General features: G+C 41.0%; 19 protein-coding genes across 29 annotated transcripts; 11 read left to right on the forward strand and 8 right to left on the reverse strand.

Annotated features, from left to right (window-relative positions):
* Positions 1–384: 384 nt before the first annotated feature.
* On the reverse strand, positions 385–26960 carry kif16bb (kinesin family member 16Bb; the record flags this gene model as incomplete). The annotated part of the gene is made up of 20 exons (XM_083923218.1): positions 385–421; positions 720–949; positions 1709–2273; positions 3996–4178; positions 7434–7522; positions 10252–10334; positions 11644–11781; positions 11880–11931; positions 12068–12187; positions 19107–19166; positions 19248–19313; positions 19435–19607; positions 19801–19929; positions 21403–21571; positions 21733–21875; positions 21956–22068; positions 25689–25786; positions 26523–26639; positions 26740–26844; positions 26931–26960. 20 exons carry the CDS (start codon positions 26958–26960, stop codon positions 385–387), a joined length of 2700 nt encoding a protein of 899 aa, XP_083779344.1.
* A 1037-nt stretch (positions 26961–27997) lies between these two features.
* On the forward strand, positions 27998–30334 carry mad2l1bp (MAD2L1 binding protein; the record flags this gene model as incomplete). Its single annotated transcript, XM_083923219.1, has 4 exons — positions 27998–28055; positions 28171–28437; positions 29421–29704; positions 29807–30334. The coding sequence occupies 4 exons, from the start codon at positions 27998–28000 to the stop codon at positions 30332–30334; spliced, it is 1137 nt and encodes a 378-aa protein (XP_083779345.1).
* Positions 30335–30681: 347 nt separating this feature from the next.
* Positions 30682–34044, reverse strand: ephx5 (epoxide hydrolase 5). Its single transcript, XM_083922416.1, has 10 exons — positions 33923–34044; positions 33795–33838; positions 32931–33144; positions 32664–32844; positions 32345–32554; positions 32148–32277; positions 31647–31858; positions 31431–31539; positions 31189–31314; positions 30682–31086 (listed from the first exon to the last, which is right to left on the reverse strand). Exons 2-10 carry the CDS (start codon positions 33815–33817, stop codon positions 30885–30887), a joined length of 1407 nt encoding a protein of 468 aa, XP_083778542.1. The 5' UTR covers positions 33818–33838; positions 33923–34044; the 3' UTR covers positions 30682–30884.
* A 99-nt stretch (positions 34045–34143) lies between these two features.
* On the forward strand, positions 34144–36944 carry cst3 (cystatin C (amyloid angiopathy and cerebral hemorrhage)). The gene is made up of 3 exons (XM_083923391.1): positions 34144–34444; positions 34855–34965; positions 36524–36944. Exons 1-3 carry the CDS (start codon positions 34247–34249, stop codon positions 36596–36598), a joined length of 384 nt encoding a protein of 127 aa, XP_083779517.1. The 5' UTR covers positions 34144–34246; the 3' UTR covers positions 36599–36944.
* Positions 36945–38676: 1732 nt separating this feature from the next.
* On the forward strand, positions 38677–40396 carry LOC310954018 (glycine N-acyltransferase-like protein 3; the record flags this gene model as incomplete). The annotated part of the gene is made up of 5 exons (XM_083923310.1): positions 38677–38754; positions 38842–38949; positions 39038–39158; positions 39780–39912; positions 39997–40396. Exons 1-5 carry the CDS (start codon positions 38680–38682, stop codon positions 40394–40396), a joined length of 837 nt encoding a protein of 278 aa, XP_083779436.1. The 5' UTR covers positions 38677–38679.
* A 2122-nt stretch (positions 40397–42518) lies between these two features.
* On the reverse strand, positions 42519–45875 carry mgme1 (mitochondrial genome maintenance exonuclease 1). Its single transcript, XM_083923015.1, has 5 exons — positions 45194–45875; positions 44850–45087; positions 44620–44752; positions 44289–44419; positions 42519–42949 (listed from the first exon to the last, which is right to left on the reverse strand). The coding sequence occupies exons 1-5, from the start codon at positions 45708–45710 to the stop codon at positions 42922–42924; spliced, it is 1047 nt and encodes a 348-aa protein (XP_083779141.1). The 5' UTR covers positions 45711–45875; the 3' UTR covers positions 42519–42921.
* A 2334-nt stretch (positions 45876–48209) lies between these two features.
* Positions 48210–55546, forward strand: snx5 (sorting nexin 5). The gene is made up of 13 exons (XM_083922758.1): positions 48210–48342; positions 49762–49866; positions 50351–50461; positions 50701–50822; positions 50928–51051; positions 51447–51542; positions 51657–51762; positions 51867–51942; positions 52132–52171; positions 52247–52333; positions 52874–53033; positions 53147–53232; positions 54251–55546. Exons 1-13 carry the CDS (start codon positions 48307–48309, stop codon positions 54299–54301), a joined length of 1200 nt encoding a protein of 399 aa, XP_083778884.1. The 5' UTR covers positions 48210–48306; the 3' UTR covers positions 54302–55546.
* Positions 55547–59433: 3887 nt separating this feature from the next.
* On the forward strand, positions 59434–75126 carry rrbp1a (ribosome binding protein 1a). Of its 3 annotated transcripts, none has more exons than XM_083923428.1 (27): positions 59434–59583; positions 62646–63603; positions 64593–64747; positions 64844–64966; positions 65501–65653; positions 65879–65997; positions 66219–66372; positions 67491–67629; positions 67786–67973; positions 68069–68106; positions 68196–68271; positions 68355–68392; positions 68486–68567; positions 70151–70191; positions 70276–70354; positions 70443–70535; positions 70651–70737; positions 70821–70910; positions 70991–71083; positions 71179–71229; positions 71321–71401; positions 71684–71767; positions 71974–72051; positions 72688–72771; positions 72891–72986; positions 74390–74548; positions 74630–75126. In XM_083923428.1, exons 2-27 carry the CDS (start codon positions 62664–62666, stop codon positions 74666–74668), a joined length of 3360 nt encoding a protein of 1119 aa, XP_083779554.1. In that variant the 5' UTR covers positions 59434–59583; positions 62646–62663; the 3' UTR covers positions 74669–75126. The 3 variants fall into 3 exon arrangements, with proteins under 3 accessions (XP_083779554.1, XP_083779555.1, XP_083779556.1); XM_083923429.1 differs by having other exon boundaries at positions 68072–68106; XM_083923430.1 differs by lacking the exon at positions 71974–72051.
* A 1885-nt stretch (positions 75127–77011) lies between these two features.
* Positions 77012–79524, reverse strand: cfl1l (cofilin 1 (non-muscle), like). The gene is made up of 4 exons (XM_083923455.1): positions 79388–79524; positions 78101–78408; positions 77791–77867; positions 77012–77661 (listed from the first exon to the last, which is right to left on the reverse strand). Exons 1-4 carry the CDS (start codon positions 79388–79390, stop codon positions 77540–77542), a joined length of 510 nt encoding a protein of 169 aa, XP_083779581.1. The 5' UTR covers positions 79391–79524; the 3' UTR covers positions 77012–77539.
* Positions 79525–84844: 5320 nt separating this feature from the next.
* Positions 84845–92634, reverse strand: LOC310954096 (calpain-2 catalytic subunit-like). Its single transcript, XM_083923398.1, has 21 exons — positions 92291–92634; positions 91681–91750; positions 90874–90992; positions 90649–90782; positions 90388–90556; positions 90210–90293; positions 89908–89993; positions 88500–88571; positions 88175–88335; positions 87876–88045; positions 87762–87773; positions 87360–87571; positions 87226–87262; positions 87067–87132; positions 86919–86976; positions 86752–86816; positions 86524–86592; positions 86349–86427; positions 86026–86142; positions 85870–85928; positions 84845–85780 (listed from the first exon to the last, which is right to left on the reverse strand). The coding sequence occupies exons 1-21, from the start codon at positions 92525–92527 to the stop codon at positions 85757–85759; spliced, it is 2100 nt and encodes a 699-aa protein (XP_083779524.1). The 5' UTR covers positions 92528–92634; the 3' UTR covers positions 84845–85756.
* A 587-nt stretch (positions 92635–93221) lies between these two features.
* Positions 93222–101242, reverse strand: LOC310954097 (calpain-2 catalytic subunit-like; the record flags this gene model as incomplete). The annotated part of the gene is made up of 20 exons (XM_083923399.1): positions 93222–93286; positions 93367–93425; positions 93533–93649; positions 94831–94909; positions 94998–95066; positions 95729–95793; positions 95890–95947; positions 96031–96096; positions 96321–96357; positions 96574–96785; positions 97018–97187; positions 97272–97432; positions 97563–97637; positions 97734–97819; positions 97903–97986; positions 98096–98264; positions 98371–98504; positions 100140–100258; positions 100532–100601; positions 101006–101242. The coding sequence occupies 20 exons, from the start codon at positions 101240–101242 to the stop codon at positions 93263–93265; spliced, it is 2091 nt and encodes a 696-aa protein (XP_083779525.1). The 3' UTR covers positions 93222–93262.
* Positions 101243–106771: 5529 nt separating this feature from the next.
* On the forward strand, positions 106772–114875 carry LOC310953853 (calpain-1 catalytic subunit-like). The gene is made up of 22 exons (XM_083923090.1): positions 106772–106873; positions 107743–107989; positions 108518–108587; positions 109445–109563; positions 109654–109787; positions 109911–110079; positions 110222–110305; positions 110395–110480; positions 110627–110701; positions 111092–111252; positions 111370–111539; positions 111668–111679; positions 112179–112390; positions 112478–112517; positions 112630–112695; positions 112849–112906; positions 113090–113154; positions 113248–113316; positions 113404–113482; positions 113567–113680; positions 113782–113840; positions 113922–114875. Exons 1-22 carry the CDS (start codon positions 106815–106817, stop codon positions 113946–113948), a joined length of 2175 nt encoding a protein of 724 aa, XP_083779216.1. The 5' UTR covers positions 106772–106814; the 3' UTR covers positions 113949–114875.
* A 115-nt stretch (positions 114876–114990) lies between these two features.
* Positions 114991–117427, reverse strand: mrpl14 (mitochondrial ribosomal protein L14). Of its 2 annotated transcripts, none has more exons than XM_083923091.1 (3): positions 117297–117427; positions 116869–116971; positions 114991–115585 (listed from the first exon to the last, which is right to left on the reverse strand). In XM_083923091.1, exons 2-3 carry the CDS (start codon positions 116946–116948, stop codon positions 115219–115221), a joined length of 447 nt encoding a protein of 148 aa, XP_083779217.1. In that variant the 5' UTR covers positions 116949–116971; positions 117297–117427; the 3' UTR covers positions 114991–115218. The 2 variants fall into 2 exon arrangements, with proteins under 2 accessions (XP_083779217.1, XP_083779218.1); XM_083923092.1 differs by lacking the exon at positions 117297–117427 and adding an exon at positions 117164–117195.
* Positions 117428–119112: 1685 nt separating this feature from the next.
* LOC310953846 (CSC1-like protein 2) lies at positions 119113–142528 on the forward strand. 2 transcript variants are annotated; one of them, XM_083923082.1, is made up of 24 exons: positions 119113–119360; positions 126933–127154; positions 127313–127392; positions 129741–129782; positions 130952–131042; positions 131159–131196; positions 131329–131471; positions 132206–132257; positions 132479–132587; positions 132696–132766; positions 133370–133450; positions 133608–133731; positions 135002–135135; positions 135239–135376; positions 135721–135874; positions 136062–136168; positions 136275–136361; positions 136473–136538; positions 136868–137030; positions 137938–138043; positions 138240–138407; positions 138551–138666; positions 138759–138830; positions 139511–142528. In XM_083923082.1, exons 2-24 carry the CDS (start codon positions 126957–126959, stop codon positions 139685–139687), a joined length of 2517 nt encoding a protein of 838 aa, XP_083779208.1. In that variant the 5' UTR covers positions 119113–119360; positions 126933–126956; the 3' UTR covers positions 139688–142528. The 2 variants fall into 2 exon arrangements, with proteins under 2 accessions (XP_083779208.1, XP_083779209.1); XM_083923083.1 differs by having other exon boundaries at positions 129744–129782.
* A 1021-nt stretch (positions 142529–143549) lies between these two features.
* Positions 143550–146547, forward strand: LOC310954130 (zinc transporter ZIP9). Its single transcript, XM_083923450.1, has 7 exons — positions 143550–143798; positions 144066–144171; positions 144382–144549; positions 144648–144692; positions 145005–145090; positions 145189–145323; positions 145407–146547. The coding sequence occupies exons 1-7, from the start codon at positions 143703–143705 to the stop codon at positions 145662–145664; spliced, it is 894 nt and encodes a 297-aa protein (XP_083779576.1). The 5' UTR covers positions 143550–143702; the 3' UTR covers positions 145665–146547.
* A 2222-nt stretch (positions 146548–148769) lies between these two features.
* Positions 148770–150682, reverse strand: LOC310953566 (uncharacterized protein; the record flags this gene model as incomplete). Its single annotated transcript, XM_083922640.1, has 1 exon — positions 148770–150682. The coding sequence occupies one exon, from the start codon at positions 150680–150682 to the stop codon at positions 148976–148978; it is 1707 nt and encodes a 568-aa protein (XP_083778766.1). The 3' UTR covers positions 148770–148975.
* Positions 150683–151871: 1189 nt separating this feature from the next.
* nsmce4a (NSE4 homolog A, SMC5-SMC6 complex component) lies at positions 151872–155588 on the forward strand. The gene is made up of 11 exons (XM_083922572.1): positions 151872–151915; positions 152756–152982; positions 153134–153214; positions 153639–153769; positions 153939–154090; positions 154337–154436; positions 154654–154744; positions 154828–154922; positions 155014–155062; positions 155162–155247; positions 155354–155588. Exons 2-11 carry the CDS (start codon positions 152778–152780, stop codon positions 155417–155419), a joined length of 1056 nt encoding a protein of 351 aa, XP_083778698.1. The 5' UTR covers positions 151872–151915; positions 152756–152777; the 3' UTR covers positions 155420–155588.
* Positions 155589–159938: 4350 nt separating this feature from the next.
* Positions 159939–214917, forward strand: tacc2 (transforming, acidic coiled-coil containing protein 2). 7 transcript variants are annotated; one of them, XM_083923301.1, is made up of 24 exons: positions 159939–160058; positions 162414–162504; positions 163168–163236; positions 170117–170352; positions 171909–172019; positions 174334–180486; positions 181468–182643; positions 187125–187400; positions 199548–199654; positions 200069–201473; positions 203415–203472; positions 203596–203803; positions 204235–204278; positions 204684–204793; positions 205076–205229; positions 205623–205769; positions 206078–206170; positions 209165–209305; positions 209411–209487; positions 211002–211045; positions 212740–212900; positions 213026–213132; positions 213721–213841; positions 213947–214917. In XM_083923301.1, exons 2-24 carry the CDS (start codon positions 162472–162474, stop codon positions 214010–214012), a joined length of 11097 nt encoding a protein of 3698 aa, XP_083779427.1. In that variant the 5' UTR covers positions 159939–160058; positions 162414–162471; the 3' UTR covers positions 214013–214917. The 7 variants fall into 7 exon arrangements, with proteins under 7 accessions (XP_083779427.1, XP_083779430.1, XP_083779429.1 ...); XM_083923304.1 differs by having other exon boundaries at positions 206078–206119; XM_083923303.1 differs by having other exon boundaries at positions 200072–201473.
* A 1863-nt stretch (positions 214918–216780) lies between these two features.
* On the forward strand, positions 216781–219908 carry ly6pge (lymphocyte antigen 6 family member pge; the record flags this gene model as incomplete). The annotated part of the gene is made up of 3 exons (XM_083923019.1): positions 216781–216841; positions 218572–218688; positions 219715–219908. 3 exons carry the CDS (start codon positions 216781–216783, stop codon positions 219906–219908), a joined length of 372 nt encoding a protein of 123 aa, XP_083779145.1.
* Positions 219909–287046: the final 67138 nt, after the last annotated feature.

Raw genomic sequence — 287046 nt, forward strand, 5'->3', positions numbered from 1 at the left:
GAAATTCAAGGGTTAAAAAAATCAAAGTGCTTAAGTCATGCAATACCTTCTAGAAAAACAAATCAGTACAGAAACTTCAAAACAAGTCACAGTTTGAAACTGTCAGTGAAGATGTCTTTTGCTTTGTCTGGTGGATGCACTTTTGCTCTCGGTGAGTGGGAGTTTTCAAGCTGGGCTGTTCAGTCCTTGATCAGACATTTGACAAGTGATTAATCAGGCAGGCGGCCTCAGAGGAGCAACTGAAAGTTAATTCCCACACTTCTGCATGTTGAGATGTATTTGAAGCTTGTGCAGGCGGGGTAGCTACCTTAGTCACGCTTTCAGGGTGACCCCTGCCCCTCGCATTTGCTAGGATTACATCCAGTCTGACAGTTCCGCGCTTGTCTACAGCATGCACCAGCACACAGCGTACATCTGAGCGCTGACGGAGAGTTAAGTCATGGAATCGGGGACAGCAGGGTGGTATGGTGACAGAGCATGGACCTGGGTGAAAGACAGCATCCTCTTGCACAAGGCCAAGGTGGGTATCAGTGAGCAAAAGCCCAGCCAGAGGCTCAGTGTCAGTATTGTTGCTGATGCACACTGCTACACTTGTGTACAGTAGTAGCTGCACCTCTCCCAGACTTACTGCTTCTTGATCCATGTTACAATGAAGAAGGTAAACCAGATCAGCAAGACTTTTCTGAAACTGGCTGCAAACCCTTAAACCAACATCTAACAGCAGATCAGGTACACAGGCTTGCCAGTCTAAAGACAACTTCATCAGGTCTCCATCGAGCAGAGGGTGCTTGGAGACCCTGTTGTCCCCAGGGCAAATGACACCAAATATGGCCAAGCACAACTGTTTGGTAAGTTCCTGGCTGTGGGTGTAGATACCCAGGATGCTCTCCTCTGTAGTGCCCATCAAACATAGACTGTGGCCTGCTAAACCTATCTGCACTTCTTTCAGCTGCAACAAAGGGAGGTGATGGAACAAAACCAGGAGCCCAGAGTCAGTGGTCAGGGTGTAGAGGCCAGTCTCAGACAAAATCAGGAGGGCAGGACAGGGCTCAGGTTGGCTGCATTTAGCAACATTCAGCCAATAGAGAGCTACAATCTTCTGGGAGGTGATAACTGGGGTCGAGATGATAGACTGTAAAGTGTCCATCATGTCCATCAATGGTAGAGTTTGCAGGTTCAAAAGGGAATCAGGAAACTCTATCAACATCTGACTAAAGATTTGGACATTGTTTTTGTTTTGTGATAACTGCAGATCCCTAATACTCGTATTTATCCAGATATCTTCTGGGATTAGTGGCACATCATCTGGCAATTCTTCTGCCTTGCTCGAGGTTTGTGTTTGCGTCAGGAGCAGACGTTGTGTGGTGTCAGGATTAATACAGCCCTGAATCATCTGATCTGCCTCCTGATTATGAAGGTTTTGAGTTATCTCCATCTGGATGTGCTCCATGAGAGGTAGATCTTTCACCATGGAAAAAATGTGACTATCCTTCAACAGGGAGAAGATAAAGCTCCCTTTAACCATGGAGAAGACCCGGCTGTCCTTCACTACAGACAGAACATTACTTTCCCTGACCAATGAGACCACATGACTGGACCAGCGAGCCCCAATAGGCTGTAGTCCCTCGTCCCTGACTTGCTGCAATACTGTGGGAGAGCTCCAAATAAGACGCCCGGCATCCTGGACAATCCAAGAAACTCTTCTGACCAAAGAGCCCAGCCCTGAGTGTTGAACTGTGGCTGCAGGAGCCTCTGTCACACACACTCCTGGGATCTGCTCCAAACATCCAGATCCATCCATCTCTCCACAGCCAAACTGGCCCTCGAAGGTAGTTCCCTCAGGTGGACAGCAAGCTGCCTGACTGCTGAGAGGCCTTGTGTCGAGCTGAGAATGCCAAGTGCTGGTCTGTGGGAGGACAGAAGTGGAGCTAGTTCCTCCGCTGCTCTGCAGGTGGGACATGTTGCCTAATGAGCTCCCACCAGAGCTAGGTCTCCCCTTATAGAAGTCAGCCACAACGCCTTTGATCTCGTTAGCATTCCCCTTTGGCTTTGTGGCACATCCATCACCCGGGCCCAGGACACTTGTCTGCTGGAGGCTGGCATCCCTTGACCAAACCTCCTCTCCCTTATAACTTGGAAATCCAACCCCACTCTGAGCTTTCCTCCACGGCCACTCAGACGTGAGCTCTGATTTATGACACGAGTCCCTCTTCTGCTCCTGGCCATCCCTGGTGCTTATTCCACCCCGTAGTGTGTCTCCATCCAACCCAAAGCTAGTGTGAGGGACAGGATTTTTCTCAGGTATGGCCTAGTTCATATTGTGTAAGTGGATGAGAAAAGGAGAAATGATGAGGAAATAAAACATTGAAAGATTTCACATAGTCATTCAAAATTCCTGTTTGTTTTATGCTAAAGTATATTTTGAGTACTGAGAAAAGCGCAATATGAAAAAAAAAAAAGAGATCTATTATTAAAATAAGTACAGCCATTGCTGAGAAGGATCTAAAATAACTATTTCACTGAGCCCACTTTAAAACATAGCTTAATTTATGTATTCAATTATATTTGAATACATAAATACATGCACATGAAAATGGAATGAATAACAACAAGGTACACGTATAAACAGAAATACTTCAAAAGTGTTCTCATGGCAATAAGCTTTTATAAAACGAGTGTCGTTTAAACCCTATTACAGTTTCCTGTAGGGGTTCCAAGGAAAAATATATGCATAATAAACAAAAGCAACAAGCCGAGGGTAAAAAATATTTCACGCCTCAAAAACCTGTATTGGGCTTGGCTGAGGAGCGAGTAAGATATTGACATTTTCTCTGTTTTGCAAAGACAAAATGGACTAGCACTTTGGGTGCGCAGTGGCAACAAAGTTGCTTAATGAACAAAAACTGCAGAACAAAGTCACTTGCACATTATATTGCAGCTTTATACCATTTCTTAAAAACAATAAAAAGTCAGATTTCATTGTAGAAACTACACTTGACTTATTAACTACATTCTTATTTCTATTATATTTAATTGAGTGTGATTTGTTGTAAGTGTAGAACAAATAAAATGTGAATACATACTGTACTCGGGAGCTTCTTTATTGTGGCAGAGGTAAGGCAGCTGCTCAGCACATTGGACTCAGCTGTCTCTGCAGCCACAGTATCAATCTGACTGAAAAAATAATACAGACAAGAATTAAATAATGTTTTCTATAAGAAAACAAAAATTGCGTCTTGATATGAGGAGGCGTGTGCACAATACAGCAGTGTTTATATGCGTATACATGCTGCCAGGCTATTTGTTTTCAAAAGCCAATTTAATTATTTGCTCAGTGCAACACTAGGGACTTCAAACACTTTGCAGGCAAAAGACAAGAGTGCAATACCCCCCCCCCCCCCCCCTTTACAAAAACCATCCATTAGATTTGAGAAACGAATACAGCCCAAATGGCTGGATGAGATTAGAGCCACTCTACTAGCTGTGAAATTAAATAGAATCTGTGCATGTTGATTTGAGGATTTACATACAATAGTGAGCACTCTAGAGGGGGGAGCAGAAACCAAATATACAGCTCAGAATGATTTCTGACAGTAAACAAGAGGCTTTGGCTGAGCTCTGGGTGTTGCAGCAGGTTGGTGAGGGGGGGAAAGCGGGAGCACTAAAGCATTGACAGCATCAACAAGAGGGATCACAGTGCAGGTCCTCGTGACGATTAAAGGATTTTTTCAGATCCTGAGAATCAGTACAGAGGATACCCGCACTCAGCAATGTTTGTCTACTCACATGAATAAATGGAGGAACACTGATCTGAGATTCCCATTCTAAGAAGCAGAATACATTTTCTTGATACCATTTTTTTCTGTCACACGCTTTAATCACATGCAGAGGTTTACAGTGTTCTTGCTGTGGAAGGACCGTGAACAAAACTGCTACACAAACAACAAATTAATTAGCTTCACCACAGAGAGCACAGTTCGCCACCCCTAACTTACCCATTGCCAATCTCTTCCATCTCTGTTCCTGTTGTCTTCACTTCTGCTCTCTGTTGTTGAGGAGGAGCTGCACTTTTTTCCTTTGAAAGTCTTGGTGTCTTGATGTCCTGGTTGCGTCTGTTCAGGTGTTCTTGGACCTCCTGCCATTCCACCTCCTGCTGGTTGAGCTTGTCTTCCACCCTCCTACATGTAGACATCAAATCACACATGCACACCAACAGAGTCCTAAACCCTTTCATACACACCTTTTAACACATCTCGTACCATATTTTCAGTCCAGCTCATTTTGTGGCTGTTTTATGAAACTCCAACCTATATATTAGAAAGAGGCACCTGGGATGTTGACTAAAAAAGAAACAGCCTAAAATAGATTTACACATACACAGAAAAAAGCCTTCAGAGCTGGATGGGTTTCTAGGTAAGATGGTTCCATCTGCACTAAAGATAGTGGCAGGAGGTGTCAAGTGGTGCAGGAGCTCCTAGAGTGATGGATGTTAACCAGTGTAAAAACACAATTTCAGGAGATTCAAGCTCCTAATAACAGGCAGTCAGCTGGCAGAGGACACAAATAGTAAAGCTGCCACTTGGCCTTCTGGCCAGAGATGGAAAAAAACTAAGAGGGTTGTCAGATGAGGGACTTTCAGAGCTAAGGTGGCCATTAAAAGCTGCATGGGTCACACACCAAGTGGGCCACTCCATCACTGGGAGCTCTCAGAGTCCAGACTTGCTGGGTTTGAAAGAGCTGCATTTCAACTTGGTTTCAACATACGGTCTGAAGAATTATTCAAACTTTTACTAGAAGGTTAGAAGTGGGTCTTGGAGACGGAAGTTAATACATGTACACAATACAAAAGCATGTGACCTTGGTTAAACAGACAATAGCCCTTTCGTGCCTCTCCTAGGAGTATCTACCGTATTTTAATGTTTCCAAAGTAAACTAGATGAGAATTTCTGCATTCAGCCCACATAAATGCACTTAAACATCAGAGAAATAAACAGATAAATACAAAAATGTGAAGTGTCCCCATGCTGTAAGGAGCAGACTGGACATTTTGTTAATGCAGTTAGTCTCTTGCTGTCTGAATTCTCAAGCGAGAAAGTCTCTGATCAAACTGATGTAGCCGATGATGGGCAGGTTGCTTTTGTTGCAAAGGAGAATCCCCTCAAGCCACGGCAGGTCGCTTCGTTGATATCTCGTGTCACTCCCAGAGCTGAACAGATAGCCATAGCCAGCTTTGAATTCTAATTATTCACCCTTATTTACCACTGAGGGAAATTTTCTGAGATGACTGGGAAAACAAGATTAATTCTGTCCTTGCTGCAAGGGAGTTCATGCTCCATGAACAACAAGCAGAACAAGGAATATTCATCTTAAACATTCCCCTATCTGCAGGGCTCGAACAGATGATCGTTTAGCGTGGCAGGTGAGGGGAGGTTAAAATATTATAAATTATAATATATATGATCAGAGGAATTAAATAACCAAAGTCCATTTCTACAATATAAAAAAAATAAAACAGTTCTGCTGCTGAACTTCCATTAACACCTACAGAATTTCAGACTCTCCTTCCACCACCAACTCCTGCCAACTTCCATTCTTTTTCCTCTTTTCGCCCACTCTGTGCTGCTACTTTCACACACAAAGTGTGTCTGACAGAGTGATTAACACAGTAGCTGTGTGGTCTAATAGCAGCCTTGAAGTAATCCTCCATATATACACACATGTATTCACGCTTTTATGTCCGTGCAGTATCCGACCAGCGCATTTGGAACATGGTTAAAGGTGTCAGATTGAAAGCTGTATGAATCACCTGAGCAGAAGCGCTGCTTTTTGGGGATACTGCCCTTTGAGGGAAATTACTTGTCAAACAGCTCCATGTGCTGTAAAACATCTGGGTTATGAGTTCATGAGAAACTGAGGGTGTGTCTCAAAATGCTCACTACTTGAGTATGTGGTGAATCACTGGGGAGTGAACTGGATTTTGGGCGTAAATTCAATGAACTCTGAGACACCGACAGATGAATGACCTGTCACACAGTTCTACGGCAGAGACAGGGTATAAAGATCAGTCACATTTACGTAATGTCTCTCAGAGTTTGGTAGGCTGTACTGTAATACTGCTAATAAAAAATATCGAGGAGCCATCTCTCACAAAAGGATAACTGTCATTGTTTATTAAAGCCACTGTGCATAGGAGTTTGTGTAATTATAGCATCTTTAAATTATCCTGATGGCACGTTTTTTATGGAATCCTAAATCTCAAACATTTATGTAATTGTATTAGTTGCAGCCACGTCTCCCTGTAGTGACAACTTGGAAGTTTGAACATTGTTGTGACGCTTAAACATAACTGTGTACATCTGTTATGTGTGAATAATTTCAGATCATGACCATGCCATGCAGTAAAAATGAAACATCTTTTATCCTCACTATAATGTATTTTAACAAGAAAACTAATATCCAACACACTACTGCCCCTTTTCATTTACATACGTTTACTAATCATCATCAAAAGTGTGGAATGAGCTTACATATAAGGAGCAGAATTTACTGTACACAGGTGGCACTACTGCACAAACATAAACCTGAACTTTACCTTCAGCCAAACTAATATAGACAAGCATCAAACACTAGATTTCGATTATGTTTTGTTTATAAACAATACAGAGACATCAGCGCCACCACTACATGACCATAGAGATTTTTCAGATTTTCAAGAAGGAATCACTTTGATACATCAACCACAATCAAATTCTTAAAATTATTCATTTCTCAAATGGAAAAATCCCAACACTTAATTTGGTGACACAATAACATCTTCAGAACGGACCAGTCCCAGCCTGGTCAGGTGCGTACATGTACTGATGAAGCCTCTTGGATGAGAGGTGAAACGTCTTCCTGGACAAATAACCAAGTCCAGCTGCTTTTGACTGAAATTGCTTTGGGGATAACGATGACCTGGACAAATGAGAACATTCACAGGCCTAGCTTCAGAACTAAAATTATAAGAGTGGCTTATATTATCTGCCATCGTCACCAAATACATGACGCTAAATGTGGACTCTGTATTGGGATGCTACTTGGAGCCCCTGTTTCCTTACAGTGCACTCTGTGAATATGGGGGAGTTGAAGTTCAAGTGCACTGCAGTGATTTGGGATGCGGAAAAGTTCATTACCTACAGAACTAGAGGCTGTTTTGATACACGCCCTCGGGCTGTAGGAGACTTGCCTGATGTGATTTCCACTGGGTCAGCATGAAACACTTGAAAATGGCTTTTTGCATGTTCCCAACTCTACTCACAGAAATACTGCCATGATTTATGGCTTTGATTTGGTCTACGTACTCGACGAATGCTGCTCAATAAGCAGGCACGTTGTGGAGATTGAGGTGGACTGGGCTCAATTATGCTTGTGTCAGAGTCTAGAGGAAGTCTCACCCTGGGTTTTGCAGCATCACCTTGGACAGAATCTCAGTAGATTTGGACACGTCACTCAAAGGCAGGCTGATGGCAGACAGCAGGGCGCTCTGCAGACAACACAATGAGACAGCACTGTGAAATGTAAATCTGTCTGAGTGTGAGAAATGAGTGACAGCTGACTGCAGCAGATTAGCCGTTATGCAAGGGTTTAATTATAGTATATGCTGTATATCATCAGTATTCATGACTGTTTTTCATAAAACATAAGAGGGATTGAAGGGCTTTGAAGAAATGTCAAAATCTAATATCTGGCAAATCAAAGCCCTTCTAAATGAGGGTAATCAGCATGTAACTGTCACATTTTCCTAAGATGAAAGGGTTGTGCATTTAGAGAGAGTATACAACCAGGTTTATTCTTGTCATCACGTATAGTTTTGACATCTTTAGTACTGTTCTGTTACAGTTTCCAGCTATTTAAATGTACTGTTTCAAAACCCCAGTTATACACTGCATTCTTAGTTTGGGAGCAATTTTAATTTTTTTAGTGAATGTGGAACTCTTTGAGAACATCTTATTTGGAATCTGTGTTAAAAATTAATGACAAAGACTCTTCATGGAACCACAGCGGGGCCTGAATGTCTGTGCTTTAGTTGGCAGTAATGGTGTGCAATTTTCAATAATGTAGAGAGCAGAAAGCTGTCAAAAACCAGAAGTACAGCTGCATCTATAAAATGGTGTGCAAATCCTTTATACAACATAAAATGTTATAAAGCACAGGAGGAAACGCTTTAATGGGACTCAATTTGAGTTGCAGGCAAATGGATACTAGACCAGAACTTAATTTTAAAGTACAGCGAGTGTGAATATTACAGCAATATTTTCAGATTCTGTAATCATCAATACTTATTGGACTTATCATTTGCCGTCTAGAAAAACACTAAGCCACATATGGTGTTTTTTCAACATTGACTTCCACTCTGACAAAAAAGCTATGAGTAGTGAAGCATCCAGGCAACAGCATTTGTATGCACTGTGTCTACCAAGTCAAGAATGTAAGCCTGTAGCTTTTTCAGGGTGTACAGGCTGCTCAGTAACCTGCTACCGTAGCATTTTTCTCACACAGACAGTCAAGATTTAAGGATGGTTGGTCTAATCAGGTATACACCGTCTGACCTAACTGCACTTTTCTGTCCTTCCTCTAACTGGGTAGTTTTCAGTAAATTTGGCAAGAGTTTTTTGGGACATCTCTTTGTTTGTCTTATGATCTAAGTGTTATGAATGTGCTATAAACTAAAAAGTGGTTGTAATGGTGCATTTAAAGTTGTACTCCATAAGCACAACATAATTTCGAGATCTTGTTTCTAGTGGCCTTTTTAGTGGTGAGATGTAATTGCAGGCGAGCCTGTTCTTTCAGAGCCCTTTATCGTGTCACATTCACACATCACAATGTGTTGACTTTTTTGTAAAACACGCACACGCATGCACACACACACACACACGGCAGCCCATTTACATCTAGCCTGGAAATGTCGCCATAGACACGGATATTGTAATACTCTGCAAAAAGACAAGTTGAAGTGCTTTTATTAGTGGGTCAAATGATCAGTCACCATTGGTTTAACTCACTCTTTGATAGAAAATAGCTGGATCGGGTATCGTGACAATGGGGCCAATCTATTCAATTAATTTCTGTGTTTATGTACTATATACATTATATGTTGTCATTTTATCTCCTGTTTCGACCAATGTGTTCCTGTGCTTAAAATGTTTTCACTTTAATTGCAATGTTTTAATCATGCCTGATGTTGCCTTACACATGAAAGAACTATCCCAGTCACTTCCACACAGTGAGGCATAGAGCTTCAATTTGAAAGGTTGGGTTTTTTTTTTCTGTTGATCTATGTACAAAATCCTAAATACAAAGTCAAAGGGAGTGACCGTTTTCATAGACACCGATCATGGCCAGACTAGACATTTCATTGTTGAGGCAGCCTTAGTTTTGATATTAAATGCATTTCCCCATATCTCTGTATATTTGAGAGATAGGACAGGAAAGTGAAATATATTTAAAATGATATGTAATGATAATCTGAAGGAGCACCCAGTGATACCACAAGAAACATTTAAATTTTTCAAGGTTTTACGTTTGATGTTTTCAGCCATTGTTTACCAACTTTAAAGTGATGTTCTTAATTCTACCCAGCATGTAAACATCTAAAGCGTTTTATTCTTACACCCACTCACGCAACCTAAACTTCTTAAGAAACCAAATAACTGGAGAGAAAAAATCCTAAGGAGAAAGGGTGCATTTGCACAAGGCTTCTTTAAAAACAGGTGAAGGTGAATGAAAGCCTAGAGGGAGCTGCTGCAAGCTGCAAGAAAGCAGCTGCACCTGGCCTCCTTTCAGGAACTGCAGAGATCTTCGCTAAAGTTGAAAAGTTCAATATTGTGGAGAGATTGTTCAATATGCATAGGTCTGGTGCTTAGTGTGAGCCAATTAATCCGAACAAAGAACTAGAGTTTCATGCTAAACAGGCAAAACAAGTGTGGAATAAGAGCTACTGCCCGTTATTCAGTTGCTCCCATGGATCACACACTGGTGGTGTTGTGGAGTTTCTGATGTGGACTGAAGTGTGAATTTGAGTTCAACATGATTGATGTTTGCTGAAGGAAGCATATAATATTACAGCTGGTAGTCACAGAAACAAAGTGCATGATGCAGATTTAATTTTTAAATTAAAAAATGAGCATCTTTATCCTCATTTTTATAAATAACTGCAGGATAGTAGACGAACACAATATGCTTGTCTGTGGTGGTTTTGGGAACCATCTGTACCTGGTGTTTCTCCCTAAGCTGGGCAGCCTGAGTCGGGTGGTTAAAGCGGAGTAGGGTTCCTCTTCCTAGCCGTGTGATGGCACCTAGAGGGAACCAAAGAAGCACAGCATGAAAAGAGTAGCAAATCACCACCTACTGCACTAATATATGCAATACAGTGTGGGAAAGACTGGCAGAGGCAATATGTGATGTGTTCCAAGACAGATGCCAGGGACAGTAATGGTACTGAAAGTCTGCCGGGTAGCCTTTAGAGATGTGGCGCAGTATCTATAATGCATTAAAAAAAAGGTGAGGAGCAGAAGACATTGGCCAGTTATTGTGAGATTGCTGTGAACTGTCTCTCCAATGAACTTGGGGAAACAAATGATAAATGGCACAAAAAGTTCTCCAACATTTTCCTCTGCTGAGGTAAAGTGAATGAATCACTATAAAGAGCGCAATCTCCAAATTGATTGGCAGTGACATAGACCAGGGAGATGATTTACCCGAGAAAATGGGTCCATGGAAACTTGAGAAGTCTTGTAGAATTGCAGTGATATTAGGGTTTATATATCAGGCTCATATTGGCCACATCCACAGATTTTCTCAAGGTCTCCTCTTCATTCCCCTTCTCTCTCAGCACAGAAAATACTAATCTTTCTACCACTAATGACTTCTGACGAGTGACAAAGCACCTGAGAGGGCAGCCAGTGATGAATTCCAGCTGCTGTTGGACTGAAAATTACTATCATTTGTTCAAGAAAATAGCTTCAGATGCAGCCGTTTCTGAGGGGGATATTGGATAAATTGAAATGGTTATAAAAGAGACTAGCATAGCCATGGCCCTGTGCTGCCTGGTTCTGTGTGCAGTTATCTCTGGAAAGCAAGGCAGTGTGGATGAGGAGGTAGTAAGTGGTGAAAGCTCCCAGCCCTGGCAAGCAGGGTCTGCTCAGGGGGGCAGGAGTTTCAGCTCCGCTTGGCTCTGTCCTTTGAAAGGTTAATACGCTGGCCCACTTCAAACCTGTCGGGCCTATCAACTCCATCTGCCAATTAAATGGAGGGCCTGGGGCTTTGTCTGGAGCTTTGTCCCGGGCCCCGTGCCCTTCAAAATGTTTAGTAAGAGAAATGGCATCTGCCCTGTAGAGAGCTGTGCTTACAACCCACTCATGCCCTGAGTGTGCTGCCGTGAGTGTGCTACCGTGGGGGTGCCACGGACAAAAAGTGGATTTAATTTGCAGATGTGATGCAGTGATCTCATATAACTGCATTCAAAAGGGATGTGTGTGTTATTGCTGCCCACTGGCCAAATAATTGGGAATCTGAGAGATAAATCTTCATTATTACAGATTCCCCCCACCACCATGTACATTAAAGAATATCAGGGGCACATGAAAGCTTTGCAGAAATGCTTACCCTGAGTCAGCTGGCAGGGATTAGTTACCACAGAGCCATTGACTGAACACAGTGCACCATCCTGAGGGATCAGAGTCACGGTCCCAGCATGGTTCTCAAGCACACAATGTTCACTGAGGAGCCCAGGCCCATGAAGTACTGCAATTAAATATAAATGCATAAAAGGAAAACCTGCTTATTTACAGTCTAATACACAACACAGCGGCTGGGAATATAGTGCAGTGACCTTGACTCACCGATATCCTGACTGCGTGATGCTTTGACAGTCCCGATCAGGGTTCTGCCCTCCTACAGTGATGATTAAAAAGGTTGGGACACAATATGCAAGCTGCTGTTTGGCAATTAACAAAAGCACTGGACCTTGATTGGTAATGATTTGAGACAAATACAGAGTAATGTGTGAATTATATGATGTTTAAATCACCTTCAAATAATACAGGATGATTCCAGTATTCAGCAGATCTTCATCAATGCCTATCAGATGAGGTAACTGACAGCCCAGGACCACTCCACTCCCCTCCTTCCTTAGAGCCACAGTCTTCTCCTACAGAGAATATACCATGAGGGGAAAAAACTCCTTCAATACCCTGTAGCTGGAATGGCACACAATATAAAATAAAAACGCTGACAGACATTTAATGGCAACCAGCAGAAAACTGAATTCTTTATGACTGCTCTTCCTTGCCTGAAGGCCAAGTAGAATAGTAGTGTTCCAACCATGTGTCGCCGTGAAGTGGCAGAGTGGCTAACGGCAAGAGAGACACCATAAATCATTCAGATTATCGTGGCGAGAGTCAAATTGTACATTGTGTTCAGCGAGCGAAACAGACGCAATGCCACCGCCCACTACAAGATGGGTTGTATACCATGCACCATTGCTTTTATTGATACATAGCTATCAACACTGTGCACTACTATTAAAATACACCCAAGCTTGTAAAGTATGTCAACTTTAGATAAGAGCAACAAACTTCAGCTGGTTCCGTGTCATTTACAATGTGTCTGATAGGAGTGTTGTATAGAAGGTCAAACTAAAATGAATCCCTGTGCCTTATAGGCTCACATCAAGTGGAAATCATGCCATTGCTAAACCCCCTGAGACCCACATAGACCCATTTTTATCTTTCTTTTGCGGGGGGGGGGGGGGGGGGGTTATCAGGTCAAGAGTGTATGCTACATAGAAGTGGTATTCCTCATCTGAAACCTGGAAACCTGAAGATTAATGTGAGATACATTTCAAGTTATGATGGAAGTTCTGATTCTCATGCTTAATTATTTTTTTTGTAACTGCAATTTTTGGGTTGATACCAAAGTGGCATTTTTTTTACCACTTAAAAGACAAGGAAAAAATTAGAAATAAAAGACACCAAGACCTTGAGGAACATTACAGAAAAACCATGCTGTGATTAGTTAATTCAAAAGAAATTGACATTTGTAGATTTATGCAATAATAGTATTTTCCGCGATTGGATGGCGAGCACTTCTGTTCCAGAAACTGCTCCGAAATCCCCTTACTGTCAATGTACCTATGAGAGCCATACATTCTCGCCAGCGCTCCTGAGGCATTTCTTTTCCATAAATACAGTATTATTTGTTGAGGAATGTGAATAACTATTAGAAAATTAGTTATTATAAGACTATTTCACAGGGGCATTTTCATTTCTCCCAATAAAACATGGCATGTGTTTGCATAAATGTGAAATTTCAGAAGCAAATGATGAAAAACCCTTTAATGTCGATATTTCACGCAGGCTATTGATTAATACTGCATTATAAAGACACAGCAACATTCCAGTTGCATCACAACTCAAAAGTCAGACAGAAATTAATGTCTGCATGAAAAAATAAAAATCTAGTCTGCTCGCTCAGAAACCCCCCACAACTGTTTTTAATGGTGTTACAGCACCTCTCTAAAGAAATGAGATAAGAAGCAGAGAAACTGATTTAATCCACGAAAGCCATTTCTAAAAGCACAGGACAGCTACACGTAAAACCTCTGATCTGCTCCATACACCACTTTGATGCCTCTGACAATTGTTGCTGAGGAAATGTAAAAGCATAAGTCACACCACCTTACTGCATATGTGTCTGTCAAAGGGCGGTCATTCATTTTACTTTAAATAAAATGTAATTTAGTATTATTTCATTTCTAGCTTGTGAGTTAAGCTTTAGAAAAGACCAGATAGGCTACAGACAGAATGAGTTTGTTGAGCAGTTAATTTGCCAATTATTCAACGAGAAATAAAATACTTAGCCTTGGCTGACCTGCCGGGTTCAAAAGACACACTGAATTAAGCCATAAAGAGAAACTTTACTCTCTAGGCAAGTGTTTGTAGCGGCTAACCTTTTCCTCTCCGGGCAATGGCTTCGGTTCAATAACCCAGAGTCTGCCCAAGCTTGAGTGGCCCTATAAGAAGTATTCTTCTGTTAAGATGGTGGACTAATGCCTCACATTGCCGTGGATTATCATAAGTACCTTCCCAAGAGGAAGAGCAGAAATCTCATCTATGGAGGCTTCAGAGGCAACACTCTGCATAAACTAGTTCCCATCTCTTTCAACCTCGTCCTCCTCCCTTTCGTATAGATTGGACCGTGAAGTGAGAGACATGTCCACAACCAACACCACCTTACTCATTGGCAGCTGTGAGATGGGCGAAATCCTTTTTTTTCTAATGAAGAAGGAGAGGCATCGACTTCAGCCCCTGTACTTAATTAAAAGGGATTCTTCACAGACTTCATTAGAGTTGAGAAGCAGCCTGGCAGATTAATGCACTGTGTCACTTTCCTCAGACAACAGGAACAGATGAGACCCTCTTATTTTCTCCTGGCATTAGCACACATAACAGAAAAAGTTACTCCTCATCACACCCATCCAGTCAGTGTGTGGGTGCATAGGACAAAAAAAGTTTGCTTTCAGATTGAGGCAGCTGGTGAACATATTGTAATTAACTGTGGCCTAGAGACCAGCAGTCAGGCTTGGGCAGCGTTTAGGCTTCCATTAAAAGCCATCATCTGTGGTTGGGCAGAATTTTTAAATGGATTTTCTCAGCACTCTGACAGTTCAGGTTCCTTACTTGGTTAATATGCATTTCAAAACACTGCCATACTCAGTAGTGTTTTGAAAAGCACGGCAATCCTTCTTTCCTGACTGCCCATCAGCTTTGTCAAGTGGAGCAAGTTGCCGACAGAACGGACAAGCAGGTACTGTATCCGAGCCAAGAGAAAAACCTCTGCATTTGAAATGCTGTTACATTAAAAAGGTTAATTTCCTTCAAAGAGCAGTATTTATACCCCAGATTACTGCTCTTTATAAAAGTTCAAATGAATAACGCATGAAGGGAAAGGCAATTACATGGACAGTTTTCAAAATTGCAAGTCCTTTGTTTGTAATATATGGTAACAGAAAGGAAATAACATCTTATTAACTTTCCTTTACGTTTCTTACTCACGCCATTATGTTACTTGTGTTCTCAACCGGAGAAGAGTTGTCCTGGTTGTAATATGCGTATGTGTATGTATGTGCAGGTGCTACATGCATTTGTGTGTGAATATGTGTGGTGATATGCATGTTTTCCTGTTTCTTGTACATGCGTTCTTTTTGTTTGTGTCTCTGCTCTGTGAAGCACTTTGGATGACCGTTACAGGTCTTTTTAACTGTGCTATAAAAATAAGTGAACTTGAACTAATATGAATGCTTGAGTAATTAGCTTGGTATGCAACCCAGCCATAAGCATGTCGCCATGCTTGCAAGCTTGTGGTTAAAAAGTAAAAACCTAATAAAAACACTTCTGGGCTCCCAAATCCAAGCATTTATTGTAAAACGTGCTTGTAATTCACCATTCATTTGTTTGTTTAAAAAGGGGAGATATTATGCTCATTTTCAGGCTTGTACTTGTGTGTTTCAACTGTTTTCTACCCGTTTAATGTTGTTTCCCTGAATAAACCTGTATTTACTGTACTCTCCGTTTTAACACCTGTGTCTTTAAGACCCCACTCGTGAAAAAGCCCAGACTGCTCTGATTGGTCTGTGTTTCTGGGTCTTCTAGATCTGTGCCCTCAGTGTCTCTGCACAGTCATTGCAGCCAGGGAATGACTGTAACATAACTGTAGTGGCACTACCTATATACAGTTTAGTTGTGACATCACAACTGTACAGAAGACCTGATGTTTAAAAACAGTTCTTGAATACTTTCACAGTATTCATTTAGCAACTAAACCTGCTTTATAATTTAAAAAAAACAAACTTGGAAATCTCACTTTGTACAAACTGGGACCTTTGGAGGATGTGCAAAATCAACTAGACTGTTGATTTTAGGGCCCCAGTTGGAGATTTTAGTACTTGTGGGGATTGATGATAGATAACATGTGCATGATCCAAACATGACCTGAAACAACACATTTTCCTGAATTTAATTAAGAAAATATCAATCTAGTTTGGAGCACGAGAAGAAAAGAAAATGCAGGTAAGAATATGTAAAATAACAAAATGCAATAATGACCAAATATGATGTATAACTGCTGACAGTATGAGGTAAACTGACACTAAACAGAGCGAGGCTCAAAGCATTCAAGGCTTAAGTTGTGTCTTTGAGCTGATTGCAGCATGTTTGGGAAATACAAAGACCATTAGGATCAAAGAAACACTGTGGTTCATTTTCTCTTACTGAAATGGAGGTTCCTCCCACCACTGCTTTACAAGGGGACCTGAAAGGATAGCTGGGGACCAGAACTACACTTGTGAAGTAGAGCTACTCACACATTTGTGTGTGTGTGTATATATATATATATATATATATATATACACCCCTGAAGAACAGCATTTAACTTTACCCTGTTTCTGCCTTTTTTGTTCTCTCAATCTGTTGCCGTCTGTCTGGTAAGAGGCTGCTGTGGAATCCATCTCATATTAATTACTTTCTCTTTCCCACATGCCCTGTAACCAATCTAGGAAGCTGAGGATGAATAACTTTGCATTCTAAATCTGCTTTGAATACAGAAATTCAAAAGTCTGTTTACACCGCTCTTGGTCAACTTGTCTCTTTATGGCCGAAGTAGAAATGTTTCATCTAGCTCTAGCTAATTGTTGGGTCTATGTAAATCATAAATAAGTCATAGAGTGTGGTCTATACCTACTCTGTAAAGTGTCCTGAGAACTTTTGTTCTGATTTGGCACTATAAATAAAATTGAATAGCTCTCAGCAAGGCATTAACTGAATTAAATACAATATATAAAGAGACCTGAAGAGTTGGAGAAGACCGCTCTTCATTTAAAAACCATGTGCTGGAGATAGAGAGCATGCACTCTGCATAACACTATACATGTTAAAATTGAGGTTGGATTATATGGGAAACCAAGAAAGGCCATTTGTTAAAAACAAAAAAAAGAAGAAAAATCTACCCTAAATAAATTCCCCAAATGTGATTAAGCTTTTGTTTGTCAAGTACGTGTGTTGAATTTTGAAATGGCAAACTTCACTTCTCTGTACTGAACTGATGAAAGACACCACCTCACCCAACATTTGTGTGAATGCAAACGCACAGGAGGACAAATGTCAAATCCATAAAGTCATTCATCAAGCGCTTAAGAGTTTCGACAATAACAGTGTGCCTGCCAGTCATCGGTACAATGAACTTTTCGCCTCGGTGTTACATTGCATCATAACAGGTGCTTCTAAATGAATGGACACAGCTCTAAAGAAGGCTCAGTAGAGATGGGCAATGTTGCCTCTGACCATTAAGCCATAACTATTTGATCATGCAAACAGATTAACAACACTGCAACTTTAATTAATATGCTGGATCGTCAGAAACCAAAGTGGCATATGTCAATAATCAAGAGCTCATAATTAAGAGCGGTGACAGCTGCTAATGAGTTCCGATATACTGTCATGAATAAAGAGCTGCCGAGCCACTAAATGTCACCTGCTAACCACTATTCTACAGATGTAGAATGTTAATTATCTACCACACATATAGAGCCGACATTCAAGTGTAAAGTATTCAATCTTTACGTCTACCTAAATGTGCAGCTTTACTAGTATTAGTATTCTGCTGCAGAGTCACTTGCGGCTGCTTAGTCAGAAATAAACAAATCTTTCAAAGGCCTGATCAGCACAACAGTTTATACAATCTGCTAGAGAGAATGTACTGCTAAGAATGTACCATGGAGAAAAGAAGTTACCAAATACTTTTCATGACTGGCACGCTTCACAGTTCAATGCATAATGCAACAGGCTACTTGGCGGAGTACGATGAGTCCCAACAGATGACATTTGGTGTTATTTGAGAGGTTGGGCACAAATTCAACAGAGGAAAAGTGTTCAGTTTAAACTCTGGGTTGGCACACACAGGCAGTTTTTGTTGCAGCTTGGGGTCTTGTAAAAGATGCTGCCACCCTGTCCCTGCCTCAGAGAATCCATATTGGGTTGAAGGAAAAGGCATTTCTGCTCTGTTTGCCTTTTCTCAGACTCCCCAAACACTGTCACGCACACACTAACTTCACAATTATTACAAGAACTCAGCTTTTGGATGCCATTTAAATCTAAATAGATGGAAAATTTAATTTAAATGTCAGGTTGACTCTACTCTCATTAGCCTTCTCACTCCATGAAGTTGCTGTTTACAAGACTTGCAGTGACACCAGCTGGTAAGATGCCTTTACTACATCAGCAAGATCTGTTAAAACAGCTGCTGGGTGATATGTTGATAGTTAATGTTGAAATGCATTCGTTTTACTTGAATATACCTGTCTGAGATTCAAATACTTTTACATTATTCTTTATCAAATAATACATTGGATTTTGAACATGAAATACAAATGTGTTAGGACATATCACTATATTGAAAATGGGGGTATAGAAAACAAGTCAGGCAACAAAAACATAAGCAACAACAACCTAAAAAAACTGTCTATTTCACTCAACACAACTCTAGAGAGTGGAACTGTGAACAAGGGTCTCTTGTCTCCTATGTTTACCCAAAAAAAAAAAAACTTTCTAAATGGCAAACTACAGGGTTTTGGCTGTAAGAACTAAACCAAACTGGATCAAAGGAATAAAGCAATGCATCAAGCAATTCTCTCCGTTACTGTCTCATTATCTTCCTGCTCATGTCAAAGGCAGACACTTCCAGGATTTTGCGGGTCAAACTAACTAAATGGCCCCAGGATACTTGTTCAAAAGCTAACTTGGCCCCTTTATCAATGTGTTGTAAGAATACTTTGTTTAAAATTGGTGAATCAAACTCCTATTGCTTCTGGATGAAAGTATTGTGGTGGTGGATCTGGTGTGTTTAGTCAAACACATTAACGATAAAGAAAGATATATAAATAGTTTTTAAAAATTCTGTAAAATCATCACAAATTGTTTAGCCTCTATGCAACGGTCTATCTTTTGTGAAAGACAATGTTCGATTTCATTACATTTAAAGACCATTTAAATACATGAATGAAATCATTGCTGTACCTGTAAAATACTCTGAGTCTCGCCCCATTTGCTGGTCCACTCCTTAGTCAATGCTAGGACCTGAGGGGAATAACGGGTGTTTTGTTTACGGGAGAACATCAAACCTCCCACCCGTTGGCCATTTGGCAGAGGATCACTCACCCTCGCCTCATTCTGATGCAGCTCCTCCTCTACCTTCACAGAGGAAGATGGCTCCCCACGGGAAACCTGGAGTAGTAATAAAAAAAGACAGCCACACCTACAATGTAACCTTTGAATAAAATACGGTCAACATACATATTGTAGCATCCTTGACAGCCTTTTATGTGAGCTTGAAGAAATGCAGGACCTGACTGGCTTCTTCTAGTAGCCCTCTGAGCATTGCAACCTCCGCCTGCAGCTCTCTGATCACCTTCTTGTTGCAGTCTTCGTTCGTGGGAGAGTTGACTATGTTTTTAGCTCGGCTGGCATAGCGCAACGTGCTCAGGGTTTCCCCGTAGTTCACGGCGGCAGGAGAGACGGCTGCCACGAAAGGGTCACCAAAGCATGCAGGTTGATGAGCAGTTGTGAAATAAAATATCAGAAACAAAAAAAATAAGATCATATGGTTAACATTATATTTATCACTTTCAAGAACAAAAAGGAGTGACACACACTTTGTAGAAACAGCCTGAAATGTCTTGGTATCAGTAGAGTAGTTATTTACTGTACATACTTGCAATCATAGTAGTCACAGAGTTTCCACCCAGACTGTCTTTCAGTAGCCATGTCAGCACAGAGTTCCTGTAAGGAATGAAGACTTGCTTCTTCTTTTGCGTTGACTGTCCTCCCACGCCAAGATCAGCTGTGGAGGTCACACGGAGAGAAAACACTGAATCAGAGAAACCGGTTTATCCTTCCCTTTTCCTTCAAAAAAGGACGAAAAATCTACTTGGAATGAAACCAGACATCAAATTAATACACTGCCCAAAAAAAAAGAGGGAACACTTAAATCACAAATCAGATCTTGATGAGCAAATTATTCAAGTTGAACATATTTACTGATATACTGTACATTGTGTAATTTGTTGAGAACAAAATACTGTAACAAATCTGTGTACTGTAAAAATCCTCAAGCCACTGAGGGGTGGATTCAAAATGTATGCACCCCTGACGTCTTGGCATGCTCCTGATGAGTTGGTGGATGTTGTCCTGGGGGATGTCCTCCCAGACCTGGATCAGGACATCAGTGAGCTCCTGGACAGTCTGTTGCCGTTCTTGGCGGCATCAATGCCTTCGCCGTCCAGGAACTGCCTAAACACTCCACATGAGGACAGACATTGTCCTGCACCGGGAGATACCGAGGGCCCACTGCAGCAGCGTAGGGTCTGACAATCGCTCCGAGGATTTCATCCCGGTTCCTAACAGCAGTCAGGGTACTGTTGGCTATGACATGGAGGTCTGTGCGAGCCTCCAATGATATCCCTTCCCAGACCATCAATGACCCTACACCAAACAGGTCATGATGGATGACGTTACAGGCAGCACCACGGCATGTCCAGACCCTTTAACACATCTCATGTGCTCAGAGTGAACCAACCACCACCTGCCAATTCTGGTGTTCTCTCGCGGATGCCAATCCAGCTGCACAGTGCCGGGCGATCACGGGTCCCACTAGAGGACGTTGGGCCCTCATGGAGTCTGTTTCTGACAGTTTGGTTAGAAACATGCACACCAGTAGCCTGCTGGGGATCATTTTGTCCTGGCAATGCTCCTCCTGTTCCGCCTCGCACAAAAGGAGCAGATACCGGTCCTGCTGCTGGGTCAATGCCCTTTAACGGGCCTGCCCAGCTCACCTTGTGTAATGTCCGGTCTGCTGGTATGAAGCACACAAGCAGAACACAAAACTAGCAGAACACAAAACTAGAGAAGAATCAGTCAGGAAGGATGGATGAGGAGAGACCAATTATCTGTGGCCACCACAAGCAAAACCATTTCCTTTTCAGGGGTTGTCTTGCTTTTGCCTCTCCATTGCACCACAGCAGGTGAAATTCACAATTACTTGTGCTTCCTAAACGGGAAGATTGAGATCCATGAAGTTTAACTGACTTAGTGTTATACTGTGAAGATGGTATGTTCCCATAATTGTTTTTGTGTAGTAAAAATTTAAGAAAAGTAGCCCATACACTGCGTTTTATTTAGAAAAGGGTGGATTGATTCCAAGGTGAATACAATGACTGCCCTAAAATAGAACACAACCTTTATTCGCTATATTACTGAGCTCATTGCATCAATATGAGATAAAGATGTTGTGTCATGCTGTGTAAGTGTCATTTACCCAGAGCTGAGATCACACTGCCCAGGGTGACCAGAGATTTGTTGATGTAGGCACCTTCCTTCAGCGTGGTGGCTGTGGAGCGCGTGGCAATGGCCCTCTCGCTTCCTGCCAGGTCCACCAGGTGGATCTTACTCAGTGTCTCCTGTGGCAACTCTGCATCAAACCCCGTCTGTGACATGAAAAACATTACTGGGCAATCTCCGTCTAGTTCAAGAGGCAACTGAACAGGGTTATAGAGTTTGCACGGAAACTTTAAAAAATATTTTAGCCACTTCATACTGTACGCACACGAGACATGGCAGCAGGGATCAATTAAGCACTGCAGCTCACCTGGATGAAGCTGATGGTGAAGATGGCGTGGGAGCGGCTGCTGAGATCATTCATACCTGTGCTGGCTGTGGAGCGGTTGGCGTTGCCGAGAATGATCAGGTCCTCCATGTCAATGTGGTTGTGTACCAGGTGCTTGGACAGATCTAAACACAAGTCGTGGTCTGTATTAGATTTTCTAAATATTATAAAAGCAGAGAAATGACTTGGATAATAAAACCCTTACTCTCTACATAGGTTCCATCCCTGGGGTGCTCTCTCACTCTTAAGCCTCCATCTGTGGTTGTAGTTTTCATCTTGAGAAGGTCCTGCACACGTTCATTATAGATCTCCAAATAGCTTGGAGAAAAACACAAATGCAAAGTGTGCTCCAAGATTGCAGAGAAGGCCACAGAGGCACAGATTAATGAAGGTGCAGGTCTTGATTTATGAACGGCACAGCGCCAAATGAGAACAAAACAAGTTGCTATTCACAGTCTAATATGAAAAGAGCTGCACAGTATGTTTAAAGCCGAATTAGTGTGCATATTGTGCATGCATTTCTCTGCTTGTATTGGCAATGAATAAACAAACATTATGCAAAGTAGGTTACAGCAGAGCACTTCAATCAATACTGGGTGTTTGCAAGAAGCAAAAGGACTACTCTGAGTGGCTGATTTAAAAACAACGCAAGGCATGGAGCAATTAGGCTTTACGAGAGTGTGAAACTAATGGAATGGCGGAGACCATATCCTGTGGATGTAGCCATTCGGGTTGTTTTCAAACAGCACTGAGAACTCAAACAGGTTATGATATTAGACGGTTTCTAAATGACTAGAAATTTAGCTGTCACTATTACAATAACAACAGGGAGGATTATTAGGACAGTTAAATACTGTGTGATTCCAAATACCACCACCTCTTTCTACGAATACAAAATCTGTGATGTTTTACAACGTAGGGATGACTGTGCAGCATCATACACACCCATAAAGGAAACGTGTCTGTTTTTTGTTAAGTGGTGGAGGCCATGAGCCTAGGACATGACAGAAGAACTTCCCACAGAAACAGCCTCACACATATTCTATTATACTTTAATTTTGAATGACTCAAAATTATTAGAAAATCATGCACCTTATCAGATATGTTGAGAATAAGGAGAACCTTGAGGTTGTGACTGATGAACTAATAAATTAAGCCATATGGTGCTAAACCTACAGTATGATGTGCGTATCAGTAATGTCAAAGTATTTCTAATAAAGCCCATATCCTTTCTAGTTGAACCAAACATTTGAATGACATCTTTGTTTTCTTTTGGTGGTTTTTTGAAAAAGGTAACAGTAATACTTTAATTTTACTGATGATCACACTTTTTGGAAAACCTATTTGGAAAGCAATGTGTAACTCACACCTCTGCTCAGTATATACAGTGGGTACGGAAAGTATTCAGACCCCCTTCAATTTTTTACTCTTTGTTAAATTGCAGCCATGTGCTAAAATCATTTAAGTTCATTTTTTTCCTCATTAATGTACACACAGCACCCCATATTGACAGAAAAACACAGAATTGTAGACATTTTTACAGATTTATTAAAAAAGAAAAACTGAAATATCACATGGACATAAGTATTCAGACCCTTTGCTCAGTATTGAGTGGAAGCACCCTTTTGAGCTAATACAGCCATGAGTCTTCTTGGGAATGATGCAACTAGTTTTTCACACCTGGATTTGGGGATCCTCTGCCATTCCTCCTTGCAGATCCTCTCCAGTTCTGTCAGGTTGGATGGTGAACGTTGGTGGACAGCCATTTTGAGGTCTCTCCAGAGATGCTCAATTGGGTTCAAGTCAGGGCTCTGGCTGGGCCATTCAAGAACAGTCACAGAGTTGTTCCGAAGCCACTCCTTCGTCATTTTAGCTGTGTGCTTAGGGTCATTGTCTTGTTGGAAGGTGAACCGTCGGCCCAGTCTGAGGTCCATAGCACTCTGGAAAAGGTTTTCGTCCTGGATATCTCTGTACTTGGCCGCATTCATCTTTCCTTCAATTGCAACCAGTCGTCCTGTCCCTGCAGCTGCAAAACACCCCCACAGCATGATGCTCCCACCACCACACTTGACTGTAGGGATGGTGTTGGGCAGGTGATGAGCAGTGCCTGGTTTTCTCCACACATACCGCTTAGAATTAAGGCCAAAAAGTTCTATCTTTGTCTCATCAGACCAGAGAATCTTATTTATCATAGTCTGGGAGTCCTTCATGTGTTTTTTGGCAAATTCTATGCGGGCTTTCATGTGTCTTACTCTGAGGAGAGGCTTCCGTCGGGCCACTCTGCCATAAAGCCCTGACTGGTGGAGGGCTGCAGTGATGGTTGACTTTCTTGAACTTTCTCCCATCTCCTCACTGCATCTCTGGAGTTCAGCCACTGTGATCTTTGGGTTCTTCTTTACCTCTCTCACCAAGGCTCTTCTCCCCCGATTGCTCAGTTTGGTTGGACGGCCAGCTCTTGGAAGAGTTCTTGTCATCCCATACGTCTTCCATTTAAGGATTATGGAGGCCACTGTGCTCTTGGGAACTTTAAGTGCAGCAGAAATTTTTTTGTATCCATGGCCAGATCTGTGCCTTGCCACAATTCTGTCTCTGAGCTCTTCAGGCAGTTCCTTCGACCTCATGATTCTCATCTGCTCTGACATGCACTGTGAGCTGTAAGGTCTTATATAGACAGGTGTGTGGCTTCCTTAATCAAGTCCAATCATTAGAATTAAACACAGCTGGACTCCAATGAAGGTGTAGAACCATCTCATGGATGATCAGAAGAAATGGACAGTACCTGAGGTAAATATACAAGTGTCACAGCAAAGGGTCTGAATACTTATGTCCATGTGATATTTCAGTTTTTCTTTTTTAATAAATCTGTAAAAATGTCTACAATTCTGTGTTTTTCTGTCAATATGGGGTGCTGTGTGTACATTAAAAGGAAAAAAAATGAACTTAAATGATTTTAGCACATGGCTGCAATTTAACAAAGAGTAAAAAATGTAAGGGGGTCTGAATACTTTCCGTACCCACTGTACAAAAGACAGATACAGTAGAAATGTGTTAATTGTCAAAAGCTATCTTGCTGAAATAACGCCTGGCGGAGCCAGTCAAATAAAAACCCAAATCCAGAGTTGAATTAAACCCAAATAATGTGCCAGCAGCACAGATGATACCAAATGGCTAAATAATGGTTTCACAGTAGCTGGATGGGCCTAATATCCTTGTATCATGTAACATAATAATTTAGGAGCAGAGCTGGGACATGTAATCATAAAACAGATACTGGGATGACACTCAATATCATCTCATTTTGATTATAGTAATGAAGCCTTTAAGTTGTCTTTACTGGTTTTAAATCATGGCCTTACAGTTATGGTCCTACAATTGTCTGCTTGAAAATCATCATATCAAAATTAAGACCATACCATTGGAAAAGAAATAGGGAAAATACAATCATTAAAATAATAATCAAAAGTGATTATTGTAATGCTTTCTCTCATGTCATGTCTTTTATGAAATATACTGCAGCTCTGTGTAATTTTGAAATAATGAAGAAAATGTGTGCGTTTCTGAATATTTTTGTAACATTGTTCTCTGCCCATTTTCACAACTGCATTATCATGCTGTATAAGAGACAAACTGAGGCCTTAGTGAGGGTGCAACACCTATAGGGGTAATTCAACTTTTTTAAAACACACTTTACTACAGTACATTGAGTAAATTGGTCGTAGAAAAAAAAAACATCACCAAATGACTCTACATGAGCCATTTTTACTTACAAACTCTCTCTCTATACCAAAAACTTTACCTGTCGCCCTCCTGCTGCTAGTTTCTAATATTTTCATGATAAGAATACTGTCCTGAAATATTTCAGAATATTTTAAAGTTTAATGATTCGTGTGCAGAAGAAGATAAGAAGAAGCATTGCCATATGTATGATAGGCCCTTACCTGACCTCTGTACGGAATGACACGCCATCGCTCTGGCCTCTACGCGATATCTCACAAAATAAGCCTTCACAGATCCGTGGGATTAAACCTTTATCTTCCTGGCACATTAAAAAAAAGGGGGAGAAAATGTCTCATTAAGAGCAGTTATAACAAAAATGATAGTGTTACAGTGTGTTACTTTTAAATGACAATTTAATTTTGCTACCATTATGTCCTCTTAATTTGGGTGTCCATGCTATGTCATGACCACAACTCAGCTCATGCAAAGACTGCTGAACAACACTAACAACAGCTCATCTGATGTGAAGTTACTGAAGCATAAAAGCAATTCCAATCTGAGCTGAATGCCCTCTTGTTTTAATTACAAAGTAACAGATAGTAGGCATTAAGAGCCGTATATAATTATCTGGGATGTTGACAGCAGCTTTGCTGATGACCTTGCTCTTGTCTCCTGGTAGACAAGCAGAAAGCTCACTGGTAATGTGAAATTTCCATTGCTGTGCAACGTGAGGAGAGAAAAGCTGTGGGTTGCTGCCCTCATCACATTTTCTGATTAGTGGGGAGACACATGGAGATAAATGGAGAGGCTCTGATGAGGCTGCCACCAGTCAGTTTCTAATGTGGTGGGGAGTCAGTGCTATGTGCGCACTGGTTTAGCACTGCTGGCAAATTTTTGCTATGTAAGCTCTACAGTGTTGTGAATATTGTTGCATCTCAGGTGTCCTTGAAGATCGAGGGGCTACCAATACCCTAGGATAGCTACATCTCAAGATAAATTAAAAATGGCACTCTAACATTAGTAAGAATGCTGAGAAAGCTGAAAAGGGGCCTTACTGTACGACCCATCATGGTGTAAGATTTTCCTGAGCCTGTTTGGCCATAGGCAAACACGCAGGCATTGTACCCATCAAATGCAGCTTTCAGGACACCAGACCCCAAGTCATGAAAAATCTGAAGCAGCAGAGAAAAGGTTAGTTCAAATATAAGACAACACCCTTACACTACAATACAAAAGAAAGGTACGCAAATGTTGAAACAGAAGAATAAGTACCCTCTCTTGGGATATAAATGTGGGACTTCCTCTGTCGGTTGAGTCATAGGAGAAGTCATAAGAAAAGCTCTTGTCCTTCAGCTCGTCTTCTCGAACAGGTGGAGGCTACAATTTCAAATACACAGCTCACTCACACTAATAAAAACGCCATTAACTGCAGTAAAGTGTGTTCTCTTTGTGTGGTAATATACCTTGTGAATGAATGTAGAGTTCCCCTTCATGTGAATTATCACCTTGGATGATAATTGCTTTTCTCTGTGGAAATAGTGAACGTGAGTGGCACAAAAGTGAATTCAAAGAGAACATTGAAGCAGTCATTTTACCTTTTGTTCAATGGACGGACTCGGACCGCTACTCGTAATGAAGCCATTATGGATCAAAATCAGACAGAACACATTAAACGGCTATTGCTCGTAGCTTTTACCCGTTTCGACACCTAATCATCACACCTGGGACTGGGCTCACTTCTTGCGACTCAACCATTTTTTTTCTTTTTTTACTTGTTCCCTTGGCTGATATGATTATTTGTTATCTCTTTGCATGACAATTAAAATGTCGATAGATTTAACAGTGCTAAGTATCAGGTTTTGTTCATTTATTAACATAACTGGGAGTCTACACCCAACTCCATACACTTAAATAAACTTTAGATTGTATTTTGAGTTTCTAATCAATAACTCCAATATGACACTGACTAGCCTTCCTGTAGGCTATATAATGTGGATGGGTTTTTTTAGTTGCATTTTTTCAAAAATATAATACAAACATGGTAGAACAATTTGACATCGTACTTGACAATCAAAAGAATGTATATATAAATAAACATCACAGATTTAAATTATGACATGACATAAGTAAGAGTACTTAGATACACACTAAAATATAAAGGCGGAAAATAAAACAATAAATAAAGGAAAAGGAAATACACACAAAGAAATTAGATTAAAAAGTGGGCTATGTTGTTACTATATAATGTTAATGTGTAAAACGTTAATTTGAATATCTGCGTCAGTGTGCTGCATTTGAAACTCACGAAAAAAAACGACAATAGGACTACGTATCACCAAACAATGGCGTGTATGCCATAAGATCAAGTTTATTTCATGTCGAACATAAACTTAGTTCGGTTGAGCAGTTACACGTTTACAAAATGAATGCGCAAGCTGTAAAAATATGATCGTCATGAAGCCCAGCTTTCTCACCCGCAAGTACAGTATTTTCTAAGGGAAGGATGTTTTTCCCACTTTCCTCGTGTAACATGAACACAGCATTGGTGTCGATATATGTTTCCCATGATGCAGTGCGCAGGAGAGCCGGTGGGGACATTCAAAACTATGGCCGAAGACTGGAATATATTTAAACCGACATCAAACATATCTATTATAAACAGCGGAGACAATGAGATACCGAGACGCCTGTCGTTTTCCTCAGAAACCGACGATGTAAGCACACCAGAGGAGCCGAATATAACATGTAAAGACTTAAAGCTACGAAATGTTCCCAACGATTCAAATTCATGCCGACTATCTGCGGAAGTCACCGAACAACTCTCAGCGCCACCACAGGCCGTTGACACATGTTTAAAGGCGAAATGTGACCTGGACAGCTCTCATGAACGTCGACTGACTTCGAAACAGCGTGTCAACAACGCCGAAGACAAGGAAAACACCGCTATACCCTCCACAACCCGTACCCCAGGTAGGTCATGTGAACACAGAATCAGTTTGAGTAACTTACCGACGTTTTCCCAATGGGGGCATTTATTATTGGGCATCCATTTAAAATCAGTTATTGCGTTTAAATAATACATTTGCTGCGTTTTCATTTTGATAGTGGAAAACAAATTACCCAGGTTGTTGTTAAAACAGCCCTCAGTTACAACGGTACGTGTCCAGTCCACTATCAGAAATACTTCATATGTAAGACTTAGCAAGTAATTAAGCACATATACATTAACAAGCACTATACATAAATACAGTTTGAGGTAGGCTATTTTAAGTATTTCCAATATATTATTAGTGTTTACTCCACTATTGAACAGCAATAGTTTATAGCTATAACAAATTTTAAATTAATTAGTCATTAACAGCCATTTCGATGAAAGCCCAATCACTGTCTGACTCCAGTGTCTAATTGTGATGACCTGTAGCTTCTTTCTTTTTCTTTTTTTAAATCATTGTAAGCTGAACATCTTTGGGTTTTGGACAAAACAAGACATCTGAAGATGCCATCTTGCACTCAAACTGTAATTGACCCCATTGAATCATCTAGTTACCTTACAAACACAGATTTAGATTATTTGTGATTACAAAACATGCACGACAACAGGAAAATTATTCAACTATCCAACAGAACATAAAGTAGATACAATCAACGCCATCCTGACCAGCTGCAATAAAATGCTGCTTGCACATTAAAGCATCATTATAAGCCAGTATAAGCTAACCTGGTATAATACTGTATACATCTGTCCTTTAAAATTTTAAATGCTGGACTTTTACTGATTACAAATCCATCACACAAAGTAGCTATATGTTGTAAGATTAAGGGGGACATGGGAACAATGGCTTTATAAGAACAGTGGCCTTGCTAGATTGTATTAACCTTTTAACTAGCTAAAAATTGAGCAAGACCGGTCCGTTACTCACCCTAATGACATTATCTGGCCCTTATTTTGACAGATGACATTCAAGAAGAGCACACTCCTGCTCTGAGAAGTTTGACAGATTCCAGTGTGACTGCCAGTAAACAACACAGTAACACAGAGGACAATGATTCAGAGGTGATGAGAAGAGCGCAGGAGGAAGGCCGTGTGAACGTGATTTTCGCTGGCACTGTAACTCAGGAGGGCTGCTGTCGCTTTGTCAGTGAGATCCTCAAGTGCATTCTCTATCAAAGACAGCAACTACCCATGACGTATGACCAACTGGTGTACTCCCAGAAGAAACAGCAAGCCTCAATGCAGGTGAATAGTAAAAATGTGTGCACACAGCAAATGTTCATAAATGAACAAATGTTGTGGATTTGAGATTAACTAAAAGTGTTTGCTGAATGTTTTGCTTTTCAGGAAAAAGACATAGTAAGTCGGAGGCCAGTGCAGTCTGCAGACGTGGACTGGCGCAAGTGTCATCAGACCCTTCAGGACCTAGAGGAGGTGCTGCAGCAGTTTGAGGTGCTTTTTTCCCTAAGCAGGGTGCCCCGGGTGCTGCTGCTGATGGGTGGCTCCCTCATCCTCCCCAAAGAGCTGTATGAGATCAACATGGAAGCTCTAGTACTGGCTGGTGGAGATCAATGTCTACGGGTGTCTTCCTGCCTAAGGCAACTCTTCCGCACTCTTTTTGTGGCCGACCTTTTGTCTGACAGCAGACCTGTTCGTTTGATGCCCACCACAGTCTTGGCGCTGGCGCACAGGGATTGTGGTGTCTGTTGGTTCCGCCCAAAACTCCAATTTAAAGTGCCGACCCGTGTAAAGAACCAAATTATTGCTCTGGCTTCTGATCCCAGCACCTGTAAGGAACCAGGGGCACGGGAGTCTGACTGGCAGGATTATGTGTGGTTTCAGGCGCCCATGACTATCAAGGGTTTTGGCAAATGACCCAAAGTTTTTTTTGAAGCATTTTGAATTGAACTGTTCATAATTTAATGAATTATGAGTTACATTTTTTTTCTACTTGTGATTAAAAGTATGTCACTTAAAACAGTAGTGTATTATCCTTTTTTATCTATTGAAATATTGAGAAAGTGCGTTCTTTGTTGGCATGAATTCTGTTTGAGAACATTGTGTATATTTGTTTTTACATGTTTTGTATAATCACTATTTTTTAAGGATGTTAAAGAATGAGCAACACACATAATATTGGTGTAATATATATTTCAATGAGCATACTTACTACTTGAAAGGTTTTAATGTATTTTATCGTTTTCTTTAATACAATTGTGGATACATTGGAGTGCCAGTCTATGTATATGTTTACATTCATTATTAAACCTGAAAATGATTTTGACTGCTGCAATTTTAAAAGGCAATTGTGAGAATGATCTGCATAGCAGGGATGGGCATTAGTATCCCATTTGGAATGAATCAAACACAGCAGCAATAATAAAGAACAGATCAACAATATAGGTCTGAGAGTGCATCAACAGGTTCACACCTCCTCCACCTTTTTGACAAACTGGATAAGGTCGTTGGCTAGCAGCTGGGGCTCCTCTAATGCAGCAAAGTGACCACCTCGAGGCATGAAAGTGTAGGAGTAGATGTTTCGATACATCATTTGTGCCCATGACTTAGGGCAGTGCATCAGCTCTGCAGGGAAGGCGGCCAATCCAGTGGGCACAAATATTCCTGTCCTAAGACAAGAGGACACTTAATCAGAGTTATAAAATGAAAGGATAATAAGATTTTGAAATGTGTAAAACAAAAGTCATAGTTTTGACAGTTTGGTTACATACTTTTGATCCACTCTATTGCCAACATTCCCCTTAGTGTTCTCTTTGTAAAAGCGCATGGAGGAGACAATGGAGCCTGTGGTCCAGTAGATCATGACATTTGTCAAGAGGTCATCCAGGCTGAATTTCCTGTTCAGATGCAGACATTTATTAACCACTTACAGCCATCAACAATCAAAGAAACCTTGAATCTATGCTATAATTTCTACATTGCAGATGACAAAGGCCTCAACTGCCTCTTGTACCTCTCCAGCCCACCATCCACCTGATCTCTGTTCTTCAGATCAGTCCAGGAGGAGAACTTCTCCAGAATGTAGGCTGCCAAGCCTACAGGAGAGTCATTCAGCCCACACCCTGTGCACACAATTTAAGATTTACTGAGATTACAAAACACTAGGAACAGTTTGCTTGTTTTTTGTATTCAATCTGTGACCTTTTAACAATGTCAATAATGTCCCCACCTGCAGTGTCTGGTTTAGTGGCCTGAATGTGGAAGTAGCCTGTTTCCCTCAGGATTTCCCAGACGTTTTTCTCAAAGAAAGGGAACAACCGACGAACATCTTCTCGACTGAAGCCCACCAGAAAGGGTAGATAAGGACCAATCAGGAGGGACAACATCACTTTGAGCCCGCTTCTTGCTGTAAACATGTTTAGGTGGAGACCTTTCACACACCTGGAAAAGATTACAAAAATGTCAAGGTCATACAGCACTTGAATCTCTATTCACTCCTAATTTATAGCTCTAAATGCAAGTTTTATCATGTTTTCTTTTGGCAAAATGTCCTTTATTTGCTCCAGCCTCCAGGAATTAGTAGTGTCAGCAGTATTGCTCAATACAAGTACTGTTTCCCAGTATCTCACAATGCTCCCTTTTTGAAAAAAAGAAAAAAAACAAGTGGGTGGTGGAAAGTCCACGGCATTGATACTTTTTTGGCATGCAAGAGCTTGTTTTGCTGTCTTACTGGGGCTTCATTTGTGCCATGTTAGTGGTGATGAGGGAGCCCCAGTCTCCACCCTGCACATAGAACTTGGAGAATCCTAAACGCTCCATCAGAGTCAGGAAAGTTCGGGCAGCAGCAAGACTGTCAAATCCTGAGAAGACAGGGAGCACATCTGTAAACGCCTGCTGCTCAACCTTAAATCCATTAGAATCATCTACCTTGTTTATGAGGGGCTTCTGAGAAACCGTAGCCAGGGATGGACGGGCATATGACCTCAAACACGGGACCGTCCTGGTTCTCTGTGAGAAGCGGCAGAATCTTGTAGAACTCATAGAAGGAGCCAGGCCAGCCGTGAACGAGCATCAGAGGCAGAACCTTCTGATTCTCGCGGTGCGGTGGTCGCACGTGGATGAAGTGCACATCCAATCCTGCATTGGTGTGAAAAGAAAATAGTGTGCGGACTGATTGCTGGCCAAATATCCAAATTATTACTAAAGCAAAGCAAACCCTGTTGATTCATCTTAGCGCTGTGTGTACCTTCTATTTTAGTTTTGAAGTGTGGATACTTGTTAAGCACTGCCACCTGCTTTTTCCAGTCAAACTCGTGTCTCCAATAGGAAACCACTTTCTTGAGATGTGTGGAATTGTAGCCATAGTGGAAGCAGCTATCTTCCAAAGGATCGGCGTAGCGGGTTCTGTCAATGCGCTCATGAAGGTCCTGCAGAATAAGAGCACTGTTGATTTCTTCACGTTACTGTCTTATAATTAGGTAATCGGTGTTGAAACGGTTGATTAACAGCCTACCTCAATCTCTTTATCTGAGGTTTGCACTTTAAATGGATAGATTTGATCATCCTCTGACAGTGGCCTATCTCCTGCTCCCCACCACCCTTCACCAAGAGGAATACTTTTCACTTGTCTTCTTTTGTGCACTGCATATATCAGTATCCCCCCTGCTGCAACAGCTGAGCCTATCAGGAGATGCTGATGGGCTGCATCCAAGCCACAGAAAGCTCCCCTGCAAAGTGTGGGAAAAGAATGGGACGACTCTTTAGAAACCATTACTATTCTACTTCAACAACAATAAGCCATAAAGATAGAATTCAGCACTTTTCAGCAAAACCATTTACAACTACCAACCGTCAAACCCCTCAGGACCGTATGTGTTGTTACAAATGAAAATATCAAAAAGAAGCACAGGTGCCTCTCCGACACAGCACCGTCCTCAAAGGTGCTCTTATTGTGAAAATGGCAACCTCCAGTCGGAGAGTATGAAAAAAAACTGTTGTTTTTTTCGTTTTTTGTCTTCTAGTGATTTTATTTTTTTATTATCATAATACAGGGACCGTAAAACACTGGAGGACAAAAGTAAAACACTATTTTTCTGACTTTGAATCTTATACATTTTCGACTTTTTTTCTAGTACATTTGCCATTTTTTTTACCATGTAAACCTGCGACTTTATTTTCTAGTAGATTTCCCACTTTAATCTCATAAATTTGCGACAATTTTCTCGAAATATTACCCCCCTCACCCGGGTACGTATTTTTTTTTCATACTTGGCCCTAATACGCCGTCGTGCATTACAGCTCGAGTATCATCACAAATATGTATGAGGCCTCGAGAAAATCTTTAGTATTAGTCTTATACTTAGTAAGTAATACTTACTTCAAAACCTCAAGTCTTTGCATCCTGCGGTCCAAAGGTTAGACCTGCAGTAGGACCAAGGTAAAAATGTAAAGAAAGGCAGTCGACAGCTGTGTTCAAAATCCAACGACCGTCCGTTTTCAATATACCTTATTTGCCTCCTTTTAACTGATGCCTGCAGGTAATGTTAGGGTTTCTACAAGTGGAAGGAGTGGAAGGAGTACTGTGACTTCGGGACTCAGCTGTGGACAAAACGAGCACACCCACGCCCGGCTGGCGGAGCGAAACCCCGCCGTGAACCGGACGGTGTTTGCGTTGCAGAGATCGCTGATTGGCTGCGAGATGTGCCACTCCTCCTCGTGCACAGCACAGCCGTGACGTAATGTTTATATAAGGGAGAGGGAACGGCGAGCGAGCTGTTGTTTTGTTGTGTGGACTCGAGTCCGTGAGCCAAGTAACAAAAAGAAAGCACGATGTGGAAGATTGTTTTACCTGTGCTGGCGGCGGTTTTCGTCGTCGGGTCGAGAGCTATGACGGGGGGGCTTCAAGACATAGATGTCAATGACGAAGGTGCGCGGACTGCTCTCAGCGCCGCCGTGGCCCAACACAACAGGGGCTCCAACGACGCGTACCTCAGCCAAGTGGCAGAGGTGATCAGGGCTCAGAGACAGGTTAGTAACATTTGGATTTAACTTTATTACACGGACTTGGGAAATCAAGAGAATCTAGTTTATATGTAACCTTATGCGCTGTGTGATCGCGTATAGGCCGTTCAATACCTCCCTAAAGTCACATGCCCTTTACAACATCTCTTTATCTTCTCTCAAACATGTTTGGCTCTTACACCATAATCCTGCCCAGTCCAGTCCTGTCCCGACAGGATTCAACAAGTAGTAAAGCTCGTGTGCCCCCAAATCCCGTTCTTCACACATTTATAAAGAAGCACCTTTTAGATTGCTACACTTTTTTCTTCAGCTCCTAAAACTACACTCAGTTTTTATATTGTACTGAAATCTGTTGTATGATTGCTCCAGTGTTTACATTGACATTTAATTCCCGACTCACACTCTTCTCCCCACAGTTGGTTGCAGGCTTAAAGTACACGATCACTGTGAAAATGGCGAAGACCTCCTGCAGAAAGGGCAGTGCAAATGAACTGTGTGCCATCCACCAAGACTCTGAAATGGCTCGGGTAAGGGCTTTATGAAAAACAAGCATCTCAGCTTCTTGAGTTATTATTAAATACCATACAGTAGACTTGTACTTCTCTCTTCAACATTAAACTGCAAACTATCAGATTGCGAAATAATTGTATACTTCCTCTTTTTGAAGAATCAAGAGGAATCATGATTATTGAACATGGGAAATAGAAGATAATATATTTTACAATAATAAAATCCAATGTGTAGTATTTAGGGGAATGTATTGACAGAAGTGTAATATAATTAAATTTATTCATCAGTCTATAATCATCTGAAACTAATAATATTAAAATCATGTAAGTTGAACAAATAATAGTATCTGTATTTATATAAAGCTTATCCAAACAAAGTTACAAATTACTTCACATAAATGTAATTCTTAAAATTGTAAAGCAGCTAAGATATATGGAAAAACAGAATATAATACAAACTGAAATATAATTCCTCACTATCAAATATGTTTTAAAACATTTACAGGGTTCCCATGCGTACTAGAATCCCTGGCCGGATGTGTGTATGATGCACCTTTATGCAGGAAATGTCATATGTAAAATAAATTCAACAACAAATGGCAAGTTAAGTACACATCTGGACATTGTATGTACATACCAGCTGATGCGTCTGGACAGGTCTGTGTGTTTTAACTGTAGCAGACTGCTGTTGTTTTCAGGCGATTTCAGAAGATAAACCGATTCAAAAGATCTACAGTACAGGTCAAAAGTTTGGACATGCTTTCTCATTCCCTTGAATGGGAAGACTACCCACATTAGTTGTTAAAGTTTAATTGCCCTTATAGGCTATATTGTAACATTAGTTGTCGTGTGTGTGCCTGCGTGTGCCTGCGCGGACATGCCTTCATGATGTGTGATCATTGGTCTGTATCCCTATTTTGTCCACATGGTCGCATCAGCTCCTGTCACAAATCCAAATCTAGTTTCGAAAAGAATGCACACCTAAGTTTATACAGTTGATCTGAGTAAAGGGGTAAAACACTATTTAAATTTTCTGGGACAACACTGTTTAACCCAAGTCGGCACCAATTCACAGTCCCATTATGTGTTACAGACATTTGTAGTTCACTAAGAAGGCAAAAGGTTTGTTTATGCTGCATTTTGCTGGACTTTCACTTCCCTTTGTATCTTGCATCAGGCACTTCATTCAGCACCCTCAAACAACCTAATTAAGCCTTAAATATTATTTCCTAGGTAGGAGACCAACCTAGGTTTTGGCCAACAATGCTCAGAACATTTTTTTATTTTTCACCCTGCCTTTCAGGGCTTCCGTAAGTCTTAGAGTTTTGGTTTGCACAAAGGCTTCTCTACTGGCTTGGAAAGAGAGGGGTGAGAGTAGGGGTATGCAATAGGTTGCAGTCTGTTTTCACTGCTGGATGCCACTCAATCCTTCACACTGGGGCTCTCAGGGAAGATATTATGTCAGTTATGTACAGATACAACAGATAAATGCTCTGTTGGTCTTTGACTACATAATATCAAAGATCAAATGTTTTATTGACGGTGTACATAATATGTGTCATTCTTTCTTCTACAGCCTTACGAGTGCACATTCGTAGTGTGGAGCCGCCCATGGTTGAGTGACATCAAGGTGCTGAAGGAGACATGCTAGAAAGAGAACTACGCTGGAAAGCCCTTGTGTTGGCATTGTCTGCAGAATAACCTTCATACAGAGCAATATGTATTTTCCTGTAGACAAACCACAAAAGTATTGAGATTTCCATTTTCTGCCTTTGCTTTTTCATTGTATGCTAGATTGAATAAGTCAGTGTTTTAGAATATCCTACACAGCATATCAATGTAAAGGTTCATTAACTTTTAGAGGAACAACTAACTTTTTAATGCAGCACTAAACCGAGCAAATAACAAATATATGTGGACTGAGCAGTTTTTAGGCTATTGGAAACCACACACTGTTTTAAAATGTAATGAAAATTAAAGTAGCGTGTGAATTCAAACGTGTGTGTCCATGTGGTAAATGCATATTAAGCTTTTGGCTATCCAGACCACAGTTTAACATTTTTGGAAAGAATACAGAAATGCTTTTTTTTTTTTTTTTCAGCGTTCCTAATCGTCATCTGGCATTGGGCAAAAATGATATGAATGCTGTGAAAGGTATACTTTAGGAGGCAAAGGCTGCATTTTCAGAAGGAAACATTTCTCTTTTTTTGATACTTGGTTCGAATTGATTTGATTATCATTTGGGGGATCATTACAAACAATACGCGGTCAATGATCATGAGACTTACCTTTTCTAAAGTCATAACTATAGACTGTATAAAAAATCCATTCTCTCAACTTGATCCAATCATACTCGCCTATTGGAGTTGCCATCTTGTTGGACTTTGACGCCGCCTCATTTCCTCTTACCAGAAAAGGGCATTGATGTGACGTTGGGGGGGAGGGAGATGCGTCCATCTGGCTGAGTATACCTCCGAGGCCAACACTCAAGCGCCCCTAATTATTCATATACTTCAACCTCCAATCAAATAAAAACTAGCCTAGCACAAAAAAAATCACCCCTCTCAGTGTTGGCGAGATATAGACTAGAATGCTTTTTTCCCCAGGCGTTAAATAGGTTTAATTATGCTGTGAAAACGGCCTATTTAACTTTGGGGTCAATGAGAAACTGCTCTATTATGCAAACTGTCCTTAGTGGACACTCTGTGAACTGCAATATTTGGTACTTCCACTTTGGATAAACCAGGAAGTCGCCGTGGTTGGGGCTTGGTCTTAACGTTTTCTGGATGTACTCACAGATTTTTATTTTGATAATTAATAGCTTTACTGCTAAAGCACTATGATAATATAATCACAAATATACACATAATACACACATATACAGGGTTTGTACAGGTGCTTGAAATCCTTGACAATGCTTGAATCTGATATTGTGTTTTCAAGGTTTTAAAAAGTAGATGAAAAGTCTTAAAAGTATATCCGCATTTCTTTTATAATAAATTGCTATAGAATAGAAATGTCATTTATTATCCTTGTGGTGTTACGAAACACAATTCCAGCTGTTTATAGCAACCATCTTTTTTTAACATGACTTAAAAAAAAGTGAAATATCATATGTATGTATTTGTAGAAATATGTAATTTACCACAGCTGTAAGGTGATGGAAAACATTGAAATTTAACCTTGAAAGTGCTTGGAAATGCTGTAGGAACCCTGCATGTATTGCTTGTGCTCCACAACTTGAGAACTAGTACTTTGATGTGTCATATTTTTCTTGCAAGCCAATCTAAACAGATAGGACTTTGGGGGAGGAGGCTTAAAGAGACAAGCACCAAAACTGAGTGTTTCAGACAAATTGTGAATACAGGTATATTCAGACAGACAGTATGAGAAAAATGTGGGGTTTTTTAAATGTTTTTTTTGGCAGCAGTAGTAGAAACACAAAATACTATGAACCTGAAAATGAGCATAGTATATCCCCTTGAAACAATTTAAGCTAAAATAAAATACTCAAGGCTTTAATGTTCAGACAGTAGGTAGCCTGGTATTTTTCTGTTTGAGCAGACAATTACTGCGCATTACTTTTCATTATACGAAAATTGCACGAGAACAGCCTGGTAAGAGACACACAGTAAGTGACACGACCTGCATGACTGACTGTCAATGATTTATAAAGGCAGAGGCCGTTTTATTTACACCAACAGGCAGGATAAGAAGCTTCACTCCTCAAACATGAAGATACTGAATAAAGACGAACTACAAATTGCTGAAGGAGTTCTACTCAAACACTTACCCAAGTGTTATAAGGTAGACGGCTGCAAGCCATTTAATATTGCTCCATATGCATTGCTTGCTTGTACTTCTACTGCAGCTCTAAAAACTTTGTGTTTTTAGGTATATGGTTTCCTATATGGGATTAACAGGAACAAACCAAACACACTGGAGGTAATTGTTGATGCTTGGCCTGATTTTAAGGTCATCATTTGTCGGCCTGACCCTAAGGTGAGTTCACATCCCATTGTGACACAACTGTGTCCTGGTTTTTGTAGGCTATGCAACATGATTGCTAAATTAAGCGTTTGTATCACAGAACAGGCGCGCCCTGGAGTTCATGAAAAAGGTGACATACTACAGCATGGATGAACAGATTTTCAGGAAAATGCTGACAGAAGAGAATGCAATTGACTGGAGCACTTACTTTCTTATTGGAGGTCAGTTGAGATCAGAATAGTGCATTATTATCAACAGTCAGTGGTGTAATTATCTACTGGTAAGTACATTTATTCACACACATCGTTTTCCTTTTTAGGCCATTGAGAGGTGAATATTGATTATTTAAATACCTTTATATCTTTTAACAGCAGTAGTAACTACATTATGAACACTGGAAAAATACAGTGACAAGCTCTAATATCCTTTTTATGAAACTACCTACCAGTAGGCTATATAATATATTTGAACTACACCTCATAAAATAGCAGTAAGACACTAATGAATCACTAATAATAACAGTTTGATAGTCACAGGGGATTGAGCACTTTAACTTTTGAGTACATTTAGCTAATAGATACTTTTAAAAAAACATTTTCAATGTAGGTGTGATTTTAACTTGTAATGGAGTATTTTTGCTATTTGGAGGATGGTGAATACTTATTAACATATTAAGATATTGACATATACGCCTCGGGATCCCCCAGTTAGAGCTGGTTAATGTGGCCCAGGAACGGGAAGTTTGGGGTCCCCTGATAGAGCTGCTGCCCCTGCGACCCGACCCTGGATAAGCGGTTGAAGATGAGATGAGATTAGACATTTGATTCGTTTTTGTCCTACAGGATTTGACACGTCCCATACCTCCATACTCAAAGAAGTGTCTTCTGAAAGAGAAGTCAACAACCGAGTCTACACTGCGACGCATCTTCTGTATTTGCCAGACATCAGCCATCTGGTCACACCAGCAGCTGGCAGGTATCATTAAAATGTATTTTATCAGTGAAAAGTAAATAATATAGTTTCGCTCATGAAAGGTCATCATAATCTGTTTCTCATCAGCGTACTTGAATCAAGGGTTTCATCTCTAAACCTTTCTCACGTTGACTTGGTGAATAAATCCTGGAAGTTTGGAGGGAACAAGAAAGGTTACAGGAACGTTGAAAACCTCATCAGCAACTTCCCCTCATGCTGCATCACTGACGACCAGGGTCAGCCGGTGTCCTGGATTCTGGTGTATGATTACTGTGCCTTGGGCTTATTGTACACCCTGCCAGAGCACAGAGGGAGAGGCTACGCCAAAGTCCTGGTCCACACCATGGCCAAGCGACTCCACGCTGAGGGATACCCCGTGTACTGCTTCATAGAGGAGGAGAATGAGGTCTCCTTCAAGCTCTTTAAAACCCTGGGCTTCATTGAGGATCCCTCATACAGGGCGGCATGGTTCGAGTTCAACTTTTAATCTTGTAACCATATCTAATAATTGGAGTCTAAGTCTTTGTATAGCTGACATATTTGTAAGCTTGCAATGTTTCCACGTGAATGAAAATGAGATAAAAATGTAAAGTTTATTGATTTTTTTAAGGTTCTCCAAAACCCAAATTATAACGGTATGAGTGAAAAAAGGCATTCATTGACAATAATAATGTCACCTTTTCCTAATAGTTGTAAGTGTTTGGAGTAGAAATCCATATGAAATTGTGTTTTGTTGATTCATGTGTTGCTTTATGTCAGCACTGAACAATTATCAAATTATGTACACACAGACAGTAGACTTCTCTTCATAGAGGCTAAGTATTAATAACCATGGATTCCTAAAATAAAGACATTTCATGCACTCCTTGTTTTATTCATGTTTCAAAGAGAGTATGCTTTCCACTGTAAATGCTTCAACAGGTGCCCAGTGTTTCCATGACTATAAGAAAGGCTTCACCATTTTGAAAACAAAAAAAAAACATAGACAAAACTGAAAGATTAGAAGAAACTTAGAAAACCCTTATTTTTGTTTGATTAGCATCACCTTCAAATATATGCACTGCCTTAATAACTGGTTTACGGTTATCTGGTCCTCAGAAACAGGGTCAGATCAGATCCTGCGGTTTTGGTGGACACATGGCCAGATTTCATTGACATTATCTACAAACCACAATACTAACAGGTAACTACTTATATATTCTGTATATGTGTGTGTGTGTGTGTGTGTGTGTGTGTGCATATACATAATTTTCCCTTCTTTTCTTACAGAAAGTCACAGCGGTTTTTTGCAAGTAATGAAGCTATCCTGGAAGACACCATAAGGAAGTCCTCTGTTATTGACTAGACCCAGTACTTTTGTGTTGGTAATAGTAATAGGCACTTTTATTATATTCATTATTTCTTGAATAATAACGTGACATCAGAGCATTTACCTTGTATTCTCTCCTTTTCCTTTTACATTGCTCGTATAAAGTGGCCCTGTGACCATTGAAAGACTACCCGGCTATTAGTGCACTCATTTTTTGTATTCCTACAATATTTTTTATTTTATTCAGGAACATGCTATTATATGATAATTCCTGCATCACTCAATGACAATATATCAATGGAATATAACACTGGAGAGGAAATAACAAAACCCACACACCTTATATTCTATTCAATGTGACCTTTGAGCTGCTGTCTTACAGTGGAACAACACCCATTTTCAAAACTCTCTCCCAAATCCAAAAACTAGAGTGCTGAAAATGTGTGATGTCATCACGTATTAAGTGTGGAGCTGCTCCATGGACAATGAATTGTGAACGATGTTACAGATGACACAGATCACCCAGGGGAAGTTTCTAAGCATAAAACACTTTCTGTTTCACAACCAATGACACTACAATAAAGCTAATTTTGGGGTGTCACAAAGGAAAACACAATCGGTCTCCCATTCATTGTCTTTGTGGTGCAGCTCCAGACTTTATACTTGATAACATCACAAGTTTAAAAGTAGCTTCTCTTGTTGCTGGCTTTGTGAGAGAGTCGCTCATGCTCACTTATATTGATTGAACTTTCCTAGGCTATGGAAATAACATATTGGAAATCTTCATTTAGGTGATGTTCCCCTTTAAGGTATAAATTTAGCTGTGAATTTGATTTTATAGTGTTCAAAGTCCTTTTATTGTTCTGGCATATCGTGTATGATGCCACCATCACACTCCTACATGACATAAAAGGGCAAAGATCAGTGCTATTACAACATCTGAATGATCATAAATCCAAACAAAGGAAAGTAAGAAATGAGAATTATGGGAGACATCATGTGATGAGAGGGGAACTGAAACCCTTTTTTAAAAGATAACTATGTAAAAAACATACTTATAAACAGCTTATTCCAAAAATATAGATTTTTGTGATGTCTTATGCCTCCCAAATACATGGTTTTGAAATTGACATCTTTTTTGTTACACTAAAAATACTTACATGTAATCCTGTTTAAATAATACATTGTCAAACAAAACATAAATACAAATACAAAATTCAGTTTAGCATATTTATTAGATAGCTTTTCATTCCAAGGAATCAATCTTCACCACATAGACATTATCAAAGCAGTGGCAGTAGAAAAAGACGTGTCCAGCAGCAAACTGGCAATGTGTCACATGATGATACTGGAGGATGTGTCCATCCATAGACAGGTAGAGCCTCGCTGTGCAGTGATGTCTTGTGTGTGACTAAATCATTATCTCAGGTTTTAATAGTCCATTACTAAAGCAGGACTCTGCTCTATTCTGTATCAGCTCGGTTCAGTTCATAATAATAATAATAATAATAATAATAATGTATTTTATTTATGGGCACCTTTCAGGACACTCAAGATCACCTTACATGTACATAAAAGAAATAAACAGACAGACAGCAGTAAAAAACAGACCAAACATAAATAAAAAGCAATAAACCACAGTTGCTTTGTTGCCCAACTGAAATGACCTGCTTCAGAGATATGCCCTTACAGATGATCACATCTCATCTGTTTTCCACAAACGCACCAGATCTGAAATGAAAAGAAAAAAATCTGAAGTGAATCTTAATGTGAATCAGGGTTCCAGTTCTTTAAAAAGTAATTTTACAGAACATTTCCAGAAGTTTTTCTAGAAAACCTCTCCGCATTTGAATCTCTATGAAACTTGAAGGCGGCACTAGATGTGAGGGGATGGGTCACTTTAAGGCCTGAATCTGAGGACTGATTTTCCTCTTCAACTCTATGTAAGAATTAGTCATGAGAAGAAACTTGCAGAGATGTTTTAGGCCCCATGAAAATCAGATAAAAAGAGTCTGGTGATGTTGATGGTTGTGTAAAGCCTTTTTTAAGCCTGTAGCTTCAGAGAGGCTGAGGTGGAGCTTCTACCCTCAGGCCACTAAGATCCTAAATGAAGACACTGCCTGAGACTGCTCCCCCCATCATACGCATTTTTTATTATTATCACCGTTTGAATGAATAAATTGTATTTCATATGATTAACGTGGCATATAAATTGATTGACAGATTTACTGATTGATCTAAGAATTTCATTGCCAGACTGAACTTGAAGAAATTGATATGATTGCTGTTTTTATGGTATAAATCATATTAAAACTTTTGATAGGTTTAGGTAATGCCAATGCTCTGAATATTTTCTCATGTTAATAATTTGGTCTATAAAAGGTCAATTATAACGAGAAGTTACCACCAAAAGTGACTGCAGCCCCAAGTGATGTTTGAGATCAGGTAAAAGGTAAAATATGCCATTATCCTAAAAACAATGGAAAAACTACCTTGATTTTCTGTTTTCTTCTTATTTTGACCCGTGTGGGACATTTGAGAAACAAAGAGGCACCCACCCTACACAGCACGCAGGGTTAGCCACTCTCTGTTTCGCAACTGCCGCTTTCTAACACCCCACCCTCTCAGTGTCACATACTAACACACAGGGCACAAGGCAGTGCATCTGTTTTACTAACACATACAAACAGAAGTGGGGAAGCTGTGCAATCACTCATAATCGGACATTGCGGCATCTTCCAACAGGGTTATGTGAAAGTGTGTTTGTGTGCTTTGAACATAAGCGCTGTGAAATAATCTGATTTACTGCTTTGTCCTCTCCGAATGACTCTCTCTCTCTCTCTCTCTCTGGCTGTTTAGCCAGGGAGGAGAGGAGGGGCCAACTCTCAATGCTGTGACTTTACTAACAGTAAGTGATAATTGTTACATAGTTTACCATTAATAACAACATAATCGCACAGTAGTAATGCATTTATTTCTGAATAAAACCAATGATGTTGTGTGTGGAAATTGATTTTAATTCATTTTTGAAAGGAAAGGTAATGAAAAGAGAAACTGCTTACTGCTTTACCTTTTTTCTGTGAACTCTTCAAGACGAACCAACCAAGTTTTCCAGTACTCGGACATCAGCTCTGAGCTCAGCTGGTGAGCATGGGCAGGTGAGCCATCCTTGTAGGCTACGACAATGAGTCCATTTTCAACCTGCAATAAGAAGAGATCTTTTGTGTGACACACTCTAGCACACATACAGCAAAAATAATGATCAAATATAAATTTCCTTTACATTTTATAATCTATCTTTTAAGTAAGGAATCTGACTTTGGGCTGAGAGACAGATAGAAAAATAATCTGGTTAAGAAGGAGAGAATTAAAAGATCACCACATCAATATCAGTGGATCACCTGGTATTTGTAGTTGTGGTCATTGTTCAAAGCTCCGGCGTAGGCTGCCACCTGAATAGGATTGTCATATGTGTTTCTCAGGAATGGTTTGGGTTTCTCTGAAGTCTTCCAGTCAATAACACAGAGTACACCCCTGTGAGCAAAAAAGGGCTGTGAGTTAAGTGGAGGAAGTGACAAATGTCAAGTTAATCATGGAAGAAGAAGAGTCTACTTGTGTCGGGATCATTTACCTGTAGCGAGCAACACAGTCCACAATCCCCAGATAGCTCAGCGTGTCATGTTGCACGGTGCTTTCAGTGGCTCTCACTGCACTGACATCCTCCAGTACGTGAGAGATGCTCTCCATGTATCCCTGAACCCCAGGAGGATACTCTGGCATCTCCGAAGGAACTTTATTCTTCCATGTTGCACCTGACATCAGGATGTCCTCCAAAGCTGAATGGAAATGCTTCCCTTGCTTAAATAAATCTGAATAAAACAGATATTTGGTTAGGTTTTTGTTTATCCTGCCTCCACAAACTACACAACACACATAATTCAATAGCAGCTATACACGTATGTTATAAAAACTTACTCTGGCTGTATTCTTTGAAGCTTTCCTCTCCAAGCTCTGCAATCATCCTCCTCTTCCACCTCTCCAGGTAGAAGATCTGCTCCGGGGAAAGGGTCTGCTGGAGGATGCGGGTCACACTGGGTACGGAAGACCTGTCCTGGCCCCGTTTTAACAAGATCCGGACTGGAGGTCCTGACTCTGGATCCTCTGTTTCTACAGTCGCCCCGCAGTTTAAAAAGGGATGGAGGGTTTTGGGTACCGTCATCTCAGGTCTCGATGAGGACGTTTGAGCTTTGACAACAGGTCCATAAATGTCCTCGTCCTCCATCTGGAGGCTCTCTGGAGTTTGGGAACTGACCCTGGATGACACGACTGACTTCACAAGAGAAGAGTAGCGCTCACTGTCCACTGAGCTGTACGGACTCTGTCTCTTTGGGGATGTCAGGCAACGGGAGGCAGAGAAATTGCTGACAGAGAGGGAGGTGCATTGAGGGACAACGACGCCTCCAACGCACACCACGCGTTTAAGAATGAACATTGTGACAACTTCCACGCAAAAAGCTTAGAAGGAAATCACTTATCAGCTAACTAACGACGTGTACGTGCTGTGGTTTTACATTGCGTTTAAGATGTTTGCGTTCACTGTGGTGGTGGTGGTGGTACTTGCCCCAACATGTTCTGCAACAGCTCTTCGGTTGCATAAACTTCCTTAGGTAGGTGAATTGTTGTTGCTGTTCTTCTTTATGTTTTCTGGCGGATTGCAATACCAACTTTAGGTGCGTGCATACCGCCACCTACCGTACCGGAGTATGTAGTGCGGGCTCTAGTTTTACATTACTCTAAAAACAAAAAACTAGTGTAGGATAAAATAGAACAAAATCAAAAATATTTTACTAAACTCAGTGTTCATTGAGAGCTGTATCCATTCTCTCTGAGTTTCTCCTTCATTTATCCCTTCTAAGTGCTATTCTCATCCTGTCTCTCTAAACCAGGGATGGGCAATTTTGGTCCTGGAGGGCCTCTGTCCTGCATGTCCTCTTACACACCTGATTCTAACAATAATCAAACTGTGGCAAGCATCAGATGCTTGATAACGAGCAAAGCATTAGATTCAGGCGTGTTAGGCTAGGGACAAACTTAAAACATGAAGGACAGTGGCCCTCCAGGACGAGAATCTGCCCACCTCTGCTCTAAACCCTTTGCTGCAAACTTGCCCTTTCTTCGTTATATTTCACACAGAGCATAATGACTTGTTTGACATTTTGCAACGATATTAGAATGTGCACATACTTGTGATTTAACTTTCCCCAGTAGAAATGCTGTCTTATTTAAACCAGTGTGATGAAACCTTAATCTGGATAAACCTTCTCTCTTCTGTTTCTATAATATCCTGAGCTCTAACTGTCTTTGTTCTGCCTTTATTGCCCTCATCCCACCTTTCCTGATACTCAATGTTTAATTAGTGCTTTACCTCCCCCTTTTCCAAATGAAATGTCCATTTTAAAACTTATATTTAATGATCTTTTAGCTATCTCATCTGCATATTAATTATCCTTTAGGCCCCACGTGTGCATGCACCCAACAAAGTTCAACAACTAGTCCCATCCTTTCAATCCTGAATAAACATGGAAACATTTTATACACTATGAAGGACTTGCTGCAGAGTCAATGCACAACGCCACCATGTCTGGTCTCAGTTCTTCCACCAACATCCTTGCATCCTCTTAGGAAGATCCAATAAACTAGTGATAGTCTATCCCTTGTGAACTGTTGTGGGGACTCAACTCAAGGCTTTGTTATGTATTTATTTTGTTTGGGTGAGATATGGCAGCTGCCCCATAAACAAAACACCCAGAATTGCTGATCTCATCAGTGCCCTATATACAGTATATCTATTGATTGCTGGCTTATCTGCCGCCCAGTTATATCCAGATATAGTTCTCATAGTTCTCTCTTGTTTTTTCAACATGTATCTTCCATGTAAATCTTTCATTCAGTTTCCCTTTCCCCTCCTAGTTAAGTACATATAACAATACAGACTGGCAAAAAAAAAAATCCCAATTAATCAGAATCAGAATCAGAAATACTTTGATAATCCAATGGGGAAATTCTTTTCGTTACAAAACTCCAGATATACAAAGAACAAATATTATACAGACAACATATTTTGAAAAGGCTATATCTTATTATTACTAAGATGATTGTTAAACCTTAATCCTTTATCTTCCTTATCCTAGTACATTTACATCATCTCTCCCCCTCATCCATAGCCCTGTCATCCGTGATAAACATATCCTCCAGTCTAGATTCGTAAGAATACTATTTATAATAATGTTAAATGCTTAACTATATAATACTCATCAGACAGCTTCGGTCCCACTTTGACTCAAACTTTTGTTCCCATTTGAGTCTAATACCCAGTTTGAACATTCCTGTAGCTGGGAACTGAAGTTATAGGTATGACCAAATGACTGCGTTTGTAACGAAAGTACATTACCCTTATAAGGCATTCATTTCAATTGAACATCCTTTCATTATACAAGCCCTGCAAGCTTTTGGTTTTGGTAATAATATTATAATATTGTAGTGTTCTAAAGGACATGAACAGCTCTGTCACTCTATTTTCCAATATTTCCAAAATGTTTCACACTTTAAGAGGTGAACCACAAGGATGACCTATTTCTTGTTTTTGATTGTGGTTTAACTTTTGCTGTTAATGATCTCACATAGTCCAGACAATAAAAACTACATTACCCGTAATGTGTATTGTATTATTGAAATATATTCGGTGGAACTCATTTTGGTTACTGTAATTTGCTTTTTACCCTCATCAAGCCTAATCTGTCCGTTACCTAATGATACAAAATATAATTGCTGTTTAAAAACAAGTTATTTTAAAGCTTTTATATGAAACCACAGTAATATGACTGTGGTTTGAGTGATAATGGTAAAAGCCAATGGTAGCACTTGCAAATTCAACGTTGTCCAATCAGATCCACTGTAAGGCGGGCTGTATTCCGTCATCACTGGGAAAAAAAACGTGTTGACAGCTAGCCAGTCAGCAGAGGGAGAGCTTCCTGTGTATACTTTTGTTATTTGGGTTGTTGGCCTGTTCCGTCGATTTCAACCTCATCATGACATCCACCTTAGACGAATGTAATAAGGAAAAGGTAAGTTAAATGCGTCTTTTGCGTGTGAATTGCACCTCAAGTCAGTCCTGGCAACGTTAACGTTAAGCTCGCTAACATTAACGGTTGCTTTCTGGGTAAGTTACTGCCGCTAACTCTGGCTAAAGCTAAATTGCTAACATTTTATCGACATATCTGTGAGGAAGTGTGGCGTTAAACCAGTGGTGTCAAACTGCGTGCAGTAAGTGTCGTTTGCTAATTACCTGACACAATGAAAGTGTTAAAACGTGGCACGGTTAACGCAACATACAGTGTAAAAGTGATAATGTACATAACGTTAGCTTGTATGGCGTTAAGTTATCTCTTCTTCAACTCTATTGAACGACTGTTCTGCAGAGCAGTGCAGCTAAATGGCCCTTGACAGCTGGGTGGACACTTTTGACATGTGTCTCAATAACACCTTTATGTCCTTTCTTATTTTAACTGTGCAGGTCTAGTATTTGAGAGGTGATGATACAACTTCATTGGTCAATTTAGGAGGATGGAAGTTAAGTTTGTGGTGCTGTTGTTGTGTTGTGTGCAAACACCGCCCTCTAAAAATAACCACAAAGTTGAAACACCTCTTTAAAACTGAACATTATATCCTTCGTGGCGGGTGTAGCTAATAAACTGTCAAATGAGCGTGAGGTGTTGCATACATCAGCAAGAGAGTAAAGAGCAGAATTGTTAATTCTTTATGCCATAATATGAGAGATCAGTGAGGGTGTGAAGCTTTGCAAAGCAGGAGTGCAGTCTGTGTTTACTGTTAGATCCAAAACTAACTGCCTGCAAACCTTTTACCCAACACCACTCGCATACACTAAAGGCCTTCAAGCTCCAAACTCATGGAAGAATGATTTCTAAGGGCCTCCCTACGTGTTAGGCTGTTTTGGAGCTCTATGGATTAAGACTGTTCCTGGTCTAATGTGTTTTTCTTTTGTATATTAAAAGTCTAATCACTGTGAAGTTGTAGCCAGGTGGCATTGTTGAATCAGACAGAGAGGGTGATAGCTTTGGGCTCTCAACATTGTAGCTGCTAAAAGAACATTCCTCGCTATTTGTGTATCGTCAGACTACGAAATACTCCAGACAAATGATTTGTATTGCAGCATTACTTGCTAAGATTTTGCTGATGCTGTTTAATATGTTAATTATGAATACTGACTGATTATTGGTATCATTGAACCAATATTAAAAATGAAACGGTCACAAGTTATGTTTAGTCTCTCTGCTATATGCAGTCCGAATTCAAATCAAACTAAAATAATAAATCATATGGCATTTATTATATAGTCCAGAATAATGATCAGACTAGAAACGTGTTGGATATTTCTTGAATAATATTTTTTGTGTGTACACATAAGATCAGCCAGCTGTTTTTTTTGTTGTTTTTTTAAACCTTGATGCATTCTCTCCCCTTAGATGCGCTCTGTGTCTGTGGATCTAAACCATGATGCCTCTCTTCTCATTGACATTCCTGACGCACTCTGCGAAAGGGACAAAGTCAAGTTTACTGTCCACACAAAGGTAAAAAAAAAAAAGTTTTGTACCTGAACACATAAAATTAGGACAGAAACATGGTCCAAGCAAGTACACAGATTCAAATGACAATGCCTGGCACAGGGCGCACAAATGTGTCTTCGGTGAAGATACTCAACGTACGCTTTAACACACCGGTGGAGGTAACAAAGGACACTCTTCAGGGGTTGGATGTAGAGCTAATCAGAGCTCTTTCATGAGCACAGTAGTAGACAAATGTGACGTCTGTGGAGGAACGTGTATTGCTGTACTTTCTGCACAGAAGGAAGAAAAAACATAAATGCGTACATGCAAACATACCCGATGGGATGATGCCTGAAATTAATCTTGCTTAGCTCAAAGTATCTGTGTACTTGTGTGTAACACATTTCTGCCCTTATTCTTCTTACCTTAAAAATATTCTTTCAAGGTTATTTGCTGATACGTTGACAATTTTCTTTTCATAATACTACTAAATTAAGTTTTTTTCCAGACCACACTTAGCTCTTTCCAGAAGCCAGAGTTCTCCGTTCCCAGGCAACATGAAGACTTCATCTGGCTACATGACACTCTGGTGGAGACAGAGGACTATGCTGGCCTAATAGTAAGTTATTCTTCTTGCAAACATGACTCACATAAATGGCCAGAGGCTGTAATATCGCTATTTGCCATCGGCACCTCTGTAATCTTTAAATGAAAACACAGGCCAACAAGGTTTTTGCTGTGTCAATCAAACTGTCATTCTTTCAAAAATTATTTTGCACAAAAGGTTAATCCTGTATAACACATTATGACCATTTAACCAGTCATGGGTCATATATTTTCCTGCTTTTTCATTCATAGATTCCTCCAGCACCCCCAAAGCCGGATTTTGAAAGCCCAAGAGAGAAGATGCACAAACTGGGGGAAGGTGAAGCTACTATGACCAAGGAGGAGTACACTAAAATGAAGCAGGAGCTGGAGGCGTGAGTGTGACACTCAAACATAACCCCACATATTGCTTTGTGTCATGTTAGAGCATTTACAAAAGTCAAAAAGTACAAAACCGTCTTCTTTTCTTTTCTTTTCAGTGAATACCTGGCTGTGTTCAAGAAAACAGTCCAAGTGCATGAAGTTTTCCTGCAGAGATTATCCTCTCACCCCATTTTAAGCAAAGACAGAAACTTCCAGATTTTCTTAGAATATGACCAGGATGTGAGTTCCCCATAATGCTGACTTGTCAGTTGGAAAAGAGGAAGTAGAGTGTGCTGGACACTTGTGACACATGGCCTACATCCTGCTTTGATCAGCAGTTGTGCTTATCTATGTAGTCTTTGTCAGTCAGTGACTTTAGTGTTTGTTAACAGAACATAGCTAAGAGTCAAACTTTCTATATTCTTATGTACTGGTCATATAAAATAGCATACATGTGTTTTTGGAACCATTTTGTGACACAAAATGATATAAAAACTATGAACTATTGATACAATCACAAACATTACTTCAGTCCCTACTTAGTTCCATCAACAACTGATGATAACTTTTAAACAAATAGATTATATTCCTCTCAACGATTCAATATGTGCCCCTTCTAAATTCTGTCATTTTAGCTCACTGTGAGAAGAAAGAATGCCAAGGAAATGTTTGGAGGATTCTTTAAAAACATGGTGAAGTCGGCTGATGAGGTCCTTATCTCAGGAATAAAGGTCAGGCTCATGCATGATCTGCTTACATTATGGGCATGACAGCATTACAGAAGAAGTGTCATAGCAGTTATTTCCCCATTTACCTTTCTCTGTGTGCGTTTGTGTCCTGCACAGGAAGTGGATGACTTTTTTGAGCAGGAGAAGACATTCCTGCTTGACTACTACAGCAAGATAAAAGATTCTACTGCCAAAGCAGAGAAAATGACCCGCTCACACAAAAGTATGACAGCGTTTTTACTTTACCACATTAAAGTTGATTGAGTTGAGTAGATTAAGGAATTTATATTTGGAATTTGTTTTCTTTGCTAATTTCTGTTATTGCAGATATTGCGGATGATTACATTCACATCTCTGCCACTTTGAACACTCTCTCTGCTGATGATAGCACAGCAAACAAAAAGTGAGTTTAATAATTATTTTTTTATGCAAAGACATACTTTTTCTTGAAGAATGTAAGAGATTTTGCCTCTCTTCTCTCTGGTGGATTTAAACAAATATATATAGATATTTGCTCGCTAATTATGTAAAATCTCATCACAAGAAAGGACGTAGTTGTATTGTTTTCCATGTTGTTCCATGTTTTTCTCAGGCATCTGGAGAAGATGTCCGACCTGTTTGAGAAGCTCAGAGTAAGTATAACTTTGGAAATATTAGTCCTTTATATATGCATTGTAGTAGCTAACTCTGTCTTTGTGTACCTGCAGAAAGTGGAGGGAAGAGTAGCATCTGACCAAGAGCTGAAACTCACAGAGCTGCTAAGATATTACATGAGAGACATCCAGGCCGCCAAGGTGAGACATATTTATCTTCTGCCTTCATACAAGATGCATAAATTCACAACAGCTATAAAGTTCACGTTTCAAACATTTTATGCCATCGAAATAATAATCAACATTTTCTATATTACTCTGAGCAGCAAGGCAGCCTTTTTCCAGTCAACGTGGGATTAGAGATGTTCATATTTGTTGCATTGAGCATAAGGACTACTTAAATAAAAGTGCATGCATTTCTCGATAACTGTCTTTTTTTTCCCAGCATATCTTCTATGAAAATCCTGTTATGCAAACATGAAGATAGATTTTGAATTACTTGATGTTGAGTTTAAAGCTGCAGTAGATCAATAGCACTTGAATTACAATATAATATGATGAAAGATTATTATGGATTTTTTTGTCCAACATCACCAAACATAAGCCTATCACAAGATTACTGTATTCGCTTGATATTTTACAAAGTAAGGCAAGTTATCTCTAAAATATTTAAAGTGCATTTTCTTCAGGTTCCCCATTCATTCTCCTATTTCTCATGTTAAACTATGTGCAACGTATCAGGACCTTCTGTACAGGCGAGCACGGGCGTTAGTCGACTATGAGAACTCTAACAAGGCTTTGGATAAGGCTCGACTGAAGAGCAAAGACATCCCCCAGGCAGAAGAGCACCAGCAGCAGTGCCTGCAGAAATTTGACAAGCTCTCAGAGTCTGGAAAGAAAGGTTTGTGCATCCATGCGTAAGAGATGCAGGCTTGTTACGCACTTGTTTCTTTGTGTTTAAAACGGTATGCGCTGTGCAAGCTCTTTTTCAACTGGACACTGTTATCCTCATAGAGCTCACCAGTTTCAAGGGCAGGCGTGTCGTAGCCTTCAGGAAGAACCTCATAGAGATGGCTGAGCTGGAGATAAAACATGCCAAGGTGAGCAGCACTATACAGCTGACCGATTTTTGCACTAATGAAAATTACTCTTTGTTTCTATAATATTATGTAGATGAAGTTTGATAATCAATTCACTTTACACAGCCATAGAGCCATTAATTAATCTCTCAGGCATCTGCAAACATCATCAGCAGTAATATCTCAATAATCATCAACAAAAAACAGAAAGATCATACATATAAAATCATATACACTATTATTAATAACAAATTGAGAATGCAAAAGCAGGTGTTGTGTACCTGGCCAGCACTGGTTCAGTTTGGATTCAGCAGTTAGTCATGTGTGGAAAACTGGGGCATTTAGGGTGTGTTAGGTGTGTTTGAAACCCATAAAATGCTGCCAGTGTGTTAGTGGAAGTTGTAAACATTGGATCATTTAAAAAAAGGAATACCAGACCTCCAGTTTCTTCTTGGTGCATTTAAACATTTAGACCTCGTTTACATTGACTATATAATCTGGTCCCTAAATGTTTCAAGAGAGAAAATTCTAAAAAAATAAATAAAGGACTTTCAAATTGGAAAAGAAATCCACATGAATTTAACCTGTTCACTGTCCTCCCTATCATCCATATCCCTGTGTACGTGATTTTAGTGTTTTCCAGGTTTACAATCACTTTGTTTATGCAGCATTATCTTTAAATCTTTATCATTTCAGCGTCTCTTCTGTGTGATTGACTTGAGTATGTACCCACTTTGATTTGTGCTCACCTTAATGAGCATGCACTTTTCTTCTTGTGGATTTCTCGGTCATGGTGATGGTGTTCACAGCATCCCAAGCTTATGTGGTTTACTCAAAAAATTAGGATAGGGATTTGTTCAAGTTGCCATTAGTAATATATGTTGTTTACACTTTATTAGACATTAGATATGATACTCAAAAACCTGATTATAACTGGGATACAAGTGTTCATTTACATGTTTGATTTGAGGAAGTCCTCATGACTTAAAACAGACTGTATTCTTCACAGTATTGATAGTGTTTTCTCCTGTCTCCACAGAACAATGTGACTCTATTGCAGGGATGTATTGACCTGCTCAAGAGCAACTGACAAGTATTTCTGTCCTACCAACACCAAGTGACCAATCATAGAAAATGGAAACCTGGCGTCCCCGGGGGCCTTGCATGGACATGAATCTAAGCCCTATTTCTGCTCCCACCCATGGGTCTGATGCCACTTTAAAACCCTGCACGAGGCTTGTCTTTTAGGCAGAATGTCTTCATGTTTACAGAGTCCCTGTCCTCTGGTCCGTGGTCCATCCTTTTCCATTATTTTTGGAAGTCTAACTCGATGCCTCCAGTGAAAGAGGCTGCCAACATTGAGGTCTTTCATTACTTTGCAGCACCAACAGAGGTGATGTCTTTTTTTTCCCCCTCATTTTTACATTATGCACAGAGTACAAGTCTTGCCTTTTTGATGATATTTTTTGCCTCTCTTAGCTCTTGTTTCATGTACACTTTTAAATACTTTGTTTCTCTAAAGGCTTAGATCATGTTTTTTGCATAGCCATAACCTATGTCTTAGGATTCATATGCTTAATCTGTTGGGGCAATTTTGTTTGGTAATGGATCAGTTTTATAGAAGCAGAACTAGTGCCTGGAGAAACATCCTCATGTTCTGCACCGGCTCTTGAGTACAACCAAACCAACCCTCTAGTGAGAAAACTCATGACTGACTTATAAGACAAGATCATCTTCTAGTGTTCATAAATTACTGCACTTCACTTCAGTAATGCAAAATTGGATCTGTCCCCACATTCTTGTCTATCAGAGATGCCCATTAGATTTGCAATATTTCAGCAAGAGATTGGCGAGTAAGCTATTTGAGCACCTAGCCTTTGGTCTGCATTTTGGTTTTATTTGCACAAGGCATGCAGAATATACCCCTGCACTACATGTTTCACATCCTCAGCAGCTCATTTACTCTAACCAACTCTGCCCATTCACTTTTCAATGTGTAATTAATGGTGTTATTCTTTATTTTGCCCTAAATTCTCCTTTTGTAATTGATGGGCTCTCATTTATCAGACCTGCTATATTTACCAGATCCTCTAATTCTTTTTTTGTTTATTTAAAGCAATTATAAAAAATTAAAAAAAAGATGCACTAAGAAGATGGAAAGTACTTTACAATCACGACCAGGCACAGTAAAGTATTTAAATACATTATAGTTTTTTAAGAAATTGAATGTATTTCTAATGGATTCCGACGATGAGAATTCCTTTACATTATGCTTTTCTTACAGAACATTAGCATTTTTATAAATTTGTAATAATGGCATTGAATAAATCCTACTTTCCCATTATTGATCTGTGGCATTCTGTGTTTTGTGGCTGGGGAAGTTTTCTGTTGTAAGAAAATGCATTGGATTGAATTGAATCTGTATTTTAAAGATTGCCTATTATACCACTAGGTAGCAGTATTTAGCCATGAGCTGTATCCTCTGTCCACTCAGTTTTAGTGTGGGGGCCCTTGAATTGCAACACAGCAATTCATGTATGTACATTTGTGTTAAATCCATTGACCAAAGTGGATCTTGACGGGACTGTGTGGTGTATTAGGTAAGCTTTAAGGAAATGCCAGGGTGCTCATGGGAATCACCACAAGCATTTCACATCCTGCTTCATGAGTAGCACTAGGCAACATGACTAAAACAAATAGTCTGATATGTACACGTAAGTATCAGAGTAGATGGTGATTCATTTGATAGTTGACAACAAATTGATTGATTGTTGCAGCTCTATTTTAAACGTGATTAATATGTATTGATACTTCTAACAACCTTACACACATACAGCAGTGACGTTTATCTAAATGAGACGTGGAGAAGGGAAGTTGTATCATGATTCATGAGTATATCATCACACACATAGACAGGATATACTGCTCATGATGGAATTGTCAATATTGACATCACCAGTCACACTGACCTGTTTTGGTCCGTTCACTGATTGGATGAAGCCACAGACTGGAGCCAATGAGATCCTAACACATTATCCTTGCAAACAGGTTAGTTTGCCAAATGGGATCAGAACAAACAGGGTTTAAAAACATGGCATTACAGAATGGTCGCTATGACGGATCAAAAGAAACAAGGCTTCTTTTTTTGGAACATGACATTTATATAAGGCTCAGGTGTCTGTTTGGTACCATGGTCTAAACATTTGCTGATATTATTTCCCTTCACTGTATGAAAATATCATGGAAAATATGTAGTTACTGATCTGATTTTATCAGTGTGAAACAGAAGTATTTGGTACTCGATTAAATCTTTTTCATGTTTCCTTTGTGTAGCTGCTGTGTTCATCATGATAACGAATGTCCCCAGTTCTTGCTCTAATTGCAGAAATACAAATTAAAATTAGCCTGCAGTGGTGTAAAGGAACAAATCTCTCTGCTTCAAAGCCTTATTTTGCTGACTTTATGAATTCCTTATCTCCCCTTAGGCACACTTAGATAATTTGAAGCCTATAAATGTATAAAAAGGAGTACGATTTTGCACGTTTTCAGAGCTTTGGGAGACTTTATCAGTGCTTGGCCATTTTAAGTAATTCAGCACCATCTTTATGATCCTAAATCTAAGCCTCAGTCACATTCAGTGCAGGAATGTGAGCATGCATTTTGGAAAGCTATTACAAAAAGGACACAAAAAAATTGTACTTTTTTATGCTGTGTCATATCATGAAATATAGTGTAGTATTTTACCACTTTGGCTGAGGTCATGGATATGTGAACTGTAAAGAACCAGAATACTTATGCTGACTGAGCCTGCAAGCACCTGCCTCATGTCCCACAGCTCTACACTCTTCACCTTAAAGGTCATAATGAAGGCAGACAGAAGCTTTAGAGCAGAACTGGAAGCATGAAGCATGAACGCCTCCTCAAATAGAGACAATGTTCTCTAAAGGGAATTTTTTTTTTTTTTAAAGTGCAGCTGAAGGGTTTGCTGACGAACTGAACTGTCTGTGCTTTTTTTGTGAAAGAAAACAGGATGCCCAGAAACCGTGAAACAATATATTTTCCTTTACAAAGCGACAGACTGCACATTTCAGATGAATCCCTAATTGTGATGTTCCTTCAATAATGCAATTCTGTTTTTAACACAACACTAAAAAGCTCACAGTACCAAAGGCCAATAGTTTTCTAGGTGTGCCCTGCATTGCTCACACAGTTTCTTTGCTTTCAAGAACACAATACAAACACCACCTCCCATTATAAACAAATTATACATTTATTATTTCATCTCATCACACAACAGAAATACTTTGAGCGTTATTAATTATTTATAGTTCACAGCAGATTATGCAATGTTGTTTAAGTATAAGTTATTATCTTGATTATCACAATATACAAATACTAGACTTAGACTTAGACTCCTCTTTATTGATCCCTTTGGAATGACTCCCGCAAAGAAATTTAGTTTCTAGCAGCTTACAATAACACAAGGGAGGTTTAACAAAATACAGTATATGATAACCAATAAACTCTTAGCTAAATAAATACAGAAAGTATATTAAAAAAATAAAATAAATAAACAGTAAGCAATAAACTCTTAGTCAAATATATATGAGGTAGATGTAAGAATACAGGTAAAATAAAATTCATGGAAGATGAAATCAGATAAGTTAACTGTAGAGGAAATGTATAAGATAAATGATGTATGACTGTATATGACAGAAAGGAGCAGTAAGCAGTTAAATGATTGCACTTAAGTGGTGGATTAAGTTATTGCACAAAAAAGATGACAAGTGTCCAGGTATGTAAGAGTCGATTATTAGTTGCACGGTATATACACACTAGAGCAAGACAGCTTAGTGAGCAAATATAGTCGATGCTAAACTTTCAGTAGCTGAAACAATCCAGTGTTAATGTGAGAAACGGGAGTGAAAAACCACAGATCAGTTTCAGCAGCTGCAATGCAAAGTGAAGGCAAAATCACTCACTGGGGGCTCATGTGCATCAGATGGAAAACCAGTGGCTATATATATATATGGTTATTGGTTTGTAACTAGCAAGGCTGCTGCATCAACAAACAAGAAATGATTTGACATAGGACATTGTTTTTTCCTGTTTATTAAGTATTGTGAGGTTAACGTGAGGTTCTTTGAAATACAGTTTGTAAATGAGGACAATCTGTGACCACACAAGGCGACATGTGTGTCCACTTAACAAACTGTTTTACTCAGCAGTTTGAGGAGAGGTTGTGTCAAGGATGCCTATGCAAACAGTTTTCAAATGAATGTTCCGGGTTGTGGGAAGAGAAATGTTTCATTATTAGTGAAGAGGAGCTATACATTTCATATTATCTTACACGACTTATACAGGCACACAATGCCTTCACATTGTGTTGATGCCTCAAATTATAATCTCCCTGTGCTAGTTTTTTGGGCGTTAAAATAATGTTGGGTCAGCCTGGGTGTGGTAAGCAAACTTTCCTAGAAGGAACAAACAATGTTATCCTGCAACTTGCAGGTGACCTTTCTGCACATTCAGGCGTGGTATTTCTGGGAGGCCTGTTTAAAGGCTCACTTCTCGATGTCAAATCGTCTAAGGCTCTGGTTTATCTAGTAGTTTGGAAGAAATAAGGATTAAAGAAATGTTTTGAAGTAGAGATCAGTAGAGGTCGCAGCAGTACAGTGCATTTATGAATCCAAATTAAAGGATAGTTTTGTTCTAACCCACATTTTGAATTAAATGAAGAAACCAAATTTTACAAAGATACGAAATGCTTGAGGCTGAGTTTTGGGAGAATATTGTATAGAATTTTGCAGAAGACATTTTGGATATTTTTCATAGATGGATGGTGCTACCACAACTATACATCTTGGAGTTTTGCAAACTAAACTTCAATGTTTCTATCACTCTCTGTTAGGCTAGCTTCAGGCTCTTTGAAATGTATATGAAGTTTCTCAAAATACCTAGCCTACTTGATTTCATTAAGCACTGTTCTTGAGTGAACGTACGCTTTACGTTTCTTTCAAACAAACCTTTTGTTAAACTGAAAACGATAAGATTGACTCAACTCATGTACATAGAAGACTACAACTCCCATCATGCGCCTATTTCCGGCTTGAGTGGATTCCAGCCAATCAGAAGCCTTCTGGATTTATGGAAGCTAACGGGGGCACGGGGCCAGCACGTCTAGCCAGCTCGAAGTGCCACGACTTCACAGAAGACCACGGACTCTCCAGCAGAGTGAGGGGGCAGTACTGGGAAAAAAAAGATAGTTAGCTGCATAAATAGGTAGCTACTTCATCTAACAGAACAACTCAAAGCTTTTTGGCCTCTCTCCATTCTCTTGAAGCAACAAGACGCAGCTACATCACCAGCGAGGTAAGTGTGGGAGCCTGGGTGTTTTTTTATTCATTGAGCCAGCGTCACCTAGCTCGGGAAGCTAAGTAGCTAACTCCAGAGCTAACTACTTGTACAGAAAGACAGCCGGTTAAAGTTATCTAAAACTACTGGAAGATTTCCGCTCACAAGCTATTCCGTTTACAGTTTTATTATAGTTCCTGGCGTGCAGTTTTGTAACGCAAAGCGACACTTTATTATACCATACTGTGCAGGACGACAGCCAAGTTCATTGATTCATAGCTACAAAGCTAGCCTGCAAGTAATGACTGAAAACATTTCACATCAAAATAATTACATTTTTATACAGTATTAATTGGTTTCCATGCACGTTTGTGCGGACTATGTAGGGAGTCTTTGAAAGTCTCCTTAATCTCTTAGGCCCATTTTTTAGTTGTGGTCTCAGTCATTTTAGTTGTCATTTTAGTATAAGTATAAGTTTGATATTAATTAAATTATCTTAGAAGTTGTTGGAAGTCTGTGCGTTTTTTATTAAAGTGACGTATGGGCAAAGCAGAGATGTACAACAGGGGGTCCGGGACACCCAGGGGGTCCTTTGAGTTACTGAAGGGGGTCCACCAAATTTTTTTCCAATCTTTCCAACATTAAAAAAAAAAAAATATATATATATATATATATATATATATATATATGTATGTTTTAAAATAAACATTAACATGGATGCAACGTGGTATTGGGGGGGGGTACATTTACACAGCCTTGATGATAGGCTTATTGTAAAGGTAGCCACTAATGTCGCCATGCACAAATACAACTGAGCTGAAGGATTCAATGTGCCTTCCAAAAATTAACATTATGATGTATAAATGTGGTAATAATTATCATTGTAATATCTTAATATTGTATGCACCATACACCTGTGTGTATAGGCTTTAGGTCACCATAGCTGTTAGGCCAAATTTAATATGCAACTCAATTTAATACAATATTTTTAGTAGGGGGTCCCTGCTTCGTCTCTTTTTCAGCTACGGGGTCCTTGGCCTAAAATACGTTAGAGACCCCTGGACTAACGTGTGTACGTCTGTGTAAAGGGTGTGAGAATATTACTTGTCTGTACAATGTGTCTGTAACTAAAAGTAGTGGAAGGAAATAAATGGCATGCATTTGCTTATTTTGACATAACATAACTTTATAAACTTAATATATTTGAATCTTAGCTGGAGACTATTCCAAGTAATAATGCAGCCCCTGTGCGTTCTCCGTTGCCCATGAATGAAAGCCAGATGTTGTAGACTTGAAAGCTATTTAGTATGTAAAAGTTACACACTAGCAAGTTTCATCTTATAGTTCTATCTCTTATGGAGTTTGAGATGCACTTTCATCATCAGAAAGTCACCCCGAGTCTGTTTCTTGAAATCCTATTTCTCAGGGTAGAGAGGCACTGAAGTGTGAAAAGACGGATAAGGAGGCAGTACAAACGCTTCCCTTTCGCTTCTAACTATCAGACCCTGCAATGAACAGAGACTCTGGACTCTGTTTCGATTGTACCAGAGTAGCTGAGTAGTTTTCAAATACCAGTTTGTTTTTAACACAGTAAAGCTCCACATTGTCCTTGTTTGCATTTATATATTTTCTGATGGAATAACATTCCTATCCATATTACAAACAAGGATATAACTGACAGTGTTGCCAGAATATATCAGAGAAGGACTTTTAGTGTCCCAAAGCTTCTATCTACCCTTAGCCAACTTTCCTCCCCCTGCAGGCTAAACATTCTGGTTTGTGACAAGAGCTTCCAAGAGCCTTAAAGGGATAGTTGCAAGATCCTTTTAAGGAATGTTTTTTTTATTTTGTTTGTGTGTGTGTTTTTTTTTTTTTTTACAGGGCAGGAAATTAACAGGAACCACCAGCCAACTGCTGCATTTTTTCGCAGTTGCTGGTAATGTCCCCTTTTGCCTCTGTTTTTTTTTTTTAATTATTATTCACTGCTTTAAATTCAGATGTAGGTTGTTTTAAGATATAAGTAGTTGATTTGTCTTGAGAACCCCTTTCACAAATGCCCTCAGTTGTTCTGGCAATTTGCCAAATGCCTACACAGGATCCAGTAGTAATCCTTCCATACATGTTGATGACTGAACATGAATTATAGCAAGATTAATAGAACCAACAGTTGTATATATAGGTGAAATCAATTATTAGCCATGCTTACTCTTAACACTCAAACCAACATTTTTCAAGTGTTTGATTTGTTTTCTAAAAATATTTTCAGTGTGTTTCTGTATGTATAATGCAACCAAAATAATGGGACTTTTTGCTGAGGAGTAAAATTACACTTTCACAGAGGGCCACTGTATTTTAGTTCACCTTGTGCAACCATACAACAGCAGTGTAATAGAAACCACATTTTTAAATAAACATTTCCAAGAGGATTTTTTTATTGTGTATTTGGGGGCAGGGGCTTGTCAGCCTGGGTTGATATTGAGTTGTATTTACTTTGGCATAGTGTGATTCAATGCTTACACTTTGCTCAGAAAGCTCAGTGCTGGACTAAAAAATAAAGCAGTCAGTGTATGAGAATAAACTTTGAGAGTGTCTTTGAGCAGCGTGAAAACACGTTTTACCGAAGGTGGAATGGTATATGTCAATTGGTTTTGAACAGCTGATATTTATCATGATGATCATGCTGATAAAATTTGCTGGTTTGCATAATATAACCAGCCAGCTTCAAGGCAAATGTTTTGGGGGAAAACAATGACACCTTGAGGCGTTTGAAGGAAAAAGCTGTAGTTGTTCCCCAGACATCATTAATCACAATTTCAGCTCAACTTCAGAATCAGAATCAGAAATACTTTAACAATCCCAGGGGGAAATTGTTTTCGCTGTTAATACAACGGCTGTCAGTTAAGTTTAATTTTACCTAGGCACAGAAATATACTGTTGGTAGTATTACAGTTTTGAATAAATAAAATACTTTTACAAACTTATTTTTCCCCTCAAAATCTCTGGTCTTTGGTTGTGCACAGCAGGCAGTTTCTATAATAGTTGGTGACTGTGACACCTGACCCTTTTAAATTTTTTTTTAGGTCAACTGAAATTGAACAATGGATATCTACGACCCCCAGACCCTTGGGATAGTGGTGTTTGGTGGATTCATGGTAATCTCTGCTCTCGGGATTGCTCTTGTCTCCACCTTCTCTATGAAGGAGACTTCTTATGAAGAGGCTCTGGCTAAACAACGCAGAGAGTTGGGTAAGATTCATTCTTCTCGCTCTGACAAAAAGAAAAAGGACAAAGTATCTGAGAAGAAGGGTCGTGGAAAGAAGAAAGAAGAAAAGCCCAATGGAAAGATCCCAGAGCCTGAAAAAATTCAAGAGGAATTTGAAGCTGAAACACTGATTGAGCCTGTTGCTGCCCCTGCTGTAGCTGCTGCTTCCCCTGTTGTAGCTGCTGCTGCCCCAGTTGTAGCTGCTGCTGCCCCAGTTGTAGCTGCTGCTGCCCCAGTTGTAGCTGCTGCTGCCCCTGTTGTAGCTGCTGCTGCCCCTGTTGTAGCTGCTGCTGCTACTGAACCTGTCCCTGCTTCTTCAGCCCCAGCAGACACCCAGACAAAGACAGCTGCTGAACCAAGCCCTGCTCCGGCTGAGCCCTCACCTGCACCCTCACCTAAAGAGAAAAAGAAGAAGAAGGTAGCTAAGGTTGAGCCAGCCTCTGCCAAAACAGCCCCACTTGTGGCCGCCCCTGCACCAGTCAAGTCCTCTGCAATCCCTGCATCTACTCAGGCCCCCGTGTCTGCCCCAACTAAAGCCACTGCCCAATCCAAGTCTGCCCCTGCATCCTCTAAGTCTGCCCCTATGCCAGCCAAATCCGCTGCAGTCCCAGCCAAGTCTTCACCTGCTCCAGCCAAGATGGCCACACTGCTTGAAGCTGTCACTAAAGACGTGCCAGTGATGGCAGTGCCTCCAGTGGGATCTCAGCAGGCTCCTGCTGTTGTAGGAAAAGTACAGGAGCCTAAGAAGAAGGCCTCCAAGAAAAAGGCTGAGCCTGGTAAGCAGATATGTTTCACATATATCCATTTATCATTTTGCAAACTGTACATTTTATTTTAGATATAATAAAACTGTAATAGTAATATTTCTATAGACTTGAAGTGCTTAGTTATTAAAGTTTTTAAAAAATCACAGCACAGCTGTATGCCTGTTCTCAGCCTAGCCTGCTGCCAGATGTCCTTAAACCAGTCATTGTTTCTTCGAGGACTGCTGTTGTGCTCGATGTGTAGTTCAGACCGTGGTGGTGTCCACATCAGTGCTTCTGCAAATCGCTGCAAACTACACTTGCACACAAACCCTTTTTGCATAACAAGGGTCAACACCACTGTAGTCTCAATATATTGTTGTTGCACTAGTCACTCATCATTGTTAAATTTAGCCTTCTCCTTGGAAGTAGAAATGGTTGTCGAGGCAGGAACTACATTAGCCATAACACTGGTGATAGTACTCGGACTTGCATGTTTTGGAGGTGGAGTGGGGGCCTGTCTGTACAGTTGCATACACTCGCAATCTAAGGCAGTAATACCCTATCAGTACTGATGAACTTCTAGCTGTATACCCTTGGAAAGTAGTGCCATTGGTAGTTGTGGGTAATGTCTGGCACTCAGCTCTGGAGGGCATGGAGCACACCAGCTTTTCCAAACACCACTGCCCTGTTTTGTTAGCTGACAAAGGCTCTCAGTGCCCTGACAATGGGTATGGAGGGGAGTGGGGTTCTCTCTTGCCTGAGACTTGTCTCCGCCTGGTGCCACAGTGCCCCGTCATTTTGCCATCCGAAGCTGCCCAGGGGCCCAGAACCAAATGACAAGTTGCAACCTTTTCCTTTTCCTGAGGCAATGTGGGAATTCAGACTTCACTATGACAGCGAATGAGCCTTAAAACTGCCTGACTTTTTAGTTTTAAACTTGAAATAACTTCTGACTTCCTTATCTTATCCCACTGTGTTATTTTGTGTTTTATTGAAATGTTTTGTGTTTGCCTCTCTAGTAACAGCGGTGGATTCTGCCGATGCTCCTCTGTACCTGCCCTACAAGGCTCTGGTATCCACCATCAGTAGCATGGTGTTCAGTGAGGGAGAGGCTCATAGGCTCATCGAGATCCTCTCTGAGAAAGTCGGTATCATTCAGGACACCTGGCACAAGGTAATGGCCACTGTAGTCAGTGATGAAGAAAAAGACACCTTTCTAGGGAGACCCACTTTCATTTTGCTCTCTTACTGTGTTTGTATGCCTTTTCAGGCTACTCAGAAAGGAGACCCAGTGGCCATCCTGAAGAAACAACTGGAGGAGAAGGAGAAACAGCTGGCGGCAGAACAAGAGGATGCTTCTGCGGCAAAGAACCGTCTCAGAGAACTCACCAAGGTTTGATGTAAATGTGTCTATTGCAACCCTGGCAGTCCTATGGGACTCCTTTATACCTATAACATCAGAAAAAATATGCGTTGGATGGATGAAAATCTTTGCTAATCTGAGAACATTTTCTAGTTGTGAGGCAAAAGTGTAGTTTTGCCTAAAGGTAGAAGTGGAGGAAAAAGCCATGTTACCTAAATTTAAAGGGTTACTTCTCTGGTGAACGAGAATGTGTACTGACATTTGGATTGCAGTCCTGTTTTGTCCTGAAGGTGGCACTAGAGGAAAGTTATCAAGGGGACTGCAATACTCAGGCCACATCCATTAAGAACGATTGAGAAGCATTAAGGGCTCACTCAGTTGTAATGTTAAGTATCTATGGCAGCCTACGTGAAGGGTCATAGCAGATTTCACAGAAATTGTCCTGAACCTAGTGTTGAATTAAAAAAGTGCAGTAGAATAAAGGCCACGGTATCAGAAATTACTTTTTGGCCACAGACTCAATTAATCTGAATCTGCTCTCTGACCATACTGTCTGTCTTTCAGGAGCTTTCTGCTGAGAAGTCCAAGGTGACCAGTGTGGAGACAAGGTTGAGTTCCCAGCTAAGTAAGAGGGAGCAAGAAATGATTGCTCTGCAAGCACGCATGCAGGCCAGTTACCAGGACCATGTAGCACAGACCCAGGGGCTCAATGCAAAGGTCAGTTCTCTTATACAAATACTGCAAGTTCTTAATGTCCAAAATTCAGATGAGTAAATTTCTGTTTGCATTTTGTCCTTTTCTTTCCCTCTTGGTTATCTGGCTGCTAATTAGAAGTGGGAATGCATTTTTTGCCTTTTTTAATTAAAGGATTTAAAGCAGCTGTCCAAGGTGCAAGTGTCCAACATGGCCGGTCTATTTAAAAATAAAGAAAACATTTTTCAGATCGTCAGCCTGCAGGACCAGCTGGAAAAAGGCCCCAACGCCCAGCTGGCCCGTCTACAGCAGGAGAACTCCATCCTCCGCGATGCCCTCAACCAAGCTACTAGTCAGGCTGAGAGCAAGTGAGTGTTTCCCTGTTACACTAAAGGAGAAGCTTTGATCCATATTGACATGCATTTAACCTCTTAATACTGACACTAATTGAAGCTACTATTGACTACAGTATTTACAAGTTCAACGTGAATTTAGAGTACAGAGCTGAAAGATTTGGTCTTTTTTGTGAGGCATGTTCCGATTCTTTATCCTTACGTCTCTCCATCCGTGTCTTTCATTCTACCCCCAGGCAAAATGCAGAGCTGGCCAAGCTGCGTCAGGAATGCACAAAGTTAACTAAGGAGCTTGGAGAGAAGACAGAAAGTCTGCTTGCTGATGAACACATCAGGAAGGGGCTGGAGGCCAAGGTCTCCGCTACCGAGAAGCAACTCTCCACCTTGCAGGTTGGCCTGGCCAGTGGGAACACCTCATCATCTCTATAATAAATTGCATAGGGCGTGATTAAGTTTCCATATGGAATCAAATTTATTCCATCTTTTTATTTTCTTAATGCTTTTTCTGGTTTGAGCAGCCAGTAAGTTACAGAGTCTCTTCAAAATGCAAGCCTAGACCTTTCCCACCTATCCTCCAACCCTCTAAAGTTATGGGAAGTTTAATGGCCTTGTAATCACATAGCCCACGGCTGGGCTGGAATGCAGCCAAACAAAAACGGGGCTGCAGGGAAGATGTTTCTCTACACCAGCTGGAATGTGTGCGTGTATGGGCACCTCTTCTTTCCAGCCCTCTGTAACAGGCTGTGAAAGAACAGGGACGGTCTGATGGTATTTACAACATGTGACTTTGAGACTTGAGGTACATCACTGTCTTACATTATCTGTTCATTTGCTGTTATGCCCACGTAGTCTCTCACTGGCGGAATGCTGTTAGTCTGAACTATTCGGGTTATTAGGAACAAGTGAGTCAGCACTTCCTGACAGTCAAGTGTTCACTTAGTTTAATCATTTACCAACATGGGTCCTAACTGTTTAAGGTCTTTAAACATGTTATGCAATGGCTCAGGCCATCAGTCAATATAGAGTAGAACGGCTCAAATGCTTCAAGATGGTTCTTTTCAAATGTATTTGACTTGAGATGAGTTTTGGTCCCTTTGTGAAATATGTTGCTGGACTGAGACTGGCACTCAGCTGTCATCAACAATGAGTTACTTTGACTGAGTCTGTTATAGAAATGCAGGCTAATCATTTCAAAATCCCCTTAAGTTCAAAGCACTTCCTATAAGATACTTTGTTTAAAAAAAAAACACCAAACAAATTGCTTGCCTGTTAAGTTGTCCGTTTTTATTTTCTTGTTGCACAACCTCACGCCACATTATGTTTGAATTGTCGCATAGATGGATTATCTTTGAACACCCTATGATGTCTCTTTTTCTGAATGTGTCACAGTACATTTGAACAGAAACGCACTTATATTGCCTTGTGAATCAATGCTCCCAGGCGGATGATCTTTGTGCAACATTGCTGCCCCCTGCTGTTTAACATATCTTAGTCAATGTTGTTTTCAGGCCAGCCATGGGGAGAGTGAGCAGGCGTTGCAGAGGAGATTGGAGGAAGTGTGTGAGGAGCTCAGAGCAACACAGAGTAGAAACTGCAGCCTGCAGACGACTTTGGACAGTTCCCAACAGGACAGCAACACACTCTCAGGTTGGAGAATGGGGGGAAAATGCTTTTAATGATTACCAGATGTTTAGGCTTAGGACTTAGCATATTGTTAGTAAAAAATAAAAATAGGAACCAATGGTTATATCATAGAATATAAAATATGGAATATGTTGTGAGTGCTGTGTTTGGTCCCTGTAGAGTTGCAGGTGCGTAATGGGAGCTTGGAGGCTGAGCTCAGTGAGCGCTCTGCTCAGGTAGATGCCCTCACTGCCCAGCTGGAAGAGACACAGGCTGAGAAAAGCCAGCTGGTACAGCAGGTGACCTCCATCAACTCACTGCTGGAGGCCAATCAGACCAAGAAGGAGGAGGAGGAGGATAACAATCAGGTAGGATATACTTTGTCTTGTGGACTTGTCTATAATGGCATTACACTTGACTACTCAGTCACCCACCATATGGATGTTTGTTATGTGTGATTCAGCAGGCGAATGCTGCAGAAGTGGAACAGCTAAAGCTCAGGTAAGTGTTTGAGCCTGCTTTTTTCAAAGTCAACATCAGATCCAGAGCTGTTCCATGTCTTGATTGAGATGCATTACCCTGCCCCGCAGCCTTCAGGATAGAGACAACCAGTTAAACACACTTCACGACGAACTGAAGCAACTGCAGATAAAGCAGGAAGCTGCTGTAAGTTTTGAAAACATCATTAGATCTATTACCAAATATTATTATCTCTCATTATATAATAAAACACTCTGCTGTTCTGACAGGAGAACACTATTGTTGAGCTACAGCAAAGAAACAAGAGGTATGGTGCCTTTCACTATGCATGTATTTGACTCAGATCTTTTAGATTTTGCTTTCTGCTTCTTTATAGTTTATCCAAATTGTGTGTTTTTAGTGAGGATGTTGGCCTTATCACATCGCTTCAGGATGAACTTAATAACCTCAAAGAAGAGATGGTGCAACTTCACAGCATACCAGTAAGTGTCCCTCTCAATTGCCGTGGTTACGCTTGTCTTATCAATGCTGTCTATTCTGTAGTGATGTTAGGTTCACTAATGATTCAGTTCTTTTGAACTGCTCATTGGCATGAATGAAGTTTACCGGCTCATACTTGAGAGCTGTTATTTTTATCATTGTGCTCAAATTTCACTGCCTACCCTGGATCTGCTAACCTGACTATCGCCAGATGAATTTCGTTCCGCCTTGACTCCGCCTAGCTCCACCATCTGGGATTGCTCTATAGGAAAGTGATTTCAGGTGGTCGAGCCAATCAGCCCGCTGGGCGGGGGTTTTATGGATGTGACGTAGCGGAGAAGCGACCGTTGTAATTCAGACAACAATGGCGGCTCGTATCCAGGAAGCAGGCGTCAACATCGATGCTGCTATTTCATCCGTGTTGTCCAAGCTGGCGAATATTTCTTCTTTAAAAGAACACCAGAGAAAGGCTTTTGTTGGTGGAAACAATGTTTTTGTCCTTCTCCTGACCAGGTTTGGCTTTTCCCTGGGTTGCTCTCATCAGCGTCACGTTTTGATGTGAGTGGTTGAAGTAGCACGTCAATAAAAATGACGGACAAGTGGTTTATTCAATCGTACATCCAATCATATGCAAGGATTTTTGATAAGGCCCAGCCTCCTGAATTCACTTTACTATGGAGGGATCCCAGATGTATGGGTGAAGCAAGGCGGGACGAAATCAATCTGGCGAGAGTCAGGTTATGGATCTGCAGGTCTGACAGCAGCAGCAGCAGGCTGTAGAATGCACCAACGGCTGTTACACTGAAAACACAACAAACCCGCTTTTATTGACACTTATTAAACATATTTAAAAGACAGGCACGTGTGCACAATTCCTGTTCAATATTTGCAGAGAAATGGTAACCCCTGCCCCTTAAAGTATTTTTTTTTTTTTAAAGAAAATGAGCTCTTCTTTAGAACGTCTCTCAGAAAGGAACAGAGCCACTACAAGTCTGAATGCTCAGAGATAAGCTCTCGCTCACATTGGAATTTGATCAACCAGACCACATACTGAGGTGGTCTGCCTCAAATTGAGTTCGGATCTCAGTGATGTACCGACGACATGTGGGCACAAGCCGTCAATTTTATCAAAGATGTGTCTCACCATCACTCTCCAGAGCAACAGCAGAGGGAACCGGGCCTTGTTTCAGAAATGAGCTGTTTGGCATAATGAGTATCTCTCCTGTGTCACTGTTTGTAATTTCTTTAAATATGAAATGAAAAGTGTCTATCGCTGTATACTATGTAGCTGAGACCTGCTGTCTTTGCTGCTCTCTTCTCAACAAAGCATGTCTCATACAGGCCCTGCCACCATTACAAAATACTTAATATAAGAAGGCTCTCTCATTCACCAAGTGGTAATTCAGATGCACCTATTCTGTGGGAATAATGTTATATCTGTGCCGAAATATATTGATCATTATCCGATCAGGCAGGTCCCCTGGAAGTTTTGTGTAACCACGGCCAATATGTTGCATGGCTCTATTTCTAGAGTTGCCCTGCAGAACAAAATAATGATCTCATTTGCATGTCCACTCTGTTTCAGAAGTCAGATAGCTCCACAGAGCTGGGACTACTACAGAACAGGTAAATGAGTCTAAGCATATGAAAAAAAACAGGGTTTCATATTGTTAGGTTTGTTATAGATTTCCATTTTGGTTCTTTGGCTAGCCTGACTGAGAAGGATGCCCTTGTCACATCACTACAAGAGGAGCTGAGAGAAGTGCAAGAAAAGACAACAATTGATACAGTAGGATTCTCTTTACACACTATTGGCTTAGCAATCGAGTGTGCTTTCCTCTTAATCACCTTCCTAATTATGTTATCCATTGTTTTAGCAAAGCGCTGCTGCAGAACTGACAGCTTTCCGAACAAAAACCAAAGAAACTCTCCAGACACTCTTCCCACAGATACCCGTAGAGATGGAGCAGGTAGGAAAAGTGGATATCAAAAGAGGAATTGCTGAATGATCTTTAATTCTGATGATTTTGTTTATTATACTGTTAAGTAATTTGCACATGTATGCCTGCTTTTCTCCCCACTCAGTCCAATTGGTCACAAGTATTCACGCAGGAAGCTCAGGAGGCTCTCAGCCGGCAAAGCCAGGAGTCTCAGTCAAGTGCAGTGTTGCCTGTAAGCCATAATGTTATACACTTACCATGTACCGGTTTGAATGAGCCCAGCAGAATAAGTTCTGACTGTTTTCTTTGCCACAGGAGTTGCTGGAGAAACTGAAAGAGGCTGAGGAGAGTCACGGCACACTGCAGGCGGAATGTGAACAGTACAGGACAGTCCTGGCTGAAACAGTAAGTGATTAGGAAACTGAGTTGTGTGAATATTGGGTAAGTGTATGCACCTTATTTAATCCTGTGTCCCTTTCCTTTAGGAAGGAATGCTGAAACATCTGCAGAAGAGTGTGGAGGAAGAAGAGCTGGTATGGAAGTCCAAGATGGCTGACTCAGAGGAACAGCTGAGGGTGGTACGTTTATAATACCTGCTTGAGATCCCTATGACTTGGAGATTTTTTTCACCCTTGCTAAAAGCCTCACAATAGTCTCTCTACCACATTACCAGGCTTTAGAGAAGGCCAGCATGTTGGATGCACAAAACCAAAGTGTAGAACAGGTGAGGATTTCTCTCTACACTGACAGTTAAATCGTGTAAGCTAGCAGGTTAGAAATGTGTGCAGCTACATTTATTTTGGTTCTCATTGCAGTTGAAGGAGCAGATGATTCTTCTGGAAGCCCAGCTGGAGAAGCAGTCAGACAATGAGGGGACTTCAGAGGAGATGGAGCAGGTACATAAGCAGGTTACATCTACAGCATAGCAACCTCTCTGGAACTGGCACAGCTGCTAAATTTGTATTTCTGTGTGCATGATTCCCCTTTAGAAAGTGGTGCTGTTTATTCTTGCATTCAAAAAAACATTCTTCACATAAGATGGTCAATAGAAATAGTGGTCAATGAAAAGAATTAGCAATCCAAACTTGATAACACCGTATGGGAGTTATTTCACATATTTAAAGGTATCAACCTCTTGTGGTGCATAAAACTAAACCCGTGCTGTGCTCTGTATTCAGGTGAAGCTGCAGTTGTCGGAGTGTCAGAGCCAGCTGGATTTGGCCCAGAAGGAGGTCAAGGCCCACAAGGAGGAGCTTGCACAGGTGACTGACTATCCTCCAGATGATATTACAAAGTCATATACACCAGTGTAAAAAGAGACATGTTCTTTTAAATATGCCACATGTGGAGGAATTGGCGTAAATCTCTCTTTAACCAACACAAACAAACGTAGGGTGTCGATGACGTATAACGCAAGAGGGATTCATGGATGGGACGTTGTGTAATCAGTGACGACTTCCTGTTTCAGGTCAGAGAGCAGAGGGACGAGATCACGGTGCGGGCTCAGCTAGAACAGAATGGCCCAGCTGAGGCTCAACCCAGTCAGGTCAGGGTGCAAAGATCACCTGGCACCCTTAACTTCCTGTCAGAGAGTACTGGACAGTGACTAGGACACTTCTCCTATGATCTTGCTAGTTACTATGAGCTTTTTAAAATTACTTCTCAAATGAGCCTAGTTCTATTCAGTATAGAATTCCCCAAATAAAATGAATTTGTTACTCTGTATTTATTGAGATTTGTTTTTGTGACCAGGGTCCACACAAGGTCTAAACCATGTCCAGAATTAAGGATGGTGGCCATGGTACACAGATACTGAGCAACACATAAGTGCCGTATTTCCAGTCTGTCCAGTACTCCCAGTACAGCGGCTGTTTATGGTCACCACTGTTTGCACTGAGCGGGCGAACATAACTCTAACCACTGCTTTTCTCACCTTTTTTCAGCATGCTCACCTCACCTTTTGTTTTTCAGATATTTGTTTGTACGATTGTTAACATCAACAGAGAGTTTGTGTTTGACTTTATCACTTTGCCTGAGGCAACTAACAGGTCAAGCAGCTTTTATGTGTGGGTGTGCTGTGCTGCTGAATGTTTGCATACACACAATAGCGATAGCCATTTCTGTGTGTGTGTGTGTTTGTGTGCGCGTATTTATTGTGTGTGCCGTTTTTGTTTTCCACCAGTTCCAGAACAAGTTGAGTCAGACGACCGAGAAGCTGCACGGGGAGGAAGCTCAGAGACAGCAGCTTTCAGAAGAGTTTGAGCAGGTAGCAGTCACTGTTGGTTTACTCTTCTTTTACTTTTAGTCTCGTCACACCCCAGGGTGACAACGAAACTCTGCGGATAACAGTGTTTGTGTTTGTGTGTGTGTATTGTCAACCTCTAGGCCCAGAAGACTATAACAGAACTTCAGGCTCAGTTGGACCTGAATGTTTCTGCAGAGACATCACAAGCTGACACAGAAGATGTCACTCAGCTCAAGGTGAGCAAATTGTTTTATTGTGATTTATTCTATTTTTATTTATCAGTCCTGGATTTTTATGAATATCATAACCTGCAGAGTATCTGAGAGTGACGGGTCATACTACTCTTAAATGGAAAGCACAAATCTGCTTCATAGTTTAACACTGTGATTTAAAAAACATTAAACAGATTTTTTTAAATTTTTATCCAGCTGCAGTTGTTTGAAGTCTCTAAGGGTCCACTCACACTGTCCTTCCACTCTGGGCCAAAACCGTTTTTTCAGCTAAAGCCTAGTGCGTTTGACCAGTGTGAGTGCACCCTCTCCGCGCATAACTGCGACCAGCGGGCCGTCCACGTCAACTCTGCTTATTCTTATTTTGCTTCTTTTTTATACTTTATTTACTGTTTTTGCTCAGTATTTTTCCAAATGACAGTTATGTTTTATAACTTGGTTGTTGCTTTGGTCCTAATGAATATATGGTCACAACCGCTCTGCCCTTTTTGTCTTGAAGGACAGATAAAGACTTTGTGGTGAAAACTGGTATGATGAAGTAGAAAGGGAAATAAAAAGACTTTAGAAAAAAACATTTAAGGGCGCACTCACACTGTCCGTCTGTACCGTGCCCCGTGCTTTAGGGTACTTGTCTCCCCCCCCTCCCTCTCCCCCCGCAGGCCAGGCCCGTTTGTACTCACACTGCCTGGGCCTCGGCGCAAATGCTTCTTGCCTGTCTATACGTCATCACGCCGCCACACGCATTGATTCACGTCATCGCAACGTGTCGCTTTGTTTACAAATCTTTCCATAGACCTCAGAGTTTTTGTGCGTCTTGTCGACTGTTTTTGAATATTTTCATCCAACCAAATCTGCAGTAAACACTCCACCTCTGCATCACACCAACGTGAACCTTTCGCCGCCATTGTTGTTGTTAAATGTCAGAGCATGGTCCGTCCTTCTTTTTTCTATGTCCGAACAGGCGCGGATAAAATGACGTCAGAGCCTTCGTAGGCCTCGTGCTCGTACACGTGCGCATGCTCATGCTCATACATGTGCTTTACAAAAGCCCACCTCTCCCAAACGGTCTGAGGCCGGCAAGCGTGCCGCAGCTAGGCGCGGTACGGTTGCACTCACACTGGTCAAACAAACTAGACTACCTGTAAAACCTGTTTGGGCACAGTGAGGATGGACAGTGTGAGTGCGCCCTAAGTGACCTGCAATAAACAGGAAGTAAGAAGAAGCAACATTTAAAAATAAGATGATTTGAAGATGAGTTTTGAAAGGTTACTAATTATTTCCCAGATGTATGGTTACAGGAAATAGTTTATTTATTCAATGTCTCATTAATTTAATATTGAACACTTTAGATCTCCGTATTGAGTGTCCTTTTTGTTTGGTGCTAATGTTTGTTACTGCTGTTGGAACAGGAGCGCCTGGAGAAGGAGAAGAAGCTTTCCAAAGACCTGGGCCAGGCAGCCACCAAGCTCCAGCAGCTTCTCAAAGCCACTCAGGAGCAGTTGACCAAAGAGAGAGACACCGTGAGAACACTACAGGAGCACCTGGAAGGCAAGGTGACAACTGACGTGGTAAGACTGCACATACACACTTCCACGCTCAAAAGGTTTTAGTATGCTTGTCAGATTTTGACACTATTTCTGTTTTTCAAGGGAGAATACGTGGAGCTGAAGGAAGGAACGTCCGTCTGAGAGGAAGTTCAATGAAGACACTACGAAAAACTGCCAAATATGCCTTATGATTACCATAGTTATGCATTCCAAAACTATTTCTTTCTTGTACTGTAGATGATTGCATTTGTTGCAACTGTAGGATTCAAATGTTTGATATTATGAGCATCTCAAAGTAAGATTAGAGGAGTTGATCCTGCTGCAATCTTTATTGAAACCCACATTCCATCAACAATTCTGGCTATGTCAGAAGTTATTTATCCCCCTGCCTTATATTCCAGACATTTCCCCATAGTTCAGTGTTAAAAAGGGAAACCGATTGTACGTCAAACGTACATCAACCTGTGCAATTACTTTGTATGTCTTTTTCTATGTGGTTGAATGATGGAACACTTTATGGTTCAATGTTTCATTACCTTTACAGCCTGCTTTTCTCTGTAGCTGGCTGCCAATTACACGCAACAATTTGTATGAATGAATAAACTACAGTGTAGATCTGTATAATTCTTCTTGTGTCGTAGTTGCTGTAAAGGTGCAATGACTGCTGTCAGGGAGCAAAGCAAAAGTTAGCTATAGAGTGTGCTATATTGTCACATAGTTTCAGATCCAGTGTCAGTCAAATGGCAAAAGTTTATGTGCACTGTACATCTGCCTCATGACACTTAACAGTTAGCTCAGGCGACTACACTGTCATTTTGAAACTTGAGCCATCCTGCCAGGGTAAAAAGCTGCAGGCACAAACCTGTTCCAATTCTGCTGCGTAGAGAACAGTCTGAGTTTCAGGAAGTATTACTACGCATCAACGTCATTGGCATTGCTCAAAGCTCTACACGCAGTGGGTTCAGGTTGCATCGATGGTTACAGACATAAGGAAGTATGCAAGATGCCATGTATGGTCTTGTTTCGAGCAAGATCTCTGTGGTTCTTCCCACTCCCCTCACACACCCACACAAGCTTTCTGAAAAGAAAGAGGAGGAGACAATGATGGGTGAAATCAACCAAAGCAAAACTCAACTTTACTTGGACCCACAGTAAGTTGCAAAACTGATCACACCAGCCAGTGGCAGAGAGTGGTGTGGGGGGCAAGCCCTCTTGCTAGGGCCACACCCATCTTTGAACTCACACATGGGGTACGTGTTCTCTCATTTGGTGAGTGTCAGAAATGTTACCCGTCTTAAGGCAGCGTACTTGCGTACGCAACAGGGTGCACCGTCGTTTTCACTTAAATTTAAACATTTTTATTCATTTGCCGGGCTTTGGCTGAACGCTCCCTAGTTTTGATAAAGACGGGAGCAGATACAGTTGGTCCAGGTGGGGAATATCCAACAAAAGAAGATATGACTACACTCACTAGAATAGATACCAAATAAAATAACTTCACTTATGTGAATATGGTGGCTGTGGATTAACATTTGTTCACTTTTGAACAAAACAGTTTCAAGAAACAAAACATGAAAGGAATAGTTTTGACATCTTGGGGAGTAATAACTGATTTTCTTTCTGAGAGTTAAGATGAAAAGATGGATATCACTTTCATGGCTTTCACATAAACATACAGCCAGCAAACCACTAAGCTATTATTAAGACTAGAAATCAAGCAACTAGATTTGTTTGATTAGGTAGCACCTCTAGCTCACTGATGAATGGGTCATATCTTGTTTGTTTCACAAATTGTTGTATACTGGAACGTCATGGAGTCGCCTCTGGTCTTTGATGTTTGGTCAAAGCCAGTGTAGCTGTTTCCTGTCTTTATGCTACATTGAACAATCACAAGTGTGGTATCAATCTTCTCATCTGACTGTCGCCAAGAAAGCGGACAAGTGCACCCGTCTTTCCCAAAAAGTCAAACTATTACTTTAAACTTAATGGTAATGCTGGTTGTGTGAAATAAGGCACAAGTATAAAATGTGTTTGAAGGTGTGACCATTCAAGGCATATAACTGCCTTTATATCTTTTAGTCTAAAGACGCGGTTGCAGGAATGGAATATGAACACAGTAAAATGTATTTAATCATTTCTGATTTTATGCAACTGCAAATTTGATTTACGGCTAAAAACAAACCTGCTGAAAAAAACAAGTTTAAGTCCCATTAACAATTATTCTATCTCCACTATAGGAGGTTTATTATGGACAGCATCACTTGCTGTGCTTGGTTTAACTCAAGCTACAAAATGTGAAAATAAAATGAGTTAAGTCATCTGACTAACCCAATAAATCTGGCCTTCTGTCTCTGACAGGCCTCAGGTGCTCTGAAGGGAGGAAAATCCTTGAGGTCTAGACCAGCCCTGTTTTTTTTAATTAAAGCCTCCATCCATACTTGCATTAAGTGGGGTGAAAAATAAAAAGCACACACACTTGCACAATTAGTTGCATTAACTGTATTTGACGATATACTCTGTAACAACTGCTGCATTTTCAGCACCTATAAAGAATAGTCTAGAAAAACATCAAAACTTACAGGCACAGTTATTTTGACCTAGTAAACTCTAGTAGAATGTTAATTAGGGTATTTTACAGATTAAAGTTGTTTGTATTGAACATATACACAAGGAAGACAAATGGTGTGTAATGAGTATCCTGGGATTCAAACAAAAACAGCAAATTAATGATATGAGAAATATTAATTTACTACACATCAAGGGAGAGACAACAGACCATTAGTAATGTTTGGGTAGGTCAAAGAAAAAATAAAATCACATGTGAACAAGACTTTGCTTGAATGGATGGTTTATTCAACCAAGCATATCAAGGGGTTGTACTAAAGGAATCCCATCCAGAGCCCAAACTTTCACTTTAAGCCTTGTTGAACCAATCCCAAAAAAACAAGGTCGATATGGAAACGTTGCTATGGCCCCCTCAAATGTACCTCGTCATGTAACTGGAAAGTTTGTTTAATGTTTCTTGACACGCTGGCTCTCGATTTTACAGATGCATTTTCCGGCACTTATTTTATCTGCAAAGACTTCAATGTCGAGATCTCCAGGGTCATTGATCTGCAGTTGATGCTTGATGCCTGTTGAAGACATACGAGTTACTCAAAAGAGAGGACATCATCAGCTTATAGCAACTCTATTGTTACCAATGTCTACGAAAGTCTAATTAGTGGGATGAAAAGAATGAAACAGAGCCGAAGTTAACTTACCATCCAGGCAGTTCTTAAAGGCACCTTTTGAGCTTGCATATTCCATTCTCTGTTTGATTGGTGCAGTGTCAGGACCCCTAATGGGAAGAGAAATCATTGTTCAACTGTCCAACACAGATTGTATCATTCATGTCTACAGTATTCATGCACAGATATGTATTCATAAGATTAGCTCTTGAATACTTGAGATGATTTTTTTTTACCACGATTTGCCTATATTGCTAGTCCTTCTCTACAGTCAGTTACAGATGCAGATAAAACAGAAAAACATTTAAAGTTAATTTGCTTTAATTGAAATCCAATGACCTACCACATTATAAAGACCAAATCCTGTTTTATGGATTCACTGGTTTCAAAGTGGCAGTCGTACAATAAGTAGCAGCACGACAGTGGGTCCAGAGTTTTCATGCAGTACTTGTAGATATCTTCTACGCCTTTCAGATCTTTTTCCCGGTAGATTCCTTTGCTTTTCTCGGTGTCGGCTTGAATTTGAATTTCGCCACTCTTGATGCAGAATCGCAAGATTCGGATACGGTCGTCCTCTTCAGCATCGTTTTTCAGTACTTTCATTTCAATGATGGAATCCTTCACAAGGTCACTGACTTTTACCCCAGATGCCTGTTTTGGGATAACACAAGACATCAGTATTTAGTACCAAAAAAACGCCCCAAAGACTAAAAACATGTCATCAAGTTCAAAATTCATATAAATGTTCCAAGCATTTTAAGTTACAAAATGCATTAAGACAGGTCATAAGAGAAACACACAAAGACTAACAATGCTAACTAATCCAATTGCTTTTGTAACTTAACGTCACAGTCTGGTGAGATTTTGTATATTCAGTAAAATACTGTGTCTTTAGAGTAGATGTTAATGAATGCATTTCATTCAAGTCTCATTTGCCAGTTTAGTGTACAAATTCTTGTAAAATGTGGGAATGACAAGAGACTATCACAGTATGAGCACTTCAGTGAAATTTGGGCCTTTGCTTATATTCCAGCAGACCTTGTTCACTTGTACTCTGGCTTTGAGACAGAAAGCAGAACTGAAAGATGAAGAAACAGGAAGTTCTTCAAAACTAAACTTTGGAGAGCAGTTAACACAGTTAAAACAATTCAATGTGCAAATGTTTTAGCAGCTTTTCAGCAGTAACATGCCATGGGTGTAGCTTCCCTATATGAATTTTCAAGGCCTCGGCTCTGTCACATTCCAGTCATTGTGGAACAAGTTAGCACAAGAAAGACCGCCCCAAGGGATTCTCTCAGAACAAGTCTGAAGCATGAACAAAGCTCCCTCCATTTTGGAGACAAAACCACACCTTGAACAAGCCTTTTCAAACACCAGACTCTCTTTCACTCAGCAAACCATTTCCTCAAAGAACCACCGACTGAAAATCTTTCACTCTACATAGAATGACAACCAGGCTTCACTGAGTTTACACAGTTTGTTCATATACTGTTAAAATGAGGATATGGCTCTTCAAAGTTGTATCACCTCTACATTACAGGCACTGGGGCACAGAAACCACAAAGAAGAAGTTGCTCATTGGACACGGCGCAGGTTAAACCAGCCAAATTCCTTTTTGAAAGCTACTCACCATTTTTGCTTCTGATGTGTGATGGTAACAGGCAGAGAAGAAATGGCAGCAGCAGTCAAAATGCTAAGGGTCATATAATAAGGAAGAAGAGCAGGTTGACTCATAAAGGAGGAGCCAGGGTGAGCACACCTCCAAAAGCAGGCCCGCCCCCCTTCTCCCCAGGTGTGACAGTTTCAGCTCCTACCTCAACATTTGCATTTAACCCTATTACATTTGAAGCCTAAATCACAATGGTTTTATGTGCTTCACTGCGTGGCACAATACATACATTTCTGTCAACATTTTCATTATTAATTTTGGTTGAAACAGAGAGCTACCTTTTTTTAGGTAACACCCCAGGTGAGCTTGAGTCAGTCATCGGTGGGAGGAGCACTTAACACCCTTATATGGAGAACAAACCTGTCCACATATTTAACTCATCTGCACTTGAGATGCAGTCCAGTGGCCTTATAAGGTAAAAGAAAGGATGAGCGCTCAAGTTATGTCAAAAGGATCTATCTGTCTTCTTAGTCATAGTCAATAGTTGGATTTCCAATGACAGGGTAGGTTTCAATCCCCTCTTACGCTAACACACCAGCATTACACAGACTACCCAACAGGAGCAATCTGGATGATGTGAACTTGTCAGCTCCATTTCTTAGATGTGTTTTTTCTCTGTCACGTTCTGTGAAGACTGGTGAATCACTGCATTTTATATGATTCAAAAAAAGTGGCTCTGGTGCACACAAAATTAGACTGCACACTCAGTGCCAGGCCTGTTTTTCTCAGTTTCATAGGCCCACATTCACATAGAAAAGTAGAGTAATTATACATACACGTTGCAGCCCTGTCTCCTAAAAAGATATGTTCTACAAGTTATTGAGAAGGCAGTTTAGTTGTATGGGAATGCCATTTTCAGGAGACAGTGTTGGACAAGGGTCTGTGCCCAGATTTAAAAAAAAAAAAAGACCAAAGAATATGCATTTGGTAGTCCAGGGGTGTAGCTATGAAGCTAGGAGCCCAGTTCCTAGGCCCCCCTTGCACTTTTCTTTGGTTCCACGCCATGTCTTCTCTAGCGGTGAAAAGTAAGTTAATTTATTGAATACTTTAGTTGAATACAATTTTGAGGTATTTGTACTTCCATATTTTATACTTTTATTCTTTCTGTTTTATACTTGTACTCTACAACGACTCTGAGGCAAATATCGTATTCTTTACTCCACTATATTTATTTGATAACTTAAGTTTCAATAGGTGCTTTGCAGATTTTCGCTGTCTCGCAGAAACCTTGTATCTCCATATTTTGTCATTTTTCTTTTTCTTCATAAATCAGTGCTATTGGTCACTTTTTACATCTGTGTGTGGGTTTTATAACGTTTTAACCAATGAAAAGAATTCAAAAGATCTTGTGACTAAATGGTGTAACACCATTTAACCCTCAAACTGTCAGTAAAACCTCACATTCCAGAAGAATTATGATTTTGGACATGTAAAGTTTCTGCCTGATAGCATGCATTAGCATTGTATGTCAGTTGGTTATGAAAGCTTGTAAAGGAAAGATTTAAGAATATTTAGGGATCACACAGAGAAACACAGCATTTCTGTGAGGCAAAATGTGTTGTGTGTCCAAAGAGTTGCACTACAATGCTGCTGCCTGTTTGCCATACACGGCAGCAAGAGTCTCACGATATCATGAGGTCCTGCAAGAATTGCGAGATCACAAGATCGAATAAATCGTGTCAGGCGACAAGTAATGCATTTGTGTCTGAACCACTGTTTCTCTCAGACCGATCCACGTCCAGTGAAGAGCTACTGGCAGTTAAGAGTGTGGTTTATGTGTCTGTGAGAGCTGACTGTTTGTACAAAACAACAATGGTGGCTCCTAAAGAGGTTAGTATGGATGCTGTAATAGCATCAGTCATATCAGAACTGAAGAGTTTTTATATTGAAAGCAAAAAAAAAAAAAAACGGCACTAGTGGATTTTCTCCTTGGAAATTATGATTTTAGGCCTACTACCAAGTTTGATTGACGGATGATTCATCCGATAACCTTCCAGATATTTTTTGAAAGTGCCTGCTCTTTTCCATACAGTTTCCAATGACGGCACTCAGGTGGTTCTGTTGGCCTGGGAACGCCTCGGGATCCCCCAGTTAGAGCTGGTTAATGTGGCCCGGGAAAGGGAAGTTTGGGGTCCCCTGCTGGAGCTGCTGCCCCCGCGACCCGGCCTCAGATAAGCGGTTGAAGATGAGATGAGTTGAGATGAGACAACATCTGAAGCATCGGGTTAGCTCTCTGCTGTAACATCATGCTTTTGTCGGCATTAAATGAAAGATACTACAACTACCCAGCGCTGGAATGTAATAAAGCACATTAAGTAGGCCTTCTCAAATACTGTACTCAAGTACAAATTTGAGGTACCTGTATTTTATTTCTGTCTACTTACTTCTTCAAATTCCCTTCCTTCTTAAGATAAATAAAGTCTTCAAAAAGCCTCTTGGATCAGCTGGAAAATGCATTGTCACAAATAAAACTGTGTTTTTCATATCCTATCTCACAGGACAACCACACTACAAACATAAGCGAATAATAACAAACAAACAACAAATAAGCACAAACATCCACAACAGTAAAAAGTAAGTAAGTAAGTGTAGTAATATTAATCCAGAAACATCATATATAAAAGTAAAACACTTATAGGGTATTACACTACGTAATGAATACTTTTAGTTATTAACAAACGTTTATTTAAATAAAGTTTTGAAAGAGGACTTTTTAGTTGAATATTTTACATTTTAAGTGGGGCAGTAAAGGATCTGAATACTTCTTCCACTGCAACTACCAAGGATCTGCCTAATACATAAACAATCCTGTGTAACCTACTGAACTGGTTTATTGGCAAATGCCAGAATAACAAGTACAATGTGCAAAATAAACCCTTCCTCCGCAGTGGCTATTTTGAAATACAGATGCTCTGCTTTAGCATCACAGTGGCTTTGCTTCCTCTGTGTGGATTAGTGGTTTACAGAGAGTCAGAGCCCCGCCCAACATCCGGACTAGCTTCTGTTCCAAAAAGCAGAGTGCCTAAATATCAGCACATGTCATAGCTTGCCTGCTAACACTACATTGCAGGCTCCTGCGATTTTTGAATTGTAAAGAAAAGTAGAATTGTACTGTGTATATGTCAAACAGTTGACAGCCTGTTTAGCTAAAATATGATAGAGTTAGCAACAGAAAGCTCTCTTTTGGTGACCTGATGGTCAGATGCTTTTTTAAATTTTGTATATATATTTTTTAGGTTAATCATTATGACTGTGGTAGACATGTCCACCAAAGGTAATGGCAGCAAGCAGCAACATTTCAAAGTAGTGAAAGGGGAAATACAACCCTAAACCACACAGTGCAGTAAATGGCTGCTGCATAACTCAGTTGAAAACTTCATGCTATGCAAGCATTTTGTCTGTTTGGCCACAACCCAGTCAGTCACATAAATGAGAACTCTGACATCTACTGGTAAATTACAGACACTGAATTGTCCATCTACAGTGTGTTACATGGGATGTCTAAATCTGTTAGACTCTGTGGTGAGACACCATCTGCCACTAAAGGACATATGGCAAAATATCAAATGAACTTTTAAGAAACTATTTTAGGTCGACCTGTTTTCTCTGTTTTGGGAATAAACCTACACATATCTAGTTAACATAAACACTTTAGAGGATAGTTCTAACTTAAAATGGTCCTGAAAAGTATGCATAGAATAGAATAGAAATACTTCATTGATCCCAAGCTGGGAAATTGCAGTACACGCATACTAAATGTATATATAGCAAATATTGATATTGTCATTTTTGGTTGTTCACGAATCACTGCAGTTAGCACTTAAAGCAACATTGCATACTGTAAATATTTGTATTTAAAATAGCAGCTTCAAAATCTACTCTGCTTCTCTGACTTGTAAAAATAAAAATAGATAGAAAGGGGCCTTTCCACTCTGTCCAGCAAACTCCTGTTCTTACACTATGTAACTTTGGTGAGCGGGTATGATGTCCCGGGAAGTGTGTAACACTTTATTAAACTAAGTCACACGCTTATGAACTATAAAAAAATAATGGAGGTTGAAGGGACCATATCTGGACAAGAGTGCGAACTAAGGAGCGCTAAGTCGCTGTCCTTTCCAAGGTAAATGCTGAAGGTTGACTTTTGCTGGTGGCTGAGTGGGGACCTCCTGGTGTTGTGCTGTTCATCTGCAGCAGTGACACAGAGCCTGTTGAAAATGAGCAGTTCAAGTTACCAACTAACGCTATAGCGTGAATCATGTGTGTTATAATGGGGAGATACCTAAAACATGCAAGTAGCTCTCCAGGGGCTGGTATCACCAATATATTTTAGACTATCTTTGGTGTTAGGCCGGTCTTACAGTAATTTTGATGCTAAATTAGTCTAGACATTTTAAGCATGAAAAATGACACCCTGTCTCGGGCTAACTGTGGACTTAGAGCTGTGATATTTAGATGAATTTAGACATCTATTTTAAGTCTGACTAGAAGTTAAGCCAAGGTCAAAGTCTGGAGCTAATCCCAGCTGACATCAGGCGTAAGGTGGGCTACACCCTGGACAGGACGCTAATCTATCGCAGGGCACATAGAGACAAAAGGTCCTGAAAAATATGTGTAAAAGTTATCTACAAAGAGCAGGTAACGTGCGCCTAGACAATTGAAGTGCATGTGGGACATCACTAACTCATAACTCAGTCTCCTCCCAGAGCTACATGACTTGCCTACATACACATAATCGTTCTATGTGTAGCTACAATTGGAATCAGCCAGTAACAAAATGAAACAAAAGGCTGAATTAAATCAGCGGAGGCATGGGCTTATGCGATCGAGGAACATAGGAGCCAGGGAAAATAGGATTAGCTGGCTTACTATTCCTTGTGTTGTTGCACTTGGCTTGATGTTTGGCTGTTAGAAAAGCCGTTCCCGCTAGTTTTTGATCTGAAGTAATTTAATCACAAATGCATGTGTACAGCTGTACTTACATCATATAGTTGAATCGCACTCTGAAACAAAAAGATTGCAATGCTTTAAGAATCACACTTTGCGTAAATTTCTTCTTTATAAATAGCTTTTAAGTTCTTTTTTAATGCTAAGAGTATTTTGAGTCATTAAACGAACCTGTTTTCACCTTTAGATGTAATTTAAATTACAGATTTGGGTTGGTCTGTGAAAATTGTAACTCTACACTAAATATTGTATGGAGTAAAACTATTGTTGTTCTGACCTCAGTTCAAGTCTCAGTCTTTTGCACTGTGTTTGGGTGGGGTTAGTTAGTTGTGATTTCTCAGTGGACTATTACAATTCTACTGCTCAAAATAATATGCCATAAGAATAATTAGCTTAAATGAGTAGGCTGGAAACTGTTTGGTCTAGGTTTACAACAATTTGCCAGGGCAAAAACCCAACAAAACAAAACACATATTTTAATGTGGTATTTTAATGTAAAGAAAACTTTGTCCGTAGTCTACACAGTGATTATTTTTTGCATGTGCTTTCAAAGAACCTACCACCAAAGTAAAGGGAGGAGAGGACGCTCAGGACTGTGATATGAGAGAATTCCGCAGTCTTTTGATTGCTCTGATCGTAGATTTCACCAGTCAGTGGAAGTACAATTCTTGCATGAATTTAAAATAAACAGTTCAATATTTGTAATTTTATTATTTTAAAGGTGCTGGTAGGGTGATTCTGGTATCTGTTTAGAGTCTTTATGCTAAGCTAAGCTAACTAGTTGCTGGTGATAGCTTCATATTTAGCCTACACACAGACATAAGAGTGGTATCAGCACTCTCGTACCGTGTTTCGGTAAGAAAGCCAATAAATGTTTTGCCCAAAACACATACATACAGCATACAATTGATATCTTATTCATTAAACATGGAATTCAGATTAATATTTGTGGAACATTTGGGTTTTAATGTTTGTAGATAGGCCTAATCCACCTCAGAAATAATTTCCTCCTCACGCAGAAAACACACCAAGTAGTGGCGAAGTTCAGCCATGCAATGTCTATGAAAACCTGCGACAGCCGCAAGTCGGGGATAGTTTGACTTCTGAAGTTAAGAAAATACCCGCAGCCAATCAGTAACTGAGTCCTTTAACTCCAGTGACATGCGAGCCTATGTTTACAAAGAATTGTTAGCTACATGAAACACCTCCCGGCCACAGAAAAATGTGATAAACTGACAAGCGCCGTTTAACCACTGCTTGGTGTGATTTCTGCATAAGATTATTATCCATTGATTAAGTTGTACACAAGACACACACTGCAATTCATGTATAATATCCTATTCAGATAGGATGACTCCTCAGCACAAGTCTGGATTCTTCAAGGGATTACAACATCACCAGATCCAGCCACTGTGGGTTAAAACATGAGAACAAGTCACTGTGTGGTCCATAATACACTGCTTTATATCTTTGTGTTATTATCACAGATGGGCTCTCACCTCCATGAGACCCAACTCTATACTACCAGACCCATCCTTGTCCAGGGCCTTGAAGGTGTCTGTTGTAAAAAAAATTAAAAAATAAAATAAAAATCATAACTATACATCTTCATGGTTGTAGGACAGGAAAATGTGGTCACGATAACAAAAACTCACTGAAGAGTGACTCCAAGCGGATGATGCAGCAAACAAAGTTGTCAAAGTCAATGGTGGAGTCTGGTTCACTGTAGCGGGCCACAATTATCTGATGCAGAGGATTGTTGAGAGAGAAACCTACCAAAATAAAAAAAGATGAACTTAGAGATAATATCTAACAGCACGTATTACAAAACATTAAGGCAGCAAACTCAACATGTGCACCAAATTCTATTAACATCTCTTTACTTTACTTTTTTGATTGTTCCATGTAAATCTGACGAAAAAAAAATATATATAATATAAGGCCACCAGCCTTATATATTATGAAATTGACTTCTCACCAGCCTCCTCAACAGCCATCCGCATCTCTGAGGTGCTCATGTGGCCACTTTGGTCTGTGTCTCTGTCTTTGTACAGCTCCTAGAAGGGAGCTCAACAAGTTAATATCACCATTCCACCAATAAACTAAGTATATTACACAATGTTAATGTCAATACAAAAAAACAAGGAACACACCAGAGACTTCTCAATCTTTGTCCACAGTATCTTAAATTCTACCAATCCCAGCTTTCCGCTTCCATCTTTCTTTCAAGAGTAGGTCAAGGAAAGTAGTATTGGAAGGAGTAATATGTCCTCTCTCAGACATGTCCCTGCTGGTAGGATAGGTCAGTCATTTAGCACATGGGACATTTAATGGTTTCGTGAATTTCTCTTGACATAACCATAGATATGAAGAAAGGATACATCCAGCAGATTGACCATGTTACGGCAAGTCGTCAGGCTAAACCCACTGGTTTTGACGTCATCTCCTGAAAATGAATGAAACGGATAAGTTGTCGCGAGTGTCACTTGAACCTAAATGCACATATCGAGCTTGATTGAAAGAGGAGAAAGAAATAATTTTCTCTTACTTCTTGCCACCACTCGGTTGAGGATTCTCTGCAGCTCGAATGCAGAAATTTCCACATCCTGAGAGGCATATGACATGGACACATTGTAGATCATATGCACAATGATTAAAGATCACAAGATAATGTATTTAATGTTTGCCGTACTTACATGCCCGGCAAGCTGGCCAAACAGTTTCTTGAATCTGTCACCGATGTCATCTTCGTCAATATCAATCTAGAGATGACAAAGAAATAATTTTTTCCTTTTTTTTTGTTAACATCAATATGAATCTTCAAAAAGCATATACATCGGGGATAATGATTTTACCTGCTCAACATGGCAATCTACAGGATCATCAATCTCCCTAAAAGCAGCGAGAAGTCATCATTATTATATGAATATTTTGAATGATTATCACTACTTTTGTCATTATGAAATTGCATTTTGTGAAAGGAACCTACTCGAAATCGGCCGGTTTCTCAGAGAACACCCGCACATAAAAGTCTCCGTTCTTGTTGGGCTCAAAGGTGGAGGGGATGATGAGGTATTCCCCAGGGGGAAGACAAAAGTGGTTGCTCACTTCTCGCAGGTTGATGAAGGTCTCGGAGCGCGCTGCTGAAGAGTTGCGCAGGAAGAAGTTTCTCTTCAGGTGCACTTGCTTTTGGCCATAGTACTGGAAAATGACACACATGCAGCACAGTCACATGAGGGTGCCCTATACATTTCTTCTGACCATCTACTTTTTTATACTGTGTTATATTGTGAAAGTTGTACAAACATGCAACAATTTGTACGCATTCTTTGTGAAAAATGAGCGCTCCCAGCAACAGGTTTTTGAAGTGTCTTCATCTTTGTATACATACCTCCTCAGGCAACTAGAAAAGGACAAAAACAAACGTCAGAATAGGTGAAAATGTTAAATGCAATCACTTGTATGCATTATCACTTATATGCCTCACATAAAGGCAGCTCCTTACCTCGTAGATGGCGAAGCCAATGGTGTCCATGTCCTCTCCCATTTTCCTCATACGACGCTTGTTCTTCTGCATCAAGCCCACCATAAAGGTGCAGCCCTCCTCACCATCATCAGGGTCATCGTCCACATCGTTCAGCTTTATGACAAACTGAGGATTCATCCAGAAGGAATCTAAGAAGGGAAGCAAGGATTAGCAGGGAGCTGATCGACAGCATTACAGCAGCCAAGAAGACACACTGAATGTTGGTCTATGACACACAGACGCCAGAGCATGAGGAAAGATTGTGAAACTGGTCGTACCTGGATAATTTCTGCAGCCACCAGCTGACACGTTCCGTCTCCACGATTCTTCAAACTCTGTCTCTGCCCATTTCTTGAAGTCATCGCCTGTGAGTGCGTCAGGGGTGAGGTTGCAGATCTCAAGGCGAGAATATTGGCGCAGGAAGTCGGTAAATGACATCCTGTAGACAATACATTAGAAAATACAGAGAAAACAATCACATCCTGTGCTTTAAATTATCTTTTTCTATTACTGGACTATCAAAACGTCTCATAAAATAGAAATAAGACTATTTCAGGATCCCAGAAGAGGAAGAAAAATAGTTTAGTTTAGTTCAAGGTTTACCAGAACTCCCCGTCCTCAGAACGCTTCAGCCTTGCCCGGTCATCGTCACTCACATATCTCCACTCAGAAGAGCTGTGGAACAGTGCCAATGTATTGTTAGTTAAAAATAGTTTGTGTAATGAGGTTAAACTTTAGAAGAAATAAACAGGCCTTCACCTAACTGATTTTTTACAAACTCCAGCTACACAGTACAAGAATAAACTTCAAAGCCAGAGTCACTGCAACAATGTTTTACCACAGGATTTTCCAGCCATTCCACTGGGTGTGTATGTCTCTATGTGTAATACATGCATGATGGAAACACACACACACACACACACATGTAATAGCCTCTTCCAAACAAAGGACTTTTCAATAGGGCTGGGTCCTCTAATGAACAGTACAAAAGGTGGTTGGAAGCAGTTCAGTGACAGTAAAATTGAATTGTAGTGTTGGTTGAACAGTGTAATTTGTCAAAACCTCAAAACAGCCTACATCGCCAAACCCTTGAGACGATAGAACAGCAGGTTGTGTTGTTATATGTAGTATTAGTTTTTAAACTTCTAATCCATCCATTTTCTCCGTAGCTGTAGCAGTTCACTTTAACCATTTGTACACATCTGATGTAGAGAGGGCGTCAAAGCTCCATAACTCAGTCTGGTAGGGAGTTGAACAACATTTATGAAAGATAAAAGGCCTTCTCAGCATTCACACATTAGTTGGTTGGTTTTAGGGATTACAACAGGGCTGCCCAACCCTGCTCCTGGAGGGACAATGTCCTGCATGTTTTAGGTTTCTCTCTGCTCCAACACACCTGAATCCAATGTGCTTGTTATCAAGCAGATGAAGCTCTTCACAGGTTTGAAAATCTTTAGACTCAAGTGCTACTTAGGCACAAGAGCGTACCTATGTTCCCCGGGTCCTATGTTCCCCACTTTGTTTGTGAGCGGGGAACAAAAGGCCCTTTTTTTTAATGCATTGCTATGTTCATCATCTTAATTTAGCATGTTAGCATGTACGTTTTGCTAATAACCACTAAACTCAAAGTACAGCTGAAGGGAATGAATGTTTTCCAATGATCAGTTTATGTCCTCTATAAGCCATGCAAATGTCCAATTAAGTAGATGGTGGGACATTGCACTGGATAAGTGAAAACTTAGATCGGCTTATGGTGCTTGATTAAAATCCATGGTTATCTATAGGCTACAAAATAGATGGAACTCCATCCAATAGTCTGTCTGGAGTTAGAGGACTCACCGACAAACCTACGTCAGCATCTCTAGAGCCACATGTTGCTAACATGGCTAAAAACTAGAGAGGTACTCTGGAGCTGCCAATGATACTAGAGTTACTTACTTAGCTTAGCTAATATGGGCATATTCATTGAAATACCTTCCCTTTAAACTCCACTAAAGTACGCAATACTCACTTGTCACTCCAGGCTCCATTCCACTCCACCTGACCCCACGGGTTTCTAATCCTGATCAGCTGCTCCCGGTTTCCTCTGTACTCCACCTGGCATGGGATAAAGTTTCAACCAGAAAAAAAACAAAACAAAAGGGAGATCCTAAAACTATAGAAATATTATAAAAAGGATACAACTAGCAAAGGAATCCAACCTCAGTTAACCAAATTGTAACATCTATTACAGTATAGATCATACATGGTAGCAACAGCAGTTTTGCTTGGATGATCTGAGTGGTATTTATACAGACACAAACATTTCATCACCTGCTCTACTCCTGTCACTGAGTAGGCATGGCCCTTCACCAGCTTGCGATGTGTGATGGCTTCTGAGTCGGATGCGCTGGTTATCTGAGATGAAGAGGGAAAACGTGTGAGGTAAAAACCACCAGATATCACAAGGATACCGACAACAGTGAGTGTGAAACAAGAAGCTCAAACGAACATCAATGGAGCATCCCAGGAGAGATCCTCTCTCCAATGCCTTCTTAATGATTTTAAAGAGGTGTGGATCTGCCTTGCTCAAGTCATGCCTCTCAGCAATGCCTCCAGTGAAGTCCTCGAAACCCTCAGTGGTACTGCCTCCAGAAAGAGCCTCGTAGCATCCATTTAACCTAAAGAGAAATGGAGTGCATTAATGACCAGAAAGGTCAGAAAGGTAGGGTATCAAACAGAAAGGTATCCTGATGCGCCATTCTTCATATACTTGGCATAGGCCTTCTCCAGCAGCGCACTCCAAAACTCTGAACCCTCTTCTGAGTGAACAAACATCAGCTCTCCATCTTTGGTTGGCAAGCGGTCATCAACCACCACATCTGTCCAATCACCAAACTGCCAGAACTGAGAGCCACAGGGAAGACGCGATTAGCAAAATGAAACCTCACGGTAGCTCTAAGAGAATAAGGCTGTGGGTCGTGTCAAAGTCCTGTACCTGGAAGTGAAAGATGCCAGCATAGTTCTCCTCAAAGCTTTGATCATGGGGGACAACACGAGACAAAACCTGTTTGTTGAGAGTCAAGGAGGCAATAGCTGCCAGGAGCCAGCAGTCCCCTGAGAACAAATGTAACAGTGTTAGAATAAAGGGAACTCCCGTGTTAAATCTTATATAACACCCAGAAGATTTCAAGCTGCCACATGTTTAGTTCAATTTCATTGTGACACATCTTCAGAACACACCAGGTATGCAGTTTGTTTGCACACACAACTCTTGTGCAAAGGCATGGCTATTGTCTCGTCACTCTTTTCCCATAAGCTGTAAACAACTCAGCCCCCTTCTACCAGGGTGTGGACAGAGAAGACTGAAGGAGTGACATATGATGTCAGTGCACAGGCATTTACTTAAAGGTATGAGGTCTGGATTTAATTTATTTCTTTGTACTTGCAAAAATACTGCCAAAAGACAGTTTCCAAAGATGAAATGAAGCAAGGGCAGACTTTCTCTGTGTTACTTTATTCACATCTGCTAGCGTATCTAAGATAAGCATGCAAAATCATTCATTCAAATAGTTGAGGATGGAATGTGATCTTTGTAAAATACAGTTAATATCTAATTGTGCCATCAAAATGCATTTGAATGTGATTTGTTAGGAAAATAACAGCAGGTAAGTTATGAATGTGGGTCATTTTTTAAAGCTTAAAAAAGCAGACTTGTTTTTGGTAGAGTGTGTGTGTGCGTGTGCGTGTGCGTGTGCGCGTGCGTGTGCGTGTGTGTGTGTGTGTGTGTGTGAGTGACACTCACCAAGTGCTCCCTGACAAATATCAGTCCTGGTAGCATTTTCAACTATGAATTGTGGATTGGAACATATTTCCTAAAGGGAAAAACAAACAAATAAATGTGTCAAGCTGTAATGTTCCCTCAACTGAACACTTTCTAATATTATATTCACCCTCATTTGGATATTTATTTATGTTTTTGCTGTATGTCAAAATGACTTGTACTGTATAAAATGTAGCTCTCTGGATCCTGACACACTGCAGGAAATCAATCCCTTTTTTAGTCTGGGACACTTTTTTTTTTGTTATTACCAACAACACACATAGGGCGCACCGCACTATAGGGCGCGCCACACATTTTGAGGAAAAAAAAGACGTTTATATGCGCCTTATAGTCGCGAAAATACGGTATGCTTTTGTTGATAAGCAGGAACAAGCTTACATTACCATACAGTAGCAAAAATACTACAAATTCTTCAAACCAAAAGATACGCTCAAACAAACATTATATTGTTCAGAGATGCACATGGGGGAGTGTTCCATCTTAGATTTACAGTTTCAAAACATAGTTTTTACATAGTTATACACAGGGGTTGTACTTTCAGTAGATGTTTCAGTATACCTATTGTACCTACCTGGGGTCTTTTCCAGGAGATGCCCCGAACTTTGTAGGAATTTGGTCCAAGTTCGTTGAAGCCTAAGGATGTGGGCAGAGGCTCAAAGCAGTCATCCTCAAACAGCCGTCCTCTCTCCAGACAGCTGTTCCTCAGTGATTCAAAGTCCTGGTTGAGGTATTTCACTGCATGAGAGTTGGTTCCTATCCCATGGGATTTATCTCGGTTGTGCTGAAGTCTAGCTGCAATGCCAGACATTTTAAAAGATTGTAAGACTTTCTGTCCGTCTACGACTATCTCCTAGAGTGTATGTGTGTGTGTGTGTGTGGTTAGGCTCTGTGCCATATGTGCAGCTCAACTGTCTCCACACACCCTTTACTGTGCATACCAGACAGCAAACCTGTTCTGACTCACCTGTTTTATCCAGCCAACTGGCTTTGATAGATTGTCCATGATCAGCCCAGATGTGGCCCACATGGATGGATGGGTGAAACTTAAAATATCTGATGAGTTGAATTACATCTCTATATTTCTAACTCATTTGCCCCTAAACACCACAGTTACTGTCATTGCATAAAAGGTCCCATATTGTGAAAAGGGAGATTTCCATGTCTTGTATTATAATAAAGCAGGTGGAGGTGCTATATAAATACTGTGAAAGTATCAAAACGCTCAGTCTATTTAATCTCAGACTATTTTAACCATTTAATTTGCCTGACCTGTGCAAGGTTTTATAAATACACTGCCATACTTTCTTAGTTTCTTTATTTTATATCATTCGACAGAAGTTTTGCACAAAAAAAACAATCAATAAGACAAATCTTTCTCTACTGCACAAAAAGGAAATCACTTTAAGCATTTAGAACATATTGCTTATGAATATATAATATAGATGTACTTAATACATCAAATTAAAAATTAAAAAATACAAGTTTTTGTGTGGATGAAATGTATTTATTGATACTCTTTCTGCAGCTTGTCTTCTCTCCAGAGTCAGTTGATCGCCAAGCACAGCCACTGTGAGAGGAAACACAAATATACATGAAGCAAACTAGAAGTGCTGACAAACCAGGAGCTTCCGTTATTCTCTCACACACCTGTTGCATATCCAGCTCAATCTTTCCTGCGTCAGCTTTCTCCAGAGCCTTAAAGATTTCTGGTTGAGAGACAGACAACAAGATACTGGTAATGTAAACATGGCCCAGCTCTCACAACCCCACTGATCAAATGAAATATACTGGGAGTGTTTTGGCTGACACTTACTGAACAGCATTTCCAGTTTAACGAGACAGCCTACAAAACTGTCGAAGTCGATGGCATACTGAGCATCGGCATAACGGCTGACAATGGACTGCAGCACAGCACTGTTGACGTGGAAGCCTAGGACAGAAAAATATCCATCATCATTTCCTGTTACCTTGTAGAAGTCAGTTTCACAGAGGTGGTTTATTTCTGATCCTGGGAAAGTATATTTTTTTTAAAGGTGTCAGATATTAGCAGGTGGAAGGGTTTGGTTACACAGCCTCGCCCATGCTTGTTTTGCACATGAATGAAATCGAGTTCTGAAACTGGTTTATCCAGTCTGTCAGTATGTGGCTGCATAAGTGTCACACACACACACACACGCGCACGCGCGCACGCACACACACACACACACACACACGCACACACACACACACACACACACACACACACACACACACACACACAACGCACGCAAGCAGGCACACATGCATGCACGCGCACACACACACACACACAAACACACACACACACACACACACACACACACACACACACACTCACACTCACACACACATACACATACACATACACACACACACACACACACACACACACACACACACACACACACACACACACACACACACACACACACACACACACACACACACACACACACACACACACACACTCACACACACACATACACACACACACACACACACACACACACACACACACACACACACACACACACACACACACACACACACACACACACACACACACACACATTGCCAACATGCTGGGTTTTATTTGTGCAGGGATCAGATAGCAATCCGGGAAAAAAACATGTAAGTTACTGTTTACAAAAGTGGACTTTTTTTTGTGCTTTTTCACAAGCATGTCATGTATTTCTAATGTGTCTTATAATTTAAAAAAAATTTTTTAGTTAAAGGTCTGCAGGCAACATATCTAAATGTATCATTTTAATTCTTATCAGGAAAGCAAAGATTATCCCTCAATTTAACAAATTGAGGGATAATTTTAACACACTGATTCTCAAACTCTCTCTGGTGGTACTTGCAGGAATCTCCAAAATAAAATAAAAGGGAAAAATTGATTTCTAAATTAATAAATACTAAGAAAATACTTAAACTTTTAGGATCCTTGAAATGTAATTTTAAATACATTTAGCATTTCATGTCATATTTTTGTTTCTGGAAAGTTTCCAGCAATTTACCAAAAATGAAACATGTACATGGCCATGCTGCCATCATTTTTAGTGTATGAGTCTCCTCATATGATAATGTTACCTGCTTTAGTGGCAGCGCCTCTCATCTCGTGGGAGCTCATGGTGCCAGAATAGTCTGTGTCGTGAGTCTTGAAGATCTCCTATGATCACATGTGTTTCATTAACAGACACAGCCAGGTATTCGAACACGGCCAACACTCATTTCAAACCGCATACATCACAACTTACCAGGTATTTCTGGATTTTGCTCCAAAGCAAGTGGAATTCCATCAGTCCCAACTTGTTACTTTCATCTTTCTGAGGAATGTTAAGGTTTATAAAAAGCTTGTCCAGGAGGGAAGTTTGGGGTCCCCTGCTAAAGCTGCTGTCCCCGCGACCCGACCTCGGATAAGCGGTTTAAGATAAGATGAGGTACAGAAGCCAAGCAATGTGCTGCTGTGGACGGAGGCAGCAGCAAAACGCATTAACCACCTAAAAAAGCACTATACACTATATTTACCGTATTTTCCGCACTATAAGGCACACCACATTATAAGGCGCACCTTCAATGAATGGCTTATTTTGAAACTTTTTTCATATATAAAGCGCACCGCATTATAAGGCGCACTGTCAGCTTTTGAGAAATTTGAAGGTTTTTAGATGCGCCTTATAGTGCGAAAAATAGGGTATTTAATATTTCCACAGCTTTACCTTACTGTCAAACAGCACTGTTTAAGTTTAAATGGGGGAACTGAAGCTCTATGGTCTTTGCAAAACCACCAGACGCATGACAAAAACAGTAGTTTTACCTCACAAAGCATTTGAGTTGCTCTTCTTGTGCTTACTCGATTGGTGTGTGGAAAGGGTATTTTAAAAAAAACAAAAAACTGAATTGTCCCTTAATTTCTTAAGTTATATTGCACCAAATCCCTGAATTCAATTTCAATTTGGGAGGACGATTCATTTCTTTAAAAGGATACATCAAGCAGACTGACAATAAGGCGGCCTGTCTCAAGGCTGAAGCCATTTGTCTTGATATCAGACCCTGCAAGAACGTGACAAAACACAGCCAGCTCCAGCTCATATGTCAATCAACAGGAAAGGCTACACATCAATATATGTAAGAGTTTGATGTACTCACTGTGAGAGACAACGTTGTTCAAAATTTGAACCAGTTCAAAGACCGATACCTCCATGTCCTGTTTGCAAAATGCACATTATTATTAACTTGTTTTGCTTTGTAATCTGGGTTTAGAGTTGTTTAGACACTTCATTAACCTACATTGCCAGCAATCTGCTTGAAGAGCTGCTTGAAATGAGGATCCACATCACTCTCAGATACCTCTTCCTGTGAAAGGGTGACACAGGTAAATAGAAGCACCGACTCTTTAAATTTAAGCCATTTTCAAATATCGGTGAAAGTTTAACACACATGTTAAATACTAAGCAATAAGTATTTCAAATTTAATGTGACATGGTATTTTCATTCAATCACAGCACTAAGGTGAAAAGGAAAGAATGTCTAACCATTTCACATGCAAGAGCGGCTTATCATTCTGTGGATTTTCTTACCTCCTCGATTTCAGCATCAATGTCCTCCTCCAGTGGACTGAAAAAATAGAAATGCACAGCTTGAGCACATTGTGTTGGCACACAACAAAAATAACATTCACAATACGTTTTGACTTGAGTGTATTTAAGACTTCTCTGTGACCAAAGAAGGAGGTGGCCTTTGAGCGTTGTCCACTAGATGGCTGTATAAGCTAAAACTCTGAGTCTACATGGACCTGCAGACTCTCTCAGACTGTATGTTACTGACAGATACCTTGTTGCAGCCTGTTTCTCTGAGAACACCCTGAGAATGAAGCTGCCATTCCTGTGAGGTTGAAAGGTAGAGGGAACTATAGCATATTCCCCTGGAGGAAGTTTGAAGCGGTTGCACACTTCCCGTGTGTTGATGAAATTGCTGCTCATAGCCACGGCTCTCTGTCGCAGCAGGACATCTGGACCCAGGTGAATATTGTTGCGGCCTTTGAGCTGAAGATCAACAGGAGAAACGGGTTTTATTACTGGAACATCAAACAGCTACCCAGAAGACAGACATTTGTGATGTCTTCTTTGAATTTATAATATAAGGTGTGTAACAGCACAAACACAGACCTGATCTGGGACCTGTAAAAAGGAAACAGACCAAAGAAATACTTTAGAAAATCAGTCAAATACACAGAGTAGTGATTCCATATGAAAATATCAAATTATTCTGAGACACCTCATAAATCGCAAAGCCAATGGTCTCAAGTTGACGGTCAAGCCTCTTTTGCCGTCGTCCGTCCTTTTGCATCAGCCCAACCAGAAAGGTGCACCCATCCTCCCCATCCAGGGGGTCATCATCCACATCCTCCAGACGCACCACAAACTGAGGGTTGGACGAGAATGTGGCTGGAACAAACAAAAGTGTAATCTTTCATATGAAGTCGCACAACAGAACGTCTTGCTCAGACATACATGTGGTTTCTCCGTTACCTGGGTTATTGCGGCAGCCGCCAGCAGTGGATCCCACCCTCCACATCCCTTCAAACTGATAGTGGTTCCAGTGGCCCACATCATCACTCATGAGTGTGTCTGGGGTCAAGTTACAGATCTCCAGCGTGGAGAAATGCTTGATGAAGTCCGAAAAAGACATCCTGAGCAGAGGAACACATTTCTCAAAAAACATCATCACTTTAGTCTTCATAGTTGCTTGGTGATGGTGAATATGTCTAACCTATTGCCTTCATTCTCATGCAAAGGAAAGGTTAAAGACAATGGATTTACCAGAACTCTCCATCATTAGCCACATGGCCCAACTTAGATTTCTCATCTCTACTGACGTGGTCCCATTCCATGGATCTAATTGTGATCAACATAAATATTAAAAATAACTTAAGTAAATCCTGGAAATACCCAAGGGTAGCTGATAGTCAATGGATCTACAATGTTTTTTACCCATCACTCCAAGGCCCAGTCCACTCCACCTGACCCCACGGGTTCCTGATGCGGATCAGCTGAACCAGCCTGCCTCGAAAATGAACCTGTGAGAGAGCAACAGCGGGCGGTGTAAATACATACAGTAAAAAAAAAAACAGCTTGTCACAAGTTTAGATGAATCACATGCCTCCTGTGCACCAGTGACTGAGTATGCATGTCCCTTGACAAGTTTTAGAGCTGTGACTGCTTCTGTCTCATATGCACTGGTGATCTGAAAACAAAAAGAACACACACTTCAGTCTGATGACGTCAGAACTTTCCTTTCTTACTTGTATTTGCATGCAGGTCAGCATGTAAATCAGTACGAAAATAAGACCTACATTTATCGAGCAACCCAGCAGTGAACCCAGGCTCAGGGCCCTCCGAATTATTTGGAAGAGCTTTGTTGGAGCTTTATCTAAGTTGTATACTTCTGCAATCCCTCCTGTGAAATCTTCAAAACCCTCAATAGTGTTTCCTCCTGACAGGGCCTCATAGCAGCCATGCACCCTGTCAGACACAGAGGGACGGGAACAGATTCGCTAACTATATGTTGTACATTTTCACTGCATTTGCATTATAATAAAGCAAAACATATAAGAGAAATGATCCATACTTGGCGTAGGCCTTCTCCAGCAGAGCGCTCCAAAACTCTGAGCCCTCCGCTGAGTGAACGAACAGTAGCTTTCCATCTCTGGTGGGTAAAAGGTCATCAACCACCACGTCCACCCACTCACCAAACTGCCAGAACTGAGAAGAATATATTCCCATCAGTAAACTCCATACAAATATTTGTATGACATACCAGGCTCATTTTCAGGTTCATGCTTTTATTTTTGGATTCGTACTAGAACGCAATTCCATGGTTTAATGTTCAAAAAATACATTCTTTTTCACATACTATCTGTCTGAATATACCTGTATTCACCCTGCCTCTGTCCGAAACTTCTCATTTTAGGACCGGCTCTTTAAGCAACATCACAATTGCACAGTCCTGATGTCTCGTTTAAAGGCACGGTTTACTGAATACGGACTGTGTGCACGTTAACTGAGGGTGATGTTGGAGGGAAAATTTGTATTTGTGTAAATGAAAGAAAGATTCCGTTGTAGATGTTGAAGTGCTGATCAGCTTTGTATAAGAACAAGCAGAACATGTTTTTTGGCATGACTCATTTAGTGTTGAATTAATTGGCTGAAATTGACGGGAACATATTAACGGAACTTGTCATGATATGAGGAACTCAGTGATTGAGTTTCAACAGTTAACATGCAAAATGTGAGTTGGCATTTGTCTTATGTTGCCGTGGACTGGATTGTTGTTTTTCCTCCTGTTTACATGGCTCTGATGTTTCATGATGCAATGTTGGTAGATCGTCTAGATGTCAGAAGATTCAGACGCGCCCTTACCTTCTGGTTTTCAGTCGACAATGTCATATCGTCTTTAGCTTGGGAAAAAGTCCTCCTTTTTAAAGCTTTGAGACTTTTCACTTTTCATCCTGAACATCAGCCCGAGCTTTCAAAAACTCTGGTTTCTGATTTGTTTTGAGTTTATATAGTAGTCACCTCCCCTAGCTGTAATGTATTACAGCAGAGCTGTAGTACTTGACTCCGGACTTGAGTCCACCTCCTTTAAGTCTAGCACTTGTCTTGGCATCATGCCTTGATGGACTCGGCTATTAAGAACTGCACGTTGTTCATGTCTGCTGATTCGGGATCAGTTGTAAATAGTTTCCTAAATTTTATGCATTGATTAGTTTGATATTAGAAGAAAGATCCATCTTGTTAACTTGTTATTGCTAACTCCTTGATCACTACATTAGTCTTTGAAAGACACATGCCTGTTATTGTCTTGAACAGGATTTGATTTGCTCTAGACTTGGTCTTGACTGCCTTTGGACTTAGTCTTTACTTGGACTGGACTGGACCTGGACTTGGATTTGATTAAGTGGTCTTATCTACAGCTCTGGATTACAATCTCAAACCACATGTGACCGGACATATTTAGGGTTGTGTCAAAGATGCCTTCAAGCCCAACCAAATCCTGCTGCTGGTTAGTGAAAGTTGCAACCAGAAATCAGAATCAGAATCAGAAATACTTAAATAATCCCAGGGGGAAATTATTTCCATTACAAAACTCCAGATATACAAACAACAAATATTATACAGACTAAAAAAACAACAAACATATATCAAAAAACTGAATAAATATATATAACCAGTACAACAATGTATCTATTGCAGTATTTCCTATAGGTTGATTTGTTGTATTGGCTCCCTAAATCTGTACTTGAGTATCTTGGTTTACTCTATACCAGTGTGCAAGTTTTCATAAACAAAGTAAAAAGCCAACTGGATGGTCAGAGTCTAGAAGGGCCTTTGTCTGACCTGGAAGTGAAATATCCCGGCATAACCTTCAGTGAAACTCTGTCCATGGGGCACCACGCGAGCCAGGATCTGCTGGTCTAGAGTCAGAGAGGCTATTGCAGCCAGAAGCCAGCAGTCACCTACACAGTAAGAACAGAGACAGTTCCTGAGATTTGGCAATATGTGGCCTTCACCGCAGCACAGCGTGTGCCAACAAACCACCTATGTGGTAATTCTTTCTAAGCTTAATGACAGGATGGGAGGAGGGTATTAGACCAGGGATGTTTGTGGTTCCCATCTAAAAACCCATCCATCCATCCATCCATCCATCCAACCATCCAACCATCCAGCCATCCAGCCATCCAGCCATCCAGCCAGCAAGCCATTTATCTATCCTCTTTCCCCTCACTTACCCAGAGCGCCTTGGCAAATGTCTGTCCTTGTGGCTCCATCATCAATGAACTTTGGGTTTGAGCACAGCTCCTATACAGAGCACAAAGATATCTCAGAAAGTTAAACATTTGAGAGCAATCTCGAGAAATCTTTTCCTGGATTGTCCAGTGTCACACTACTGAGATAAAAGGAAATGACATTCAGTGATTCTGAACTCTTTTTTTAACTTGATTGTACAGTAGCCATAAATTTAATATTTTGCGGCTTTCAAATGTTCTGATCACAATTCAGTCAGAAAGTAGTTAGAGGTACTCTTTTTTAATATACAGTATTGTCTTCTATTTCTGCTTCTGCAAGTCTTGGAGTACTGGATTAAATATTTGCAAATCAGTAAAATAAGTATATAATACAATGCATGGTCAATGTGAAGCTCCCCAACCACAGGATAATATGACAGTAAAAATGGTGTTACTTTTGTTTTTGTGGCCTCTTACCTTTGGCCTTTTCCAGACAACGCCCCTGGTTTTGGATGAGTATGGTCCCAGCTCATTGTAGCCCATTGATTTGCGCTCAGCTGGAAAGCTGTTGTCCTCAAACAGGCGTCCTCTCTCCAGACACTGCTTGCGCAGAGTCTCATAATCCTGCTTGGAGAACTTCACTGCCTTTTGGTTACTGCCAATGCCTTGCTTCCTCTCCTGCTGATGGGCCAGTCGACCTGCCGTGGATGTCATCCTTACCTTTCAAGTGTATTTAGTCTGCCTGGATGGCGATTTCCCTCTTTGTGAGCTGCGATGGGTTGACTTCTTTGTTCCAGCCTCCTTTATAGCTGCCACAGGTGAGGGGTGGATAGGATTACAGACAGGGAGGGGCCTCAAGTGGACAGGTGGTGAGCAAAAGAGACATCAGCAACCCTAAGCAAATCCGCATTGAAATGGAATACAAATAGTGACACGCCTAGAGGCAACTTGAAGCACCACTCTCATTACCCATTATGATTTTGGGTGAGGGTAGACAATGTATTGTACTTATTGTCTCCCACTTCATGATGGTTAGATACCAGAACATAGGGAACGAATATTAATCTAGATATAAACTGGTCTTAAATCTAATAATTAGACATTCTTTAAGATTTAATAACATAACATTCCTAATAAATAATTAAGGTTGCAATGTTTTTCTCCAGCAGTGTTATTGTAAGGGATTAATTGCAATGCATATAGCTGAGAGTTGTGAAATGAAAGCTTAAACGCATGAGTGTTAAATTGAGCAAGAATAAGAATGGGATGTTACTGACATTGCGCCACAGAGCCTCGGTATGTCTGCCAGGTTCAGTTTGCTTTGGAGCATATACATTAGGCTCTTATATCATCTTATATCCTTATTTTGTACTTACATCCTCAAAGCTAAATACAGCAAAGCTAATCCTCAGTCAAACTATTCTCTCGTACCCTGGAATTACACGGCTGTTTCAGCTGTTGAATGCAATATTTGTTTTATAAGAAGAGCATTCATGTGTAAGCCTTAGAAGAACCACATAAGAAGGATATGCATAAAAGGCAGTGAATGCTAGTGAATCCACCCTTGTTTATATTAAACCAGAATGGAAGTGGAGTGGCTACTAAAGAGCTGCTGGTCCAATGTGATGAGCTGCACATGTGTTTGTTACTGCTCGACGTAAAGAAGCAATGTATCTCTATCTAATCTTTTATAGACACAATGGCACAACCAAGAGCATTCTGCAGAAAAGTCCTTTGGTTCAGCAGATTATCTGGATTTTTCTTGATTTCAGAGTTGGAAAAGATTATTCTGTCACACATGAGCTATATTTCAAAGTGTCAAGCTACCACACCCAACATATGGAGTATCCTCTTAGATAACAATACTGTGGTTATCCACACTGCCGACTGTTGTAAGCTGGAAGAATGGCGGGTCACACATCACTTTATGCTGTGTGTACACCATCTTGTTTGTGAACAATGACATGAAAAATTAATGCTAACAGCCATACCCCTCTTCTTTACAAATGGCACAGAAAAGGACAGACATGGTTTCATTCAAATGAGTACAAACTCAACTAACTTTGTTTAAAAATGATGGCCAAGCTGTGGATTTTCTTGGTAGATAGATTTATTTGACAAATCTTAAAAATCATATAGATGTCAGGCTGATCACAATGACTCCATAGCTGACATGAACATTGACATATGGCATTAAACTTAAAAAACAACAACCAAAAAAACAAATACAAGACATCAGAGGCAAATGTTTATATTATAAATATTTTAGTATTTATACTTTATTTACCATGTCTTGAGATCGGATTTAAAACTCTCAACTTCTCAACTTTTAATTTTAGTTAGGTAGGCAGCTTGTTCCATTGACATTTAGCTGTATATGAAAAAGTATTTTTCCCAAACTTGTTTTTAAATCTCATAGGAATAAAATTTGTGTGACTGCCTCTGGTGTGTGTGGGGGGGATTGGCTGTTTTTATTAGATTCAAATATTCAGATAAGTAGGGGCGTGCAGACTTTTACACTATCTTGTGGGATATATCCATCTTAATTTGCATCACCCTTTTATTCACAAAGAGAAGGCTTCATTTTTTTAAAATGATCTGCATGAAGATGTGTGCGAGGGTTTTTAAAGTTTATATATTACACAATTTGGCTTTATTAGCCAGACATTTGGTTTTATTTGTATTTTAATTTTGGTTATTGATCTATTGAGGCAGTTTGCTGACACAATAACTGCTATCAGCATTAAACCCATCAGTAACATGAAAGAATAATGAATTGCCTTGTCATATAAGCCATTGCAAACATTTTTAACAGTCCTATCATGATTGATTTATTTATCTAACTATGTTAGTACTGCTCCATTATGGCTAAAATGTAATGGAAGTATCAATAGAGTGTATTGTTACTGAGCTTATGTTGCACTACAAATACTTAATTATGCATGTGCTGTTATATTATACCAAACATCTAATAGATATCAGCCGTCTTCATTATGTAAGTTAAAGCTAATGTTAGCCTGAATGCAACATTTAACTTCTCACTTTGATTTCTACATTCACTTTGAGTAGATAATTAATCTGCTACATGAGCAAGGTCGAACATGGAGCACTACAAGCAACAAGCTAGCAACAAAGAACAACAACTGTTGAATACAAATGACTGAGAGCCAAACATAACGCAGAGTGGCGCTGTAGGAGACGGCTGCCTCTCCAGTCTCTAATCTTACATACCTGGACACTAATCTTCTTTTTTTGTGCACTAACTTAATTCTCCACTTAAGTGCAATCTTACTGCTCATCTCTGCCATATACAGTCATACATATTTTATTTTATCTTATACGCTTTCTCTACACTGAACTTATCTGATTTCATTTTCCATGAATTTTATTTGACCTGTACTCATATCTCTACTTAATATTTATTTCACTAAGAGTTTATTGCTTAATGTTTATTGTTTTACTTTCTATATTTATTTAGCTAAGAGTTTATTGTTTATCTTATACTGTATTTTTTTATTTCCTTGTGTTTTTGTAAGCTAATGGAAACTCAATTTCCTTGCGGCAGTCATCCCAAAGTGATCAATAAAGAGAAGTCTGAGTGTAAGAACATCAGCTGGTGTGCCATATCAAGACTGTGCAGTTGTGGTGAAATGACAGTGAGCAAATCCACCATCTGTCATCAGATTCTGATTCAGATTTTTGGTAAACGTCAAATCCTAATTGGCACAGAAGAATGTGACATCATCGTTTTTCCAGCTGAACTCTGCGTACTTCAAACCATATTGGTGTGTTGTGTATGTTAATATATTTACTCCGCCAGGAACATGCCACTTTAATCCTATAAAAATTGTCTTATTCTGTGTGTTATCATGTGTGTTGATTCAGATGACAGGAGGCAGTAAGAAGAAAATAATGCTCCTAGTTTTTATTTTCTTGGTAGTGGGCCACATTTTTTTTTAGAGGCAATTCTATCATACACAAACATTGTGACAGCAGGAGTGTCACTTTCCGTCTGATTCAGTCAATGTATACACTGAATATGTGAGTAGGAGTGCAATCACTTTATAGGAGACAATACATGTTCTTTACATCCTTTCAACAAATATCATACTTTAAAAAGAGATTCATTTCTGAGAATATTGTAAATAAAGCCACACAAACTCCTGCTGCTTTATAACCAAAGGATAGTAATATCTGTCCCTCCTTAGGTGACCTTTGACCTTTGCTTGGTTTACTACACATTATCTCTCAGGCGACAATTGTTTCAGGTTACCAGAGTTGTAAATCTATATATAGATTTTTAATTACTTTAGCTTTCCGATTAACAGTGTTCATTCAGTATTATAAATAATTCAGTATTCATTTTTAACTGCAGTCTTACATTGTCTCTTAGTATAATCTTTACATACCTTTAATAAACAGTGGTGGAAGAAGTAGTCAGATATTTTCTTCCTTATTTTAAACAAACTTTTAAAAAATTAAATAAACGAAAGATATTTGACTTAAGTAAAAGTAGCAGTGTCCAAATACTCTGTTACAACTAAAGTCCTGCATTAAAAAATGTATTAAGTAAAAGTAAAATTAGCATCAACATAAAGAATTTTATTTTAAAGAATAATAGCACAGGATTATAATTTTGGATGCATTACAGAGTTCATCACCTTGGGGATCATCTAAATGACTTGATATATTGCTTAACCTATAAACATGTAGTTGATTTAACATTTGTATTAATAATCTAAATCTGCAAAGTAACTAAAGCTGTCAAACACATGTAGTGGAGTAGAAATATAGAGAAGCATAAAGTGACACTGCACAATTCTTCATGTCCATCACTGCTAATGAAAGGGTTTTGGTCTCACCAGTATGTGATGAGGTCTTCAGTCGCCCGCACCTCTAGCGGCAGTGAGCGGTGCTGGGTGTGAGCAGCGGCCCCTCCTCCTGTAGGGGCTGGGCTTCCCTGCAGTGTGCAGCAGCGGAGAGGGCTGGACCTGTCTGCGCTCCTCACTACCAAACCACAGCCCCCCTTCCACAGATTTATACGATTATCACCATACGAAACGTTTTGGAAAGAGCCGAAATTTGCCTGTACAGCGGCGGTGAGTGTAATCGTCTTATGTTTTTTAAATTCCCTGAATGTGTTCAGTTAGCCAGCTTGAGGTTAACGGTGCCTCACGGTTTTATTATAGTGTAGGCCACCGTGCGGGTTGTTTGATTGAATAATATCCGTCACGCTGCGGCACTAACTGTACAGTTAAAGTTGACACACAGATTTAATTCAGTTATGATAGCCAGTGAGGAGTGAGTGGGACTGTGCGGTAAAAGATCTATTGTTGTCAGAGACGTTTGAAGCAGGCTGCAAGCCAGAGCTAATAAAAAAGACAGGCCTACTTGGACCTCTGAACAGGTGCTGGGAACAATCCGAGGCTGCGTTACTGACATGCTCTGACTTTTTGATAGTAACAGGCCTATGGATTCACAACATATGTGCAGCATTAGGCTATTCTCTCTTTTTTTTCCTTTTAAAGTGGGGACCCCTGTGTTTTTGACAGACCGAGGGGCTGTTGGTTGTTTTAGGGCATTGTTGAGGTTGAAGTCGTCATCACAGGAATGCATGGATCAGCTTTTCTCTGCCCATTGGGGGAAACATAGAGATATCCTTTTGATCATTAGCCAGCAGTAGTCTCTCTATAGCTGTTAGACAGAGCAGGGGGACATTCCTGCAGACTCTAAGGGCGTGAGGGGCCTCGGGGTTGGGAAGGCTGGCTCCATACTAACAATGTCCTTGCCTGCAGATTTGTTTCTATCAAAAGCATGGCCTGATTTGTACAGCAACACATCCTTTTTCCACTCCTCAAACTCATTATAGAAACTCAACCCAGTCATTTTTCCTCATGGATATCCCAAGTCCCTCGCCACTGTAGCTCCATCCAAGTTTTCCCTGGTTATTTTCAATGAACTGTTGACTGAACTGAGCTCATTAGTATTCCTTTCCAGTAGAGCCGAGCAGTATAAAAGAACATCTGATGTCCCTGTTCTCCCAGCACTGATTCAGAAAGGAAACTTTAAATTTACCAGCTCGCTTCTTGACATGTTTGGTTCTTTTAGCTATTATGTCCTCCCAGGAGGCTTAACTGAAAGTTGGGAAATACTCCAACATAGACAAGCAAGTGCATTCAGGGAGGAGAAACAGATACCCGCTGAGTGGAAATCACTAAAGTCCATTAAGGCTTCTGCAACTCAGTATGTTTCCAAATAATTTTTACAAGTGCCAACATTTGAGTGAATGACCTTTCTCTCTTCTTTTCATCCCATTCTCCCCCTCAGCCTGCCCACACAGACCAGGTATCATATTTCTAAGTAATTTTGATTTTCCTGGGTTTGCAGTGTTTGGTGCCTTGTCTCATGTTCCTCTGTAATCACTTTTCTTTTGTTTTCTGTTCTTTCTCTGCCGGGCTTAAATGTATACGGGCTTCTTAACGAAGTTTCATAGCAGCACATTTACTTTGATTTTACATGACAGTTTGCCTTTTGCAGGCCGTAGCTCAGGACAATAGAAATACTGAGGTGACAAGTTCCACCAACACAGCCCCACCACTCTGATTGAATTAAATCTAACATAAATCTTTTTAATTACTTGGACTTAATATTTTTAATTTCTCAACATTACTAGCCCTTAGCTATGTTGTTATTTTTAAGATGATTTTGTCAAGACAGATGGCCGTCCTCCATAGAGCTGGGTCTGTCCAACGTTCCTGCCTGTTTCAGGGAAGGTTTTCATTGCCACCGTACTCTATGGAGGATTTGTTGGGTCTTTGTAAATCATAAATAAGATATAGAGTGTGGTCTTTACCTACTCTGTAAAGTGTCCTGAGATAACTTTTGTCGTGATTTGGCACTATAAATAAAATTGTATTGAATTGAATTGAACATGAAGGTCATAGAAGTCTACTCCACACTGTAACTTTAATGCTAACACTATAATATAGAATCCATAAGGGGTCAAATATGGGATCAGAGTAATTATTTGAAGGCAGATTAAATCCAATCAATAGAAAAAACTTCATTAATAGTATGAGCATTATTTTACTACAAACCTGATTGCCTGTATTGCTGTCACCCTTTAGACAAGAGTGTATCGCCGATTAGCTTTCTGCTATTTATAGACAGCACCGTGCTTACCCACACAGCTCTATATTTTTATCTCACACCAGTATGTATCCAACTGGAGGGATATCTGCAACCATACAAGCCAACAGGCTGCGGGCAGAAGGCATGGGCTCCAATGCGCAGGCTGTGTTCTTCTCCAACCAGGACTACGAAGCACTGAAGCAGGAATGTGTTGAGTCCGGCTGCCTGTTTGAAGACCCATGCTTCCCTGCTGAGCCTCCATCCTTGGGCTTCAAGGAGCTTGCCCCCTATACCTCCAAAACTAGGGATGTGGAGTGGAAGAGGCCCACGGTGAGCAGTTACTACTAATGCATAAAACTGATATATTTTATGTCAGATAGGGCACAAGATAAAAAAAAATACAGACCCATATACAGATGAAAACATGTATTTAGGACTTTAGTATAAATATTTCACTCATCATTCTATCGTTTGCTTCTCGTAATATTCTTCAACAGACGTGGTTTTGACTCTTGCTGGTGATGACTGGAATTCAACAGGGGAAACATATACAAACAAACATATCAGATGACACTGTCTCATTTCTCGTCTGCTAACTCAGACAGAATAGGACAAGTAGTGACAGGAACTTCTCAGACCATTGCAGCTGTTGGCATCGCATGGCATTCTCTGACCACTCCCTCGCCCTGACATTTGTTTACAGTGCTTCATTAAAACACAGAAAGTTGACATGTGGATGCAAGAATAGCAATGGTTTAAAGGATCTGTCAACTATTTAAAGTAGATCCTGGAAAAAGCATTGACTAGTCTGGATTCTGAATTTCATTGTCTTTACTCAGACATTTAATTTCTCCATAGGAACTGACAGACGACCCTCAGTTCATTGTAGGTGGTGCCACCAGAACGGACATCTGTCAGGGAGCGCTGGGTGAGGCCTTTTTGTTTTTGTTAAAGGTCCTGTATTTGAATAGTGAGATTTCCATGTCTTTTTTATTTGAAAGCAGGTTGAGGTGCTATATGACACTGTGAAAGTATAAAAATGCTCAATCCACAGAGACATTTACAAAGTCCATAATCAGAAACTGCGCCTTTAGACTTAGACTTCTCTTTATTGATCCCTTTGGGGTGACTCACGCAAGGAAATTGAATTTCCAGCAGCTTACAAAAACACAAGGGAGGTATAAAAAAATACAGTATAAGATAACCAATAAACTCTTAGATAAATAAATATAAGGTAGATGTAAGAATACAGGTAAAATAAAACAGAGAAGATAAGTTAAATGAGGAGATAGGAGTTGTAGAGGATGATGGCCTGAGGGACAAAGGTGTTCTTGGGCCTGTTGGTCCTACACTTGGGCAGGAGCAGCCTTCCACTGAACAGGCTCCTCTGGTTGCTGATGATGGTGTGCAGGGAGCCATTAGGACTCATGTACGGTTGTGATGTCACTGCTGTACCACTTATAGGTAGAAATTACTGCTACAGTGCTGTTATAGTCATTCCCCAGCTACAGCGGCGGTGCAGACGCAGAAATGTTGACAGATCCTAGCTGGCTGAGCTTTTTTTGGGTGGGGGTTTTAAAGAGACAGGTGCTCTAACTGAGCGTTTCAGACAGAGGGTGATTACAGGTATATTCAGCGGACAGTATGAGAGAGATAATGGGTTTTGTGAACACCATGAATGAATCTGAAAATTTGCATAATATTATAATAATAATATGTTAAATGTGTCCTGAAAAGATATCCTAAATAGGTTATAGGTTGCTAAATGTTTCTTCCCACTTGCAGGTGACTGCTGGCTCTTAGCAGCCATCGGTTCTCTCACTCTGAATGAGAGGCTTCTTCATCGGGTTGTCCCACATGGCCAGTCATTCCAAGACGACTATGCTGGAATCTTCCACTTTCAGGTATTAGAAATCTTCTGCGCTTGGCTCTTCCTATAAAGTGTAAGACTGGAATAGATTGATTGAGTTGATGATTATTGCTCTGTGTTGCAGTTCTGGCAGTTTGGCGAATGGACAGATGTTGTGATAGATGACAGACTGCCTGTCAAAGACGGGGAGCTCATGTTTGTCCATTCTGCGGAGGGCAATGAATTTTGGAGTGCACTCCTGGAGAAGGCTTACGCAAAGTAGGTATCGAAAGAGCCTGTGCAGTTAAATTATTCAGTATGAGTGTATTTAGTAGGAAGTTGTCAATCGCATTCTGAAGTGCTGCTGTTGACGGAAAGTGTGGTTTTTCTATGTGGCGTCAGGCTGAATGGCTCCTATGAGGCTCTGTCAGGAGGAAGCACCACCGAAGGGTTCGAGGACTTCACAGGTGGTGTTTCTGAGATGTACGAGCTCCGCAGCGCTCCTAAGGATCTGCACAGGATAATTGGTAAAGCCCTGGACAGAGGCTCTCTGCTGGGCTGCTCTATAGACGTAAGTCCTGGCACACCACCAAGACACGCTGATCGATGTTGCACCATCTTGAGAAAACCAATCACATTAAAAGCACTTTGGTTTATTCTGTGCCAGACAAGTCATACTTAGAAACAGTAATCATGTTTTTGTATTTATACAGATCACCAGTGCCTTCGACATGGAGGCTGTTACATTCAAGAAGCTTGTGAAGGGCCACGCCTACTCAGTCACTGGTCTGAAGGAGGTTTGTCTGTGTATGACTCTGTTGTCCTTAATTGATTAGCATTATGAATCATATTAATGTAAATGCCTATCACTCCTTGTGTTATGCAGGTTGATTACCGCGGCAACATGGAACGCCTAATCCGAATACGTAACCCTTGGGGTCAGGTGGAGTGGACTGGTGCCTGGAGTGACAAGTGAGTGTGCCAAAGCATAATAAATGTCCCTGTGTATTAAAAGAAATTCCATCCCTAGTTGTGTTTGGTTAATGTCTTTTCTTCTTTTTGATTGAGTGATCCATCTCCGAATGTTTATTCCGGTCTATTTGTGCTGTTGTGTGTAGTTCTCCTGAATGGGATGAAGTTGACCCTTCTCAACGAGAAGACCTGCATCTTCAGATGGAGGACGGGGAGTTTTGGTAAGTTGTGCCAGGTGGCAATTTCAAGTCTCTTGAGTCAGCGTTGGTTGGGGCTGAAGTTTTCAAGTTTTGAACATGAATAAAAAAAAATGTCTGGATGTGTGGAGTTAAGTGTAGAAAGGAGTGAGCTTCCCAGACCTCTGTAGTCGGCTCGAGAGCACACCAGCTGTAGTTTAAAGCACCTGAATCGCTGAATCACCAGGACCCAGTCTTGAGTCCACTAATTTGGAATCCGCTAGCTTGGGTCAGTCAAACAAACAAGATACAGTTTGTTAATATTTAAGCTAAGCTAGCAGGCTGCTGGCTGTAGCTGCACAAGTTACCATACAGACATGAGAGAGGTGAGGAGGAAAAGTTTCTGATCAAAAAACTTTATTTTTTATCTTTCAGGATGACCTTCAATGAATTCAAGAGGCAGTTTTCTCGACTAGAGATCTGTAACTTGACTCCTGACGCCCTGAGTGAGGAAAGTCTCAGCCACTGGAACACCATGAAGTTCTACGGCACCTGGAGGAGAGGCAGCACCGCCGGAGGCTGCAGGAACAATCCCAGTGAGTCCCGCCTGTATGGTCACAGGAAAAATGGCATTCATGGAAAGTGTACACACTGACATCGATGAGACATATAGACGATGAAACCCGCTAACACAAATGCACAATCTTTTGTAGACACATTTTGGATCAACCCTCAGTACAAAATCACCTTACTGGAAGAGGATGATGACCCAGAGGACGACGAGGTGGCGTGCAGTTTTTTAGTCGCTCTGATGCAGAAGGACAGACGCAGATATCGGCGCAGTGGTCAGGACATGCACACCATTGGCTTTGCTCTTTATGAGGTGAGAACAGAGATGGAAAAGAAAAATTGTTGTTGTCATTGTTGTCCCTTTGCTCTTCTCATAGTTACAATTTTAAAAGTTTACCTTGGCTCATGAGTGTTTTTCCTCCCTTATCTTCTTTTGTGCAGGTTCCAGAAGAGGTAGGCAGAGCATCAATTACTACCACTGTTTATTAAACCAAAGATAATTGGAAGAAGTCTGTAATGGTGATTTGTCATGTGTTGAATTAATTATACTATGAATTATATATATTTTACATGCTGCTGATCATAGTAGTTTTTAAAAGCATTTTCCCTCCATTGGTCTCTGCACGTTGTGTTCATCACATTCATTGTAGGGAAATCACACATGTGCAACTTGTTTGAAATGGTGTCCATCAAACCATATTTGACTGCATTATCATAAAATATTGATGTACGGTGGATGACCTATTTCATGCCAGTTTATAATCTTTGTAAGTTTATGTCCATTCCAGATGATGGTTAGTTTTCATGAAATGAAGCAATGAAATGCAGTTAGAAGTTCAAAAAATATATCTATTTGGCAGTAGTGTAAAATATACAGTATATGATTTCAATGCATGGACCCAAAAACATGCAAATGCATCTCAACCCATGTATTGTTGCCTACTTTCCTTAGTACAGAGGCTGCCAGAATGTCCATTTGAAGAAAAATTTCTTTTTGAAACATTCCTCGTGCGCTCGCTCGGAGACCTTCATCAACCTGCGAGAGGTGAGCACGCGGCTCCGTCTGCCCCCTGGAGAGTATGTCATCGTCCCCTCCACCTTTGAACCCAGTCAGGAGGCTGACTTTGTCCTCAGAGTCTTCACTGAGAAGCAATCAGAAACAGAGTATGGGTCTTTTGTATGTGCTTCTAATGTCTGTTTATGTATTTCTATAGATGCAAATCTCATGCTAATTTGATTTGTCCATTGCAGAGAACTGGATGATGAAATCTCTGCCGATTTAGGAGATGATGTACGTATCACGTGACTAGAAAAAAAAGAGTTAAATACTATACTAGCAACCGCAGGAAATAACTAGAAGCCTGATAATGAACCAGTGCCTTTGTATTTGTGGTACCCTACAGGATGAAATAACTGAAGATGACATTGATGACTCTTTTAAGTCCATGTTCGCACAACTAGCAGGAGAGGTGAGTCCTGAAAACCAGATCCGTCTGACTGTTTTGCATCTTTGTTTGCATAAAACATCCAAAATGGTATCACCCTTGTTATGGTGAAAACAAGTTGTGCATACTTCAATCACAGAAATTCTTTTTTTTTTTTTTTCCCCCGTGTTTTTTCAGGACATGGAGATTTCTATTCACGAGCTTCGGACCATTCTAAACCGGGTCATCTCCCGGCGTGAGTTTTCTGTTTATTTTTACTTAACAATTCATAGCTATTGGAAAATTTGCAGATTAGTAATACATATGGCACTTGTGTATTACATTCCACTGGAGAGTGTACACCATCCATTTCCTGGACTGTCTCTCTTACAAGCCTCTGACACCAGACTGTTTCTGATGAGTGCTTTTGCAATTTCAGACAAAGATCTGAAGACCGATGGCTTCAGTATAGATTCATGCAGGACCATGGTCAACCTGATGGATGTATCCTCTTGAATTATCAGGCAGGAATGGAATCAAAAACAAAATCAAATCATGCTGATGTGTGTGGTTTTCCCTTGACACTGCGTGTAACAGAAAGACGGTAGTGCCCGTTTAGGGCTGGTGGAGTTTCAGATCCTCTGGAACAAGATCCGAAAGTGGCTGGTAAGAATGAATGAAATGATTACGTCAAACGAACAGTAATCACACTTCGATTCCCTGTATTTCTATTTGACTTTTTTTGTCTCTCAGGTCATTTTTAGAGATTTTGACCTTGACAAGTCAGGGGCCATGAGCTCATATGAGATGCGTCTCGCTGTGGAGGCAGCAGGTATAATACTCTTATTAATTATTTACTGTGCACACACTCAAAGATGAGAAGTGTAACCCTTGTATTTATTGTCTTCCTGTGTAGGTTTTAAACTGAATAATCGGCTGAACCAGGTTCTGGTAGCCCGGTATGCAGAGAATGAGATGGTTGACTTTGACAACTTCATCTGCTGCCTGGTCAAGCTCGAAGCCATGTTTCGTGAGTAATGTTGAAATAGATGGTATTCTAAATGTATGTTTGCATTAATAATAACAGTTTGATTTACAACACCACTGACGAATTGTGAAAACTTTTAACAGGATCTTTCAAGCAGTTCGACAAGGAGGGATCAGGAGAGGCTGAGATGAACGTCACAGAGGTGAGTTTTGCTTAGAAATAAAATCTCGATACATTTTTTCAATCTTTCCTGTTCATCTAACGTTATTTCTAATATTGCCAGTGGCTTTACCTGACAATGTGTGGTTGAAGAGTGCTGGAGGAGCTTGTAGAATAAAGGTACAGTGCCTGCAGTTGCCATGAACCTGGAGAACAGAAGACCCCTCAGCCTTAGCAACCTGTAGATCCTTTTAACACATCCCACCTCAGCGTACTTAAAGTAGTGTAACGGGAAACCAAAGTCCAACCAAGCCAAGTGTCTCCCGCTCAAGTTTTATAAACTATGCAAAGCTACAGTATGAAGCAGTCACTGTGCCACATACCTAGATGTGTCATCTCTGTAAAATCAGCATGAATCTGTGCATGACAAAAATCACAAGCAGTATTTTGCATTGTAAGTCGATTTTAGATTTATTTTGCTGTCTGTAAGAACAGCGACTGATTTACTAACAATAATTTCACTGTTCTCATCATTTCAAAATCTCATTAAAAGCTGTTTCACTAAGGAACACAACACAGAAGAACAAATCTGAAGTCTGTTATTGCAATGCTTTAAAATGTCAAGTCTTATAATATCTTAATGACTCTGCAGCTGTTTTTATTTTGGCCTGATGTTAAAAAGATTTTTAACAGGGAATTATCACCTCAGTGTTGAGATGGTAGTTTGTTTCTTGCGCCTGTAGATGGCAGTACAGACCTAATCCAATGACTTTTTTTTTTGGCATTTGATAGGGAAGTGTAGGCTATCTATATTTTACACAGATATTTTTCTTTGTTTGAAGTCAAGCAGCTATACTTTTAGTTTTACTTTTTTATTTTGCACTGAGATTTTAGGAAGCTGCTTCTGAAGTTGCTTCCAGTTCACAGAGAAATGTTTTTAGTCAAGTGACACTCACAGGGATCATGATACTAAATGCCTTATACACAACATCATGATGTTATAAACAGCTATTTCAAATATGCCATGTTTTGTGTTGTGAATGTATGTTGTGCCTTCAATAAATAATCATCTCATGGATTCTTGTTTTTGCAGTGTGTTCATGATAACATATGTTTGACCCAGACACATTGGCTGCTCAAACAGCAACAGAAGCTTGTATCTATGCCTTAAGGTAAAGGTTATATTTACTGTAAGCAGAGAGGCCTCAGTCAGTAATATGGCAAACATATTGACTTGAGTCTATTGCATACATTATGTAACAACAGAAAACTGTAAAAAGACAAACAACTATGACAAGGTGTATGCCCCTTTTAAAGTTTACTGGAGACAATAAAATGTACAAGCATAAATTGTTAATATACACCATGCAGATGTGAAATATACAGTATGTCTCAAATATCACTGTACAGAATGCTGTTATTTAAACAAATGAACTAGCAATTGCTAGGACTTTAGAGTAATCTCCCTCCAATGTACGTAGATTTGTAGGTATAGGGACCTTAATCCGTGTTCCTGTAGGGTTCCCATTGTCCTCAATCAGAACAACATTGTTCGAATCAAAGCGTGGACACATTCGTGCTCCAGGCATTTTGTGTCCAACGATGAGCGCTTTCTTCTTCTGTCCTTTGATGGCGAGCAACACTTTGTCACCAACTTTTCCGACACCAGTCTTGGTGTAGACATGAATCACTCTTGGGGGGCGGTGATATGGTGTATTTCCAAGGCTGCTGTTGTCCACAACACGCACTCTTGTCATCTTTTGAATGGCTGCTGCAACAGCAGATACACTGACAAGACAAAGCGTTCAAAATTAGCACCATCCACTAGCCAGATGCTGGTAAAAATAATCAAGTGACTGGGAGACTTGCTTCACTCACCAGCCAAAAAAACCCCAATAGGAACCTGTTGAGTGACTGGTAAAAAATTTGAATACTGACTAACTGTTCGGCTGTCAAAAAGTTAACTTTCCATCTGCAGTGTTGGGAGACACACCCACAACAGTTAAGCGGTACAGAGCAGAGCTGTTCCGTTTTGACCTTTTAATATGCATTAATGCTACGTCCGAGAACGAGAGTAAAGTGGAGGAACCTACATTACTGTGTTCCGAGTATCATTTATTCATGTTCGAGCCACCCATGAATGAGAACACTACACCACCCTGTTGATAGAATAATGCTGAACAAGTTGCTCCTTATGATGAACATTGGAAACAGGAGAGACAAATGTATTTAGTGTCGAATAAGATTTAATTATACATGAGTGCATAGACACACCCACTAATGTTGTAGCTATCTGATAAATGAAAAAAATTGGCTTCAGTGCATAACTTTAATATCCACCCCCGCTTATTTTTTGATAGCTGTCCTACAGCTCCATCCTGAAACCAGGACTGAAAGAACTTAAGGAAACTATTAGAGCAGCCACAGTTACTTCACTGGGATAAGGAGACTAGTTACCTATTAATAGAACATATAATCCTTCTACTCCAAGGAATAACCCAAAATCTATAATCTCATTTTGTGCAATAATTCATGGTAATTCTTACATGGTGCAGTGTATACATTTATATAATCCAGTTTGCACCAAAAACCCATTGTACCTGTGCAAATGACAATAAAATATCTTCTTGAAAAGTCAATTTTCAGTGTAAATGTAACGGAACCTCAGGTTTTCACATCTCACGTGTTTGTGTTGCATATTGGACCAGATTCAATCAGATAATCAGGCTTTATTTCCAAAACAAGCCTTGTGATACATGAGGAATATTATGGTGCGGAAGTGGTTTGACATCCCTAGGCCAGATAAGGAAGCATAAAAGATTTAAGTTTTGCAAAAAATCATAAAAAATAAATAGTTCAAAAACAAGCCTTGTGATACATGAGGACTATTAGTCTATGTTGCAAAAATGCTTTGACATAATTCAATGAAATGGTTTAAATGCATAAGTTTTTTTATTCTGAATATCTAACTGACTTAAGTAGTTGGTTGTCAACATACCCAGACCACATCAATGTCTTCACTGTCTCATTATTGGGCTCTAAACTTGCAGATGGACAGAAAACCCTCTTACCTAAAACTCCTCTGGTGAATTACGGACGATGAGTGTACAAAGAGCCCAGTGAGGGATTTTGAAAGGAAGGGAAGAGCCATCGTTACAGCGAATACTGCGTCAGCTGAAAAGATACATTATATATGGTTAGCAACATTAGCAAACAATCACATGGTGGGCGGACTAGTCCTAATAACGGCGCAGAAAAGCTTTGATTTAGCGCTATAGCGTTATAGCGTTGCCACAAATACAGGAAATGTTGTATTAAACAGCGTCGATGTTTAAGATTAAACCCCATATCTTGTTAATGTGTTACCCTTCTATCAAACTCATCACGCTCCATGCCAATGTCAAACGCGAAGCATCAGAAACATGCGACCAACCGCCTTGAACCGAGATAGCCGATGAACACAACGTGCATTAGCATATACTCAGTTAGTTATACTCACTGTAAATAAGAAGATGCGCTGTGGTTTGATAACTGTTTTTTAAATGTCACCGATTCGTACTTGGAAAAGCTAATGTACCCGACGAAACCGCAAAAGCGGCTACCAGTGCAGCTAGCTGGTTTGTAACTTTCCCTACGTCATATAAACGCGCTGGCTGGGGGATACAGAAATACAAGTATAGAAGCTAAAGTTCTTTTTTTCCATCAACTTTATTATTGACTTACAAAATACACTAACAGGGCATCAAACCATATGATGAGCACGTATTAAAAATAATTGGATAAAATTATAAAAAATAAATAATAATGATAATTAAAAAGGGAAAAAAGTGAGATACAAAATGAAATTGAATTAAAGATATTTAAGTGGGAGCACAGATTTAAAGTTTTGATAGCTTTCTTGTTATTAGCAGAGGGTATTGACACCTCATTGATACACCTCAAGTTCTTTCATGAAAACACAAAAATAACGGGTTTTACTTTGGCAAATTTACGTTTGTGGGTGTAAAACTTTGCAAGAATTCAAATGAGATTAATCAAAAAAATATTCTTTTTTTTAGCTGGAGCGTCACTCTTTACAAAGCCAAAAAGGACATTTTGCAAGAGGAGCTCAAAAGCACAGCAGATATGATCTAAAATGAATCTACAAATATCACAGTTTACTGGTATATTCACATTTCCAAAACAGATAATTAACAGTCTCAGTGTGGGAGTCACGAAAGGCACTTCAGATCTAGATCAACATATTTGAATTTGATAAAGAAGGAATTAACCGGGCAACATTGATGAATCATTTTAAATGGCACTTTTTTCACCTTATTAACCACACACATTTGCGGAAGAGACCATTTTTCCCAACATTAGTTATTTACAGGACTATTCCAGTAAAATGTTCCAGTATAGAAGCTAAACAACACGGCCGTTGCGTTTACAAATGTGTCATCTCTCTACATGATCCATAGAAATAAAAACTAGAAGTGCCCTTCTGCCTCTGAGCATGCGTAGATACAGCCGCCATCTTGTGTCGGGGTTCCAAGGCAGTTCAACCGCGTCTCAGAACCAGCGAAGATGCCTGACTTTTGCGCAGCATATGGCTGCAGTAACGACCGAACAAAGACGACAAAGGATAAGGCATAACGTTTCATAGGTAAGGTTTTATTTTGTTATCTTGTATGTTGCGAACGTTTGTTTTCAACAAATTACTGTATTGTATTCATCACGTTAACGTTACACTCTCTCCAACTACAGATCAAGAGTTTAAGAAAGAAACTGTGTAAAGTAGTGTTGTGGCAGGATACTAAATACTGTAAATATTGCAATAAAGTGTATATATTGTGTAGCTAGTTCATTATCAATAGCTATTTTACCAAACGTATACAATTCCTGTGTGTAAAGAAAGACCCTGCCCCTGCCTTGTTCTTTTTCCAAATACGAAGGTAAATGGCTATCCATGTTTCACATTAAATGTAACAATAGATATTTAAAAATTATAAAAAAATAAATTTGCTTGTAAAATATATTTTTTACAGTTGTAACGAAACTGGACAAAAGAAATCGCCTCACAAATGTGTTGATGTATGATGATTAATCCGTGTTGGCTTCTATTGACGTTCGTTCATTTAGTAGCAGCGCTACCCCGTTCCAAGATGGCGGCTCTGTTGAGGCATTCGTTCCCATAGGCGGACGTATACAAGGGCACTTCTAGTCCTTATTTCTATGATCTGTCTTCTGTATACGTCACACACTAAACCTGACAGGCTCCGCCCGCCGTTGGACTGGTCGGGTTAGCAATAGTTGTTCAACTGGCTGCCAGACACAACCGCAGCAGATGAGGATTGCCTATCATTACTGCTGATTAGCTCTGTCCGGTTATCTTTAGTGTTGTGGCCGGGCAGGTTGAACGAAGTCTAATGTTGATGTGGGAGTTAACCGACTGCCGTTAGATAGCCTCCACCTGTTATTTGTTACGGGCTAAGTTAGTTAGCTAACGTCAACGTTACGGTTGACTGTTAGCTCACGTTAGCTGTTTGTGTTACTTTCTGCTCCTGCTGCGTATCATACCGAGGTAAGTTATTATTTATTTACTCCGTATCTGTTGGTATTTCACGACAAATGTGCTTGGTTGTTCCCTGCAGTTGCGGCAGCTAACCGTTTGCTACTTCGCTGGCAAACTTAATAATTGCTGTCAAGAACAATAAAAGAGTAAACACATCACGTTGCCATTAACGGTAGCGTTAGCGTTAAACTGATCAAGCGTTAACACGCTGCAGCAACAGTGAGGTCAATTGTAACGTGAGCTAACGCTAGTTTACATAATTGGTGAAAGTTAGGGTTATTAATCAAGGGGTATATATTATAACTTGTATATTCTAGGTTGTAGTTTTGTTTTAAAATAGGTAACTGTGACGTTCATTATTATTTTATCAGTTGCGTCACACACAAGCCCTAGATTAGGATCAGTTCGCCTGCTCGTCCTCGTCGGGTACTTGGATGTTTCTGATAGTCACTCTTCATATTCTACTACTCATGATGACGTAGGTCAGCAGCAAGATGTCAGAATATTTTTCAAACCACCTCTAATAAAACGGTTTGGACCACATCTGCTCCTCATGGTCTTTGCAGGAAAATACACACATTGTAGCCGACAGAGTAAATACAGGGAGCTGTGGATTCCCTTTTTATTTTGTCTCCAGTATTGTTGCCTTCTCTGTTCAGCAGTTCACTTTATATTATAGCTCTTACTATAGCTCAAAACTGACACTATTGCATTAGGACATACTGTATTTAACCTGGTCCTGGATTGCCCTTGCAGACACAATAGAGGAGCCTATACAGTATCTGGTTTGCTTTTAGTTCACATGTTGCCTTAGAAGTTGCCTGCATTTAAAATGCGTGTTTTATGTGACATTTAATGGATTAAGAGCTAAAGAAACAAAGATATTTACAATGTAATGGAATTTTTTTCCAGAGCGAGGAGGATCTGTGTTAGTAAGCTGATAATGTTAATGTTTCCCCACCAAAATATGACCTGTACTCTAAAAAGAGTGTGATTCTGTGTTTGCCTTACTTAGCTGTAGGATTCAGGACAGTATTTTAACACATCTGCTAGTTGACAAGCATAAGAACATGTCTGAGATATCTAACGCTTGTAGTTGAGCAATACTTTATTGAGAGAATCTCTTGACAGTAACAGGTTACACAGTGTCTGACATGGGCTTCATGTTGACTGATGACTACTCCCAGCTCGGCTGTCACAGTGTTTCCTGTTGAGCATAGCCTGTAAAGGGATAAATGTGAGCTCGCTGCTAGCAGTCTTAATATTTTGTCCATGAGCTGTGCTGTGGTTCGGTGACATTAATGAATATTGATGGAAAGCCTTCCAAAAAGAAGTATAAATCTGACCCTTCTGCTCAAATTGATGTCATACAAGATAAAAAACATAGGGCCTCAATAGCTTGACTCCTTATTCCTCTTTGAATAATGTTTTTACACCAGACCATGCTGAAAGCAAGGATTGAACATTCTTAGTTGGATTCCTAATTTTGTGGCATCATTACCTTATAAATCACTAAAACAATGAGTCAATTGAACAGCTGCAACTGTTAGTGTTTTATTTTAGACTTTTTAAATCAGTTCAGGCTTCCTTTTTACAATGAAAAAAGATGGCGTGGAACACACAGGATCTTTTTAAGGTTGTATTCAATTACAGTACTAAGATTAATTTTACAGAGATACTGTAATTAATGGGATTTAAACAACAGTTTTGTGTTGTGCTGCTAAGTTTTAGATGAGAAGCCAGGCACACTTGTGTTATATTTAGTGGAGTAGTCTTTTATCATATAGCATAAACTTAATTTTTCATCCATTTGTTAATATTGGTATGATCTCCTCTGTATTTCTGAATGTACAAGGTGTCAGTGTAAACATTTTCACCAACAAATGCTGATTTGGTACCCATACATGAATCTATGTCAGCAGGTGAAGAACTATACAAAAATGTTTTTCCTTTTTTTTTTAACTGTGTGTTTTCATTTTACATACAGTACATGCTGATGTTATGAAATAGTACTGTGATATCATCATAATCTGTGATAATCAAAGCTCCGGCACTATGCAGTTGTCAATGATTGGCAGGCTAATACCAACAAGACTAGTATGTGCAAGGCTGTATTATCCGCACTAAGCATTGTTGGAGAATTCATGCCAAATATGACAGTTTTGTGAAGCAGTTTTATAAAGCAGGTTTGTGAATTAACAAGATGAACAGGGCTCATAATAGATTCAAAACAGTCTTCACATATAGTAATACTTTGTCATTCAAGTACATATTGATTACATTTGAAGGGGAATGTGAGTCAAAGACTTTACGAGGTGATTGGTTTAAACAAGCACGTGTAAATATCTGTCACTGAGTTGTCTTTGTCTGGACATGCAAGTAAACATCTTAGGTGTAGTGGACTACTGCTTGTATCTTTTTAGCAGGGAGCACACACCCTAGTTTTCTGCTCTAAGGGAGTGGTTGGCTTGTCTTAAAGGGGAATTTCTGTATTTTTTTAACATGGACCCTATTTCTCCATGTATTTCTATGGGCGCACTCAGTTTCCATCCGTACCGTGCCCAAGCATGTTTCACGGCTAAAGTCTAGTTCGTTTGACACGTGTGACTGCAACGGTAGCTGGCCACGGCCCATTTGGGAGAGGTGGGCTTTTGTAAAGCACGTTTGCACGAGCACGAGGCCTACGGCAGTTCTGACGTCATTTTATGTGCGCCTGTTCGGACATAGAAAAAAGGGCGTTCAACTCAAGTTGTCGCCTTGCAACGTCGACTAAACGGGGTCATGCCACATAACAATGAGTCCAAAAAAAACACGAAGCCAAAAACGTTACCATGTTTTCTGCACTGCTTTCCATTATGTGGCCAAAAGACTGCATGCTTTTGTAAACAAAGCGACGCATCGCAGCGTTAATCAATGCGTGTTACGGTGTGATGGCGTATAGGCAGGCAAGAAGCATTCACTCCGAGGCCCAGGTAGTGTGAGTACAAACGGGCCTGGGCCGCTGGGGGAGAGGGGGGGGCAAGTACCCTAAAGCACGGGGCACGGTACGGATGGACAGTGTGAGTGCGCCCTAAGTGACTAATGGCAACAACTTTAGAAAATAAAGGAAAAATAGGTCCAGTTTCGCTGCAGCCTGGTTGCTGTGAACCAGGCTACAATGTAATCAAACAGGGCACTTGTGCAAAGACAGTATACATTAAATAAAAATGCTTGTTTTTTTTCCACTGACAGGCTCAGATTGTTATAAGTATCTGACTGTATTATGGAAATATGGTTAAGTCTTTTCTGATATCTTGTCCTGAAATATCGCCAGATGTTGCCGGAGATACTGGATTGGAACTCCAGAGAGGGAGAGTATTAAGAAGTGTAGCTTTATGTTTTCTGAATGATTAAAAAAAAAAAAAAAGGTTTTGTTTCAACTTCATGCAGCTTTCATAAACTAAAGTTACCTTTGGATGGAGACGGACAGAAGTTGTGGCTAGTTTTGCTACGAATGGATCCTAATAATTCTGGGTCGGGTCTGCCGTTTGACTGTGACACCACTGGCAGTCAAAGAGTAGAAGACATCCTACCAAAGCACATTTTCCTAAAGAGAAATGCTGTTCAGAGAGTGGAGACACTTGCTGCAGACAGAGCAGAGGTAGGCAAAAGCTATTAGATGAAGTTACTATGTTAACCTACATCAGTAGATGCACACAGAAACATGGCAGGATAACGGCAACTTCCCCATATTTCCATAATTCAGCCAGACACTTATGATAACAATGTGAGCCGCCAGTGGCAAAATTAATCATTTTTAGTGGATATATTTTGTCAGGTTTGATAATATTGTAGCAACAAAATTCCCCTTTAAAGGATCAAATAATCATTACAATGGTTTCTGCTCACTATCTGACTTACAGGCTAGTGTAAAAGAGTTGAACAAAACTGATTAGATTACTGTTCCCTCCTTTATAGAATTTGGTTTCATTTAGCTGGGGAAACAAGGTAAAGCATCTACCTTATCTATAACCCTACGTATTCATAACACACTGTGTCATAGCACTGAACAAGTATTGAACATGCGGCTGCCTACATGGACTTGAATGAGCCACTATTGTATGATAGATGTATGGTAGATGCTTGGTTTGATATTGTTAGTCAAACTAGATTTTTTTCTACATATTAACCCAGACAATTAGACCAACCACATTGTTCTTCACCCGCTTAAGCTGTTGAGCAAATAGCAGACTCACTCTAGATTGAGCTTCAACATGGACACGCACGGGATTTCCTATACCTCTGCCTTCATCCCCTTTTATGTTTATTTGTATTTTGAGAAATGTGTGCCAGGCTGATGGTAACATAGCAACTAGCATCCAGTGGAAAGGTGGCACGGTATGTCTGTTCTGCTGAGTCATGTCCACACAGTGCAGTTAAAAGCTGTTCTAGAGATTGACATTATTATGATATCAATATTAGTTTCAATCTCAAAAGTGTCTGTTATAGTCTTAGAAAAATCCATTTAGTGTATTAAGGTATATAATTAAAGTAAATAACAGATAGTATTAGCAAAAAACACATCCCTCGCTTCATCAGGGCTTAATCATATCACTGACAAATATGTGAATGATATTCGATGCTGCCAAAAACTTAGCTTGTAGTAACAGGCTTTTAACATTGATTACCATTCAGAGTTAAGGTTATATTGCATTCGCAAGTCAATTTGATTTCAGTTAACATCTGCTTGTCACATGTTTGTCTTGAGAACCATGGTTTATGTCATTCACCGTTTCAGCTGAGATTCTGCCTAAATGGTCACGCTGGGGCATGTACAAATGATAGACTGTATAAAATATGGATGTAGTCTCCCTAAGAGCGGTTGTGCATAACTTTTAGCCTCAATATAATCTAAACTGGTGAGTTTTTTATATATATATATATAATATTTTGTGTTTTGTGCTGTAAAGTTGGGTATTTTAGCATGGGGGGGGTCTATGGGGACTGTCTTGCCTTTGGAGCCAGGTTCAAGTGGCCATTCAAGGAACTGTTGTTTTTCTTTGGCACATAAGCTTCATTTTTCAGCGCCAGAGGTTGGTGCACCAATGAAGGTAGTAGAAGACCGTAAGCAAGTTAACAGATCACTATTAAAACCATTTTCAAAAATCAGCTTTACAAAATGAAGGCCAAGGTTAAGCAGAAGTTGTAAATAAGATATCAGGACCTGACAATATAATGCATTCCTGTAATAAATGCCACCTTAAACACTTAAGTGTGAACTTTTGATTCAAAGACCTGTTGACTCAGCACTAAAAGCCTTCTTTATTTTTGAAGCTTATAATTGATTGGCTATTGCACTGTATTGTCAGGTATTTGTGTTGATGTGTCCAACCCCTATCAAATTAATAGCAGATACAAATGGCATAACAATGAGAAATTTTATTTTAAATTTTATTTTAGGTGCTCTTTTTTCATGAACACACAATAAAAAGGTCAGAAGTAATCTTTAAAGACTCATTATATAAAAAAACAGATTTTACCCACACTAAGATCTGCAGTACCTTTTTGTGAAATAAATAGTGTTTTTACCAAGGTCCTTCTTTTCTCGTTGCTTTTTGTTTGCTTTTCACCAACATAAAGACAGAGCTGACTTACCTCTTGGATGTCAGTGGTGGTCACAAACTTAACTTTGAACTGACAAACAACAAAAAAGAACTCAAAAATTAAAATGGGACATTTTCACTTCTGCTCTATTGAAGTATTTAACGTACATAACTGTAATCCTTAGTGCCTCACGTTGGAATACAGTTTGCCGAACCAAATGTTTTGCATCCCTATACATTTTAAAGATTGAATCAAGAAAATATACAGTACTTCCCATGACTCTGACATTGTAGCCATGAGGTGGCTTTACTGTCCATCTATAACTTAGGTGTTATATGAGGTTGTTTTTGAAAAGTGCTTAGGTCATTTTCAAGATGTTTGTGTTGAGTGTTAAACAGTATGAACTGTGGCAGTGAGTCCAGGATGCGCAGCAGTGTTGTTGAAAGCACAGGGGGGTATGTTGTGTCCTCCTTGGGTTGAGACTGGTCCATTTGAACCCTGCGGTCTCTATCGACTTATTGTTCAGCTCTGGCTGCATCCCTCTCCAGTGATGTCACAGCATTCCAGGGAGCGGATAAATGAGTTAGTGTTAGGGCAGATGAGCAGCATCGTGAATGCTGCTGGAAATAGTGGGTCGAAGGGCACAAGTATAGCAGTGCAACTGTGCAAACACACCTACGTGACTTCTCCAAGCATCTCGTTCATTCAGTCTGTGTGAAAGGATCAATGATCTGATGTGCAGATCATGTTTCCATAGGTACATGTCTCAACATCTCCAAACAAGACATTTTTGTATCACTTCTGTTCACACTTAAGTCAGTAGCACCTTCTTCTTTGACCTGACCGAGAGCATTCCTGTTTGTGTGCGAAAGTCTGAGTCTGAATCTAGTGTATCACTTCATTTTGTGCCGTGTTCCAGGTCAGGAGAAAGGACTACATGTATCTTTTACAACCAGTCTAAATTCTTAAGGTCGGTAGAAAACTGCTAAGATCATGCTTCAGTGTTGGGATCAGGATGTTATTATACATTTTTCATAGAATTTATTATCATCATTATCATACACTATTCATGCTTTGTCGATGTTTCCCATCATTATCCTTTAGGTTGCTTCTTAGGTCAACTGCTTGTTATTTATTACTGAAATTCATCAGAGACCGGAAGGAAGAGTTTGACTTCATTAACATTTAAATGACCCAATTTAATGTCAGGGGGTTTCTCTAGCCTTTCAGCAGCTGTCTGCAGCGTTTAGCTCGTTGTTTTGGTCCTCCGACCCAAAGAGACTGTATGGTTGACTCACCCAATACATGACTGCAGTCAGCAGTGTCTATCAAACAAGCTCAGGCAAGATAGTGTACACTATCTGCCTAAGGCAAAATGAGTGATTAAGTAAACCAGTGACTGCTGAAGTTGAACATTTTGCAGGCTAAAGACAAATATTTTTCTGGTGTTGGGGGACAGAATCAGAACTATAAGGAGAGTGGATATTGGACCTCAATCTCTGTTAGATAAAAACTACTTGTCTCCTATGGGATACCAGTGTTGCTCTCTGTCTACTGGACGGGGATAGGGAATTTCTGCTACCTGGTTGTCTACATAGTATACATTTTCACTTACTACAACTATTTTCCTTGAATTTGGTACAAAGTTAACTATCATTTACACAGTGACAACAAAGAAGGAACAGAGAGTTTATTACAGTTTAGTTTTCAGTTGGCATGTGGTCTGAAGCAACAGCATGTGACTATTGACAAGGCAGAAATCCCAACCTCAGTAAAAAAGGGACAGAAAATGTCATTGTCATTGTTACATTAATTTAGAGTCTCGTGTGGTGTGTGCTTTCCGGTTATTTCCATCTTCTCTCTATTTCTAGGTGCTGGGGGAAGTTACTCTTCAGCATTTGTACATTATAGACACATACAGTGTGACCACTTCTGCTAGAATCCATTAGTAATAATCAGCATACATAGTGTTTTAAGCCTTTTGTCTCTTCTTTATAGGTTTTCAACATGTTGCAGTGAGTAATGCACCGAGTGTTGATATTAATAATGGCCATCTGGGGGGCCCATGGATGCCCCAATTCGGAGAGCTGCCCAACACCACCAACCAATTCCAGCTCGAAGGACTTCTGTTACTCTGCCCGAATTCGAAGTACAGTGCTCCAGGGCTTGCCTTTCGGCGGGGTACCCACTGTCCTTGCCCTTGACTTTATGTGCTTCTTGGTGAGTCCTTCTGTCAGTGTTTACTTTGTTACTGTCAGAATTGGAAGTAAAATGTTTCCAGGAATGTGATAAACACGTTCCAGCAGTTATGTAACTTTATATTCTCTGTAATGTAAATAGGGGACTCGAGGTTGACATTGTTTATTTTGTACTTGTAGGGGCTGCTGTTTGTGTTCTCCTTCTTGAGAAAAGTGGCATGGGACTATGGGCGCCTTGCTCTGGTGACTGACGCTGACAGGTAATTTGAAGACATTGGTCCAGTACCAAGGCTTTCTGACTTGTTTGGGGTCATTGCAAGGAGTTACATATTTCCAACATGCACTAATATATTATAGAAATGTAATATGTTAACATCACAGTTTATTTACTTGTAAAAAGTGCAGGACACAGTTAACAGGAAGGTTTTAGTTGCCACAGTACCCAAGGGGGGAATTGTGTGGTCTAAACCTACTCTGTATAGTGTCCTGAGATAACTTTTGTTATGATTTGGCACTGTTAATAAAATAAACTAAAAATTGAATTGAATTGAATTAATGGTTAATATTTGGTACATGCCTTTGCCCAAAAAAGTTATTTTTTTGGTAAAGGTTGCTAACCTAGATAACATTCCAGAAATGTTTTTTTGTCAGGTTCAATCATTTTTGAATGTTTTCTCAGAAATTACACTCAGTTGTGTTGTTTTAAGTGTTAGTCTTTGTCTATGCTTAAAATTTACTCCCTTTCTTACATGGTGCACTATGTCATGAAGCACAAACAAATTCATCTTGCAAGATCATTTTGGCAAACACACTGTTTAAAATCCTGATAATTGATCCTCATGTGATTTCTGGCTAGATACACACAGATGGAAGAGAAATAAGAATGTGACCTCTGCCAGGGTTTCAACAGAACTTCCTGTAGTGCCAGTGTTGCAATTATTAAGTTAAGAGCCCGAACTTGTTGCCTCTGCTCTATATAAAGTAATTGTTAGGCTTTGATTTGTCTCTTGTCAGAAAGTGCACGGTGGTCAACAGGGACACAATGGCAAAACCCTTGTCATCATTTAAATGTTAGTGTCTGAGAAGGGTGGCTAATGACCTTCTTCTGCCAAAGAAAAGTTTTGCCTTGGGGTGGTTTATTGGATTTAATGCTACATACATACACATACAATACATGTCAAATAAAGTTACTCTTCACGTTTTAAAAGTGACTCAGTCATAACGTACATCTAGAGAAACTGAACCTGTACACAAAGTGCAGAAGAAATATTTAAGCATTGTAGTTAAAAAAACAAAAAAACAAGATAAAATATTAAAAAAATAAAACAAATTCAAAACAAAAGTTAAACGAAAGAAAAAAACAAAACAAACACGTTGGTCACCTGATTTCCATTAAATACAAATATAAAATTCATCACATGATGGAAAGAAGAGAACACATTCCAAACCCACTGAAGGTACATCAAAGTGGATAGATGCATTCAAATAAAGCTGTCATTGTGGAATAGCAGCAAACACCAACCCTTTAGCATGTTCAGAAAAGCCCCCATGTTTTATTAAATGTGACAAGAGACGTATTCTTCTTCTGAGGGTGAAGTTGGTTTTCTGATGGAAGCATCACAAGGGTAGTACTGCAGACAGGAAGTCTGTGTCAGCAGTTTCCCTGCACTCTGACATTGTCATGCTTGTTAAATGGTTTGTTCACTTTGAGATAGAAAGGCCAGACTACTGTTTGAATAAGTCTGGAATAGAATAGAAATGATAAGTAACTATTATTCCTTTAAATACACCTTTTAGATCAATTTCCCAGACCACTTTAGAGCCACTGTCTGCATCTAAGCCCCATGGACGATAGTTATTTTACGATGATATGCTGCCAGATGTATTGGCATAATTTGAGACTGATGTCTGCACACTGATCGAATAATGAGAATTGTTGTGGAAGCAGCCAACGAGGCGCCTGTCAACAAAGAAGGATTCCACTGCTCCTTTTTTAAACTTTTTAAATCATGAGGTAAAACAAGACGACTGATCAAGTTAGGGGAGAGAGGGGGCTCAGGCATCGTACAGACCTCTGACTCTGAACCCAGAAAGTATATGACACAGTGCTCCATCACCAACATCCCCCTGCTGTGTTTGTGTGATGTTGCAGCTCCACTATTTTTGCAGCTGCATGTGAGCAGAGAACGGGGTTGCAGCATGGTGGGAGGTGGGGAGGGGGGTGGCAGCATGGGGCACTTTGTAACAGGCAGGAAATGTAGTTTGTATTCTCGTGTTATGACACTGTCTGTCTTTTACCTTCTTGTAACGTGTGAAAAGTGAATGTAACCTTGACTAGGACGCTTGGTTAATAATAAATAATGGGGCGTACATGTGTGTCGCCATGACTCAACTAAAGTGAATGAAAGGGTAATTATACCATCAGCCATAAATGCATTTATATGGGTGTATAATGTAAACCGAATTAATAGAACCCTCCATTAGTATGCCTGTGGTGTAGTATGCTTACCCAGTTTTTTCTCTGAACCAGCACCCTTACTGGCCAAAAGGGTCGTTTGATTTGCTCTTAACTAAGCCCAATGCCTTTATTTGCTTCTCTTTTCACCAGAAGAATGGATCAACGATACAGTCGGCTGGATGATCGGGAATAGTATGTTATCTCTCCATATTGTAGTCTCACTGCCTTTTTCTTCTTGCCTTTCCCCTCTCTATAGTTAACCTAACTCATAACTCTTGTCCACTCTGCCCAGGCTGCTGTGGGTTTCAGGCTGTTTTTCACTCCTTTTGGTTTAGATGGTTTTGTTTCTTTCCCTCCTCCTCCAGGCCTTACCCAGTGCCAGGCTCCATATTATTCTGCCTCTCCTTGTCACTCTCGTATGTCCGCTGTTGGGTGCGCCTGTCTTCTCTCACTGTCCTAATCAGATCTGTGTGTGCTAATCTGTGTATTGACCTCTTTATAAAGCTCGGACTTCTTCAATGTGAGCGCACCGCATGAGCTGCACATACAGGATGCTTCCAGGGAGAGGTAATGCTTCCCCTGGACTGTGGTTGTTCATGGACAGGCTGTAACATGGTGCAACTGCAGTATATTCCCTCGACTAGAGCTGAGAGAAGCCATCCTTCTCACAGGAATGTGAGAGGAGGACTGACGGTGGATTACAGCCGCAGGCTCTCTCCTCATTCCATTAGAGATCTCTTAGAGCCCTGGGTGACGTCATCCTTTCAAGTAGTATTGAACACTGAACCAACGTTGGAATTCCAGCAGGGCCTTTTCGTTCCTTCTCCGTTTTCTAGTTATGAATAAATTGACATGATCTCCCTGGGGAGTGCAATCAAATGTGTATATAATAAAATCTTGATGCCGGGTTATGTCCAGGGGAACCTGTGGCTCTGCTGGAAAACCTCCGTAAATCTGCCTCTTTATGATCGCTGAGTTTCTGTTGTTTCCTCTGTGAATGTTCTTTTCTGTAGAGCTTTACCTTCTAACTTAATATCACAACCCTTCCTCTGACAGTGATGATGTACTCAACCTGTGTAAAGTAGTCTCCTAATGCTGCATGAAATGTGGCTGCAGAGATTGTACCTGTGGTTTAATGGTAAGCCAACCCAAATCCTGTGTGCAGCCCACACAGGATAAACAGGAGTGAATCTCCTCAGTCCATTTCAGGGCGTGTGTGTGTGTGTGTGTTTTGTGCTGTCAACTTTTCCATACCGATGGTAATCCCACTGTCCTGAGATTCAACGAACTTACATTACCTTGTGGTACGTGGTGAAGTGTAACATCTAGGAAATTCTATGTGTTGTGTTTTCTGCAAACAGTGTGGCCTCTGCCCTGACATCAGATTTACCAGAGCGCTATGAGCGCCTCACCTCAGTTTCCAGCTCTGTGGACATTGATCAGAGAGACACAGTAAGAATGCCATTCTTCCAGGGAAAAAAATATTGCCCTTCATGGGTATAACATACCGTATGTTACTGTATGTGATAATAAGTATACGTTCAGTTCTCTGCTCTGTTCTTTTTTAGGGCTTCTGCTCTTGGCTAACTGCGATCTTCCGCATCAAGTGAGTTAACCTACTACCTGCATATCAGAAATAAGAAAAATGTTTGGAATGCTGATTAAACTGAATAGGATGTTCTTCTCAGTTTTTATTTGCAATTTAGTAATTGACTTTGTTGGTCTATTCTCTTTGCAGGGATGAAGAGATAAGGGAGAAGTGTGGTGAGGATGCAGTACATTACTTGTCCTTTCAGCGCCACATCATTGGCCTCCTGGTAGTGGTGGGTGTGCTGTCTGTGGGCATCATCTTACCTGTTAACTTCTCTGGAAACCTACTTGGTGAGTCGATTTTGAAATTTACTAGTAGAAAAAAAGTTCTTGTGGATGAGGCTGCCTTCTCACCATAATATCTGCCTTTTCTTTTTGATTCTATTTTTCTCTTGTTCTCCTTGTTTCTGTCTTTAATTTATTTTCTTTTTTTAAACTAAAACAGACTTCTAACCAAAAGTATACAAAGTTTTACAACCTTTTCTAGCATGCACAAATAGCCAGTTGTAAACAAAATAAAGTAATAAGAAAACGAATAAGTTCTGTTGAATGAATTATACTTGGACTTTCTCCTGTGACTAAATGGTACTCCTGCTTGTTAGAATCCAAATGTTTCACTTTTATAGTGCTTCAGATTCATTGAAATATTTGTTAATTCATGGACGCTCAGTGTCAGTGTACCATGACCCTCAGTTATTGATGCTTATTAATTTCTCTTTGGCTATGGAGTAGGGCTTGTCAGTATATCGATATCGGGATATGAGACTTCATATTGTCTTAGATTTTGGATATCATAATGTGACATGGATGTTATATTTTCTGAGTTTTAAAGGCTTATCTACATTTCAGATGGTAATCAAAAATCATACTGTACATATTTTGTAAAAGGACTAATAGTCACCATTGCAATATTGTCGGTCAATATCGATGGTGAAAAAATGTTGTGGTATTTGATCTTCGCCATATGGCCCAGCCGCCAAAGTGACTCCCGGTGATTATCTTGTTTCTTTTATGTTTTTCTACAGAAAACAATGCCTATAGTTTTGGGCGAACCACTATAGCAAATTTGGATGCAGAGTGAGTAATTCTTATACTGTTTTTTCACAAAATAAATGTTTTTGATGAAGTGCCTTTGTTATTTGGGGTATAGCCACAGTGGATATTCTATCAAATTCTGAACAATAAGAAATAACAGCATTTCAGAATAAATCAAGGATTTATAATTTGTTCTCTGATTTTGAGCTCCACTGTACAGCCTTCACGTTCTAATGCTGTCACTAAATCCTTTATTTCCTCAGTAATACACTACTGTGGCTGCATACCACCTTTGCATTTCTCTACCTGTTACTGACGGTGTACAGCATGAGACGGCACACCTCCAAGATGCACTACAAGGAGGATGATCTGGTAAGTAGCATGGTTTTGGAGAATGACTGTTTTATAAACTTCTTGGCCTGTACACACATAGGTCTGAATTTTGTTGGTAATTTCCTCCCTGTCTTCATTTCCCTGCAGGTGAAACGCACTTTATTTGTTAATGGAATTTCCAAATACGCAGAGGAGACTGAGATAAGGCAACATTTTGAGTAAGCACTCCTTCAGGATCACTGGTTTCCCAACTCCATAGTTAATATCGCACAATTCTTAAATCGCTTCTAATAAGAATGGCAAACTGTTCTGTCGACATGACAGTTAGCTGTTCAGTAACTGTATTAAGCTGTATGAGATCCATGCCTTTTCCTGTTAAGAGCAACTGTCTTGTGCTGGCCCATAAAGCTGGGATCAGACAATGACAGGCCTATATGTGTAATGGTCCATAATAGAAGCCAGATGAGCAGAATCATGCAAGTCATGTGTCAAGATGGTTAAAGACTGAGGAGGGGGTAGCTCAACTCTCAACCAAAGGATATTAATTAAAAAAACGTATCGTTGCTCCTGCAGTTCAAAAAGGCCCCGTTTGAGTACAAAAAAGAAACTTCCTGACAAAAAAAGAAAAAAATCAGAAAGCCTTATTCCTTTTCTTTTTTTTAGTTCCATTCATTTTTTTGTGAATATTATTATTATGTGGTAGAGATACGCCATCTACTGTTAATGCACTTTGATGTTTAACAATGTGTGCATTTTAACTTTGACCCAAAAAAAAACCAAAACAGTCTTTGACTTTCTCCCTCCCTGCACTTCTTTCATAGGCAGGCATATGAGAACTGCGCTGTGTTGGAAGCTCGTATCTGTTACAATGTGGCCAGACTGATGTATCTTGACTCTGAAAGGTAAAGATGTTTTAACCAGATGTGCGCGAGTGTGTTTGTGTGTCTGTGTGTTTGTGTGTGTTTGCCCGTTCATAGCATTTTGAGAGGAACTTGGTTTCACGACCTGAGCTTGTTTCAGTAGTCCTTCTTCAGTCTGACACTGATGTTTTGCATGTAGGAAGAAGACAGAGCGCAGCAAGAAATTCTTCCTTGACCTACTCGTCAAGGAGCATATTCCCACCATGATCAATCCAAAACCCTGCGGACACCTTTGCTGTTGCATCATCAAAGGCTGTGAGCAGGTCAGGCTGATATATTGTTGCTACATCTCAAAACAACACACTGCTGAAACGTGTTTACAAGCTGATACTGAAAGCCTTTTGGAGGGAAAGATAAAGAAGGCATCTATCCATTTATGGATTCATGTGGAGGGGAGGGTGGTTTTTGGCAGTGACATCATTTAGGATCATAGTGGTCTGAGAGTAAAAGCTCTAACCTGAGCCTTTCAGTGCTGGCCTGGTGATTCCGGTACTTTCTTTCCAACTTCAAAGGGCAGAAAGGCCGTTATTTGGGTGGTTGGGATCCTAATGATTCTCCTAGCCTTAGTTTTGCAGCACAGATCACATTCAGGAGTAGATTGTTGTCTGGCTATTGTGATCTGTGAGCAGACCCACCACAGCTGTGTCATCAGCAAACATGATTACTCACTCATCTGATGTACATGGCTCAAAATGCACAAAAGCCCTGGGGTGCTCCAGTGTTTAAGGTGAGAATGGAAGAGGTGTGTATTCCCACCCTCTCAACCTGGAGTCTGCCCATCAGGAGGTCATTTGTGTATCATTATTTTCATTTTCACTAAAAAAATATCTAAAAATGATAATGGCGTGATTATTATTGTTGGTTGTTTTGTACAGAACCTTGAAAAAAAACAAAGATTTTTTCTGAAGTCTGAAGGATACAGCTTGTAGTTTGGAACATGTCTGCAGCACCACAATATTTAATTCAGAATGGTTTTGACACATATTTTGCCTTTTTAAAATGGAATTCCGGCGTAAAATCATCCCAGTCATTTTCAGCAAATGCAGTCATCAAATAAGCCATCGAGACAATTTTTTTGTGTATAAACTATTAACGGAGATAATCCGGGGGGTTGCTAACAGCCGGATGTGGTCTTTCAAAAAACTCCGGGTTCTCTAACTACGTTGTTGGTGCTTCGTTTTATGTGTAAAGAGCAGTATTGGTGGTTAAAATAGCCGTTTTAATGCGTTCACCATACTGCCCCGAGCTTCTCCGTCTTAGCCACAGCTGGCCGTTAGCGACTCCCCGAAATATCTCTGTTAATAGTTTATACATGAAAAAAAATTGTCTCGATGGCTTATTTGATGACTGTATTTGCTAAAAAAGATCCCTGGGATGATTTTATGCCGGAATTACACTTTAAACAAACTTTGCAACCCCTCTGTGATTTAGATTTGAAACTAGTTCATATTGTGATTGAGATTAACTGTGCAGCCCTAATTAAGATTAAACAAAAATCACAGATGCTAACTTGGATTTCCTTTTCCTTTACAGGAAGAGGCAGTGAGCTACTATACCAAGCTGGAGACGCAACTAAAAGATGACTACAGGAAGGAGAGAGAAAAGGTTAACAGAAAGCCCCTGGGAATGGCCTTTGTCACCTTCCAGAACGAATCCATAACTGCCATGTAGGTACATTTACGGGTGTTCAAATTTGTGAATGTGTTTCTATGATATTTGTTTGACCAACTCTTATGTTTGTACTTTGTTTGGATGCTTGTTTCTTTTCAGAATCTTGAAAGACTTTAATGCTTGCAAATGTCAGGGCTGTCAGTGTCGTCGGGAGCCAAAGAGCTCTCAATATAGCGCCAAGCTCCACACACACAACTGGACTGTCAGCTACGCCCCTGATCCACAAAATGTCTACTGGTGAGGATACGTGCAAATCACATATTCTGTCCGGAATCTGGGCTGAAAACACATACATTTTTTCCCTGATTCATTACATAACCACAACACTTGAAAGGGGTGGATAGAGTTTGGCAGAATAGTACTTGATGCAAATACAGAAAGCAAATCCTACAAACCTGACTTGTTGCTTTGTAATGCTCTTATTGTCACGCTGAGGAATAATCAGACTTTGAAAAGACTTTCTTACTCCAGATGAAAAAAACGAGTATGAGCCACAGGATCAGTTTACTGGCCAGCTGTGTCCATAACTGCAGGTCATCGCCCAGGGTCAGTCTAACCGCTACATAACCTATATCCCACAGGGAGCATCTGTCAGTGGGAGGATTCTCCTGGTGGCTCCGCTGCTTGATCATCAACATTGTCCTCTTCCTCCTCCTCTTCTTCCTCACCACCCCGGCCATCATCATCTCCACAATGGACAAGTTCAATGTTACCAAACCAGTGGAGTACCTAAATGTGAGACTTCTGTTTGTGCCTTTTTTTTTGTGCGTGAAAGGAGTGTGTTCAGTTCAAGCAGCCTTATCATTGCCATACTGACCGTTTAAGTCCAAGCCATCAAGTGCGCATGCTGTTGCAGATGCATAGGGATTAACTCCTTAGTTCTTGACATAACATGTTCATATCGCTCTGATCTGTCCTCCAGAATCCAATCATCACCCAGTTCTTCCCCACCCTCCTGCTGTGGTCTTTCTCCGCCTTACTCCCTACGATTGTCTACTACTCGGCCTTCTTTGAAGCTCACTGGACCCGGTATGGTTTACACTTTCTGCAGTCATACTCAGTCATGTTGTCTTTATTCACATTTGAGATTTAGGTTGTGTTTTTTAACATGTGAATATTTCCTTTGGTCTTACAGGTCAGGAGAGAACAGGACCACAATGCATAAATGCTACACTTTCTTGATCTTTATGGTCTTGTTGCTGCCCTCCCTAGGACTCAGCAGGTATAGGGTTTTTGGAGTTCTGCATTATGAAATCTAAAGCCCTACTTGAATTCATTGTTTTCCAGGCTAAATATTTAAGCTGATTCCTTTCCTTTCCTTGTATCTTTGCAGTTTGGATGTTTTTTTCCGTTGGCTCTTCGACAGGAGATTCCTGGCAGAAGCTGGAGTGAGATTTGAGTAAGAAGTAGTGTCATTTCATGGGCAATTTATTACAACTCTAGCGCAGAGAAAAGCAGAATGTGATGAAATGTTCAACAGGTCAACAGTTTCTTTGGTACCATCATTACAAATCATTATTTAATGCGTTATTATGGGTTAGGGTTAGGTCTCATGTGTTAATTAATTTGAAATTGAATTGTCTTCTGCTAAATAAAGGGAATAAAAGCCATAAAAATAATCTTTAAAAAAAAAAAAATATTAGCATCTGCAATAAGGCATTTTTTAAACTTCAGTGCAAGTCTGCCTTTAGTTCTCTATTGATCCTGACTTTTTTCTTTGCTCTTTAGGTGTGTGTTCCTTCCTGACAATGGCGCCTTTTTCGTGAACTATGTCATTGCGTCTGCATTCATTGGTAATGCCATGGACCTGCTGAGGATCCCCGGTCTACTGATGTACATGATCCGCCTCTGCCTGGCTCGCTCTGCAGCAGAGAGGAGAAACGTCAAGAGGGTTAGTGTTTCCCCTGCTTACCAAGTTGACATCAAGTAGCTTTGTTTACAACTTGCACATCAATAGCCGGGTATAAATATTCTTTTACACAAACACCTAATCTGAAACTGTTATGGCTTACACAATTACACGAGTAACTCAAAAATGTTGTTATCTATCTATCCCGCGTGTTATGCAGCCTGCTCAGCGCAGGGGTCATTGTTCCACACAGACCGTTTTTGCGGATGCACACCACTACATCGGGATTGCATTTGACGTGATCGAGTTGCTCTTCCTGATAATATCTATCTCTAATTCATTTTCAAAATAAATCTATTTGTTTTTAAACCTGTTCGAGTAAACGCGTATGTCACGTAGAATTGTATGCACCACTTTGAACTGTGTAAATAGTAAACTTATTCATGGTAAATTGCGAGAATATTGCCTACAACACACACACACATCTCGTCTCTCTCTTTCCCTCACGCAAGCGTGCACACATAATCACAAACGCACACACCCATCCTTGTGTTAGGTTACCACACCAAATAGGCCTACCCCAGACATAATATATTATTTGTTATTAAATGGTTAGTAAAGATGCAAAATTATAAAAACATTTGCAATTCTTTTATCTAATTAATCGATGGAATAATCAGTAGAATACTAGATTACAAAAAGATTTGATAGCTGCAGCCCTATAAACTGTATGGGGGAATTCATTGTGTCATTGTTGCGCATATGAACAAGCCAGTTAAGAAGCTAAAAACCATCATAAAATACATACTAAATGGGACTGATTGGATTTTATGTTGGAAATGTATGTATACATTTCTTGTCTTAAACATCTTCACGTGATTATAGATATAGAAGTAAGGCTGTCCAGATTTTCTGTATTCTTTTATATTATGTAATTGTCTCTTTATAGCACCAAGCCTATGAGTTCCAGTTCGGGGCAGCCTATGCCTGGATGATGTGTGTCTTCACTGTGGTAATGACGTACAGCATCACTTGCCCAATCATCGTCCCCTTTGGTGAGTTCTGCCGTGTATTACTGCTGCTGGGGCCATTTCACATCAAGATAGTGTGCTTATTAGATGACTGCAGGAGAAATGTACAGAGTGCAGGGAGCATTCAGTGGCTCTGTTCTTTATACAGAAGCTTATAAACAGACCTAATTGGATTAGTTCCACTAATACTCCAATTGTGTTGTGTCCCTTCTCTGTGCAGGGCTGATGTACATGCTGCTGAAACACCTAGCAGACAGGTACAACATGTACTACGCCTATCTGCCATCAAAACTGGACAAGAAGATCCATTCTGGAGCGGTCAACCAAGTGGTGGCTGCTCCTATTCTCTGTCTCTTTTGGCTGCTGTTCTTTTCCACTGTTCGCTCGGGTATGATGAGGACTCCATCTAGAGGCCACTAATGTCCTAACACATGCACCTATTTATTCCCAATGTTAGCCACTTTGATCTGAAGCATTATTATATACAAGCCCCTGATAAAGATGTGTCCTTTTCTACTTTCTTTCCCCCAGGGTTCTCAGCTGCCACATCAATGTTCACGTTCATAGTTTTGATCATCACAATCATTATCTGCCTCTCTCACGTCTGCTTCGGACACTTTAAATATCTCAGTGCTCACAACTACAAGGTAATAAGATGAAGTGTGCATATTATTCATGTTGGCTAAATGCACCAGTGTTATATTCAGCTGCTTATGTCGAATGCATGTTTTTCGCCTAGATTGACATCCAGGATGTTGACGGGTTGGAGAATGGACGTCCAGTGTGCGCTACCGCCGCCAACAAAGCAGCAGTATGTATTCAGTCATGTTTGTATGTCAACAAAATGAGTCCTAAGAGCAGTGAAAAGAGATGGGACATAGTGCCAGAAGCTTGTAGGTGCTGAACATGGGGGAAAAAGTCCAATGCAAAGGACAAAATGTGTTGCACACTCCAAGTACTGATGTTTAAACTTTGTTCAACATTTTGACAACAAGGTCTTCATCAAGGCATAAAGAACAAGTTGTACCTCTGGACAACTGTACCTCTGGACAAAGATGCTTCCATATAGGTTTGCAGAAACACATCAAAACTAAAGAAAAAAAATCTGCTGACTTTATGGAACCATCTAATACAAATGGATATTTGATGATGACATTCAACCCATCTTAGGACCCAAATACTGCAGTTATAATGGGGATAAAACCAAAACCAACTACCACAATATTTTGTAATGATATAACCTATGTTTCTAACTTAAATTGCATTAAATGTATGCTTTTAATGCCAATATATTGCTCAATATAAGCCTTGCACTTGAAATTATTTTTACTCTGTGTCAAAATTGCTTTAAAGTTTTAATGGATCTGTAAATATTAATTTTATCCTGTAAAACCGACTTTAAGGCAAACTGATGCTCATTGTGCATATGTCAATAGAACAAGCATATTGCAAGCATTAACATTCTGTTTCATTTTATGTTCTCTTCTACAGCAAATGTACATTGCTCAGGTACTTCAAGACCCAAATTCAGAGGCTGGTTCAGGCAGTGGCGAGGACGACGGCCAGGGTTCCTCGCAGGACGAGGAAATAATCAATGTCGAAAATGGCCTGAATGAGGACTTCCCGTCTGGTGAGGAAAGCCTCATTGATAATGAAGTGCGGCACTGATGCTGCCTGGAACAGAAAATAAAATCCCCTAACTTTAACTTGAGGAGTGCACTGAATATGTGAATTAAACTAGGAACTGGACCAACAGTTCTCCAAAGCATCTCAACCTCCATCGAGGGAAACTAACATAAGCACACTGTCTACTAAGGATTGAATGGATTGTTGCTCAAGGACTCTTGCATTTCCTTCACTGGATCTCACCAAACCACATCTTCTGCCTGTGTACCTGCTGAGGGAATCTACTCTGACAATGCGAGGGCAGCGACATCCTTCTGTCCTGCTATAGCTGAGGGGCACACCTCAAAACACTACACATGGAGAGAGAAAAAAGACACTAATGCACAAATGAAGAATAGTTTGCCTTGTTTTGTAAGAGGGGGGTGATATTCTGTCTGTATTTCCTTAACATAATTGCACTTGAAAGAGAGGACCGGTCCTTTAAGTCCAAGTCTCACTAAGGTACTGTAGAACAGCATGCCTTCAAGTTCAAATGGTGGAGGGATTTTCCTATAGTCCTTTGCCAATATCTCTAATTGTCTGCACTTAATGCTTCCGCTGAATAAACAGCTGGTGTGAGAGGAGAACAACACCAGACAGCTTGTTCCGTGCAGATTTGATGGTCCTAAATTGGTTCTTCCAATTACATAATAGCCTTTTAAAAAAAATTGCTACTAACACTCATGGACGCTTTGAACACTGTACAGCTACAAAACTCTGGATTTGTAAAATAGCCTCTTTTTTTGACATGGTATTTATTTGTAGGTATTGAATTTGAAATGCTACCAAGCTTGCTACATGCATAAACTGTGGAAGAAGAGAACTCATATTCTGGCACACTACATTGATAATGATGATAATGATATTTTTGGCGTTCAGTCTCTGAGCCTTTACTGGGACTGCTGTTGGACTGCTGCTACTGATGCTGCCCCCCTCCAGTAGGGGGAAGTCCTTGTGTGCAGATGCTGCAGAGGAGGACTTGAAGCCTGGAACCTGCTGATCCTTTTGTGTTGCTCAGAGGATGGATGCTCATTGTAATTGGGTCTCTTTATCTGTTGTTTTCAATTGTATCTTTCTGTTCATATGTTTACGTCTGTATGTATTTGAAATTTGCATTCGGTGTAGGTGGCTAGTGATTTTACCGAGTTTTACAAATGAGCTATATCTTACCACTCAGTCCTCTGCCAGGTTCTCTCAATATTCATCATGTAGGTAGCATATTGTTCCAATGGTCACCGAGCATTGTTACAGTTTTCTGTTTGCAATTACTCATTGCTGCGTTGTAGATTGTTGAACTCAAATTGTGCAATTTTGCAGATAACATATCAGATCTTAGGCTAAGGTACTTGGGCGTCCACCATTCAAAGTCACTCATTTTAAACCTTAACTTTATGCTATTGAGTAGTACTACTGAATACAACCCCCCTTCCATCTATAGCAAAATGATATATTCAATATGTTGCTTCTTGAGTTATGAAGTATTTAAGATTACCCCCACAATTGTACATTCCATTTGCAGATCCAGTTGCCTGCTTTGTAAGGCCTCCACCAGAGCCATAGTAATGTACTACGACACTTCCTGGTCTGCCTCAGGTATCAGGAAGACTCAGACAAAAACACATACTTTGACGATATAAACACTGAGTAACAAATTATAATGTGAAACGGAAGTATCCACACAGTTATGACCTTACTCAGGATTTATCAAGCTTGTTTCTGTCATTTCATTTCTTCCTCAGTCAAGACAACACTACGGCCTGCCCCATTAAACAGAAAGAAGATTGTTGCTAAAGCAAGGCAAAGTGCAGCACAAAAAGTACCACTACAGTCAGTCTGCATGGACCAGTTATTAGGCCGTAATATCAAAAAAATGTATTATCCAGCTGCTCAGAGAACCATTGTGGGAAATGTGCACTAATCTTACTTTCACTTATATGATTGACAGAGAAGGACCCACCCCCTGTGGGTGTAATGATGACAATGGTGGCCCTAAACTGTTTCCATAATTTGCCCATGGGTATATTGGCACCACGTGTGGTATATTATTATGGTACTAACAAGAATTGTTGACACCATTAAGTCTTGTGCTCTTCGAGTCATGATAAGGTGATTTTATTTTGTATACCTCTTCATTTTTATACCTCTGAGATGTCTTGAAATCTCTGAATGTGTCCTGTCATAACAACTCCTGTCCAGCTCTGAGGGAGATGCTCCTCTTGCATAATCACTCCAGTGTTTAAACGCTGAATGTAGGTTAATGCCACAACTTTTATCAAGTTGAAAGTGGCTAAAGTAATTGTGTGATCGCTGTATTTACACAGCTTAAAAAGGATGGGTCACTTGCTTACCAGAAATAATTCTATTGTTTATACTATAACAAGACTTACTGGTGTCCAGTCCCATGTCATGGCATTTCATTTGAGTACAGATCTACATTTGTCAGTCTGATGATTTGAATGATTTCTGTTCAGTCTTTTTTTTTGTGTGTGTAATTCCAAGTTTAGGATCCTGATGATGAATCCTTTTACTTTAGATTATCTTCATAAGATCTGTATAGACAGCGGGACTCATCGAAAAGAAATGGATTGTTTTTGTAAACGGCCAAGCACTTTCTAATAGAAGTTCTCAGCTTGTTTCTACAATGTACTGGGTAGTAAAATGTCTGCGTCTCAAAACTGCACAGTTTTATAGTTTTACATTTTTCTAGATAGGAAGAGTAACAATAGAATATCTCAGCATTTGACGTTTCAATTTATTTCCAAAGGGCCGTCTGTACAACGGATATATACTGTACGGTATATATCTGTGCTCCTCCCCCTCACAGCTCTTTGAAAAATAAATCTGTATTTAATCAAGTTTGTGGACACTAGGTTTCTTTTTAACCCACCTGTGGTATAATCACTTCAAGGGAAGACATGATTGTTCCCTGGCATAAAATGTTACACAAACCTCTGTTCAATTCACTACACTCAGGGATTTTGCTACTGCATCCTTGGAGTATCGTCAGGGCATGTTCCTGCATAACAGACATTACTGAGGAAGTGCTGACTTTATAACTCCTTTCTACTAGTGTTTCTCTGACACCGTCTTTTTAGCTTTTAGCATTATTCTGTAATGTGGCAACAGTTAAAATGGCTAGTTTTTTTGGCATATGACAAATCTCAACTCATACTCATACTCCATACTAATACAGCAATGAACCTCCAAGAGAACATCAAATATCTTTCCTGAGATTTAACTTTAATGTGTGTCACTGCTATGCGCAGTTAATTTTTAACAGCAGTGAGCAACTCCTGCTTTTCATTAGTTGTGGCAGAATAGTTTCTATAAAGGGACCATATTCAGTACACATGCTGTCTATTTGGTCCCTTTTCCAGTGTGAACACACTTCTTCAAAAGTGTTTAGAAACAGTAGGCTACATGGTAGGCTACTTATTTGATAGTTGATAGACTACTGGTTGTGAACGTAGATTGTTTTCTGTATTGTAATGTTAGAGGCCGGAAAATGTGAAAATAAATGATCATTTACGAGGAAGGTAATAATGTAGTAGTAATATCTTTGTTTGTTTTTCTAGGTCCTGCCCTTACTACCCTCACATTTATCTTGCGACCTCTTTGGGGGTCTCGCCCCCGATGTTGGGAACCGCTGACATAACTGTATAGTAGGTTGGATGAGTGAAACATCTAATCAGGAAAGATACGTTTGCCATATTTTGTTGGATGAATGGATGACAGGTGTTGCTGCTGGGGGCGGGGGGTGCAGTTCTCAGTGTCCGACACTGGGTGCTGCCTTTGCTGCTTGGGAGAGAGGGAAGTGCTGCCGCTGCTTCTGCTGCTGCTGCTGCTGCTGCTGCGGTGCAGAGACCGAGGTGCGACGTGGAAACGCAGAATGGCACTTCATTCTTTTCTAATGCAACCGGTTGCAACGACGAGGCGGTCAGCTTTCAGCGGGATCTAACGTAGAACTGTAGCCTATGAGCGAACTGAGTCACCACTTGTATGAAGTCTTATCGTCGTCATGGACGGGGGGTTAGCTATCACTTTTATATCCGTTGCGATGTTTCTAGGTTGTTTTGTACTTGGATTCATCCCACTGTTGTTCAGACTCACTGAGGTAAGTATTTCCTTCCTTTGCTATTCGCCCTCTCTCGTAAAGTAGCCTGTCGTCAGCCTCATTCAGTCACGATAACAGCAGTCGATTTAGCTAAACTTATTTTTTATTTATTTATTTTTTTTATCTGCAGTGTTTGTCTTTATTTGTAGCAGCATACACTCGGCGCTATAACTTGATTTGCACCCCTTAATACTGTTGCTTCATGAGTTTGCTGTCATCTGACTGTGTGTGGGGGGGAGAATCTCAGTCACGTGTGTCGATCCCCAGAAAAGCCTGCAGTTTGTCTCCATCCTGGGAGCGGGACTCCTGTGTGGGACAGCTCTGGCCATCACCATCCCAGAGGGAGTGGGCTTACTGGAGGACTCCTGGAGAGGTGAGCAGGGCGTAAAACTTCCACAGGACCAGGACGTCCCCCCTTTCATCCCCCTTTCCTTGGTTGCCCACTGATCACACACAATCAACGCCATCCCCACCCCTTTGAGATGATTGATGAAGCACATGGGGGATGAAAGCAGGCTTGCTCTGCTTTGTCTTGTGTGGATTTGATCAAAAGCTCTTCCTGTCCTTCATCTTCTCTCCGCAGCATCCTCCTCCTCTGATGTGCCATGCGCTGTGAATGCCAGTGAAAAGAATAAAGATGCACCTTCCACAGAGAGCGGCACTCCACCTCGGTTCTTTATTGGGGTGGCTTTAACTTTCGGCTTCACCTTCATGTTTGTAGTGGATCAGATCGGAAGTTACTGCTCCATGCGTGGCAAGCTGGCATTTTTATTTTGCAGAATATACACATCTTTTTTTATCTATCTGCGCGTATGTGTAATGCATTATATGTGCATTGTCTCATTTCAGGTGCCGGCATCACAGCCACTTTGGGGCTGATCATTCATGCTGCAGGTACGTATACAGCCTTTGTGTCCGGTTCGTATTAACTTATGTTTACCCAAGGTACACAGTGTGTTGTAAGACATTCCAGGCCATGAGGCACTGGAGTTCCTCATGTGACTCAGCATGTGATTCCCCCGCTGTTGGAGTCTTTATGTTTTAAATGACCTAATTTTACTGAGTCTACAGGGAGGCCTGGATGGTTAACCCCTCAGCTTTTTTTGTCCCACGTGGCAAAAACCTGTTGAAGCAGAGTCATCGGTTTGTTATACTTTAATATTGCAGAGAAAACATGAATTAATTAAGACTTTTGTTTGCTTAAAGCTGATGGATTCGCTGTGGGTGCAGCTGTAGCCACAGGGCAAGTGACAGTGCAGGTCATAGTTTTTTTAGCTGTGATCCTACACAAGGTGAGGTTCTCTAACAGACCTTTTCAGTGAAATATATATAGTAGTACTGATCCTAAACCAGATGTAATAGACATGACCATCTTTCTTATCTCCCATAGGCACCTGCAGCTTTTGGTTTGGTCTCGTTTCTAATGCACGCAGGACTTGAGAAGAAGCACATTCAGGGACATTTACTGGCCTTTTCGGCTGCAGCACCTCTACTTGCCATCACCACATACTTCATCTTACAGGCAGTAAGAACGCACACATCAGCCATCATATACAGTTTCACTTCACTGGTTTGGTATTATTTGATTTGATGCGTTTGTGTCGGCAGTCTGGCAGTTCATCTCAGAGCCACCTCAGTGCGACCGGCGTGGGGATGCTCTTCTCAGCCGGGACTTTCCTCTATGTGGCCACAGTGCATGTTCTTCCTGAGATCAGCAGGAGGACGGGCCGACGCCCCTCTGAGCTCCAGCAGCACACTGGACCCGAGGCCCACCATCAGCGACACCTGGGGCTCCTGGAGAGCCTCACTATGATCCTTGGGGTCGGGCTCCCGGTGGTGCTGTCTCTCGGGCTGCATGACGACTGAGAAAGAAACGTCAGGGTGATTAAGTGTATAGCGCCACTGTGTTGCCACGCCTGGAAGGAAAACACAGTGGTAACTACCTGTATGGCCTGGTGCAGTAGACGTAATGGCCCTCATTTATCAATCTTGCGTGAAAACAGGCGCAGATCTGAGCGCAGAATTGGTCGTAGGACAGGACCCACCTGTGATTTATGAAACATTGGTATCGGACCAATCTCAGCGTACGAATGAGCGGGCCTTGATAAATGCGGCGGCTGAATTTGATTGTCATTAACATGTTACGCCCTTAAATATTCCTGGTTCGGAGGCCTCGCCCACTGAGATCAAATATGGAGAGGAAGAACGCTGGTAAGAAAAGAAACTTTTCCGACACAGAGATCGGCATCCTGACATCCGACATGGAGCAAAATAAAGATGTGCTTTTTGTCAGTCTTAAAAGTGGAATAAAAGGGGCCCATAAAAACGCTGTATGGAAAAAGAATAACGGTGGCAGTCAACCCGAAGCAGCGCTCCATTGTGACCCGTGTGCGTGTGTGCGCACTGTTGAACCTGCGCTCCTGCTCTGTAGCGGGGTTTGCCAGCGGGGTTATTAGGTATTCCGTTAGAGGATAACCTTTGTCACCATCTGAAACCTTGTTTGATTTAATGCAATTTATCGAGGGTAGCCACTTACCGAGGAGATGACTTTGGCTCTGCAGTGCGCTTTCCTTTTCATTAATTCATCTTCAACCGCTTGTGCCTGTCGGGGTTGCGGGGGCTGGAGCCGAGCTGTTTTGAAATATAAAAGAATCGCGTGTCCCCTCTGGCCACCACGTTTAAAAGTGACAGCTTGGCATCACAATTCACCTGTACATTCATCGAGTGGTAGTTTTTGCGGTTGATGAATGCGTAATCATTCATGGATGGTGCCTTTAGACGCACAAGAGTACAATCAATTGCTCCAACCACAATTTTTATTTTTTTATTTGTTTTAAGAATCCGTTTTAATCTGTTCTTAATATGAACTGATTATGCTTAATGACAGCTGAGGTTTGTTAATTATTTTCAGCCAGATTTTGCTGTGCTGCACCGCAAATACACAGGCTGAAATTTGCGTACACGATCTCAGACCAGAAGTGAGATGTGATCGTAGCTGCCGCTCACGTCCAAATTGATAAATGCCGAAGTTTGCCAGGAAATGGTCGTACGCACGTTTTTCTGCCGTACGTTCGTTTGATAAATGAGGGCCAATGTGCCTTGGAAGAGTTTACCTTGCTGTGTTGTAGTCTCAGTGAGACTTGCCTTTGAGCACAGCTATTGTTTGTGTTCCAAAGTTAGGATAAAGAATCTGATAGCTGATATACGCATTGTCCTCAGGGGAGTTTCCATTCCAAGACTGCACAAAAAGGAACCGTTTGGTGCCAAGTTTGAATTCAATAAGCCTTCTCAAAGCCCTTTCATCATGTTAGTTCGAGGGCATGGTATGTTCAGTGGTAAAAAAGATTTACAGGAACAACTAGATCATCTGATACTGCCTCCTGCATTAAGAAAGAGATCAGGTTCGTTTGTCAGGAGCTTGAAAAAGAAACCAGACTTTCAGTTAATCAAAGTAAAAATCAATTGGGGAAGAGAGAAAGGACGACATGCAGCAGAGGGCAGCAGGTCGGCACCGAACACGGACCTCAGTTTAAGGGAACCCGCTCTAACACTGAGCTATTGGACGCCCCCAAGCGTTTTTTATCAGCACAACTGCCGACGCTTCTTGGATGTGAGGTGGAACATCAGAATAACTATGTAGGAGGTGCAGCAGCTATTTACATCTGTTAATATATGTGTCACAGAAACAGGTGGAATTGTAATGTCAAGTGGTATCACAGAATTTATGTAAAAACATGTATGCTCATGTTATGATGGCTTATTCAGCTGCTTAATGTCTGTCTCTGAAGTAGTTTCCCTTAAAAACATGTTTTTGATGCAGAGGTAAACTAGAAAACCATGTCAGTGCTAAATACGGTTGGAAACTAAACTTAATTATTATGATTTATTCATTAAGATGTGACAAAACATTCAAATACTACAACCAGAATAGAAGTGACAGCTGTTATGTTTCTATTTTCCACATTTACAAATGTCATTCTACTGAGTCCATGAACTATGGTACTGCTTTAATATTGGAATTGAATTAAAGGTTTGGATTAATCTGCCTTACTTTATACATATGAAATATTCTTTTACACTCTCACAGCCCATCCAGAGCACTGCAGCTTGTCTCATCTTCAACCTCCCTAAATCCTTCCATCACTGCTCTCTTATCTGCACTCCACCCGCTGCTAATGGCCGTTTATATCAAGGTCAAAACACTGATGTCAGCCTTCAAGCACCCTGTGGCTACACACCACGATTTAACCCTTCAATCTCTGGTCTGCAGCCTTCACTGGCACCGCTAAACCCTGCAAAACTCTTCCAACTCAACTTTGAAAAGTTGATCCCCCATCCCCTACATCCAGCCACTGTAGGGGTGCAATACAATGTTGTATCATGGTGGATCGTTCAACACAAACTGCGTGATTAGATGCATGTGTTGAGACAATAAAAATGTCATGTGAGTGGTATAAGCTCTGCAAAAAACTGCTGTGCTGCGGCTCACAGAGCACAGAGGGTTTTTGTTACTATATATGGAAGCTGGTCATACCGTAAAGCACTGGGTCAAAACCCAGAAGGTAGGTAGCCCCCAAGGGCTCCAGAGATAAATCACTGGGGTTACAGTATGATTCACGGGATACAATCATATTTGTGCTATGTTAAATTGAGTTCATTCTATCTAAGTCATACTTTTTTAATATAGAATATTTTTGTTATATCTAAAATAATAAAAGCTAAATCAGTGTGGTGGGATTGTTCACAGCTCATAGACATGAGGGGTCACATCACTGGTGTAAGATACTGATGGGAGGTCACTATAAGGTCAGACAGAACTCCACAGTTTCAGTCTAAACTTTTATAAATTTAAATGTCATCGGCAACTTATAAAATTGAAAATATGGCACAATCGCTGGGACTCTTAAACTGTGACTTTGCAAGTCATTACACCACAAGAAAAACGTTTAAACGATAATGATCCCTGCCATGTTCTGGGACCCCTGTCCAGCTCTGGGACCCAGCATTCATCCTGCAGCTGCACCCTTGGTTATAATTCACATTTCTGGACTGCAGATAGAAGGGGTGTTTTAATTTTTCTGCAGCTCTGGATGGATGCATCAACTAATGCCTGAAAAGAAGCCTGTGAGGTGAGGTGCTGATGTGGAGAGTCATTCTGGGAGCTTTAACCATTTCTCTCATAGTTTCATGCGGCTCATGGAAGCGGTCAGCTGAGCCTCCAGAGCCATCCGATCAAAGCTTCGACTGTTAGTCTGCTGTCTCACTCTCTCCCTCATGTGAAAGGAGGCCCGAGCCTGCCTGTGCGCCTCTTCCTGCATCTGCTCCCGCTGTCTCCGCAGCCTCTCCCTCTTCCAATCCTTCATGAAGACGCAGCTCTCTCTGAGCGTCCTCGCCGCCTCCTCCTCTCTCCGTATCCCCTCCCTCAGCCTCTGGTGGCAGAGCTGCCTGCGTCTGTTGTGTTGACGCGTCTGCTGAGCTCTGTCCCTCTGCTGGGCCGAGGCGTGCAGGGCGGCTTTCTCCGTGCGACGCTGACTCAGCTGGGCCAGGATCTGCTTGTGTGTGAGCTGCTGGAAGCTCTGTAGCTCGGCCCTCAGCTGCGCTCTCTGGATCTGCTCCTCCTCCCGGGCCGCCCGCTCTTGCAGCTCCCTCAGCCGCGCCTGCGCAGCCTGGGCGCGTTTCTCGCAAAAGTGTCGCAGCTTCATCTCATGTGTGCTCCTCATCTGCGCCTCCTCTTCCTCCGCCTGCTGCTCCACCTGCTGTTTCAGCAGGATGTGTCGTAGCAGCTCTCTGCTGTTTTCCTCCTGCAGCCTCTTCCTCTCTTTCTTCTCCTGCAACACTTTGCTCCTCCTGGCCTTCTGCTCCTTCTCAGCTGCTACCTGCATCTCCCTCTCTCGCTCCCTGTCCTCCACCTGCTCCTTCTCTCTCAGCAGCTTCTCCTGGTAGCGTTTGCGCCCCTCTGCCTCTTTCTGTGCAGCCTCCATCTTGTCTCTGCGCTGTCCCTCCGCCTCCTCTTTCAGCCTCCTCCAACGGTCTCCTTGCAGCAGCACCTCCAGCTCAAGTCGTCGCGCTCTCTCTTTCTCCTGATGCTCCCTCAGCCTCCTGCGGGCCTCCAGGTCCTCGTGCCAGCGTTGCATGCTCTGCTTCAGCTTCTTCCCCCTCTGTTTCTCTACCTGAGCCCGTTGGGCCTCCTCCTGCCTGCGGGCCTCCTGTCGCCCCCGTTCCTCCTGATGACAGAGCTTCAGGCAAGCCTGCTCCTCCTGGTGCTTCACCAACATGAGAGCTGCTATCTTGCGGTCCGTCTCTGACACTGTGACACACATCTCCCTCTTAATGTCCTTGGTGAGCCTCTCCAGTGTCCTCTCAGTATCGGGGGTGTGTCTGAGGTCTCCCAGGCTGAAGCTGCAGAGTGTGCTCCTGTCCTGGTCCCGGTTGGAACAATTGGACCTGCTCGCAGATTTCCCTTTAGCGCACAGATCTGCATAGGGGATGAGCTCCGTTGACTGCCCGTCCCTTGAGTGATCCTTCACTTTGGTTCCAGACACCACTTCCAGGCCTGACACTTTATCACTGGCACCTGGCCACCTGTCCCCAGCAGCCCTCTGGATAATCCTCTTCCTCTCTTCTCGGCACATATTTAACAGCTTCATTCTCTCCTTTTCGTAGGATTCATGCATAACTCGCATCGCCTCAAAGGGCACGTCGCGCTGCTCGCCTATCAACTCATTTAGCGATTTGATCAAAAGTTCCACAGGTTTGATGCCGAGTCGAGCGCAGGACTCCAGAGAACGGGGGCTCGTTAATACATACCGACTCCTCTCTGCTTCGGCCGAGTCGAAGTTGTTCAGGTCCAAAAGCCCGGGGGACGTGTGCCTCAGCTCCACCATGATTATAAAAACAACAGTTAAATCATTTCAGGGGCGCAACGTTGCTTCTGCTCTTCCTCATCTCGCAGGCTAACGTCGGCTTTCGTGCACGGAGAGGTCACGGAGGGATTAACGAGCTGCTTCTTAAGTGACAGATAGAGATCCAGGCTTGAAATGATTCACCACAACATTTACAGACGGACTGACTCAATTTAACATCCAAAGTAATAATGAGTAAAGTTTTAATTAAGCTGGTAGAGAAATAATATAGTGAGAAATAAACGGGGAGCCCAAAACAAAAAAGGAACAGTAATGTAAAACCATAAAAGACCCCATTGAAAAGGAAAAGTGTAACAATTTGTATAAGGCTAATGTTTATGTTGAGTTTTATGTTCTTGTTTAATTTTAATGTAATTAAGGCTCTAAAATCAATATATGAAACGTTCTACTTTTACTTTAAACTGTTGCCGTTGTGACAAACACATAGAGAACAAGAGGGTTACCCTGACAACAAAACAATGAGTTTGAAATAAAGAGCGGCTCTCTCATACATATAAAACAGACTCTTGGATCACTAGCGCGCCATCTGCCGGTGAGTAAGCCCTGGCTGAGCATCCATCTACCCACATGTCCAGACGACTACCGCCCTACAGGCTGGTGCTGTTGTCCATTACTGAAGTTAGTTCAATATTCGTCAGATAGTTGTAAACACGACATTTAGGGGACAAACATTTTTATTTGAGACATCGACCAAGAAAAAAAAATGCATGTTTTGATTTTGGGTCTTGTGTGTAAAAAGGTGACACATTAATTTATATTTCAGTTATGAGCCTATCAGAGTAGAATTTTACATTTGATTGCAGTCAAAGGCTACTATTAATTTAATATAAATATTAATATTGTTTTATTGATGCACTGATAAGTATTTAGTTTGTTTTATTTGTGTTTATTTTTCAGCTTTTAAATTAAGTTGCGTTATCAGAGTACAATTTTCCATTTCACTGCAGTCAATGGCTACTTTTAATTTTATTTTTATTTTTTTAAATTCGTTGATGCACCGTTATGTGTTTTCTTTGTTTTATTTGTTTGTAGTTTTTTTTGCAAGTTGCATTATTCTTATTATTATCAGAGTATAATTTTCCATTTTATTGCAGGTTTACATCAGTTTCCTTTCTCTCGAAGTAGCAATACAAAACTAACTTCGTTGTCATAAACGTCACTGAAGAGCATCTGGCGCATTTCCTTACCAAACAGGTAGCTGTGTTAAAGTTCTCTAAATAGAAATACGTGTATCTAACGTTAGCTTAACAATAACCAGAGCACGGCTTGTAGCGTTACCTCTGTTAGGGAAGGAGCGATTAAGGTCTTAAAGTTCAGCTACGTTGCTAATGCTAACACAACTGATTTTGCGAGCTAACGTCGGCTAACGTTTGCTCAGTCAAAGATTCACTGGAACGAGATGGAGAACCCGACAGTACTTCCGTGTTCGCGTCATCCGCTGGTCCAGCAGAAGTTCGCCTCTGGTTTGATTGAAACCCCATCAGGGCTTGGGTTTATAAATATATTTGAGTTCATTTGTATTAGCCTATGCACAGTAACATCAAGGCCGTGCTTCGTTGAGATATACGGTATCGTTAAGTGACGTTAGGTCGTTTTGCAGAATCTTAAGTTAGTTCCCATTCAGCACGTACGCAGTAAATGACGACACGGGACATTCGAATGCATTTCGTTATTCACTTTATGTTAAAGTACTTTTATTTAATCTGACACTTGCAACAATTTGTATTTGTATTTGACCTATCCATATATATATACATACATATATGGGCCTAGCTAGCGTTACCTTTTTAAATGAGTTAGAGTAGCGGGATACTATCTTGTCTTTCCAGACGCCTTTGGCTAAACTTTCAGAAAACCGGCTATGCTCCGATTACACGCCGCAGACAGTTGAATCCAGAATCATCATGCCTTTATACTCGTTCTTCAAGGAGTGTTGCCAGAAGGCAGTTAACTAGCTATAACATTTCCAAACAGAATCCCACTTTGTTTATTACTGGTCGTGTTTTGCGTCAAGGTGTTTCCTTCTCAACACAGCTGCTCCAATAAGTGAGTGAACATGAAGAGGGCCCGAGGCGGCGGTGATGGGGAAGCTGCCTTGAAGAACGGCACTGCTGGCCGAAGGAGAGGAGACCAGGAGCAAAGTGATGGGGGCGACGATTGCCCTGATCTCGGCTCAGCTGACATGCAGGACCGCGATAATGACCCGGCACTCAGGAGAGAAATACGGAGCAAGTACAGAGACCTCATCAACACAGTGACGCGTGAGTAAAACTTGGGTGACAGCCTTTGTTGTTGTTGTTGTTGTTGTTGTTGTTGTTGTTGTTGTTGTTGTTGTTGTTGTTGTTGTTGTTGTTTTCTTCTTTGTTGACAAGTCTTTGATTGCATGTCCTCCCTGTGTTTCCCACCCTCCAGAGAACAGAGAAGAGATGCTGAATCCCTCCAACAACAAACTCACAGAAGTTTTACAACAGGCAGTGAAACTTTTTAAAGACGGTAGGTGTGATACTCTCACAGGAATGGGACCGCAATCCAGTCCCTTTGTCTGGCGCATGAATAGACTGCAAGGGTTTGCATTCAGTAAACTGACAGTGTCGGGATGAGCTTGCAGTGCTGCATCACACAACAAATACATTTTCTCAAACGCAGCAAATTCTTAATTCTAGCATGTGCATTGAAATAAATATGCATCGGAAGTTGCACGTTTCCCTCCATGCCTGATCGTGCAAATCGTCCAACCACATGAAGTTGAAGTTAACTGGCGACTCAAAAATTTAAATTGCCTGTTATAATTCCTCATTTACATGTAGTGTAATAGTTACATTTGTATTATCCAGCGTAACAGTATTTACCCGGATCACATATCACTGTCATCACGCGATACTTTTGCTCAGTTTGCTCTCACTGTGTTCTCTGGCAGTCCATCAGCCGAGAGAAGCAGCTCTGGATGCCCACCTCCTCGTTGTAGCCACGGACCTGGGGAATGAGAAAGCCAGCCAGCTGTGCACCCAGGGCTCTGCTTTCAATCCCACTGCTTTTTCTGAACATCTTGTGAGTGAGTTTATTGTAACTGCACGCATAAAATGTTGGTTGGGTGTATTAATCACACACACAAAAAGCACCACTTACACAACAGTCACCAAAACCTTAATACGCTTATTATGCAAGTACCTAGCCAGCATACGTTGCAGAAGTCATGTGGATATCTCTCTTCTGACAGCTGTCCTTCATGGGTCTCAACCGACTGGAAAGCGGGGAGGACGAGCAGCAGAATGGAGTTGCAGTCGAAGGCTTCCTGCCCCAGGATGCTTGGCACAGAGTGGCCAGGAGAGCCAACTGCTGTTTCAGGACAGCACCCTCCTTCCACTACATGTGAGTGCCTCAGCATGTTATGTGTCAGCTGTGGCTTTATTGTCTATTGCAGCATTCATTCATGATGATAAACCAACATTTTCCAGGGAAATTAAACTGTAACGTCATTTTAAGGTTCAGTAAGCCAACAATTTAAAAATGGTTGTAGTCTTGTATTAAAAAAGCATATTTGAGCTGCTCTTATTATGGTCCCTCAGCACTATTTTCTGTCCCGAACTTTTTCATTCTTGTGGTTCTTCTCATCAGGATGGGTTCGTTCCATGCAGAGCCGCCTCCTCCAAAGCAAAGGATAGAAAGGCAGAAGAGGGTACCTAGCAAGGAAGCCAAACGGATAATGCCAACTCGGGTACCTAAACATACACTCCCATGGCTTCAGTTATCTACATGCATGTGCAGATATAAGTGTTTAGAAGAATCTAAGATGGCCTTGAATGTAAATGTAGCAGCCTCCCATCACGCTAGGAAAGTAACTAAGTCAGTCAATAATCTTTCAAAACGTATCTTTTCTGAGAGGGTTTTGATGTACCAAATACTTACTGAATTGTGTGAATGATATCTGTCAGCTAAAGAGAATGGAAGACTCTCATCAAGAAGCAACAGAGAAAGAGGTGGAAAGGATCCTGGGATACCTGAAGAGTTATTATCAAGATGATCGTGAGTTTAAAGTAGACCTCAGACATCAATATTTCATTATTGCGTAATTATTATTTGCTCACGTGTCTCCGTTTCTATCACAGCAACATCACCGATATCGTATTACGAGTTTGTCATCGACCCAACCTCGTTTTCCCGGTCGGTGGAGAACATTTTCCACACGTCTTTTCTAATCAGGGTGAGCTGCCATTTCCGGGGTTTGTTTAAACTGAGCTCGTCTGCCCTCTAGCGACTGTTAAGAAGGTGTGACGATGTTGTTTGTGTTTCAGGATGGGTTGGCACGGATGTATATGGATAATGAGAAATTACCCTGTATAGGTGAGAATTTTTAACATTTTGTTGGACTATTCCGCAAAAGAATAATAGGAACAACAAAGAATATGTGTCGATGTTATGTTGTATGTTTCTGTGTCTCAGCGCCTGTAGAGGAGGGAGAAGTGGATGCTGGAGCATCACACAGCCGTAAACAGTGCATCATCTCTATCAGCCCCAAAATATGGAAGGTTAGCAAGTTTTGGCCTGAACACAGAGGGCTTAATCAACAATAAAATAAATCTCGTTTTGTGGCTCTGATCATGATTTTCTTGTTCTTTGTTTGTTTGTCCCCAGGAGCTCATAGATGCCTTCGACATTAGAGACACAATGATTCATCCTCCAAACACGCAGAACGAGTGATGGGCCCGACCACTTGTCCCTAGCTCAAACTGAGCATTGTTTTTATGTGTTACTCTTTTTTTTAACTTTTCTAAATAATAGAGACAACTTGTTAGAAATTTGCAAAGGCCAAATTTCACTGTAGGTTACTCTTGTGAAGACATATTGTGACTTTTGATCGTAATTACTCGACTGCACATTTTGTTTTAATATTTACTTTTTACTGTTTTTAAAGTTCGTATAATAAAACAAAAAGAAGAGAAAGCTCGTACTCTGGTAATTCATTTATATAGAATATGAGTTAATGCTGGAATTTGAATGGTTTAATATGTGGTTTGGTAAAACCTGTGTTATATGGTCAACGTCATGCATGAAATATTTAAAGGGGACATATGCTTATTTTCAGGTTCATACTGTTTTCTACCAGAATGTGTTTACACGCTTTAATATTGGAATGACTGTAATGGCACTTTAGCGGCACTTATATATATTGTGTAGCATAGTTGTGACATCGCAACCGTACAGAAGTCCTGCCGGCTCATTTAAATACACAGTTACTGAACACGGGCTGTGTGGATTGAGCATTTTGATACTTTCACAGTATTTATATAGCACCTTGACCTGCCTTATAATAAAAAAGACATTGGAATCTCACATTTAACAATATGGGACGTTTAAAAAAGTGCTGTGCAGTTTCATGAAAGATAAAAGTCCATGACTCATGACCTACTCGACCTACAAACATATGCAACTTGTGACAGTGGGTCACATGTAGAGATTGCTTTGTTTTAAGGGGCCACAAGATTGAAAAGCTGGGAACCACTGCCTTATGGTAACACTGAAGCACAGCTTTAAACATTTGTTTGTTATGAGAATGAAGGAACGTTAATTAACTCTGACCTGGTTGTGATTGTGTTTGCCTTACTCTTGAGACACGTTTCTGTACCTTTATCCTAGCCACTCTATATGCAGCTTTAGCCCCAGTCAGCATATTCTGTCCAGGCTTCCTATTTGTGTCAGGTGCAGTGTTATTGTGAAGAAAATTAGCTCCTTTTTTGCTACTGTAAAATAATCACTTAACAGGTAAGGGAGTTTGCGAGTCCAAAAAGTGTATACCTTTATTTGTGTAGTCTCAAATATGACATCTTTAAAATCACTTTTTCAGTACACATACATTTGGGTATCTAGAGTGCCAACCAGCCCACAAACTGTCAAATAAGACAACCCAGTCAGTTGTTTTAGGCTGCCTATCAGAAAACATGATTTTCAACAAGCCATTCAAGTGGTGGTGTTTTTCAGGAGGAGGCCAAAAGAGACGGGCTAAAACCGATCGTTTCAGGCAGAAGGTGAATACAGGTATATTCATACAGACAGAATGAGACCCTTTATTTATCAACTTATACCAAAGAAGCTATTAAAAGTCCCATATTGTAAAAAAAAAAAAAAAAATAGATCAAGGTCCTATACAAATAGTGTGAAATTATCAAAACACTGAATCCACAGAGAAATGCACCCCCCCCCCCCCCCCCCCCCGAAACTTCCTTTAAATGAGCCGCCAGAACTTCTACGATTGTGACAATTTTAGGTAGAAAGTGCTGCTACAGTACCGTTACAGTACAGTAATTTTTCAGCTGCAACGACAGTGCAGAAAGGCCAAGAGTGCAAACGTGGAAGACCCGTAAATGTTGACCAATCAGAGGAGACTGGGCTTTTCCAGGAGGGGGGCTTAAAGAGACAGGCACAGAAATGGAGCGTTTCAGTCAGAGGGTGAATTCAAGTATATTCAGACTGTATGAGAAAAATATTTCAACATTAAAGCAGGTAAACATGTTGTAGTAGAAACCCAAAATACAAATATGAGCCTGAAAATGAACATCATCTACCCCGATTAATTGTGGTCCAAGAAAACACTACTGTAGGCGTTTAAACTGAGTCATGTTTTTAATCCCATTGTAATGCATAAGGTACAATAGGTAGTGTGGAACAAATGCTCTGTTTTGACTGAGTGAACTTCACTATCATCAGATATTGTTGAAACATGAATCACCATCATCCTTGTCGCCTCCTGTGTCTTTTAAAGGGATATACACCCTTTATGCTGCCTCCCATCTATTCCTCTCTCCCTCTCTGAGCATTTTTCCTCTTCAAAGCAGTGCTTCAGTCACACCCGTGCAGTGATGTGAGGCTCAGCTGCATATGAGGCTGGAAAGAGAAGCTCCCATTTCCACACTCATTTGATTAGGTTAGATTCCTTATGTAATGTAGATTTTATAGAACAATGGCTTGAAAATATATGTCACAGGCGAGTACAGAGCGTTTTATTAGCCACTGAGGCACACGCTCACAGACACAGCCGTGTGCACACGCTCTCTCTCCGTTGCTCGAGCAGAGATCTGCCTGCCCTGGCAATGCTCAGTCTGAGTAACAATGCAGTTCTGCAGAAAGGTGCTCTGCAAGCCGTGTAGTGCCAGAGTCACTTCACCAGAGGATGACATGGAATACAAGATGGGGAGCTGCATCGGAATCTCACACAGACAGGTAAACAGAGGAGAGGGAGGATGCTGAGCAGAGGCTGCCTGCAGTGCAGCATCAATGCCTGTCTGACTTGACTCTGAGTGGAGAGATCCTGAAAGAGGAGATGGAATAGGATTTACTGGACAAGAACTAAGTCTTTACTCAGGCAAAGGCAGAGAGAGAAGGTCTACTGTAGTGTTGGAGGAGGGGCGATGTCAGAAGGAGCTGATGAGGAAGGGAGGAGCTGAGCATCAAAGTGAGAGGTCAATTCTGATTGTAGCGGAGGAAGATAGAAGGCAGGTTGACAAGAGAGTGGATAGAGTGCACGTGATTTAGACAAAAGACTGAATGACAGCCGAGATACTGTAGGAGAAACCTGCAAGGGTTGTGTTTAGAATATGCTGTGGTGTCTGTCAGAAACAGAGCTGTTTGAGTCAGTGGTATTTCAAGGGATGATAATGAGCCTGCTGTGCCCACAGACTGGGCACTCAGCTGAAAATGGCCTGTGATGATGGCAGATAAGACCGTACCCGAAATACATTTCAAGCCCTCTTTTGTCTAGATATGTAAATATGGCTCGAGCTTGCATGGTTGCTTTGTTATTCTTGCCTTTGGTGGTTTTTGTTTGAGCAGATTTGTGGTTTGTGAGTGTGTTTTAACTTGTGTCAATCCATGCCAAATGGACAGAAGGGAGGCACCGAAAAAGAGGATGAATACATGTAAAAGCTCTGGGAACTATAAAGTTGGTTGGTTAGTTTCTTTTTTCTTTTTCCAGTCATTTATGCACAATACAACGGAAAGACAATACCGATGTGAAAGTTAAATGGTACTAAATCATTATCTAAATCAAAATAAAGCAAAATATAATCTCCTATGAAACAACAATGGAAACAAAATGTATAGGCTGAAGCCAAAGCTTATTGCACCTTTAATACATAACAAAGCATTACTCTAACTACTCAAGATAGCAGTCTAACAAAACAAACCAAAACAAAATAGTACAAAAATTCCCAGCATCATAAATCACAAGCAGATAAATACAACACAGAAAGAAAAACACATATAACAATACATAATCATGAAACACCACCACTGTCATTTTTTGTGTTGGTCTCATATTTTCAAATAAAATGTTTCTGAACATTGCATTTACACATATTTCTACATTCTTTTAATTCATTGTTGCAACTATTCCATAAATTGACCTCTGTAACTGTCACACGCCTATTTTTCACATTAGTCCTTAACCTTTTTTCGTGTTTTAAAACATATGGATACCTGCTCTCCCTCCCTGACATCCTTGGATGGATACTTATTATTTGTAGAGTTTTTAAGTCTACTTGGTCAATATATTTTAGGGCATTACATTTCATGAATAATGGGTTTGCTTGTATTATAATAAGCCTTATTGACTATTATTTTGGCTCTGTTTTGCAATATAAAGATTTGCCAAATCCTAGTTTTGTGGGTGTTTCCCTCAAACATACTGTGTTGACAGTATGTGATGGACTATGAGTGAGCAGTATTAAATAAATAATGAATTTGGTTTCAAGTTGTTTTTGAGTTTTGTGCACTATTTTTATGGATTTAGACAGTTTTGATTTGACATGTTTTATATATATATATATATATATATATATATATATATATATATATATATATATATATATATATAAGATCAATCCCAATAATCATACACTCTTTCAATTTCTATATAATTAAAAGAGATTACAGGTGGAATGAATATTTAAACAGCATCTGCAGCCTTTCACATGATCAGTCAGGGAACCAGAAGGTCTGACACCTCATCTCCTCCTGTCCATGTGTCCATAGCAGGTCTGTTTGTTTACAGTGTTACTTCCAGATGGCTGCCAGGTCAGAGCCTCCCCCCACCTGCCCCATGACATGGCTTCCCCAGCTCCAGTTCGGTCTCCTCCCCTCGGTCTTGTTCCCTTGTCTGTCCCTGTCCACCCTCTGTCCTCTCCTCCCACTCAGCGTGCAATACAAAAATAGCAACAGAGGGACTGGGGCTCCTTAGAGGAGAGGACAGAAACAAACATTGGCCTTGAGTGCGACAGTAAACAGAAATTGGATTTGGGTTTCCCAAAAGCTTGTCATTGCGTGGAAAAGTCTCTTATTTGCACTGGTGAGTAGTTCATGAGTTGCAGCAATGGAGTACAGATGTTGGATGATTTGTTTGGTTTACAGCGGTCCTTTGGATAGAAGAGGGTCCACATATGAAACATGGAGGGGCAAAGGATATAGGTTGGGGGTTGCGAAAGCTCGTATTAAAATGTGTATAACTTTTTAAAATTTTATTTTCGTCGTCACTGATGTTGTATAATGATTCCAATATATTTACTATGGTTGCCTTGACCAGGCAGATGAACAGGTTTAAAGGTCCCGTATCATGTTCCTTTTCAGGTTCATACTTGTATTTGGGGTTTCTACTAGAACATGTCTACATGCTTTCTTATTCAAAAAACACATTATTATCATTATTCTCATACTGTCAGTCTGAGTAAACCTGTATTCCCCCTCTGTCTGAAGGCTCCATTTTAGCACCTGTCCCTTTAAGCTCCCCTCCCAAAAAAGCCCAGTCTGTTCTGATTGACCGTCATTTCTCGGTCTCCGCACTCTCGGTGTCTCTGCACCATCATTGCAGCTGGGGAATGACTGTAACGGCAATTTAGCAGCACCTTCTGCCTATATATATTATAGCTGTGACATCACAACTGTGCAGAAGTCCCGATGGCTCGTTTAAAGACACAGTTCCTGAATGGCTGTGTGCATTTCTCTGAGGATTCAGCGTTTTGATACTTTCACAACGTTTATTTTAAATGTGACCTTTTAACCACAATTTCACCTATACAGTATGTTCTACTGCTTTCCTTGGTCTCTTACCTTGCTGAATTATTCTATGCGTATTATCTGAGACATACTATATTACAAAAAAATATAAGAAAGAAGTTTAGTTCAGATGTTTTGTTCTTGGTTATTTTATTGTGCCAGTGGAGGGGTCAGATATGGTGCAGAAAACAGTAACGTCATATTTTAGGTCTAAGCAAAGACACATAGTGCTCATTTAAATCCATGAGCTTAAACGATGGCTCATGTTGAGTGATTGACGGGCTAAAATGAAGTGAGAAGAGACAAGGGCAACAGTTCCTCGGTGCTCTCTGCGCTGCCGCAAAGTCCTAAAACATTGCTGCCAGCTAAAGCGCACAGGCGTCCACAGCTTGAAGGCTGAAATTACACCCCATTCACACAAATAGCAAGCAGGCAGAGGGACAAGAGTTGACGCACCACAGAATAAATGAGAATGAAGATGTGAGGGGAAATCCAGATATTAAATTTCCCAATGGGATAATCAGAGGAGGTACAAAAATGGAATGGATTATTTGCAACTCATGACCGGAATATACAGCCTTTGTAACATGTGCATGACAAAATGTGTGCAAGACTGGAATAAAGCCCAACAGCAGTGGACAGGGCAGATCTCTATTTATAAAGTCTTGCATATTCAGGTCAGTGCTTTCTGACAACACACAGAGCTACCGTACAGTCCCTGCGGTCATATGAGGAACGCATAAACAACATTTATGTATGCTTGACTGTTTACTGCTCAGCTGCAGTTCATACAACAAACACATGGGAAAGAAAGATGATCATCAGCAGATCGTAAGAGATGCTCCTGGATGATTTCAATAGCCCTGACTCTACCTTGTGTTTATTAACAGACTAAATACTGCTGGAAGCCATGAGACACCACAATCTGTTATTGACCACAGGCGGATTACCGTACTGAGCCTCTGTCCCTGTGTCAGTATGCTACAGTCACATCACATGCAAAATCACAAAGTGACAGACTGCATGTGAAGATGTTTTTATTCTAGGAGGCAACGCCATTTGTTAGAGGTCATGAAGACCAGAGGGAACCTGATGCTCATAGTACTAACTGCAGATGATGAATTTGTCATAGGTTTGGACATTCAAATTAATGAGAAAACGTGTCCAAACTTTTGACTGGTACTGCACCTTTAAAATAATCTCTAGAATCAACTTTTATGATTACAAGGTGCTGTAAAGGATGTTGTTCCTGCTTTTAAGATCCCGTCGGTGGAGGTAAGGCCTGCACTTTGGTCTAGGAGGGAGGTCTTGCATCACGGGTCCCTAATCTCTAAAACAACATGCACACACACACACACACACGCACACGCACACGGACACACACACGGACACACACACACACACACACACACACACACACACACACACACACACACACACACACACACACACACACACACACACACACACACACACACACACACACACACACACACACACACACATTTAACCATTCTCCCTCCCTGCTAGTTCAACCTCATACCACAGACCTATAATCCTGTGGAGCATGGGACTATGACCACCGCAGATCCCCTGTGTCTCTCTGGGAATAGCCGTACACTGATGGTCCTTTTGTGCCGGTGTCTTTCAGCCAGCTGATGCGAAAGGCTGTTGGTTCGGGCAGTTTTTGCCCCGCAGCTGGCTGAGCCATGGGGAACGAGAGCAGTACAACTGAGGCGTTGGTAAGGGCAAGTTCGCTGGCATTGGATGGCTGGGATTGCTATTTGCTTCCCCCGCACTGCTAGACATACCTCTTTCCTGCACGGAGAATTAACAAAGCTAACACTTGCTCGCATTATTACTAACTGTTGGCTTCAGTAAAACACATGAGATGTGAATGCTTTGTGCACACTCTTATGCTTATTTGAGGCTTGTCTAATAAGCATTTAGATGAAATGCCTATATGTATGTTGTGGTTAACTAGTGTAAAGCAGAGGTAAAGTTAAATATTAGATAAAGATATATATTAGATGTTTGTGCCATGATCTGTGTTTACTGCTTTCTTGCAGCTTATAGTCATCCTTATGATGGTTGGAAGGCCTCCAATGTGCATTAAGTTTATTTTTGCTGCACAAAATAAGACAACTATAGAAAAACATGAATTTCCACATGTGACTGGATGATGCAGTGGAATGCAGGATTGTTTTAATAGGATTAACATACACATATGTCTCATGAGCTATAGGCTCTACAAACCATGTACACCGGACCTCATTAGATGTAGTCACAGACTGAGACTTAACATTGTTGGTTTTGCCTTAAAAACAATGGTGATTTGTTTACAGTGCATTTGGGACCGTTAAATGCGTACATCTCATGTTGAACTATTTCACTTGCTGTTACAGCCAGAAGAGGTCGCTCCAGAAAATGTTGTTCTGTTTCCACCTCAGGAAAATCAAAATGACTCCCTGCAGGTACAATATTTGTGTGTGTGTCTGTGAAAGCCTGAGAGAATATTCGTTGGTGGGTGAGATATTTTAATGCATCCTTTTTTTCAATAAACATTAAACTATACAAATATTCCTGATTTTGTTATAATGCTGTGTTATAATGCTAATGTCCCTAAATTACCCAAATGTTCTGTTTGTTGTTGATATTTTGAAACTCAAAATCAGAAAATGTGGCCCTAATCTTACCTTAAAAAGGGCAAAGACGTAGTGCCACTGTGCATGTTGATTACAAGTTCATCATGAGAGAAACAATTATACTTATACGCTACTTTGAAAGTGCCATACAGTGAAAATTAACATATTTCAAACCTCTCACTTCCACATTTCATAAGTCTGTTGGCTGCTACTGCTACTGTCCTATAAGTCAGACGTTATTACAGAAACGTGTGATGATTAATGAATGCAGAAGCGCGGCCTACTGTCTTTGTGCACCAATGGGTGTACTTTTCCCCACCCGACGGCGGAATGTGTGTAATATGTTCTGATTTTCAGGTTCAACTTATTCTCTACACAGAAGTGGATTAATGCACAGGCTGACCTAGGCTGCAGCCTAGGGGCCACAGGTGTGCAGGGGCCCTGGATTGACCAGACTATTTTTAATTTTTTTATTTACCTCAGTGGGGGAAAAATCTTGCCTCCTATTGGGGCCCTTATAAACATCAAAACAACAACTACAAAAATTGATTAGATATATGGGACACAATTACCCAATCAGATGCCATCATGTGGCTAGGTTCATAAGGTCAGTTCTGTGGTCAAATGATACATACTACTGTTACTAGACAGTATAGCGGCAAAATGTCAGAAAGGAAATGTGATATTGGAGCACGAAAAATAAAAGCACAACGCCTGAAAGAACAGCAGGAGCAGATCTACTAAAGAAAATTCTTATATTGACAGGATTTTTCATGGTTTCAGACTCTTCTGTTCTGGCAAGGTTTTTTCTGATAAAGCATGATTAATACTGTGGGGGCCCAGGCAAACAGCAGCCTCTGGGCCCATGACCACCTTAATCCACCACTGTCTCTACAGTCCCCGGGAACCTCTGTGCTCCTGACACCGCCTCTGTCAGTGAACTGCGGTGCATCAAGCATCAAAAAGGCGGGGATAAGAGCAGGCGGGCCGGTATCAGAGCACCAGAATAAATAAAAACAGACACATCAGCAGCAGTATGATAATTACATCGAAAACACAAGATTTGCTCTCAGTGATTTCTGTGAAAATACAAAAATAGCCTACTCAGAGCCAGCAGATGTTGCTGACAAAGCCAGAGGATCAGTACGCATTTCCACTTACGCTGACAACATCCGACCGTCCTTCAATGTGGCCCAGGACACACACTGCTTGATGCTGTAGAACCAGGTCTGAACAGGGCCCATGTCAGCACCACTTTAGGCCACACTTTTGTTTGGCTTTACGGATGTGCTGCCATAAACCAGTGAGATGTGGTGTTATTTTATTCCTTTTGACATCATTAGTCAAATATGCATGACTGTGTAAAGTGCATCCTCAAGAGGCTTGTGATTCCTTGTGACTTCAATGCTCATTATCACCCTTGTCTGGTGGTTTTGTGACCTGGTTGTGTATGTAGATTATTGTTATTTGTACACTCATATGGTGGTTGACTTAATATTCATTTAAGGTCAGCCACAGGAGACGCTTACTAACCAGCCAAATACATCCAGTGTATTGACAGGTGTTTATGTTTTTATGTTTCTTATCTGAGAGCCAGATACAGGGTGTTGAAATGGCCAAGGGGAGTTTTAATTAAGTGTCACGGAGAAGGTGCTGTCCTGTACTAATGATCACACCCTACACTCAGAGGTCAAAGTCGGATGAAGTAGGAGGATGTTGTGTATCCCATGTGTGTATGTAACCATAGCTTCTTGGAGTTAAACCTGATCCTCTCTCAGGGGGTCACTGTAGGTCCGACCCTTGGCCTAATTCCCAGCATTCACCTGCAGAGGCACTGTCATCCAGTCGGTCGATGCAACCAGCCAGCGAGAGAAGGGGGGCGCGCTGGAGCAGAGGTGGATAGGGAAGGACGGAAGAAAGGAAAGAAGGAAGGAGGACAGAGGACGAGGAGAAGGAGGGAATAGAAAGAGAGCTGAGTCGAAAGAGTATACAGTAAAGGGGAGGAGAATTCCCAGTACTCCCCAAGTCCGCCAGTCTCAGCAGCAAGCGCTGTGTTTGTCAGTGAGTGGTAGTGTAGTGTTTCAAGACTCCAAACACACACGCACACAAACACACACACTGCAAAAGCCTGAGGCTCATGGAAATTTAACAGGGGAGCGGCAGTAGCAGAAGACAGGACAAGGCTGTGGATAGGAGAGGAGAGGAGAGGAGGAGGAAGTTAGCTGAGTCAGTACGAGAGAGGAGAGGGAGCGTCAGCAGCATGTGTTGCAGCGTGTTTGTGTCGTCCTCCAAAACACGGAGCCCTGCAGAGGCTGCCTGTACAGTGAGCAAGGTAGAAGGGTAGCAGAGGAGCTGCACTGCACTGCACTGTAGAGTCACCTTCACCACAGCGGAGCACACTGCTGGGTAAGTCCAACACAGGCATGCTGGGATGGAACTTGATAGAAAGAGTCGAATCTTCCGTGTAATCGTGTAAGTGAGGAGCAGCTGTTTACAACAGTCATGTGCAAAGCGTTACAGTTGCCTTAGCACACGGGCACTGACAGATTTAATTAAAGGTAAGCGATGACTTCTAGACAAGAAGCAGTTTCCAGGCAACCTCAGCTTTGTGTTTTGTTGCTGCGGGTTAATTAATAACAGACACAGTTTTCTGTGTGGGGGTCAAAGTAACTGAAACAAGGGCTGTGTTTTTTCCACTTTCTTCATACACGGACCACTCATATGGGGAGTGAAGTGTTGGCTGTAAACTTGGGCATGCTATGCCGCCCGCTGCTGTTCGACGTAATTCTGTTTTTGCTGTTCTAAGTTGATATCCGAGTTTCCCCTGCGATGTATTATCTGCTTTTGATGACAAGGTGAGAAAGTTCAGACAGGAAACAGGAAACCCAAGACACGTGAACATCCATCCATCTCATGATAAAGGTGTTCATGTCTGCATGGAGCCTACTGTTAAAGGTCCCATGTTACGCGCATTTTCTGGTTCATAGTTGTATTTTGGGTTTACATGCTTTATTTAAAAAGAAAATAATTACCCAAATCATACTATTTATCATACTGTCTGTCTGAATATACTAGTGATAGACCGATACATGCCTGGCAGATATTATCTGCCGGTAGTTGCGTCTTTTACGTGTATCCCCAGCATTGTTTACAGACATGCTTTCACAGGCACCTCCGTGTTGCTGGAGACGCCTTTTTTGAGTTCAATAAATGTTCTCTTAACATTTGTTATCATCATTTTGTAATTTTATGATGTAAATTTGGGGAGCAAAAGTGGTATCGGCTCCAGATATCAGCTCAAGAAAATCGGCAGTTCGTATCGGCCCTAAAAGATCCATATGGTTGATCCCTAGAGTGTCCCTGTATCCTGTCTCTTTAAGGCCATCTCTCTAAAAAAAAAAAAAAAATTGATTTTCGGGTCTTTTGCATCTCTGCACGTCATTGCAAACGGAATGACTGTAAAGACACTGTGGACACTCTCTGCCTATGTATAGTATAGTGACATCACAACTGTATGGAAATCCTGGCAGCTCGTTTAAAGTTACCGCTTCTGAATATAGGCTGTGTGCATTTCTCTGTGGATTGATACTCTCACAGTATTTATAAAGCCCCTTGATCTGCTTTATTATCAAGAAGACATGGTATCTTACTTTTTAAAATATGGGGCCTTTAAGAATTGTTTATTTTTATCCTATTACGTATTAATAGAGAAAACAGCAGCCGTATGGAGATCACAGGCATTCAGAGTGACACTTACCTTTTTGGGGGTTCAGTTTTACTCTGTTGCTCTTTAATGTTTTATAGTCTTTTAGGTTTTTTTCTGCAACCGAAAGATTGCTGGCAGCAGTAGTCTAAATTAGTACATTTAAAAATATCCTGATATGGCTTGAACTTTGCGTACGCAGATGTGAAGAAAGAGAGTCTACATCATCAACATTCTTGTAGAATGAGTTTTTAAAGGCCTAATACAGTGATTTTAACTGTTTTTGTTCTTGTGTTCATGTGAGTAACATTCATGTTTGTGATGCTCCATCTGTGCTGAATGTGTCACACAAAGGAGGCTCTTTGTAGTGGTGACAAAGGTACCTCCCCACTACACACACAGCTTTACTGTTAAAATGCCTCCGGTATCCTTATCCAGTGAGTAGACCACTGACGTGAGAGGTGGCTTTTTTTAGTCCATCTTGAAACAGGAGTACAACATTTGATTGTTTTTCTTTTCTTTTGTTTAAACAACATAATGCAAATTTAACTTGGAAATGTTCATACATGTATTTTGTGTTTCTACTAGAACGTGTGTACATGCTAATCTTCAAAAAACACATTCTTTTTCTCATACTGTCTGTCTGAATGTACCTGTATTCACCCGCTGTCTGAAACGCTTGTCTCCGTTTTGTCCGTCCATCTCTTTAAAGTGTAATTTCGGCGCAAAATCCTCCCATGGTCTTTTCTTGGCAATTATATGCATCAAATAAGCCATTGAGACATTTTTTTTTCATGTAACAACTATTAACGGAGAATACCGGTAAAGTCTCCAACAGCCGGACGTGGCTAACCCTGATTAGCTCGTGGCAGTACGTTGAAGGCATTAAAACAGCTTTTTTTTAACAACTTATACTGCTCATAATAACACCAAATCTCCGCAGTAGCATGATAAGTATCCCTACACATAAAACAAAGCACCAACAACGTAGTTCACAAACCCAGAGTTTATTAAAAAAGTGTTTTGAAAGACTTACCAACTGGCCCATGTACCAGCTCCTCTTGTAGTAAAGTCCAGTAAAGTTGACTACCAAATGCAATCCAAAAAGAAGGAGCCCATTAGTGCTTAATTTTATGTGTAGGGACTCTTCTCATGCTACTGCAGAGGTTTGGTGTTATTTTGAGCAGTATTAGTGGTTAAAAAGGTGTTTTAATGCCTTCAACATAATGCCCGAGCTAATCAGTGTTAGCCACGACCGATTGGTAGCGACTCTACCCGATTGAGGAGGTTAATAGTTAAAAACCTTCTCGATGGCTCGTTTGATGTATGTAAGTGCCGATTAAGAACATGGGATGATTTACACTTGAAGACCCCCTCCTGAAAAAACCCAGTCTGCTCTGATTGGTCAGCTTTTCACAATATGGGATCTTTAAATCTTTAAAGGAGTTAAAATGCAAGTGAATAACAGGTAAAAATTATATGTACACAAACTTGTCCTCAAGAGTATTTAATCCTCACTTCCTCTTATTCATGATTAGTCACCTCTACCTGTGTGCAGCCACGCTGTCTACCACTGCTTCATAAGTAATGATTCAGCTCCAAATCTCAGCCGATCCTAGACGGATAGCATTGCTGTACCACAGTAGCGTTTTTTCCTTCACGTTACGTCATTATTCGCTAAAAACAGAACATTTCTATAAGAAACAGCTCACGTTTTCCAGACATATTGAATGTTAAAGGACTGTGTTCTATACCTGCACATGTTTATTATGTCTGTTCAAGTTCATATTTGTTAGCACCTGTATACCTCAGTTGATAACTAAATGGGTGAAATAATGGAAACTCCCCCTCTCTGTTAATTGAGGTGGCCTTTGTGGGAGGAATTCCATAACATAGTGGGCCGAGTGTTGTGTGTTTTGAGAGCAACGTTGCTGCAACACGATGCCACAGCCAAGTGTTGTGGTGTGTGGCTGTGGTTGGACTCTGTCTTTCTGCCAACCAGTGGGAAAAAAACAGCTACAGTGCTCTATGTATTGGCTACACATGAGATTTTTAAGACTATTAAGTCACATTTTAGATGCATTCTTTTCTTTTGCATCCTAATTATTCATTGACTCATGATGAAGGAAATAATTAAAGAAATTCCATGTAAATGATGTACTCAAGAAAATGATTCCAACACATATTAAGTACTTGTCTCTCCAGCAGGACCGGTTTGTCTTATAATGATTATTTTTAATCTCCTCTTGCTGGGTCAAATGCTTTATCATAACAGACTTCCTTGTGAGCTGTTTTCAAGGTAGAAAACACCAGACTGTAATTTTTCTTTTAGAATAGTAGTTATGTGACGCTCAAGAGCGCAGCGTAAACAAAGCTTAGGCCCGTGCACTGAGCCTAGCATAAATTCTAGGTTATAATGCTCAGAATAATATAATTTATTAATCTCAGCAGGCTAATGGTATAATAAAGCAAGCTGAGAGTTGTTAAAGTGTTTATTATATTTACATGATATTGCATTATTTAAGATTATTTTCAGTTACATTTTGGTCTATAAAATGTGAGAAATGGTGCGACATGTCAGTCCAAATGTCTTTGTCCACAACTCGATGATATTCAGTTTATGGTCATAGTGGAGTAAAGAAACCAGCAAATATTCACATTTAAGAAGCTGCAATCTGAGATTTGAATTTAATAATCGATTATCAAAATATTTGCAGATTAACTTAATTGTTGACAACTAATATATTCTTTGCAGCTCTAGTTAAGAGACAGAAATAGAGACTCCAGTCAAATTACCTATGCATCACTATACAAACAACACTTAATAGTTTAACACATGGGTGGAGTTATTTGTTGGCGATGTTTGGCTTTGAGCTTTGAATCTGTAGGTGTTCCCACATTTGCCTGCAGCATGCTCAGACGTGTTTAACTACACACTCTATCATGTATAGTGAAGAGGAGACTCCAGCGCGTAGCTCACTACAATTATGTATGGCTGTCCCACAGACTGAAGCTCACGCAGAGAGTTTGACCCAGAGGAACGACAGAGCGCTCCTGACTGAAGCCTCGAGCAGCCAGCAGAATCTGCTGTCTCAACAAGTGCTCCCAGACGTCCCAGTCATCACCGGAGAGGAGGAGACCACAAGTGCAGCTGGGGACCAGGACGAGCTTGAGTTTCCTCATGACCTGCTGCCCAGTCTAGACTTCAGCAGTGAGTTCAACATCTGGGAGTCCTCGCTGGGGTGAGTTGAGGGGTTACACACACACGCGCACACACATACATTCACAAAGACACATACGCAATTTTACGTAAAACCCTGACCTGATATCAGAGATTAAAAAGACAAGATTTTACTTGGAAGTGTTGACTGTAAAAGTTCTGAGGAAGCGTGAATCATGTCAACTTACTAACATGTTACTATACTATAAAGTGACATATAAAACTATATTCTACTTCAGTAGGTATTTGTGAATTCTTTACCGCACATATGCAATAACTAACTAAGTTTTAAAGGCCTTGAAAACCGAGTTTCTCAGTCAGCGTCTTATTATGAGCAATGGGGTCCTACTTGAACCCATTTTCTGCTGCAGTTAGAACAGTTTTGGTTATTTTAAGTTTCTATATTCAAGTTTTTGTTCATGTTTTTTCTCACGCTTCTAAACTGGGCTGGGCTCAGTAGGGAAAAGGTGAAATCACATACTTAAGTGCACCAATCAAAGTTTAGCAACATTTTGATCACAATGCAATGACAGTTGTGGGGTTGTAGTCAAACCAACCCACGCAGCCCTGACGAAGAAGATAAACTTTTGCTTAACTCTTTAATTAGTAATAATAATTAGAATGTTGACTTTTATCATCCATTCAGTAAAACACATTTCTTACTATAGAGAAAGATTTCAGGCGTAATAATTTGTCTGCAGTTTTTTCAAACCATCCATCCATTTTCTCTACACCTGTTCAAACCTGTTGAGGGTAATAGTTGGTCGATGCTCGAATATATACTGAACGTAAATGCATGACAAGCGTCAACCAAGTTAGCAGCTAGCTAACTATGAAGGCTTAGGTTAGGGTTTTGTGAAAAGGCAGGGTTGGATTAGGGTTACTTCTCAGACATTGGTCTTGCTACACAACAATACTTGTACGGTGAGTCTCTCTTGATGTATAATTAATTAAATTAAAGTAGATTATTGCTGCATTTGGCCTCATATTCTCTACAATCTTGCGTTGTACTGTAGAAGAATTCAAATCACCGTCTGTATGTAGATGCCTGCGCAGTATGACCTTGTTGTCATGCTGGTTACTTGTACGTTCACCAAAAACATTCTGGCATATCTCATCATGGTGGAACTGAAGCCTCTCCCAGCATGCACTGGGTGAGAGGCAAACCAGAACCCTAGACAGAGCAGACAACAACAATGTGATTAGCTCAAGCTTCTGCAGGCATTCAAAATTCTTAATGTTACTTACGTGATCAAACTCTCTCAAACAGTATTTATTAGTCTATCATACTTAATGTTTATACTACCAAGTTTATTCCCACGGTAAAAAAATAAAATAATGTAGTGATTAGATACACTAGCCTTCACTGGAAGATGCAGGTTCATAATCAATAAAGTACCATGATATTATTGCATTAAGGTAGAAGAATGTATTTGATATTCATTTCAATTGATTTATGTCCATGAGAAAACAGATTTGTACCGATTATTCCGTCAAAGTGAAAGTTAATCTGATATTGATTTGTTGTGAACATGTGTGTATGTGTCTGTGTATGTGTGTGGTGTGGGTTTGTGTTAGCAGAGCTCAGTCTAGCTCAGGTGAGAGGAAATGTGAGCAGGTGAACCCCCTACTGGCGGGTCTGCAGCATCACATGGAAGCCAGTCGACCACTGGTGGTTCTAGATACAAGGTACCACATAGACTCAGCATGAGGGGGAGGTAGTAGGGCATCTGCTGTGGGAGTGTGGTCAGCAGTGATGATAAAGAGTAATACCAGGAAGCATGGAGTGGAACAAAAATATGATAGAATATTTTTAACTAATGTTTAAGTAGACCTGGCTTTTTTTAATGCTCGGGAGAATTATCTGCAGACAGACTACGTTCTGTTTCAGGTGTTGCATGGCATTCTGCTTTTGTGCTAAGGATGATTGCACTAATTTTGTCTGAGACTTTAATGTTCTGACAACCTTACTTCATTACAGTAGTGTAATTATTATTGCCTAATGTAAATGTGTTAAAAACAGAATTTAAAATAAGGGAAAGAGGACTACTCAGTAACTACTCAGTGGGATGTAACACTTTACTTGGGGATGCCCAAAAGAGAGCAGCAGAGCACTTTATAATAATATATGTGTACCTATGTTAAAATTCTATTGTAATCAACATGTTCTAGTAGGAACCCAAAATACATGTATAAACCTGAAAATGAGCCTTATATTGGTCCTTTAATAAAGTATGTCCCGGTCTGTTCTCTAGTAACTCCTCATTATCTACTTTATAATCCTAAAAGCACAGTTATTCTGGAACTACTCATTAATGATTCATTAATAATAATTGGAACTACTTACATTTTTGTGTACCTTATTCTAGTGTTACCAAATTATAGTAGTATAGAAGTTTAATAAGTACTGTGCAAACTTTCACTGAATCGATTCAAATTCAAATAAATGCATAAAGTACAAAAAAAAGACAAAGTTCCTGCTGCAGAGTAACAGGACACACTTAAAATGTAATACTGCAAGACGCACCTATTTTTTCCACCTCAGTTAAATGTGACAGGCAACAGCTTGTTGCATAGCAAAACTTTACAGCTGCAAACTGTTTAGTCTACTTTGCTGCTCCGCCCTTTAGCAGGGAGTGCCAGGTGAATTAGATGTCGGCGTGAGGTGAGTAACCTGCTGTCAGGGCAGAGGTTGTGTTTACAAGAAAATTACAAAGCCTTTATGGTGAGACTGTATTAATCAATCACATACAGTGATTCCTAGCAAAGTTATTTCTCTTATTTATGTGCAGCTGAACATGAATAATGACTTTCGTCATAGTTTTTGCTGCATGTATCAGAAAAATAAATAAGGTTTGGTCCTGTGAGGGACAGATTTCAAGACACCGGCAGATGACACAAGTAAATAATAATGATGGTGGATCTATACACCCAATGTGGCTTAATGATTAAGGTAGTCCCACAGCATTGTCCTGTACTGTTGGCTAATGGCTTAGCAGTGACTCAGCAGCTGACTGGCACAAAGCTAGCCTAATTCTTAATGGCATTATATTCTAAGCACGCTAACATTGTGATGCAAGCTTTGTGCTTCAGGGAGTGTTTTCCAGGGCAGTGTCACTGCTGTGATATATTTTTATATAGTATGAGGCAGCATTTGTTTCAGTGCATAATTAAACACATTTGTACTGATTAATGACCAGCCCTTTTTTCTTAAGGCAATAGCAATACGGCTGTAATGTAGCATTTACAGTCACAGTATAGACTAGAATATAGTGAACAGGATGATGAATAGACAGTATAGACCTTTTCAACAGAATTCCATTGCTAGGCAACAACCTTGGTCCTTGTTAACTTCCTATCAGCTGATGTCATTCACTGCAACAGGAATCAAACTTGGACACATTAGGAATGTTTGTTTACAACTTTGAAAAGGTCCATTTCTCAGTGTACATAATCACATGACACAACAGCCCACCTGGCATAAAGACTTTAAATAGATCGTGGTTAACAGTATATGGATGCTACTAAAATTCTTAGTAGTTGCTACTAGTAGTTCATACTTTACAAGTTAGCATGAAAATATAGACATATTTCCAATACATAATTAAACAATGTAAGTACTTTTCACTGTTCAATTTCAAAATCAGGCAGTCACATAAACGTACGCAAGTCATATATGAAAATTTGTTACTAGGTGTGTTTATTATCAACTTTGGAAATTGCGATGCATAAGAAAATGGCATAGGTGCTACTTGGTGTTATGCCTAATTAAACCATGTTTTGGTGTGTATGAACAGACCTGCATGTTCATTAACAATCATTTGCTCATAATCAGCCAGTCATTTATTGTAGGGTTGTAGGCATCCTGAGAACAGTTGTGTGCTGTGTGTGCATATCTGAGCATGGGCTTCTGCTCTGCCAATAGCAGTGCTTTATGGCATCGTGGAATGACCAGCTGTCTGCCTGCCAGACTCTTAACTGTGTCACCCTACCCTCGTCTCAGGCCTCATGACATCGACCCAGTTCTCACAGATGTCCGGGCTTCACCGCAGCCTGCAGCCACACCTTACCCTGGTGTCCGACCCCTGACCCCTCCCCTATCGGCGATCCTAGATCGCGAACTCCAAGAGGCCTTCCAGGAATGTGAAGAACAAATGGCCGCTCTGGGCATACTTGATCCCACAGGGCCCCCCAGCAACACGCCTGAGACGGTTAATGATGAAGGGAAGCAAACTGGAGAAGTGATAGTTAATAAATCCAGTGAGTCATCGCCACTGCCTCCAATCATAGTCCAGCCAGGACATAGCAACGGGGGCCATGGAAACAAGAGTACACACGGAAACAGTGAGGCAGCAAACAGGCAGATGGATACAGTTGTGTTTAGTTTCAGGAATTACATACTGGGCACTGAGGGTAGTGCTGGGGCAGCAGAGACGGAGAGTGAAATAAAAGCAACACAGAGGCAGGATAAATGTCCAGAGATTAAGAAAGGAAAAGAAACAGAGATAGATGAGCAGAAGGAAACACCCACACATACACAATTAGAAACAAGGACAGATTTATCTAAAGAAACCCCAAAAGATGTTGCGTTCTCTGAGCAGAGAGAGGAATATGTTGAATCAAATGGAGCTCTAGATGGTAATACAGTGATTAGGGAGAAAGGCACAGAGGCAATAACACATATGGCAGACATAATGAAAGAAAATTATAGTGATGAGTCCAGTGTTAACGTTTGTATAGGTGAAATGGGAACGAAAGCTGATTCAGTTGGTGGAACATCAGAATGCAGTGATCTTCATTTAAAGGATAAAGATGTATTCAAGTCAAACAATCACAGTAAGGAGGCTCGGGAGTCAAAAACAGATAAAGGGATGGACTCACCATGTGACAAACAGGCAGAGCATGACAAAAAGGCAAAGAAGAAAGATAAAAAGAAAAAGAGGAAAAAGAAAAAGATTGAAGAGAAGAACGCAGAGACTGAACGGAAAGCAAAGACAGTAACAGAACCTGAAAATGATTTACAGGCTGTGTCTCTCATTGATGCAGGGAATCGCACTGATTCAATGGCAAATGTAGAATCAGTGTCACAGGCAGACGCTCAGACTGTGATTAGTGGCGAACAGCCTGATAATGGGTTTGACTCCAAACAACAGCTGAGTCCCGGGGGAAAGCCCAGCCCCAGCCCCCCACTTCCATCCTCTAATAGCAGGCAGGATCATCTTACTGACTCGGCCTGTTCACCTGCGTCCAACCAGGCTCTTTCACAGAGACCTCATCAGTCAGATAACCACAACCATACGGACGCCCCATGTGTCATAAATCTCAGCTCAGACAGTAGCCCACAGCGGAAGCAACATGCAACCGGAGGTGTCATTGACAACCACAATACAACCAGGACAGATGTCCAAACTACAGTTATCAATTCAGCTGCTTCTGCTGATAAAAGATCAGGTGCACAAACACAAGTGGCTCTAGTTACCTCAGAGGCAGTGATACTCGCACACGAGAATCAGAGCCCACTCTCCCACACCCAAACTTGTGTGGGAGAGAGCGGTGTGGAGAGTGCCCTTGAAGAGGCTTTACTGGTGGTTGCTGCGTTGCCACTGGCAACACCCACGATGCCAGAAGTGATAAAAAGCAAGAGAGAGGGAGAACGCGCAAGACATGATTCAGTGGAGAGAGTAGCAACTGTAGCAATAGCGGAGAGTGAGAAAGCAGAAGGAGAGAACGATTTGGGAGGAATAGAAAAGTGCCTCTGCTCTGCAGACGGAGAGAAAGGAGGACTGCTGGACAACCTTCCTGAGCTCCCTTTAATCTGTACACAGGGAAAATGCTCACTTGCATTCTCAGCCAAAAAGGGACAGACTGCATCTGAGGAAAGCTGCAGCAGCAAAATGCCACACAACTTGGCTGAGACTGAAATGAAGGGACCAAGAGAGACAACCGTTCGCAGTGCAGACACAGAGATCTCAACAGCTGAAGATGGAGACAGAGAAAATGAGCCACTCCGGTTAGAAGCTATTATCAATACTTCTCCCTTTGGGCTACTTACTGGTCCTGATTTTCAGGATCACAGTGCTGCGGGATTGGAGGGAGCAGGAGAGGGAGGAGGAGGAGGAAGAGGAAGAGGAGGAGGAGGAGGAGGAGGAGGAGAGGAGGTGGGAGAGAAAGGAGGGCTGGCTAGAGAGCACAGCTCATTCAGCCAGCCAGAAGGCTCTGCTAGCGAGGTGTCATCAGCCGAGACTGAGACGTGTCTGCCCATCGATGTTGCCGAGTCACAGCTGAAGTCACAGAGCTGGAGGGAGCTGATAGCTGCCACCTCTGAAAGCATCTGCACTGTACAGGACAGTCTCTCTCTCCCCTGCCAGGAGCAGCATGGCGCAGCAATTTCACCCCTCCCAACTCACTCTGAACAGAGCAACAATGCAAATGGAGGGGTAAGGGCTGATCTCAAACAGAATTTGACTTCAGAGGAAGTGCTGTCTTCGGGATACGCTTGCGAGGAGTCTTCCACCACAGAGACAGAGAAAAACCTCTCACCTCAGCCTCAGACTACTTCACAACAAACCTTCGCTGAGAGACACCAGAGCAACAAGCAACAAGTCCAGCCTGAAAGTAGCACAGGAGAAACTAGGACAGCCAAAAGTGAAGTCCAAGCCCAGATGCAGAGCAATAGAGGTACTTTGTCTGGAGTGGTTGTGTGTGACCGCAGTAGAGGCAAAAACAGAGTTCACTTTGCGGACACAGTGAAACAAGAACATAGTTCCTCTGTGGATCTCAGGAAAATGTCGGTGTCGGCCATGGACTGCGCCTCTTTGCCTCCGCTGACTGTATATGAGAGTTTGCACCATCCCGTGGTTGAAGCCAGCTACATCTTCCCAGAAATCCTCGGCTTGAAGAAGCCAGAAATCCCTACGAATGCAGCTCCTGCCAAGGATGAACTAGCAGTACGGAGTTCAGGCGACTTTCCAAATCCACAGAAAGATATCAAGTTGGACAAAGGAGATCCGGGGACTAAAGATACTAAGGAGAACATTAAAATAGTTCAGTCAGGTAACAACTATTTGGAGACAAACACTGTGGATTTACAGTCAGTGACCAAGCCCTGCTCACAACAGCTTCCATGTCCTACCGAGAAGAATCAGACTGGTGATACTGGTTCACAAACAGCAGAAAATGCTGTCTCTGAGGCTGAGCATCCGGCAGTAGAACAGGTGTCGGCAAAAGTGACAACTCAAATAGAGGCAGAAACAGAGAAGGGTGCTGCAAGTCTGTGTTTGTCAACTGTGAAAAATATAGACAAGTTGCATTCTGAGTCTAAAGGCTCAGTCGAGACTGGCCACCCCCAGGAGTCACCTTTAATAAGTGATGCTACTGAAGGTAACATACCTCCTCTCTCCTCATGTTCTGTGCTTCCAGCTGATGATGTTACCTGCAAGCCTTTAAGAGATGTCACCACTGAGTTACCTGTCGGGCAGCTCTCTATGGACCTTGACCCCAATTCAAAACCTGACACTGGGACCTTGACCTGCACAGCCTCTGTTCAGAAAAAGCCTAATGAACCAAGTTATCCTCCACCCACCCAACTAGATCAAACACCTCCTTGTGGCCTAGTTACCGCAGATCCTGTGAAGGCTTGTGAGCACACAATTCACTCTGCCGATCTGACAAAGGATGAATCAGCGGATTCAGAAGTGACAGCCTCTGACCAGTCAATTCCTGTTATCGAGCAATGTGCCAGTAATTCTCCTTTAGTGATGCGGCCTCCTGGCCCGATGATGAGTCATTTGGAGTTCATTACTGACTGTGATATCTGTCTTCCTGGGCAGACAGATAACAGTAACACCGATGGTGACAGCACCAAAGCCTCTGGAGAGGTGAATGGCATCAAAAGTAGTGAAATTACACCAGTGCCTTTAGAACAAGATCTGGAGCACAGTGATGTCAGTGCTAAAGTAGATGAGACTTTTCCGAAACTGGAAGTTGGTAATGATGCTACGGATTCTGCCGTTGAACTGGATAATTCCTCGATTAAAAATGTTAAGGAGGAAAATATGTCTCCATCTGAGCCTCCTGGTGCAGTAGGTATACTGGCAAAGGGTGGGTCTGATAATGTAATTTCTCCGTCTCATACTGAGCCAGGCCCTATTGGCATTGAACCTGTTACTTGGGAAGAATCCATTAAGGATGACCTCATTAATGTCAGCTGCTCACATAGCTCTGACTGGCCTACCAATGAGGCTTATGATGAAACTAAACAAGACAATATGAAAGAGAAAATGGGACATCAGACCTCCGCGCTGTTTGCAGAGGATAATAAAAAAATTGAAAAGGCATTAGTGGATAATCAAAAGGAAACCGCAGCCAGCAGTCAGCTGCAGATAGGACAGACAGGCACGACACCACAACAGAGTAATGGGGCTGACAAAGAGGCTGTAGAGGAAATTGGACACATACAGCCACCACATAAAGAACAAAAGCCTGTTTCACCAATAATGGATATAAAGGAGGAAGGAGAAGGAAAGCATGTCATTGCACCTAAAAGCCTTAGTGAGACTTCTCCCTTATCTCTTGACAGACATGCAGGGTCATCTGAGGACATGCAAAGTGCTGAGGTAGAGTCTGGTAGTGAACCTCAGACTGTTTATGACCAGAGTTTGAGCCAAACTCCGACAGCAACACTGGAACGTAGCTCTGACAGGGACACGGCACCAGAGTTGAGTGCAGCTCTTGGCCAATCACAGTCCACATCAGAGCCCAACTGTTTTGCTCAGCAACAGCAGCAGTGTCTGGGAACCAGACATCCCGTAGAGGAATTGTCAGGTAGCTGTCTACAGGGGGGAGAAAAGACTAACGATCAGGTCAGGCAGAACCGAGCACTGGAGCCCGGGGTGGAAAAGGTAGCAGGAGGAGGAGACGACTTTGTTGAGAGTTGGTGTCAGTCAGGAAACAGGGATGAGTTGACAGGTGATGACAGCAGTGGCAATGGACGAGTGATATGTTTAGAGGAAGGCAAGGGAGAGGGAGCACAAGCAGGGGTTGACAGCGTTTATGTGCCATCTCACCTTGCCGGTGATTTAAATGAGAGTGAGAGGGCTGTTAAGAGAAATACCTCGGCTGACATAGGGAGAGTAACAGCTTGCTCTCACGTAGGCGAGACCAGTCAGGGGACGGATGAGAATAAAAGCCCCTTGTTAGAGATTGTTGGATCAGATACAGACACAGAGGTTGCGAGTGATCTGGGTGGTGAAGGTCAGCAGAAAGGCAATCTATCAACTGCCTGTCGAGACCAACATGAAAAACCAGGAACCTCAGAGAACACCGCTGTATCTGTTGAGTCTGTATCACAGGAGCATGAAATTTCACCTTTCCGAATATCTGTTTCATCAAAGGTCAGCAGCACAGACAGTCATGGCATGCATACAGAAGTTATTCCAAGTGTGAACCAAACCGAAGAAATTCATACAAAAATACTCAGCACTGTAGTTGGGCAACTAGAAACTGCAGAAAAGGAAATCAGTGCTGCCTCGGCTGTGAAACGCTCCAATAAAACCTCAGCCACACAAAGCAGTCCAGTAGTACAAACGCCCATAAAAGGCCCTGATGTTGAGGAAATCACAAAGGAAGATAAAGCAGCGTTGGACGAAGAGAAAGCTAGCAGCCAAGGGAGGGGACAGAGTGAGATAAAAGCAATGAACAATGAAGCAATGAAAAAACAGGAGATCACAAATCAAACTGGGAGTGCTAAAGACGGTGACTCAGTTGTTCCTTCTAACGCAATAGAAAATGACAATGATACAACAGATGAAATATCAGATGACATTATCACAGTCCCCTCTGTTGTTTCTGCAACGCGCTCAGAAGATTTTGCGTCGACCCCTCCTTCAGCCCCTACGCACTCAGAGAAGCCACATGATCAGGTGTCCCTATCAAAGACCCAAAATGATATTGTGATAAACCCAATTGTTGCTGCTTCCCGCGGTGAAGGGACATCACTTGAAAATGCTCCTGTTGGACAAGTATCTGTGAAGGCCGAGGCTGCCGGTGCGTCAGAGAGTCCTGCTCCTGGACTAACAGCCCAAGAACCAGCAATAAACTGGATAAAAGCTCTAAAAGAAGCCGCATCCCATTGTCAGAGTACACAAGAGACATTGAGGTAAACAAGTGTGTGTATGTGTGTGTGTGAAATTATCATATGAGAGAGTTCCCTTAAGACTTCAGGCTGATGTTGGCGGCAAATAAATGCTGTGCAACTACACATGTGTGAAAGGTCGGCGAAGGTCCTCTTTGGCTTCCTCTCAGTGTGTTTCAAAAAGTAGCGTGTTAGCATGCTGTCACATATCATCTGCTCAAGCAAATCACAGAGAGAAATGCATGTGTAGTCTGTTTTTGGTTTGTGTCACCAACCCCATCTGAAGAATACTGAATTGGGTAGACACATGTACATTTATTATGAGATTTCCCGGGGTTATAATTCTGTGATGTCCGGCCTATTTATCATTATTTAGCATTCATAGATCGCTTCAGTATTTTTTTTTACTTGGCATTTTATCCAGGACTTGTTTGGAGTGATATTACAGAGAGCAGCATGACAACGAATATGAATGAGGAGGTAAACACAGAGCTGCACTCTGTTTTGACTCGAGCTCGGGTCAGATGACTGTGCCTGTTGAAGTCTAATGGAAGTAATGCAGCCCTTTTATATTCAAAGGATGACATCAGCTGTGACATCGTCCCTGCTCTCCAGTAGCAAGAATGAGCCTTTTCTAACGCTGCTAAACACAATGCAACAACACAAACACACACATGTACCTACAGTATGTCTACACACACACACACACACACACACACACACACACACACACACACACACACACACACACACACACACACACACACACACACACACACACACACACACACACACACACACACACACACACACACACACACACACACACACACTAACATATACACACACACACACACACACACACACACACACGCTTTTACAGGGACACAAGCCCCTGTAACCACAAACACACACATTTGTAATTTGTCAGCCATTCTTTGTGCATGTGCTGTAAACTAAACAACAAATCCCCCAACCCCCTCTTCTCTTGCATTGTTTTTCCAGACCCCTCCCATCTCTGGACTCGCCTCAACTAAAGTTTCTTACTCCGACTGAGGAGATAGCTGCTCCTCTAAGACAGGAGGAGATCTCACCAACGGAGAGAGCAGCAGATAAGACAACAGAGATCACACCTCTAACTTTTGTGAAGAAGCCAGTGGATCTTCCTGAACCTTTAAAGAAGCCAGTGGATCTCCCTGAGCCCTTAAATAAGCCAGTGGATCTTCCTGAACCTTTAAAGAAGCCAGTGGATCTCCCAGAGCCCTTAAATAAGCCAGTGGATCTTCCTGAACCTTTAAAGAAGCCAGTGGATCTCCCTGAACCTTTAAAGAAGCCAGTGGATCTTCCTGAGCCCTTAAATAAGCCAGTGGATCTTCCTGAACCTTTAAATAAGCCAGTGGATCTTCCTGAACCTTTAAAGAAGCCAGTGGATCTTCCTGAGCCCTTAAATAAGTCAGTGGATCTTCCTGAGCCCTTAAAGAAGCTAGTGGATATTCCTGAACCTCTTAAGAAGCCAGTGGATCTTCCTGAACCTTTAAAGGAGACGGTAAAGCTCCCAGAACAAACCAAGAAAGAAGAAGAGCTCCCAACAGAGCAGACAGTAGAGCTCCCAGAACCAACAGAGCAGACACTAGAGCTCCCAGAACCAACAGAGCAGACAGTAGAGCTCCCAGAACCAAAACAGCAGACAGCAGAGCCCCCAAAACCAACACAGCAGACAGCAGAGCCCCCAAAACCAACACAGCAGACAGTAGAGCCCCCAGAACCAAAACACCAGACAGTAGAGCTCCAAGAACCAACAGAGCAGACAGTAGAGCCCCCAGAACCACAACAGCAGACAGTAGCGCTCCCAGAACCAACAGAGCAGACAGCAGAGCTCCTCCAACCAAAAAGGGAGCCAGTAACTTCTTCAGAAATAGCACAACACCCAGCTCTACTCCTAGAACCAACAAAAACTACAGCTGAGCTCCCTGAACCAACGAAAAATGAAGAACCAGAATCAACAAGAACGCCAACAGAGCCCCCAGAACCAGAGAAGAAGCTGATCGGCGAGCAGCTGCCGGAGGAGCTAGTGGAAAAAGCTGTAGAGATCCCACCTGAGGGGCCATTGAAAGTGCCAGCTGAAGAGACTGCAGCAACAGCAACAGTCCAGGACCCTGCTGAGGAACTACAGGACAGCGGGTGAGTGTCTCTGTTAAACCATAAGATAAATATATAATCAATAACAAGGAGTATTTCTTGAAATCTTTCTTTAACAGCAAACAAGAACAACTTCCACTCAATGCCCCACTGTAGAGTTTCCAGTAAAAGCCTACTTTACGACTTTGTGGCGTAGTGTTTCTGGATTAAAAGAACAAGTCTGTGAAATGCTACAATTGACTAAAATCTAAGGATTATAGAACACAGGGAGAATGGTCATTTTGTGGTTGACCGGGTTTCCCTCAGAAACAAGACCTCAGAATGATTTGTATATGACTTTTTAGACCTTGTCATAACATTTCCATTACAGTGATGAAGCTGAGATATTTTATTGCAGCTAACTTATTTGTATAAAGGGGGTCTCTCAGGGGGACTTGTGCTTGACAGCTTAGCAGCTCTGCCTGTCACACATTTAAAATATATTTCCACGCGCTTGGAGAGTCCCCTCAGTGGCTTTGTTTGGCTTTCAGACGTCTCGATGCGTCTAGGTTGTTGCTGTCTGCAGTGGTTCAACAGTGTCTGATTGGACGAACAATACTAAGTTACACATACTAAACCACTTTGTTATTCAGTTAAACCTTCATGTGAGCATTCAGTATTTAATTCAGCCTTTTCTCCATGTATGTCATTCTTTTACTGAAAAACGTAGTCTACATTGTGCATCTAAGGATGTGTTGTGAAAGTATTTTTTTTCTAGTTTAATTACTGAGGAATGTATTTTGGGATAATCTATTTAAAGGGGGTCATATGCTCATTTTCAGGTTCATACATTTCATTCTGTTAACCTTAACCTTGACCTGATGGCGCGTTAAAAATCAGAGTTTCTGAAAATGTGCTGTGTGCATTTCTCTGTGAATTGATTGCATTGTACTTGTATAGCTCCCCGATCTGCTCTCACTTTTTACAATATGTGACCTTTAAGTTAAATCATTGCTGCTGTTTTCTTTCCACTTATCTTTAGTCTTCCTCAACTTCCTCAGTTATCTCACGTAGTTGCTGCATACCCAGGAGCCATCCCACATGCCAGAGTAGCACTTGTTGCCTGTCAGTCACAACACTTGTCCCATCACTGCTGTTAGAGACATAAAGGTTTGTTCAGAGTAGGAGGGAGGAGCAGTGACAGTGCTATGTCCACTATAGGTTTCATCAATAGATAAAGTTACACTTGTGTACGTGTGCCAGAGACAGAAGTGTGTGTGTGTGTGTGTGTGTGTGTGTGTGTTACTTTCCCCGCCCCCAGGGGCTGTCCTAGCTGTCAGTCCTGCTCAGTCTGTGCGGCTTTGTGAACTGAAGCCTGTAGTGGGAGGAATTTGGGCAGGCACTAAACCCCACTGAAGTCATTTGCACAGACCAGACAGAGTGGAACAAAAGCCAGAGTTAAGAGAAACACTTCAGCATGTGCTGTGGCGTGAGCGTGTATGACAGTCAGAGTCAAAGACAGAGAAGAGAAGGACTGGGACGTGCACTTATTGGCTCAAATGTTTCCGAGTTCTTGGAAGTAATTTCCATCACTTGCTGGTAGTCAGCTCTGAAGTTGTGTGATGGATTCTTCAATGGCTTGAATCTGGGTGAGTTGACGATAAGTAGGTGCCCTATTTTCTTTCTGTCTGTGTTTCTATTGTAGGCGTTTGTTTTGAAGTCCCTCCAGGTGGATGCAACAGATGGTCTGTAGGTAACTAGTGCTCATTACGCTCTGTCTCTGCTGACCTCACCAGATGGGAGGAGGGGAGGGACAAATAGACAGACGAAAGGACAGAAGGTGGAAAACAGGGAACAAAGTTGCGAAATGAACACTGTACAAAAATGTTACAAGTTCGAGCATGTTGTGCTCCTCTCGCCTACTTGATGTTGAAGCTGTCTGATTTACGGTTTTTAAAGAAATCACATCTCAGTAGTGGTAAAACAAAGTATAGTAGACTTTTGAAATGAGGAGTTAATAAATTATTGTGGACTTAAAAAAATAAAGGGCTACTGACATACGGCATAAAAGTGCCATTAGTAAACAGTAATTCGTTTTAATAAAATATAATACCATCGTTTGTAAAGCCATTACTTATGAAACACTATGGGAATGAATGAGTCACTACTCAGCTCGGTATGTAGGATATTTATCATCCATGTTTTCAGAGTTAAAAAGGAAGTAGGATGTGCTATAGCCCACACTGTACTGTAAATAGACTTGTGCCTTCGCAAGCACAAGTGAAGTAGGTAATCTCATGTTTTTCATTGATTCAACCCCACTAGACTGATTTTAAGTCAGGATGGGCAGTATATTGATATTATATCCATATTGTCATGTGGAACTAGCTTTCGTCTTTGATATTGGTATATATTGCTTTTGTAATATGATGTATGTGTTGACTTTTCCTAATTTTAAAGGCTACATTACAGTAAAGTGATGTCAATTTGTAAACTCACCAAACTGTTCTAGCTCTTCCTCTACCAACTCAGTTATTATATCCACATTACTGATGTCATTGTATTGTGTACATATAATAATCACCTATAATATTTTCACTATCTATATATACGTATTCGGTCAAAAATATTGTGATATTTTAGTGATAATTTAAGAATAAGTGGATTATTTATGGTGTGTGTGTGTGTGTGTGTGTGTGTGTGTGTGTGTGTGTGTGTGTGTGTGTGTGTGTGTGTGTGTGTGTGTGTGTGTGTGTGTGTGTGTGTGTGTGTGTGTGTGTGTGTGTGTGTGTGTGTGTGTGTGTGTGTGTGTGTGTGTGTGTGTGTGTGTGTGTGTGTGTGTGTGTGTGTGTGTGTGTGTGTGTGTGTGTGTGCGCAGTATAAGCTAGCTGCAGGACAGAAATGGTCCTCATCACTTTCCTTAGTACCTTCAGCTGGTTTTATTTACAACTCTGTTTATCTTTAAACACCCTGCCTGAACTTTCTGTCTTTCGCGTCCAGCTGTTTCCCGTAGATTACACTAAATGTGGCGTGTTTGTGGCTGGAACACAGTACAGGCAAAGTCATTTTTGTTTACTTAATACTCAGTCATTAAATTGGAGGTTTGAGAATTAGGATTGTTATCTGTACTGTGATAGAAAATTACTATTTATCCCTGGAGTTGCCTTGTAAAAATCTGTATTCGCCCCTTTTGAGATGCCCTTGAATAACGCCCTGTGCACTGCTTAACTACCAACAGTAAAAACTGTATCGGACTTTCTCCAGGTGTTAATGCCAACAGTAAAACTCCACTGATGTGAAGAAGTGTGCTGCTAAAAAAGGGCCTATGTGCTCTTTCTAACTTGTTGCATTCAGGTTTGGTAATAAACCCTCTGATGGTTCATATACATCATATTTGGAAGAAAAAGAAGTTGGGAAGCTCCAGCTGTTAACCTGAGCAGGTCAGCTGCCATTATCTCCACATAAATGCGACTAAACCAGTAAATACTTGAACTATTGTGTCCAGGGCAATCGTATTTTCTGCCAATTGTCTCTTCTCTATACGCCTGAATTATCTTCCTATCTGCTACACAACACTTTTAGAGACAACAGTAAGTCTTATGAAACTGTGCTCTGACTGTGTTGTGTCTTGGTTGTTTCTATTTCCAGGCTGCATGTGCCAAGTTGGCCACAGATGCTGACATATGTATATGTATAGCTTTGGCCTGCTGGTGTAAGTCACTGAGTAAGGATTTGTAACGAGAGGAATAGGACCCACAATAAATGAAGAAATGGATTTGTATGACGTTTCCTCTGCTGCATCACTTTTTTAATGGAATGATAGGAACCAGACTTTGTTCGATGTAAACTGTACGCCCTTATAAAAAGAACACGCCCTCATTAAATGCTGTTAAATCATGAGTTTACTGGAGAGAGAGACGGAGAATAACAAGCTCCGTTTCAGTCTGAAATGAGCTGGAAGGGACATTTGGAAAGTGCAGCTCAGCACACAGTTGAGTTGATGCTTGAGTTCTGTAAATGTGCTTTAGTTGGAGGAGCTATTGTGACGCTCTTGTCTGCAGGAAAGGCTACTGCGCGGGGTATTTTTAGAGCTAAACAGGAGGCATGCCCCCAAGTGGGGAACAGCTGCATGGGCGTCCATCGCATTGCCTGTCAGATTAGAGAGCCTACCACTCCTGATAAGACTGTCCTGGATTGGGGCCAAATCCACTTCACCAGGTGGCGGGTGACAGAGCCAGACATCCTCAAGCAGGCTACATCACTGCAGAGGGCAAGTAGAGCAAGATAGGCAACATGGAATATCGTCTTAGGGGACTAATGAGAGAAGTTACATTTTTCAGTCAATTCAAATGATAAAGCATTCTTGGGATGATTGGAGTGAGCATTTGGGTGAAAACACAGTGCTCCATATTTCAGTATTTTAAGGTAAGTTTCCGTCATGGTTCATTTGTGTAGAGCAAAGTGGAGAGTGTACTCAGAGGGCTTCCTAAAACGCTGTACCCTTCTTGTTTCAGTCTGTTGATGTTTTGCTCCCTCCCCTGCAGGTCCTCCCTCCCTGAGAGACTTGACTGTGACCCTGCCTCCCTACCACCTCCTACATCCGAACACCACTTCCTCCCAGCCCTCCCTCCTCACCTCGGAGATACCGCAGAGTTCCCCACTCCCCCTCCCACACCCCCGGAGAGACACACTCCTGAAGCTCTACCAACCCCACCTGCATCTCCCTCCTTTCCTCCCCCTCCTCCAGCCTCTACCTCCCCTCCTGCTAACCAGTGTGAGGAGCACTGCCCTACTTCTGCACCCTGCCACCCTCCTTTAAGGTATGCACATGAACTCTGCCTGACTGTCTGTTCCTGAACCAGTTCATTTCCTATTCCACTCCTCACAGTAGATTTGTCAAGTGCTGACATTAGTCCGTTTATCCTGCTTGATGAAAAGTAGCCATGTCCTTATCCTCTCGGCCTCAGTTCAGGTCAAATAACAGCATTAAAAGGACATCTGGCACACTGAATTACCTTATTAATGTTGAAGATAATTAGACTACTGGAAAGGTAGTCAACCACGCTGTTTTCTTTTTCTAACTTGAAGAATTATTTATACTCTTCTTTTTAAAAAAAGTGATAGTATGGTGGGAAGATACCATTCTCATGTCTTGATGGTAAATATGTAGCTGGGGCATGCAGGTGGTCTGCTAAGCATAAAAACTGGAAACAGGGAAACAGCTTGTCTGGCTCTTTCCAAAAGAAACACAATCTTCCTACCCACACCTCTCTAGATTATTTCTTGTGTAGTTGCAGTAACTTCCTGGACTCTACGCTGGGGTCCTGACAACTGTACCCAGGCCAATAAATAGTACGAGGCACATTATCCCCTATGAAACGAAATTAATTTACAGTTTTACACTTTTCTGTGTGGATTAAACAAACAAGATATAAGGTCTAATATTTGTGGTTGCTGGAAGGAGGCGTGTATTACTTCTGGGCAGCCAGGCTAGCTGTTTTTCCCGTTTCCACTATTCATGTTTGTGCTAAGCTAACCAGCTGTTGGCTCATGCTTCATATTTACCATACAGACAGGAGAGTGGTATCAGCCATCTCATCTAACTCTCGGCGAGAATGCAAATAAGCACATTCCCTTAAATGTTTAATTATTGCTATAAGGAATAATTTTCACAGTGGTCACCATATATAGAAACATTTCATACTACATTATTACCATCTTCTAAGTGAAATACAGTCTGCTATTTCAGCCACCCGTCTTAAAACCTCATGAAATTACAGATTAGCTTTGCCATGCACGTCTACCACACTAACTCGTTGGAAACAGGATTTGTATGAACTTAGTGGTCATGGAAACTCAAATGTATACTGTGTAATTGTGGCTTGTTAATAGTGGATATATCAAAAGCATGAAATGTTTATATGTGGCTCTTTTAAACACTACAGGATAAAACAGAGCACTTACACACCACACTTTTTCACAATAAGCCCCGTAATAATAACCACTTAACATATTATGGCTCATTTCTTGCCATTTAGGCTGCTTGTGTAGCGCCCCAGTCATGGCACAAAGCTACAGAACACAATGATTTTTTATTCATAACACCGATGCTGATTACATTTAAATGCTCCTATTATCACGGCTGATAATCCTCTACAATCATTCTTGGCTTTGCAATTTATTTCATAGACTTACTTTTATAAGAGGGGATGACTCAGCCACTTTCACAGTGCACTGTCATTTACAACCAGCAGAGGTCGTTTTCCCCCTTCACAGAGTCCAGTGTTTATGTTTTACTGCCAGCCTGTGTCTGCACTCTGCTGTCTGAATGCGGCAGGTATATTAAAGCAACACGGGGAGACACACCAGCTCTCATATATGCATCAGTGTTGAATGGGAAAAGACTCAATGTTTTTTGGGTAGAATTATACACATTTACTTTAGACTCAATTCTATTTGTCTTCCTAAATGCCTCCCTTTCTCTTAAGAAGAGCAGAATTTTGAGAAGGCGAGGCTGGTGTTGTTATATTATTTATGATATCTGAGAGGATTGTTACTGTAGGTAGTAAAAGCACATGAAGGGATTATTCTTTTTGGATGTCACAGATTGTTCAGTGTGTCTGCAGGCAAACACACAGAACAGAACAATCCTGACTATTCCAACATATGTGTGGGTTTTACTGGGCGATATATCAATATTATATTGATTGATCTGAGATATTGAGACATAGACATAGATATTGTTATAGATTTTGGATATCGTTATATGACACAAGGGTGTTCATTTCCTTGTTTTTTAAGCCTGGAGTAAAGTGTTGTAATTTTCTGAATTTAGACTGTTCTAGCTGGGGTATTATTTGCCTTTACCCACTTGATACTGATTATCTATTATTATCTTCCAAATATCTCATTGTGTAACTATTTTGTGAAATAGTCAAATCTACAATATAATTGAAATATCAATGTATTTGGTCAAAAGAAATCATCATGGTTCTGCTCGACATTTATTATATTGCATGTTATTATAACATCTTGTTGAAAGGCACTTGAGTTAAATTGGCCAAATGCTTTCCTCCTCCAATTGAGAATTGGCCTCCTTCAGAATGTGATAATCACAGTCTTAGTCATCCAAAATCAAATTTACTTTCTGTGCTTTTTCCTCAATGAATCATTGAGAATCACATGAGTAATAATTAACCCTTCTGTCAGGCTTCCTTCTTTTGAGTTAATAATTAAATTGTCAGTGACTCACACACATTTTGTACTGAAGATTGTCCCTGACAGCTAAACTGTGAGGAGTGCCTTGCTTCTTTAGTTTTTCTGGATTCCTATGAAAACCCCCAAAACCAGCCAGCTCCTTCCCTCTACTTTTAATTATTCTAAAAGCACTCTCTTTCTTCTATTTGACACTGTAGAGAGAGAATATTATAAAGCTCTGCATTTTACATTACTTGCGTCCTCATTTACTTGCAGTTAAGATAAATCTGTTGTTCCCATTGTTTTATACCCAACAACTCATGTCTGCTATTGAGATAATGAGTCGATGGATATCTAAGCCTTTCGTTTTGAGGTTTCCCATCAAAGTGCCCTGATTTTTCGCTGATTGCTTTTATATTTTACTATGATGATAAAACGAGAGAGAAAGTCTGTTAAGGAAATATACTGTAAACGCAGACAGAAGTCTGAGAGTGGATGTTTTGTAGATGCGGCCTCAGTAAATTGATCCCGCGTGTGATTGTTTATGGGAGCAATGCAGCCTTTTCTTGGCATATGGGAATCAATACTCTGGGCTCTTACTCTGTCTGATTAGCAGCTGCAGGGGGTGGGTCCATCTTTTAGGGTCCTTCCCTAGGTTTTTGCAGTTTTTCTTGCTTAGGGTTATTTGAATAATCTTGGGGCTTTGAGATTAGCATTGCCAAATTAAGGGGCATATTGTTTGTTTTTGTTTAATTTGATCCTTTGGCAACCTTTGAGACCGATACCCATGATGAAGGGACATTCTTGAACTGACTAGACAACCACAACCTGAATTTCACTTCAACACTTTTAAACATTCTTAAAATTGACCCCCTTTTTAGGTCATGTTTCTCATTTCTAAAGGTCCCATATTGTAAATAAGTGAGATACCATGTTTTTTTTTATTATAAAGCAGGCCAAGGTGCTATTTATATACTGTGTAAGTATGAAAAACACTCAATCCACAGAGAAATATCAGAAACTGTGCCTTTCTTCTGTACAGGAGGACTTCTGTACAGTTATGTCACAACTATACTACATATAGGTTGAAAGTGCCACTACAGTGCTGTTACAGTCATTCCACAGCTGCAGTGAAGGTGTAGAGACACCAAGAGCGCAGATGCTCAAGACCCAGAAAGTCTGACCAATCAGAGCAGACTGAATTCATGTACATTAAGACAGTCTGAGAATTTGTTTTAAATATTAAAGCCTGTAAAAATCTCCTAGAGTAACACAAGCTAACAATTAGAATAATATGGGACCTTTAATTCTGACTTAACTGTAAGTTTTGGATTTTTTTTTAACACAACCAAAACCCATTTGACATGTACATAGAAGTCATATTTTTTCTAATACAATCTTCTCACTTAGCTTCAAAACACACCCATGACACCACAGATTGTCCTGCACCATCACACTCTGCTTAGAAGCATACACTATTACATTCAAACCATTGCAGGCTACACATATATGGATCGTAGTGACCCTGATTCGTCTTGAGTGCCGCTATGAATCTTTCAGAAAAAACTGCCACAGCCATATCTTCCAGTGCCTGAGTTTGTTGAATTTTTAATTTCTTCGTTTTCTTCAGTCTACTGTTGAAACAGCAGTGCAAGGCCAGGCTCTTAGAGTAGCGATGCAGAGAGGATGTTCAATAGAACAGTAACTTGTACTTCATACATACATGCTTTGCTGCCCTAGATACATCTTTGAACTGGTATGGGGGTAGGGATGGCAATTGCAATCAATACTTTTGCCCCAGAAGGGGTGCATGTTGGGAGCTGTGAGTGGGCAGCATTTTTACTTGTCCCCTTGGGCTGTGAGACATCGACCAACAGGCCCATCCGAGACTAACATGGCATTGATATTGTTTGTGAACATTAGTTAATGGACTTTAAGTTTATATGCAAACACTCCCCTTTTCAAAAGTGGTGTCAGGTTCGACATGAACAGTGGGGTTTTGTGTTCAACGTGGAACTGTAGATTCTGGTGTTTTAGTCCACACAGAGGTACGACACTTGAAACCTGCGTACAGCAAATTTGTGTGACTACAACTGCTTCAGGCTGGAGTTGCTATTGTAGCGAGCCCATGTTTCCTTACTATCCCACGAGTGTACAATAGATTTATTCTTCTCATATTTCCAACGCCTCTCTTTCCCATTGCTCCTTTACAATCAATGGGAAATTTGCAGAACCCTGCCCCCGCTCTTCTATCCCACAGGACACATTATCTGTGTCTGTCACACGCACAAAGATGTTTAAGAGAAAAGAGAGATTGGAAAACACGACTAGACAAAATGTAATTATTTCTCTTCCAGTCTTTGATGTAATTCAAGTTTTGATGAGAGTGCCAGTAAATTAAATCAGCAACCCAGCCTGCTGTCCAGTGGTTTAACCTCATAGACCATATTCATTTAGACAAATTGCGTATGTCCCTGCCTCCTTAGCAAAGTACACCTCTGGATTAAGCTTCTATAATTAAAATTAACATTGACGTTTTTCAGTCTGATAATGGGTCGTCAGTGTTACTTGTCTAATGCAATATAGTATAATTTGGATTTTTGTCTCTTTTTTATCCCATAACACCTGTGCTGGTACAGAGCTGCTGGTGGAGGGACTTGATTGAAAGGGAATATAATAGTGTCTGACTTGAATAGTACGCACGCATACTTGTTTCTCAGAGTCTATTGTTTACCTTGGGCATCATTCTGGTTGGCCATGTTGAGCGCTGGAAGCTTCCATTGTGTGAAAAGGAGGCACAAATATTACGTTTTAGCTGTGCAAGTCACTGCGTGACAGAGGGGGAATCCTGGCAGGAGAAAAGCAGCAGAGGGAGGAAGAAGGTGACAGAGATGGTGAAAGAGAAAGCGTCTGTTAACCAGTGTGATATTTGGGGGGTCTGCTATTGTTTGGCTCCCCTGCATAGTCACGGTGGCGGATGAGAAAAAGCCTCTTGTCTTTTTAAAGGCACAGGAGGCTGAAGTCAGGGGAGAGAGTGGAGGAGAGAGGGGGGAGGAGGCAGCAAGAGCAGCCACACAGCTCAGCGATATCAGCAGCCAAACAGAGAAGAGGCAACTCAGACACCTCATACAAGACGGCAAGAAAGAAGGATTATTCCGTCCTGTTTTGTTTTGGATTATTGTCTTTTTAACATTTTGCTCTTGGAGATTGTATTCCTCCCAGTGTTGCATTATTTTTATCTTTTTATCAGATGAGAAGCAGGAATCTTCTCAGTCTGTAAGCAACAGAGGCTCAGGGATGCTGTGCACAAAGTGAGAAGCTCTTAAATCATCCACTGCTTTGCTCCTGATGAGAGAAGGAGTTGCTCATCCTCTGCACTGCAGCACAGTAAACTCACCTCCTGCCCGCGTCCTCTGTGAGGATCAGACCGAAAAGGAGAGAGGTGTTTTGGAAAGGGGGAGCAGGTGGATGTCGAGGGTGGCTGGAAAGCAGGAGCAGGCAGGGGGGGCAGAGCTAGCTGAGGATGGGAGCCAACGAATCCATGGAGCAAGGAGAGACCCCCTTTCCCTCTCAAGATCACATGTGAGTGTGAATCCAATGCGACCGACAGAGCACGTCATCATTGTTGTCGTTTGCTGTTGTGATGTAAATGAGGATGAAAGAGTCTGAGCACGTGCAAAGTAACATGTGCATCAGTGTGTCTGGACTGCAGTACTGTAGCCTATGTATGATATTAGTGCTTCAGGAGAGCCTGTGGGAACCAGAATTAGGCAGTGAGTACAGTAGGTGCCCCCGGGAGGCTGGTGAGGTGATGTTTTGTTCTGTATGAAGGAGGACGCGACTCACCACGCTGGGAGCAGGAGCTACTAACAGTGTTGAAATAGAACACAGTGCGTAGGGGTGGAAGAAAATAACTCAGGAACATCAGTAGATGAGAGAGTTAGAGAGGAGGAGAAATGGAGCAAGAGTGCTCCACTTTGCTGTGTTTTATTTATATCTCAGACACTGCTGCACAGGAGAAGAAGGATCAGGGGAGAAACAGCCAGGAGCCTGCGTGTGTGTGGTCTGTGTTGCAGAAATGAATGATTTATAGCATAATACATAAGTTATTATTCATCTCAAAACACAGCTAAATTCAGACCTCAGAGGACTCAATGCTTTTTAAAAAGAATATCAGCAGTACATTATAGGCTCTTTTTGTAATTTAGTTTATTTGACAAAATGTATAAGACATTGTCAGTCCATCAGTCCATCCTCGCCACAACAAGATAGAGACCGCTAATGAACGACCAAAGTGTCAGACACAACCACAACATCCCAACACAACAATCCACTTATAGTAAAATATACCAATAAAATAATATCACATTGAATATGTGTCTATCTAAAACAACTGCGGTCATGACTTTGGCCTTTTTCTGAACTTTTTCTTAACAGCTTGTGGGTTCCACACTTCCTTAACAGTACGAGGTAGTTAATTCCACTAGCACCAGCATATAAAAGATACCTTACCAATCATGGTTTTGAATCTCTGTAGTTCCAGGTCAGCTGCCCCAGCTTTGGTATTATTGAGGACGGTTAAATAAGCAGCTGTTTTCCTCCAGGTGTGCAAAACAGAAACACTGTGCCTACCTTCCCATCCACCAAAAATAAGGCTTTTACTGAGTTCACTGCCTGAGTTTCAAAAGCACTTACAGTATAGAAATCATTCACACATGAAAGCACTGCAGTGCTCTGATCTGGAAGTGTAAGGTACCAAATGGACCAAATTATGGTTATGCTCAAGGGAACTTTTATTTCTTTTCATTTTATTCAGAAATCTAAATGTGTGGCTGGTTTGTTTTTGTGTGTGCACTGATTGAAGGGGGTTGGGATTCTACTGAATGAACCTAGCATCTGATCTCATCATCAAAATGGAGATTTAAGTTTAACCCCCTCCTTGCGGGTGCACTGACTCCGAGACCTGGCCTGTTGTTGTTTAATATGCCATCTGCTTGCAGTCCAAGTCTCAGATTATGCTAGATGAGATAATCTCAGTCTGACACCCTTTGCTCTCAGTGGCTTCTTTGTTTTGACAACTGGGTGTATTTCTTACCACCAGATTTGAGGGTTTCATCAGTCTGGATGGAGATGAGAGACATCTGCTCTGTTTGTATGATCTGACTGAGTGATTCTCCATAACATTTCATTTCCTGAAGTTGAGGAAGCATTTGCAGAAGACAAGAGCAGCTTTGCACTATTTTCCCATTACACAGCCTCTTTAAATTGCTCCCTGGTCAGCACATCACATCTGTGTAGAAACTGGAGAGGCTCTTGTAAAATGAAAATAGGTTGTGGCGTTTCACAGGGTGTTCAGTGCCTATGATGTAATACTTTATATCCAGACACTCAGTCATCAGGGGGATAAAAGCACAGCAGCTCCCTCTGTTGGACTCATAGACTGTATACAGTGTAATGGGGGACAGACTCAGCATCAGTGTCACTATCTTTTTTGTATTTTACATCATTCTACTATCATTCGTCCTTTCACATTATAGAACTGTTATTATCATATATTCAAAGTACACGTTGTAAAAGATGTATTTCCCAATGCCACGTTGAAAACATTTCTGTTCAGGTACATTTTCCGATGAAATAATTTAACTGATACAGTTTATTCATTGATGATTGTTTTGTCACTCACATTTGGTAATGCAAAGTATGTGACAGTTTTAAATGTATCTGTACTGCTACTAGGGCTGCAACTATGATTATTTTCAGGATCAATCGTTTGGTCTATAAAATTTCAGAAAAAAAGTTTTGTCAGTTCAAAACCCAAACATATTGAGTTTAATGTATGAAACAGAGAAAAGTGGCAAATCTCCAAATTTGAGAGGCTGGAAACAGCATTTTTTTAATCTAAATATTTTTCAATTCTTTTTCTGTCATTCAACAAATGGATTAGTCGACTGATCGTTGCAGCTCTAACTGCCACATAGCCCATTTTATTCTAATGAAAACCTACACCTGACTAAGTTGCTGCTCTTTTCCTTTCTGTCCGACAGAAAGTCAGAGGACTCTTTAATGCCCAAAAAGCTAACAGCTGATCCAAAATCAGCCCGTTCAAAAACAGCTGAGAGGGAAGGGACCACTTAATGAGGAGAAGATAAAGGATGAAGATTAATTGTAAAGAGCAGGAGGTGAGGCAAAGTGAGAAAATGAATGGTAAATAAAGAGTGGAATGGAAAGAGTTAGTTGACAGTGAAGCCCATACAGTGAGGGTTTAGTGTTTAGAGGGAGGACAGCAGCTAATCCATTGAGGCTAATCACACAGCTGCTTAAAGACCAGCAACCAGCCTCCATTCATCCCTCCCTGCTTCTTTCTTTCTCCATGAGCTTTGATCTAATCAGTCGCCTCCATATCACTCTTAAACATACAATTTCTTTGTGTGCAAAGAGCGGCATTTGCATTGCCAACCTCTTCACATTTTTTAAGAGGAATGTGTGTAAATAGGACAGACAGGTGGTGTCAGGTTTACATGTCGGCGTAGCCCAGTTTCCCCCCAGCTGTTTGGACAGGTCGAGTTGGATTTGGCTGAAAGCAGAGACATGTCTGGCTGTCTGAAATGCAGCGTCTCCCTGCCTCACGCTGCAGAATTGCTGTCTCCAGGCAGTCATCTCAGCCTGTGAGAGGCTGCTATTAACTTCTGCTTTCTTTGTTTCTATCCCCCCCATACCCTGACTACTCACACACACGCTGCGTTTCCTCTCTTTATGTTTTGTCTGCAGCCAGATCACATAAGAGCTTCTGAAAATACACAAAAGACACTCCCAGATTGATATTTACCTGTTTTAATTACAGCACTCCTTTCAGTGTATAATTTCATGTCTATTAGATGCCATTTGTTTAAACTTGAATAACGATGATCAATATTAGCTATTCTGTAGGGAAAAAGAAGAGTAGAATAAACCAAAAAATAATGCTGCTTTTCTTTTTTTTTCCTGTGAAAAAAGCCCAGTATATCAGAAAATACACTACAGTGGACCTCTGTGGTTAGGCAATCCTCAGTTGTGTGTGTTTGTGTTGGATTGTGTAGAGTCAGCCATCTTTGTTTTTTTCTCTCCTTCCAACGTGGAACATATGGCGGCAGCAACCTCCTGTTACCATAGCAACACAGTGTTTGCAGTCACAGGAAAAATGTCCTCTGCAAGGACATAAACGGAGCAACGCAATGAGGCCTAATTACCTTATTGCTTATTTCAATTTTATTTCCATCCATCCTTAATATTATACGTTTTCATAGATTAATTTGTTTGGTGTGTGGCAAGTTTTTCTTTTTTGCATTGACACACTACACTTGGAGCAGCCTGTCAGACCATCTGACACTATGAGGCTGGTACCTAGTCATGGTTCCAGATGGATCTCCAGGCAGAAAGGTCTTATCCTGCTGGGACACACTGGGCCCCTCACAGAGATTACTGCCATGTGCTGTCTCGTTTTTACATCACACCACCCTCCAACGTAATGGAGGTGTTATTAAGGCTTTGAAACCTGATGAATTGTTTGGATTTGTCAGTAGAGCATATTGCCGTGCAATATTACCCTCCTGCCGTATTGTTGCTTTAGAGGAATATCCATATCTGCTGTGATGTGACCCCGGGGATAGTGGCCTTATTGCCCATGACAACAAAAGACATTTATTACCAGCTTCCTTCATAAACACTAACGTCTCAGTTCTAAATTTTTGTCACACCGGCTGTATTGATGGCTAGATGGTATTTCAGGCCCCCCGTGTCTTTCACACTACATACTACTACGTCTTTTATTTGACCCATGTTTTTGCACACGTGTGCGACAAAGCCCCCCGCTGAATGCTCAATGGCTTCAGCAATGCCTTGAGGTGAATCTCTATAGATTAGCTAAATCAATAGGGTGTATAGGCTTGGAGGTGTCATTTAACTCTGGAGGTCCTTGTCTCTTCTCCTCTCTATGCTCTTGTATTTGTACATGTGTGTTAAAGAGGTATCGAGGTCCATAACAATGGCACATTTTTGTCTAGCCATTGCATTTGTCGTTCCTGTTTTATGTTGTTCGCTGTAAAAAAAAATTCCATTGTATGTCCAATGATGTGTTAGAGAAGCCACCTCATGCAACTGCACATGATAATATTTTTCAGGCATCAGTAGTCAAAACAGATAGATGTCTGTCAAGTTTCAGTGTGTCTGTGAAAATGACCCAGGTATGTATGGCACAATCTGGGTGTGTCTTTGCGATGACCAAAAAAAAGTGTAAATTTCCTTAAGTAATTAAGGCAGAAAGGGTCACCATGGTATGATGGGACAGAAAATATATATCTGATGCAGTGTGATGGTATAAGTCATGAGCAAGCTTTGGGCTGCCTTTTCTTTTGTACGGATACAACAACGTGGTTCAGGAGCAAGAGACAGAGAGGTAGAGGGAGGGAAGAAAGAGGAGCGAGGAGGGCTGTGAGAGAGAGAGAGAGAGGCAGAGGGTAGAGAGAGAGAATATACAGTATGCAGTCGGTGGGCTTCTGCAGCCAGTCTCATTCAGATTGGGAAGCATCATTTTCTACTGGGGAGAACTGGAGACAGACTGATGGCTACAGGAGCAGCGTGAAAGGACTCAGATTGTAATTTAGAAACAAAGAGATATTAGACTTTTGAAAAAAAGAGATCAGTCAGAGGGAAGGTCTCGGTGGTCTTAAGTCATCATCTTAGAAAGAGGCGTTGGGTCTCTACCTGTGTGTGTCAGGCATTAGCATTGTGGTGTAGCCCACCGGCAGCCATGGCAGTGACTACGTGGCAGGCTCTGTCTCCACTGCAGTGGGCTCGCTGGGGCTGGGACACACTGCTGGGAGGGGCAGGAGACGGGGACAGCCCGGGCTCGGATCCGGCTCTCGGGCTCCTCCGGAGTCTCTCCTGGGGCTCACGTCATGACAGCATGATCAGTGCTGCCGTGGTCAGACAGAGGTGAGACAGGACGGGAGGCTGAGCTCACATACCGCCAGATGATACATTGATCAACGGACCTTGGTTGTGTGTGTGTGTGTGTGTGTGTGTGTGTGTGTGTGTGTGTGTGTGTGTGTGTGTGTGTGTGTGTGTGTGTGTGTGTGTGTGTGTGTGTGTGTGTGTGTGTGTGTGTGTGTGTGTGTGTGTGTGTGTGTGTGTGTGTGTGTGTGTGTGTGTGTGTGTGTGTGTGTGTGTGTGTGTGTGTGTGTGTGTGTGTGTGTGTGTGTGTGTGTGATGCAGGACTTCGTAAATGTCTCTGTTTTTGGGCTCAGTGTTACCCTCCTTATGTATTTCATATCTGTGATAAAGATCTTGAGGTGGTCTTGTATGTGTATGGGTGTTTCATGTGTGTGTGTTAAGGTCGGGTAATCCTTTGTCTCAGATGTGTCGTTATCTGTCACCTTACTGCAGATTCAGCAATTTCATTTGTAGCCATAAAAGTCTACAGGAAATGAAAACAGAAACACATACTAGCCTGGGGACTATTTTTAACACATACAGGGAAAGCACTTGCTGCCCTTCGTTCCTGATACACATAACAAAATACTGTCCTTACTGTATCCGTATGATGACATATTCACACCGTATATTGCACTGAAGATAATATTGAAGCTGCTTTCTTGGAAATAAGCGTATCCTTTGTGACGTCCTGTGTCTGAAGGAGAGAAGTTTAGCACACCCTCATATGACGTCTGTCGTTCTGTTACAGTCACTCAAGTCATTACAGTTCAAGTCTGATGTATGCTCATGTTCTGTTATAGGAGTTCAGACTCTGATGGAGCGTTTGAGACCCCTGAATCCACAACTCCAGTGAAGGCTCTTTCTCCTGTAGATACCCCAACCCAGCAACTAACGTCAGATGACAAAGGTAGAGTAAGAAAATTATGGCATGATAGCTCTTATTTATACAGTATGACGCTCATTTCACCGCCATAAGAAAGCAGGTGTAGGAAAGTCTTGTTGCACCACCTAGTGGAATAAAGCAGTATTTCCCACCTGGCTTTGTTTGCTGAGACATCTTCCCTACGCCAAACTGGCTAATCGGTTCAGTCTCTCTCTGTTGTGTGGTTATTTCCAACTGAGAGACTCCTATTGAATTATTTATAGCACATTCATCTCTATAATTGGATGTGTCAGAAGCTCCATGCAAGCTTCCTTGTTCACACCTGCATCTCACCCAAACCAGTTAAAATATATGATGATCCCAATTTCATTTCATTTAGATTTTATGCCTTCTTTTTAGCAGCTACCTCTTTATGTTGCGTGTCTCCATCTTTTGCAGTAGCAGTAAACTCAGTCAGTGATCCTGCCTCTGAATTGACTTCAACTGATGCACCATGCCGTTCCCCGTCCATTGTTTTTGATGAAGACAGACCCATCGCAGCCAGTGGCCAATACAACATCGAGTTTGCTGGAGATTCAACAAGTCACACTCTGACCCGTTCACTCAGCCTCCAGGGAGGAGAACTAGACAGCGCTGGACTGTTGGACGGATCAACAGTGGGAGACTTCCGTCCACATTCTGAATCCTTCAGCGTAGACACTGGGAGTGCCCCGGGGACGCTACACAGGCCCAAGAAAGTCCGTCCTGGGTCTGTGAAGAAGAAGCCTATTCTCAGACAGAACTCCAACCCAGAGACTCCAAAGCCTGCCTCATCCAGCAGCACCCCAGAGATCAAGAAGCGGGCAAAGTCTCGAACTGCCAGCCCTCTCCAGCCTCAGGAGGAAGCAGAGGGGGGATCTGCAACCCCAAGCCCCGGAGGAACCCTCCGCAGGACTAGGAAAAGCCGTGTGGAAACTCCTCCTCCTCTGCCGGAGGAGACCAATCATACCAGCCAAGAGGAGAGTTTTGTCATCCCAGCCTTACCCTTGTGCCAGGAGGAGACCCCTCTCCAGGCTAGTCCAGCGGGCATAGAAGAATCCCCCATACCCCCTACTACCTTCTACAAATGGGATCCAGAAAATTTTGAGAACATCGACCCTTTTAAGACTGGAGGTAGTAAAATTGCCAATTCCCCTGTACTGGGTCGCAAAGGTCCAGTTTGTGCCCCCATCGCCACCCCTCCAGAGAGTCCCTCTGTCTCTGCTGTGGAGCCGAGTCCCCTAGCTCCTCTTAAAGAGCCAGTTACCAACCCTGAAGAGCAACCCATCATCCCCAAACGTCAGCCAGTAAGGCTGGAGTTTGACTACTCTGAGGAGGGCAGTGAGGCATCACACCAGGCCCCTCCCCCACCCAAGAAATTGGGCAAGAAACTTGGTGCAAAGATGCCTCTGAGGAAACCAAAGCTGGGGCTGAAGAAGGCCCCTCCAGCGCAGACAGAGCAGCTGGACAATGATCGTCCACCAACCCAGAACGGCAACGAAGAGGACATCCCTGTTCCCGCAGTCTCTTACAAGTTTGACCCTGACAAGTGGGACGATCCAAACTACAATCCATTTACTCCTAAGAAAGGCATCAGCAACTCCCCCAAACTATCCAGGCCGTCTTATTCCATTGACACTGATAACTTTGATAACTCTGTCGACCCTTTCAAATCCTCCAATAAGATGGCCAATTCCCCTCCCAAAGCCTCCGCCTCCTTTGAACTGTCATCTAATGACTATGACAATGAAAATGACAACATTGGGGAGCTGGAGGACCAAAATCAAAACAAACCTGCCAAGAAGAAGAAAACTCCTATCAAATCGTAAGTTCACAGTCTATTATCACAGGGTCATACACACAGAGTCCACACTCACTTACAGAACATTATTATATTATATGTTTATGTGTATGTCTGCATCTGTGTTGTTGAAGTTAGTCTGTGTCTGTACGTGGTCCTCTTGTCTATTACTATATGCCAGTGTCCTCTGTCTGTCTCTCTGTCACCTGTGTCTGTGTATTCTCATATGTCACAGGAAGTCCAGGGGTGGGTCTTCTCTATGTTGTCTGTTGTAAGTACAGGGACAACACAACCATCCATCCCTTTTTGATCCTTAATTCCATTTGGCTCCTTTCAAAGCAGCATGTTACCTTGTTGTCCCTCTTCCTATTAACAGAAACATCACAATCCATTGTGCCCACTATTCAACAATTCCATTTAACGTTTTTTAACCTTGCCCATTGTAAAAGGACCTACCAGTATTCAGCTTTGTTCTAACTCCTGTATTATGCTCCGTATAATCCTGCTTATGAAAGTGGCAGTTGAAAACCCTCATAGTACAAATAGTGAAGTCAAACTTGGTATATTATCTCAAATGTGGCCTAAATATGTGTAAGAATGTACAAGGAGCATTGAAACATAATTTTAAAGAGAACCCCCCCCCCCCCCACACACACACACACACAAACACACACAGACACGCACACACACACACACACACACACACACACACACACACACACACACACACACACACACACACACACACACACACACACACACACACACACACGTGTTTTTAAAATATTTAGAACATGTTATAATCATTTTTATCAGCACTTCCTCCAAAACAAGAGTGGAAATATTGAAACAAATTTTAGAACAAACAAGTTTTATGGTTAAATGTCCCATTAAATTTTTCTACTGAAGCTGACAAGATATTACTGACATCACATTGTGTCCTGTCTGTGTGGTGCTCCCTCTAGTGTTCATTGTTGAATAGGCTAAAACTATATAATAGTGATTACAGTATACTGATAATACAGTATATATATATATATATATATATATATATATATATATATATATATATATATATATGAAATAGGATGATGCATCTTGATAGCTGCTGTAAATTGCAATCAGAGATGGGGACTTGGATTTAAGACTTGAGTCGGACTTAAGATTTGGGAAACAATATTTATTATTTATTGTTTTGTTATTATATTTTTTTGACTCCTTGCAATATCCTGTTTAAAGTGATCATATGCCAAATAATTAGTCAATGCTGACTCTGTGTGATAATAGATAAAGGAGAGATGATACAGTACATGTTTAGATATGCAGTACATTTCTTAGATGTGCAGTTCTAAGCAGATGAAATAATGCTCATGTCAATCACACTTGAGACTTGGAAATGTCAGGACTTGAGCATATCTGCTTTCTATCCAAGGACTTCTAGTCTTCCCTTTACAAACCCTCTGAGAATCTATTTGAAAACGGAGGTAACAAAAGTAAAATAAAACTTCCACTAACAATTACTCTTCAGTAATAGATTAACTAACCTGCTACATGACCAAATTCATCCCAGGATCTGTGTTTTTTGTCAATTTGTGTGAAAAGTAAACTATTCATAACAGCCACTGTAGCATTCATTTACCACTACTACTGTGCAGTTACTAACTATAGATTAGCACAACGGAACTCACTGTTCACTGTGTTCATTTCATCCACACATAGACTACAGTAAGTGACACTGTTATACATATTGTAATGCTGCTCACTGCAAATTATGTTGTCATTTATGCAAAAGCAGATGTACCCAGCCAGTTTTTTCTTATTAGTATTTGCGATTATACACACATTTGAGATATTTAGCAAATACACAGTACTTTGTGTTAGACAGTGACTGTTGGAGCTAATAAAGAGTTGTGTACTGAAGACGCTGAGTGAGTCTGGAAATGTATCTTTGTTTTTTCTTCTTAGTAATACTTTCAGAGTGAAGAGGTCACCCAAGAAATCCCCGCTGTCTGACTCCTCCCAGGTGTGTACCTAATTCTCCTGTACAACTGTAACTGTACATCCCTCTGTAAACTTGGCTGTCTTACTGTTTTCTGCCTGTATTTCTGACTCTGTCACTTCAGTATTGCACTCTTTTGTGTTGCAGGATCCTACACCCACAGATGAAACTCCCCCCCTCCACCCGCAGGACGACCACGCCACAGACGAGGAGAAGCTGGCCTCCTCCACCAGTCACAAGTGGGCAGCCCTGCATGACATGGATGCAGATTTGATCTCTGACCAGCAAGACTTCCCTCAGCCATCTGACCTTACTTCCTTTGTTAATGAGAACAGTCTTCCTCATCAGGCTCCAGGTGAGGCTTAGCAGTCTGACTCTCTTGGATCCCTCTTTGTACCTCCAGTCACCTGTGTCCAAATAAATACTGACAGATAAAAGCAAAGGAAATTCAAAGCTTATGTTTGGATAAACCGTCATGTACAGTACAGCCACTTTACTCTTCATTCATCCGGCAACGTTATTGATTTTCTTTTTTTTGTGGCAGTGTAATAAGCCCAATGGCCCAGTTCTCTACTGCCCTCTGACCTCCAGAAGAGTCACCTCTTCCCGGAGGCTGTGTGGCTCTACCCATCTGGGTCAGAGATGAAATATAGTAACAAACAGACTGACAGTCGTGCCTCAGCTTCTGAGCTCATCAGAGGCTGGTTGAAACACTGGCTGAAATGTCTCACCATTTATTTTGCTGCATCTAAAACTGTGTTTTGTCTTTCCCTGTCTATGTGCAAGACTATGAAATTGAGTACATGGAGAAGCTTGGCTCCGCTTCGCCTGTGAGTATTTAATGTTATTTAAAGAATATAAAGTGTATGCTGGTATGTTTTATATGTCACATGTTATTTAAAGGTCCCATATTGTAAAAAGTGAGATTTGTCTTTTTTTAATTATAAAGCAGGTTTAGTGCAGGTGCTATATAAATACTGCGGAAGTATCCAAACGCTTAATCCATAGAGAAAGACCTAGGAATTCTGACCAATCAGAGAAGACTGTTTTTTTTTTGGGAGGGGGGCTTAAAGAGATAGGGGCTTGTTTAGATAGACTTCTTTTAACATTAAAGCATGTAAACATGTTCTAGTAAAAAACAAGTTTGAACCTGAACATGAGCATAATATGGGACCTTTTAAAATTTGAATTCAGACTTGGAAAGTTTACGTTTTATTCTCTTGTGTGTCATGTAGCCACTGTCTGTGAAGAAGCCATCTTTGTACCTGAAGTTAGACTCAGTATCTGACAACTTAACCAAGAATACGTGTGCACATGGATCTGAGCCCAGCTCCCCCTGCACAGGGTACATCACACTCCACTACTATTTTACTGCATCCTTTTTCTCTAGTATGTGTAGTTACTTTCCAGTATTTCACTGTATATTGTAGAGAGTCTCACAATGCAATTACCAGTGCTTTACTGGTATATCTTACCTGGTGTATTAGTTTGCTAATTGTAACCCATAATGATTTGTATTGCATAATGCACGCAGATCAGCTGCTCCAGCAACGTTTTTCATTAACACTCCCATTCATCATGTACAGTACATTACATGCAATGTCCGTCTTATTCACTCTCTGCACAGGAGTTTTGAGGAGATGGAGGCCCAGATAACAGCGGGTATAAAGACACCGGTGCTGAGTTCCCGGCCTGGTCCTGAGGGCTCTACTGGGGACAAGGGCAGGAAAAGAGAAAGTGAGGCACTCAGCCGAACACAGAGCACGGAGAGGGATGAGCAGGTGAGCTGAATGCTTTTGTAAAGAAAAGAGCAGTTATGTGGTGAAAAAGAAATCACTGTCATTTCTTCGTGTTGTCATGTACGGAGAATCTGTTAGTTTTGATTTTGTAACATTAACACCATGTCATTGTTTAGTAACATGGGGGAGAGTGCCACACTGCACATGCTTTGTTGTAAGCTGTGACTTGGCCCTCAAACACGAGCCCCATCACTCATAGTGATTCTCATTAAAGCCATGTCACTGAGATAACACATAGCCAAGCTGCCACACTAGCTTCCAAGCTTGAACTCAGTGACTCCCAATGCTGCCACTCAAACACTCAGCGCTTGCTTTGCCATGCTGACCCCTGCCCTCCTCCCTGCCCTCTGCTTACTGCTCCTGGTGCCCCTGTAGCCCCCTAGCCAGAGTCCCGTGGAGGCCCCTGCTCCAGTCCTGGCCATGCCCCTGTTAGACAGGCTTTCGGAGTGTGACGACCTCTTGCAGTACCTGGAGCCTGACCTGGCTGAGACCAACCCCACTGCTTTCGCCCAAAAACTACAGGTGTGTTGACAGACCACACATGTTGACAGACCCCTCCTGAACCTTATAGGCCTTACCTCTAGTGGCCCCTGATGTGTGATTGTGTTTATTTTCATTTCCATTTTTTTAACCTCCTCTGTTGCAGTTTCAAGCTTACTGTGTGAAATAGATTGATGGTGTGTAAAATGTAGACAGCAACAAGTATGTGCGCTCAACTCAAGTTTTATGATGTGTTTTCCCTTTTGCACCCTCATCCTTGGGCCGCAAACCCCCTTCCCCTCCCCCCAAAACCCATCAATCAACACCCACCCCCCATGTGTGCGGCCCAGGAGGAGCTGGTGCTCGCTGCTCTGAGGATAGAGGCTCTGCAGGTAGCCAAACACATCTCTCAGTGCCCTTCCCTCTCCACTGTAATCCCCCAGGTACTGCGCTGAGTCCTGCACCCGGTGTGTGTGTGTGTGTGTGTGTGTGTGTGTGTGTGTGTGTGTGTGTGTGTGTGTGTGTGTGTGTGTGTGTGTGTGTGTGTGTGTGTGTGTGTGTGTGTGTGTGTGTGTGTGTGTGTGTGTGTGTGTGTGTGTGTGTGTGTGTGTGTGTGTGTGTGTGTGTGTGTGTGTGTGTGTGTGTGTGTGTGTGTGTGTGTGTGTGTGTGTGTGTGTGTGTGTGTGTGTGTGTGCATCTTAAACGAGTGGTTTTGGAAAAGCAGTGTGTGAAATGCATGTGAGCGTGCATGAGTGTGCCTATCCTGCCCCCTAAACACACCATGACTGTGAAATCATGGCCTTACATGGTGGCTGCACCACTACATCTACAGTCCTCTTCAGTCCCCACACATGAAATGTCTAACATGGCTTAACGCGTCCAGCTCCCACCCTGACTAGCAGTGAACTCTTGCAGGTTGTTTCCTCCGGAACAGAGTGCTGTGCCTTCTTAGTCCCTCGCCTTTATTGTGCATGTTGGGCAACATGCATGTTGCCTGTTCATGAGGCTTACATGAGCATGAATGTGACTGGGAATGTCTCGCACTAGACACACTAGAAGCTGAGGAGTGATATATTTGACTCTCCCAGATGGATTTGTTGATGCTTTGCTATCATCACCCCAAATCCCAGTCACATTCTTGTTTTGTGATTTGGTCCTTTACCCAGACTAACAGCACTAACAAACAGGTACACTAGGTAGGTGTCAGTATTCAGTTTGGCTGGAATTTTAGGTAGAATATGCTGGTTGGAGGGCTTGTGTTGAAGCAGCACATACAGTGTTTATAAGAATAGTGACTTTTTTTTTTTGCTTTGCTTGGTGATAAGTAGTTATTCTACTTTTTATGACCAGTGGAAAAACTTGCGCTTCCTGGTCCTCTTTTCCAACATGTTTCATGCTGTTGTCCCGCACATTTTCCAGTCTCGACTCAAGAAACCCAGCACTCGGCGTTGGAATATCAACGGTTCACCCTTACTCAAAGTAAGAGTAACATTATAACCCTGTGATCTGTCCTCATCTTATCCCAACTATAGTGCAGTCGAAGTATTTGGTCATAAAAACATTTTGGTTTTGGCTCAGTGCACCAGCAAACTGGATAAAAAAATAACTATGAGATTAATGTTCTGAAGATGATTGAAGTTGTTGACATCTACACTGGTTAAGAGTGTAGGAATCATAGCCATTAAATAGATACTGCCAATTGTTACAGTGCACCAAATAATAGGGCTACAGTTCCTGTGTTGTTTACCCATATGGCTGTAGATGCCCTCTAATTAATGCTGAGATTTAGCCCTTTATCCTCCAAGTGCTGGAGTACAGACCCAAAACAGTTGTTCAAATACATACAGATTGCACTGTTAACTCTTAACTCCTGTAGACCTCAGAAGTCCAGAAGTCTGAGAATTTTCTTTTAGTCCCCCGACATGTTAACCTACCATAGCCGTACCTTGTTCCTGTGAGCAAATTAGTTATGTAATCTGCAGTTATATCCAGTCTTTATAAACCTACTACTGGGGTGCTTTTCTGTTTGACATAGTGTTTATCCTGTGGATGGACCTCTTATCTTAAACTGTCTGTTTCTTGTTCACATTAAGTAGTTTGTCCCTCTGTAGTGTGTGAACTTTGCCTATAGCACTCCTGTGAGAGACACTTAAACATTTGCAATTTACTTAACATGTGATCAGGATGACCTGGTAAAGGTGCTTTGTTTACAATACTGGATTACCAACAGGGCACGTCTCTTATATCTTATTGTCTTATAGCCCTGTCTTAAAGACTGGCTTTGAGTTTAAGTATAGTTTTCCACTGCAGAAATGGTCATTTGTTTCTGGGACTCTGGGCAAAATGGATTGGTTCCCTAGCCCCCTAAAGCAGCAGCAAGCGTGCATTCAGTAAGTTTCTGTTTAAACCTCACTGAAGTGGGAAGGTAATCCCAATCAGTACCTGCCTAAAAGCAAAAGAGGTCCATGGTTACTTAAACTTGAGTGGTCTTCACTGTACCTTCAGTGGAATAATGGAATTACTGCTCCAGGCAGACCAAACACTTTACTCTCTTTTCCACGTATTATTATAAGTGGATCTCAGTCTCCTTGTCCCCTGTGAGCAACCACCATATAATCAAATCCACCCATAATCCACCTCTCCCAAGGATAACTAAATCCCTTTCAGAGTTTTAGAGGACCAAAAATTGTGCTAGAACAAGCATTGTTTTTGCCTTTTGATATGTTTTGTGTGAGGATTAAGTGTTGATAGAGCACTGTCATATATATCTATATATTGCAATGGTCACATGAACACATGCATATAGACTTTGGTTTGTAGTTTCTGTATCCAAAATCAAAGTCGTTGTAAGGATAAATCCTGTGAATCCTCTGGTTCATCATAGTCTTTGTAATCAGAAAAGAATTGGGCACATGCTGTAGAAGGTTGCACTCTCTGATTCTAGACACAAACAGGTAAGGCCACTATGTTATAATATGCTTTAACATGAGACTAACATCTATTTCCCATGCTGCCCAGTCCGCTACCCTATCCTCCCTCTCCTGTAAATGATGCAGTCCTTACTGTATCTACTGCTGCCCTTTTTCCTGTGTGCTTTGCCTGGGCCCAATCACATTCAAGCTACTGCGATGAGCAAGTGATCATGACCGCTCAGCTGGGGGCAGCATCAGCCAAATCACTTGGCTAATACTGTGGCAATGAAGACTGTTTCATCCAATCATGTGGCAGCTGACCAAGTCTTCAGGAACATCACCAACCTGCCTCATTTACATATTAATTTTGCTCTGTGGTACATTTTGATGTAGTTTGATGCTGCCTTGCGGTTTGGTTCATGTGTGTTGGTCTGAGGGTGAGGCTGTCCCATCTGTAGCCCAGTCTGTTTGTAACTGGTCATGTTTCCTTTCCTCTCCCGCTCCACCTTTGGTTCCTGGAAGCAGCACAGAGACCTGTCATCCCCAGTAGAGAGTAGCGTGTCCAAGAACTCACTATACACCAGGACCACCACCAGCTACATCGAAGGGGACAGTCCCCACCTTCCCAGAGAACTGGACCACTCATTGGGAATTGCAAGAGAGGAGGTGCGCCCCAAAACTTTTCTTTTTATTCTCTACGTAATAAATACTGTATATGCTGTTCTTCTTTTGAGTTCAACTCACACTTAACATTGGTGTCACCCCCCTCAGATCGTGGTAAAGGAGAAAGAAGTGCTGGAGTGGCAGAAGAAGTATGAAAATAGCCGACAGGAAGTGGTGGAGATGAGGTAAGATGTAGCGTCTTTTGTTGTCATCACTTACATCACAGTGAGGTCCCTCCCATGCACTAAAGCATGGATTTAACACCACCCTGTATTTCTTTTAAATGTGACACAATAGGCCCATTTCCACTGCAATGTTTGGCTCGACTCGATTCGACTCAATTCACTTTTGATACCAGTTGCTTTTCTCCATTTTGTTTTTCACTGTGGATAGTGCTCCTTCGGTGTAGGTGGTGTTCTCATCTGACCACGGTAGAAACTCTGCGTGAAAACCGCTGTGACATCAGTGTGACACTTACTGGAGACTTTCATCGGCAATGATCATCAAGTGTATAGCACAGTTTTATGGGCTGAAAATCTGGGGCAAAGTGAATACCAAATTGCTGTGGTATTGACGGTATCTTGGCGGGTTTGTGCAGGATATCCCATGTCGTGTTAGTGATGATTCTTGCTGACCAGTCACTGGTCTGTAGTGTTTTAACTCCAACTTCTACTATTGGTTCAGGCCACTTGGCACCTCCACCGAAGTGGTACAAAGAACGTACCAGGTGCTATCCTCAATTTTTGCTAATGGCAAACCAAAAAAGAGTCAATGGAGTTGAGTAGAGCCGTAAACTAGGATGTCTATGCAGTAAATGGCACAAAATATTTTTGAATTGGTGCCATATGACCCGAGAAAACAAACCAGAGGGGCTGTGATTTGATTTGTTTGGGTCTTTTGGTGTCATCTGGATTATACACCACAAACTGCCTGACAACAGCTCAAAACAAGATTAACTGTACCCATATTTACGTCTACAGATCAATGTGGGTTAAAGGAGATAGGGATATGCAGTACTGAGACCTTGTTCTCTGTCAGCAGGTGGCGGATATGCGTCCAGCTGGCCACAGATCAGTTAGTGTCGATAAAACAGAGCTTACTTCATTTGACTGATTGGGCTCAGGATAAGGAAGGGCTAAGAGGCTAAGGAGGAGGCATGGCTAATCAATCCTCTTACCGCTGGCAACCTGCTTTTCAGAAAACCAGGCTTCCTATTGGGCCCTGCTGCTCCTTGACTTGGAGTGTGGTGGGACTTCCAGCAGCAAGACTCAAAAACTACACACACAGTCCATAAATAAATAAAAAATAAAAAGGAGTAGTTCAGGGCTGCTACAAATCTATAACCCTTTTATCTGAAGTTGTAGAACATAATATAATATTTTAAAATAGCACATTTGTCATTTAACTTGCAGCAGATGGATGCAATATCAATGTTATGACCAAAAACAAATCACAAGTGCCAGATCCACAGACGCCAGACAAATCCACCCAGTTCTGGTTATATGTTTTTATTTAACCATCTTTCTAACAAACAAGCAGACAGACCGGTGCATAAATGAAACCTGTATCTTCATTGGTGGAGAAAAGTGTATAAGTTGCATAAAATTAAACTGTTTTACATGACAAGACATGTATACTTTGAAATCATTTGATCATTCTGATATAACCTTATCCATGATCTACAATTTTTCATCCATAGGAGGATTGTTTCTGAGTATGAGAAGACAATTGCACAGATGATAGGTGAGTCATTTCTTACAAACTCCAGAGCATTGGTCCTAAGTTACTGGACCCTCTGTCTTTTCAGTACACCTGCATTTTATTTTTAAACCAATTACGTTTGTTCCCCAACCTTTGCCACCACGTTTTGCTGCCCTTGTTTATTTGCAAACTGAGCAAACTATTCCGTATTTGTGTGCCTTATTCCATTGCCACTGATTTCAGAGAGTTGAGTGTTCTTTTTACTCTCTGACACAAGGTAGATTTGCTATATGCTTGCTTTCATGTTTGATTGATATGAAGTGAATCCTGATGTCATTGGAGGGGGGAGGTCCACACAGTCCAGCTTCTCTGGACTAAATTAAATGCTCCTAAATCCTGCTGCAGGTTCACTCTCCTCCAGCTCTCACCTACATCTTCTTCACCACCTGGAGATTTGATTTTTGCTGCTGTCTTATTTCATTTCTTACTCTCATCGAAGCACTGTCACAAAAAGCAACGATCTAACACTCGGCTCTCACGTGTCTTGCCCTCCCAGCTTGACTTAACACAGTCCCTTCTTTTCTGTTCTGCTCCCATCTTTGCTCCCCTTACTATTTGATAACCCTGACAGGCATGCCAGGTGAGTAACGCGGAATTGTCCTTCACTTTGTTTGTGTCAGCTCACATCCTTCCATTCGTCCGTCAGAGAGGGGAGCAGATGTGCTCACTTTCTTCATCTCATCCAGTGATATTTGTTTGTCCATTTTGTTGCTTTTCATCCTGTATTTAAATGAAATTTCCATGTCTTTTCTTTATTATACAGCAGATCAAGGTGCTATATAAATATGGTGAAAGTATCAAAATGCTCAATCGACAAGGAAATGCACACAGCCCTTCTTCAGGAACTGTGCCTTTTAAAAAAGCCGTCAGGACTTCTGTACAGTTGTGAAGTCACATCTATACTATTTATATATAGGTAGAAAGTGCTGCTACAGTGGTGTTGCAGTCATTGCCTGGCTGCAATGATGGAGCAGAGACACAGAAAGCGCAGATTTGGAAGACCTGGAAAAGCTGACCAATCAGAGCAGACTGGGCTTTTTTGGGAGGAAGGGGTTAAAGACAGGCGCTAAAACAAGGTTATTCAGACAGAGGATAAATACAGGTATATTTAGACTGACATTATTCGAGAAATAATGTTTTTTTTAAAACATTAAAGCATGTAAACATGTTGTCGTAAAAAACCCCAAATACAAGTATGGACCTGAAAATTAGCCCCCTTTGAAGAATCATTTGGCATTTACTTTACGTAACCTTGGTTGCAGAACTAACTCATGCAGACTTAGGGAGTTAAGCAGGATAGTCATCTTAGCTTTGGACACGAAAGGAAAGGGAAAGCTGGGAGGGAGCTGAAATACTGCGTTAGCTTTGTCATTTAATTCTGACGTGTCCAGAAGCCCCCCAAAGCAAACCAGCTGCCAGCTCTGTTTCTATGGTATACAGGTCTCTTTGATTTTCCCATTGTTAAGTGTTTTTGTCTGCATGCTGCAGAAATACTCATATAGTGTAGTATAACATGTTGTTAAATCATACTAACCCACAAATTCATTTATATATATTGTCAAAAATAACAGTGTGTGTTTGTCCGTGATGTGTGTTGGTATATGTACCCAGTACAGCCGATGCTTCAGAACAAAACAGGTGATCTGATCTACAGTATATTTGTGTGTGTCCAACAGAGGATGACCAGAAAGAGAAGTCTCTCTCCCACCACACCATCCAGCAGCTGATCATGGAAAAGGACCAGGCCTTGGCTGACCTCAACTCTGTGGAAAAGTCTCTGGCCGACCTCTTCCGACGTTACGAGAAGATGAAAGATGTCCTGGAGGGCTTCCGCAAGGTGTCTAACATACAAGTTATTCACAGCTAATTAGTTTTTTCAGCATAACCGACCCTGTAAGTCATCTAAAATTGAGCTTTCAAATCATTACAGAAAATGATTAAAATATTTCTCACTCCGTTCAGAATGAAGAGGTTCTAAAGAAATGTGCTCAGGAGTATCTGTCCAGGGTCCGCAAGGAGGAACAGCGCTATCAAGCCCTGAAGATTCATGCAGAGGAGAAACTAGACAAGTGAGTCTCATTATCTCAAGTTATCCCTCCATGACTGTTTTATTTTCCCCAATGGGAAAACACTTCAATACAATCACTACACAATAACTCAGTGCCCAATTAGCTGTTCTTATAGATTATTTATAATCCATCTCTATACAGTTTCTAAAAATCAATTCTGTATTGGCTTTGCATGACTTTCCAGGCTTATGGAGGTTATGGAGAGTTGACTTGATTATCACTGACTAAGTTTACATGCATATAGTGTAATATAGACATATATTATGCCGTAGAACAGAATGTTAAAATCTATTAAGCTTGTGTTAACCACATACCTTATTTATGGCATCTAACTAAAAACCCATTGACTTCAGGACGAGGGAACTGGCCATCGAAAATTATAAATAATTTCGCTGCCTTAGTATTCATTCCTGCAACACTCTCCGCAAAGCTCACATTTCAAGGCTGCATATAAAACAGAATATCCTTGGAATATTCTGTTGCATTAGCCATGAAAACAGCTTAGTAGGAATATTGTCTTTTTCGGAATAAGGGCAACACCCAGAATATTTAGTGCAAGTAAACATTGTACCACTTTGGTATTTCCAGGGCTAATTCAGACATAGCTCAGGTGCGGGCCAAGGCCAAGCAGGAGCAGGCCGCCCACCAGGCCAGTTTAAGGAAGGAGCAGATGAGGGTGGACTCTCTGGAACGTACTTTGGAGCAAAAGGTCAGTCAAAATTCCTCAGTCTTTGGATGTAAAAGGATGTAAAATAATAAAAGAAATAAAAGATAATATAGGTTTATAAATGTTAGTCCAACATTTGTCTTACAGAACAAAGAGATCGAGGAGTTGACAAAGATCTGTGATGAGCTGATCGCCAAGATGGGGAAGAGTTAGCAACCACACCTCACCAGGCCAAACCCCACAGAGAAGGAGGAGTGGTTGGGGAAAATGATGGAAAAGGAAACGCATCAGTGATATTATCCACTCTTCCAAGGACTGATGGACATTTAAAGCCAAAATGGTGTTGTGGTGAAATTTCCTACTGACTTTGTGTATACAGGATCCACAGGAAAGGCTTCCCCCTAATCACTCTGTATATTTTTGATGTGTCAGTGTATCGTACTGTATCAGGGGTCGGGTTTAAAGTTTTAGAAGATGTATCATATCATAACAGTGTGTCTGTGCGTGTGAGTGCATGTATGATAATGAGAAAGCGAGAGCATTTTTTGTTGGTTAAATTATCTATAATGACGTTGCCATGACAGCCCCTGAGGGAGAAGACTGTTTACCCGTTCCTGTTGTTGTCTCCTCTTGACACAAGAGAAAGATTAACTAAAGCTTAAAGAGTAACAGATTTAGATTCATTCATAAAATGTTGGTACACCACTCAGAGAACACAAATTATCACAGTAGCTTACTGCATGTGGGAGAGGAAGTAGAACTTGTAATGTTATATGTTTGTATATACTGTAGGAAATTCCAAGTATGAAAAAGATTCCTCTGCATTTTTGATAATTATTCTGTCATCCTCAGCCCGCTTCCCTCATGTAACCTTGTAGATATTTGTCATACTTGTCATAGCTTTCTCTATGAAATTGTGCTACTATTTTTTGGGATTTTATTTTGATATAAAGCAAACTAATCGTGACCTTATTCAGTCGTGACCAGGAGTAATTTAATTTTGGACGGCTATGTCCTAGTTCTGCTATGGTCGTCGTGTCACACTGAGGGATACCTTCTCTGCACAGCTGCTGTACAGCATCTGCTTACAAAGTGCAATAAAAGATGGCAATACAGCACACTGATGACATGCTTTCTCATGACTTTAGTTGATCCGGCATGACCAATGATAAATCATGGTTTAGGATTTGATTATGATTATTTAACATTGTGATGCACTGATGCATTATAGACAATTTTTTTTAGAGATTTCCAAACGGGTATGTCTAACAAAGGTGGTACACAGTTGCCATTGGGTAACAAATAATTATCTGGTGAATATGTATCTACATATTTGTGTTTAGGAGGAAAATAAACACACAAATAGAATTAGAGACTGCTGAGAGGCTGATCTTTAGAATATTTATTGCCACAATAGCCGGCCTTAATAACCCAACTGCACAGAACGTGTCTTCCCACCATGTAGGGCAATTATTGAGTTGAGAGAGATTGAAATAGATCAGTGAAAGTAATGAAAAAATGGCTGGGAGTGCCAGGATCTCACTGTTTTGTTTGAAAAGAATACTATACAGCTTATCCATCCATCATCTGCAGCTGCTTTTCCCTGACAGGGTTATGGGGTTCTGGAGCCGATCCCAGGTGACATTGGGCATAAGGCGGGGTACACCCTGGACAGTCTGTCGCAGGGCACATAGAGACAAACAGAAACAGACAACCATTCAAACTCACATCGGCATTCACACGTACGGGCAATTTAGCTTCATCAATTTACCCAACACCTGCATGTCACACCACCGCAAGGTGCCCACCATACAGCTTATACCGTTAATAACATAGTGTTAAATATTATGCAGTTTAAAATGCATTTGGAAGAGCGTATTTAGAACATGACTGTTGAAGGAGGCAAATATAATGAACATATGAACTCTCAGCCCCCAGCTCTCTCACTATCTCTCTAATCTAATCCCTTAGCAAGTTCAGAGCTAGCTTGGGTTAATAAAGTCAGTATACATAGTCTTCCTATATACTTTTGTGCTCACTATATATATATACTTATATTCTTATTATTTCACCAGTATAATAATTATCCTACTTTGTATTCAGTTTTTACATATACTTTTTATTTTTCATGTACATTGTACTTCTTCTGTTGCATTATGCTGCTTCTAAACCTTTGAGCAGTCTGTGTGTCAGTACACAGAAAATATGAAATGGTTTAATGAAGAGGGGTGTAAGGGCCTTTCCAAAACGCTCATGCAAGATGCCATAAACGCATTTGTGTGAATCCTCCTGCTGTGTATCTGACACACAAGCAGGCACATTTTCATCCCTTTTGCCTCCAACAAATTAATCTGACGGCTGTGCAATGTTTAATAAACAAGTATAGCATAGCAACACTGCTGAGACAGATCACAACCAAGCTGAAATGCTTTACAGCAATTCTTGAAACTGTATATGCAGAATATCTGATTTATAACTCTAAATACAGCTACAGAGTTAATCTTCAATATCTAGCTGAACAAGTAGGGGCAACATTTACACCAAGTACATCCCTATGTAATTAAGGCATCTATATATACTAATCTCACACGGGAAAACTTAAATCACATGACAACACGTGTCCTGTGGCAAAAACTACACGGACAATTAAAGTTAAGAGATCAGTTTCTTCGTGCAGCAGGGTGAAGTGAGGACTGGAGCTGAGCAGGTGTTGAAAGGGACAAAAAAAAGGGAAGAGCTAGACTCAGGATGGGTGTGGCTAGAGCACAGTGGTGAGGTATCTTTTGTCCATCCAGGCAGAAGAAGCAACTATTGACACTCAACACTGAGCCGTGGGCCCCAGTGGAGGGGATGCTAATCTCCTGGTCAGTAGAGGAGAGGATATACGGTCTTCTGAAAGATCACGTTAAGCTTGGGGGGCTTTAAGAGCAAACAGCCTGCTTTTCATTGTATGACCAGGTCGACCAAGGACCACAAGCGCCATGAAAGCTGTCCAGTACTGCCCGATGCTCCTGCTTTCTCTCGTCCTGCTAGCAACCAACAGTAAGGACTAGGTTTTTATTATTTTTTTAAGTTTACCTCATTCTTTACTCCATTTAGATCTCTGATCTATCTTCTGTCCTCATGTCGTTTGGACTTGTATCTCCCTTCAGGTACTTTTCTCCCATGCCACTTTTGAATTTCCAGGAATAGTTTATTTTTTTTATATTTCAGGCTTTTAAGACCTTCTAATGACACTTTATATTCTGTCAGCTTTGCTCATTGCTTTTCATTTCTCCGGTCATTTTTGTGTGTCATCCTCCTCTTTAACTAGTATGCAATCTCAGCAGCTAATCTCTTAATAGGCCTGGAGGCCAGGTCTTACAGCTTGTGTGTGGAGTGATTGTGCTGTGGGGATAGATTGGGGTCAACTCCAAACAGCAGGGGGTATTTATAAGTCATATTAACACACAAGAGGCAAAGACATTAGACCAACTGCTCAATTCAATACAAGAAAGGTTGCATTTCTGTTGTTTTCATTGTTTTAGTGTTAAAGTTGTGCTTTTTATCAGGAAAAGAGCTGAAATTTCCATTTTTTTCATACTTTGCCTATTATGTTCACCATCACCATTTTCCGTCTCTGGTCTATACCTGAATGGACACTTTGTGTGTCAGATCAACTTTTCTGTCCTCCTGCACATCATGGCTGGATGGAAAAGACAAGTCTGGCTTATTTTGACGACCAAGACAAGAGATGTGCTGCTACAAAATATGTTTGAAACTTTCAGCCATTCCTATAAGTCCAGCTTTGATCCGCTTAGGAAGACGCATTAAAGGCTCTGTCTGAAGATCCGTTTCAGAATTTTGGAGACCGATGGAGGTTTTCAAAAGAAAGCGTTAAAGTGATATATTTCAAAGGTCAGCTACTTCTCAAATAAGCTGTCCTTCCTCCGGAGAGCTTTAGAAAGACATTTGAGTGTTTTATGTGCTGAAGTGGGCCCCCGAAGCTTTAGCTGAATGTTCAAAATGTGTTTTTAAATCTGAGTTTAATTCTTTGCTTGATTTAGGGAAGACATGTGAAGGAAGTGATTAATTAGTTCTCTCTCTCACTGTGCCTGTGGGACACAATGCCATCAATCAGTCAGCCAGCAAGTGTGTACACACTCATCAAACCCATAGATCCAGTGTTAATAAAGAGTCAAATATCCAGAGCTCAGCCCCTTGTAGATTCTAATGATTTTAAACAATGGACCGATAATTGTGAGTTAGTTTGCACGTGCCACAATGTAATGCAGGCTTTACTGTACCAGAGCAGCTGCGGCTCTTGAAAACTACTTGCAACAATGTCTAAAATTGGATTTGTAAAGGACAAACATGGCAGCAGTAACATTAAGAAGCTTATTAGTGCCTTGAAAAAAGTCAATACATCTGACAGGGCATTTTCTTTTATTTATTTGAGATATTTGCTAGAAAAGCCTACATTAGCCTCATAAACCGTTTCAAACCAGGTCAGTCTAAGAATAACACAAGGCTGGCATTTAAAATCTGTAGTGTATTTTTCTGTATAACTGTACCTCAGTAGCAACCTAGTCTATTTTAATAACGTTTCTGTATTGCTTCCCTGCCGATAACTTGCTGTTATATAAAGTGTATGTATGAGTACATTGTTTTCATGCAGTGACATCTTTGACGCATATGACACCGAGATAAAACTATTCTTTTAAGATGACTGAACTTTTTTTGTCAACATGATGCTTTGCACTGAATCAGTATTTCTTCTCTGTTTCGTTCAGGTGTAGCTCTGCAATGTTATACCTGTATGGGCTCAAATAACGAGGACTGCAACAGGCAAGGCTCCAAATCTTGTCCCAGCTACTCCGATGCCTGTGCTACGGTGGTGGGCTATGACAGTGAGTCCAACACTGACAGTGTAGTAGCCTTTCTAACTTAGCTCTGTATCTGTATGTGAGGCTGTGTGCGTGTGTGTATAAGTGTGCCTATGGACAGGCTGCTGTCTGGAGACACATCCCATTCAGCAGGGGGTCCAAGGCTTTTAAGAAAATCAAGAGCTTTGCTGTTCCTACAAGATCAATATCCTTAATTAGGACAACATGTGTTCTGGGATCCGAGACAATTCCCCTTCACAAAGTTAAAGGAGTGTTCTTCCCAAAATGGAAGTATTTTTTTTTCCTCTTACCTGTAGCGCTATTTATCAATCTAGCATTTTATCACGTAAGCTGCCAAGTGTTGGAGATATCTGCAATAGAGTTGTCTGCCTTCTCTCGAATTTAATGGAACTAGTTGGCACTCAGCTCAACGTATTCTCATTAGTAGGTTCGTTTGATATCTTACCAAATATGAAGAGAACAGATTTATTTTATATCAAATGACATTCTATTTAATGCAGTGAAAACGGACCGCAGCTTTTAAGTTTATGCAACAAAAGGTGACAGTTACGGAAAACGGGAAAATATGTTGCCGTTTGGCTTTATACTTCCAGGTAACAAACACCGCCGGGACACGAACACCTGTGCCCCAGGTAAAAGTCCTGGGTTTTGGGAGTTTGGTTGCTTTAAATTACATCAGCTGATTTCCTTTTTTGCTACAGACATAATTTATATCATAATAAGTTTGTAGCTTTCATACAAAATTACGGTGCATTTCTTTTTGTAGTTACGTATATGAACGAACAGTGAATGAGAACAGCCTGGTCAAATTGTGGTCCTCAAAGACCAGTTTCTCAAATTAAAGTTGGGTTTATTTCACGTAGTGTATACACCACACAGAAAAGGTGACCCATTTAAGAATGAAAAACAAGACTAAAACTTTATAGCCTGGCTGAATCAGCAGCAATTTTTATCAAACGTATATTAGTTGTTCTGTGTGAGACGGGCTACACCTGTGTGACTAATTTGTAGTTCTATCTGTTTTGTCAGGTGGGGTGATGAAGTCTTGCTCCTACAAGTCTTTCTGCAGTCAGGCCAACAGCCAGGGCTACAGAGCACCCGGGGTCAGAGTTCACTGCTGCTACAACGATGACTGCAATGTGACGGGCTTTGCCTGCCGGCTGCCAGGACTCAACTACCTGCTGCTGTTTCTACCTCTGTTGTTCCACTGCTTTTTCAAGTAAACATACTGTCCAACTTTACCATGCAAACAAGTATCCATCTACTACTGTTTTTCTTATTCAACCTATTACAAAAAGGCAACAAGAAAACCTGCCTAATCTTACACTACATGCTGTACTACCATTCCACTCAGTTTGATTTCCCTTATTTATCAAAACAGCAGTCTAGACATCAAGGAGCTTGTGGTGCTAGGTGTGCATTACACACCGTGTTGAATTGACTCCATTAAGCAGTAGCTGCATCTTTCAATGGATTTCACTCAGCCAATACTGGCTGGGTACTGGAATAACAGGCAGAGATAAAATATAATTTGCTTACTACATTAAAGAGGAAGAGATGTTGTTCATCAGTTTCCCCACCCTGGTTTGATGCACACCACACAAGGTGTGATACTACAGGATAATGGGAACAAGACTATCTTTTTGAGTTTTCAATCACCTTTCAAGTTCTATTGGACGGCTTCTGTCTTCTTTTTTTACTTACATACATGTACGCTCGAGGATCTCAGCATAGCTCCTGTGGCAGCTGATGTTACTGTGGCTAAATATGGCACTGAGAGTTCAATCAGCTGATGCGTCATTACACCATTAGCCTTCTACCCGTCAATCTGACACCTGGCGAGCTGTGAGATATTTTAGAAGGTGGTGAGAAAACACTTACACAGGACAAATCCACATAAGCCTTTAACATGAGCGAGGCAAGGTGCGTTACACCAATGAGGTTAATACAGTGTGTTAAAAGTCACTTAAAGAATTAGTATGAGCACGCCTCACTGGATGATGGCCTTCAAAGAGAGGCTACTGTATATATTGTATAGAAAATGTAATTAAAAAAATGTCCATTTGATGATAAATACTGTTTATTGTGTAATTTTCTTGAAACTAATGTCAGGAAATGTTTGAAAGACCACGCTTCTGGTGTGATGTATATTAAATACAAAACCTGCTGCTGCTGGTATCTTTATACATTTTTAGTTGAAATGTTAATTTAAAAAAATGTTACAATATATCATAATAAGTAGCAAACTGCACACTCAAATCTTTTGTGGATTGTTTTACTTATTTTCTATACATTTCTCATTGTATTTGGAAATAAAATGTATTTTAGTCTAAAGAAACTACGAATGTCTATTCTTTGTCAGCTGTATATACACTATTGTAAGGAAATGCACGGGAAGCGGAGCTAATACTTGATGTACAGACCAAATGATAAAATGAATGATTCTATACAAATACAACCAATGTAAAAGTATGTTTGTTGCCTCTGTGTGTATCTAATCATTGCGGTCCTAAAATGAAAATGTTCAAATACCTGCAAAAGTAGTGACCTACCCATCAGCCTCATCTTAACTTTGCTTTCTGTGTAAATGTTAGCATGCTAACACACTAGACTAATATGTTTTTATATTTCTAATGAAGCTTTTTAAACAAGGGACACTCCCCTGGAGTATTTCAACCCCACTGGCAGAATTTATTTGTCATAAAAATAAGTCGATGATAAAATTACTTCCTGTATGATTTTATCATTCAGTTACTAATCAGTGGTGCACTTAAACTAGTAGAAGAAGAAACCCATAGTAGCCCATAAAATGTATCAAACTAATCACAATAATGAACAGTTATTATATTATAGTAAGATTTTCAAAATGGCTGCCTAGCTGAAAGTGTATATTGGCAGTTTATAGTGTTTAATATGGTGCTTATAGAGGTTACTAATCCAACTAAAAGTCAGTTCTTTTTTTAATAAATGCATTGTTTTTATTTTAGTGTCTTGTAAACCCATTTGGGCTGGGCACCTTTTAGTGCTTAACACTTAGAAAAATGCTCACCTACAATTACATGAACATTTGTATATTGTAACACAGACAAGTTCAGAAATGGGTTTGAGCCGAAAAAGCCCCCCCCCCCCCCCCCCCCAAAAAAAAAAAAAAAACAAAACTTTACGGCCCTGGCCCACAAACCATGTAAGGTACAATCACGACACATTCAAGCAGGAGGCTATTTAAATGTGCCTTGACACTATCTCAATATTTGAAAACACAAGTATAACAGCTGGATACAACAGCTGCTCTCGGGCGGATGTTAACATATTATGACTTGTAGAATATGTAAGACTCACATCTGTTGCACTGATGATGTGTAGATACTTAATCCTAGACTGAAAAGACTCACAGCATATTAAACAAACACTGTAAATAAGATGGAATAGGAATAGCCCACTCATTTGATGACAACAATGTCCAAATCCTGGACAGAGAGGACAGATGTTTGAAAGAGGAGTAAAAGAAGCCATCTGTGTAAAAGTAGAGAAACCATCGCTGAACAGAGGAGGAGGGCTGAGATACCACTTATCTCCAATTTACAATGCGGCCCTTTCATCCCTTCCCAGGAGATTCAACAATCTAACCTCAAAGAACAGCTGTTTACAAATGGCCTCCTGTGACTCCAACGACTGTCATTAGACTCAATAGAGCACTAACAAAGTCGAAACCAACTTCCCACCAACGACTGTCACTCCAACGACACTTGGAGCACAAAGGGTTCCAGTGACATCATCGGCCTTGTAAAAGGTTAAATACCTGGATCTCCACACCAGATAGTTGGACCAGTCCCAGCCTGGTCAGATGTGTACATGAACTGATGAAGCCTCTTGGATGAGAGGTGAAACGTCTTCCAGTTGCTTTTGACTGAAATTGCTTTGGGGATAACGATGACCTGGACAAATGAGAATATTCACAGGCTTATGGAATAGGTTGTGTAAATAAAGCTACACACAATAAGCACGGTTTATATAATTATGTACAAAAAGTGGGTTCTTAGAAATATAAGGGTTATAAAAATCTAATGGATGAGAATTCACATGTTATGGCACAACATAACACTGCTGTGTGTGTGTGTGTAGCATCTTCTTCCGTGCATGTCTGCTCTTGTAGTTCCCATAACCTCCACCGCATGGCAGTCTAGCCACATTTTTGACTTCAGTGGACGCTGTCAACGCTACAAGACTGTTACAATTCACATTGACCAACCACGCCTCAAGGGTACTGCTGAGATTGACTTGAGTCAATAGTGATAATAATTGCACTGTTTTATTGCTGTCTGCTGGGGTTTGTACTTTATTTAAAAATGTGAAAACACTCTCCCCCTGCTTCGTGGTTTGACTGACTCCCTTGCTTTCTTTCTGTTCCCTCTTCCTCTTACTGCTCTCTCCTTTGACAGGCAGGTGTGAGGGTGTGAAGGGACTGCCCTGGAGGGGGATAGGCAGTGACCCCAAACCGTGATTCTCCAGGCCCGTTCAACCAGCGCCTGTTCCCGGTACTCAAATCCTCAGACAGCCAAGAGATTGGCCTCACGTTGGCCCTTATAAGCTTTATTTGAAAGGCTTCTTTCACCTTAATTGGGGTGGTAGGGGAGTGTTTGCATAAAAGAGCTGATGGAGGGTCGACGGGTCAAGGTGTTGCTGAGGTCTAGGTTGGGGATGTCTGAAGTTTGTCTTTTGGGGCTTGTAGCTCAGTGTTTGGTCATGATTTACTGTCAAGTTGGACTATTTGTGCACTGTGCAATTTCCCTGCTGCATGACTATTTGAAATGTCACCTGCCCCTTTCATCAGTTGACATATTGTAGGACAAAGTTTATAATTTGATGGAGGATTTGAAAGTGCAATCATAGCTAAAGCTCCCGCTGAATTGGAGCATCTCTGGACAATAAAACCAGTGACTGCATTCCCCCCCAAAGTACTTCATCTGAGCTAAAACTGAAGGTCATCACCATGGCAACTTGCTGTTTAAATTGGAGTATGTTTAATCCCAATCCTCTGGCACCTGAAGACATTATCACAGCACAAATCCCTCCATCAGTCATCAAAGAGATGAGCCAACTGCCCTTTAAGGGAGACTGTAAAAGCAACAAGGCTGTAGAAAACTTGTGTCTACAGTGTTTTCTAAAGTAAAGCAGACAGGTTTCACTTCTTGTGAATGCCACGGAATGTCCCACATTCTGACATGTGTGATTATTTTGCTGTGTGTGTTTTGCTGTTATCAGAGAGGATTTTTGAGTGTGCCCTGCAAAGATTGACATTTTTTCTGAGAAACTCCCCTGCTGTCACAAAGCATCAGCCTTTCACAGTTTTTCTGTAAGACTTTGTGTTCAGGCCTTCGTAGTTGCATTTTTCTCATGATATTTATTTGTCTGGGGTATGGATTGCATTTGTAAAGAAAACCAGCTGATTAGACTGTTCAATACAAGAGGTAAAAAATACATACACTTGTATTTTAGGAAGGCTTTTGTGTTTTTCAGTAATGATCAATTTTTGGTTGTGCTTAAATCACCTCTGATTAGATTAGATTAGATATATTAGATTATAAGTAAATTGGGACAATGACATCAGGCAGAAGACTGCAGAAATGAACTTGTGAACCATCGGTGGAATCCAGGTCCAGCCCACACAAGCAAACCCACCCCCAAAGAAAAAGCAGTTTTCAGTTGTCCCGGGACAACTCCCAGCTAAAATGTAGTTCCTCAAAATAACCACCAGTGAAAAAAACCCCGACATAATGAGTTGGTCCAGGACAACAAACTACCTTTAAATCATGACCAGTGGTAGCAAAAACAAACAAACACAACCGAGCTAAAAGAACACACTCTGCTCAACATCAGATGCTTCATCAAGTGCCATTGTGGGGAGGGAACAAAAGCACTCGGGGGAAATGAGAGCATGTGAGACGTTGGCTGTGTTTACAAGCACCCGGGTCCTGGCTGGTTGGCCCGAGTTCAACCAGCGGTCATCGGTTCTGAGGTCTCCGGGTCTCGGGTCTTTTTGAAAAAGATCTGTGAAGCAGAATTAAAGTGATCTACCTCCGGACTCCGGACCGTAAGGGCTTTTAGTCTTTGAAACAGGGAGGAGGAAAGATACAGAAAGCGAGGGGGGGCTAAAGAGGGAGCTAGGGGGGAAAGAGGAGAAGAAGAATTATGTGTAATGAGTGTGTTCCCCTGCCTGAGCTACTTTGAAATGTGACTAAATGGCCCACCTTCTGTGAGGCCGGTCCCTGGCTTGAGGGCAGCGAGGAGCCCACCGACAGAACCTAAAGCTGGCAGAAAACACAGTGAGCGAGTCAACAGTGAGTGCATAGACAGTGTTCAGTGTGCACATTTGGATAATAATTGCTCACTAAACAATGTCAAGAAATGTAAAACAAAGTGATTAGCATGGAAGTAATGTGCTTAAGATAAAAAATACTATACCCTATACTGTTAGTGAATATCAGTCAGTGTAATAATTTCTCTGTTTCCTGTTTCTCCAATTAACTCAAGTTGAACCATTTACTTTTCTAATGTCTGACATAGTGGTAAGATGTCTAAAGTGTGATAATTATGCACAGCTTTTTATACTTCCTTTTAAAGACCTATTTTAATTAAAGGGAAAACAGGTTTCATGAACTATATGAGCAATTTTCCTCATAAACAACATATTTCAGATGTCATAGCTATTAATTAGTGGATAAATTCCACGTAAACATGCTTTGAGCCAATATACAGCATCTCCCGTCAGCACCATATGTTCTGCAGTTTTCACCTCCTTCCTTCCCTGTTTCCCCTCTTGAGAAGTTTTTGCACCATTTCTGTGTTCAGCTATAGCTGTGCATGCTGTCTATTTTTGCTATCCCCACAGGATGAACAAAGGAGCAAGATTATATATAGAGAGAGGGCTTCTGTGATGAGCTTTTTGTAGAATTATCACAGTTCTGCTAATTCTATGTGCCTTACAGGAAGTTCTGCATATGCACCATATGCTGAGTTTTTAAAGGGATAGTTCAGATTTGTTAAATGGGGTTAGATGAGGTACTTATCCATAGTCAGTGTTTTACCTAAAGTAGGTGGTGGTTGGTAAGTCCCCAGTCAGGAGGACAAGCACGGAAGCTAAGAAATGTCCTGCTCTTGATGGGGGCAGCAGCTAAATTTATTTTAGCCACTTTTGTTTGTGTTATTGTGTGACTTTGGTGTTTAAAAGTGTTAAAACTCAATGCAGCAGTAGACCATACTCCCATTGTTCTACGAGGTTAAATTACGTTTTTTGTCGGTGGAGTCTGGTGGAGTCTGGGGGCTTTGACGAGAGCATAGATAACAGCTTTGGTTGCCTTTGGTTTAATTAAAACAGGGCTGTGTGACAGTAAGGTAAAATGGTGAAAATATTAAAAATGTATTGTATATCTTTTTTTACAGTTTTAAATATATTTTGCTTTGTAGCGCCATCCACAGCAGCACATTTTTTAGAGGCGTGCCGACAGCCATCTACTGTTGGTAATACACTGACTGTGGATACCTCATACAACCCCACTTCAAAAACACCTGAACTATTTCTTTAATGGGAATAATGCAAGCATAACTTTAATAACAACTTTTATATATGCACATATCATGGAGAACTGTGGAGAGCAAAGGGGTTATACTGAGATGGGAGGGATGACAGTGTTGAATCAATGTAGAGGGAAAAGAGGATAACAAAAGAGAGGAGAGGAAAGCAGACCTTGGAGCCAAAACCAAATCACATCAGTAACCACTGCGCCCCAGGGTGAGGGCAGGCTCAGTCAGCCGTACCATGCAACTGGGATAATTAGTTTTGGAAAGGAATATCAACTGATATAATTGAGCATTCTCCGCTAATGAAGATCCTCTGTGTTGTCACTGGTGAGGCGCTAATTGATGGGAGAGGGAGGGGTGGGTGCAGTGAGGGGGGTGAAGGGCTGTGGAGGATATGATGGTGGAAGTGCTGCCCACGCTGGCAAAAAAAGTGTTTAAGGTTTGTTGATCTATATTAGACAGGTTTTATTTAGTAGTCAGTGGCTCACTGTCTGCTTTCGTGCGTGTAACGGTGTCATTCACCACCGTTTGCTGTGTTCCCTCTGAAGGTTTGCAAGGAGATGAAAGAAAACTCACCACAGCATTTAGACAGATAAGAGTGGTACAGAGGAGGCTGGGGGCTAAAGAATAAAAAAAACAATCACAGGAGTCCATAGGGTGGGGGTGGAGGGAGTTTAGAGGTTGGACAGGTCATGTTGAGAGTTTCTATCGAGGGAAGCAAAGGGTCCAGGATTTGTGGAGGGAGGGCTGTAAGGAGGGGTCACGGTGGAATCAGTTGAGGGAATAATAGGAAAGCAAATTGGTTTTGACAAGTTTGGGGAGCTGGAAGCAATGCGGTTCTTTTAAAGGGGAGATGAGGGAATATCCAGCTAAACTATGAGATAATCAGGGGTACCATTCAGGAGCAGGGCGAGGGGTTGGACCCGAGCCAGAACACAGGGCCTGCTGGTGACCCTGAAGGGCCTGCGGAACAGGATCAGCGATTCTGTGCGGCCTACAGGGGGCGACCGGCTGAAAGCAGAGTTGAACGTTTACAGAAAAGTGAAAGTTGTGTTGAAAGCGTTCACAGTTTGTGTAATCTTTACCACATGACACACTTGGATATCCTTTAGTCTTCTAAGAGACAGTCATCAAAACTTTCAGGGTTTAAGTATATTTTCATATCATGAAAAAATCATGCAAAGACAAGCTTGCCAAATGAATAATGATTTTTATCAAGACATTTTAAGATATCCTTCTTAACTCGGAGACCAAAAGGCAGGCAGACAGATGGAGAGACAGGAAAGTAGACGTGCACAGTAACACACGGGCAGATATTCAGACAGACAGAAAGGCGGGCAGGAGGGCAAACCAACAAAAGCGAGCCCCTATCTGCTGTCACACATCTCTGGATTCAAGCATCGTCCCCAACAGCAGGCTGCCTGCCAGATCAGCTCTACCCGCAGCCAGCTACACAGACTGCTCACAGCAGCCAGCACGGAGACAGCCTGACGCAGAGCAACCAGCTAAGGTGTTTGAACACAAACAGAGGATTAACAGAGTTCTGGGCACGGAGGTGATGGCAAATAAAACACCAAACAGGCCCATTCCTCAGGACAGCAGGTCCAAACAGACACACGATTTTTACACTCATTTCAAATTAACAGTGATGGGTAACAGTGTTGGGGTTCAGCTCTACTGTCCAGTTTGCCAGATCTGATTTAATATATAATAGATAGCATGAAGGAATTCATCCAGTTAAGATTGTGCCATTCAAACAGGAATATCGTACTTTCCTAAGCAAAAAAGGGAAAGTCGGCGGATGATCTTTTGTTGGGCTGAAATTGAAATTTCTGATGGTGTCAACATAGAAGTAAACTGTTGAGATAAAGTCAAATATTCTCCCCGCGCCTGCTGACACCTGCAAGGCTTGATCTCTTTTTTTTTAGATAACATATAGTACAGCAAGAGAAACACACACAGGTCTGTTGCAAGAATGTTGCCTCAACCCTTCAACCCTTCAACCCCTACGTGTCTGATTCAGAATGCAATTTGCTTTTGTTGTCAATTTCTGTATACAAATAAAACACACATAATCACACACACACACACCCACAAATACACACACACACACCCACACACACACACACACACACACACACGTGCACATACACACACACACACACACACACACACACACACACACACACACACACACACACACACACACACACACACACACACATTCCTGTATGTCCCCCTTGCACTCTTCCTTTACATCTTCCAGTATCTTCTGCCAGATCACAGTTATGAATTGTGTTTGTTATAACCTGTGTGGACCACCAGATTTATGAGGTCTGCAGCATAAACCATTAACCAAATAGTAATCTCTACAGACAGATACTGTATCTACATTTGAATGTAGAATTGATGGCACCAGTACAATATTTTAGTATTGGAAGCGTACTGGTTCCCGTTTGTAGTCCGAGTAGAATGGAGAGTGAAAGAGGTGGAGTGCATGGGAAAAACCCATCAGCTATCGTCCAATGAAGACTTAACTTTTTTGTTAGCTTTTAAAATGTTATTGTTCTAATCATATGCAAATATGTCTTAAAAAGATTAGCTAAACTGTTTTCTGTGCCCAAAATACCTACAAAAAGTAGGACTGTAAACAATGGCCTGTGCATGGAAGAGGAAGTCTTGGGCCAGATATGTATTGTTTGTTATCTGGATATCAGCTGGCTACACCTGAACCCCAGAAATATTGGCCGTTGCCCCAGAGGAAAAATCGTTGTCAGACGGATAGCCGAGGGGTTTTGTGATTGACCAAGAAGGGCCACATTTGATTTCATACATTTCATACATTGGGGTAAGCCCTCATTCAACAGTCAAATATGACCCAGGCCAGTATCTCAGGCTGCTACAAAAAGCTTTGGTCACAGCCAAGACAATTATTTTATCTTTAGTAGGAACAACCTGACCAAGAATGTAGTGATGTAACTGCTAGGCAATTCTGAGAAATAATACATTTCCGTTGCTACAGTGCATAGTTAAAATGCGATATAGTAAGGAGCAGTGATAGCTTGACTCAACAGTCAGGAGATGTTTGTTCCTCACTTTCAGTGCACCGGCCTCCTTCTCCATGTTTTCCATGTGACTCCATATCCCTTCCCATTAGTGCAGTCCGCTGCAAAGTAGCTGCAAGAATCAGCACGCGGTCAACTGTGGCAGGGAAAAAAGAAGGGAAGAAAGAGAAAATATTTAAGGCCTTGCTCCCTCTTGTCAGCTTTCACCTCCTTTCCCTTCTTGTTCTTGTTTTCACAGCCCTTAATCCTGGCGGCTCCAACGCGGAGCGGTCACAGGTTTTGACAGCAGACTGTAATGACCTAAGCTGTTCTCTGTGGGGGGTGAGGAGAGGAGTTGGGGTGGGTGGCTGGGGAGGGATGGAGTAATGTTTAATGAGAGGTTACTTGGCATTTATTTTGAGGTGTTATGCAGTTTCTCGTCTTGGCCACAAGGGGCTGAGCAGATATACGAAACCTGTTTGGAAATATTTTTTCCTGGGAATACTCTCAATAAATCAAACAGTCCACCAGAGAGTACAGAACTCATGTTCAATGATGTACAAGTCTTCATGAACTCATGACCTCAAGTCCACACTGATGTTTACTTGGCAAATGAGACAATTTAATGCTACTGTTCAAATAAAAGATGAGAAATATATGTTATGTGACTGTTCTGTATCACCTCCTTACAATGTGTGATGAAAAATAATTTAAAATGTATATATATGTTATCATACATTGACTAGCACCATTTTAATGCATGGCCTCTCTAATGAATAATAACCTTTTTTTATGAACTGTAATTTATTGTGAACCTATCGAGAATAAAAGACACAGTGATAGACGGATGAATGGATTATACCTTTCAGAAAACAAATGCACATTTTCAGCAGACTTTTGGGAGTCAATTTGCTGAGATATTTTTGGCCACCTGATGAGTATAAATCCAATATTAATTTACTTTTCAGCTCTCATTCTCAAGGCTGGGGGGGGGGTATAATGTGCTACTAGCTACTATCCACACTGGACACCATATGCAGAAGCTAAAAGTCCTCACAGTTGGGCTTTGATTCTGACCTGCGGCCCTTGCTGCATGTCATCCCCTCTCTCTATCCCTTGTTTCCTGTCAATCTTCAGCTGTACTTATCAATAAAGGCATGAAAGGGCCACAAAAATATCATTTAAAAAAAGTTGCTGCTGTGATGTTCTCTATGGTTTTGAAAAAACGTTTTACCTCTGGCCACACTTCAATCAATGATGTGACAGCAGGTGTTTTCCATCAGCTGTAATTGCAGAACACCTACTGTAAGGTGTAGTTAGTAAGACGAGCACGTTTAAAACCTACAGAGAGCAGCACATTTTGCTATATGGGATTTATTGTTGGTTTAACCTTTAAATTACTACACAGGAAAATAGGTACAGTATTTTTTTTTCCATGTGATACTGAAGAAGTGTCATTGTGGACAAAATTCAAAAAGTCCCAATGTTTTGAGCAGCGTGTCATGACCAAACAATTTAAACGTTTAAAAGACGTAAAAGTATCCAAAAATGCATGTTATGTAGTCCGAACCTAATTCAACAATACACTTGACAACGAGTACTTTATATTTTCAGATTTGAGTAGTAGTGGTAAAGTGAACTAAAGGGACGGATATTTCCTTCAGGAGTTGAAAACAAGACTTAAAAGTTGTCATGATCAGTGAAAGTGGAACACATATAAATGTACATTGCTGCTGGATGGGCAAATGGGCAACTGTTTGCTAACACCATTTGATATAACCTGTGTTGTGTTTACAGCTGGTTGTGCCTTCCTCAAGGACCCAAAAAGTCCATTAATGCAGGTTTTGGTAAATTTATTTTTTAAGGTATATTATTCAGTTATAGAATTGATACTTAGCAAATAAAGTAGAAAACTTATTTGACCACTGACTAACTAATAAGCTGAATCACTAATCTCTCTGCTGCTGTCGGTTTTTGTTTATGCAGTCGGTTTGGCGTGGTGAGGTGGTTCGAGCATCTAGTAAGGATGCCCCCTGGGCGCCTCCCTAGGGAGGTGTTCCAGGCACGTCCAGCTGGGAGGAGGCCTCGGGGAAGACCCAGGACCAGGTGGAGAGATTATATCTCCACACTGGCCTGGAAACGCCTCGAGATCCCCCTGTTAGAGCTGGTTAATGTGGCCCGGGAAAGGGAAGTTTTGGGGTCCCCTACTAGAGCTGCTGCGACTGCGACCCGACCCCGGATAAGCGGTTTAGTGATGAGTGAGTGGGTTTGGCCAGTTTCTGTAATAGATTTACCTTCTCCTGTGATGTCTGAGACAAGCTGTTACCAACTACTGATGGTCAAGCTAAAATAAATTTGTCAAACTGGGGCGCAGCAATGTGTGAAAACCAGTGACAATCTGCATATCTGTGTGACCCGACCCAACAACAACATGCTGAGAACTGAACCACCAATAAGTGGTGACGTTTGATAAATGTTTCATAGTACTAAATCGAGTACTAAAAGTTCTAAATGAAAAAAGCGTCACTAACTCCTGAGTGCTGAACAAATATTTCAAAAGATTTGAAATTTAGTGTTGTTCACCTTCAAAAGATTTGTTCTTCCCTGCTGTTAATGTAATTGCTTTCTGCCCCAAAGCCCCACTGAAATAAAATGTAATGGTACAGTAATAAGGCTTGCTTTTCTACCTTAGTGCGATGGTTTGAAGGCACCAGGATTCAGCCGCAGACAGGTGCATTTTTGCATTATTTCATCCAGTGGGTAAAAAATATGAGAATCTTTATCAGGTCTGAATGACTCTGTTTAGTTTATCATTTTCATTCCACTTTCTATTCCTGAGTTCAATCTTCACTCCCTCCTCTGTTTCACAAACCCCACCTCATTAGTTTCCATCCCTCTGCAGTACGACTGTCTGTCTCACCTCCTTATTATTAAGCCCCTATATTGTTCCTATGCAAACTATAGCAATCCCGATGCTGGAATTATAAAGACCTATTCCCTCAGGGATGAAACCAGTCAAGTCCCTATATATAATAGAGAATGGAGACTTAACCCTGCCCCCTTGTATATACCAATCAAGTAGATAAATAAAGGTTTAATTAAGAAATGGGGTTATGGGGCTTTGGGTTGGTGACTGAATGGGGGATGGGGGATATGAAAAGCACAAGCGGCAATACTTGAACTACACCTATGGAATAAAGCACAATAAAGGGATATTTATTAAATATCTGAGCCCACAGGCAACGGAGAACATAGGTCACCCATGATGGAAAAAAACTCCATTAAAAAGAGAAAGCCATTACAGCTTAGTCATTACAAAAATATATTAAATAATCAACTCAATTATTAAGCATTTTATCACCAATCCCAAAGTGCAGAATACATCTTATAGGTGAGGCATCAAGATTAATTGTGGTGGAAATTAATTTGGAGAGTAATTCTCATCATAAACAAAATTACGTTTTTGCTTTATCAGGATGAGTCAGAGCAGCGGTGTTTGTTGTGTGAATATCCTCTTTCCGCTGCTGCTGCTACTACTCTGTCGGCAGAAAGACAGAATCCAATCTGTTATAAGCTTGCTATTAATTTGGATGTTTTGAAATGCCTGGATGAAAAAAGTAATCTAAGTCAGTCATGCATATTTAATGAAAAATGCAGAAATGCAAACAAACTAAAACAAGTTTGCAAGTGGTAAAAACAAGACACCAAAATGTAAGAAACAAATAACTGGCATGTTATAAATCCTTAAAGCCCCCCTCCACTCAAAAATGTGTGCTCTTATGTCCCCTAAAATGTCTGACCTGGACAATACTGACTTGTATCTTGTCTACTGGAGTAATCTGAGATTCAAAGGTACACTGGGAAAGCTAGATTTGGTACATCACAACTTTGAAAGCCAATCAATAGCCATAAAATTAAACTTGAAACCTTCAGTGCAGAGTGGACTGCAGAGAGAGAGAAAAAAAACACTGTTATCGTAGATGTCAGCCACTACCATTTACAAGCTAACAAGCTAAAAAACGCTAACTACAAAGTAACCATTCTTCTTGCCATTTTTTTTGTGTGGTGCTCAACAGACTCCTCATCTGAGGATCAAACTTGTATGGATAAATATCTCCGATATTTCATCTTACAGAGAAAAAAGAACCTGACGCAAAACTACCCCTGCAGTCAACAGATTGCAAGCACTGTTCTTTCCCCGGTTAAACTGCTTGAGTGGCGGTTTTGGGCGGGGCTTGAGGCCAGATTCAGAATTTCTCAACGAGGGAGAAAGAACGTTTTTTTCCTTTATGTGGGAAAACCATGTTAAACTAAATGTTAATTACAGCAGTAGTATTCATACATACTTAAAAATGAAGGGACTTTAAAGGGATAATTGGGCTTTTTTTGCATTGTAGTTGCATGAAGTACTTTTTTATAGTCAGTGTGTTACCAAGAGTAGATGACGGTTAGCATGGCATAAGCAGACTGCTGATTTTCATCGCTTTATCTTGCCATCAAACAGCCCTTTCATTTGGCATTACATTTTCTCAACATATTCCTACGCATAATCGCAACTGTGCAGTGGAGCATCAGACTTTCTGCGGTTGATGGAATAAATAAAGAAAATAACCAGAGACCATCTCGTGATGGGATCACACCAGCCGCAACGGCAATGGCCCCTTTCCTTAATTCCTAACCTCTTATTTCTGCCGCCCGTGCTCAGACCACTCACACCTTTGAACGCTGCCTTCATTTTGATTTTAACTACAAACCTGTGAAATTTCTTGACTGTATCTTGCAGGGTTGCTACACTATCATGGTGGCAAAATCTGACAGACAGACAGCAAAATTGGCGGTATTTTCCACTGCAGTCATTGTCCCCAGGACCACATTTTTCTTTGGTGACACACACAGACTCACAAACTGAAAATATTAGCAGCGTCGCGGTCACAGCTGGTAAAAATGATTGATTATAACAGCAATGATGAAATGTCGTCCACTGTGGAGACTAGAGGATCCCCTTAGTGAGCCGGAGTTCACAATAGAACTTCTGCAGAAACTTTTGTGGAAAGAATTGTCTGACAACAATGTCAATATAGCATGCTCATAAACTGAAATTCATTTTTTTAGGTGTCCCTTTTTTCGGTGGCTAAAATATGTTTGGATTGCTGTCCCTTCAGTTTATTGCTTAGCTTCCATGTCAGGACTCCTTCCTGCTTCTCCAAACTGACGCCACACTGTCCATGGATAGTTACTTCATAGAACCCCACATCAAAATATGCAAACTATCCCTTTATCATCCAGCTGATGATGATCCAACTAGAGATGGTTGTTAAAAGTAAACCACTTTACCAAAAATATATAGTGACGTTTAAGTTTGCATGGTTACATGAAGTGTTGTTGAGACATAAGAACATCTCCAGATATCTTCTACAAAACATTATCCAACATATGAGTATAGTAGAGAAGGAGACGGACACACTGCGGGTGTTTAAGGTGTGAGGTCATATATATAATATATATAACAATACCTACTCTTATTTTGAATAAAATTACTTATTCAGACCTAATAGCTATTTCAGGGTAGTGTGACAGAAGGGTTAGCATGGAAACCATCTTTTCAAAACTTAATGGTACACTTCATCAACCTCTCATAAGTAAAGGCTTTCTGCTCTAATGTGCGCAGTGATTACAGTGCCTCTGAGTTGACAAGATGTAGTTGTTTTCTCCTGATATAAGTATTGACTTCAGCCCTGAATTTCAACAGAAAAAAACTGTGCTGTGTTTTTCCCCCTCAGATTACAAAGGGCGTCTGATCTGCCATGGATTTGTCTATCTACCGTATGTATCCAAGGTGAGAATAACTTTTCTTGCATCATCACACATCCAAGCGTTCTCGCCTATTTCCAATCTGAGATATACTCTGAGCAAACCCAGAGCTGACAATACAAAGCATGTCAAATGGTGTATCCACGCTGGCAAATGCACTCACACCTTATACACCCGCAGTGTGTCCGTCTCTCCCTTCATATCTCACACACACACACACACACAAACACAACCCTGTGTATTCAGTTACTGAAATGAGTATTGTGTGGTCAGAACCCACTGCTGTGTGTCACACAGTTTATGGGCCTGCTAGCTTTTAAGTGGCCTTTTAAGATGTTCTGCTGAGCCATTAGTAGCACTTCACCATAAAACTACATCATTTAGGGAGCTGAGTCGCTGTGCCTTTGCCCTGAAAGACTGAGGTTACTAGTAGCACTAAAAGTAGGTCTCTCCTTTTTTCTGAAGTGAGTTTGTGCCTGTGCACTTATTTGTATATGCACTGTGTGTCTATGCCTGTGATTGTGCAATGTGTAGATAGATACAATGGAATATTTTTTATTTATATATTTAGGAGTAGAGGATGTGAACAAATGGCCTGGCCGGCCTTTGCCTGAGGTAACTGTGGACCTCCATATGTAGCATGGCCATCTCCTGGCCCTCAGTCCCCGCATCATCTCAACCAGGGGCCCCTGGGGACCAAGTGACCCACCTCCATTCGCCATTCTCTGTCCCTCCATCTCCTTCCACAACCACGCTACGAGTAGCACACTACGCCTGAGGCCACCGCTGACTTTCTCTGCAGTTTGCCATGATACAGCAGGCAGAGCAGACAAGCCCTTTCCTCCGTCCCCTCAGAGAGGGGAGTGTGCTAAGGTTGACCGATTTAACAGCTGCTGGGTAATACACAGAAAGTCATTTGTTAAAATCTAATTGATCGCTCCATTTCCACCTCTACACTCTGTGGATGTTCTATCCGCTGTATGAGCGCGGCTGAACAACAGATGCTGTCTGTCCTATAAAGGCAGGGAAAAAAGAGCATGGTAGGGAAGCACAATGAGATTAGACACTTCATTGTAATCTTGTGTGGCTTAATAACATTAATAACACAAATCTTGTTTTTATGGAAGCAATCACATAGCTGATGTTGAACAGCTTGCAACATAAGACCTGAAGAACCAAGTCACTGTTAAAAACAACCAAAAATAAAACAAAAAAAACAACAGACTAAGATTTTGCTTACCTCTGAAATATGTTGTTTTACCTCACACTGTGCATTCCCTCCCACAGAGACCTTTTCTCCCTCTTTTCATTTTCACCTCCTGGCCAGGACCATGCCCTTTTATCTCAAGGCATTACCTGGAGATGCAACCTGCAGCTGAGTTCTCACTCTCCATAACACACGTATGTACCAACAGCTACATCTGCCCCCGGCCCTCTGGACCCTCAGGGAGCATTGCCCAACCAAAGCCTGACTGACCATGTGACAGCAAGATCAGGGCCATGCCTGTGGTCTGCGCATCTCAGAGCCACGTGAAACGCAATAATTTCACATCAAAGCAATCAGCCACTGGCCACAGGCACAATTCTCACCCGTTGAGCAGTAATTCTAGTCACACAGTCTATCGCCTCATTCGAGCCTGTCACTGGGACCTCAGTCGGCATATAGCAGCATACACCCACATATTATCATCAGCGTGGATTGTACATGTTGAGTGCCTGCTAACCATACACACTCAGAGGGAGGCTCTTGCTCCATGTACATTAGTGGCAGAGAGCAAGTAGCTAATTATAAAACCACTCTAGGTGCCTGGTTGTTCCTAGGCAATGCTGCTGTGTTGCTCCATGCAGAGTGGAGAAAATGAGCCTGTCAACCCAGTCCCAAGTTGCCATGATGAGTGCAAATGAGGTAAGGCTCTGGAAGCCTCTTGGGGAGCTTCATGCGGGGAGGTGGCGCTGGAGGGTGTGTAAATACACACACACACATAGACATACACCACACACGGACTGAAGGCTCTGATTTGTAAGCTGTCAAAGGCAAAGTGGGTCAATATGTGACAAACAAGGTACTTTCAGATCCTCGTGCCAGCTTGCACAGTGTGATTGAACAACAGGTCTATGGCACACTGGTGCTGGACACCCACATTCCCACAAGGCGTCAAGTAGTTTTGGGTTGTAAATGGATTTTGTCCCTATTTATATGGAATATGAGATATGAACATGTCTTCTGAATGCCTCTGTTATTCTACTGTGGTAAAAAAAAGACCATCTGACGTTCCTGATAATTGCAACAATAAAGCAATATGAGTTCCTGTTAACAGTACTGTGAAATGATTGTCGGCCGCGTGCAACCTGTCATTATGGAAACACAGGAAGTCACAACACTGTCTGAAGAGACCATATGGGAAAGTAGCTAAGTACGTCCACTCAAGTACTGTACAGGACCAGTCAAACATTTGGACACACTTTCTCAGTCACATAAATGGGAAAGCGTGTCCAAACCTTTGACTGGCACTGTACGTCAGTACAATTTTGAGGTGCTTGTGTTATACTTGAGTACTTCAACTCCACTACATTTCAGAGGCATATATAATATGATGTACCATTTTACTTTTTCAGATTAACACAACATAATCAAATAATAAATCATGATGCATATCTGGGGGATATGGCCAAAATTTCTTATACCAATATAGGGGAAATTATATATCATAGCTCTATAATGATATCACAATTTGCTGGTAATTCAATAAATTAATAGTCTATATGAAATAGCCACATGGTAAAACCTATTTTTATACTGATGTGTGAGTGAAATACTTGACTTGTATTTTTCTCATTTTATTAACTGCCCTGAGAGACACAACACCACAGTCTGGGATGTGCTGATCAACCTGCACAGTGAGGACATAGAGGGGATGACACACTGTCTGACCGAGTACCTGAACTTCTGCGCAGACGGGTTCTCCACTTTCAAGACTGTCCGCTGTTACCCTAATAACAAGCCATGGGTATAGCGGGAAGTGAAGGCTGTCCTCAACAAGATGAAGGCCGCCTTCAGGAGCAGGGACAGGGAGGCCATGAAGGCGGCACAGCAGGAGGTGAAACACTGTGTGAGGGAAGCTAAGGACAGCTTTAGGAGAAAGGTGGAGCAGAAGCTGAGGGAGAACAACATGAGGGAGGTCTGGGAAAGTGTGAGAACCATCACAGGTCACAACACAAAGACCAGAGCTACAGGGGGGGGCAATGGAGAGGGCGAACGAGCCCCCCCACCCCCGACCTCACTGCAGCTGTCTCTCCTTCTTCCCTCACCTCCCCCTGACACCACAAACCCCCCCTCCTCCGCCTCCACCTCAACACAATCCCTGCTTCACATCACCACAGACCAGTCAGAGGACAGCTGAGGAAGCTCCGACCCAGGAAAGCAGCAGGCCTGGATCAAGTGTGTCCGAGACTACTGAAGACCTGCGCTGCAGAACTGGGGGAACCCCTACAACGGATCTTCAACCTTAGCTTGCAGCTAGGGAGAGTGCCTACCCTCTGGAAGACATCCTGCATCGTTCCGGTTCCCAAGAAGAGCAGGCCTCGCAAGCTGAATGACCTCCGACCGGTGTCACTCACTTCACACCTGATGAAGACGTTGGAGCGGCTCTTCCTCAGCCTTCTCAGACCCTAGGTACAACCCGCCCAGGACCATTTGCGTACCAGCCAGTTGTTGGTGTGGAAGATGCCATCCTCTACATACTGCACTGAGTCCACTCCGAACTGGATAAGGGAAGCTCTACAGCGAGGATTCTCTTCTTGGACTTCTCCAGTGCCTTTAACACCATCCAGTCCTCTATACTTCAGGACAAACTGAACAGGATGGGAGTGGACCCCTATCTGGTGGACTGGGTCAGAGATTACCTCACTGACGGGCCACAGTATGTCAGGCTGAAGGCAGCATATCAAAGAACTCCTTTGTCCCTTAGGCCATCATCCTCTACAACTCCTCACTAGGGGGAAGGAGGAAATAAAGAGTGAGAGCAAATCACTGTGCAATGAATTAATAATCTACTCATACATACCTGGACACTTATCTTTCTTTTTTTGTGCAATAACTAAATCCATCACTTAAGTGCAATAATTTAATCTTACTGCTCATTTCTGTCATATACAGTCATACACTTTTTATCGCATACATTTTATCTACATTTAACTTATCTGATTTCATTTTCTGTGAATTTTTATTTTACCTGTATTCTTACATCTACTTCATATATATTTAACTTTATAACTTACTGTTGTTTTCTGTTTCTATTTTCTGCTGCTGGAAATTCAATTTTCTTCTAGGAGTCATCCCAAAGGGATCAATAAAGAGAAGTCTAAGTCTAAGTCTTATTCTAAGTCTATTAGTCTAAGTTTAAAGCATCGTCCAAATGACAGAAATATTGATATGGATTTTAGACATTGCAATATAAATTATGTAGATAATTATATTCAATAGACACTTTATACGATTTTGATGATATACGTAAGTCATCATATCATGCAGCCCTATTACGATCTATTAATACACATTATTCTGAAATAAGTAATTCTGCTAATAAGTACATTTACTGTTGGTGTTTCTACACTGTGGTATGGCTACATTTACTAAAGTAAAAGATCTGAGTACTTCTTCCATTAGTGTAGGAGACAAACTCGTGACAGCAGACAGCAAACGCCTGTGATGATGAGGAGTGTCCTGGCATCCAATCCCTTCCTGTCATTAACTCACGACGGTGTCTGAGCTCATTTCACACAGGCTGCCTCAACGCCTGCGATGATCACAGCCTCACATGTGTGCAGGCCATCCAGCTTTGATTCCACACAGCTTTCATTTATCCTCTCTATACTTCCCTTTTCCTCTGTCTCTCTTCATCTGCAATCATCCACTCCCACCCTCCGGTGAGGTAGTGGCCACACATCATTTTTTTCCCCCTCATTTTGGTGATTGACAGTTAAGGTGATACCTTCCCTTCATTTGCATAGTATACCGTTTGCTCTCTATAGCGGTCACTAATAGTGACGATTCCCAGTTTGCTGTTCCTGAATTAGCATGCTCCAGCCTGTGAGTCAGGGCTGCTAATCAGAGGTTGTGGTGAGAGGGGGATGGCTTCAAATTACATCCTTCACAGTCAACAGGAGGCGCACATGAAAGTGCGACGTCCTGTCGTTTTTATCCGAGCTGAGGAAGTTTGCAGACTGACAGTGACAGCACCCTGCTTATCTCTGAGACACTGACTAGAGAATCTCCAATTAAAAGCTTCCTATGATTTCCTCCATTAATAATAAATGCTTCTGAGCTCACTGGAGCTGTTGCATGTGTCTGTGAGGCATTTCAGTACACATACACATTAATGTGAGCAATATAGCCCATTTGCTCACAGTTGTGGTTGTAAGTGTTGGCATGCATTTTTTTTTTTTGTTACAGGAAAGCGCCCATGTGCTGTCCCTTTTTCATGCTGTACAATCACTGCAGTGTTACGTTTCCTGTGGTCTCCACCTCCTCTCTGTGGTGGTGGTTACCTCCTAATCATGACTGAAAAGCCATAACGCGCCTCTCTGGAAACTGAAGACGCCACATTGGATTTCAGCAGGAAATCCGAAGAGGTGTCTCTCTCTTCACTGCTGGGGTAGATGCTGGGAAGCCAGAGACAGTTTTCCTGGAAAAGTGTGTTGCTGCAAACACTGTCTGTCCCTGTGACTTCTGCACAAACATTGGTCCAGTTCCAGAACACCTGGAGTGTCGCAGCTCTTTATTAAAGGCATGACTTCGCCATTGTCACCATGATTACAGATTATGGGCTTCATAACCACCTCAGACTTAAATAAAAAGGGCATCATACAGTGGGTGGAAGCGTACCGATAGCCGCAGCACAGTTCACCTCATCATAATAACAATAATTGAAGAGACACGACATCTAAGTGGAGGGCAGGCCTCTTTTCAGGGTAATTTGCAAAATTGAAGCGAGCCAATGAAGTGTGTAGAAACCTTCCCATAAATAAGTCTAGAAAATGTTTTCACAGAGGACAATGAGGCCGTCTGGTGAGGGCATGACTTCAAAATGACTCATCCACCTGGTTTGCTCTGTTACTCATTTAACAAACACAGTCGCTCACAGTGGTGTATCGCTGCTACTCAGGCTGAAGCTAATGCATCCTGATTGCTAATTTTTTTTTCTTTTACATCTCTTATCACTACAGCACAGCCCTTTTTATTAAAATGTATTTGTATGTCTTTCACTTACTGTTGCAGCGTTCATCCCACCTCTCCACTCTGCTTTTGCTAATGCACCCAGGACTTAATCAATATGCATGACTTAAGGTGTCAGTTATCAACACACAAGTGGTTTTTCAGGAAACATCATCCTTCTCCGGCTGCTGCTTTGTACCTGAATAATGTCGTCTATGGATCGGTGGTGAGTGCACGTGGCGGTTAATCAACAGATATTCTTTGTGATGTGTCATGTTAAGGGAGAAACTCAGAGGCACAGAGGGCATGATCATCATAGCATGCTTTAGTACATGGGGGACCGTTGTGACAAACACTAGTGATGAATGGAGAGTATGTGACCTTGGAGGAGGTCTTTTTCTCTTTGCCCTTCTCCTCCCTCCAACGGTCACTTTTCTCTCAACCGACCGGTAGAAAAATATCCTTTCCTTATATTCCATCTATAGTTCCCATTTATTTGACCTAAATCAGATGAACACCATACTTACACACTTGACACCTGCACAAGAAACAGCCACCGATCAGTGCTGTGCACACTGACACACTTTTCATCATGAACACAAACAAATCTCTAACACAGAAAAAAAAGACTTCCTTTTTGCCAACATCCACCCGCAGTTTTTCTTAGAGATGCAGAAATGTGACTTCCCAGACCTCAATTACAGACTGGCAATTTGAGCGGAGGTGGATATGAGCAGAGAAGTGTATATAGACCATGGACAGATTTAATCCCGAGTGTCTCGTTGGTCTGTGTTAACAGGAAAACACTCTCAGCCGTGTGATGCCACAATCAGCTGAGACATTTGTTTGTGTTGGGCCAGACCTGGCTGGTCAAACTGTTATATATGGACGGTGGACATTAGAGATAGTTGGATTGCAAAATGGATTGCACACTGAAGCACCTGCACAGAAACAATATGGGGGACGTTGCTGTTTGCTTGGTAGACATTAGGGCTGTGACCAAAAATATTATTCAATAGTTTGAATAGATTCAAATATTCGGTCCAATCCTGGCCGTCCCATTGAACATTGCCTGGCTCCACCACACTGGCCGTGGTTACATCAGCCAACACAATTGAATGCATTTACCATGAATGACAGTATGAGTATGAATGTTTTTTATTTTCCTTTTTTAAATATTCAAATAAATATTCAAATTTAGAATATTTGTTGACAGCATATGAAACATGCTTTGACTTAAAGTTTTGAGACTGACTATCTTGGAATGATCAAAATATTGAATGCAACTTAATGGTTATGCTTACAGAAACATGACATACATTTCTGATTAAGGCTGCATTATTCATTTATGTCACTCCTCAAAATCTCCGTTTCACTGATGTCCCATTGCAGCTATCAATGACTTCCTAATGATGCCCTACTTAAATGACCAGTTTGTAGGACTTAGGGGGATCTACTGGCAGAAATGGAATATTATATTAATAATTTTGTTTTTATTTGAGTATACTTTTGCTTTCTTCAGCTTAAGCATTTCATCAGCTTTTCGGATTATTTTCTAATTTACCTTTGCAATGAAGGGGGAAAAAAAGTATTTATTACTGTATTAAATGTCCACTTCCTATGTGCTTTGACCTATAAATATTTATTTAGAATAGAAAAGAACAGAAATACTTTATTGATCTTTTGTAATTTTTACATTTTTTAATTTTTAAGGATTGTGACATTTCTGTACATTATAGCTTATAAATGAAAACAAACACATTAATACAGTAGCCTTAGTGTAATGCCCCTACAGAACAGGAGCGTCATATCCGAGTAATATTTTGAGTGATATGCACAGTGTGGTGTCATGATGATTTAAGCACGCTCTAAATGACTCGTTGACCAATCAGATTGTGGCCATATCTCCTTATTGTATAATTGTACTTTGAACTTGGTTTGAAAAGCAGTGTTCCTGACAAAGTAAACATTTGTTGTAGGTGTAACATAAGATGAAGATATTTTCAGAAATCCACTTGATAACTGTGCCTGAGAATTAAATGCCACTGTAATTTTGAACAAATTTTCTACAATCATATTGAAGAAGGCAGAGACATTTTCTGAGCTGAAAGAGTCTCAGTAGACCAGAAACAGCGCAGCCTAAGGACATGGGTAAGGGCCAAAGTTCTCACTGCTGCTCTTACGGTAAAAAAAACATCCACTTTCCACCTGCAGTATACGTGCTTAATGCTTCAGGTCCACACTCCTTGGTCGGAGGTTCAGTGAACATACTTTGTCTACCATTAGTTTTAGGCAAAGAAAGTACTTCAGATCATAATTCCTGGAATGTACTGAACCTAAGAAATGGAAAATGAGGATAGTATCCACAGGAAGACTTATCATGTAAGGCTTTCCTAACATTTTCCCGAACTCCCATTTTTGCATCTTCATGGTATTAAAAGAGATTCAATATACACTATAAAGACATAACACACATAAACCACTCTTAATCAAACAATTAAACACATTCTTAATTAGTTACATTTTTCTCCCGCCCTGATACAATAAAATGTAAATGTCAAAAATTAAAAGTGTTCAGATTAATCTCGGGGGTAAATATATAGTGGAGTAAAAAATGTCCAGAGTAAGGAAATGAACAAAGAAAGTCAATCTCCCTGTGTGTTGGAGGCTAATCCAATCTTCTCTGTTCTTTGTCTTGGTAGCCAGGCCAGTCGCGAGTACATTTTAGAGCATGTGAGTCCCTTGCTTTGAAACTGTTTGCCCTCCCCGTTTCTTTTTATAAATGCACGCTGTCCCCAAGCATCTCAAAGTACAACAAAGTTTTCCTGCATGCCTCTTAGACATTAGAACATTGGACAGCCATCACCAACATATTAAAGTATGCTGCATGATATTTGGCTCACTGACATTGATGGGATTTGGTATTGAATGACCTTTCAATATTTGATACTAAGCAGGCATCTCTGTCAGTGCTTAAAGTATTGGGGTTCGGTACTGAGTCCTACCAAATAGTAGAGTCATCTCTACGGCAAGAAGTGAGAACCTCTGAATGCCATAGCCCCTTTGAAAAAGTGGCAGAAGAATAGCAGCTTCCCCTTCTTGATTTATATCTCAAGTCTAGGCTTTCAATTAAAAAAAAACAACAACATGTATTCGCAAAGCACTTAAAAAACAAATTAAATACGAGTGTTGAAAAGAAGTAGTTTGAGCTGTATTTTGTCTTTTGTGGTGAAAATGTTTACCCTGCTTTACTCTTAAAACATGAATCATCATTTAGAAAGAAAGAAAAAATATATAAAATTCACTCAACTAAGCTACTGAGGATCATTGCAGCTCTAAACATGACATACATGGTGTACCAGTGCTAACAGTATCTTCTAATTGACAGGGATTGAAAAACAAAAACAGCATCATTTATTTTCATTATATATTAACTCTCTGGTAAGATTTAGAGGTGTGCAGATTGTGATAATTTATTGAAACACTATACAGCATTTCAGAGCTAACTCTTGAGCTGCAGTGAATTTAATCATTTCAGTAAGTGTCCGACAAACCTTTATATCTGCAGTGTTGAGAGAGCTTGCTGTGAGTTTGGTATAACATCTTGGAGCCTTTTTTTGTCTGCAGGAGAGTAGTATGTTGTGACCTTTAATGTCTGGCAGGCCAGAGAAGAGCACAGGACTTATAAGAAATGACAGATCTGCAGCTGACCTTTAAGAATCCCTCATATTGTATTAAGACCCTTTGATCACCTGGATTATCCACTACAGCCTGGGACCTCAGTGGATCATTTTGATTAGCCAGTCTGTGACAAGGTACTAAGAAAAAGGAAATTACACACACCCTAAAAAGGACAAACATGTTTGGTTAACAGCCTAATTTGTATTGGGTATGATATGTACAGTAGTCTTCTAAAAATTACATTCCCGTACAACAAAATTGTATTCTGAATTTCGCTTCAAAGGAAACGTATCGATTAGAACCTCAAACAACCCCTACTTAAAAAAGCTGAACTATTCCTTTAACATGTTTAAAACGTGTGCATTTTCTGGAAAATATGTTTCCTTAAAGATGCAATTGGGAATGCAGTTTGTTGTGTGAGAAACTCATTTTCTATGAGACAGGGTTGGTTTCAGGGAGTGTATATATAAAGATTTTGTTTATTTTAAACATACAGTCACCAAGACAAGGCAACATTGGGCACATCTTAAATATATGTATAATGACAATTATAAACAAAACAGTTATTAGGAATAAAGCTGGCAATTTCAAAATGTTTTTGTGCATATTTGTTCTTATGAGTCAGTTGAAGTTGTGACGGTCGGCTGATGATCTGGTCTGATCAAACTATAAACTAGAGACCATCCTGTGTTGGGATCACGCCGGCAGCGACACCAAGTCGAGCCAGGATCCTACTTATTCGGACCACACCCATCTCCAACCTCAACTTTAATTTTGATCTCAACTAAACAACTGTAATATTTTGTGGCTGTATCTTGGGCTAGTTTACATTTACAGTCTATTGGCCGAGCAGTATTGACTAATCACGTTTGAGAGGGCCTTGGTTGCAAGTAAACAGTCTATGTACAGAGCAAAAGAGGCATGACACATTGACTGAATTATTATTATTATTATTTTAAATCATCTGTATCCATATGCAGATATATGTTTATATAGACATTGTCTCTCAACTCTAACTCAATTCCAGCATCTCAAGTTGAATATTGGACCCAGTGCACAGAAAAGGAAGTCTTGGCGCGGAGTTATCTGAATATCAGCTTGCTACATGGAATCCATGTGGCTGTTGCCACCAAAGGCTAAGTTGTTAGCATTCATTTGGAGTTTTTGTCTTTGTTCCCCTGGTGAATTTGGGTCCAATATTATCTCTATTTTGGTCTCCACCAACTGGCTTTTTAGGTGCTAAATGTTCCAATATGCTCAACAGCTAGATGCTGGGTGTTGATCTCCCTTCCCAGAGATCCAAACAGTGTCGCCTTTCTGATGTCAGTTGTTGGACTTAGACTTAGACTTCTCTTTATTGACCCCTTTGGGGTGACTCCCGCAAGGAAATTGAATTTCCAGCAGCAGGAATAAAAAAATACAGTATAGGATAACCAATAAACTCTTACCTAAATAGATACAGAAAGTATACAGTATATATAGTAAACAATAAACTCTTAGTCAAATATATATGTGGTAGATGTAAGAATACAAACATGGCTTCAAACAATAACGAGTTGAAAAGTAAGTCTGTTGTGTAAGCTCTGCCTACCCTCTCTGTCTAACCACTGACTTACCACTGTTGGGTAACAGAAAACATTGTGTCGAGAACTATGCGCCGCTTGTGATTTTCCCCAGGAATGTTGCCACAGATACCCAGCTCATAATACTACAAATGTAAGGGCTTTTATCAGTGGACCATAGGCTCAATCACCTTTGTGTTACCTCATTAGACAATAGATATGGCATGTATTTAAATCAGAAATACTTTAATAATCCCTGGGGGAAATTATTTAAAACAGCTGTTTCCTGACCAGGAATCAAACCCAGACCGTACTGGTGAGAGCGCTGAATCCTAACCACTAGACCACCAGGGACATGAAATGAAAATCTTTACAGAGTTCATTCTTGTACATTGTGTCATATGATCAAAAAAGTATTTTCCAGCCAGAGCTTTTTCAGCAGTTGATTTCTAAAACTTAAAATAAAATATACATGCACTCTTTACATCATATTGTATCTTACTTTAAAAAGACCCTGCAACATTTGACACTACAGCATGTGAATATATGTTTTAAAACATTAACTGTAGGTGGTGTTTGAATGACAGGTAAACTGTGTTTTCTGGGGTGCTATGGTGTGAATCTAATGCTAATTATGAGAATCCCTGGAGAGGTTGGTGGTTGTTGTTGGACCAGGTGCAACAGCTTCCATCTCATCTCAAAATGCTCTTGCTGCCAAAGCTATCGCAACCAGCGCAGCCCCCGAATCAGAGTCAGTCAGGTGTTCATAAGTACAGCGTTAAGGGACACAATATAGCTTGGGGTGACGCCTTTGATACAGCCCCTTCACTCTCAACTCCGCCCGTCTTTAATATCCAAATCACTGCTGTCCCATATGGACGAGGTAATTGACTCGGTGATTTAAAGGCAACCTGACCACCTCAATTCTCTGCATGTGTCTCAGAGATAAAACATAAAAGATTGTTCTGTTAATCTGTTCACAGACCTCTTCCGTCACACCGTAGAAATCCAGCGACCCGTCAGCAATTCTAGATTACGGTAATATGAAAATCTTCCCATCTGCCATAATTACCATGTTACAAAGGACTGTCTTAAATTACACCAGGGATAATGGCTTTGCACAATGGGAGTTAGAGCCAGCTACCTGTGTGTGTGTGGTCACATACATATGAGAGCACACAATAAAGATTTGGCCAAGATTGGTTTAAAATACACACAAAAAACACAAGCCCGTTGGCTACTAAGGGAATTTCTTTTTAAAATAACACTTCTTAAAAACTTGTCAAAGTCCAGTTAATGGCATCCAGCCAAGTTATGTGTGATGGACAGATAGACAGATGGATGAACTTACGGTTGGTTGATTCACACTTGTCCTTTTCATTATGGGGGACAATAAGGTTTGTCAAACATGATGTGCAAAAAGACATACTTCAGACAAAAAAAATCCCACGTCGCATTATTAGCCTATGTCTTTTTGACTGAGAAGAGCGACATCCGTCACACACTGAATGCCTGAATGCCTGCTATTAGAAAGTCCCTGTCCATCATTCATCCTCGTCCAATGATTTATGTGCTCCCAGATTAATTGCAGGTTTGGGAAATACCCAGTGCATATTCTGGCAATACTCTCACATATTGTGGCCTGGACAGAAATTACAGCCATTCAAAAGCAGGAATTTCAATCACCTTTCTTGTCCGATGTTGGCTCTGTCAGAATGTCATTAGGATTACGCAAACATTTCACAAAATGGATGGGTGTTGACATCATTCATGTGAATTCATTCAATCAATCATTTAATAACACAAGGTAAAATAGAACAGGAGCACAGATACAAGTATGGAAATGAATTTACTTTGAGACACACACACTAACATGGGTATGCTTGTATGTGCATGTGTGCCTACATACATGTAATTAATACACACATGTAGCATATGTATTTTACCATTTAGAGGTTTGGACTCACCTGTTATACTGATGTTTTTTTCTTCTTTCCTTCAATAATGGCCAGTTTACCAAAAAACAGTATAATTTAGACAACAACTGTATTGTTTTCATTTGAAATAGTTTTGGCCCCAAAAGCAGTGGAATTAAAGGATTAAAACATCCATCTATGTTCCAATAGTGCTGCATGACAGGGGATAATACTGTTGGATTTGTTTTACATTCCAGAAAAGCATAAGTGACCTGGTGCTTAGGCCTCTAAATATTCTGGGAAGCTGTCTTTTTTTGGGCCCTCTGTAGTCGACTTAAGGGTTCGATTGAATAGGTAAAACTGTGATTTGTCTGTCAGTTTGTTCAGCTGATATTCCTCAATCCAGTTCCAATAGTGACAAGCCCACTTTTTATTTCTATTATGAAGTTTTAAGAATACCTTTGCTTAAATAACATTATTAACTCCAGCTTATAGGCACTATAGTGCACGTTTTGATGCACAGCTTCTAATTTCTTTCACCTTGACTGGTAAATTTCTTCTATTCCTATTTAACTGCTCAGAGGTCTCTTTCTTCACTTTCAGTTGTCAGTCAGGTTGAGCCATTGTACAGTGTTTTATTATCCCTGTACAAAACAAACTTTCTTATAAAATAACATTTAAAGAAAAACCCAACCTAGCACTACAACCTAAAAGCATGAAAGACCATTAAAAAATATACTGTAGAGTTGTTCACTCAACCTTCTTACTGTACCCAATCACGGTTTTGTAGCTTTTCTGAAACAAGATAATGCACAATGCTGTAAGAAGGAAAACATGTTTAGCCTTGTGTATCAATATAATGTTTACAATCACAGAACAGCTCGTATAGTCCGTATTTCTATCAATAACCACAAATTATTATTTTTTTTAAATATAATGATAGATACATTTTTGCTACTCAACTGAACATACATTTTCTTTCTTTCAGGTGTTTATGCTTCTTGCATTGTTTAATCTCCCAAACAACCAAATTCCAGAGAATTTGCAATGTGGGATCTTTTTTTCATGAAAATGTGCTTTAGATCATTTACACCAGCATTTATCCAGGCTTGATCTGATCCTTTGATTTGGAAAAGGAGGAAAGGAAAGCAGGATAGTGCCTGAGCATCACAACAGGCAGTTTAGCCATGACGTTTTCACAAACGACTTGCTCCAAAATGATCGATTTTATTCTCTACATCTGTCACTGGTTTTCTGATTATTCAAATGTAACATTGTGCTGATCTTGTGTAAGTTGTTTGATGTCCGATAGTGATAGTGATAAAATATACATGCACTTTTTACATTACTGTATCTTACTTTAAATGACCCTGCAACATTTGACACTACAGCATGTGAATATATGTTTTAAAACATTAACTGTAGGTGGTGTTTGAATGCCAGGTATACTGTGTTTTCTGGGGTGCTATGGTGTGAATCTAATGCTAATTATGAGAATCCCTGGAGAGGTTGGTGGTTGTTGTTGGACCAGGTGCAACAGCTTCCATCTCATCTCAAAATGCTCTTGCTGCCAAAGCTATCGCAACCAGCGCAGCCCCCGAATCAGAGTCAGTCAGGTGTTCATAAGTACAGCGTTAAGGGACACAATATAGCTTGGGGTGACGCCTTTGATACAGCCCCTTCACTCTCAACTCCGCCCGTCTTTAATATCCAAATCACTGCTGTCCCATATGGACGAGGTAATTGACTCGGTGATTTAAAGGCAACCTGACCACCTCAATTCCACCTTATTCTCTACATCTGTCACTGGTTTTCTGATGATTCAAATGTAACATTGTGCTGATCTTGTGTAAGTTGTTTGATGTCCGATAGTGATCTTCCCTCAATCAGACTTATTTTAAGAGATTTGACTGTCAGGAACTGGTGTCAGCTCCATGTTGTGGTTGCCTCCCACCATAACTCTCACATCAAGTTTACATTGTCACCCATAAAAAAACTAAAGGAGAAGTTTAATGGTGAGGGGATCTGCGCTGCGAGTTGTATCTATTCCTGCATAGACTGAATAAGCTGCATCCGCAACCCATTAATGAGTGTGTATTTGGACATGTCCCGTCCTATCCCCGTAAATTGGCGAGTCCGTCTTTACTCACCTGGGTCAGTCTCAGCTTGGCACTAATCAGTTTGGCGGATAATATCTGCATCGCAGTCTTAGCTAATAGTCAATTTTATTGCAGAAAATCCATTTTTGGTACTCATTTACCACATAATTGTAATCATAGAATGAAAATAATGAATAAATACAATGAATTAAAAATGAATTAAGTTTGATGTAGAGCAGAAGGGGTGGAGTGCTTTTTGTGCTTCATTAGAATGTGCACCAGTTAATACAGGTGCTGTTGTCTTTTTAACATTGTTTTCAGCTCCTTTATCTTCTCTGCTCATAAGCAGCTACCCGCCGAAAAATCCTGTGAATGAGATGAGACACACACTTGTCATTCACATTAGTGAAAAAAAATCTGTTTTCCATTCCTCATGAGTGTGTGTATGTTTCTTTCTTCTTACTGGCCTGGCTGTTTTTGACAGTCATTGTCATATGTGCCTATGTTGCTAATAATCGGCTAATGTAACACGGTGTCAGAGCGTCATTGACGTAACCGAATAGGCATCAGCGTAACATGTTTAATTGACAGCTTATTGGCAAAAATTAATTTTGTAATGGAAGGGGGTGGGATGCCTTTGAATTTGATTAGATAGAAATGATAAAAGGTCTACCATGTGACATTATGTACATAGTCTTTGAACCCGTGGCAAGCCATTCAAGCCGCTTTTATGTTGGAGACCCCATATTGTCTCCAGCCATAGTAGCAGCCCTGTTAGGCTAGGCATAGTGTGCTTTGAGCTATATAATAACATTGGCCGTCTGATATGTTCACAATGATAATGCTTATGTGTTAATGTAAAGCAGGTGTAATGTTTAGCATGGTCACCATCGTAGTTTAGCATGTAGGCATGCTTACATGTGCTTATTAGCACAAAACATAAAGTAGAGCTGAGGGTCATTAGTTATGTAGGTATTTTGTTATGAAAACTTTACTGTAGGAAGTCAAGGGGTCAGGGGGTCCTGAGACATTAGGAATTCTAATCTGGGAACCCTGAATGTCCGGACCAAATTCCATGACAATCTATCGAATGTTTGTTAAAATATTTCACTAAAAGCCAAAAATGTGTCACTTGTGGTGGCACTAGAGGAAAAGTCAACAGATCAGCAAAGTCATTCATCCTCTTTCATTGCAATTTACCGTTATGCTATGCAACTGTGGTTATGGCAAAACCGGTTAATCCCATCATCCCAAATTGCCAATGAATTCATAAAGACTGAAGAAGTTAATACTGTAGCTGTTAGGATAAGTGATGTAAAGAAAATGTTGGTATTTTTTCCAATTTCTAGCCAATTGCATAGAAGGTCATGCCTAGATGGTAAACCAAGATTTGTGAAAGAAGGTTAGGGTTAGAAAAAGATCTTGAATGGTTAAGGTTAGTATCGGTCATCTGGAAGCGCATTTTCAGAAATTAAGGATTACCATCTAGAGAAAACTTAATTTCACTTCAGAGTATTAAATGATAACAACAGCATGCAGACAAAAGACATGCTTTGTTTTTATTAGAGAGGGAATCTTGAGTTCTGACCAAGCCCCCACCACAGCGACATCCTGGTTGATCCAATAAGGAAGTGCCAAAGACTGCAGTTCTCTGAGTGTCCACTAGAAGTAGTTTGCACAATAGAGCAGTGTCTAATTGACCCCCATGTTAAACAGGCCGTTTTAACAGCACAATTAAACCTATTAAGGCCTGGTACAAAAAAAACATTCTAGTCTATATGTTCAGGTCATATCTCCATGACAACACAGAGGGAGTGAATGTTTTTGTACCAGGCTAGTTTTTATTTTATTGGAAGTTTATAGTAAATAAATAATAAGAGGTGCGGCCTCTTGAGTGACAGATAGCCTCTGGCCCTCACTTCACCTTGGAGGCTAGTTGTCAGGATTAGGATGCTAACTCCTTCATCTCGACCTGGACTGTGGTCATTTGTGTGGTGGTGTTACCATAAGTGACAAGATAGTTTGTTTTTCGCTCAACTGTACAAACAGATGGTTTAGGAACACACCGTGTCAAAGTTGGCTCTGTTATGCTAATTAAATAGCTGCAGTTGCACCATGACTTGCAATATCACTTACTATCGATGGCACATACACTCGATGCTAATCTGGAGCACCGGGAGGATTCAGACCATGAGGGGCGGTGTTTTACAGTCTATGGGCATGGTACTGTGTTGAATATCAGTTTAAATCATAGAACATAAATGCTGGCTGCCTGCACTCGACTCACTGAGCCAGTGTAATCTCCGCTAGAGACAGAGTGCCGTGTCAGTCTCTACCCCGTTCCCATTACAAAATGAAAAAAATGACTCCCATTCCCTCCCAGTCACGGAAAAAAAGCTCATCACTGACTCCCACTCCCGTTTATCAAGCAGCTTGTTCTGCTCTGCCTAGCTCCCGGCGGTGGTGCTAATGTGGCTAACTCAGTATACATCAGCTAGACAGACGTATCTCCCACCTCCCAACATCACATCAGTGCCCTTTTTTGGTAAGAGGAATTGAGAAGGAGTCAAAGTCTGACAAGATGGCTACTCTCGTAGGCGAGTACGATTGGATCAAGTTTAGAGAACGGACCCTAACGGAGAGGCTACGTCCATTTTTATACAGTCTATGGTTCTGACATCAAATACAACATGTTCCTTCAAGAACTTGGAGAGCAGGATGTGAAAAGCTGCACTCTGAATTTCCATGACAACACAATGAAATGTCTTTTTAAAGTTGTTTTTTTTAATTGCATTTCATGTATTGTATTTATCTTTGCTTTTTTTTCAGCATCTTGCATTTGCATATAGCAAATACTCCAAGGCAACTGAGAGCTCTTTCAACACTCATAGCTGTAAATTGTTGTCTGTTGTGCATCCACTCATGTGGATGTCAAGCCTCAGGAAGCAAAAGATAGTCTAGCAGCTTCTGACTTGTGTTGTTTATGCTGACCCCCCACCTTTGAGATTCTGACAAACACGGCCGAATAAAGCTTCCTGTAAGCTCCTAATATATGTCCCTCCTGCTCACAGATCTGTCTGGAAAGAATGACCCTCGGTGTACAGTGGGCAGTAAAGCCAGGGGGAAATCTCTGCCTCGACTGTTAATGACACTGCTTAGATAAGTCCCCTACGAAGCTCCGTATTTTCTCCTTCACTCTCTCATTCGATGTTCCTCTCTGTCTATCTCCTTTTTCTTTCTCTCCCTCTGCTGATTCCTTGTCTATGTGCAGTACACTACAAAAATGTGTTCCAAAACTGAAAATGTCCTGTTGATCCGCACCATGCTTTTAGTTGTTCGCAGTTCCTTACAATTACACTGTCTCCAGACAAATCGAATGGACCAGCTTGTCTCTCTGACTGTGTGCAGTGTTGGCCGATCGATGGGCATCACATTTAATACCCTCTCTTGTTTTTGTCGAGTTGTGGAATGTTTGTCGCTGATGGACACACCCATCGACTGCTTTTCTCTTTGCCAGATCAAGGCTTTGGTCCCCCTTGGGGACAGCTTGTCGATCCCAGGCTGTTCAAAGTGATCAGAGTCACCGTCCACAAAATCAATAGGCTTCTCCTGCTCCCTCTCATTCCCCGTATACTAGTTCCTTACAGGACTGTGCAAAGTTTTCCTCTATGTCCTAATGGAAATAACATTTGTTGGATCAATAAATCAAATAATCAGTGGGCTCAGGGGAGCAGGCAGGATAGAGTGCCAGGGAGGGACGGGAGACATGGGATAGGGACTTGAGTCAGGTTACCCTTGAGTTTTAGACTGGTAGATTAGAGTATAGATTTAATTACAATCCTTTTTTGGTTGAAACAACAGCACTACAGTTGCACTGTCCATTTTCACTTGTATACTTGACAAATCATCTTCAATAATTCAGGATTCTAATTAATGTATTGAAAGATAATACCATAGATATTATACAATAGATGGTGTCATTCTAACTTGTTGAGGGATGAAACCATATTCCAGCCATCTTACCTGGATCCAGTTTTAGAACTGCTGTAATTTGAACCTATGGTAAACAAAGCTTATCTTATCTTATCTTTAATCCTTGTATTTTTCTACCAATACACTGTTTGTATTCAAACTTATGAGTGAAAGACAACTAAGCCTCTCTAGAATGAACCAATGTATGCGTGTATGTTGATTGACTGGAACCAGCTGTTAGGCTAATATGAATAACTGTGTTAAAACTTAAACACTAATGAATGTGAGTTTAACTTCAGACAATTAAAACAATGTTTTCTGGTTATAACTTATCTTAAGCTAACAGATCAACACTGTTTAGAGCTGATAATCAGCAATAACTTAGAGTTGAGATGTTACTTGGTAACGGAAAGTTACCTAGTTCACTAATTTTTTGTAGTTTTAGTTGACCTACATATAAAAAATAAGTCTCTCACCTACTCTATACTTAGGTGTGTAAAGTGATGCCAGGATCCCTCGTCTCTTTGGTCCTTTTGGTAAAGCATTAGGTTCTGCACAGCTGATAAAACCGATTCTGCTCATAGGTGGCAATTGTACACAATACCCAGGTAATATGGGCCCATATGAGTAATGAAGCAATGTCGCATCTATTGTTTAAATGTAAATATGGATGATCCATTAACTTTTGTTATGTTGTAACAACGCAACCACACACAGAAACACACGCACGCACATTCACACACACACACACACACACACACACACACACACACACACACACACACACACACACACACACACACAGTTATCTTTTAGGAATGGAACCAGAGGGGCGAAAACTAAAATCTGGCCTGTACTTTATGAAAGTTACATCAAACGTCAATGGGCAAGGGTGGCGTGACCTTTCCTCTTCCCTGTGGCCCGCAGCAAGAGGTCTGCAGCCGCACAGCAGCCCTCACTACAAAGGCGTGAGCTTGTTCAATTACTGAGAGCCAACTGTGCTGTACTTCATCTCATTTTGTCCAATTTCTGGAACGCCTTCAGAGGTTCACACAGCTGATTTTTGAGTGGTTGTTCGGTACTATATGAAACTTGTTTTAAAGGGTTCTTGGCTTAGTTTTCTTATTGCCTTACAGTATTGTATACTATACACCAGCAGGACTCCATCACAGTGTATGTGTTGCATAGGTATTTTGCACAATGTTCTTTTTAAAATATCCATTATCAAAAGGGATCAATTCAATCATTAGTGTTGAAGAAGCTGTGCTCAAAATACTTTGAAAAAAGTGGGCTAGAATTTTTTCCACACGCCTCTCATAGACCTGTCCCCAAACAACAGAGAAACTCAGTTTACAATACAATACAATACAATACAATTGAATTAAGCATCAGGCATCTTTAGCAACAATTGATGCAACTACCGTCTTTTTAACACAAAGGATTAACAAGGCGACCTTTTCAGTTTGACTTTTTTTAATAAAGACCTAATAAAGAGCCCTGTTAGGAACTGAAAGCTTCCAAATTACAAATAGGTCCACACATTTAGGTGTTTGCTAAAACACTAAGTAGTCATCACGGGCAGCAGTGACAGCTCAACAGAGAAAAGGTAGGCTATTTTTACTCAGAGATAATAATTGTCTTAGGGAAACTGCCAACAAACCTTAAGTATATTTGAGCACTATGGCTTAGACTATAAAATGTATCTTGGCACTGGGGTGATCTCAGATCATCAAAGGTCTTGCAGATGTACTGTATAGTCATTTTATCATATGAACCCAGGACAATTTTCCTTCAACACATGTAGCAACACAGTAGATTGTGTCAGACAAGTTGTCACTTAATGGAATTACCAATACAACACCTCTGTAATGCTTGGCAAGGCATGGCGCATAATTTACACCGCGATTGGAAATTTGGTCAAAAAATAATCAAGTCTCCTGCTGTTCCTTGAATTCGTCTGACAATTTCAGTGTCAGCCTTCACTGACGGAAGTTCCAGAATCTCATTGTCTCACCAGCTAGACTTTATCGTTGCTGTCTTTGTGTAAATGACCCTTCTTCTTCACCCTCAGATGTAGGTTTTTTTCAGATTTTGCATGAGATGACTGATAAAAACCTTTTTCAACACGCCCACTCACACATGAGCTTATCGGACATTACACAGACGTTATAATATGGCGCTGGCAGGGTAAAGTCAGTTTGATGTCTGATCCAAGTGATTTAGACATTTGCATTTTCACATACAGCCCTGCCAGATAATGTTGAGATCACTTCAGATTTGCAGTGCATGTGTAAAAGGGCCTTGTGTTTAAAAAGGTCTGAAGCAACAGCCAGAGGCTTTTTAGAGTTTTGGATCATGGACAATTTTACCTTGCTGATTGATAGCTACAAAACCGATCATGTAACCATCAGAAGCAAAAGATTCTTCCTCAAATCCACTTACCCATTTAAAGTAGATACTTGTGGTCTAAGTGGAAACTTTGGCCGGATGATGATGGCAGAGGAAACTTATCCTGAGTTTATGAATATTGACAGTAAATTCCACAGATATCAGGCCATGAACCGTTGAAATATCATGAACTAATATGTTGAGTAAATGGATGGACCAAAACAAAATACCCTTTTTCAATCATATTTTCATCCTTGGTGCATATTATTGTTACCCAGTAGATGCAAAGAATTTATGGATGCATTTGTGCCTTGTGATGATTGCTTGACTTGACGGACAGATCAACAAACCAACCAAGTCAACCGATTATCCAGCAACACCTTCACTTTCACTAATGAGGCAAAAAATGGAGATAATGCTAGACACAATTGTAAACCAAATACTCAGGATGTTGTCTGCTGAGTGGATCTCATTAAAGCAATCAATATTTAGGCCATTTCCATAGGCCATAAAATAGACAGTCTCTGTCTACATGCTGCCGTGCTCTATTTCTGGCTGTGCTCCATTCTGCTGTGTGGGTTTGTCAGGGCGTGGAGATGGAGTGCAGGTGGTGGGTGTGACACACAATAATCAAACAGCAGCAGATGCTGGAGATGCTGTAGGCTAAACATTCGCAGCTTTTAAGTGTTAGAAGCCACTACAAGTCAAATGAAATATGTGTTTAGTGTTTGTGAATGTGTGCAATAATATCTAAATGTGTACTAAGGTTTAGACATTTGATTAAGATTTGTGCAAAGATGCAGGTGCACTCCAAGTAGGTGAAATAAACTGCAGTAGTGGGGTAAAAATGGCAAGATCTTTTTTTACGACAACAACCCCAAAGATTGGTTCATTTGGGCATAAAGAAGCACAGCAATAGCACTCGGATGTGGGACAAAACGAGCCAGCTGAAATTTGCATCAAAGGGAGCCTGTGAACTTCCAATCAATCTGCTCTTTTGCAGTGTGAACCTCAACTCAGCAACTAAAACAACTGACCCACAACTGTGGTTAACACTCCAATAAAGTAGGTAGCCGCCTGTCATAAAAGAGAAAGCCAACCATTTGGCTAGGGGATCAAGAAGCCAGCAAAAATGACCTGTTGGTTGATCAGAGTGTTTTTCCACAAAACCTGGACAGTGGATTAAGCCGGGATTTTCCAGTTCAGCCTTGACTCGATTTGAAAGCAATGAAAGCAATGGCTCATAAGTTACCATAGAGATTTATTCTCTTCTTATTTATTCTTATTTAGACTGCTCCAGACCAGGCTAACAGCCAGGTTGGATTAATGCTGGAGCCTTATTTCTTCAGTCAGAAGTCATTCCAAATGGAAACCATTGTGTTCTTACTTTTGTACTTTGTCTTGTTTTTATTAGACTACATTACATTACCACAGGTAGGCTAAATATTACCATTCTGGTATCTACTTTTATTATTCTAACATTTTGACAATATTATCCTTTTTAAATGATTCATGTGATAGTTAGTTGTTATTGTTATATTGTGTTTATGAAGACTGCTGTTCACATTGTTGTGAGAGCTTTGGTGAATATATTATTATTTTAAATGGCGAGAAATAGCTGATAAAGTTGCAAGGATGTTTTCTATGAAATCACCGATAAGGGCAATATATAAAGTCACACATACTGTATGTTTCTATGAAACACACATCAACACACTGGTCAGCGACCAACATGTTAATTATTTTACTGATTTTCATGGTTAGTTTTTTGAGTAAAAGCTTCCACCGCTCAGTGTTAAGGCAAAGTGTACTGTACTTGTACAAATGACAAGTAACTCCTTGAATGATAGAAATAAGATGGTTTAAGTGCAAAACAGTGGTTGGTAAATCTTTTTTTGTTTTATGTTTATAACATTGACCATCCTTTTTTTTATATAAATATACTTTCTTGTAAGCTTCCATAGCTTCTGCTCACTGGATGTAAAGTACAAGGAATGCCTGTTTTTCATTTCAGCATCAGCAAATCTGTAATCAACCTAGTGGTCTTTTGATGAAAGCTGTGAACATGCATTAATCTGAATTACTTGTCTGGCCCTGGCTGGGCCAATGTGAAACACATTTAGCTAGGATGCAATGACTAGACTAGGTCAAGCCTGGCTTTATCTGTTATCCTAGATTTCTTAAACCATTTGAAGCTGCGTTTTTTCTTGATTTGTTTTTCAAAAAAGAAAAGAGAAATCTGACTTAAGGGAAATTCTTCCGGTAAGATTTCTAACTAATGAGAGAGCAGTTCGCTCTTGCATGGTATTTGTTTACAGCTTTGGACTGCTGTTGAGTGTTTCCCTGTGAACACAAACAAAGCAAGAAACCATTGTAACAACTGCATAATTTTAGCCCCTGAATTGGAATAAATCAAGCAAGCTATATGTGAAACAACACCCTAACAAAACATACACAAATGTGTTAATTGTTTTCTGTAGCTTGCAGAATCTACTTTCTCACCTTTGACATCAGAATCTTCATGTTAATGATAGCGATGCTGAAAATGATGTGCCACCAGGGGCCTGTTTCACAAAGCAGGTTTAGTTAAAACTCTGAGTCTGTTAACCCTGAAATGAGGGAAACTCTGAGTTTTCCGTTTCACAATGGGAGGTGACTCAAACCAGAGACAGAGGGGTAACTCTAGCCTGTTTCACAAAGAGAGGTAACTTAACTTCTCGGTCAGTTACCATGGTAACATGCTCTCTGAAACTAACCTGGTCGGGACCAGGTTTTTCTCAGAAAACCTTGAGTTTCTCTCTGTCTCCGCCCTCTTTCAGCCACACACAGTGTTTGATTTCATCATTCATTCAGTCAGCGGGCGAGTTTTGGCAAAGTATAGTTCCGTCAGTTTTTTCAGAAAATCACTGCAAAAATCAGAAATTAGAAGTTATATTAGGTCGCAACTATTTCACTACCATGGCATGTCCTTTTGATAACGATCCCGTGGATGAAGGTGCAGAATTACTGCGCAGAGAATTAAATATTCGTCGGGAGATGATTATTAGACTATTGATTATAGATGTTCTTGCATTTCCAGGCAATTCTCTTTTTGAGCGGTACCGTTTCATATCACAGCAGATATTCTGTGTTGCGCTGCGTTTTGCGAACTGGAGTTTTTGTATACAATGTATAAAAATCATTCAGTAGGCCTATATAGAAGTTATATTAAGTGGTGAATATTTCCACTACCATGGCATGTCCTTTTGATAACGATCCCGTGGATAAAGGTGACGCATTTCGCAAAGAGAATTAAATATTCGTCGGGAGAGGATTATCAGACCGCGCATAGACGTCCTTAATATACTGCAGCCATAATTACAAAATGAATGAAATAGATCTTTTGAGCAAGTTGAATGTATTTGACTTAGCGTTACCTAAATATAATCCCAGCTTTTCTTGCAATTCATAGGTTCAAAAGTGTGTGCTTTTAGTTGGGTTACCGGTATATAAACTACTCCTGTATAGCCTTCTGATCCAGAATATCACCTATAATGCGAGGGGGTGCATTTCACGGCAGCGAAACACCGTTTCATGTCACAGTCCATCTCACCCCTCCTTACATTTCCAACATTAACAACCAGTAATGCTCTCATATCACAGCAGATATTGTGTGTTGCGCTGCGTTTTTTTGCAAATGGGAGTTTTTTATACAACATATAAAACAGCCACTTACGGTAATATTTACTTTACCATGTAAAACATCCTGAAAATGAGGTGTCACCATAAGATTGTGCCGATGTTTTACCTGTTTGAACAATGTTTTTATTTTTCATCTTAAGCTGCTGCCAAGTGCGCTTCTCCCCCGCGGGAATGCACTTAAATGAAATAAACTAATAGGCTCCCACTCAAGCAGTTTCCCCTGTGATATTACAGTGATTGCAACAGGACTACATTTAAACATACGCACTTACCCGAGCAGCAATGTTCTCCCGCACCGTCTCCCTCTCTTTTGCTGCTGCAGCGGTGTAAACCTGCTCCAACTCTCCGGATGAGCGCATTAATATTTACAGTTCCAGTTGTAGCGTAGCCCTTCGCTTCCCCGTTGCCATGGTGACTCGTCGAATCAGGGCTCCATTGATGCTGTCTTTTTTTACTTGTGGTGCACACGCTTAACTCCAGGTCAAACTACTCTGAGTTGATCAACCTAACGCAAATCTGCTGCTCTCAGAGTTTCCTATCTCAGAGTAGATCAACTCAGAGTTCAGGGTTAGACTCAGAGTTTTTTGAACCTGCTTTGTGAAACAGGCCCCAGATGTATTGAGTTGTATGAGTTATTTATTGTATGCAGTACAACAAACACCAATTATCTCCTTGCTTGTTTTGTATTGTGCATTGTAGGTTACATTAAGTGAATAGTGGTGCCATAGTGGTATAGACTGGATTTAAAAAGTCTTATAAGTCAGAGAGGGTTGATATCAACACAAGACCCCTATGTCCTTTTCAGAGACAAAGCAAGGAGTGCTAATGCATCAGATAAAAGAAACCAGTGGAGCTTGCAAATACTCCGGGATTTAGGGCACACACTGAACTTTACTCTTCAAAAATACAAACAAACAGCAAAATAACATCATCCGCATTCGTATTTACCACTGAATTTTAGTAAAAAGTAATATTGCTCATCATACTCATGCAGCTTACCTTGCCGCTACCTTTTTCCACAATAAAACATTACTCACGCTAAAAGCAGCTTAGAGAAATTAAATCACCATGTGTCTTGACAGCTCAATAGATTTGCGTCTCCACTTGGATACACAAGAAGACACGATTAATCCTCTGGTGTTTGGGCACAGTACAGAGTTCTAAATCACAGTAATTACTATCATCTATGCCAATTTGCACATGACAATAGAAATCTAAAAAAAAACAGATAAAAGTCCAGTAATTACACAACACTTCCATCATGCACACAAGTTTCCAGTGCTGTAATATTCGTTTTTTTTATAAAGGCATGGACTTGTCTTTAAACCTCTCAGCAGACCCTACAAGTGTGGGGCTGTATCAAGGTTTTGTGTGCATGTGTTTGTTTCTTGTGTGTGTGGCCAGTCACCTTCCCTTAGTGACATTCTCAGTGTCAGTGTTGTAGTCATTCTGGCTACAGTCATCCTGCCGCTGCGGTGGATTTACTGGCAACATGCCCCCCTCCCTCCCTGGCCAGCTCTTTAATTACCCTGGCCTATTGATCCACCCAGGGACACGGCACTCTGGAGCTGAAGATGGGCCTGCACCAGTTAATGACTGATTATTCCTCTGTGGGCCTTTGGGAGCAGGCAGGCAGCGTGGGGACAGAAGGAGCACTGGCCTGTTCTGTTCTCCAGCACCATTCGCACTTTACACCAGCTCACCTGATTGCTTACTGGCCCAAAAGAGCATTTTGAACTTATTGCTCTGCCAGCTTGTGGTTTTTGCCAGTGAGGACGATAGTTTGATAAAGTTTAGACAATGGTAGTAGTTTATTTGTGATTTATTTGTTTTGACACTTTATATTGTTTTTCTTTTGGTTAAGTTCATTAGAATTATAAATTAAAATAAGCATAACTAGAAGATTACTCAGAGAATGCAGACATAGACCCCTTTCACATATGCACTGCAAACCTGAAATTATCCAGACATTAATCCGGCGGGGCTGTTTGTGTGAACACAAATATCGGATTTGGTCTGACATTAAATGGAGTTTACCTTGTGAATACAGCCGCTTATTCTCAGGTGTATCCATTGAGTTGAATGGGGCGTCTTGATGACGTTTAGATTATGCATTGGCAAAAAGCGGAGCAAAACAAACCTCCGACGATTAAGAAGAAGGGTCATTCATATAAAAACTGCAATGAAAATGTTTAACTGGAGAGACAACAAGATTCAGGGACTTATGTTAGTAAGGAAATCATCAGACAAATTCATAAAGCGGCCAGAGATTTGGTTGTTCATGACCAAATTAAGAACCGGCTCCGTCGGCGCACTGCAGTCCACGTCATGTCCTACCACCTGCAAATTCTATTCCAGAGAACACATGAATACTGTATATTTCAGTGTAACCCCCTTTTGTATAGGAGAACAAGCGCTTCAATTTCTGTTCCTACAGTTCTAAAGGGAGACAAGTGAGATAAAATCATGATCTAATGATGACAGGCAAGCATGTGAGAGGATCGTGAGACAGCGAGGTGTGGAAGCAAATCTAAATAGTCCTATGAGACCATATAGCTAAGATTTTTACCGGATAATCACCTCACACAATGTGCTCGCAACCTGACACCTACATCATACTTATTTGTCTCACTCCTCAATGTACAGGGGCACAGCAAAGACTAGATTTAAAACCAGAGACAGTACTAATCGTTGGCATCCCAAATGTTCAGCACCAATAAGGGCCTTCACTTTATGCTAGCTTACCTGGCCATTTTCTCCAATCGACAACTCGTATCAGCTTGATGTCTCCAGAAATGGGGATCGGAGCCAGAGTGGTAAGATGAAAGGACTGGAGAAAACCTGGTTTGCTGTCAATTTGGATTAATGATGAGTAATTGATGGGGCTGTCCGTCACTTTGAAACATGTCTTCAGAGGAGACCGTTGTTGAATGAAATTGACGTTCTACCTTATTTTTCCCCTCTGAGGCCAACAGCCATCTGCATTCGGCAACTTAGTCTTTTTTCCCCCTCTGAGAGATTACCTAAGGGGAAATTAGGTAGTCTTCATTTAAAGAGAACTTAACCCATCATTGAGTCTCATGACTCATGAGCGATAGTTCAGAGGAGAAGAAAGAGAAAGTAACACACCAGAGGAAAGGAGGGTTGGATGAGCCTGGGCGCAGACCTGATCCCACTGTCATAACACCAGGGACTTCAGTTCTTCAATGATAAAAACCCAGGGACACATATTTCTGTGTTGCATCCACACACACACACACACACACACACACACACACACACACACACACACACACACACACACACACACACACACACACACACACATAAAATAAATAAATAAAATTGACACCTAAGACTGGCGGTGTGAGGAGCCTGCCGGAGATACCACTCAGCAGGTGTAACATCTAGAGGGAATTAGTGCTAACTTTAGCACTTTGCTGTACAAGTGAAAGCTAGGCGGAGCACAATAATTTGTGTATAATCATTTGTGTGAATTTATATACATCCGGAGTATCAAAGAAGACAAAAATCATTTAAGGTCTCTATAACTAATTTCACTTTTCATGATAACTGTAAAGGAGGTCAAATTTCATATAACTCACCCATTTATGTTATGTTAAGGCTTAAAGATCTGCATAATTAGTTTTGGCTAGCATTGGCTGCACTCGGCCCACCTTAGCAGCGTTCACGCTTGACCTCTTTGCCCATTTTTGGATTAGCCAGGAGTTAGGCGGAGTCAAGCATGGCCAAGATGGTGACAGCTGGAGTCGCCTACACTGAGCTTCACCACGGCTCTTTGGAAACCTGTGGATGATGTCACTGAGACTCCCTCCATATTTTATACAGTCTATGGTGATAGGTCAGAGGGACAGTAATAGACATCTATTGATCAATCAATCTCTTTCAATCTGATCTCTCTCTCTCGCTCTCTCTCTCTTGTAAATTGTATATACTTTAGTGGCATGAATGGAACAACCGTCAAAAGTCACAACTCTCTTGTTCTCTCTCTCTCTCTCTCTCGCTCTCTCTCTCTCTCTCTCTCTCTCTCTCTCTCTCCCACTTTCTCTCTCAATCTCATCTATCTATGTCATCAAGAAAAACTGTTTAATGCAAAGTATTTTTGTCTCCAATGGGAACATTTGAACAGTGATTTGGCTAGCTACAGTACTTGCTGACTTTGTACGATGATGCCCTTGTTTTGTTGGACCTCTACTTGCCTGTTACTAAGAAGCAAAAGTAAAGCAGCCCGGTGGCACAAACAAAAGGAGAACATTTTGCAAGCACATGCATATGATTTATGTTCCTGCACATATCATCCATCCCTGCCTCCCGCCACTGTATGCTATATTACCAAAAAAAAAACAAGGCCTCACAAGATGGAACATTGTGTAGAGGAAATACATCTTTGAGTCATACATTGAGGGAAAATCATAGGGGTAAATAATTAACATGCTTTAAATTACTTAAACGCATTCACAACTTTTTCATTTAGTCATAATGCATGAGGCTATGAAGTGCCATGTTCTTTCATCTTCCAGCAGTTTGTTACCAGTACATTGCGGCAATGTGAATTATGTGATAAGCAAACAATGGTTCACTGTGCTGTTAATTGTTGATTACACGATATATACTGCTGTGTTAATACAGTTTGTTTGCTCCCATGTCTATGAATTTGTAATTATTGTGCTCTATTCCTAATCATCATTAGTCACGAACAACAATAGAGATAAATAATTGGCTGTTTAATCTTGCTTTTCTTCTCTAACTCTTACTTTCTCTCTTTCAATCCCCTACTTTTCTACTCATGCACTCTCTTCTCTTTGCACACTAATTGTATGAAATATTAATCAAAACTACTCAACTACCATCAGCTCAGCCAACTAAGTTAGATGTTTATTCTTCCACTCACTTAACATTATACATCCTTATTTAGGTTTAAGAGCAAAGTGAAAAAAAGAGTCGCTATATTAAACAAGTTGCTGATTAACTTGTCATGACATATTAGGAAAACTGGCTCATAAAGTCATTTTTGCAAGCACAAAACAATTGCAAAGAACGGTTTCATTTCTAGACCATTTTGATGAATCTGTTTTCCATTTGACAGACGAGCAGAAAACCTGACAGATTTGTGACTGCGACATTCTGTGCAAAACATAATTAATTTACATTGAATGTGAAAATAGATCTGAAAGCATACTTAATCACCCACTGTCATAATACAGGAGAACATGCAAAACCTTTAATACAAAGTAAATGAATTCATGAAATACAGTGGAATGGCTAAAAATGTATGTAAAATGATAAAAAAGGACTGTCAATGTATCCATTGAAGACAAAAAATTGTTTTAACCTACGAGCTTTATGTTGAGCTCACACAAGAAAAACAGGACGGTTCAGTTTTAACAGTGTACTTCCCTGTGACTGCCTCTCTCTCCTTCACAATGACCCATGTGGGAAGCGATAGACATAGTCTTTGCAGATAGATGGGCTTTTAACGATGCTGTGTGTCTGCAGTCTGAGTGATGTGCAGCTTGACAGTGTGTGCAGACGACCTTACTAAGGCTGACTGGACTGGCCTGGGCCCCAATATGTGTCAGTGCTCACTGACAGCTTTCAGCCTGTAGTCGAGTACCAGGGAGTAAAGTAGAAATACCACATTACTCAAGTGGTATGTTGTTGTTGTTGTTGTTGATGATGATGGTTTATCTGATTTTATTTGTTTATACATGGAACCAGGCATGCATCATAGTACAGTCTGTGATACCTGTGTAATTTAGTGTTGTGGTTAGGGATGGAAATGACCATTGCCTCACCATCCGGGAAAAGTTTTGAGCTAGAAGCTTGTTTCAGTGAGCCATGTATTTGTCCTCAGCAAAACCCACTGGAGTGGCGGAAGTCCAACAGGCCCCGTCACAAAGAAAAAACTGAGCATTCTGGCAAATCACCACCTGCCACTGATACCTGCCACTTCTGTGCCAGCAGAGTGCCAGTTCTCCACAGCAGGACTGACCATTAACCGAATGCCTAGGAAGTTTAATTACGTTTTTGTAAGGAAACAATGTTCAAAAGTTGTGGTTGTGAAAAAAATAAATCCCTAAAGGGTAGCTGTGACTGTTTTGATTGAGAGTAAGCATTAGGTGTTGGGTAGGCTGTATTGCTGTGCATCATTATTCCTGCAGGATGATGCGCTACGTTCTAAAAATAGATTTGGAAGAACGAGTACTCAATTGACCCTCGATGAATTGATGCGATTCCTAGTAGTGGTGAAATAGCTAATATTAAGAGCGTGTACCACAGAGGGTGCAGCTGAGCTAAGGTAAGCTTTTATACCTAAAAAAAATTATTTTGGCCGAACACCCTGGAGCACACACAGGTCATGTAAGTATTTATGCAACTTTAAACAACTTTAAGAATGTTTGCTAAAGTCATTCACACTTTCATACCACAGTATTGTTACACATAGAAGTTACTGCACAAAACTCAACATAACATAATTTTAACACAAAAACACAATGACTATGTCCAGCTTAATAAGTCTGATGAAAGTTGAAGGTGTACTATGGCAGACAGAAAAGTTCTGAGGCACTGTGAATGTGAGTGAGAATAAGAGTCCTTTATTAGATCATGGATATGCCGCCTAACGTCATTTTAATTTTATCGTCGAAGCCTTATCTAGCAACAGTCTTTCTCAGCATGAATAAATAAAATAAATATCTGATACAAAATGAGCAAATATGCAATGTGTTAATAAAATGTTAGTGCAAAATACAATTATTAAAGTGCATGGTTAAGTTATTCTTTGTTACAGTTACTATAAGGCCAAGAGTATTGCTTTTTCAATATGTAAGACCCCTGTAATAAATATTCCTAGATTGAAAGATTTTAGTTCACAATTATACCGCTATCATAACTGGGTACAATCAAAGTAGCTCAAATAAGTCATCAATAAGATACATATACTAAGGAGCAGCCTGGTAGCTGGATGGGGACCTCTGTTGCATGTTATTTTTCTCTCTTACCTTATTTCCTGTATGCCTCTTCATTATCCCCGGTCACTTTCATGATATCAACTTGATTACTCTCTTTACACGTTCACAGCATAAAGTTTCACATTGCAGCATATTGATGGGTGGACTGATTATTTTCAGAGACTCGGTTCCTTCAAGTTAAACCTTTTTTTCCATCATCGCTATTGCAGGAGGATATTAAATACATTACAGTCAAGGATACATGGATTGGAGAGAAAAAGAGAAATACCACATGAATGACAAAATGATCCTTTAAAAGACTAGGGTGAGTCATTACAGGAGGTTGAATATCAGTCAGCCGTGCATGCTACTTCTAAAAAGGAATGAGTCGCTAATAAGCTGACTCATTTGTTAATTAAAAAGAGATTCAGCACAATAATTGTATGCGTCAAGGGAAAAACACGCATACATTATCTTAGATGTGGTCACACTGTGTTTGACGAGAGGAAAATGTGGGCACAGCTTTGAACTCACCAACAAAGGTAAACAGACTTAGAAACACTGCAGCACTGTAGCCCCAAATATGACCACAGTATTAAGCAAACATTTCCCAAAGATGATATTTTTGGTTAGACTGTATCCAAGGCCAACACATAAAGGTTTATAACCTGCTGTAAATCTGGACCCTGAGCAACAGCAATAACTAATATTATCTAATGAGTAATCTTTCACCCTCTTAAGATTCTGAGGAAAGCTAGGTGCTAAATGCTTTGCAACCCACAATGTCTGCTGTCGACTGTTAAACATGGCAGCAGAGCTGTAATAGTAGAGGCAGCCATCTACTGGGGCCCATTAGGTCTGATGATTGCTCTACATGATTGCATAACAGCCAAAAGAATATGAAGCTATATTACAGAACCAAGTGCACCCTGTGGTGCAAATGCTGCTTCCTCGTGATGTTCCCATATACCAAGATTATAATGTCACGACACATGCTGCTAAATAAATTAAAAAGCGGTTTCATGAACACCAGGAATAAGTCAAACATCTTTTAATTTAAAACATATAAATATCATTGCACCTTTAGGATTTCTTTTTTTAGGCACAGCATGTGAAGTAAATTTTCATGCCCTACACCTTTCCGGTCGTTGAAGAACGGTTTGATATTGCACTGTAGGTCACCGTATGATATTATTTCAGGGATGTTCATTAAAGGCTCTGAAGGCTAGCTGCCCCTCTTTAAAAGGTACTTTTATATACAGTTTGTTTCATTTATTCATTTTTGACCTTCTATGTGAAGGAGGCATGTTGTGGTTTTAGTCTGTTATTGAGTGATGGCAGCTTATTCTACAAACAACCGTCTTCCTTTGCTCCTACAGTCTGCCTCTGCCCCCCAGAGTCCTAATATGAGTAGGTACCTGTCTACTATAGGGGCATGATTTATGATGGTGAAGTCTCATTTGTGCTCTCTATGCAGAACAGGTGTGCTTTGTTTGTAGCTCTATACTTCCCTGGACTTGTCTTGTGGCAGTTCTATTCTTTCCCTTATTTTCCATTAAGCTGCCGGTCTGCCTATGGAAAGGCACTGAGGCGATTCATATATCTGTCTCTCACTGGAAGAAGCTTGAGCGTTATCATGAGCAAGACATCTCAGTTTTGTCTTAAACCTGTGCTTCATTTTATTGCCATTTCTCACTCTAAGTGATTAAAATAACTGACCACATCTGAAAGCTAAATACATGTCTCAGAAACAGCAGTAGCTCAATTCTCCTGCTGTTTTCATTTGAAAGTGAATTACGTGGAAAAACCCATCAAACCAATCAGGAGTCTACAGCAAAAGGTCTGACTATCAATCACTCTCAGACGGATGTCTTGGGGGATGGAGCCATAAGAGGTATAAGCGACGTGTGATTATGTGTCTCAGTCCGAATTTTTACTAAATTTCTGTTTTGAAAGGCTGGCATTTTTGTTATAAAACCCATGAAAAGACCAAAAGAAAAGACCATGTGTTGGTCCAAGCAAAATATGTAAGCCATGTTGAAATTGTTCAATGGCCATACCCTGCGGCTCTCAGCCTAAAGTCCATGTGTTCCTACTGAAGACCTACATCTTTAAAAATGTGTCACAAATATATTGTTTAGTCTCTAAAAATGTTTATTGATTTCCTAAAACAGCTAGTTGTTAGAAAATGTTACTCATTCTGGAGTAAATGGGGCTATTTCCAGCCGCAGATTTATATTCGGTGCTCTAGTGAGCATTTACAGCAGCAGGGGGTTTGACTGAGCCCATTTATGTTTAGTTCAGCTTAGTTAAGTTTAGTTCGAACATGTCAAAAATAAAAAACATGTTGGTAACATGTTGACTCATTGATGTGTTTTTAATAGTTTTTGGAAAACAATGGAGCTTTATGGCACAGACAAATAAGATACTATATATTAAGTTGGTTTTCTCCGGGTTCTCCGGCTTCCGCCCACAGTCAAAGGCCTGCACGTGTTAGGTTAATTGATGACTCTAAATTGCCTGTAGGTGTGAATGGTTGTCTGTCTCTGTTGTCTCTATGTGCCCTGCGATAGACTGGTGTCCTGTCCAGGGTGTACCCCGCCTCACGCCCAATGTCAGCTGGGATCGGCTCCAGCCCCCCGCGTCCCCAATAGGGACAAGCGGTTGAAGATGGATGGCGATCTTTTCATGGATTTGTTGACAACAATTAAAATATAGAGAATTCCCAGCCTTATTCTTAAAAAGGCTTGAGATTTTTTGATTCATGTAATTTATTAAAGTCCCCGCCCAGACACATTTTAAAGTATGTAGAAATACTCTGCTGTGATTCCTTTTTTGTATAACATGGTTTTACCACAGGCAAACAAAACTCTGAAAGGGGGCTGGAAGCACATCTACTCTTTCTCCCTGGTTGAAATATTCTGGATCTGGCCTAACGTCCAGACCACCACGATGCTTGCATTAGGTTGGCCGGTTAAAGATCAGTGTGCAGATAAACATCAGAGAGATTCATAGAGTGAGCCACATGCCAGATTCAGATAGGAGGCTCCCCTAAGCTCCATGCATTCTTTTGGCACCCATGCTGTTCAGACATGGTGCCCCATGGCTGGGACTTGCGCTGCCAGGGTAACTCTTCAGCCAGCTCACAAAAGTTTTGATGTCCTGAACCTGCCGTCAGTCAGACCAAGACTTGGTCACCGTACTGACAAGTCTGCTCTGCCTGAAAGAAGGTTTCAGGCTTCTTTTAGACTTTTGCATAGTAGACAGTGATTGGTTTTCAAATTTGTGTTGTTCCAACTAAAGCTTGCCCAGGATACGTTTGACTCAGATTTTAGGGAGGTGATGTATCTTGAGTGGAAGGGATTTTTAAATGAACGGAATCATATATATATATATATATATATATATATATATATATATATTATGAGATTGTATGGTTTTATAGTTTTATTCTCCTGGCAGCATTGTGGTAATTGTTACTAAACAGTGAATGCCTTGGACTGCAGAGGTTGCTTTGAAATATGGGGCTACTTTTTGGAGGTCTATTCTGCTATACAGTACTTTGCATTGGGAATGGGGCCTACCATTGCTGCTCTGCCTCTTAACAGGAACTCCATCATGTTCAGACAGTGCTGCTGACAGGCAGTTCAGGGTTTGGCAGCAGCCTTGCTGTGCCATGTCTCCCCTGGGGTATTTCATCAGTTCCTTCCATAGTCACCCAGCACCACGCAGCCGATGCCATACTCTAATGATGACACACCCTGCTCTCTGATTGGCTACAAGGAGGCTGAGGTGAGCTCGCCAAGGTCCAAGATAGAGCAGCGTGGGCACAGTGTAGAGTTTGGAGGGGGAGGGGGGTGATGTTGGGAGTGGGTATAATTAGACTGTTGGGAGCCATGGTGATAATGGCCATGCTCAGAGCAAGGGAGCACAGGGAAAGCACTTTAATTGAGATATAAAAGACTTGGTTCCAAGGGCACTTTGCAGGAAAAGAGAAGCCAGCTACAAATGCTTGCTCAGTGTAAATACTAAACAATGACGCACAGCCCTTTGGTCTGTATTTAGAAGACTGTTTACAAGGCAGTACATAATTAATTCCTAATTGATGTTAACCAAATGCTAACTTTCCGAATGTTTTGAGAGAAACCAAACAAACACGAGTCATCTGAGATTGTTTGCATAAGCTCATTTGCCTTCTTAATCCAAGTGATTGCTGACAATTGTGCATGACAAAACTCTCAAAACCTGCTCTGGATTTGACTGAGAACGTCATAAATGTGTCTTGTGAGTGAGCATGAAAGGTGCAGTAATCAATGGTTATATCACTGTGTTTTCTCTGTTGAGGTGGCAGATGGGCTGTGCCTGGGACAGCAGGACAGTGGGTGTGGGTTAAGTGTGGCACAAAGAAAGATGCATGCACTTCCTGTTCCTCTTCCTACACACACACACACACACACACACACACACACACACACACACACACGCGCGCACACACACACAGCTGCGGTCCATGACAATGAGCCATGACATGAGGGAGGACACTAAGGAACCTGAGGCAGGTATACCTGCAAGTTCAGTTCATCTGTAATTCAAAATACATCCAAATCGAATGATTCTGCAAATGCTAATGGCAAATATTTGCTTGTTTAGTTAAGATTTTTGCATTTGTCTTTAGGCTGAAAATAATCATTACTGTGTCCCTGTTTAGCATTTTTCACCAGTGCAGTTTTGTTTTTCTACATTTGCATACAAATATTGTCTTGGCCTGCATGGGAACAGTTTTCAGTAATCAAAGCCTAATATAACTTAATTCCTGAAATAAATGCATGTAGTCTAATGTTTCCAGCTGACTTCATTTGGTTATCAAAACACAGCAGACAAACGCAGCAGAATATAATGTTAGCTGACAGACAAGTACATAGAGTGCACATGTTGTTTGGATACAAACCTGGAGGTTTGGTACGTTTCCAAGCTAATATAACAAGATCAAATCTAATACTTTCTACGTCTGCCTTTCGTTCTTTCATCCTGTACATACACACACAGACGTACACACACACCCACACACACACACACACCCACACATACACACACACGTGCTAAACCTCTAAAACACATGCCCTTTAAACTCTCATTAACACATGAAATTACGAGCGCTCTCTTCCTCTCTGTCTGTCTCTCTTACACACATGCACACACACTTACCCTCACTTTCCTCTGAGTCACTTTGGTTCAGGACTTTGTTGTTCCATCGATTGAACACGGCCATCAATAGCTTTCAAATACGGCTACCTGTCTGAAGAGGAGCTATGGAGCATGAACAGCGACACCTCAAAAGATTTCCTGCTAATACTCTCCTTCCCCGGGTACCGAAGGCACCCTGCTATTATTTCCAGCCTCTTGCCTTTGGCGATTTCTCTGTGTTCTGAGGTGAGAGGGCTTTGTTGCCACATGAACACAGAGCCACCAAGACACCTCACAATGTCAAGGTAGAAATGTTTCTGTGGCAACCAGCATAAGGTCATCTAGACAACAGTATAAAATGAGCTCTCCGGAGACACGGAACCTCCTCGGACACACACACACACACACACACACACACACACACACACACAGGAGAATGGGGTTGACTGGATGGATTTTTTCCCACTTGTGCTCCAGTGGGATCTGGCTGAGCAGAAGAGTTGGCACCTGCAGGGGGAAGAGAAGAGGAGGGGTTAGTGGTGGGCAGAGTAGTCTGAAGCTTGAAGGAGAGTGGAGCAGCTTGGCAGTGGTGGATGCACGGGTCTCTCAGGTTTGGTCTAATGGCCCCACTTGGCCCAACCTACTGCTGGTGGTCAGATGGCCTGCTTCACTACTAGGCGACAAGGCCAGGGGCACGCTTTCACATTCACTCCAGCCCGTCTTTGTCAAAGACTCTCAATGACTTTCCAAAAAGAGGCCAGTGGGAATTCAACAGAGGGGGAGCAGAGTGTGCAATAGAGTGAAAAAGGGTGAAATAAAAGCCAGTCTGAAGTGCGGAGGTGCAAGAGAGCAGCATATGTTGTTTTAATGCTCTCATTACAGACCGCCTTTTCTCTGCCCAGTGCCCTCAGAAGGGTCCTTCAATTTACAACAGGCTCTGTAATGACAAAGAGGCCTGCTTTTGTGTGGGCGGCAATAGGGAACATTTACATACACCACTTTCAATGGCAGCGTCGTTGACTGGCGATGTGGCAAAGGATGCAGAATGAAACAAAAGGAGATAAGCAGTAGGGTAGTTTTAAGCCAGTCACATGAAACAAAATAGTCCACGTCATGTCTCAAACTGTGCTTCTTAACAGTGCATTTGAGACATCTGATGTTTTGCCTGGCAGGCACTGTTTATCTCAATGTGGCAGACCGGTGTTTAAGATGGAGACATTACCGTCATGACAACCATTTCCTGGCTGCACCCCTCCTCTGCCTCAGGACCCCATCAGTCCCACATCCTTGGTGTACAAGGCTGATAATTGTTAGAATTCCCAGCAGGCAATGATGGTGGTTTAATCTAGTGCGGATGTAATCCTTGTGCCCTATCTGGTTCCGAAAGGCCCTAACCACACCTGCAGCACCCCAGAGCTTTCTCTCCTGCGAAGAAACGCAGGAGGAGGAAGGCTTTCATTTGAGACGCAAATGTGGAGCCACTTTGTGTGCACATGTTTTTGAGAGAGCGAACAAGAGGATGAGAGGAAAATATTGTGATAAATGTTGTCATAACCAAAAAAGGAGGTGCTGGTGATATGTGGAATTGCTTAAAATGTGGATACATATTTTGCCTAAGGATATGGGAGATAGGAATTGACCTTTGTTAACTCCATATGCCAGCCGACTTGGAGCCAAGCCTTCCCAGTCTCTGCCCTTAGGGCTGGATAAATGTTGGCTCAGTGGATAGAATTATTTTGGATATCACCAGATAATGAATGATTTGCTAGAATAGCTGCACTTTTTCCTAATCTATGTCAAATATTCTGCACTTTTTGTGTGCGTGTTACAGTGGAGGGCCCCACGCTGTGTGGATGAATTGACTGCTGGCACGGAAATCACACAGGCTTCACTTGGATACACATGCATACACGGTCACCTCAATCAGCGTGTGTGTTCCCTTCTGCAGTCAAATTTGTTAGCGTTAACAAGCATGAGGGAACAAATCTCCACTCCCCTTAAGCTCATTCCACAACAGCACAACATATATTCTATTTAAATGGCTTTTCACAGGCCACAATTTGCTATCTATTACAACCTGTTTTTCTTGTTGACCTTCAAATCTCATATGGAGACCCTGCACCATCATTGTGTCAGTGTGAGCAGGCATTAGTTGGACTCTTTCCTGGATCCTGCTTTTCTAATGAGGGATATCAGCACTTTGGCAGAGCTTACTGGCAGCATGCATAAAAATGGATAGGGATGGGGTGCAGCTCGACAGAACTGTCCCACAGTCTAGGTCCAAGAAAATGGTGCCCAGAAGGATTGGGTTGCATTATCAAATTTAAAATATGCCCATTATTTTTGCAGTTATATTTAATCCAAAAGCACCTGCGGGATTCTGGTTATTTGTAGATAATAGGGGCCACATTGTTTGCAGAGATGTATTTTTTCCAATGTCACGGCATGCTTTAGGTATCATTTTCTGTCCTGTTTTTTTCTTGAGTTTTTTTCTCCCCAGGATAGTCGGTACAGCATATTCACAAATAACCTCTCGTGTTTTTGAACATCATCACATCTGAAATAGAAGTGCCTTTGATTAGACATCTGATCACATTGTTCATGTTGAATCTCAAAAAGAATACAGTAACACTTCTCCAAGGAAGAAATACAAAGGAATAATACACCTATGGGGGATATTTTCAGGGGTGCTATAGACTCATTATTCTGTCACGTATCATAAAAAAGGCAGAAAAGCCTGGCATCAGGGGGCTTCTGCGAGTATGTGTCCATACTCCCCTGGCTCTTTCTCAGCCAGACATGGCAGTAGCCTCCCTCACCTCGCATAACAAGAATGGCCTCTAGATGCACACCTTGGTGAGCAGTATTGATTGTCTTCCCAGCACCTTCTACCGAGAGGTCTCATTCTGTCTGTCACACTCCCACACAAACAAACCTGCACACATATAGGCACAGACACATGCATTCACATAACTTAGACAACACATGCCACCCTAGAGGGCTCTACTGTTTGACATCTCGCTCACCTGGTGCTCAATTAAAGTGTGCCGTTAATGCCTTAAACACTAGATTCTGTCAGTGACAGATCACTCTTGCGAACACCCACTTTCTGTCCTGCTTGACTTTGTGACTTTCTAGCAGGCCTCTCTGGTGACCAATCTTTGTCAACACTGAGCTGGGAGGCCGTAAAACATGGGGGCTTTACTAGGCTCTGCCACTCAGAGCAAGCGCAAAATATCCTCCCGTTAAATAGGAAAGAATGGAGATGATGGAAAGTTTACCACCCATTTTCTCTGGCTCTCATTTCATTGGTCATGGGTCCGTGCATATGCGTAGGGGTGCTCTCAACTGATGACAAGTGAATCACTGAGAATTTCTTTTTTCATTAAACCCTCATATGACCATTGAGCTTCGTTATAGCTTCCTGTCGGCAACAGTGTAACTTCTCAAATTAAGCTTTTACTGCTTTTGTGGCCTCGTAATTCCAAAGCACGTCATGCTGAATAAGTATGAAACACACGCCGCTCCCCTTCTCTGATATACTAATATCCTGCCCTGTGATTTGCATTTATCTGATGTGCACTGACAAAATCATGCAAAGGAAAGGAATCAACACCTTTCTGAACAACTATAAGGTACAATGTATACATGTGCATGCAGATCCTAACACGTGTGTGGGGGGGGAAAGTGTTAATTGACCAACCTGCCAGGCAATTATTGTCGGTTGACCTCATAACCAAAATGTGTTTCTGATTATCATGCTTCATAGAGTCTGTTGTCAAGGAAGCCGTGTTTTAAATTGTTTAGACAGCACCTTCCACAGTCCACAGGGAGCTGTTCTCAATCAGGCGAAAATGTAATCTAAACTACAAACTAATGAAAAATGAAAATGAATAATTTTTAGGCTTTTTTCGTATTTGAATTTGATTACAGAATTCTAATTATATAAGGCTTAGGGAATGAAAAGATGATTTGCATGTAACCAAATCATTCGCCTAGCAGACTGTGGGCCTCTCCAACAGTAAAAAGATATCAGATCCTTATGCAGAACATTTCCCCAACTGTGAAGCGATTATTGAATTTTTTTTCACAACACTGTGTAAATGTCTAAACAACGGTGTGATAAAAGTGAATGAGATACGACTCAATCAAGAAATGAAAGCGATGGCTCTGTCTTTATCCTGTCAGGGGTAATTTATTCCCAGTATAAAGGGTTTTGGGGCGTTGGCTCCACAGCGTGAGCAAAAATGTCAGTGGCCAGACAGGCAGGGGTTGTGCTTTGTGAGATGAAGATAGCTCCAACAGAGTAGGGAGGGGGGGTGAAGTTGCAGTGTGTTTGTCCAAGAGATTATTATCCACACACACATGCGCTTCCCAGGGATAAACACAGCCATGACAGCGTTCTAATAATGTTTCACCTTTATCAGGACAAACAAATGTGCACTTTGTGTCTGTTTGCTTCCCGAAGCAGAAGTCATACCACAAACGAGACAAACATCAAGTGGTGCAGCAAATTGGAAATTCTTTTTCCTCCGTATCTAAATCCTTTGAATTCTCCAGGTCCCCAAAGTAATTAGAGTCTCAGGCGAGTGGGGCTCATAGGGGTGCCCAGAGTCCCTCTACTCAAATAGAGGGAATGCCCTATGCCTGGCCATAAGGAAATGATGTCCCAGCCCTTTTCCATCAATTACCCACCTCACAACTCAAATTTACATCAGGTGCTACTCGCTGCAGCAAGAATGCAGTCATGCACTTGCCTTCAGGCTTTCAACCAGCTCAATAAAGTGCATAGTTGTATATTTTAATATCAACCTCACTGTGCAGGTAGTTATATTACCTATAAGCAATATTACCGTGTCTACATGCTGATGATAAGGCTCATACAGCTGTAGGCTCGGTGCGCGGGATCTGTCCTGACTGGGAAGACGGTCGCCACAACCAGGATACCCACAGGGTGAGAGTTATCTGCTGGGCAGTAGGCAGGTGTTTAACAGGAACCTGATAGCCTGTCCTCACCTGGCCCTGAGGCACAGGTTCAACTCCCTGTCAAAGGAAGATGAAGTCAACACAGGAAGTCTGGCTTGGGTTAATAGCACTATAAGTAAGGGTCAGGACTTCTATTATGGACTAGTACCTTATCAAACTCAAACCAGTCACCTGTCAATCACCTCCCTCACCTGCTATCCATCTGACTGAGTCTTCAATTAAAAATGACATGTATGTATGTACAAAGGAACACTGTATCTGTGAAGTGCAGCCGGTCATTTTTCACTTTTTTTTTAAGGCAATCAGTACAGATGCAGCAGTGCAGAGCAAAGCTGACAGATGAAATGGACAAATCTCTATCAGAGAAGTGTTAGACCAACTGTGTCTGAGAAATTTTTTTTGTTGTTGAAAAAATAACAATAACAAGTTCAAATTAAGAGTTTAAAGTGTACTTATCGCATCATTTATATTTCTCAGGAGTCAGTTCTCTATTTAGGCCTGAGCCACTTCACCCTCTCTTCAACACGTTTCTCCATAAATCACTCTGTTATTAACTCATTGTTACATCCCTTTAGTCTTTTACACCCTCATGCTTCTTATTATCCCCAGCTGCTTTTCTTTCTATAGGAAAAAGCTCAATGTACTTTCAAGTGGAACATGAGCATATTTGCTTCATTCCACCTCTTTCATCCCTCCTCCAATCTCTATATTCACCCCTTACTCCTTTGCCTCTTTGTTCTTGTTTTCAATTCTTCCCCAGCCCCATCCCTCTTTTCCTATTTTTCCTGTCAATGGACTGATTTCTTTTTATCCAGGAGCGCAGCAGATTAACAGATATTGTATCATGGCCAAGACAGGCAAAGCCCCTCTCTGTCCCTGACATCTAATTAATGGTAATCCTTTAATCTGCTGCTTGTAGTGCAGACCCCTTGGTCGCTGTCCCATTTGCAGCAACAGAAGCGAGTCTGAAGAAGGGACAGATATAGAGTGGGCAGAGAGTGGGTTTGCTCACTCAGCAGGTCAAAGTACTGGGCTGCTTTGGACAAAGACACATGAAACACAATGAGAGACAGAGACTGTCTTTTTCCTTTCTAGGGATTACACATATTTCATTCGTAATATATAACTCAGCAACTGTCTGTCCCGACTGAAGAGAGACGTTTTGCATTATATATCATGCTAAGTATATGTAATTTTACACCAATTTTTTCTAATAATGTTCTGAGAATGTAACATGCAATGTGATGCTATCAGTGCGAAGTGTTTTTTTTTTGGTTCTGAGAATGTTCTTCTTAGGTAGAATTCTCATTCTACCTTCGATATCACATTACATCACCGGGAACGTTTCATAAAAGATGTTCAATCATCTCAGGCCTCAATAATATTTAAAAGTAAACTTAAAACTTTCCTCTTTGATAAAGCTTACAGCTAGGACTTACGAGCCCTCAGCTATGTTGTTATTTTTAAAGCTGATTTTGTTCAGCTTAATGATGCTGCTATAGGCCTAGTCTGCCAGGGGATAATACTTTTCTAGATACTCTGAGCTTCTCTCCTCTCTGTCTGTATCATTCATGTCTCATCAATGCATGTTGCTAATTCAACTTCTTCCCCGGAGTTTTTTGTGTCTATAATAATCTATAATCTATAACCTTAGCTGTGCTTGTTTCTACTATTCTACTATATTAACTGCCATAATATATAAGTCATATTCACATTACTATAGATATTATTATAGTTACTGGAAGTGTGTCTGTCTCTGTCTTTGTGTCTGTCTTTGTCTGTCTCTGTCCATCTGTCCGTCTTTTCTCTCTTTCTCTCTCCTTTTCTTCCTCCCCAACGGGTCAAGACAGATGTCCGTCCTCCACAGAGACGGGTCTGTCTGACGTTCCTGCCTGTAATAGGGAAGGTTTTTGTTGCCACCGTACTCTACGGGGGAATTGTTGGGTCTATGTAAATCATAAATAAGTCATAGAGTGTGGTCTTTACCTAGTTTGTAAAGTGTCCTGAGATAACTTTTGTTATGATTTAGCACTATAAATAAAATTGAATTGAATTGAATTGAATTGAATTGAATTGAATAATATCCTCAAAGCAGAATGTTGCAGTTAAAACGTTTTGTCTTAGTTACATCATAGCAACATGATTTGAAATGATAAACAACCTTAAAATGTGCTTTGGACATGAGATTTAAATGTTTTCTGTAAAACATTCTTAGAAGTCGTAGGTAACGTTAGCCGAGTATTTTGGGAACGTTACCTGTTAGCGAGGACATTGATATTTAAACCTGTGCTTGCACACAAACATTCATTCAAACACGTGCTGAATTTAATCTCTAACTTTGGCTGTGCATAGATGACATCTGTATTTACGGCATCAACCTTGCGCTGCAGACAGCAATGTAATTAACAACAGGGGTGAGGGAAGCAAATCCCCCCATCTTAATTAACTTAATTAATAGATATAAATAATCACCTTCAGCCTGTCTTCATTTGTTAAGCAATAAAACCGGGTATTAAAACCTCATCTTGTTTCTGTCATTAACAATATGCAGCCTCTCTCTTTGACACCACAGATGGTGTTTGGATGTCATCTAACAAATTTGTAGCGTAGTCTTATTGCGGTGATGCTGTCTTTGACTTCAAAAAAGGATGCTGCAGATCCTAACAGCCACGTTCATGAGAAACCCCTATGTATAACTAGACTGCAATGAGTAATCAGCTGCAGAGCGGTCTCTTACCAAAATAAATATATAACACTTGTACCATCTGTACCACATTATTCATTTGCTCCTCCAAGATGGAAAACAGTTATCGCTTTTAGGTGTTTGTTCATTATCAGCCAGGTTTGATTAATCAATTAACAGCAAACAATAGTAGGAGAACAGCTTTTTGTATTTATGCCAAGTCCAAGCACAGTGTCATTAACTGACGGAGCTACAAAGGTGGTGGACCATATCCAAGGGCAAGCACAGTAAGGACACCTATATGCAAGCTGCATCTGTTTACCTTTAAAAATACACACACATATGCAGACAAAGAGAGCAGTCTGCAAGTGTGTTTTTCTGTATGCACAAACACACAGACACCAGGCCTGTCCACATACACACTCAGCAACAGAGAGGGTACAGAAGACACTCGTAGACGCCGGCTGTGATTAATGCATCAAGAGCAGGGCCCTGCTGTAGTAGGTGTCTGTGTCTTAATCACCCTCTCTGTGTTTCATTAGCTCCTGATGGTCTCTGATGAATTGACTTGCCCTGGGTGTCCCAGTGTCTCTGGTGTTGCTGTCACCCAACAGGGTGTCGATCGATCTCCCAGCCCCCTCCAGATTGGCAGGTGCGTCTGTCAGGTTGTTGAAGCTATGATGCTCATGAGCACAGCCTGCTCCTGAATTCATTAACCTACATTTGAAGGATAATTCAGGCATCAGTCGCCGGCCATGTGTGCTTTGATTGCTGGATTCTTTCCCACTTTTGGGATTTAGTGCAAGGCGAGGGGCAGTTTAATAACACATGCAGATGGCCTCTGGTGTTCCTTCATTCTTACTACTCGTCTCTCATCCTCATGCTGAACTTATGCTGCACTCTTAAGTTGCTGCTCTTGCTTTATGTAATACACTGTAAATCCCTACAATTGAACAGCATATCTGAGATTCCTCCACAGTTCCTGCCCATTATGTCGTTATATGATAGGAGTCAAACATGACTGCTAATCTGCTTGATGTGCATAACGTGTGAAGATAATATTTTTGAGGGGAGAAATACACATATCTCGTCACATTTCATTCCACCCGAGAAGGCTGTATCCTCGTATAATATCACCTTCCCTCCTCTACTTGATTGTAAACATGGCACCTGAGGACTGAAGAGGCTTTGTCAGCTAAAACACATATGGACCTGGTGATTCTCTGCTGGATCCTTAGCTGCAGAATGACTTAGGGTATTTTAAAATCTGGAAAGTACAGAAAGAGATGTTGATCTGATCATTCAAATGTGCCTCCATTATCTGAGCAAGTGCCACGTCAGGGTATGCTGTGGGCTATTACCTCCTGTTCTAAATGCTGTTGCAGAGATTGTTGCTGAGGCAGGCAGTGTAGTGCTGGTGCTTGGCATCGGCACATGGGCAGCACAGTTTACCAACTCTTTCTCTTTCTCTCTTACTGCTCACTGCATCGTGGAGATCACGAAGCAGCCAGAGCAGGGGTGGGGGAGAGGGGAAACCACCAGCTGGGGTTAGAGGAGGCTGTCCGCCCTCATAACCCAAACAGAATACAGCAGGGTGATACTACTGTTCTTCATCACTCTTGAACAAATGATGAAGGATGAAGTACACACATCAGTGTATACTTCATCCCCCCCCAGCACACATCTGATTAATTGTCAGTTAATCGTCCTGACCTCTGCTGGGACGTCCCGGTTTGTGTGCCGCTCCGTGCACTTCTAGTTGAAAACTATCACTGCAAAGACAGAAAAGCCAATTTGTGCACGTCAGAGATTGTGTCATAAATGCTAATGTTACTGCCTTATCTGCTGGAAGTGTACATAATGATTCCTTAGTTCCTTAGTAACTTTTCTTATGGGACAAGTGGCCATAACATCAGTCGTTGCCGATTAAACCATAACTTAGGCTGAATTTATTGACTATTGCTGCAATCGTTACCCAATATTTATTTTTAAGTTAATTAAGTTACCATGCAGAGTTGTGACATGTCTGTCTGGTAATAGTGTAAACAACACACGTAGGTCACAAAAATAATCTTACAGTGATGAATATTTGCCCACTAGTTGTGCAATGGAGTAGTGTTCTTTATCAGTGGGTCCCAGTTTTGTTTGTCTTGTGCACAAGGACATGCATGCATGTGCACGTAGGTGACATGATTCAAAGTCCTGCAAATGGTTTCACATTATCCCACAGGTAGCAGGAATGTGTCAGGAAACTCAGCAATGTGCCAACAAAGGCGATGAGGAATAAATCTGTTAGCTAGTAAACAATGCAACTTTAAACATGCTTTATGAGCAAGACAATGCATTCAATTGCATTGTTAGACCTCAAGGATACACAAAATATGTTTTGCTGAGAAACACTTGTTTCAAGGCAATACACCTTCAGAAAGCACCCTTGGCTAAGGACATAATAATTGGATGCTGTCTGATAAATACCATAATTTATAGACAAACATTTTCTAAAGTGATAGACCCCCAATGCATTTTCTTAGTATCCAGCTATGAGGTTAAAAATAATTTCAGTAGCTGTGACAGCACCTAGGGAAAACATAGGTATACACATCCCAGGTGTGTCTAGCAGTTTTAGCAAAAGTGCTTTAATTTGGCACTTGGCTTTTTTTAAACTTTTTTTTGTTTGAACTTGAACTTTATATTTCTTATTGATTACCCAAATGATGCTCATACATGTCATGCTTATGATTCTCATGTTTTTGTGTTATATTATGTGCTGTTATGCATGGTTGTTGAAGTTCTTTTTATATTCTTTGTATACTCTTAAAGGGCATTAAAGATTTAATTCATTTCGGAATACAAGTGGAAAAACTATCATTTTTGCAAAAAGTCATCATGTCATATTACTTTTGAATCCTGTCGATTACAATGCCATCAATGTCTAAATCAGCTTGAAAATATAATACATCTAATATTGCCGCGGATGGGTTCACAGTTGAAAGCCCGGTGCGTTTCAAGGTTGCCTTCTGCATCGTTATCAAACGCAGGGGGCGCGTGGAAAACATTGTTTTTGTCCCTCTGGGAATGCAGCAGGCTGACACCCAGTCATGTAAAATGCTCTACCCCACCACCTCCATGTGTCTCATCCATCTTCTCACCTCACCCCATGCATTTCATGTTCTCCCCTGTTTGCTCACCCCCATCCTCTTCGCTCGTTTACTTTCTCTTCCTCTTCCTCCCCTCCCTTCCCCCTTCCTCCCCTTCTGTTCACTCTCCGCTTCTTGGAGTCTCACCAATACCTTGTGTTGTTTCACACTGAAATCTGTGGAAAGGACTAAAATATATGCGTTTGGTGCTGGCTGTCCCTAAAGGCAACTTTATAGAGAACAAAGGAGATAGCAGGGAGGCTCAAATAACTCATGAAGAGAGAGAGAGAGGATGCTGCTCTTGGGGCTCTGTTGCCCCACTGAAGAACATTATTACTGGATTATTGATTTACAGCACAAAATGGATGGAACATAAGTAGTGTTAAGCTCATTAATCCCTCTCCCGCCTCTTTTATGAAAATGGACTTGTTATCAGTGATTATTCTAATGGATTGTTGTGATCGAACACTTACTGTGCAGTACGCCGGTTGCCTTAGAAAAAGCAGAGCGCGGGGACAGCAGAGGTGAGGTTTGGGGATGTGTAGACAGGATGAAAGAGGCAGAGAGCTGAGGCACAGAACAGAGGTATCTGCACAAATAAATGCACCAAATGAAAGCTCAAAACACAGACTTTTGAATAGCTGACATTCTGGTGACATTTGTTGCATCAGTGGCATTTCACAAGACATACGAGGTAGTTCAGTTCTAGCGTGCTCATTAATGAAAAATATAAAATTTGACTTTTTGACTTCTGTACTTCACACATAGCATTTGTACGACAAAATTATCTTCATTATCATTTGTTTTTATATGACTTATCTCTCTTAGGAAGCTCAATGAGTATCTTCATTTACAGCAATGAAAACTGTAAGACACCTCGACCTCAATCTTGGTTTTCCTGCCTCCCTCCCTCCATGTCTCTCTCCTCTCCTGGCTCCATGTACATCCATCAGGTAGTGCTCCAATGAAGCGCGGCAGGCCCGACGATTGTCCTCATAAATTGTGTGTGTGTCGGGGTGCAGGGGGGCTAAGTGAGCAGTAAATAACAAAGGGTCCTACCGCCATCCGCTCACCATAGCCACGTTTCCGGCCACGCAAGATTACCCAGGATGCCCCTGGAGGGGTGTCCTCTTCCTCTGTGTGATGAGTGGACGAGAGGAGGAGGGAGGAACACCTCCACTGCCCGGCATGTGTCAGAGAAAAGGTTAGATCCAAGAAGCCCGCCGATTTAAATTGATGAGTGTCTTTATTTCGCTGTAAAAAGAGAAAGAAGCTGTTTGTCTCTCTCCTTCTGTAATAACAGATCGCTCGGTAGATACCTTTAACTGCCGCCATTCTTCACTGTCAGTCCCTTTTCTCTCTTTCCCACTCACTTTCTCTTGCTCTTGTGTGCCCTTTTCGATTTTTCCTCTTCTGCCTATTCTGTCTCTCTATTGACTGTGCATTCATAACTGCCTCTGGTCACTTATTTCTACTCCGTCGCCCTGTACTTTTCTCCACACACCCGAACTTTCCATTCCTGCTCCCTCCTGTGATGTTCCTCTTAACTTCTGCTATAATGGTCCAAGAAGCTATCAAAAACACCATTAAACCTGCGAGTGCCACTCACAGCTTTCTTATTCGCCATTCATGGTTCTAAAGCTAAAACTCCTCTTTCTTCACCTTTGATTGATGCAACCATAACACCGGTTCCATTATTGGACATATTTGTTTTCGCCCATTATCATCAAGCTTTATTTTATTCCATAGTAATAACACTTTATTCTGCTACATCTGTGACCGCCAGCTGATGTTTTCTGGCTCCTGATTCTTGACTTTCTGCATCGCCTTGCATTTTCCTCTGTGCATCTACAGGCTGTTCCATTCACCTTGATACTCAATATCCCTCCATTCATCTATCTTGGTCACCCTTTCGTCACCGCTACTCTTTCTTTTTCCAGATTTTCACCTGGCAAACTACAGTCCATCCATCCTCAACAGCACCTGCTTTTGTCTTTTATTTCACATTTACCTAATAGTACAGATTGCGACATGTTTATTGTACATTCTGTGATTTTGGTGCATCTGCTCTATTTAGTTCAATGACATAAAAAAGAAGAAAAAAGAAGGTAATATTTGGTTTTGAGATAGCTGGGTTGACGAGAGATGCTCTATGACTGCCTCTGTCTCTCAGCTGGAAGAGTTTTCTCTCCAAACGTTGACAGCTGTAAGAAAGAAGACGAATAGGTTTGAATTGGGATGTTCAGCCTGTTTTCTGAGATATTCTTAACATAGCTTATGTAAGGGCTGACTTACTAGTAGCCCTGTTAAATGTCCCCTTCCCTCTTTCTGTATTTGTATGAGAGAGAACATCATGTCAACATGCGTGCCGGAAACGTTAGCCTGTCAAATTTTGGCATTGAGTTCTGTCAGGATATCCTCAAAAGAGAAAAAGCAGCATTTATCAAGGCATGTGGCCAACTGAGAATTATTTGCACACACCTACTTGGCCGTGTAATACTGTAAGAAATCAAAATAATGAGACTACAATTATGACAACTCTTCTGTGCCAGTGGATGGGGATAACGTATCCATAGATTACGATATAAGCACTACATATCGCAGATGGATCAATAAAGTATTTTAATAGTTTGACGTGTAACCTTTTTAAGAATATTGATTTGTGCAGTGTTCTGCATGAGGGCTCAATTTGGAGCGTATTGACTGTGGTGTTGTTGTGACATGGTGAGGGAGGGCCTAGGGCTCCGGGCAGACGCTCTCATGCCCCAGTTATTGACCCTCTTGACCTTCCCCCTACAAAGACAATATAGGCTTGTCTATAGTGGTACCAGTATATTGTATCAACACTGCGGTGATATAAACAGAACCAGTCAGTCTACACTTATTAGAACCAAGAAAACTTCAGATGTTTCTACTCTTGAGCACACGAAAAGTGTTCCCAATAGAGCTGTGTATTGAACCAACCTCAATACTTTTTGAATATGATATTCTGTTCCTGTTAGTATCTAAAACTGTCAAGCAAGTACCATTTCAATGAATGCTAGATCGGTGTCTTCTTTCTTACTGTATTCTGTGAGGCTGTATTCTACTGTATTCTACAGCCTCACAATTTTTCTTTTTCCTCAAAAAAAGAGTCACAATTTTTATTAAGTTGAAGTGTTTGTTGGCTAAATTGGCACAAATCTTTAATCCAGATGCAAACCAATGGGTCATTCCACGGCCCAAATATCATAACACGTCAGGTTAGAACCTGAATTCACTTTCAAATTATCACTCAGTTATCATTCCCAAATCTTATAACACACTAGCTAACACTGCAGACGAAGCTTAATCTAAGAGGATTTTTTCTGAAGGTGTTTAATGTGTTAAACTGTGCTTTCTTGTCAAGAGTTAGACGGGAAGACACCCCTATCATGTTTGTCTGTTAAGTACCAAGCTAGAAGCAGGGGATACG

This window comes from Echiichthys vipera (genome assembly GCF_963691815.1).
Source record: "Echiichthys vipera genome assembly, chromosome: 11".
NCBI lineage: Eukaryota > Metazoa > Chordata > Actinopteri > Perciformes > Trachinidae > Echiichthys > Echiichthys vipera.

Bases quoted from the DNA above. Each gene is read 5' to 3' on its own strand.
- cfl1l (XM_083923455.1), bottom strand. The intron at 77,868-78,100 runs GTAGGTCATTGG...TCTTCCCATTAG, and splicing joins GATTTGGTCTTTATAATGTG to GGGTCCTGACACTGCACCAA. The intron at 77,662-77,790 runs GTAAGTTAACTT...TGTCTTCAACAG, and splicing joins CTTTAAGAACTGCCTGGATG to GCATCAAGCATCAACTGCAG.
- LOC310953846 (XM_083923082.1), top strand. From the start codon at position 126,957: ATGCACCGAGTGTTGATATTAATAATGGCCATCTGGGGGGCCCATGGA. The intron at 127,393-129,740 runs GTAATTTGAAGA...TCTTTTCACCAG, and splicing joins CTGGTGACTGACGCTGACAG to AAGAATGGATCAACGATACA. The intron at 135,136-135,238 runs GTAGGTACATTT...GTTTCTTTTCAG, and splicing joins AACGAATCCATAACTGCCAT to AATCTTGAAAGACTTTAATG.
- tacc2 (XM_083923301.1), top strand. From the start codon at position 162,472: ATGGGGAACGAGAGCAGTACAACTGAGGCGTTG. The intron at 180,487-181,467 runs GTAAACAAGTGT...TTGTTTTTCCAG, and splicing joins AGTACACAAGAGACATTGAG to ACCCCTCCCATCTCTGGACT. The intron at 204,279-204,683 runs GTGAGTATTTAA...TGTGTCATGTAG, and splicing joins AGCTTGGCTCCGCTTCGCCT to CCACTGTCTGTGAAGAAGCC.
- mrpl14 (XM_083923091.1), bottom strand. From the start codon at position 116,948: ATGGCTCTTCCCTTCCTTTCAAAATCCCTCACTGGGCTCTTTGTACAC. The intron at 115,586-116,868 runs GTAAGAGGGTTT...TTGTCTTGTCAG, and splicing joins ATTCACCAGAGGAGTTTTAG to TGTATCTGCTGTTGCAGCAG.
- mgme1 (XM_083923015.1), bottom strand. From the start codon at position 45,710: ATGTTCATTCTTAAACGCGTGGTGTGCGTTGGAGGCGTCGTTGTCCCT. The intron at 44,420-44,619 runs GTGATCCACTGA...TTCTTATTGCAG, and splicing joins ACCACAACTACAAATACCAG to GTTGAAAATGGACTCATTGT. The intron at 42,950-44,288 runs GTAAAGCAGTAA...TTTTCATTTCAG, and splicing joins GAAGAGTTCACAGAAAAAAG to ATCTGGTGCGTTTGTGGAAA.
- nsmce4a (XM_083922572.1), top strand. From the start codon at position 152,778: ATGAAGAGGGCCCGAGGCGGCGGTGATGGGGAAGCTGCCTTGAAGAAC. The intron at 154,091-154,336 runs GTGAGTGCCTCA...TCTTCTCATCAG, and splicing joins GCACCCTCCTTCCACTACAT to GATGGGTTCGTTCCATGCAG. The intron at 154,923-155,013 runs GTGAGCTGCCAT...TTTGTGTTTCAG, and splicing joins ACACGTCTTTTCTAATCAGG to GATGGGTTGGCACGGATGTA.
- LOC310954130 (XM_083923450.1), top strand. From the start codon at position 143,703: ATGGACGGGGGGTTAGCTATCACTTTTATATCCGTTGCGATGTTTCTA. The intron at 144,550-144,647 runs GTGGCAAGCTGG...GTCTCATTTCAG, and splicing joins CGGAAGTTACTGCTCCATGC to GTGCCGGCATCACAGCCACT. The intron at 145,091-145,188 runs GTGAGGTTCTCT...TATCTCCCATAG, and splicing joins TAGCTGTGATCCTACACAAG to GCACCTGCAGCTTTTGGTTT.
- rrbp1a (XM_083923428.1), top strand. From the start codon at position 62,664: ATGGATATCTACGACCCCCAGACCCTTGGGATAGTGGTGTTTGGTGGA. The intron at 65,998-66,218 runs GTGAGTGTTTCC...TTCTACCCCCAG, and splicing joins ACTAGTCAGGCTGAGAGCAA to GCAAAATGCAGAGCTGGCCA. The intron at 71,768-71,973 runs GTGACTGACTAT...TTCCTGTTTCAG, and splicing joins ACAAGGAGGAGCTTGCACAG to GTCAGAGAGCAGAGGGACGA.
- LOC310953853 (XM_083923090.1), top strand. From the start codon at position 106,815: ATGACCTTTCTCTCTTCTTTTCATCCCATTCTCCCCCTCAGCCTGCCC. The intron at 110,481-110,626 runs GTGAGTGTGCCA...TGTTGTGTGTAG, and splicing joins ACTGGTGCCTGGAGTGACAA to TTCTCCTGAATGGGATGAAG. The intron at 113,681-113,781 runs GTGAGTAATGTT...AACTTTTAACAG, and splicing joins CAAGCTCGAAGCCATGTTTC to GATCTTTCAAGCAGTTCGAC.
- snx5 (XM_083922758.1), top strand. From the start codon at position 48,307: ATGACATCCACCTTAGACGAATGTAATAAGGAAAAG. The intron at 48,343-49,761 runs GTAAGTTAAATG...CTCTCCCCTTAG, and splicing joins ACGAATGTAATAAGGAAAAG to ATGCGCTCTGTGTCTGTGGA. The intron at 51,543-51,656 runs GTCAGGCTCATG...TGTCCTGCACAG, and splicing joins TCCTTATCTCAGGAATAAAG to GAAGTGGATGACTTTTTTGA.
- LOC310954096 (XM_083923398.1), bottom strand. From the start codon at position 92,527: ATGTCTGGCATTGCAGCTAGACTTCAGCACAACCGAGATAAATCCCAT. The intron at 87,133-87,225 runs GTAAAATCATTA...TGTCATCTCTAG, and splicing joins TAGATTGCCATGTTGAGCAG to ATTGATATTGACGAAGATGA. The intron at 86,143-86,348 runs GTGAGAAGTCAA...TTATTTTGGTAG, and splicing joins GATGGCTGTTGAGGAGGCTG to GTTTCTCTCTCAACAATCCT.
- ephx5 (XM_083922416.1), bottom strand. From the start codon at position 33,817: ATGCAAAGACTTGAGGTTTTGAA. The intron at 32,845-32,930 runs GTAGGCTGTTAA...CTTATTCTGCAG, and splicing joins CCTCAGATAAAGAGATTGAG to GACCTTCATGAGCGCATTGA. The intron at 32,555-32,663 runs GTACACACAGCG...ACACCAATGCAG, and splicing joins CTTCAAAACTAAAATAGAAG to GATTGGATGTGCACTTCATC.
- cst3 (XM_083923391.1), top strand. From the start codon at position 34,247: ATGTGGAAGATTGTTTTACCTGTGCTGGCGGCGGTTTTCGTCGTCGGG. The intron at 34,445-34,854 runs GTTAGTAACATT...TTCTCCCCACAG, and splicing joins TGATCAGGGCTCAGAGACAG to TTGGTTGCAGGCTTAAAGTA. The intron at 34,966-36,523 runs GTAAGGGCTTTA...TTTCTTCTACAG, and splicing joins AAGACTCTGAAATGGCTCGG to CCTTACGAGTGCACATTCGT.